Source organism: Vanacampus margaritifer, chromosome 3 (assembly GCF_051991255.1).
Source record: "Vanacampus margaritifer isolate UIUO_Vmar chromosome 3, RoL_Vmar_1.0, whole genome shotgun sequence".
Lineage (NCBI taxonomy): Eukaryota > Metazoa > Chordata > Actinopteri > Syngnathiformes > Syngnathidae > Vanacampus > Vanacampus margaritifer.
Genome location: NC_135434.1, coordinates 9,643,763 through 9,883,020, shown reverse-complemented (window position 1 = coordinate 9,883,020; position 239,258 = coordinate 9,643,763). Strand labels below are relative to the sequence as shown.

Genomic DNA, 239,258 nt, shown 5'->3' with positions numbered 1-239,258 from the left:
CTAAATGAATTTATTTCATTTCGTCAGACAAATTGCAGTTTTCTTCACATTTTACAAGCATTTTTTTTCTTAATATAAAGTTGAACAAAAATTGGAGGGGGCTGTCACAATCTTTCATCAGTGCCCGCCTAGGAGCCAGACCGCATATTTTCTAATTAGATGTATGACAAAAATACCATGTGAAATATGGATGAAATACGTCATAAGTCTTTTTTTTATTGAATCAATGTACATCACTGTATCTTAATATATTTCAAGCTCAATGCAGACATAAAAGATCCACCGTTCAACAACAAAGGACAACAGTGATTTTTTTTCTTATTTTTTACAGTGATGTACAGTCATTCAATAAAAAAAGACATATGACGTATTTTATTTTTTACCAGTGCAAAGGGCTATCGTGCTTAAAAATTACCATTCAAGGACAGCACAATACTGCTGTATAGTTAAAAACAAAAATTTAGTGCAATATCTCATTTTGTGAACCCCCCCCCCCTCGAAAATTTACATATTCAACATTTTAATATTATTCAGGTACTGTATGTATACTAATATGCACCAGGAACAGAAAAGGAAAACACAACATAATCACCATTTGGCTTTAAATTCAAATCATACACCTACCTTGTATACATAAATATACATGGTGTACAAGTTGTGAAAATACATGTAAAAAAAAACCATAAGAGGGTTCCACCAAACAAATCTCTTTTGAATTCAAGCTGTTGACTTACATTTTTCAACCACTGCCTTGAAGTATTTGTAAAGTGTGTATTCATTTTCACAGAACTGTATTCTTCCCATTGCAAAGGTGACACAACGCTTTTTTATGAAGTCAACTTATTTTGCTCCTGAAACTTGACATCTTTTTGCCTTCACAAGTGCAGCAATATCAGGTGTCAAATTCTGAGTAGCAGCCAATTTCAGAATGTCATTTAAGTAGTAAGTGGTCCTTTCAATGGTTGTCAGTGCGCCATCCGGTGGACAAAAATAGGAACAACAGGTACTTTCTTTAGAATTTATGTGTCCTTTAGCCACAAGGGCTAGATTGGTCCCCCTGATGTACCAGTTCTGCCTGCAGGCCGTAGGTTTGACACCCTTGGTTTAAACTATTAAGTATGTTTTGTAATTATTAAACTATTAATAGAGGCAATTATAAACCTTTTTAGGGGAGTGTCAATTCACAGAAATTCACTGTTCACTAACCTGTGAATAGTGGGGGGGGGGGGTTCACAAAACAAAAAAGTGAATGACAACAACATTGTGCGAACGTGTGATGAATTCAGAGGCACCTCACTCGTTGTAATGAATGACAAGGGCAAAAATGCAAACCTGAGTTTTAAACACTGTTTACTTTCATAAACGTTTTTTTTTTTGTTTTAAATAACATAAGCATAAATTTGTAATCATAATGTGATATAGCTTATCAAATTACGAACCCTCTGGTCACATGCAGCAATGAGGACCCCACGCCCTATCCTTCTATTTGCTGTTGAAGAAAAAATACAGTTGGACCAAAAATACTCACTGGAAAGCCATGCTACCTACCACTGTACACACCTATGGGCAATCTAAAGTCTTCAATGAAATCAACAATATATGTTTTTGGAGTGTGGGAGGAATACCCAGAGAGAGGCCATGCAAGCACAAAGAGAACATCCAAACTCCACGCAGAAAAGCCTGAGCCCAGATACGAACCCAGAACCTTCCTGCTGTGAGTCCCGAAGCGCACAAGCTCACATATTTTGCTTCGCAGGGAGGTCACGGACAAACTGACCTCCCTGCAGAAAAGCACGGCAGTGCACCTTTTTTTTGTTCTTTATTTAAGTCCACGCAAACTGGGTTATGATTCAAAGCATCTGCTGAATGTTTTCCAAGTCTCACGTCTGTCAGTTCTTCTCTGTTGTAGGTCAACCCCCACCTATACCACCCCCGCCACCCCTGTCATCCAGTGGGTCCCACGACGACGCACAAACATGCTTTTACAGCAGGGATGGGCAGAGTGTGGCACGTGGCCCAGATATGGTCTGTTCCATTTTTTTCATATGGCGCACAGAGTTTACATTCAAGAGTCCTAAGATATTTTGTCCAATACCTCTACTTTTCAGGGAATCAAAAGAAAAAAAAAAAAAGATATGTTGCTAGACGTACGTATATGTGATGGGGAAAAAAAGATGAACGGACTAGAAATTATCATTGATGGGAATACATCTACCTTTATGTTTGTTGTGATTCCTTCTCTAAGCATTACAGCTTCTGATTTTTAACACTCAAATGTTTGCAACCTCATATTTGTGTCAAAAAACATACACGTTTTTAATCTTGAGGTGACAAAATGACGTGAGGCTCCCACCAAGTCAAGAAGAGTTGGAGTTACGGTATATGTAACTTGACGTGCCCATGAGAGTTGTTAGATTTGCTGTAAAGCTATTTTCAACACTTTAGATTAATAATTTGTTAAAAAAAATAAATAAATTGGGATGTTCGGTTTTTTTTCAGACTGATATCAGTAAGAGTATTCAGCAATTTGGGCAATTTTCTATTCTTCTAATTTTTAGTTCCTTATCATAGAATAACCACAAGAGCTACTGCCTCGATACCTTGGAATAAGGGCAGGTATCGGCCAGATAGGTATTGGTATTTACTCACCCATCCCTCATAAAAATAACGGATTGTGTGGTTACTGACCAATAGTATCAATTTGGGGAAATAAAATATGAAATTCACCATATTTGGACATAAGAGGCTCCTGCCCATCAGCATTAATTTAGTATTCTGTTATGGTTTCCTAAAATCTGTTCATTTAAATGTTTTTGTTTATTTATTTTTTATTATTATTTATTATTAATTTATTATTATTATTATTATTTTTAATTATTGATACATTTTTATTAAGAGGTTTATTAAAAGGTTTTGCCCAACAGAGACGATTTGTTGCTTTAACTTTGTTAAAATATAAGTATTTATTTTCTATTAATTACAGCAGATTTGATTTAATTGGTTATTAAAATTACATTATTAATGATAAACAATAACGTGAAAAATAAGAATGAAATATTGAACTATTTTACACATCTTAACTTTTTTTTTTCCTGGCCCATCTGTTCATCTTAAAAGCGAAGTCAAACGTGGCCCCGGAGCACAAAAATTTGCCCACCCGTTTTACAGCCACCGAGGTCGAATTTTTCTAATCATTTGCTCTGATCTTATCAACGGGGGCCGTAAAGTAAAAAAAAAAAACGCTTAAGAACAACTGCTGTGTTCAAAAAGTTACACGGTACATTAAGACTACAATCTGATGTCAACTTTTAAACCTGTGGCCAAACCAAAACCAGCGCCAATTTTTCGGATAAGTAACAGCAGAAAGCTACAAAACACATGCTGCTCCATTGCACTTCTGTGAATAAATCTATATTCCATTTCTTAAAAAAAAATAAAAATCTTGAAATAACAAGCCACCTGCATAAAATAAGTTACATGTGCATACACCGTGTGCTGTAATTGCGCTTCTACTAGGCCCCGTTGCCGTCTTGTTAGTGTAGCGGCTCAGAACACAAGTGCCTCCACATGGCCCCGTGCCAAACGGTCTACAGTGTACTAAAAGCCTCGCGCCTGCAAATCCTCTCTTCATCACTTAATTTGGTTTAAACTCGTTCGCTAACATGCAACTGGAACTCGAATGCAGGCTGGTTGAAGTATACGTTGAAACATTAAACGTTAAAACATGTATTTATGTCACATTATAATCATATAAAAACATATGGTTTTTTTTACATTCATTACGGCCCCAGCAGATGTTTGCATACTGTACATAAAGTTACGCTCCATTGTGTTTTATTACCTCCACCAAGCACAAAAACGTGAGCGCTGTTAGCCGTATTAACATAAAAACGATACCACTGATTTCCAGGAACGTTTGTAGAGAGCTGCTCATTTGTGCAGCTAGAAGCCATTACATTTTTTGTTTCCCGCAGTTGTGTTACAGTCCACTTGCATCTGGAGCAAGTGGGGCAGTGACCAATAAGCACTGCACTGCATTGGAATGGAGCTGGAGTGGTGTCGTTTTTTGATGCAAAGAAAAATGATTGAAATATTATCTTCTCTTTTCGTACTTTCAATATCAAAATCACACGGAAGAGTCCTGTAAATTGATAATTTTGTCACTTTTGATTTTGTCACTTTTGAATATTACATTATTCTGTGTACAGTATATTGGATGATTTACTGTTTCAGAGCAAGACCAGTGATGCAAAGTGGGAAAATTTAATAATCACTATTGAATCAGAAATGGAACTATAAATATAAACATAAATAAATATCCACTCATCAATTTTCTTTAGCACATTTTCTCATTATGGTCACGGGTGAACTAAAAACTTACCCCAGCAGACTATGAACGAGAAGGCACAAACAGAAAACCATTCACATCGATTCAGTTCACGTCAATGAAAAAAATATGCATGTTTTTTTTTTTTTTAAATATGGGAAGAAGTACCTGGAGAAAATACACCCATGCTTTAGGAGAACATGCAAACTGGGGACCTGGGATTCCAATCCCAAACCTCAGAACTGTGAGGCATGTGAACTTATTAACCCAGTAGTCCGCCGTGCTATCCTAACTACAGTAAATATCAAATTCCCAAAATAATTGTACATAATTGTTGATAAGTCTTCCTGTCCTCTCTCCATTATGTGTCTGTCAGTCGTCTTCAAAGGGTTAATAGTTGAACTTCATTTTAGTTTCAATGTGTTCATCTTGCTCACTCTCTCGTCACCACTCACTTTAAAACTGTGCAGAAATATGCTGCAATCTCATCTGCCGCATTCACCAAAGCGGAGACGAGGTGGTTGAAATAGAGCAACCATCACAGGCTGGAACGGGCACAGACAGCAGGCACACACACCGGGGATTCTTCATCAACTCAGCTTGGTTCCGCACTGAGCCTGTTAAACTTCCTGACAACTTCTCTCCTTCCTATGCTCTCTACCAACTTGAGGGAAAATATGACTTCTCCAGCGTCACCATCAGCGAGCTTATGTACTTGACTGGAACCAAGTGGGTTTTAATTTAGCGCGGTGATTCCTAATCGTATTCAACCGAGGGACATATTTACATGAGAAAAATTTCCACCATTTTCATGTCGGAAAAAAAGTGGATAAACGGGAACCTTCTGCCATCTAGTGGAAGAACAATCAATTGTTCTGCCTGTCACTATACATCGCAGGCATAAATAGATGAACAAAGAGCGAATGTCTGTGTGCTCCTAATATTGGCTCCCACTTTACTCATGAGGAAGCGTGCTATAGAAAAAGGATGGATTCATATCTTTAATGCAGCAAACTCATGAGTATCATGTGATTATGACCACAAATAAGGCAAGTTCAGATCTTGTTGATCCATCTCATGATAACAGGCTACAGGAGGCCTGTTTCTAAAAGCCATTGCATTGCTGCAGGGCATGAACCTGTCTGCTGCCTTTCCTCCGTCTACATCAATGAACAATGGAGCCCGTTTATTTTTACCATAAGGTGTAAGGTAGAAAAGAGTAAACATTGCCAATTTGTGGCTCCCGCATACCCGCCGCCTGCTAAAACCTTCCATATGTGGCTTCTGTCGCACAGGAAAAAGTATCACAGTACACAACAGTCCTTTCTTTGCTCATGATTCGATCCAAACCGGTGTCTGATTTTATATTTAGACTGGCATGTTTATGCTTTAGGAGAGGAAGTATAACAGGGATACCAAAAGGCAGGGTGATGGATTAGATTGCAAAATGTGATTGCATTTCTAATGTACACGAACAATTATCTTCATTGATTAACCTGTGGGGAGTGTGTTTAGAGTGTTTTTTTCCCCCTTCCATATTCTGCTTGTAAAACAGTTGGACCGACAATCGAAAATGGGATATCTAATCGAAATACAGTTGTACCTCGGCTCACGAACGCTTCAGCTCACGAACTTTTCGCCTCACGAACATTAAATTCGCGAGTATTTTGTCTCGGCTGACGAACTAGTTTTCGGCGGACAGACCAAATCACGCGACACGAGAAATCACGAGAAGCTGACGCACGCTCACGGCGTCCCAGTTCGTCGCCCCCTTTGTTTGAGTGCGGACGTGATTTGTGTTCGGTAGACATTTTGGATCATTTTGGAGTACTTTTGGAGTGTACTTTTGCTACCATGGGACCGAAAAAGACCCCACCACAGGCTAGTGTTAAGCCTAAGAAGACATTGAAGAAAATTACGGTCGAGCAGAAGAAGGAGATCATCGACAAACACGAACGAGGTGCCAGTTGGTGTGACTTAGCGTTCCAGTACCAGTACGCTAAGTCTACCATTGCTACCATCCTTAAGAACAAGGAAGCTATTAAGGGTGCGTGTGTGGCTCAGGGTGTCAGAGGATTTGATTCGCCACTCAGGAGTTGTCATGTGAGGACGAGGAGGAGGAGAAGATGGCTGCAGCATCAAGTGAGAGCATCAAGACCATGTTAACTAAGTGGAGTGATGTGCAGGCTTTTATCGAACAGTACCATTCAGAAAAGACTGTGGCTATGAGAATCATCAACATGATGAATGATAATGTGATGCCTCAGTTTCGTAAGACCTTACAACTCAGAAAGCAACAGGTGTCAATTAAGAGGTTTTTAGTCAGCAACAAGGATAAAGAGTCTCCTAAGAAGCAAAGAAGAGAAGCCACACCGGAGGACTCTCCTTCCAAACAGTAACTCCCTCCCTCCCTCCTCCTCCCACTCCATTCCATCAAGCCTTCAACTACTGTACCATCACAAAGGCAAGTTGCAAGTTTTGCAAATAAAAACACTTTATTATCCAGTACAGTGTATTTCTTTAATTACAATACAATAGCACATTTATTATACATAAAATAAGGTATATTTTGTGTAGTTTTAAGGCTTTTTTTAGTAGAAAATTGTGTTTTATGGGGACCTGGGAACGGATTATTCTCATTTCAATGGTTTCCTATGGGAAATACTTGTTTGGAAAACAAACTTTTCGGCTCACATACTCTCTGTGGGAACCAATTAAGTTCGTGAGCCAAGGTACCACTGTATCTGAACACAAATCATTATGTATTTGGCCAGGCCATGTGCTGTGTGATTGTTAGCCTATTTTCCTCTATTTCTTCTTCAACTGCAACTACTCATTCTCTTTTTTTTTGTATTTTCTGACAGTCCGGATGCCCTGTGGAACCTTTTAACAGGTCAGTCTTAGTACTACGACAGACATCGGGTATTGCGGAGGAAACTCGTGATTATTGGTGAAGCTTATTTATGTTTGCGAGCAGTTAGCGCACACTTGCCGATTTTTTTGTTGTCATTGAGGGCTCTCAACTCATAGATTCGATTTAATGTCATTCAAATAATTTCCTTTAAACTGGCCGTAGTACCAAAGGCTAAAAAACAGCTTTTATGGTCCATATATCATCGTTAAATGGAGGATGTTTATTGGGCAACATTGTTTTGTATTTGACAAAATTTCCCTTGATTGCCAGGGAAAAATAACCAATGCTAATACCAATGCTGACTCATTTTTGTTTTTAAATTAATTCCAGATGGGAGAAAATGCTAATGTTGTTTTTTACAGTATAGACCACAAACAGTTAGAGAGTGAATTAACAGTCCTTCAGCTTCAGTCAAGTCGAGCTCAATTTTTTTCCTAAAGAAGACAATCCCCAAAAATAGATACAGAATTCAACGATTATTTAATTGATTATTATGCCCATGCTTAGTCTTCAAGAATGTTTCACATTCAACAATATATTTACTATCTACTATATTTACAATCTGCTATAAGAGATTTTAAACACGGTTAAATTTATTATTACAAATGTAAAGTTATTAAAACATGTTTTTAAAAAACATATTACAAATGTATTTGACCCCCCCCCCCCCCCCCCCAAAAAAAATTTGAAGCATTAAAAAGTAGAGAAAACTTCTGAAAACTGTGTACAGGGATGTGACTTTAAGAGGCGGGACCTGGCGGGAGTGTCTGGGTGAGAGCTGTGGCCAACAGCAACTTCAGCTTGAGAGTTCCCATTGTGTTGATGTGTTTTATTGCTCTCCCAGCATTCAATAAATGACTGGAAAGTGCTTGGGCCACTGTGCCTCTCCTTTCCCACAAATGAGGGTATTACAGTTAATCTAGAAAAAAAACATTTTTTTTTAAAAACACAACGTATTGTGGAATAAATAATCCAAAACTTAAAGACATTCCTGTCAGTTTATGCATTTTGATGAAGCAGAAAGATTTCTGTACATCTTGATATGTCACCTCCTCCTCGTGGAGGAGGCGTCAAAACAGTCACAATCAACAGCAATACACGCCTAATCCCGCGTGACAGACTGCCACATTTGTCAGGAAGTCAGCTATATATTTAACACAGAAATAGCTGAGCTACTGTTGCCCTGGAGCGTTTACTACCTGACAGTAATCTCAGGGAGGTGTCACTCTCACATGCGCACATGTGCGCATACATGTACATACGTGCATACACACACACGGCAGACACATCTCTGCACAATGCACCCGCAGTTCTTCGCAGCTCTTGGAACGAAGCGTACAAAAGTGATTGAGTGGGTTGCCCCAGTTATGAATTTAATGATGCCAGGATCCCTCGCCCACACACAGACACGAGTGTGCAGCAACAACACATACACAGGCTTGGATTGGTTGGTGCGGTGATAATTAGTAAGCAATGGTAAATATTATTGTGGGTACAAGTCACCCAGTGCCACGTTGGGTAATTTGTTGTGCCATCCAATTGCCAAGTGACATTTTCATACAATTTAGTATGATGAAATTTGTATTTATATATTTTGGGGGACAAAAAAAAACATCTATGCTGCTCAACTTTTTTAACTCCTTCGGTCCCATAGATGATTGCGGTGGACTTATTTGCTTGTCTAAACCAATAAAAACGCATAATTTGGATGATGCCAACACTTCTGGTTCATGATTGGATCCTAGCTAACCAATCACATTCGCAAGTTGATTTGCATGATGTTCGTGTTAAAAATGTTATCACCATTTTATCCTGGCGTCCACTATAACAAATAAAAACATGAGATACCCCCCCCCCAAAAAAAAAATAAAAAAATTCCCATGTTGTTCTTATGTGGGAAAAGAGTCCAAATCAGTAAAATAATGATAATAATAAATTTGCCCAGCAGAAAAAATGTGGGTTTGAAGATATTTTTTACACTAATATGTACTAGCCATCACCGCTAGCCTAAACACGGCATTCTGATTAATATTGTTTGTGTAATATGAGTTCAGCAGCAAAATTTTTAGCCATCTCAGGGGGCGGCCATTTTTCCACTTCCTGTCGACTGAAAATGACATCACAGTTGCCCAGGGCTCACCTTTGGAAAACAACAAGATCACCCCCTGAGTTGGATTAAAATCTGCTGTATTTTGCTGCTGAATTCAAATTCTACAAACAAAATATCAATCAGAATGATGTGTTTAGGCCAGTGGATAATGTGGTAAATATTTTTTTTTAGGTTGGCCGCCCCTTTAAGCAAGACCCTGGACTGGTTGACAGTAAAACACAGCGAACGTTTGAACAAACACGAATTCACACTCACATTTACATCAATGGAAAATATGAAGCCCTCAATGGTTGCAACATGCTTGTTTTTGGACCGTGGGACAAAAACCACAGTACGATCCAGGGAAACTGGAGAAAACCCACGCAAGCATTTGGAGAACGAGTAAAAGTCACACAGGTAAGACGGCCACTAGTGCTTACTAGCAGTATTTAAAACAAAAACATAGCCTAAGACACTGCTAAATTTTGGCATGCTATAATCCCTGTCAACTGCAAATATTTTTTTTGTATTGAAAGTAACATATGTAAGGATCCAAATAAAGGTGAGGAGTCACTCATTTATTTCCCCATTTCACTATAAGAGTTCACTTAAATCAGTGCTAAGTGGAGCAGTGATCCACCAAAACTAGAAAATGGACCCACATATTTTGAGCTTTACTGAAACTTGTATCAAACAAATCAGATGGACATGCTTAGGATTGGTCCGCCTTGGCGGAGGTCTACTGGGAGGGATGAGTCTAGCTTGGTGTGTAGACTGAAGCATACAGTGAAAATGACTGTGTGTGTGAGAATACTGTATGGGTTGCCTGTAATGGCAAAGTGATGTAACGCATAGCCAGATAGGGTACAGCATGCACACACACACACACACACACACACATACACACACAGACATACTGCATAGCAGGCAGCCTAAGTTTCCTCTGTTCGGTTTGCATGAAAGGCATAAATAAGTCAGCATTTCTGCATGATAGGTCTGTAACTAGCAGTGACAGTTAGAGAGCATCGACTTTTAGAATCTCAGAAGGGACTCGTTGTGTGTGCGTGCGTGCGTGTGCCTGTGTAGGGGTGACTGGACGGGTTGAGTGCCTGCGCATGTGATCTCATGTTCTGCCTCCGTCCCTCGTCTACCTCATTTGGGCTAAAGGAGACTGAAGGACAGGGGAGCGAGTGGTTTTTGACGTCAATTGCAAATGGGTAAAGTTTTTTTGGGCAAGTCCATTATTGCTGGATTTATATCTCTCCTAATCTGCAGAAAGGTAACCGTGTGAACTGGTTAAGCATATCGCTCATCAATAAATTGAATTGAAGGATACAACTGAAAATGTTACACTGCCTCAAAATTGAGTTCTGGGTTCGAATCTCAGGCCGTCCTTTTCTGCATTATGTTTCTGTGATTACTCCCGGTTCCTCCCACATTCCAAAATAATACTGGTTACTGTTAGATATTATAACATTTTTAATACTTCATTTTATTTTATTAACCATTATTAACATTCCAATTCTTTATATTAACCTTGTCGAAATGTTTTGTGTCCTGTGCAGAGCAGATGGTGTTGATTTCGGTATAATCTGACCTTAAACTGGGTCATACTATTTAGTCTAAAAAAGTTCCTTCTCAGCGCTTTGTACACGCACATTTCGGTCTTGAAAACAAAATTTGCTTTGAAATAACACACACACACACTCTTTACTTTCTTCATCAGTCACGGCCACCGTAAATTTGGTTCAACTTGTTTGTGAGATTTTGTTATGGGGAAAAATAGAACCTTCAACTATATAACATATTCAGTCCCGAACACACACCCAAATCTGACCTTGTTTACGCCACTGCTCACGGAAAAGTACCAGAGAGTATGTTTAGTCTATAAATGAAAAGGAGGAGGTCTTTTTAACTATAAGAAGCTATTGTACACGTAGAAGAGTACATTTGACGCTCTGAATCCCACGATGTTTAAGTGATGATAGAGGCGTTTATCTGTCCAGAGATCTCTGATTGATTAAAAATCATTTTTGCAAAGGTGTATTTTTCTTACATTAAATCTATCTTCATTTTTGGAACACGCAAAGAGGACAAAATTATTTTATTCCTCTTCAGTACCTGTTTTTAACGGTCGTGGTTATCGAGGTCTTCGTCATCTTGCAATGCAGGTCCACTAAAAAGCAGCTGGAGCCAACATAAGGGGGGATGATGGAAAGATGATGGGGGAAGAGGAGAATCTAAAAAAAAAAAAAATCAAGCAAAACATTAAGAAGAAGGTCAAGGACAAAATGACATACAAGTACAAGGGGACATTGTTTAAACTGCAGGGTAGCCTAATGAGCAAAAGATTACATCAGGGTGGGGCCACAGAGGCAGGAAACACACAAAGGGTAACCAAGTGGAACTGACGAAAGACTATTTCTCAATAAGCAGTACACAACTAAAAATAACATACAAATTCCAGTTTTACAAGCGAGAAGACTCCTGACCGCCCACAAAAGCCTAACAGGTTTTGGAACTCACTTCTTATCAGTTGCTTTTCTATTTTCCAATAGGCGGAGCTTAACCTGCAGAATGTGATATAATTCAAAACGCAAACCCAGCAACAACTAAATCCAGGTATTCATTGAATGGAAGTTGATGTGATTTATAAATTAAGTTTATAACTGAAATCAATTAGAGTGTTGACTTGAGGTAAGAATTCTGAATGGGCTGACATACACAATTTTTCGAGGTATAAGCCGTAGTTTGGACAATATTTTGCTTTAGCTAAAAAAAAAAAAAATGGAAGCCATAAATAAGCGCTGTATGGTGGAACGGGCTAATAGACCGGCTCATAAGTAGCATTTATGTGGCGGTTATATTTAATGTCCTAACAGAGCATGGCAACAAAATTGGATGATTTCGAGACGTTTCGAGCGAACATATTTCTGCAGTGTCTTAAGTCCTCCTCATGTTTGGCAGTAAAAATGATGGGAACCCCCAAAGAAGTCTACTATTTCTTTTGCTTGCCTTGTTGCTGCGCAAAAAAAAAATCCATCGAGTGCAGGATGGAAGTGATTATAGGAGCATCACTCGGAAGGAATACATTGGCATCGCGGAAGGAAGCAGATGTTCCCCTGACATTTCACATTACGATCCAAATCTTCATTGCAGCTGTTGATCCCCCATCCAGACCTGACCCCCATCATCTCAAGTCTCGGGCTGAGCCTGACCAGGGGAAGGTGGTTACGAGTGATTTAATGGCATGTACACATGTTCCCTCCTGAATAAGTCATCCTGCGTCTGCGTACACACCCAAGCCGCTAATCTATTTTTCAATCTGACTTCCATTCTCACTCGCATTCTGTCTGCTTGCCGAGCAGACTCCATATTTGTCTTTACCCTTTAAAAAAAAATCGATCTCTCTTGTAGTGTGAAAATAGTACACAATAATATCCTCTAAAAGGTTCCACTGAGATAAGCAAGCTGCATGTGTGTGTTTTTTATTTTTTTATTTTTTGCTGAAGTGCGTTTATATGTTATTGATTTTGATGACATTTTGGGGACTGATAGATAATCACCCAGGAAACAATCTATTGAATTCTGGGCATGATCGGTAATGTAGTTAGGAGCCGCTAATGCTATATAAGATTAGGACTCGCCATTGTAAATAAAAATGAACATAAAAATGTTGCCGAACAAGATTCAGAACGGTGTTACTGATACATTAATTTAAGGTTGCTATAATAGTTAGTTTTACATTCATAATATTAGTTATATCTGAAAAGTCTAATGAGAGTCAAACATAACAAGTCATTTTTAAAAATTTGACTTTACAAATACATATAATGATACTCCCTGTTGATAGGTATTCCCCATAGTATAATCTCCACAAAATGTTTGTGTCCAGAATTGTAATTAAAAGGAACGTTTTGTCACTTTTGCTACCATTGTGAGTCCTTTGATTGAACTTCTCAGAAATGATGCATTCATTCAACTCAATATTAATTACTTGTTTGGCCTTGGAAGAGGTATTGCTGCGAATTCTATCTACTGGCTTGTCTTTTGGATGGAACACAGCTGGGAGGGAAAAGCTGGGAAAACGTTGTCTTTTTTATGATCTCTAGCCTTTAGTTGTATAGTGTCACACAGCTGACTTTCATGCTGGTAGCGTGGGATCAAATCCCAGTGAATGCGCCATTCGCACTGTGACTGGCTGGTGATTAGTCCAGGGTGGAGTCTGGTGCCTTTTACCCTAAATCAGTCAACTTCCATCCATCCATCCATCCATCAATTAACTTTACCGTCTGTTCAGGGTTACAAGAAAGTGGAGACTATCCCAGCTGACAACTTTGTGAAAGGCAGGGTGGACTGGTCGCCCCAATAAGTCTCTCTCTCTCTCTCTCTCTCTCTCTCTCTCTCTCTCTCTCTCTCTCTCTCTCTCTATCTCTCTCTGTATGTCTCTCTCTCTTTCTCTCTCTCTCTCTCTCTCTCTCTCTCTGTCTGTCTGTCTCTCTCTCTCTCTGTCTGTCTCTCTCTCTTTCTCTCTCTCTCTCTCTCTGTCTGTCTGTCTGTCTCTCTCTATCTCGATCTCTCTCTCACTCACCTTCTCCACAGGGCACATTCATGGCTTTATTTTGCTGGACAGGCACATACGCTTCATGTTCGTGCCGAAGCGAGTGCAGTTTGGCATGTTTCTGAATTTGGCAGACTGCACGTGCCATGCTGGGTGATCCGGCGTTTTCTTTTACACGCCACCAGCGCACCTCACAATTTGGTGACAGAATTTACACTCGACTTTAGAGCAGCTAAAAGCAAGTCTAAGTTGTGACGCAGGTGGTTTCACGTGATTTTGGTGGATTCGATTTTAAGCGCAGGCAGACATATTTTCCGCTTCGTATGTGTGGAGGATGTCATCATATTCCATTCATAAATATGACAACAGCATGCATCGAACTCTCTGAAAAATTGCAGAAATCAATTCATAGAACTCTTGATTATTATCATCATTTATATTTATCAAAATACCCCACTGGATTTTAGCAAGTCAAATTTTGCGTCCATCATGTAAACTGCACACATTTGCAGCGCTGAATTTAAAGAGAATGAGAGGAGCCACTTTCATTGGCCAGGAAGTAAGTCAGCTGTGTTCACTCCCACAACGGCACAAACCCCCGTTTACCTGCACGCATCTACGAAAATACCAAAACAAAGAAAACTCCACTCATGCGCACAGTTAGACTGCACTTTGCGCTAGACTTGAGCTGGGCATGAAAATAGGACCCATAGAGACACAGTCACTGAGTGGAAACTGAACCCACGTCTAGAGAGTGAGCCATTACACTGTCAATGATTTAATTCAATTGTTGTGAGTATATTTGTTGAATAATGATGAGGATGGAACTGGCAGGAAAGAGAGCTACAGGATAACCTATGATAATTTGTTAGATTTAGAGAGGGAAGACATTAGGGGCAGTTGGTGTTAGAGAAGAGAATTCAAGAAGACAGACTTACTGTAAATGGAATAGGAGGATGACGTGCCATGGCGACGGTGGCGACCCCAAACGGGGCGAGCTGAAAGGAGAAGGAGAATATTTATTACTCGTTTCTTTGTTTGAAGTTAGGCATCCAAAAGCACAATTTAGTAGCACTGTCTTCAAGTAAAAGAACAGAATAAAAAGAGCAGCTGAGAGTTAAGTGTTCCAATACTTTTGCTCATGTGAAAATGGATGGATTCAAGCAAAAAGTGCCATCTACTAAGTTTTGTATCTAATTCAGTTGTTGAAAAATTAATCTCTCATATTTCCATGTCAGACTCAACGTTTCAGTCTACAGCAAAAATGAAGACGCAACAACACCCTCCATAACATGATTTATACATTCTGTTCATCGACGCACCACAGCCAGAGTAAGTCAATGAAGCTCAGAGTTTGTGAAATGGAGTCAGAACTTTTCTTCAACAGTGAACAGTCAAGGCTGACAGAATTCCGAACAGAAATTCATCTGATTGGGGGCTGCCAATCACTCCCCATTCCGCCCTTCACAGCGCCCGATAAAACTCAAGGGCCCACCGACTTGGAATCAGGCTTCAAATGGAGCAGGCTTTAAGATTTCAGTAATGTGACCATAAGCAGGGTACGCATGATGACGGAAAGTGACATTGTCCTTTTGTCCACATACAGCTGGGTTAGACACTGAAGTCACCCTGGACAGGTTAGGTAATATTGCGAATGGATACATGAATTTAATAATTGACATTTGTCAAGGTTGTTACAATAGCTGGCTAAATCCACAGGACAGTGAAGACATTATGTCAAAAATGATCAGCACATTATTTATATCTTAATGTAGGTCACATTCAGGTGTATACTCAGTAACACCTCCAAAAATTATTCAGATTCATAACAATAGCTATACATCTTTACTGTATCATTGTAGCATTAATGCCATTATAATCAGCTGCTCTGTATTCCAGCTTTGACAGACTTTGTCTTTGAGCCGCTAAATGATTGATGGCTCAGACGAAAGTGAATGTAGGTCACTATGGGTGAGGGTCGACTTCAGCGGCATAAATCAGATGGGGATGATTACCAGATATGGTAATGAATTACAGCCACAACATGTACAGTATATCAGAATTATATATGTTTTTTTTTTAATTAAAGGCATGAATTAAGTGAGTTTTACACTGTTTATTTGATGGTGTGGAGATTACAGGTCAGGTACAGAAAAGTGTGTTTTGAAAACGTTTGTTGTCACACATATCCTGTATCAGGATATGGATGTGTTTAAATCATGTAAAAAGACACATCAGTCAGACAGTTGGAGTCACTCAAAGACTGATGCCAAAAACACGCGCTGATGAAGACGACCTGCTCTCAGTATCAGTCCAAATAGTATCCGAGCAAATGCAGCACAGATGTGTGCAATCCGAAACATGTTTTGCTTCTCCGATTTATGACTCCGATAAAAAAGGACACGACATTGTGAACGTCAAATTGCGAGATTAAGAGACAGAGCTGTTTGCAAAAATACGAAATAACACATTGGGATAAAAAAGTGCATATCTAATGAAGAGGGTACGAATAAATAGGCGTTCACACCGCCGCCAGAGTTATACAGCAGTTTGCAATATACAAAGGGTGACTACAGAGCAAAAGATTTTAGGTTTTACTCCTGGCTAAAGTGGCTAGCACAAGCAAATATATCAGCGCTACCTCCCTACAAACGCTAGCGCTTTGGACTTTGGACAAGAATGGGTCGCGCAAAATTCTTTTTGAATTCATCCGACCCTGGACACTTTTTTCCAACTCCTTCCCTTTGATCGGTACAATCAAACAATACACCCCAAAAACCACAAGCCATTCCAACAGATTGACACTAATATGACCTGAGTTTAAAATGAGGACTTCTGGAATGTGGTTGCAATCTAGTGACAAAATCCCAACAATTATCCAGAGTTGGCAGGATATTGTTAGATATTATTAACATTTTTAATACTTCATTTCATATATTAACCATTGTTATACATTGTTAACATTTTAATTCTTTATATTAACCTTGTCGAAATGTTTTGTGGACGTGGATAGCAAGTAGTGTTGAACTCAGTATAATTTGACCTTAAGCTGGGACATATTATTTGGTCTAGAAGTTCCTTCTCTGTGGGAAAACACATTTGGTCCTTGAGAACAGAATCTGTTTCGAACACGCACCCCGGACTCTGTTTTCGCCATCGCTCATGGAAAAGTACCCAGAGAGTTTTTTTTTGTCTACAAATGAAAGAGAGGCGGTTGGTTTTAACTATAAGAAGCCATTTTACACGCGGAAGAGGCACATTCGGCGCTCTGAATTCCACCTGTTAAGTGATGAATTGGAGTCTGTTACGATGTCCAGAGATCTCTGTCAGATTAAAATCATTTTTGCAAAGGTGTTTTTTCCTTACATTAAATCTGTCTTCAAGTTTTGGAACACGCAAAGAGGACAAATATTTTATTCCTCTTTCAATATCTAGGCTCATCCTAATAAGGATAAATAAACACTATAGAAAGTCAATTGACTCATGATACCAAATTTCATGTTGCAAACAGAAACTGGTTTCCAGGGTGGGATTTTAAAAATAAATAAATAAATAGATGAACACGCCTGGAAAATATGATGAGTTTCCCAGAATGTGAAATACCTCACAATGTGGATTTATTGTGCCTAAGAATAATAAACAACAACAAAGAAATTTCAAAGGGAGCTCTAATGACAACAGATTGGATTTAAAAGATACGCTGTATTTCAAATAGGACATCGCCTACAATGCTCTCCCTAGGTAATACCCATAATTACGTCCTTACAATACATTGTTGTGTATCATACAGTATTCATGATGACATTACATCTATATTGCATTACCTCTTGCCCCAGATTTTAGTTGAGTATTTTGACACACATTGGACTGACTCACAGCCAGTCCCTCCTTTGTTCAATAGCATTTCTCCAGTGAAAGAATTCCGTTTAATCTCCAGTCTGTCTGTGAAAGCAGGCTGTAAAGTAACTGTGTTGCAATGGAAAGATCAGCAAACAACAAAAGGTCTGGGAGAGAGGGACTGCTGAGCTCTGTCTTGTGTCTTTGAGAGACTGCGAGAGTGATGCTGGGCGCTCAAAAGGTCCAAAAAAGGAGACAAATGGAGGGTTGAGAAAGGAATTACAAAATAAGAAGGTGAAAGGCATGGAGAAAAGTCAGGTTGAAGCGCAGTGAAGAGAAAAAGCTGGTGTCGCGATGAGAGAAAAATACTGCTGTCAGCATGGACGGGAGGGCAGGTGATGGAAGGATAATGACAGAGGGAGGGGTCCGCTTGACCTCTACCGACATTTCCTTGCTCGTAGCTGCTGGGAAGACATGAAGGAAGTGGGTGCAGTGATGGGATATCCTGCCGCCTGCACGCCAGCCCCCCGTCCTCCCACGTTGGGAAGTCTGAGCCAGGATGAGGTGGCGTCCAAGCACAACATAAACATGCACGAGGTCCACTCATACACACTTTGTAATGACGCACACATGGGCAGGTGCGAGCGGACGACACGCAAGCTAGCACTCGTGCTCAACACAAACTACAGTCGAGTCTCTGAAGTCAGAATGCCATCGAAGAATATTCAGTGGTAACTTGGCAAGCTTGATTCGTTACATGATCGAGCTTGTAAATAAAATGGTCCGGAACATGTTTGCCATATGATCTGATGAGCCCTACAGTTTTTACATAATCCACTAAGTGATAAGCATACAACAGTAACCGACAAATAGCAACCTCTCACATCATATTTCTTGCAGTTGGCAGAAGGAATAAACACAACAAGGTAATCGCCTAATTAGAGATAGACCTGTTATCAGCTGGGCCGATTATCGATGCCAATATTTGGCATTTTTACAAATATCGGCATCTATCGGCATCTGCCTTTTTACGAATCCGATAAAGCTGGTATCTCGCTTGCCAACATAGCGTGATTTTGCGTTTTTATCAGGATTTGTATTGTAAGCTGTTCACTGACAGTTTGTACTTTCGAACATATTCAGACAATTTTTCACTGTCTGCGAAGATCTTTTGAAACCTTTTACGAACCCTAACAAGAATCCTAAATTAGCTACATTCGCATGCATTTGTCACTCAGTAAGTTACAGAGAACTTTTAATTTACAGATCTATTTAAATTTCCACTTTATAAAAATGTGGCTGACACTGGGGACACCCTACACTTTTTATTTAAAATAATAATAATAAATTATGTTAAATATTTGGGAAACTATTTGCAGTACAAAACTTTAGGGAACTATTTACTTGCTTCGTTTTTAATTTATCTTAACATGCTGATGACCCTGGAAGATCCCTGCAATTTTTGTTATAATTTTTAAACAAAGCTGTCAATTCTTTATATGTTTAAAAATAGAAGAAAAAGAAAGTTTTTAAAATGTTGATGCTAATATTTTCTCTTTTACCGCAAATGAATATCAGCTTGAAATATCGGTTATCTGCTTCATTGACTACTAATAATCGTACCGTATCAGTCTATCACTACTAGAGGTGGGAATCTTTGACTGTCTCACGATTCGATTCAGATTTTTGGTCTGCGATTCGATTCAGAATCGGTTTTAAATTCAGAACCATTTTTGGTTCAAAATGATTTGAATGACAATGATTTCTGCTTTAATTTATAGATGCGCAAAGAATAGTCATGATCTACTCCAGTCTGACTGCTAAAGCTAATTAGCGCGCTACTCGCGGCACTTTTATCAATCAAAAGAACGACTATTCACACAAGACACTTCAGGAATGTATACAGAGAAGCATCTTAACATTACTCACCGGCACATGCTCTTCCTACGCTTACCCCCCAAAAAAACAACAACTGTTATTGGAATAACTTGATTGTGACTTTTTCCTTCTGCTTGTGTGTATCAGAACGTGCGGAACCACACTGCCTCTAAGTGGCCAAATCGTGTACAGCATGAACAGCACAAGGGCAAGACAGTATCAAATAATTTTAATAAAATAAATTTTCTGACATTTAAAACAGATAATGAATCATACTAAATGAGAATTGCGATTCTTATGAGAATCGATTTTTGGGGCACACCCCTAATCACTACACCCAATATAATTTTCTAGAGACATCAAGCCTTTGCTGACTTTGCTCATTAAGACACAGGGAAATCATTCCAAATATCAGAATGTGTCTACTACTGTCTGTTTTTGGCTACAAACACTCACACACAAACACAAAAGTGAGAGATGTGCTAATGCTATCACCTATCAAACATTTAACATTTAGTTTTGTTTTGTTTTGTTATGGCTGTATAACAACGCTTGACTCTCGTGCTTGACTTTCTCAACATTCACACAATGAAGGATATGAGAGAGGGAGGGAAAAAAGAGTGTGAATCACCATCGCGGAAAGTGCAGTGGCACGCAGCTGGTGCATGGAGTTCGTTTCGCCTCACACAAACGAAAAGCATATTTTACGAATATTTTAGGGGAAACAAATAATAATCACCCTGGCCCTAGATGATTTATTGTTGAGTGATTACTGCAATCAAGTGGAAACCTTTTGCAAAATAACTACTTTTATTTGTCATTTTGTTTCATTATGGTTTATTACTCTCTTATGTCCTTGGCTGTCAGATAGATTTCAGCAACTTGTGGGTATTTTTCCTGTGGAAAACCAGCCCCCCCTTACTCTCCTCCTCCTCACTGGCTACATCAAAGCACGGCCACACTCATAGTGCAACCTCATTCTGGCACTGCTCTCGTACCTCCAGATCCAGTAATTACAGCTCATATAGGACATCAATATTGCTTGACAGATCGCGGTATAATAACACCGCAGAGCAACTCATGGGAAGACAGCATACAAAAAAAACTAATGGATTAGGCATTAGGAAGAACTGATTCATCCCTCAATATATTGGATTCCTGGATATCTAGATCGAGAGAGACCCCAGTTTGACAATACAGATTTATGCTAATGTGATTTCTAAAAAGTTGCACAAGCCAGACTTTTGGGTTTATTTTCACCAGACTTTTTTTTTTCTTCCTGTTGAGACCGAGTTGACTTGTTAGTGTTCAATTTTAGGCACTTCAATACTGCCCTCTTGTGTCTCATTGCATTAAAATCTGCTATTGTAAATGTTGAAAATAATACTCTTTCAGTATTCAATTTATCGCAAAATCTATACTTTTTTTCTGTTTTTAGTCAGAACAAAACAAAATGTAATTTTGCTGTTTTGTGGATCTTTATTATTATTATTTTTTATTGACGTACAAGCACCACATCACTGTGCTGGCCTACAGTGGAGCCTCAAAAGTCAAATGCTGCCAAAAATGTACAGTAAATAAATAAGTAAATAAATAAAGTTTTTAAAAGATTTAAGGTTCAGCCAGATAAGAATAAGGATTTGAGGCAGAGAAAAAGTGTGATGATAACCATAGAATGAGAAATGCAAAATACAGGTAGGGTTAATTTAAAAATATATATAAATTACATACACCCGATACTAACATTAACAGCATGTAGCTGTGAGCAAAATGGCTTCCACCATTACATCTTCCAAGTATAGTTTTACTTCCAACCTGCTTTTTAAAATTATACAGTGGCTAACTTTTTAATTTTTACACTTGCTTGCCAGTTGTAAGTAGGAAGAATGAAGTATGCCAGTATCACAGACCTGTGATTTAGTCCGACACTAAAATATAATTCACTTGGACTCTCATATCATTTTAAATATAATGGAAACAAAACCGAGAACCTCTTTTTTCCCAGCCATGTTTCCTGTTTTCACTGCTATTTGTGTTGTATGTGTGCATTTTTTCCATTCTGTTGTCTATTATGAGATATTGCCTAATAAAACCTGAGAATACACAGAATACATTTGAAGTATACGGTGGCTTTACGTTTCAGACAGGCAGCAGTCAAAAAACAAAGCAGATGTGACAGAGTATGTAACATTTAGTGCACTTATTCTGCAAAGCTACATGTTTAGCAATGCTGTGACCTACTTTCTCAATTGTTTTCATCATCCGACCGCCATGACAATAAACGCTGCCACCCTCCACTAATGTCATGATGTGTTCATTATTCAGTGGCAAAGTCGGTTCTGTTTATCCCCACTTGTATACAATTGTTCTGAAGCCTCCTGCACTACTTCCTAATTCAACACTGCTTTTGTTTTTGTGTAAATCTTTGCAGTCATTCTGGAAATATCTATCTATCTATCCACCTATCTATCTATCTATCTATCTATCTATCTATCTATCTATCTATCTATCTATCTATCTATCTATCTATCTATCTATCTATTTATCTATCTATCTATCTATCTATAAGCAGCTTATTACGTGTGTAATGTGTATTTAGTTTGTGTGTATACTTAGGAACCAATACCAAGGAGGAACACTCTGCCTGATTGACCCTGCAAATTGAGTCAACATATTGCAACAGTGGCCAAAGAATATTAGCTTATTCGGTGTATTAGGCAACAGCGACACCTTGTGATCACCCAATCTTCACACATACCCACCACTTTCTACGTCGACCTTCTCAAATCACATTCATCGTACAAAAAGAACATCACATGACAGATACACTGTGACGTCATTAGATTGATATGATCAGATCATCAATATCTACAAAATGTGGTTGGAAGAATTTGAAGGGGAAAAAACAAATAAATGGTTTGTTTTCAAGACATTCATGTGGAACCTGTTATTATGACTACCTTATGTTTGCTTTCAATTTACCTACGTTTATGAATGTGTTTTGCACATTATCTTTGATCGTTAGCTTGTTTGTCTACACAAGTGTCTCCTTTGCATGCATGCTTACCTCTAATGGACTCCTTTGGCTTGCTCCGTGTCCAGAAACAAACCAAAAAAATGTTGCAAGGCACAAATATGTACTTATTTATACAGTTTGTATAGTTAGATAAATAAATGTAAAAAATACGGGAATTTCAATATTTTAATTAGGCCTATACTATAATTCAGCGTAATGATTGTTGAATGAGTGACCTTTCTTTTTAGTTGATATTTGTTCACACAAGTCAATGTGTAAACACGGAGGTAGAATGGGAATGTGACTGTTAAGTCTGTTACAGAAGTAAAAATTACTGACAAACCGGTCCGTACAACTACAAGTCCCACGATGCACCACGGCGACACGGTCACTATCATGACGCATCTCCAACACAGCCTCCTGTGATAAAGCTTTCTATTTGCTAACCTCAAGGAGAGGTTACCTCCTTGTGGTTTAGCGTTAGGGCAGTAGCAACATTTTAGGCAACCGATGCCTTTCGAGAGCTAAATGTGTCATACGTGCTCCAAAGCTACCCGTGTTACGGTTAGGTGCTGCACAAGAGAGCTTCCAAGGGCTAGCGCGCTAACGCTAGCTAAGTGAGTGGACCGAATCGGTACCAGTTCGAACCTCTTGCTCGGACAGCTATACTCGACCCTGAAGACGAAGCTGCCCCGGTGAGGAGACATTGACAGTGGGCATAACATCGGCAGCACATTGTCGGAAAGTGCGACACGAGGTGAGTACTAGTTGCACATTAGTTTATAACGAACCCATGATTTTTAATGTCGGTGGCTAGCTAAACTTGACAGGCGAGTTGACACGATTCAGTTGAATTCCTAAAACAGGTACCGAAGCCGAGTTGTAAAAGGGCTAAATGGTTGAGAAGACAACATTAAATGCGTTCTTGTGGTGCTAAAGTTAGCCCTTGTGTTTCTGATGTCCTGCCGACTTGTCACGTGAGTGGTCACAGCACAGGAAGCAGGACGTCAATTGACCCTCTTTCTCGTTCATTCTAGCAGTACCGCTACTATTATTTATAAATCAGTGTTCTCGTATTACATTCTACACTGACTCTTATCTTGTCATTGAATTAGCTAAAACACTAACTTATCTGGCTAAGTTGGACAGTGGACACAAACTCAGTGGACACTTTATTAGGTACACTTACCCTGTCTAATGCAGTATTGAATCAAGGCAGTTATTTTCCATTAGAAAAAGGTCGCAAAAGTGTACACTACCAATTAAAAGTTTAGACAAGATTTCTCATTCAATAAATGGTGATGTATATGATGGAACTACTAAATTTTGGGGGAATTAACTATAATTTGATGATAGTCCAGACTCCAATAGAAGTCAGTTAATCAATGACAAGTCATCATTGTTATTTTTTCACACCATGGTTAACATGTCTATTCTACGATTAAAACGCGACATCTTAAACATCTTGGCTTACTTTATGAAGTTTATAGACCATGTGTACGTTAATTAAAACATCAAAAGACATTAAGCGATGCTAGCAGAAAGATCATTTCCGTCTATCATTAGATTTCCATTGTGGCTACTTAAGGGGAATATTGTACTTAATTTCCTCCACAAAGTAAAATACATGCCGTGGGCTGATCGAGAGTTCTTTCTTCATTCACCTCATTTACAGCTCAGCACACACACAGCTAACATGGAATCTGTCTGTGTGTCTGTCTGAGATCGGTGTTGTAGTGGCGACTTAGGCTGAACCCTTTCATGCCTGATAGTGGCGTAACTAGGCAGATAGTTTTGTTTTCAAATTTGGTGAACATATAAGCTGCTTACAATTTTACCTGAAAGCCAACATTTTCTTGACCTAATTTGGCCCTGGCTTGGTCTAACTAGATGCAAACAGTTTCCAGCCGCACGACTTCTCCTACATGGTGGCCCTAATATACAGAAACATCACAATTAGGCAAGAACAGAACAAGCTCACAGTCCTGTTTTCTTAAAATGTAACCTTGTAACCTCAAGCAGTTCATTTATTTGCACTTTCAGTGGCTAAATGTTACACTGGCATATTTGAATGTTACTTGAAGCACTGCGTTGTATTTATTGGGGGGACACCTCAGGGATACCTCAGGGATAGACACTTTTCTACATATCGCACAGCTCTAGTTTCCAGGATGAATTAGTATTTTTTGGGGAAAAATATTTACACAAGCTAATGATGATCTTGTCTCAATACTCACAAATTGGCGCTTGGTTTGACATGTGGGCTTGTTTAGTTGAACACAAGTCTTGTTCAAAGTCGATTAGGACAGTCTACATCGATCACTTCCTCGACGAAAGGGCACATTGTTGTGACAGTGACTGCGGCGTTTCAGTTCCCGGGCTGTCAGGTTTCTGTGCTTTTGGACAAATTTGTCCATAAGCTAAGATGAATAAAAAAATAATTTAAAAAACACAATAATTCTTCTTAGAGGGACACAGAAATCGTAAACTTTTCTTAAATAACACTACTGAGGTCAAAACACAGCATGTGTTTATTTGCTGTGGCTCCAGGCATTATTGTACAAAGGGGATAATTGTGCCTTAATTTGGTCTTGTGTAAAAAGCATTCCTGTGCCAACAATAGAGCTGAACTCCCTAAAAGTTCAACTCGCATTTTACCTCGTGGGAAGATTAAAATAATAATAATAATAATAATAATAATCAAGTGTTAGCTCAATGTGCAACTAAAGCATTACCTCCTCAGATGTTTATTTTTTATTTTTTAGCATTTCATTTTGCTAATGTACTTTTGAATGTTCCCCTGCTTGGCGCACTGATGACTTGGAGTAGTCAGTGATATGCTTACTGCTTGATGGTTACAAAAACATTCTCTGTTTATGTCACCACGCATCATTGGTCCCTCCTTTCCTCTCTCCCTTAGAGTCTGGCCACATCACATTTTCGGCCACTGATGAAGCTGAAGATGAAGACTGTGGGGGGAAAGTAGGAGGAAGGAGCATTCACCAGGGTCATGAATCTTCATCAGGTCCTCACAGGGGCAGTTAACCCCGGGGACAATTGTTTCTCTGTTGGAAGCGTCAACAATGTACCATTCACGGTAAGTTACAGCAATTTCTACATTTTTCACTCCGGCGATCTGTCTGGCATTTTCAGTTCAGTATGCTCTTATATAGAGTAAAGGTACAGCTAGGCTAACGTAAAGTTACAGTTGGGCAAAGTGGCGATGGCTGATAAGTCCTTAGCTGCAAGGTAAATAACAGGATGGATGTAAACAAGGGGCCGTTGACACAAAAACTGCAATTTTGGTTTAGATGACAACAGCTTTAACAGCCTCGTGTAAATTTTGGTTTAGATGACAACAACTTTTGGAGACCTGAACCCTTTATCCTTTTTTTGTCTTTTTTTTTCTTTCTTTCTTTATTTTTTTTTTTACAGCAAATGCGCATTTTATCAGCCTCGTGTAAGCCTGCGTTTTGTTCTTCAAAATAAATAAAACATAACTTGTGGCCCTGCAAAATAAGCTGTCATTTAACATTGTGGTGCAAAAGCAATTCTCCTTACGGCAGAAAGGTCTGTGCGTTTTAAACCAGTCATACAGTTTTATGTCATCGCCTGGTTCTCAAGGTTAATTGTATTTGTATAATATGTCAATTTGGACGACTATTTCTGTCCCTCGCCTTTTGATGGGAAGCATAAAGTGAATGTCAAGGGCAAGGCTCATCTTATCTGTTTGACCTCTTCCTCTCGGTGTTCTCTTATATACTGTATGTCTTCACAGGCTTATGCTTCTGGTTGTGACGTGGTCATTTTGGGCAGTGACTTTGAACGTGTGCAGATCATTCCAGGGGCCAAACATGGAAATATCCAGGTGGGATGTGTGGACTGCTCACTGCAGGGAGGACAGGTAGGGTCAAATTCCCGGTGATGCTGTTTTTATTGCGTTCAATGATGGGGGATTGTTTCTGCTTCACATTTTCAAGAGACACAACTGAAAATAATATGTAACAAAAAGGACATACTGACATTTTTTGTTGTTGTTGCCTTTATCGTAATAATGGTGTTAGTTCTAGTGCATCAATGCTCCTGACTATCACATTGTTTGTCATATGCCTTGGTTATAAAAAAATAAATAAAAAAAACTCACCTCACATGGCTCCAGCATGGCCTCTGGAGATTACAGGTCTTCGTCTTTTCCCTTATACCAAATGGCTAATGTAATGTATTCACACCGTCAGAGCCCTGCGCTATAGTAAGAGATTGTTCCTTGTATTCATTGCTATAGAAAATGCCAGCTATTAGTTCTCGTGAATATTGTACACTGGAAAGCACATGTACTCCTGAATGAATCATTAAGGAGAAGTTTGCATGGTAGACATGGCAGGGCTGACTCAATACTGGCTTTTTATAGGCTTGAGGCATTTTTAACTTGTACAGTATATATTCAGGATTTGTCATACAGTTAATCTGTGTCTACTTACTCTGCTACATCCTCCAGCGCTGACAAACTAAGCATAGTACTACTGTACGCATCACAGTTTTATTTAGAGCATATTCAAATCAAATGTATGTTACATATTTGTGGTTGCTTTTATATCCACGGTCCAAAATTTATCATCTTGTTAGTGCGTGGCCATTTATTAAATAATACCACATTCATTTGTACATGATAGCTTTCTGCAAAAAAATGTATTTGTTGTATAAATAGTATGTGCAATCTTTAGTCTTCCTGCTGTCCTTAATATCTTTACTGATGTCATTTTTGTCTCATGGCAGATCGCAGCTTCCTATGGAAGTATCGTATGCATTTTTGAGCCAGTTCAGCATCCCGATCAAAAAGACACATCACTGACGGTGCGTAGCCATTTCATTTTATTGTTTAATTTCCATTAAAGCACTCTTCAGGTCGTGGAAATGACTTGACAAAATTAAGTAGATGTATTATGGTCCTTTATTATTCTACTACTATACCCCACTGAAACAAGCAATAAAACATGTCGCAATAGCATTCCTTTCATCAATCGTTCCTGTTGTGACAATCATGCAGAAGTTTTGTTGAACGCCAAGAAAGGAAGTATAATTGTTTTGCACAGTACCTTTTTCATTGCTGTTGCTTCCGGGTATTACAGCTGTAGCGGTTGCAGTGTGGCCTGATCACGTGTATGTCACATTGTACATGCTAATATTAGCCTCTATTTGCACACAGAAGTTGAACTGCCAATGGCAGAAGACTGGCCAGTTTGTTTTGCAGTCTATGGTGCGTAACCTGGCATGGCACCCCAAAGGTACTTGTGAGGCCGGCACACAAAATAGCATGCTTTACATTAAAGTCTTCTTGATTTTGATTCCAAGTGTGTGCTTCTGTTTTATCTGTGCAGGGAGCATGCTTTTAACAGGCTCCAGTTGCCTGCAGTTATGGTCTCATTTTGATGGCGGGAAAGACGCTGAAGCAGGAAAGCAGGAGGAAATAAGAGACTGTCATTGTAGTTGGTGGTGTATGTGGCAAAGCAAGTAAGTCATTGATGATAGTTAATTACTTTGTTTCTGTGGCACCGACTATTTCCTTAGTATGAATGTATAAATTATTGTGTATTCAGCACTATTACATATACTGACATTTCTGCTAGTGTGTACATGGAATATGTTGTGTCAAATAATGTTTATTTTTATTTATTTTATAGAAAAATAATAGAGGTTAAAACAATAACTTTGTTTGGCTACAGGACAGCCTCTCCAGTCAGTTTAATGAAGTTTTCTCCTGATGGAGAATTCTTTGCTACTGCTGGGCAGGTAAGTGAGATTTCCCCTGATTTGATTATAATTAGTAAAAAAAAAAAATTATTAAAAAAATGTTTGTTTGTGGTTAAATTGATATTTTGTTGAAATAAATCCAACATAGTATTTGTGTTTTTCTTTTTTAAGGATGACATTTTTTTATATATATTTTTATATATTATATATATATATATATATATATATATATATATATATATATAATATTTTATTTATATATATATATATATATATATATATATATATATATATATATATATATATATATATATATATATATTTTTTTTTTTTCAGGATGACTGCCTAGTGAAGGTGTGGTACAGCACTAGTAAGTGGAAGTCTGGAAGTTTCAGACTTTTCACACCTCCTGAATCCTGTGTCGACTCCCAGGGAGAAATAGCCTTTTCCTTCGTGTACCTGGCCCATCCGCGTTCTGTTATTGGCTTTTCCTGGAGGAAGACCAGCAAGTACATGCCACGGTATGCACACTACAGCGATAGCATTTGGACATTCCTGTTAGAAATAGAAAACTCCACAATTCAACACGCAACGTTTACCATTTTGCAAAGTAGTTATGGTAACAACAGAAGTGTCAACTACATTGTTTAGAGACAGCTTGACTGTACCTATTGTGTGTTTTGCTTTTTTAGTTTGGCACATTGGCAAGGTGACCTTCAAACCTAGTTTATGTTTGTAGGTTAAGTGACATCATCATAGGATATATTTTCATAGCAATCGCTGTATTTTGTACGCGTTTTAATGTCGAATCGGACATGAAGTATACTCAAAACAAACTATATATTTACAGTCATTGTTTGGCTGTATACTTTAACTTGTTTTGTTTTGTTTAACATATGCCAAAGGAACCTCTTGTTTTTCAACATAGTTGGCACACCCTTTGATCCCCTGAAAAGTACAGCACATCCCCCTAGCAGAGTAATTGACGTGTTTGTCGTTTCTTCTTTTGAGGGCTGAAGCACTCTTGCCCTTAACAGCATTCCTGGATGTGATAGTGAACAAATACTTTAATTAATTCGACATAATTTGCACACGAGACAATTGAGTGCCACTAGACGAACCTAACACTTGAATTGAGTCACTTCTCTTTCTGTTGTGAACCAACGCAATTGTGGGCCCAAACTTTGCCCAAAAGGGGAGGATTTGCATTGGCCTTTGTCAGCAATGTTGGGCCAAGGGCCAACAGCCAGTTAGCCTTGACAACGGTAACCTGGGGCCCACTGAGCCGTTTAGAGATGCAGATACAGCAGGAATAAACCAAATACAACAAGCACATGATGCGAGTTTGGCTTGATTATGTTCAGCTCTGAGCATTACAGGAATATTGCGCCACTGGTATGAAGTACTAGGAATATTAGATTGTCATTAGGATATTAGATTTGCTTGACTTGTTGGGGGTTGTAAGGTTTTTAAAGGTCAATTTACGAAAAGAGAGGGAGGGACGGAGGATCCACTCCACTATTCTTCTGTGTATGAAAATATATAATATGATAATTCAAAAGATGTTTCTTCTTATAATGAAATGAATAATAAATAGACCCAAACCCTAATAATAAATAAATACAATTATCTGCTCTTTGTCTATTGATAATTTTATGAAGCTTTTTATGGTCTCCTTCCACATTCCAAAAGTTACGTTTATTGAAGATTCTTATTTGGCCCAGAGATTGGCTGACAACCATTCCAGGGTGTACCCCACCTCTGACCCGAAGTCAGCTTGGACAGGCTCCAGCTTCCCCGTGACCCTAATGAGGAGAAGCTTTATTGAGAATGCATTGATGTTTACTGGACTCCCAAACTGTATGACTTTATTTGTTGTGTCTTCCCCTCAGAAGCACATGACATTTACTCCATTGACCTTCTTTAATTACATTTCCTCTCTGCTCACAGGGGTTCAGTGTGCAATGTCCTGCTCACCAGCTGTAAGGACAGTGTGTGCCGCCTCTGGGCAGAGACGCTGTTGCCGGGGGACAGCCTCCTTTCTGGTCACCATGGTAACCAGAACGGCGATGCTCAGAGCTACGCCGGCTCTTCCAGGATGTGCAATGGAAGAACACAAGCAGGGATAGCACAGGAAGTAAGCAACTACAATAATGTGTTCATATTGCCATATTTCTACATATAGCAGCCCTCCTTTTAATAGATGCCAGGCCCCAAATAATGACCTCACTCAAATAGACACTTTCTACACATCATATTGGTTACTGCCAGTGTACTTTGGTTGTTGTTATTCTGCTCTTTCCACTTTTTTTGTTTTGAACAGCAATTTTCCTTAGAAATACCGGTGCATCTCGTTTTGAATATCGATGGTAAAACTCATTTTATTTAAATTTTTATATTTCAGCCTCCTTGTTACCGGGATGTGCCACAGCCCTCGCTCACTGGTTGCCTGTCCCACAACCAAAGCCGACACTACAACCACAGGAGAAGTAGCAGCAATCTTCCCCACGCCAATGCGCTCTGTCACTTCCACATAGCAGCCAGCATCAACCCTGCCACAGGTTGGGCTCATCACGACCTTGTCACGAGTTGAATCTGACCGCTAGCTTGTCGGTGCTAGTAACAAATGTTCAAAATTTTGGGAAGTGCTTCAAAGTTGGCCCTCCTGCTTCATTAGAGGCCATTAACTTTTGTCATTAAAAAAAGGCTCTACATGAGACTGCGATCTCTATGCACTGTCCAGTGGAGTGTGAAATAATTGTTTTTGTGGGAAAACTTAATTCACTCAAAATGTGGTTGCCACAACTTTTCATGACTTGAAAGCGATGCTTGTATTAGATTAGGCCTTAGTAGTTTTCAAATTACACAAAACTCTTTGTTTTTATTTTTTTCCCCCTGTATATAGCGCATTAACATTTTCATCAAATGCAGACATTCCACTGCTTCCTTCTATATCGGCCCTGAGTGTCGGGGAGGATGAAGAGCCTGGAGGTCTTTTCACTGTCCACTGGCTCAACAACAAAGAGCTTCACTTCACGTTAGCTATGGAAGTCTTCTTGCAGCAGTTTCGCAGCAGCCTGGAGCAACAGAACGAGTGCGCTCAGGAAGGTACACAACTATATTGCTAACTTCCATTTGAAGCAGCAAACATTTGAAAGCTTACTCGGTTTCTTGTTTGGTCTTCATCTGGCTTCCAGACCCCAACAATGAGGATAACTCTGAAGACGAAGTGACGAGCAGACCAAGTGACCCTCAAGGAACCGATGTCATGCAGCTCCCCCTGGCAGCAATGGAGCACCAAGTAGACGTGCTTTTGGATGAGTGGAACAAAGGGGCAGACATGCTGTTCAGCATCCATCCTATTGATGGCTCCCTGTTGGTTTGGAATGTGGACTGGCTAGATGAATATCATCCCGGAATGTTTAGACAAGCTCAGGTACATTAGCGTTTCAATTATCTTCACGTTGTTATTGATACATTCAATCAAATTAAAATGTGAATTTAGTCCCCCCTAAAAAATAACTCCACTCAATCAAGGTGTTAAATGAGCCGACATCTAAAACGGCACAACTCTTCTTCTAATAGTTTTTAATCCACACATTAAGATGATTGCATTCCTAATTATATGCGACACATCAAATTCAGGCCCCTTGATGCGTGAGTATCTTGAATTTATAGCCATCAATCACAAAAGCTGCCGTTCAGAATGGTAGCTTTTATTCTTAGATATTAATTTGGCGCATGCTAATAGTCATATTTATTTAGCTGTAGACAGAATTAAATAAAGAAAACACTTATCTTTTCACTCTTAACATATACAGTCGCTTCTTTTGATTCATTTTTCATTCAACAATTCACAAATAATGTCAGTGGGACTTTCAGTCAACTTTGTCACATTTATTACTCATAAATGTGACTAAGCTATTTTTATTGCTAATTGAGTCACAAATTTTGTTTAGTAATATTTTGTCCTTGTCTTTTTCCCCAGGTGTCGTTTGTGTCTCGTATCCCTGTGGCGTTTCCTGCAGGGGATGCCATCTCCCTCAGTCACAGTGTGGTCATGTATGCTTGCAACAAGAACGTGGATTTGGCCATCCAACATGGCAGACAACGACCACCTGGGAACACGTTGCCCCAAACCAAATCTGCGCTTATTAGTTACGGCCGTCAAGGGAAAGCGGCACCATGCAGCAGTCTTAGGTTGAGCATTTTCACTCCCAATGTGCTTATGATATCCAAGCATGATGACGGCTCCCTCAACCAGTGGGGGGTGAGTTTTGCGGAGGACTCTGCTTTCTCCACGGTGCTCAGTGTGTCTCACAAGTCAAGGTACTGCGGCCATCGCTTCCACCTAAACGACCTAGCCTGCCACTCTCTACTGCCTCTGCTCCTCACCACCTCACACCACAACGCATTGAGGTCCCCTGAGGTGGACAACATCCTCGCCCCACCAGAGGTCTTCTCTGGTTCCCACTGCTCAAGGCCCAGCCGGTTGTCCCTCGGCGGCGTTTCGCAGGATCCAAATGCAATCTACAGTGAGCTGATCTTGTGGAGGGTTGACCCCGTGGGCCCGCTGTCCCTGTCCGGCGGCGTGTCTGAGTTGGCGCGGATCAATTCTCTTCACGCCTCAGCTTTTGCTAACGTAGCCTGGCTGCCCACACTCATCCCCAGCAGCTGTTTAGGTATGAACATTTTTATTTTATTACCCGGATTTGCTCAGGATTGGCTTCATTACGTTTATCGCACCTTTTCCACTGCACAGTAGCTAAATGGCTTTCCTCGCCATTGCCGCTTGAATCATTCCACCCAATCATTTGTTCATTTTATGTTAGTGTTTTTTTTTTTTTAATACTAAAACGTCCTAATTTCAGTTACAGGAAGAAAAGTAACTAGAGGGAGTTTGTAAGCATAGATTTAGCAAATACATAAAATATGCAGGGATGTGATTTTTCCGCTAATTCGCGGAATTCCGCTTTATTTATCTCCCCCCCCCCCCAAAAAAATCCGATTTTTTTTTTTTTTTTTTTTTTGTAGTTCATTGTGTATGCACATGACTCCGACAGATAACATCTTCTGCTATAACAAAGACATTTGTGGTATGCTCTAATATGAGTTACTTTTCATTTGGTCATGATACAATTATTTGTTCATGAAATTTGAACTCTTCAACATTATTTATGTGTTAACTTAGTAATCACATTAGTTAGATATGATGATATTCTCAGTGATAGTTTTTAAAAGCAAAGGCAGTCCAATGTTTTTGAATGTGACTGATTTTGAGTTGACTAAAACTGCCATTTTATATGGGATAGTTCAATATACATTGAAAATTTATGCTGTTGTTTTGTCTATTTCTTTGTCATGTGAGTGCATTGAAAGTACTTAAAAACACGGAAAACCCATGAGCTCCGGGGGGCTGTGGCCCCCTTGTCCCCCCACCAGGGCACTGCCCTGGACCTAGCTGGGTGCCAGCGGCCCCCAGACCCCCGGCTAAATTTTCTGATAATTTCACTTTGGTCAAATCACATCCCTGAATATGCGTCAAGGCATTTATTCTAACAGCATTTTGATAGTAAGCGCATTAGAGTGATTTAAAAAAAATAATAATAATAAACAAATGATAATAATGTAATATGTAATTATATTAATGATAACAAAAAATACTTTTGGTTACAGGACTTAACAGGCCAGGATTCATAGCTGAAATATCATCAGCCATACAGAATAATAACTACATGAACTTGCTTATGGTTTTCCCATGGCCTACAGAGGATTTGATTGATACACCTTTAATTTAAAGATTTAAATGGCAACTGTGAAAGATGGCATTTTAAAGAAAGAAATTTAATACTCTCTCTGCTGCCAGGTGCTTATTGTAACTCACCCAGCGCCTGCTTTGTCGCAAGTGACGGCCACTCACTCAGGCTTTATCAGGCTGTTATTGAAGCCAAGAAACTCCTCAGCGAGCTCTCCAATCCTGAGATATCAGTAAGTTTGCCACCAGCCCACTCCATATTCCACAGGGTGTCGTCAGCCCCACTAATGCAATTTGAAGTGCACAAATCTGATCTATGTCTCCCATTGGCCCTCACTGCAGAAACATTGAGATACTTCACTGTTGCTGCTGGGAATTCTTGCTGCTTCATTTGTGTCCATTTTACTCCAGAAATATGTCGGCGAAGTGTTCAACATCGTCAGTCAGCAGTCGACAGCAAAACCAGGGTGTATCATTGAGCTGGATGCCGTTACTGACTTTGTAAGTCCACATTGTTCCATTTTGGGTGAGAGTATTGTTAATAGCGTATAAGGAACAAAACAAGTTTTACACATGGAAAAGAAAAAAAGAGGCACATCATGCTGACAGATATTTGTGTTTGTGCAAACATGGACATTTTGATTCACCAGTCTCTTGTGGCATGAAACAATCAGTAGTAAACTTTGATTCTCTGTGAAAGGTCCACCTTGGAGAAAAAAACAAAAAATGTCCCCTGAAGCGTCTTTGTATTTTTGTTCGTGTAGGTAACAATGCATTATGTGTCAGTGTGTATCTGCTGCACAGAGGATGGAGCCTTGCATCAGGTGTCTGTATTTTAATGGCTGCTTTTGTCCTCTACAGCAGGGAAAGGAGACACAGCTCCTGCATGTATTTGAAGAGGATCTCATACTCGGCAGTGAGAGACCACACAGCTGGCAGGAAATGACAGATTCATTTGGTAGACAAAATTTAATATACACAGGGATGTTTTTTTTAATGACAGGTCTTTATCTCTTGATACATTGTATTAATATTCTCTTGTGTTTTCTGCAGCCCATAACAAGCCCACGTTCGCTGCAAGTTTTTTTCTTGTGGTTGTTGAATTAACCCCAAGTGGCCAGTCCCTCCTACAGATGTGGCATCTTCATCTCGCGGCGAAACCCGTCACCATGGGTGGGTACTATGTACTTATATTCCAACTCTTCTAGGACATCTAGTAAATACCGTCTGTATCTATACTTTCTACTTTGCAACAAAAATGACCAATTTGCCAATCATCTAAAATAAAAATTGTCTTGTAATGTTTTGCAAATATTGTTTTTAATCAATGTTCAGGTTGTTTGAAAGAATTGTACAGAATTTCGTAATCTAACAACATAGCCAATTTTCGCTCAAATTTTAGCAAAATCTGTAAGTGCTAAGTTAAATGTTAAACTTTAGTTTAAGGTGCTGAACATGCTTTTGGTCTTATGTCTGGGACATGTAGTTACTTAAACATTCATAAGTAAAAAATCGTACATTTTTGGAACACCTTGTATTTTAATAAGCGCCTTTTTATAGATCAGAGCAAGTCTGTTATGTCTGAGAAAGATTTGATCAAAAAGTTTTTGCACCCGCAGATGAAACTTTCTCACCACAAGACGCCCCTTCAGCTGCTTCAAGCAGCTGCTCTCAGTTTAACTTTGATACCTTCAGTTCGCCGATAATTCAGAAGAGTAAACCCTGCACGTCCAACCTGCAGAGCGCATGTCGCCTTGGCCTCACCACCCAGCGACTCTACAGCCAAGAATTACCTCTGCCAGTCGGGGTAGAGGCCATTAGTGTTACACCCTCAGCAGGTGAGCAGATGCACATTGTAAACGCGACAAATTTAGTGTGCACTCGTGCAGGAGAACACACATTGACAGTTCACTATTCACAAATTTACATTTATATTTTTTAACCCATGTTTTTTGCTGAAAAACTAAATTATTGAGAGTTTTTGTGCATTTTCTGAAATGCACCCAATTGCCAAAAGATGGCACCAAAGCTCTGTATAAACAGGAAAGTAGTGCAGTAATTGGTCCAAGGAGAGGTGCTTAATTTAACCTCGGTTGTTAAATAGTCTTGTCCATGTACATGCTCACTTAAGGTGTTGTTTTATATTTGTTTTGTTTTTTTTCACTATTAAATGAAGTCCTTTGTAAGCAGTTAATTTTTAAGGTCAATGTTCTAAAATAACTAAAATTCATATAAACCTATATAAAATACTTTGTGGTATCTATTCTCACAGTTAAATATAGTAATACGAACAGGGATGTGATTTTTTCCGCTAATTCGCGGAATTCCGCTTTTTTTATCTCCCCCCCCCCCCCCAAAAAAAAAAATCCGATTTTTTTTTTTTTTTTTTTTTTTTTTTAGTAGTTCATTGTGTATGCACATGACTCCGACAGATAACATCTTCTGCTATAACAAAGACATTTGTGGTATGCTCTAATATGAGTTACTTTTCATTTGGTCATGATACAATTATTTGATCATGAAATTTGAACTCTTCAACATTATTTATGTGTTAACTTAGTAATCACATTAGTTAGATATGATGATATTCTCAGTGATAGTTTTTAAAAGCAAAGGCAGTCCAATGTTTTTGAATGTGACTGATTTTGAGTTGACTAAAACTGCCATTTTATATGGGATAGTTCAATATACATTGAAAATTTATGCTGTTGTTTTGTCTATTTCTTTGTCATGTTGAGTGCATTGAAAGTACTTAAAAACACGGAAAACCCATGAGCTCCGGGGGGCTTCGCTAGCTAGCCTAGCTGGGTGCCAGCGGCCCCCAGACCCCCGGCTAAATTTTCAGATAATTTCACTTTGGTCAAATCACATCCCTGTACGAACATTTTGAGGGTGGCGATCTCCTCGGATTTTGACACTTTTAGCTGCAGGGCTCAGTACTGATTACTGTAGGGCCATTACTGTAGTTTTACTTTATTTACTCCCCTGACTCTCCCACCAGGTCATCTAAGTGCATCGTGTTCACTGCCAGCTGGCCGCGTACCATACCTCATTGCAACTTCCTGCTCTGACGGAAAGGTGCGCTTCTGGAGATGCAACGTCACGGCATCCGAGGCTTGCAGTAATGACAAGCTGGTGTATCAGTGGGAGGAGTGGCCTCTACTGGTGGAAGACAGGCTTCCCAATTGCAGTGCCGTGAGCGTGCCAGGTCGTCCCGTTCAGGTCAGCTGCTGTCACACTGGGCGAATGGCAGTTGCGTACAGGCAGGCAACTTCAGACACTCCTCAGCTGAACTCTCACACGCTTCTGACTTTTCCTCCCACCCTGGCTTCTTCACCTTATTTGTACCACAACAACATCAGCCATCACGTTACTCCAACCGTGACTGTGCAGCACAGCCCAAATGCATCTCCATGCCCTTCCCTAGCAAGCGCCAGAGAACAGCTGGTCTACATCAGCATCTTCCAGTGTGAATCCACAGGTGGTTCACAATGGATTTTAGAGCAGACTATAGTCTTGGATAAAACATATCCAAGCAACAACACATCTCCATGTGGCAACATAGACTGGTCTTTGCCTATTGATCCCTGCCTGGGTCCTACTCCTAAGAGTATGGTTCATTTAGACTGGGTCTCCCAAGAGGATGGGTCACATGTTCTGACTGTTGGCATAGGGACAAAGATTTATATGTTTGGACGTCTGTCTGGAAAGCCTCCTGAACTTTGCCTGACATCTGATGGCAGCCGAGACCAAAGCTCGTCGCGCCTGGTTCTGCTTCGATCTGTCGACCTCGTCTCTTCTGTTGAAGGCTCACTGCCCATCCCAGTCTCCCTCTCCTGGGTACGTGATGGCATCTTGGTTGTAGGTATGGACTGTGAGATGCATGTCTACTCCCAGTGGCAGCCCCCAGCACCGCCCAAACCCAATGTTGCAATTGCTCAGGACATGGACATCTGCAGCAGTGTGTCCTCCATTGTCTCAGCAGTTAGACAAAGCCAGGAGGATGGGCTCAGTCTTGGGCCTCCTACGTCCTTGCTGGCCCCTCCTAAGAAAGCCCTCACAAGGTCAATGATGAGCCTGGCTCAGAAACTCAGTGGAAAGAGAACGGCCTACGATCTTCCCTTGGAGATGGAAGATTCTGGACTATTTGAAGCAGCTCACCAGCTCTTTCCCACACTGCCCCAGTACCACCCAGTGCAATTACTGGAGCTCATGGATCTAGGAAAAGTGAGTATATTGTATCATGTTTTATTGCTCACGTTTTATGTTATCTCATTAAAATCACTTTCCTCTAGTTTGGTTTGTTGATTTCTAAATGAATTAAATAAGTCATATACGGTAGTGTGTTTACCAACTTTATTTTTTGCAATAAAAACTAAATCTTTACTGGATAATTTTCCACGGCACATCTGAAGATCTCTCACCAATGTACCGCAGCAAAGTGGATTGCAATTGCTGGTATAGGAAAACCAGTTTGTTCATGTTTTATTTTTGGCTGAAAGGAAACAGACGTTTTTGGCTCTCCTAATCTCTTAAGGTTCACCGTGCCAAAGCCATCCTTTCCCACCTGGTTAAATGCATCGCTGGGGAAATCGTGGCTCTTAAAGACAACACCAGCAACCCGGAGAAGCGCGTACGCTCTCGAACTATCAGTGTGGGAGGCAGCACTGCCAGGGAAAGGAAAATGTTTGGCAAAGATGAGAATTCTACACCGGACTACACAGAGATCAGTTCTATTCCTCCTCTTCCTCTCTATGCCCTTCTTGCAGCTGATGAGGACACGCCCCCAAAGTCTGGTCAGTATTCTATATGGGGATCCATTTATGTCCAACCAAATCAATTGTTTTGGAAAATGCAGCATTTTGTTGTCCTTTTAGCTTCCCTCATGTCATTTGGGACTACACTATTGTAATAGAACATATCATGTTCAAGTTTCTTAGCTTGTGATACTGTAATGCAATTGATCTGTTTTCTCAGCTTGGCCGTAGGGGATTTTGGCAAGAGGTGAATGTCTCGCGTAATTGAGTTTCCATTTTGTTTTCCCATAGAAAAAGTGGGCAGTGTGAGTGGTGATAGTGGGCATGGATCCAGTCACACAGATGCATATGATGAGTTATTTCACATACCCAGCATCGCAGACTTGGATCCCCTGGATCAGGCTGAGCAAGTAGAAGCTGGGAACAAGGTTGCCTTCTGACAATTCATCAAAAATGTTCATGTTCAATTTTGATAACCGTTGACACTTGCCTTGTATCCTGCCTATAGGTAATTGATTTGTCCCAGTACAGCCCCACATACTTTGGTCCAGAGCATGCCCAAGTTCTGTCTAGTCATCTCCTGCACTCTAGTTTACCAGGCCTAACTTGCATGGAACAGATGTCTCTCATGGCACTGGCCGACACAATTGCGACCACCAGCACCGACCTGAAAGATAGCCAGGATCAGAGCAAAGGTACTGCAGTAGCGTGAGAATACAAGATGGATCCGATCAATAGTCTTGCCTTAGATGAGTAATCCATCCCACAACATCCTGTGGCAATATATTGAAATGTGTTATTGATCGTTTTCTATGCAGGCGGAGAGACACTTGATGACTGCGGCCTTAAATTTTTGCTTGCTGTCAGACTACACACCTTCCTCTCTACCTCTCTGCCGCCAGCCCACCGAGCACAGCTTCTCCGGCAAGGTAAAGTGGCGGAGTGGCCTTCAGTTATTTTTAATGTTTCCATTGAGACAAGCTACCCACCCACACATTTTGTAATTAGTCCCCCTGATCCAAAAGGCACTCAGTTGTCTTAATTCACCTCTTAACTAGCTGGACCTATCTATTTATTTCTTGCGGTTATTGTGAAGAGATGAAGGTGAATAAAAGCTACTGTAGCTCTGTTGTAAACCTTGAACATAAAGTCTCAGTGAGGGATGGGGAGTAGACACTTCATTTATCACCCTTAACTGCCACAGTAAAGCCTACCCTTGAACAGGGCACAAGGCTCTATAGCTGGGGAGTAAAAAACGAAATATGTACAATATGCGTGGGTCATCCAAAACATCTTAAGATTCTTGCAGTCTGTAATTGCTCAGGTTGTTTTCTCCTTCTGTACAGGCCTGTCAACGTGTCACTATGCCTGGGCTTTCCACTCTGAAGCTGAAGAGGAGCTGCTTCACATGCTGCCTGCCCTCCACCAGGGAGAGCCCACCTGGCCTGAGCTACGCTCTATGGGTGTGGGCTGGTGGCTAAGGAGCACCAACAAACTTCGCAGATGTATTGAGAAGGTGAGAAGGCATCCAGGGACCATTTTTACAATCGAGGGGACCTGATTTTACTCAAGGTTTTCGTTTCGTTTTATGTTGGTCTATGTTTTTATTTAATTTTTTTATACATGTTTGACACCCCTGCCCTAGATATTCTAAAGAGGAGAATAGAATAGGAAACAGCAAGTGAACCAAGACCCTCCCCTTTAAGCAGGCCTGGTCCAAGTTCAGATTATTACAGACATAAACAAAACCACAACCAGAGCAATTGCACCACAGTTTTTTTTAAACCTGTCAAGTGTGACTACAATACTCGCCTTAGGCAAATGCGCAAATGAATGGTTGTCTACTGTGCTACCTGGAACCGTATACATAATCCCCAACAATACACAGAAAACACACACAAAGCTACAACTCATGTGGATATAATTGTCAACTGTAAAAGAATGTGAGCTTGTATTGTTTGTCTCCTTTGTCAGGTTGCTAAGGCCACTTTTCAACGAAGTAATGATCCTCTCGATGTAGGCTTATTTTACTTGGCAATGAAGAAGAAAGCAGTGGTCTGGGGGCTTTACAGGTAGATTTTTTTTGCTTATGAAACCCTTGTGCATCACATTTCCAATGAGTTAATTAATGTTATCCTTCGTTTAAGACCAATGACACAGCACTTACTGTTTTGAATCCGGACTCTAGATCACAGAAGAATGCCAAGATGACAGAATTTTTCCGCAACAACTTCAGTGAAGACCGATGGAGGAAAGCAGCTCTAAAAAATGCCTTTTCTCTGTTGGGGAAGCAGCGGTTTCATCATTCAGCAGCCTTCTTCCTTTTAGCTGGCTCCCTTAAGGATGCAGTAGAGGCAAGTGGATCATAAACTTGAAAAGAAGTGCAGTTGTGAATAATATGACTTCAAGAGCCTTCAGCCACAAGTTAAACCTTAGTAACAAAAGTATCTAATACATCAGCAGCATTTCACACGATGCAGTCAAGAATTTTTGAATGTCATGGTCCTCAGAAGCTCTGTTTTGTAAATAGAAGGAACACTATTTCATTTCGACTTGACATGATAAGGATGGCTGTGTGGAATATTAAGAAAGTAAAATTTGTGTATTAGTGTTACTGCATGTCGCTTATTAACACTCAAGACACAAAAGTCTTTGGTTAACCTTTATTTATGAAGGTTACTTCTGTATACAAAGTCCCTGAAGCGATGAGTCATAACATTTAATCTGCATGAGTAACCAGGACTTCTCTTAGCACTTTATTTAAATGAGGTTCATCCACGCAAAGAGCTATCATTGATTTTGTTTAGTCTCTTTGGCTGAGAGGTAGACTCATTGAAATGCACCTCACACCTACGTAGTAAGGACAAGTACAAACACAGCATTTCATCTTACCCTTTGAGTGAGCATTGCATTTTTTGTTTCACTTGTATTTGCAACAGAAACTCTCCCACAGTTTTTTTTTTTTGTACGTACAATAGTGTGAGTTTTTGCTTTTATTTCCTCTCTCAGGTGTGTTTAGAGAAACTGCAGGACCTTCAGCTGGCTCTTGTGATATCCAGATTATACGAGTCAGAGTTTGAGACAGCATCCACCTACAAAAAGATCCTCCAGAGACATGTGCTGGGACATGATAAACAGGTGCAGTGCTCAATGTCACACGCTTCAAGGACTCTTGTTTTTCAATGGAAGATAAAGAATCATTTGATGAGTGCAACCAGGTGTTGTTTTGATCCTCCAGTGCACTTTTGACAAGTGCACTGCAGAGATGCAAACAAAAAAGTCTGTATCTGTGACGACCGTGTAACAACATCTGCTATCTTTACTTCTTGAATGAAGAGTTACTTTGCACATTACAGATACCGATGCACCAGGATCCATTCTTGCGGAGCATGGCCTACTGGGTTCTGGAGGACTACAGCAAAGCTTTGGACACTCTGCTGGAGCAGAGTGCCACTAAAGCAAAGTCAGGGTCCAGTGATACCGGTATGTCTGCACGTGTTCCTTCGGCTAATTGGCTTTACGAATGCATTTGCTCAATAGCTGTAATGGAGTAATGACTGACTAATGTGGGTGACATCAAATGAGCAAACAAGTAAATTTAATTCATGGGAACTCTTATCTTTTGTAATATGTGGAATTGTCTGATGTATGTTAGAGGAGACGCATGATTTCTTGCTACTTCAAAATGTGTGGACCAAACCGTTCTAATGTATTTTAACTGTGGCATAATGTGCGATTATTACAAATATTTTAGTCAATGAACTTTTGAAGGATATCTTAACGTGAACCAGACCGTCTACATCCCAGGTCGGGATCCCTGTGCTACACCCTTCATAAATTATCAAAACGCATTTTAACGTCGGTGGTGTGACAAAAAGCTCAAAGACCTCATTAATAATGTGATGTCCTTGTGGGTTTTACAGCATAATTTGTCTTTTTCTGCTTTTGTGAAGAGTATGAACTGTGTATCACCCCAATCCCTTTCATGTTTAAAAGTTTTTGACACTGACAGAATAGTCAAGTTCATGTGTCACGTGTGTTTGGCAGGTTCCGCATCCTCAAATAACGCGGAGGTTTTCAACTTCTACACCTTCCTTTGTACCCACCCGCTCCTCCTCCGTCGCCATTTTGGCTCCTCCGACAAAGCCAAAGTCGGCCTGACCGCCGAGGGCCGCAGGGCTGACTCCATTAGCCTGGAGGAGAGAAGACTCTTTTTCACTGCCGCTTATGCTCACCTGCAAGCCGGGTGCCCAATGTTGGCGCTGGAAGTCCTCTCCAAGATGCCCAAAGTCCGCAAAAGTTCCAAACTCAACCAGGAATCCCCGGAGCTCAGCGGTGGGAGTAAGAACGGCCCAACGTCAGACCAAGACTGGTCTGAGCCTGCGCTCAACGGCTACGAGTCCGGCGGTGGCAGTTTATCAAACAGCCGGTCGGATTCAGTGTTGAGTTTTGACTGGAGCCAGCCATCACTCACACAACCAGATGAGCCACTGGAGCTGAAGTGGGATAGTGACAGAGATGACGAAGATGATGATGATGATGATGAGGAGGAGGAAGAAAGTAAAAGTGGTAAAAGTGGTAGGACTATACACAACAGCAATGTGTTCAATGACATGCAAGACCGCATGTTGCCTACTATGGAGGCAGTGATGAGCGAGGAGAGTGAGGACAGCGGCGACTTCATCGACCCTTCTGATGATGTCTTGGCTAAACAGTTTAAGTTTAGTGCCTGCTTGAAGATTTTGACCAATGAGCTGAGGACACTTTCAACAGGGTATGAACTGGACGGGGGGAAACTACGTTACCTGCTCTACCAGTGGCTGGAAAGAGAGGTAATCGTATATCCGACATCAGAATGCATCGTAGTCTACTAACCACTAACCAAGTTCATTTCTCACCGTTCAAAATGCCACATGTTGGAATCACTGTAAAACCTGCATGTAAACTTTTCTGCAAACCTGCCTCTATTCACGCTGAAAAGAGAATTGTTGAACCAACACATAATAACACACAATTGAATTAAGTAAATCCAAGTTAATATATTAAGTTTCATTAATTGAGTTAATTAAACGTAAAGGTGCATTGTACTGTTTAAAAAGGTAATGATAAATCTTTTTCTACATCATGCATGCGCCACCAATGCTCAGATGAGTACAAAGAGCCCTGACTGTTTAACTTTGACTGCACCTATCAGCTTTTATCTTCTCTTTATAAAGTGTGTGGACCCTGCACACTCCAGTTTCTTTGGGGAGGGAAGGGCCGGTGTTTTTCTTTCCTCATTTGAAGTCATGTCTTCGTTTGTCATTGTTGCTGTCGCTTTAAGATCGTGCACGTACTCGCACGCGCACCATGAACGAGCCTGACAACAGATGCTGCAGTTATGCTTTGGGCCAGAGGTGGCAGTCACGAGTAAAAAAGTGACAAACTGCACAAAGATCCTTTAATATATTAATTTTGGATTAACTTAATTCAATTGTGTGTTACCAATTAAAGTAATTCAATTAGTTTGGTCAACAATTCTCTTTTTAGAATGTACATTAATCTGATCGCCTTTACAGGTGGTGACCCTCCAGCACTGTTGCAGTTACAAGCCATGTCTTCCAGAGGTGTCGACCCTAGAAGATGCACATATCGCTGGGATGGTGGAAGATGAAATGGTGGGTGCTGGATGTCTTGATGCTTCTTATGGCTCGCTTAAATGTTCATCCTGAGTTAAATTGTCGCCACAGTGCAACACAAATCATACTCGACAAAGTAAACATACTGCATGAAAGTGTTCTTTTCACACGCAAAAAAATTTGAGTCAATTCAATGACACCGGTAGCTATAATTTATTATGCACAAACACAGTTGTAGAGTTTGCTTACAGTTTTGTTTGCAATGCTTCATTTTTTTTATTTTAATTTGATATTTAAGTGTTTATGCCACAGATGATCTCAACACTTAAGTTCATTTATGCTTACAACATGAGTGTGTCAATATCATTTATTTCAACGTTACCTAAATGTGTTCTGTTCCCAGGCCGCAAGCCCTTGCAGTGACAGCCAAAAGAGCAGGAGACAATGGCTGAAGAGCAACCAGCCCTTACTGAGGATGTTTCTGAGCTACTGCAGCTTGTACGGCTCCCACGGAGGTGGATTGGCTTCCGTTCGCATGGAGCTCATTTTACTGCTTCAAGAATCTCACCAGGTCATTATAATACAGCAGTCCATGCATTTTTCATTCATTTTTGCAAATTCTGCTTGAGTTTATTCTATTTAGGGACATGGGAGATCTGGCCCATATCCCAGGTGGCTATATGGGTCTGACGTATCGATCAAAGTCAAGCACCATCTATTCCCTGACACATTTGACTTTCACGTTCCCTCACTTTCGTGACGACCGGTTAAGGACAAAGGAGAGACAACTTATTGCATCTACACGGGCACACAGACCTACTTATTAGAAACACCATAACTCTTTCAGTCCGTTTTTTTTACTGACACAACTTGATTTTTTGCATTGAAGGCATTTTATCCCAGCGGTGGTCTTGTAGTTGTTTTGTCCTTTTGTTGTTGAGGAAACAGCAGTGTTTTGTGACAATGCAGTGTGGAGATTCTGTTAAAGAATTCTGTAACAAATTATTGAGATTCATCATGCGAGAGGGAACATAATAGCTTGTGCTATTCTTTCCCACATACAGGAGGAGAAATACATCCTGTAAGGACTTCAAGTAAACACAGTCAGTTTATTGTTTTTTTTTGTTTTTTTTTCAAAATGTCATTCACACATACAGGAGGAGAAATACATCCTGTCTTTTTCTTTACAAGCCACTCTAAATTGTTGGCTCGGCCCGTCTTGTCTTGTTGATTGATGGTTGCTGTGGTAAAGGCTCATGTTTCACATTTTAATACACCTGACAATTCTGTCTGTATATTCAGAACAAGAACAATTACTTTGTTTATATCAGTAGTTAATGCTGTGTAATATTCTAACAGGGCAACTGCAACTCGTCAGCTGTGGCGATTTGCTCCCAGCACACCTCAATCCCACTCATGATGGCTTGTACAGCCAATGTGAAAACTGTGGTGGCTAATCCCATTGTCTACCTGACCAACCTGACACATGACATCCTCCAGACCATCAATGCACTCAACTCCCCTCCACATCCAGATGTCGTTAGCAACGAGGTCGGGATTTTTTTTCCCCCCACTTGATGTATTGTATTTAATACAATGACTTGTAATTTAGCATATAACAGACTTGATTTTCCCGTTTTATCTTTTCAGATATATGTCATGCACACTTTGGCTGCCTCCTTGTCTGCCTGTATATATCAGTGTCTATGTGACGGACACTATAGGTAGGCTCAAGCAGTTACGGTGGAAAAGACTATTGTTGCTCATGTGGACAAAATTTTTATGATAGGAAATAATTAAATTACAAATAATGGGTACCAAGGTTGACCTGGCCATTGTAAAACTGTTAATAACTGCACAGAGAACTTTAAGTAACTTAAAAAATAAATAAAATAAAAAAATTCTTTCAATTAATTTTAGAGGTTCAACTGTAAATACCGTACTTCTTATTGCCTGAATTAGGGATGCACTGATGTTCCAATACTGTAAGACTACACTTGTGCTCAAACTCGAACGAATGTGCCATTACTAATTATCAATAATTAAAATAATTTAATTAATTAATTAAATACCAATAAATAATTGCAAAACGTAATGGTATTTATCAAGTGCTGCTTCCCGGGATCGACGAGTACTAAAAATAAGCACTTTTATTAATGCTCGGTCTGACAAGAAGTGGTATTAACATTTTGGGAACCTGCTGGTTCTTGAACAAGTTCAAGTACAGTAGAGGACATGCGGGCACCGTTGCCAGGACAACACGGTCACAAAACAGAATGCTGTCAACATGCTCTAAGCGCACAACACTTTTTAAAACATTCACACCATTTCTCACTCTCGTTGACTCACGCTCAAGAGAACACAGACAGACACAGCAGATTCAGCCAAACTCTGAAGTGTGAGGCACACACCACTTTAAAAAAAATAATAATAATAATAATAAAAAAAAACATTTTACCATTACAGAGACCACGTTAAATTAGAAATAGACCAGGTACCAATAGCATGTCATAGATGGTGTGTGTGTATTAAGTCTATGGCAGAATGAGGGACATGTAAAAAAAAAAAAAACATGTACTCAATTAATTACAAAATTTAGCATGTAGTGCGCGATGCAGAGCTGCCTTTAAAATAATAATGAGCCTCCCCCTCTTATCTTCCAAAATCTCTCCAGGCTCCCAGAGCTTCCAGCATTAAGAGTACCAGCCTGGTCAAGCATAAGTAAAATTTCATCTGTTAGACATCAAGAAACATGACAGGAACTCACAAACAAATATGATAAAAGCCTAAATGTCAATCGTTCCAAAGAAACATAGCGTTCTAAGTTTAGTTTTTCACTGTGCTGTGATCAAAATGATTGGAAAACGTTACATAAGAAATAACAATGTTCCTCCCATTTGTCACAAATCTAATTAAAATTTAAAGCCAAGACTGACAAAATACCAGCTTCAAAAGCGCTTTACATTTTTTACGTCCTTTTTAAGCCTCGAAAGTCACACTACTGTATTCATAAAACCAGGAGAGATCATCTTGTTTGTTGTCTAATGTGACTGCTTGTGTGCATCACCCCATGCCTGATTTAGTATGCATGGTTACCAGTGGTCATGCCCCTTATTTCTTTTCATTCTGCCCCAATAAATCTTACACCAAATGCGACCAGAGTAGTAAAATGAACATTTTTACAGAAAAACAATTGAACAAGCCAGTGGGTCTGGTGTCATTAGGGGGGTTACGTCATAGTCAAATATGGTGGAAATTTAAGGGTTATATCAGTTACTCTTCCCTTGAAATGTGCCGGGTCAACCAGTCAAGCTTACATAGAGATTGAGCCTATGCTTGTCAAGGTTCATCATCCTTAGACACCAAATAGAAATGTCTTAAAATAGGTTTAAGTAAAAATCGAAACTTTTCAACAGATTAATCCATTATTAAAATAATTGTTAGTTACAGTACAGCCCTAATTACCATGCTGCATATTAATATTACACAATAGGCTTTGGAACCAGCCAGTTTTATGTCTCACAAACTTGCTTCATCACATAATTAGTCGGTCCTTCTTCCGCAGTCACATGAACAACTTCACCGGAATGGTGTATCAGAGCGTTTTGCTCTCTCAAAAGCAGCAAGCAAGAGCCACCAGCATGGATGGGTCTGTTCAGCCAAATACTTCTCCTGCGCAGTGGCCAGGTAATAACCAAGATAAACATATACCCTGTTTTTCATCCACATGTAGGACCAAATCCAAATAGATAAAACGCCCAAACTTTCATTTTCTTAAAGTCTCACTTTCCGAACTTTGCCTTTGCCTCTCGCATTGGTCTCTCGCTGTGCCACTCTCCAGGTATCGCCTCACTGATCCGTCTGTTGAGCTCAGCAGGTGACGAAAGTCAGCCGGGCCTAGCCGTGCTGCTGTGTGAGATCCTGACAGCTGTTTACCTCAGCCTCTTTGTTCACGGCATGGCCACTCACTCTAGCAACGAGCTCTTTCGCATCATGGCCCACCCTCTCAGCAGCAAGCTCTGGGTGACGGTGTTCGGAGGAGGCGCTCGAACCCCCGTCGTTGAGAAGGCCAACAGTCCAGCAAAAACTCCCCCGCCAGGTAAGTGAGAACGATTGAGTTTGTGCCGACGTGGAACATAATGGGCCAAATTAAATCAGCTGTGCTGAATTAGTTCTTGTCTTTAGAATGTTGTAAGATGTTATCAGCCTTAGAAAGAGACTTGTTTAGTCCACGTACTCCCACTGAAACTTGATTAGGGATTTTACTTTCATTGTTGTCTGTTATACTCCTGTTCATTGATTTTAATCAAGATAGAACCCTCTTAATCCTAAAACTAATATGCTGAAATGCCTAAAGCAATGAACACATCTGCACAATCAATTTAAGAGATAATGATATTCAATTTTGTTAGCATTATTTAGAGACATGAGAAATATTGAGGACTAAAACTGCCAAAATGAAAAATAAATAAATGACTAAATAATTAAATAAATGAATAAAAGTGAAAACAAAATGGATATAAAAATATAATTAAAAATTGAATTAAAAAAAAATTATATAAATGGAAATAAAAACAACCAAAACATATATATCCATAAATAAAAGTAAAAATAACTAACGAGATTAAACAAATAAGAATAAATATAAAAAATAAATGTCGAAATAAATATATGAATAGAATTAAATATCAATCAATATATAAAAATCCTCTGCTCTCACATTTATTTATTTCATGCTGCAGATGCTCTATCAGGACGAAATGTTATTCAAATGAGGGGACGGTCCTAAGTGTGTCTTGGGTTGGGCTCCGCTGTTGCAAATTGCCTTTAAATGGTCGAGTGAGCGGGTCGGCGAACAAGGAATTCTCGCCGCCTTGCATTGGAGAACTCCAGCAAAGGACGACTATCTTGTTGTCTGTCACCACGACTTGTCGAGCAACTCAAGTCGCAAGTTGTGGTGACAGTGGACAAGATAGTCGTCTATTGCTGGAGCTCTCCACGCAAGCCGGCAAGACTTCCTTGTTCGCCAACCCGCTCACTCTAGGCAGTTTGCAACAGCGAAGCCCAACCCAAGACATATATATATAAAAAGATATATAGATATAGATATATAGATATATATATATATATAGATATATAGTTTTGGTCCTCCATAGAGAAACACATCTTAGTATGATCTCTTAGGTAACCAGTATTAAACGAATACTCAGTGTAAATCACAACCGAGTATTAGTTTCCTAAAAAAAAAAAAATGTTTTCATACATTGGATCTTTTTTCAGTTTTGCTGCTGTACCTAAAGAGTGTCCATTGATTGTATTCATTATCATAATTTGTTGCATGGCTGTGATAACAACTAAATAAATTAAAAACAACATGGATACCTTAATAATGTTTTTGTTGAATCCACAGCTTCACCAGGCACAGACGCCTCCGATAAAAAGTCCAGACGCTTCCGGCTTCTCTCGTCACGCAGTGGCTCGAAGGAAGAATCCAGCATAGAGAAGGAGCCCCCCTCCAGCCCCAAGCCCGAACCTGTTGTGGACCAGGAAGCCACTTCCATTTTCAAAGAATGTTTTGTCCCACCAGAGCTCAGCATTTGGGATTACTTTATCGCCAAGGTATCCCTGAAGACTATCATTCAAAAATCTCAAGTGCATTTTTCCTGCAAAGCTCATATGATTGATTTTTGTGCTCTATTGTTCCACTAGCCATCCCTGCCACCGTCAGAAAACCGAGTTCAATATGACTCAGAAGAGAGCCAGGGCAGTGAAAATGAAGAGGAGGAGGATGAATATGATGATATATTTGACCCCAACTCACCACAAAAAGAGCACACTAACTACAATTCTTACAGGTGGCTATCACTGTGATTTTTTTCTGTGTCTATTGACTTCAAATGCAGGCTTGTCTATAAATGTTATGGCCCTAGTTTTTATGAGGGCAATGTTCCGGACTGCTGTCTATATTGTTGTAATGGTCTTTTCCTTCTCCAGTTGGTGTTTAATGCGCTTGGCAATGGTCCAGCTGGTGCTAGTCAACCTCAAGTCTTTCTACCCCATGGCAGGATATGATCTATTGGGTCAGTACTAGATGTGGCACAAACAGTACACGCATCCAACAAGCTGCTGTTTAGCTGTATCGTCATCCTCTGTCTTGTTTTTTGTTTTTTTTTGTTTTTTTAAATCCCACTTGGCACAGACCTGCCTGGGGCCTCCCCGCTGTGTCACAGTGTGCTGAAGACGCTGCAGCGCTGGGAACAAGTGCTGCAGAAAAGGCTGGAAATCTTTGGAGGCCCTCCTTCTAAGTACATCTCCACACACTTCCAGGAGGAAGCCATCACGCCAGGCCCCGCCATTCTCAGACACAAGGCACTGTTTGAACCATCCAACACTCCGTTCAGGTATTACCATGATTCTATTAGAGATGGGCATTCCAATCGTAAGACTTTTGTAGATTATGTGGAATTTATTCTACAGTATTTTTTTATATCATGTCAAATCAGACAAAATTATTGTGTATTACACTGCCATCAAAGCAGACGCTCCTTTTCCCATCCCATTTGATGGACATTTTGTTCAATTCCTATCTTTTGTTTTTAGCGTCATGATATTACTCCCCTTGAAGAAACAATATGTTTGATAGATGTGTTGTGCCTCAAGCATCAGCTTGAATATTTATTACAAGTTGGCAACAGCGGCACAAAACGGCAATAATTAATTTTTTTCAAGCTTTTGATTTTGCTTCAGTGAGCTCATGCGGCTGACACGGTGTGTTTTTATTGTTGTTTCCAGGACGAGTCACCATTCAGCACTCCCTGTTAAGCGCCTTTGGCACTTCCTGGTAAAGCAGGATGAAGTGCAGGAGACATTCATCAAAAACATCTTCACCAAGAAGCATGACACTGGCGAGGTACACCATCTTTACACCGCACTTGACCATGCATGAACGTAGCACACCTACTACTACATTATAATGCCACCAAATAACACTGCTTTGCTAATGCAGAAAGTAATTCAATTTTATCTTTCGCTGCAACTGAGCCATTATTTCCAATTAACTCCTTTGCTTTGTTTTTTTTAGTTATGCATGATAAAATGTATTGTTACTGCCTCCAGCTGCATGATGATGCATTCATTTCATTCAAGTAATTGCTGCCTGTTTAATTAACATCACAATAATTCACTTTCTCTGTGTGTTTGTATGCATGGTACACCACTTGCTGTATGTCGTGCGTGTGTCCTTTGTGTTGTGCTACCTCCCAAATCATTAAAGTTGGTTGAGGACCAGACTGATATGAAATGTTCAGGGATGGACGAGACAGGAAACCATCAGGTACTGCTGCCATATACAGTAGATGAATTGTTAATATGTATGTGTATGTATTAGGGATGGGAATAAAGTATGTGGTGTGTCTGTGGACAAATTCTATCATAAAAACAACAAATTTTGTTATCAGCATGACTGCAAGGATGACCTCGATAATTCTTGAACTAACCTTACCACCAGCAAAAGTGTCTATTGAGAATTTTTAAGATTTAGTTATACATATTTTATTTCACTACTGTATTATCGCATGTCTACAGTTAGTCAGAAAATAAGAAATAATTTAGATTATTCAGTACCCTACAAAATGCAGCTTTTTTGACATGCAAAATAAAGAGGGCGTTTTGAGTTGGGGCATTTTAAGTTGTCAACCTTGTTCTGTAAAATGTACCAAAATGTGGCCCGTAAACCGAGGTACTGTCCCACCCCTAATATGTATGCAATTTATTTATATCAATTTGTGTGCGGCTTGCTGTGTTGAATGCGAATATTGCGGTCATTTTCATGTTTCAAGCTTAATGTTGTTTTCTTTTTGAGTTATATTTTTAGTCTTTTACTCAAAGATGAAATTCCATTTTCTGTCATTTTAATTGACAGCACAGTGATTCAATGATTAGAACATTTGCCTCACAGTCCTGAGGTCGGGTGGAAATGATGGCCTTCCTACAAGGAGTTTGCATGCTCTTGCCGTGCTTGCATAGGTTTTACTCCGGATCATCATCCTCCCGTATTCGGAAAAACACCAATGTTATAATTGAAGACTCTAAAGCATCCATATCGTCACTGCTATGTGAAAAACACTTTTGTCTATTTTTTTTTCCATTTTTTTATTTTTAGGTTTTTGTGACGTCTGCATTCATAAATAATAAAAATAAAAATTGGGGGGGGACATAAGTGTTTTTCACATGGCAACGACGATATGTTGTGTGGGTGAACAGTTATTTGGCTATAAGTGCTCTGAGATTGGCTAGCGACTAATCCAAGGTGTAGCCCACGTTTCGCGCAAAGTCAGACAAGATCATCTCCAGCTACTCCTATACCGACACGTCTTACAGAAGAATTGATGGGTTTAGAAAAAGTTGCTCTAAAAGCTGAAATGAACCAGCAGACTGGTGTCCTGCACTCCCTTTACGCAGTTAAACGATATAAACCATATTACAATGCGGTAGTGTGGGTGGCTGGTTAATAAAGTATTATTGGCATGAGCATTACATGGCCTATTTTTGCATTTTGCAGTGGAATAGCAATGATTGCATGTCATCTAGTTGTGATGACAGAACTAGAGCGCATGCATTTTCACGCAAAAACTAGCGCCGCTGTTTTTCTACTCGTGAAGTATAAACTTACATTTTGCTTTTAACACGAGCACATGCATTTTCACGCAAAAACTAGCGCCAGTGTTTTTCTACTCGTGAAGTATAAACCTACATTTTGCTTTTAACACCACCTTTTAGCTCCTGTCCTTAGTACAGTGCTAATTGTCTGTATTTGAAAGGACTGACGCATGAAGCTGAATAGATTCTCATTCTTGGACCTAACAATGTCGCAGTCGATCTGCATCCCCACAGAGATTATGCACGCTGCGTAAATGGCAAACCACCATATTTAGATTTCTGCGAGTCAAATTGTACTTTATCGCATCTGACAGAGGCACCCCCACTTCCTCTTGAATAAATGCTGTAAAGACTGTGATTTAATATCCTGCTCCGAGGATGCGTCTAATTTTGAATAATTGCGGAATCACAATATAACAGTCACCTCCGCGGTTGCGCTTGTACTTATTGCTCATAGGCCACTGCGCTCCTGCTGTCTTGTGGCACTAACCCGGTTATGTTGCTCGCTGGAGGTTAGCAGTGCGGCGCGATGAAGCCCCACACGTCCTCTCCTAACCCCTCAAGGCACGACAAACACACATAAATACACTGACAGCATGTACAGTGTTGGACACAAAGAAGCAGGCGGGGCCTGGTTCGTGCTTTGGCTGCTGGCACGTCAGCTTTGATCTTAGAAAGCGGAGGGGAAAAAATTGGTGACAATTTATTTATCTTGTCAGGTCAATGGCTCTGTAGTTAGAAACAGAATACTTTGTGAAGTTATGGCGGCTATTTGCCTTGAAGGAATTTTTATAAAGTTGTGATGATTGGATGTGTGTGTGTGTGTGCGCAGACTGGGTCAGATCTGGGCTCCCCTGGGGGAAAGGCTCGCATCATTCACAAGGAGTCAGACATCATCACGGCCTTTGCCATCAACAAGGTACACCTCCCGTATACACATCACTAAAAATAGCTACTCTGTCATAAAAAGCGATGGTGGCATCTTAGAAATATGCATATGGATCATTTTGTGACCAAAAGCTACCAATAACAGGACTTCTCTACTTTTATCCACTCACTCCCACTATTGTGTATCTTCCAGGCGAATCGTAATTGCTTAGTCATGGCCTCCACACATGACATTCAGGAGTTGGATGTGTCATCCATTTTGGCCACACAGATCTTGACGTGGATCGATGACGAGGAGGTTGAAGCTAAAGGGTAAGAGAGGGCTTGCCTCCCTCTCGTTAGATGGAGGCTGGATTGGTGCCATCTGGACACAATGCCATGTTTCTCTGTACAGTACTGTATTTGTTCAAATGGTGTCTGGATGCGTTGTTCGATTGAATAAATTATAGGAAGTGCTAGGAGGGAGCAGTAATTACCTTTACTATGGCAGCTAAGATGATTTACTGAAGGTTTCTTCATGCAAAAATGGGCATAAACAGAAGCGAATATACTAAAAAAATAATCTGCAAAATGTACACGTCGTTAATTTGGCATCTTCTGGGAGGACTGTATGCAAATAGAGGATTTTAGCACATGGCACTAATTAACCCCGAGACAAATTGTGATGGCTGATATTGCATCTGTAAATACCTCATCTGAAAGGCAGGTGAAAATCAGCACACATAGCGGTGCCGGCGTAGTGCAAGCAATGTAAAAAAAAAAACAAAAAAACTTGAAAACAGACGGAACCAAAAAATGTTGCGACATATCTAGTTGACATTGTAAATTTGGAGCTTCTAAATGATCTATAAGGCTGACTTTAAACCACTCACAAGAAGGAGTCATGCCAAATTTGCTGACAAAAATTTAAACTCTGCGTTTCCATGTATCTTCACGGGTCATTCATTGCACTGTGACAATAGGCTCGCCTCTCAAGTATGCTCTCCCAAGTTTGAAACGCATTTAACTTTATCTTCCACTAACACTTCCAATTCCATCCCTTCAAACATTTTGCATTTTGCACTTGTGTTGCTCTCCCAAATGTTCCGTGGTGAAAAAAATCAGAGCTACCTAAAGCTCAAAACCTGTATGTCAAGAGCACATGCGTTAGTGAGTGAACACTCAATTTAGTGCCCACAATTTGGGATCTTGGATGATTTATTAAGTTTTTTTTCAACTCATTCACTCAGTCATTTTCACTGAAGCAAGCCCCTTTTTTTAAAAAAATATGTATTTCTATCTCTTTCTGTTTTGCAGCAATTAGAAGGGAAAAAAAGAAAGATTAGTCTCTTCTTTCATCAGGGAAAAAAATATTTCTATCAGTTCCTGTTTTGCAGCAATTAGCATTAGAATATAGCTAAGTTTAATCATTATTCAAAAATCAGTTTAAAACACTGGGGAAAAGAGCCTTTTTGCAACACAGCCCTGGTTGATCTCTTATACTCTGCTGCCACCTGCTGGTCGTTTTTGTAATAACTATCATTGCCTTAAGAGTTCTCTTCGGTTCAGAGGCTGCATCAAAGCCTTCTGTATGCTTTAGCATAAAAAACATTTTAAGAAAACGTATAGATATGTTTTGGGGACTATGGTAATATTTACTGTATGCTTTAGCATAAAAAAACATTTTAAGAAAACGTATAGATATGTTTTGGGGACTATGGTAATATTTAAAATAGAACGTTTTTTTACGTCTTTGGGAGCAAATGAGTTAATCATCTTCAGTAACAGCCAAGACAAATGGGCCGCTGTATGGGCAAATATGTTCTGCTTCTTAATAAGATGTTCTAGTCAGACATGGCCAATTCCCTTTAGTTTGTTTTGCAGTAGGAGTTATGCAAAGCTCAAACCGTACAATACTTTGAATCTAAATGTTATATTGTCTCGGCAGAGTGGGCACAGATGACTTCCTCGTGATCCATGCACATGATGACTTTGTCACGTTGCACGGCAGCACGCCGTACACTCGGAGCAGCCCCGGCACGCCCATCAACATGCCGTGGCTAGGCGGCCATCAGACAGGCCGGGGAGCTTCTGTGGTCAGTTCCACTGATTTCCATACCGCATTCAAAATTCACAGCCATTTCACTAGGCCATCACATTCAGTTATCTGAACGTGTTTGCTAAATTGTCAAATAAGCCTCAGATGTTTGATCTTTGAATTCCCACGCACTGCGCGGAGAGGACTGCTGTGGGTTTAGATTGCCGTCAGCGGCTGAAAGATTGATTTGGTTTCACTCTTTGAGATGAATGTTTGTGAGTCACCTTCATTCACATTCACATTCACCAGAGAACCCTCTGCTCTTAATAACCATCCACACAGCCAGTAAGAACCACAGCTAACTGTTAAAGCCATCAGAATATGTTATTAGTGATATGTTTGCTGTCTTAAGAGAGTAAACAGTGACATCACACAAATCAGTAGATCTCAGCCTACTGGTATTTATCAAGAAATAAATTCATAGACTGGGCATATTTTATTTTTATTTTTTTTTAACTCTTTGACTGCCAGACGTTTTCAGAAAAGGGATGCCGTGGGTGCCAGCCGATTTAAGCATTTTGACTGATCTTTCAAGGTCCACAGAAAATGATGTGTTTGGACTATGGAAACACACATACTACCAAATTAAAGATTGGACTCTCATCTTTCATCAGAAAAAAAAGTTTGTTTCTACCTTATTCCGTTTTTCAGTAATCAACAATAGAAAATGGTTAGTTTCACCTCTGTTTTGAAACAAACGTATTTTAACGTCTTTGGCACTCCTCCATAGGATTTTACTAAACGTTATTTAACGTTTTTGGCAGTCAAAGAGTTAATACTTTGTTGACATTGCTATTAAAGGTGGTGCTGCTTTTGTGTTGGATCTCATTAGTGTGTGTGTACAGTAGGTGTACCTAATGCTGTGGTATCAATTGGAACACATCCAACATTTGCATGACAAAACTTTCGCTCACACAAATGGCAATATGATGCGTTCAGCGCGAAAAAAGATCATCAATGCAGCTAGCAGTACTTCTAAAAAAGGCACCACAACGAAGTTCTGCATTTGTATTGGCTCACGCATTTCATCTCATCCTCCTCCTCATTTTCACCTTCTTCCTTCAGATGATCAAGAGAAATATCAACAATGTGAGAAGAATGACCTCACATCCCACGTTGCCATACTGTAAGTATAAATCCGTCTGTCCAATGAGTTGAGCTTATTAATTGACAATCTGTTCTCCTTGTTACATTACATCACACCAAATATTTCACATAAGCCCCTTTTTAAGATCTTTAGTGTTGTTTGATTGAAACTAATCACATTCTACTTATTCAGTATTTTTTTTTTTATTGAATTATTTCCTCTCAACTAATGTGCTATTGTAATATTTAAAAAAAACATTTAAGATGGTGCAAAACTCTGGTACATCTCTTTTGCTATTTATGAAATAAAATATCTTCTCAGCGTCAATGTTAAAACACACAGACAACAAATAACCTATTGAATTCATAATAAAACTTCACGATTGATCCCACAGACACAGCAAAACAAGACACTATTTTTCCTAGCCATTTACTACAAGACAGACTTTATTGGGCTCTATCACAACTGCCCGGTAGGCCCCTGAAAAAAAATTGCCAAAAGCCAAACACGCACCTTAGACTGTTTGTTTGAAAGGCAAACTAGGGGCTAGCTGTGCAGTACTCCTAACAAAGCTGAACGGAAGTCAGACAGACACTAAGAAATTGCAGCAAAAAAAGACAACATTAAGGATTATTAACGCTGGCCCTTTTGCATGGCAATTTTTTTTAATGATCATACTTTGCCACTATTCTCTGTCCATATTCGATGTTGTACACATAAAAAAATTGCTATTTGGCATCACACATCTGTCTCCCTGTTTCCAAATGCAAAAAAAATGCCACATTTCTTCTGGCCCTAATTAGAGGAACAACGCTTGCAAAAGTTTTCAGACATGTTCAGCCCTCAAAAAGTTGATTCATTTGTGCTAAGAGTATTAAGAAACCATTCCAAGAGGAGCTAATTAGTCACATTTTTTTAAAGTCTGCATGTTACTATTGTACTATAGATAGAGCTGCTGGAGCCTCACAAATTATTTATAATTCCAGTCTTGTCCGTTTTTGGCTGTTCCTGCAGACTTGACAGGGGCTCAAGATGGCAGCGTGAGGATGTTCGAGTGGGGTCACTCGCAGCAGATCATCTGCTTCAGAAGTCCAGGCAACTCCAGAGTGACCAGGATTCGATTCAACCATCAAGGCAATAAGGTCACTAAATCAACCTTTCGCTCCCTTTGAACCTGGCCGCTTTCAAAAACCATTCAAAATTCTTTGCTCTAACGTGAGCCAGTCCCACTGAGAGACTTCTTCACACGTCCTTTCTCAACTTTGCCTCGCTGGCACGAAGCACAGCCGGGAGTTGGCTTCAGTGCACATTGTTCTTCAGCTGAGTGCACCCGCCTCCCGCCAAACATGTCCTCAGATGGTGCCTCAACGCCGTCTCCGTCTCCTCTGTCGGCTCAGCCCGAAAAGAGCAAGAGACGCTTAAAGAATTTGCAAACATTTCTAGCGGTTATGTAGGCGCTGCGGTTTGGTGCGCGGTGTACGTTACCTGAAGGTGGTGGCGCCATCTCAACAGGTGTCCGCGTTGCAGCTGACACTGAGCCTGCTGTGGGTGGGGGGGGGGAATGGAATAAACTGTCTGACTTCGTTTTTGTTTTTGTGCAGTTTGGGATCGTGGATGCCGATGGCGGTTTGAGTCTCTGGCAGACCAACACGAGCGGGGCCGCTCCCAAACCCTATCTGGTACGCCGAAACACTTTTGTCACAGTGCTTGTCTATTTCCCCTTTTATATTCACCGACACCATCCCTCCTCCTCCTCTTCTTCCTTTGGCTCGCATTTTTCTTCTTCTTCTTTTTTTTTACTATTGTTTACTATTCCGCTGCCTCTCGATTACTGTCAGTGCTCGTAAGAATCTTCTTGTGTGTTTGTGTGTGTGCCAGACTCTGCAGTGCCACAACAAGACGGCTCATGATTTTGTCTTTGTGGGCTCCTCCTCCCTTATTGCCACTGCGGGTCTTTCCACAGACAACCGGTAAGACAATCTGCAAAATTCTGTGAACAGTGGAACGGTTAAGGTCTCTTCAGGGATGATAGTTGGGGTTATTTTTTTCTTTTTCTTTTTTCTTTTTTCTTTTTTACAAGATACTTGACTCATTGAGCCATTTGCAATAGCAAAAAGATAATATTTGGTCTATAATTAATGTGATAACAGGTAACGACCAATCATGGCTCAGTTTGCGGTCCAAATCCAGAAAACAGGTGAGCTGTGATTGGTCGTTACCTATTTCGTCAGTCAACAGCAAGTGCAAAAAATATGTGTTTAAAGGTATTAATTGTACATGAAAAATAATGAAGTTATCAAATTAATTCTGGACAAAATAGTAACTTTTTACTGGTGAAAATTGCTCAATGAGTCAAATATCCCTTTAACTCATTCACTCACAGCCATTTTTGCTCTGACTGTTTTAATGGATTTTGATTGATTTTTCCACAGAATATTGTGTTCTATTGCTATATAAACATGGAACCTACCAAAAGAAAAATTTGAGTCACTTCTTTCATCAGAAAAAATGAATATTTGTATCGGTTTTCCTTTTGCAGCAATTAGCATTAAGCTAAGTTTCATCATTATTCACCAACCTGTTGAAAACACTGGGGAAAAAAGAGCTTGTTGCAACATTGCCCTCAACGATCTCTTATACTCTGCAGTCACCTGCTGGCCATTTTTTGTAATAACTACCATTGCTTTAAGTGACCTCTTCTAGTCAGAAGCTGCATCAAAGACTTCAAATATGCTCTAGCAGGAAAAAAACATAAATAAGTTTTTGGGCGTGAATGACAAAGTTTTTGTTTTAAATCTGTTAATAAACCATCTATCTCAATGGCCTTAAACGCTTCACTGCACAGTATATTGAACTGCTTACCACAGGAATAAAAAAAATCATTATTTCTCTCCACAGGAATGTGTGTCTATGGGACACATTGGTGACTCCAATTAACAGCCTTGTACACGGTGAGTTGCATGCAGAACACTCATGACAAAATGTTTAAATGGAGTCAACATCACAACGCATTCCGCTATCCCAACTGTTCTTTAGCTTTCTGCTGCCACGAGTCCGGCGCCACCGTGCTGCTAATGGTACCCAGGCAGCAGTTGCTGATCACGGGCGGGAGGAAGGGCTGGATCAGCATCTTGGAGCTCCCTCACCGACACCAGCGGCAGAGCTTCCAGGCCCACGACTCGCCCATCAAAGCGCTGGCGGTCGACCCGACCGAGGACTGCTTCATCAGCGGGTCCGCCGAAGGCAGCCTTAAGGTACATTGAGGAGGCTTGGTGTGTAGCTTCTCTTTCTGTCTAATATGTAAGTGAAAATTGTCAATAGTAGGCGGATGTTTGTTACCCTTAAGGATGGGATTCCAAATAGCAGACGATACCAGTACGAGTGTTCACTCTTGAGTACTCACTGGTGGCAAGTTTTATACTACTAGTACTGTCACACACACACACACAAATCAACTAACACAATGACAGAAAATTATCATTAGACCGAGGATCTCACGGTATTAAAACTGCCACAATATTGTCGTCGTCATGTCACAATATTAAAAGCAGCACATCTGTTAAAAAAAAAAGTCAGGTTGATTTCCATTTGCGCAGTTTTAGCACCCTCCGGTGGCTAGTTTTTGAGTGCAGTTTAATTTTCACAAGGTATGTTTTGGCCCTTCTATGTTTAAAATCCACGTTAATGGTCAGATAAAGAGGTATATAATATGCTTGCGAAACCAAGTCAATATGTGGAGGATCTCAATGTGTGCGTGCATTAGCAAGTAAGTGCCTCAATATTAAGTGTTATTAGAGATTGTAGGTTGTTTATATGTATTGCTGTTATGTACAAAAGCACAATATTGTTTTTTTTGTTTTTTTTAGTATGAGCTAATTTTTTTACAATATTGCCAACCTCCCCACTAGGGGTGGGAATCTTTGAATGTCTCACGATTCGATTCAATTCCAATTTTTCGGTGTGCGATTCGATTCAGAATCGATATTTGATTAAGGGCGAATTTTGGTTCAAAATGATTTGATTAACAATGATTTTTGCTTCAATTTATAGATGTTCAAGGAATCGTAATGATCTACTCCAGTCTGACTTGCTAATGCTAACTAGTGCGCTACTCTCGGCACTTTTATCACTCAAAAGAACGGCTCCACGCTGCAAAAAAAACAAGTTTTATTGGAATAACTTGATCGTGACTTTTTCCTTCTACTCTCTAATGTGGCTACAACTTAAAAGTGTATCATACCACGTGGAACCACACGGCCCCTAAGTGGCCAAATCGGGTACAACATGAACAGCGCTCCCAATAAAGGCACACACAAACAAAGGGAAGACAATCTAAAATAATTTAAATAAAATCGATTTTGGGACATTTAAAATAGATTCTGAATCGTACTAAATGAAAATTGTGATGAATTCAACTAACGTGAAAGTAGCATTTTAAATAAAAATTTATTTCAAAAGGAGAAGGAAGAGGTCAAATAAAATTGTTTGCAGATGTGTCAAAATTACACCAACTTCTAGCGAGGTGAAATACTTTTTTTTCCTTTTTTTTTTTAGTTAATCGAGGCTGGTATCAACATACCTTGAGATAAGGCTGGTTTTGGCCTGATACTTGCCCATAACTATTAAGCAGCAGTGTGAGTGCCACATTCACTCATCAGTAAGCACAGGATACCTTTGTTTCAGTTGTTTTTGTGTCAGAGATGACAAAATATATATTGAGTTCTTTAAAAAAGAAAGAAAGAATAGCAAACACAAGCATTTTGGATTGTTTTTGTCACACAAGATAAAGGCACAAGTCCCGCAGGGCATCTGTTATGTCTGGACCCATCGGCCATCAGAGCAAGTGCGAGCAGGTGCCGGGAATGAGACGAAGCAGCTGCATTCTCCACAACTTGACTGACGACTAACCAAAGTGCGAGCATGGCAAGCCAGTCTTCAGATTGAGCCTCACCTCGTCCGTCATCGCATCTGCTTTAGATTCAAACCGCTCTATTCCCCCATCATGTGAAGTCTTTAATTGCATGCCGGCTGATTGAAAAGCAGCGTGGAGTTTGGAGTGTTTGATGACCGCGTATGGAACGAGCAGATTACGTGACATTAATTAAGTCATATATACAGGCTGTGCGCCTGTGAAGGAGCTCGTCAAATAAGATGACTCCCATGCTGGCTTTTCAAACGGAGCAGCTTGCTATGCAGGCGAACAATGTGCTACCAACTTGCTACATTATTGATGCTAATTAGTGGCCTTAACGACCTAAAGACGACGTTTCTACAAAGTGCCTGCACATTCGTCTCAGGATGCAAAACTTTAATTGTACAAAATCTAAACTATAGCATGATACAGTATAAAAAGCTTACCGAGTAAGGTGCATTAAAACGAGGGCCTGACAGACCAATCGGCGAGCCGATATTAGCTCTTTTAAACTCTTTATTTTACACATTACAACATAAGATAATGACAGTTAAACATTGCCCTCACAAACGTAAACATAGGTATAAAAAATAATAATAAATCGGCCAATTTTTCATGTTTTTCTCTTTGTTGTAATGTGAAACATAATAAATGACAAAGTGCAAAACAGCCAAATGTTCTTTCTACCTGCTGTTTATTTATCGGCATTAAGGGACCAAAAAACAAGTTATTTTATTATATATTTTGAATTAATCTACCTATTATTGTCATTTCATTCTGCTGAATATCAAAATGATCATTTGATATATTATTTATTATTATTATTTTACTGTTGGATTGTTCGAAATTGTTCAAGGTAACATTTTGTTTGTGTTAGACTATAGGTGGTTTTTTTTTGTTGTTGTTAGCAATAATTTTACATACTGGCTAGTTGATCTTGAAGAATCTTTTGTGTGGAATAATTATAATCGTGGAGTTTGATGTAGCTCACGTTGAATATTCTGACTAATTAAAGAGAACTTTTCCAACACATGGAATTTGATGAAGCTAAAGTTGAATGTTAAAGGACTTTTTGATGGTTAGCAGGTGATTATTAAGAATTTTGATCATGTGAAACTGGATTAAATTTGATTGATCACGTGAATCGATGGCATAAATGTTGGACTACAGTTGATCGTTGACATTTTTTAATCATTAAGAGAACTTCATTGTGTGGTTTTTGATCGTTAACCTTTTTGGATCGATTGGAATCTTGCACACACACCAAAAAAAAAAAAAAAATACTTTTTTTTTGAATGTCTCGGCAGGTGTGGAACCTGTCCACGCAGAGTGTTCTCTACTGCTTCCCCAACGAACACGCTCGGCAGTCGCTCTTCCGCAACCTGGGCACGGGCGTCATGCAGGTGGAGGTGGGGCCGACCAATCACGTCTTCTCCTGCGGCGCCGACGGCACCATGAAGATGAGGGTCCTGCCCAACCGATTCAGCACCACCAACAACAACAACAACAGCAATGCCCAACAGCATCACCACGGCAACCTCAAGAGCGATGTCAAGTTTATTTTGTAGATGAGGACTGCGACTCACAAAATGGCTGCAGGGTTTTTTTTTTGTTTTTTTTTTTTAGGTCCACTTGAGATCTGTCTGCACAGGCAGAAGGTAAGAAAATCTCCTCGAGGTTATGGACGATAAGTAAGCATTGAAGCACACTGGATCTAGTCGTACATTCCCGATGGAAAGTTTGGCTTTTCAAAGCACATTTAGAAGCTGACTTGTGTCATTTCTTGCAGTTTTAATGTCGGGCACAAGGTGAGATCTGCGGGCCGCCTGAGAAAGACTAGAGTAGCTACAGGCAGGTTAGAGGTAAGCAAGTTGCGGCTCCAACTTTTCGGGTTTTTCCCGCTCAAGCTGATGGCATGCGACAGGCGTCGTCATAAAAATGTCAATTTGCACTTAACGGAGATGATGAATTCCACTACTGGCAAAAAGTTAGGGATGTTCGAACTGAAACTTTGAGCGGTTGGAAATGTGCAGTCAAAAGGGTAGAGGTCAAGTAAAGTTCACTGGTTAAAGGTTCTGGTGCATTTTAGGTTCATCCTGAAACTTTTTGTGAGTCGTGTGAAGTGTCAATAAAGCAGTTATAGAGCATAATGTAAATATGATGCCATGTACAGCACATTAAGATATAGATCTATATTCCTCGCCAATTGTATGAAGTGTCCTTAATCTTTTGACTACTGACTAGCTGTAGTCTATATTCTTCGTATACAGTTGCACAAAATGTAGCTTTAATTTAACCAGTGCCCCTCTTGAAATGGGCGCGCACCCCCTTTTCCTGTTTTTTTTGGGGGGGATGCTGCTGTTCTTCCCAAATAAGCTGAAAAGGAAGTCTTCTTTGGTGAGCAGGTTTTAACTGTTTATTTGTACAGATGTTTTATTCCAATAACAGAACACGTTCTGCTACTAAATGTCATTCATTTTGGATACTTTTGAATTAAAATGGATTATTTTGTTGTTGTTTCTCAACCATTGAAATTCTTTTTGCTTTTGTGCGTCGCGTGTTTTTTGAGGAGCTTGTGCTAAATGCTACGAGCTAATGTGAAGGAGTTGAGATTTTGCACCTTCACGTGTGCTGCTAGAGGAGCAAAACGCGCGCTAGTTTTGATTTTCCAGAAGATGACATTATTAGTGATAGAGCCCCACTGAAAAAAAAAAAAAAAAACTACTCAACAGAAGTTGCAATTTAGAATGACGGCATAACATTAGTACTGTATAAAGGTTTTTATTTTTGCAAGAATAAAGCCGTAATATTACGAGAAAGCAGTTTTGTTTTTGTATTTTTGTTAGTTTTAACCCTAAATATTTGAAGTTACATTTTTAGAAAAATTTACATCTGTATTAGAGCCGTCATTTTAGTTTAAAAATAATTGCAGCAATATATTAAATATATTACATGGGGGGGGGGGGGGGAATCTATTTTATGAATTCTATTTCATCTATATTGCTATATGAAAATAAACTTGTACAGTCCGTTATAAGCAATACACAATTGCAACAAACTTACAATTAGGAATTTTTATTTTTCTCAAACCCGCTTAGTATTATTACCAATACAGTTCTACATATTCATATAATTTGAAAAACTCACTTTATTTCTCAGAATATTACAACTTTATTCTAAAACTGCCCCCCGAAAAATCTGAATCTATTCTCGTATTAGTATTGTTTTCAGGTAAAACAGCATTGGTTTTCACTAACCATTTAAAAATTCTCGTAACAAAAATTTGTCTCTTTTTTTTTTTCCCTCACCAAAAAATATAACAAAGATTCTCATATTCCGATTGTATTCTGTCATTTTCTTTGACGTGAAGCCTTGACACTCCCTCATGCAGACCTTCCACTTTCTTGTAAGAGAAGCCCGGGTACGCCAATTTGTTGGACACTTGTGTATAAATCCGTCTTCATGAAATGTGTTGACTGAATGACGGAAAGTCACATGGATGCTTTTCTTTTCCTTCTTTGGCCTAAACAATCATGGTGCAATTCTTGTTTTCTTCCAAACCTCTCGAGTGTCCGGGGACAAATGTTGTGTACTCCTCGCATCTTGTGGAGTTAATAAATACATTTTATCTGAGGCAAAGTGTTTGCTTCTACACAAGCTAGAGAGTGAAATAAATTCTATCAAAGTTGAGTGCTTTAGTTTTCTTTTTCAAAAGAGTAATCGACTCAAAACAAGTTGGCACATTAAAAACCGACACCAGCTGTTTAAAGATCAACACAAAAGATGAATGAATCTATGGAAGCAGAAAATAGCAATTTAAACTGTTTTCTTAGTAAAATCTTTGGCTCAGATTAATTCATAAGAAGGTCAGTTTTATTTATTCAATTAAAGGGGATATCCGTTTTGGAGTGGTGGATCTTTTATGCAAATGACTCACTGCGCCCCCCCTGTACTGCTGGGTCAATGAAGAGTTGTGTCTTTTGTTACCATGACAACCCGCGCAACGCTCGGCTGTTGTCACAAAGCAAGCAGCTACTTGTTCTCAATCAGCCCAGACTCAAGAAGAAGAAAAAAAAAAAAAGTAAAAGCAACATTTGTATTTTCACTCTTAGAAGCAGCACTTCATCAAGCCACTGAGTTACACCCAATTGGGAAGTTATGACATCATCTGAGATTTGAACCCATAAGCGTAACTTGTCAATTGTGATACAGGTTTACTAACAATTCCACCATGCTGCCAATTAATTCACAATATTACTAATGACTATATTAATGACATCATGACAACAGATTGAGTTTAAAGTTTTTATTTTATTAGAAGAGCAAACAATACTATTAAATGTTCACATTAGCATTGATCAGAAGAGAAAACATCACAATTATAGAAACATTTCTGTACAATTGATTAAATTGCTGTCAGGATCACTTCCACAAATCCATTTCTGTCAGTGTTTAGTGTGCTTCCAGAGGAAGAAAAACTGATTGAAGTCTGCTTTGGGAATCGATTCGTGACATTGGCGCGTCAAGGTCGGACAATCGGGGTGGATGCGTTCAAATTGCGTAAGTACCGGTAGTTCATTTGCACTGATTTTCTGACATAATTGATATGGATTTCAAATAACAGGCCATTGTTATTTGAAGCAGGCAACCACCTTCAAGAAATAAATCTACATCAGGGATGGAGAATCATTTTATTAAGTCCTCAAGAGGACCATATTAATTTATGAACACTTTTATTATAATATATTATGAGCATTTTTATAACCGTTCCATTTAGGTTTTGCATTTAGAATTTCATGGCAGGTTCTAACCAAGTCTGCCGCGGGCTGTGAATGGTGTTGACTCCCAAGGTAAATGGAGCCCCCCCCCTCCCCTCCCCTCCCCTCCCAGTGGGTGGGTTCGACTCTTGTGGGAGGTGCTCACAGTCTGGCGTGATCCTTCAGAATGACCTCCAGCTTCTGACCCAGCATGACGTTCCCTCGAATCTTGAGCTTGCCTGAGAAGAACGCCTATATAGCGGTGAGAGAGGAAAAAAAAACAAAAAAAAACATTTCATCCCCCTCAATCTGAACATTTGGACAAAATGTCTTTAACGAGGGAGCTGAAGCTGTGACAGCGGCTATTCTTTCCCTGGTTGCTGCTTTGACTGTAGGAGAAGGTAGAAAAGACCCTGCTTACCAGAGGGGGGGCTTTTTTTTTTTTTTCCCTTCAAAACACACTGGGATCAATACGGAGCGTCGTGACCGGGGCATAAATTTGACGCTGGCCCATAACAGATGAAATGCCACAGAGATATCAAATGACGTCCATTGATTACCTGCGCGTGCTTTGGTCCTGAAAGAGCCCACCGACTGGCTTTTTATGTGACGTGATGAATGGAAGAAGTCTTTACAAATTGATTACTTTCACTCACATGTACACGAAGGGCTCTCGGGAAAGCCGACTTCACCCTCAAAAGGTTCATTATTTCTGGAGGTTAGCAACGGCAGCGGCTGTGAAAGCTTTCACAGCTCACAGCTGCCTTTGCCGTTTCGAAATGAAACCTAAAACACTAGAAATGGTTGAATAGAAGAGCTAAATGTTTCACTTTGTTTTTTTCAAGACAATCTGTAGTGGGATGATGACGTTTCCAGGTTGCATTCCTAACTGGTATAGAAGTAGCAACATAAAAGGTGCCTGTCGGAGATTTTTTAGCATTGTGTTGGCACCACAATACTCTTAAACCTAAACTAAAAAAAATAATAATTTTTAAAGCATTATCTGAAAATGTTATAATTATTATTTAAAATTATTTTTTATTACTAATTATTTCTTTTCACTAGAAGTAAAAATGTTTTATCAAATTTGCCTATGTAGCATTGCATTTTCCCTCCTTAAAAAAAAAGCATTATCTGAAAATGTTATAATTATTATTTATGGTTATTTTTATTATAAATGATTCTCCTTTTTCACTGGAGGAAGTAAAAAATATATCAAATTTTTTTTTATAGCATGTAGTTGAAATTTAGACAGATTTAAAACATTGCATTGCATTCCCCCCCCCCTTATTTTATTTTATTTTTTTAACTCAGAAAATGTTATAATTATTATTTATAATCATTTTTATTACTAATTATTCTCTTTTTTCACTGGAGGAAGTAAAATATATATATATATAGCATTGCATTTCACCCCCCTTAATTTTTTTTTATCTACATTCTCAGGCCCTACTTGTAAGTCAAGGTACCACTTGTCCTCTGCTCATTCCTACCGTCTGTGGTTTAACTTTATCTTGCACCACATCCATGAAGTCTCCATCCGACACGGTGAAAGTCACGTCTGCCTTCCCGCCGTAGGCGCCGCGATGCAGCGCGCCGTTCCCGTTCTTCAGATCAATTGCTGGAGGACAACGAGAAGTCGCCTTTTCAAACCCGATTGCGTTCAAAGCGACGAGCGGCCGCGCGCGTTAAGTGGCACTCACTCCACTCGGCCACGTTCTTGCCGTCTTTGGTGATCTCCCAGCCGAAGACGGCGTTGACCTTCTTGACCAGCTCGCCGCCAGACTCTCGGATGCGGCGTCCGATCTCCGCGAACACCAGCTCGCTCTGAAGACCCGCCCCTGCCTAACCGTCCAAAGAAGACCGTTAAAGTTGCCACCTTTCAAAAAAGAGGAGAGATTCACACGTACTCACCTGAGGAATGCCGGCCTCGGCAGTTTCATGTAAATCAACGTAAGCGCCGGCAAGCACCACGGCGCCGGTTTCCTTTACCTGGAAGAGACCAAAGAGCAGGTAAGAATCTGACTGACGTGAGTGTTTTGACTGGAGTGATCCATACTGACTTTACACTGAATGTGAACTCTGCTGCCTTCCTTCCACATCTCCGTCTGCAGGGATTGACCCGGCATCACTGGCTTCACAAAACGGACCTGCGAGGAGGCACACAACTAAGGATTTGACTACTTTCCTTGATAGATAACAGAGCAAATTGCATTTTTTTTTTTTTAGAATATGGAGTCACATGGCAAAGATTATGGAGTTACTTGCCACTTCTCGGCCATAAATATAAAACAAATATCACTGCGTTACCGTCAGTGATAGATATAACACACAGTTTTGAGTTTGTCGAGTTATTCCGTAATTGAAGTGTTGTGAATTCACTGCCATTGACTACTATAGACGTCAAAAATTAATGTGAACTATTTCTATTAGTTAAACATTTTTTTCTATTTCATTTCATTTTTTATGAAAACCTTAAAACAATTTTTATTGTAAGTTTATGACAGATATAAAATGTGTGATTAATCATGAGTCAATTATTGAAGTCATGCGATTAATTACGATTAAAAATTGGAATCTGACGCCCCTTTTCTTAAATTAGGGGCGTCAGGCGAATAACATTTTTAATTGTAACTAATCACATGACTTCACTAGTTAACTAACGATTAATCATAAATTTTATACGTTATAAATTTTCATTTAAAAAAATTATAGGTTTTCATAATCTTGTTAGCAAAAGTGGGAAAAAAATGTTAGACTAATAGAAATAGTTCAAATGTCTATAGCCGTCAATGGCAGTGAATGAGTTAAGTCAATACAAGAAACCTTGATGGCCTTGAATCTGGAGGGCTCGTTGGCAGCGAACTGCTTGAGGACGTGTCTCGCCGCGAAGCCAAACGAGCACAAGCCATGCAAGATGGGTGACTGGAAGCCTGAATAAAAATGTCAAAGACGACATATGGAAAGTCAATATTTTGTTATCGGTCTATTTCTGAAAGCATATCTGTGAGCAAGTCCTACATAATAAGAAGCACATCATTTGCCCATGACCTAGGAGCAACTAGCTGAAGATGCAGAGCCACTTTCAAGCTTGGAGTCTTGTAGCTAAGCTACATTGTCAAGCAGAAGTGCCCTCATCCCCCAACAGGTGCGACACCCCATCGATTATGTCCAAGCCAAAAGGTAAGCAAAGCTGCATTGTTTTCTCAGTGAGTTAAAATCCCTTAACTCATTCAAATCCCAAAACGTAGAAATACGTTTTTAATACTTTGTCCTTCACTCCCAAACATACAGAAGGCTTTGACGCAGCTTCTGACCTGAATAGGTTGGTATCGGAATTTTTTTCAAAATCTGACGGCCGATGAAAGGTAAAAAAAAACATTTTAATCAAATTTTTTGAAATTTAAAATGAAGTATATTGTGTAAGATTAAAAAAAAAAAAATCTGCATTTTGAAAAATCTGAAAAATTGTTCAATATGCATGAATGCTTTAAGACATTGCCACAAAGTCAAGATTGACATTTGTATTTTACACAATTTTGATGCCAATACACCCCCCCCCCCCCTTACCCTTTTTTACTGAAAATGAATATCGGCTTCAAATATCGGTTACCTACAAATAATCGGTATCAGCCCTGAAAAAAATATATATATATATATATATATATATATATATATATATGTAAATGTAAATAAATAAAAAAGTGATTGCACGCGTCTAGTCAAAGCAATTCAAGTCTTACCTCCCATGGCAGCAAAGCTGGGGTCAATGTGGAGTGGGTTCCAGTCCCCACTCAGACGGTACAAGGCTGCCTAGGAGGGAAGAGATGAGACTCATAAATCATAACATAGGAGACATCTACAATAACAAGGCCTGGGAATCACTCTGACAATTCTTTTCACATTTGATTCGTTTCTTCTTCACCTGGTCGTTAGTGGTGGAATCGACCAGCACTACGTCTGGAGCTCGCTGAGGCGGCAGCACCAGAGGCTGCGGGGTTATCCAACACAGCAGGAAGCGCCATTAATATTCCTCACATCTTAATGTTGTCAGAAAAACAGTGAATTTAACACACTTTGGCTTTCTCCGATGTTCTTTTGCCTCCAAAGCCTCCGGCGCCGATCACAAACACAGAGAACTGGTTGAAGCAGAGCAGATCGGCGCCGTTGTACGTGTTCACTGGGAGAGAGGGGGGAGGGGATCTTTTAGAAGTGGTACAGTTGGGGGGGGCGGGGGGTCACAAATGGGGGTGGTTACTCACTCACCATCCAAGAGAATCACCGCCCCAGAGCCTTTGTCCAGCACGTCTGCAATGGTGGCCTCGGAGGTCAGTTGTCCTTCAAGAAGAAAAATGATTGCAGGGATTTGACTTTTCCTTTTCGCTTGGGGGGGAGAGTGAGTGTTTCATACCGGAGGTTGGAAGAGGTTTGTAGAGCTCAAGGTACTGCTCGCCATGTAACACCTAATGCATGACAATCACATTTTAATTAGACTAAAAAAAAAAAATCACCAAAATCATATGCACTTGCAACATTTAGCACTTGCGTGTGTGTGTGTATTTCCCCCACCTGTGTGAAGTCAATGTTGAGTCCAGGCAATGAGCTCAGGCCGCCATCCATCATGGCCGCCTGGGCAGGAATGACCCCAAAGGTTGGAAGGCAGCCAAAGTCTGCATGGCCTTCGTACAGGAACCTAAAGAAAACAATACGGTTGTGTAATGTTTAGTTGAACACGTCATCTTAGTGGCAGTAATCACACACCGGAGATGGTCGGGGTCCTTGGTGGACATGCCCACGCCAAGCGCGTAGAGGATGCACTGCGTGTGCGAGAAGCTGAACGTTGAGGGGGGAAGTTTTTGTCCCACTGCTGCAGTCTGACACAAAGAGAAGAGAGACTTATATGTAGAGTATTGACCTTAAAACATCTGCCAAAACTCGGAGCCGATTAATTTCCCCACAAAACGTTATACAGTAAACGTTATGGAAGAAAACCGAAGTTTCCGACGCTGTGACATTACCCTGAATGCATCATGTTGCTTGCATGGCATTAGCGACTAACAAGTGTATGCTGCGTATGTTATTCTGGTCATTCTGTTGTCCCCCGAGCGTCCTTTAAGCCGTTTAATGACATCCCAGTTGGATTTAACTGTAAAACTAAACACACGACAGTAAGAATAACAGCCACTGTATATTTAAATACAAAACATGCTTCGTTTTTAAAATATCGCTAGCCTAGCGCTAATGCCGATGCTAACCGGAAGTTAGCATCTAATTCGAGAATTTTCTTCAAATTATATTCACTCACAAATGCTGTGGGAACGCATACCTACTGGTAAGATAACACTACGCAAAAGTACACATTCTACCCAATGTGTGACAAATTAGTTATTTTAATAGAATTAAATAGTAACTTTCTTCTGTACTGTACACACATTTCCACATGACATGGCACGAAATACAACCCCTGAGGTCCCAGGTTAACCTGGTAAATTCCAAGACTTGTGAAAATAATACAAGATAAAAATATATAAAATGAGTAATACAAATACAAGATATTCGAATTTCACATAATATGTAAGACCTACAACGTAATTTGTACTTGACAAAAACAAAGTGCAGGGATGAATGGGCCTGACCAAGTAGTTGAGCAGCTTTAGTAGTTGAATAAATACCAAGTTTTGAAATCACAAATTGTTTTAATCATGATTTCAATCTCAATCAAAGAATCGTGATTGCTATTTTTCCATCCCAATTATGTACTTTACAGCAGTTGTAAACAAGTCAAAATGGTTTTATCATTGACACATAAATCTATACAATATATCTTGTATACTTCATGAAATTTGTTGATAAGGTCATACAATAAATCTTAATAGCGAAAGTTAGTGCGTAAGTGACACTTATTGTTAGTTTTATGCATTATACATTTATATATTTATATATATATATATATATATATATATATATATATATATATATAATTGGCTGGTATTTTTTTCTGCCAAAAATTTGTATCGGCATCAGCCTCCAAAAATGCATATTGGTTGAGCCCTACTTATATGCTCATATATTTCACCTCTTCACAGGCTGTGTTGAAATCCACTCATTATCAAATCAGACTTCCTGTGAACCCCTCGCGGGCCCAAGCGCTTCTTCATTAGTCTCATTAATGGCCGCCGTCTGAGCTTTTTGTTCAGGTCGACGGATGTGACTGCTCCCGCGCTGCACAATAGTGACCAGCAGCCGCATGACAGGCGCTCCAAAGCACCGACTGCCTGGTTTTTAATTAAGACCGCCATGGAGTGCAGACATCGGGGACGCGCTTGCCTTTCAGCCCGGCGTTAAATATTGGAACCCGGTAATGAATCTTTAATGTGCTTGGCCACACACACGCATCGCTTATCTATACAATCAAATAGGCATAATGAATTGAACAACTATGAAAGCTAGAAATGAGGAAAATGTCTATTGGCCTTGAAATGGATCATTTGAGTTTGCTGCAAAGTTTGTACAACAGGAAAGTCAGTATTGATGCTAACGCTCGATTAAATGTTTCTCCAGCTCACAGGGTTGTTGCCAGAGGTGGAAGATGCAGCAGGAGCAGAGGTTGGGCGAGCGGCAACATCCTGGCCCGACTTCACCTTTGACAGGACACTCACAATGGACTGAAGAGATTCTGCAAAGAGGTGAGAGGAAAATTCTCAGTTCTGTTTTCAACCAAATAAAGCCTTCTTTTTTTCTTTTCTGATGCTGGGCTGTAACACTGCACAACTTAATCGTGAAATGGCTTCTACAAGCCAAAAGAGATCAAATAAAACAAATCATTATTAGGATTATCAAATATTGTATCCAAAAGAAGTAAACACAATCTGAATTGGACAAATTCCAACATTTCTTAAATCAGGGATGTGATTTGACCAAAGTGAAATTATCTGAAAATTTAGCCGGGGGTCTGGGGGCCGCTGGCACCCAGCTAGGTCCAGGACAGTGCCCTGGTGGGGGGACAAGGGGAGCTCATGGGTTTTCCGTGTTTTTAAGTACTTTCAATGCACTCACATGACAAAGAAATAGACAAAACAACAGCATAAATTTTCAATGTATATTGAACTATCCCATATAAAATGGCAGTTTTAGTCAACTCAAAATCAGTCACATTCAAAAACATTGGACTGCCTTTGCTTTTAAAAACTATCACTGAGAATATCATCATATCTAACTAATGTGATTACTAAGTTAACACATAAATAATGTTGAAGAGTTCAGATTTCATGAACAAATAATTGTATCATGACCAAATGAAAAGTAACTCATATTAGAGCATACCACAAATGTCTTTGTTATAGCAGAAGATGTTATCTGTCGGAGTCATGTGCATACACAATGAAATACAAAAAAAAAAAAAAAAAAAAAATCGGATTTTTTTTGGGGGGGGGGAGATAAAAAAAAAAGTGGAATTCCGCGAATTAGCGGAAAAATCACATCCCTGTTAAATTAAGGTGCACTCGTCTTTTTTTTCCCTCTGTGCAATGATTTATCAATATGATGAAGCATATCAGTGCTACTAGGAAATAGAACAAAAGAAACAGCTCCAGGGCTGATAAAGGGAGAAAAAAAAAAGTATCTCACACACAAATGTTAAAGGAGGGCCGTCGTCTATTGGCAGGTAGTTATAGCAACAAGGTTCTGTAATAAGCTACAAATGAGGAGGCAGCACAAAGTCATGCTAATGAGACCGGCTCGCTCCCGTTGGGGCCGCCACCCCCGTGCGCTTCGGCGCAAACGGCGCCGCCCTCCTTGCCGGCGTGCGGCTGCGAAGGATGGAGGAGGCGGAGAGAAGTAACACTAAATGATAATTACAACAATAATTATGCGTGATTCACTGCAAACACTCCTCACCTCTACTTATTTTTTCTCTCCACTTTTCTTGACCTCTAACCGCAGATTGCCTCACTCTACTCGAGGAAAACTCCGCAGGAATACAGATGAGTGGAGACCAAAAGCTTTCGATTTTATGCTACATAAATGACAAATGCGCGATGACGCTGGTGTGTATGTTGCCGCTTCCCAACCTGTAACAATAACAATTACTACTTTCCTATCTACCACTTTAATACATTATTGACTCTGTTGACTATTCACATATTTATTTATTTTTGCAAATTTTTGGTAGTGAGGCGAAAATGAAGCACCAAAAACGTATAAAAACATTCTATTTTTAAAAATGGCCATGGTCTTAAAAACGTATTTATACGTTTAAAAAAAAATAATAATTTTTTATGCAAGAGCATACAGAGGGATTGATGCAGATTCTGACCAGAAGAGGTCGCTTAAAGCAATGGTAGTTATAAAATAAAATGAAAACGGCCAGCAGGTGGCAGCAGAGTATAGGAGATCAACCAGGGCCATGTTGTAACAAGCTCTTTTCCCCACAGTTTTAAACAGATTTGTGAATAATGATGAAACTTACTTATATTCTAATGCTAATTGCTGCAAAACAGAAACGGATAGAAATATTATTTTTTCCTGATGAAAGAAGAGACTAACCTTTCTTTCGGTAGGTTTCCATGTTTTTATAGCAATAGAACACAATATTCTGTGGGCTTTTCAAAATCAGTCAAAATCCAGTAGAACAGCCGGGAGCGAAGGGGGTTGCTTCAGCGAAAATGACTGGGAGTGAAAATGGCCGTTTAAACTAAACAGCAATGTGGGGTGGCAGAAAGAAGCCGGAAAATTACTTTTGCAGGTGAATGTGATTGTAGTCTAACTTTATCCCGCAGTCGTTTAAGATAAGCGAGTGTGTTGACCAATTGCAGTGCTGCGTCTGACACATCATTGCTAAGGCTCTGATACCACATTTATCCCCTTTGTTTATTTCTGTCAACGTGTCACCTTCCAGCATCTGTCGCTCGTGCCACAGAATCACTGACCTTGTACTGACGTGGGCTTGGTTGAGTCTGTAAAATCACAAACTTTGTCCCACTGGTCCCTGACAGCCTCGGGAGTCATGGGCTGGTTCCTCTGTCTGGTGATGCAGCCCTGAGTTCGCTCCCAGCGCACTTAACACACACACACACACGCACACACACACGGACATTAAGAGGTCATTTTTAAATGCTGGCAAGCGCAAATCTGTTGGTGGTGCTCGGGGCTAATTGATAACAGATGCATACAGACAGGACTAAAAACACAAAAGACTCACATTTGCCAATCCAGCCTGCACCGACCTGCAAGCAAATGAATCATCATGGAAACATTGGAACAGGTCGGTGGCATCTTTCAGTGTCGGTGGAAATGAGAGCGAGCTGCGATACCTCAAAAAGTCCTCCGCTTTCTTGGCATTGTTCGTGACAGAGCCACAGCACCATGGGAGCCACGTACTCCGGCTTGAGCGCCGCCACCAGATCTAAATAAAACAAACACAGACGCTGGAAAACCGCAGCCTCGTTTCAAGGCGCATCTGCAGGGATCACTTCACTGCACTGCTAACAACACATTTGAGGGCAGAGCGGTGCACGGAAATAGCAGCAAGTTGTCAAACTGCGTTATCATTGGCATCGTTTTCGGAGTTAGTCATGCGCAACCACGCAAAAAAAAAAATATGTGGGAACTGTTTTGAAGGGCCACTTGTTCAGTCATATGTAGTCTATAGCGGTGCTTCTCAAACAAAGTATCGACTAAAAATGCAATCCAAGTACCATCGTCACGACCAACGCTACAATAGCATCGTAGGCTGCCTGAGGTTTTATTCCTTAAATATGTAAGACATAAACATTATTGAACAGTATTTGAACAAAAATGTGTACCTTGACTTTTACAGTCATAACTGTCTTCTTAACTACAATCTGGCCCATGACTAAAATTAGTTTGACAACCCTCGTACGTATTTTTTTTCCTTCTCAAGCCAGTGGTACGAAACCTAAGGCCTGTGGGCCATTTATGGTGCCAGCAGGGCATTTAATCCAGTCCGCCATGCAATACCAAAAAGGAAAAATTCGATTTGGTGCTCCTGTCGTTTTCGATTGTGGATACAGAGACCACACTAATCCATTATTTATACAACTAAAAACTTTCAAATTTAATGCATTGATGGCGTTTAACCACTTTAAAATAATGTATAAAGCCCATCGTGAAATTTTTACCAGTCAATATACAAATCAAATTTAAAAAAAAAAAGGGAAAGTGAGTACAAATTAAGAGGTGCAAAAAATAATCCAAACCTAAATAGAGAACAAAACAAAAAGAAGCATTTCAACTCAAGGTGATTGTAAAACTAAATCTTTTCAGCCTATCTGTATTTAAAAAAAAAAAAAATAAAAATTATATATCACAAGGACATGCTATTGAATTATTTTATAGAATTCCTTGTTTCTTTCATTTTAAAGAGTGAAAAAAAAATTGAATTGAATTGAAAAAGGAACTTGAATAGAAAGGCCAAAAACATTTAACCCACAAATGCTCATAAGCATTTGTTTCATCGTGTCTATTTTCCCATTGATTTCGGGCGGCTAAGTTGTTAGCACATCTGCTTCACAGTTAAGAAGGTCTGGGTTCAAATCTTGGCCGAGCCCTCTGTGTGGAGTTTGTACATGCGGGTTTTATGTTGTTCCAAATATAAAAGGTTTACTAAAGATTGTCCATTATTGTGAACGGATATTTGTCTTTATGTGCCCTCCCTGTGATTGGCTGCCAACCGGACCTGCCCTAAATCAGCTCAGCCAGGACCCTAATGAAAACAAGCACTATAGAATATGGATGGATTTAGTATAGCCCTCAGAGGACTTTTGATAAAAGTTGATATAGCTCCCGGCTTTTGACGCTAAAACCCAGCATGCGGACTGCGGCGCCATGTAACTGGCCGACAAAATGCGAGAACAATAAACAAATGTGAAATTGTTGATTTTAAAAGCAGATTGACGTCAACACGCAATAGTTGTACCTGAAAATAATTCATTTCATGGGTATGCTGGCTTGCAATAAGAAGAGGCATATCTCTCTTGTTACCATGGTAACCGCGAATCACCATTTTATATTAAATGAATCCAGCCCAGCCAGCTCAAATTAAATTTCTAATTAATTTCCCCCAATAAGAAATGATGGGAAAGGAAGTCTATACCCTTGCAGCGGTCAAGGGATCCTTGCTGTATGACGGGTCCCATATATCAACCGTTGTCAACCTCATTGTTTGTCTTGGGCCACATTGTAGTTACAGTTTGTGTCTTTATTTCACGCGTCTGCTTACCTGGAGGCATGACGGTCTCGGTGAGGCGCGAGCCGGCAACGGGTGCGATGGTGTTGCACTGGATGTTGTATTTGCGTCCCTCAATGGCCAGCGTGTTGGACAGGCCCAGCAGACCCAGCTTGGCCGAGCTGTAGTTGGCTTGGCCGAAGTTGCCGTAGATGCCCGCAGCTGAAGCTGTCATGATGATTCTGGGTGATGTTAATGCAGAATGGCAGCCGTCACATGGAAGTCACATGGGAGTCAGTGGGCGTTTGGAAATGATGCATGGCATAGATGAACGAGGGAGGTCAAATCTTAAATGGAAAACTCTTCAAATGATTGTTCAAGACCCCTTGAGTTTTTTTTTTAACTCATTCACTGCTATTGACGGCTATAGACGTCAAAAATTAATTTGAACTATTTCTATTAGTTATTTTTTATTGTACATTTAGAACAGATATAAAATTTGTGATTAATTTATGAGTTAACTAGTGAAGTCATGTGATTAATTACAATTAAAAATCGTCCGATGCCCCTAATTAAAAATAAAAGATTATTAAAAATTAGAGGCGTCAGATGATTCAAATTTTTAATTGTAATTAATTGCATGACTTCACTAGTTAACTCACGATTAATCACAAATGTTATATCTGTTCTAAATGTACAATAAAAAAAAATCTAGTTTTTTTTACTCTTGTTAACAAAAGTGGGAAAAAAATGTGAAACTAATAGAAATAATTAAATAAATAGAATTTTTGACGTCTATACCCGTCAATGGAAGTGAATGAGTTAACATGAATCAGCACGATTCAGCATGATTCAGTTAAAGGACTATTCAAATTTCCAGGTCAATCCTAAAAGCTGCGTAGCCAAATTAACACATTTCTTTTTTTCTGCTCTAATTTGCATATCCACATCGAATGTGCTGTCTGAGCCTTTTATTGCAGATTCATTTTTTCTCGTAACACCGCAAAGCCAACCGAGCTCATCATATTGAGGAGCATCAAGCGACTGATTTATGTATTACTACCGGAGGCTCTAAACTGGCTCCAGTCTGTCTTTACATTGCGGCGTTCTGTAAGGTGGGAAAAGAATGTCTTACCTGCCAAATTTTTGGTTCTTCATGTGATTCCAGGCGGCGCGCGTCACCAAAAAGGAGCCTCGCAGGTGAACTCTGTGAATGAGGTCTGGAAACAATTGGAAATGGTCTCAATCAAGATAATTAACTCATTTTCTCCCAAAAATGTATAAATATGTTCTATTTTAAATATGCCATGCTCCCAAAGACGTATTTATACTTTTTTTAAATGTTTTTTTATGCTAGAAGAGCATACAGAAGGCTTTGATGCAGGCTCTGAACTAAAGAGAATGCTTGAAGCAATGGTAGTTATTACAAAAATTGACAGCAGATGGCAGCAAAGTATAAGAGATTAACCAGGGCCATGTTGCAAAAGGTTTTCCTCCCAGTGTTTTAAACAGATTTATGAATAATGATGAAACTTAGCTGTATTCTAATGCGAATTGCTGCAAAACAGAAACGGATTTTTTATTTTTTTTTCTCTGATGAAAGAAGAGACTAATCTTTCTTTTGGTAGGTTCCATATTTTTGCAGCAATAGAACACAATATTCTGTGGACCTTGCAAAATCAGTCAAAATCCAGTAAAACAAAAAAAATGAGCGAAGGGGGTTGCTTCAGTGAAAATGGCTGGGAGTGAATGAGTTCATTAAATTGTTAAATAGTCTCAAATGAGCGAATTGAGGTCATTTAGTTTTATTATGACTGATTTAAAGGGGGTTGTCTGTATACTTTATGAAATTTGTTAAGGTATACGTGTCATTCAAAGCAGAGTAAATCTTAATAGTGAAAGTTAGAAAGGAGGGGATAGTTATATGCAATATATATATATATATATATATATATATATATATATATAATTTTTTATTTTATTTTATTTAGTTTTTATCGGCCGATTAATCGGTAATTGGCATCGGCCTAAAGAAATGCATATCGGTCGGGCCCTAATTATAAGACATGAATATGCAACAATTAAATGAAAAAACGGTCAGTAATGCATTAAGTGAACAGTCCTTGTAACAACGCATTCACTATTATAAACAGAGTACCCCAGTATTTACTAATTTCATGACCTTACCCCAATCCAAATCACTTGTCCTGACGAACGAGCGGTCCCGAAGGATCCTTCCAAAGGGGAAAAGGTTCATAAACGGACACAGTGATGGAAGAGTTGTTTTTCCACAATAAAATGACTTACCCGGCATTGTTTACGACAATATCTGAAAAACAAGATATTAGATATAAGATTTTGTAGGTACAAAAGCGAGAGCTGTCAGAGCTGTGAACAAAAACATCAACAACGGCTCTATCCCACTACCAGCGAGTTTGTCCGTACTAAACAAAGCACAGTTGTGGAACGGTCTCACCCAAAAAAAAAGTAGTCTGGCCGTGATTAATGTTATTGATCCCCACCTGTTCCCCTGCCGCTTCTGGTCTATCGATTAGCACTCACCTATTCTTCCAAACGCATCCAGCGCTGCTTGAACGAGCTTCTCTCCGTCTTCCACAGAGTCTGTGAGCGTGCAAGGCCGAGATGGGGAGGGAAGCTTTAAAACCAAGCTGAGCGATTTTCTATTAAAACTGACAGTTACAATAATACGCTCATGAAAAGAATACACAACAAACAAGGAAAATCCAATTACTTAACCTATACTCTGATAGCCACTATCATTGATTGCAATGCATCATTTCAATTGGTTTTCTTGGGAATTATATCTACAATCAATCACCAACTCCAATTATACAGTGTCAACAGAATCCATGCGTGCTCGTTGACCTCCATTTTGTTTATACAAATCCATCTTCTTGGGGTTTGTTGATTATAGTATTTAATTTTATTTTATTTTTAAACATGGTGCCAGTGTGTACTAGTTAGCCTCTAGGACAACATGAGTAGCACACGAGTCTGTTCTAAAAAAAAAAATAGCTCCTCAATAATGGGACATGATGACTTGCTAAGAAGTTTTAGAACAGGAGAAGAAATTTAATATTCATTTATTTATAAAAAAAATAAAATAAAATGTAATAATAATAAAAAAAAATGTTTACAATAGGAAAAAAAGGCTGTTTTTATTTACCCCCTCCCCCCAAAAAATTTAAGTCATTTTTTTAGCTGTAATTTTTTAATACCGTGATATTTTTGCTCACGGTTATAAACAGTCCATTCTGTTATCATTACTATTGTTCATCATGTTGGCTCCATTTAGTACCGAACGCCTGGACAGAGATGTGTTTACCAACTGAAAAATCACTAGAGACAATTTTATTTTAATGATAAAAATAAATAAATATACAAAGCGGAGCAAGAAATCTGTGTACCAAGAGCTCAAACACAAAGAGAGATAGTGACATGTTACAAAAGGAAAAAAGAAAAGGCAGCTAGAGGACAAGATGGAGGCTGGTCCAAAAACTTCTCACCGTAGTTGGCCACTGCCTTTCCTCCCTTGGCTTTTATCTCGTCCACAACCTTATCGGCAGCCGCAGAACTCTTTCCGCCCCCTTTAGTGTCTGCCCCAAGGTCATTCACTTGAATGTAGCGAGAGGAGGAAAAGATTAGCAATAAATGGGCAACGAGCGCCGTTTTCTGCCGGTGATTAGCGGCGTTTCGCTAAGCCTCGTCACACAGTTCAAGGGCGAGTTCATGGTAGATAGCGGCTATTATTTAAGATGTTTACGGCCACGGCTTGCGTCCAAATCACCGTGTCAATCAATACAATGCGCCAGAACGCGACACCAATGATCCTCTTAATACAGCATAAGATCACAAGTGGAGCTTAGACGCCAACCGTGCAAAATGAAATGACGTCACTTCACACTGAGCAGGAAATCATGCTGGGTTACGTCATACAGTTAAATACTAGAAAAGACACGAGGTGATACATTCGGAAAAAGAAAATAACTGAGCTGTGTTGTATTTTTCCCCCCAATGTTGATTGTGAACATAAAAAATCTTTACACCCACCAGGTTTTTACAATAGGAATGAAAAGATAAATTCATCATTCCAGGCCTGCGAGAACTGCCGAACTTTATTTGGGGTTAATCAGAGGCATGCTATAATGGGATTGGGTTGTTCTAAAAAAAATAATAATAATAAATAAAAAAGAGAGTGTGCACATACTGTATGTGCAACCACATTATTTCAGCCATTTATTTTTACTGACTCTTAAAAACATTTAGTTTTCATTCATTGAGCCAGGTTATAGGTCACATTGATGGTGGAAAAAGTTTAGAAAAACAAAAAAATTGTTTGGAACAAGGGTGTGTAGACTTTTTATATCCACTGCATTTCCAAGTATTGGGGCCACACTGAAATGAATGATTTTTTTTTTTATGTGTACATATTTCTTAGTAATAGTAACATTTTCTCTTACTTACTTACAAACATTTTTATCATAATTTAACTGTAGTCCCATAAAACTACATTTATCATAATATTCACACCAAAAAAATTCTAGATTTTTTGTAATTACGATAATAATGTGTCAAAATGAATCGATTAATCAACAATCAATCATAAAATTAATCGACAACTATTTTAAAATGCGATCATTTATTAACTCATTCACTGCCATTGACGACTATATACGTCAAAAATTCATTTGAACTATTTCTTTTTTTTTCTTTTTTTCTTTTTTTTCTGGGAGATCTCAGTATTGATCATTTGAAATGTCATCATCATTGTTCTCCCTTTTTTTTTTTTTTTTTTTTCATTTGAACTATTTCTATTAGTTTAAAAAAAAATCCACTTTTGTTAACAAGAGTATGAAAACCTAGAAAAAATGTTATTGTACATTTAGAACAGAAATAAAAATTTGTGATTAATCATGAGTTAACTAGTGAAGTCATGCGATTAATTACAATTAAAAATTGTAATCGCCTGTCGCCCCTAATTCTTTAATAATCTTTTTTTTTTTCATTTTTAATGTTTTCTTTAAAAATAAATAAATAAATAACTAGTGAAGTCATACAATTGATTACAATAAAAAATATATATCGCCTGTCGCCCCTAATTTTTAATAATCTTTTTTTTTATTTTTTTTATGAATTTATGGCAGTGAATGAGTTAATATACGTTTTTTAGCTTAAAATTGCTCAAATCGTTTGATTTTGGCCTCTTATTAGTAGAATTCTCTGATTTAGGTCATGAAAAGCAGACTGATTATCTTTTGTGTTTAATCAAAATAAGACATATGCAAATATCTGCTCGTACTTTGGTAAACAATGACCTTACCAGTAACTGAATCGCTTTCAGAAACTTTGGTACAACTACAATTACATTAAGCCCTGTTGTGTGATATATATAGCGTGATAATTCTGCGTTATACAGTGTTACAACATACAATTTTATCCAATTAATTGGTTGAACAATCAAAGAAAAAAGAGAAAAGTAACAATATAATTTAATGTTTTGTCCTGTCAGATTACAAATTCTAAGTGTATTCTCACAAATTACTTTCCTCTTGTAATATTTTGACTTTTTTCTCATTGTATTCCAACTTTTTCTTTTAATACAACTGTCTAACGGTGTGTGGGGGCAAGATCTTTTTCACACACACACACCTCCCCACCGTGAATAGTACATGCTGTATTGCCAGGAAATATTCTTTGTTCTAAAGAAGTTGTTCTTGTTACATTATAACCCGATTCTAGTAATAGTAAACCTTTTCTTGTAACATTATGTTTTATCCTCATAATACGGTGACCTTACTCCCTGATTCAGTGATGGATCGAGACAGTTTTACCCGGAGTGCAAAGAGTTCAGTTAAAAGGGTGGAGGTTACCCCCCTACATGTAAACACATACGTATGCACTCACACAGGGAGTGAATTCTAAACTGTTCATTAAATGTCCAAATCTTAAAACTGTATGCTAAGGTTTGGTTTTGTTTTTCATTTTCAATGTGGCCCCAATATTTCCTTGTACAATATATGCATTGTTCTTACAGAGTTGCGCAATAAAGACCCCCTAAACCTTATGATTTAAAGGGGATGAGAGCAGAGCTTATTTACCGACAACAGAAGCTCCTCTTTCAGCAAAGGCCAGTGCATATTCCTTCCCAAGACCTGCACACAGGAAAAAAAATGTTTTGTTTATTTTATACAACTAAATCAACACCCACGTTGTCTCTGTAGTGTTGCTGCACGTGCCCTTTCACACACTCCGATTGACTACTGTACTTTGATCCCTGTGGCCGACTGGAAGCGGCGTCTTGTCTTTCCATGGATTTTTCTACAATTAGTTTCGTATAAACAATGCAAATTCGCGTTCAACTATTTATAGTGCTTGCTTGCTTTTGATTGTTTACTCGTTAACGTTGCAGCCAAATATAACAACACAGATCTAAGACAAGACAAATGCATGCTCACAGATTAGTGCACTTTGCCATCACAATCATCTGATTAGCATTCCGAAGCTAACCACTGAACGTAGAACTGACCGTACATACGCCAGAGTTAGCATCGATGACAGTCGAGTTAATATGCATGATCATAATGTTTCCACGGTTATTTTACCTCCTCCGGCACCAGTGACGAGCACAACCCTTCCTTCAAATGACAAAGACATCGCTGTTGTTTTGTGAGTCTTGTCTTGCAGAGCTGTACTACTTTACACTTGGGTTTTTTTTCCAGCAGGGTGAACTTTCACAAGTTCCACTTCCGCAATGGGAGGGGCGGTCTCTGTGGAGACCAATCAGAAACGAGAATGTGATTAACACGTTCCTTACGTCACTGAAATGTGAACGTTGTATGCCTTTTTTTTAATAAAGAAAAAGAAAATGTTGCAATCAATTAAAAACAAAAAGCAAAAGTCGTATTCTTTACAAGAACAAATACTTATTTTATCAAAAAAAAACACCGTAATGTTACAAGAAGATTTTCTTATTTATTTATTTATTTATTTATTTTTTTTTTGGGGGGGGGGGGGGGGGGTCCAAAATAAAATTGTAATATTATGACAATTAAATCAAAATTTAGTTTTAATAAGATTAAAAATACTATGTATTTATTTAAATTTTATTGTTTCATAAATTAGTGGCAACTACAGTGAGTCAAGCGAGGGGCAGGAGATAGAAGAGGAGGAGGAAGAATAAGAAGAGGAAGAGGAGCAAGAAGCATCCTCCTCTCCCGGGTGCTTCACACTCTACAAGGAAGCCGCGATGGAGACACGATGACACGGAGCGGGCTGGCTCAGAGAACCGTGGATGGAGTGCCCTTACCGGCGCTTACTTTTCTTTCCGGGCACGTTTTCCCAACGACAAATGCGAAAGAGCTGCTTTTTATGACGAAAATAGTCGGCGGTTGTGGAAAATTAGAACAAACGGGGGTGCTTCTTCTATCATGCGACTAACTTCCTGTGCTTCGTCTGCTTTTCTTCTTCATATTTTTTCTTAGTGGTTTTTAAAATATTTATAAAAAAAAAAATTAACGAACACGTTCGTCTTGTCAACAAAATGTTGAATTTGGCGCTCTTTCGCTTGAAAAGCTCTTTTTGGATGTCTGGCTTGCTTTTACTGGTCGTGTAAGGTGGACGCGAAGAAAACGGGGAAATAAAAACAACCAACATTCTCGTAGACATGACACCGTATTTACACCCAAACGTTTGTTGTCACACGCCAACGCGCATGCGCAGTGGTGGACGGCGTTAGCTCGCCGCCTGGCAGCCACAGCGTCCTGCCCGGGCTGCCAGCGATGTAAACGCGCGAGTGGGAGAAAACACGGGAGGGTGGACATGGCTAAAAAGTGTCCTCGGCGCGGCGTGAACACGATTTCACTGGTGGACACGCTGGTGGAAATAGGCCGACCGTAAAGTGTCAAGCATGTCCGGGACAGCCGACGGCGCAGAGGGAGCAGTGTCCAAAGTGCAAGTGAAGAGGGAGATCCAAACCATCGTGGACAATTTGGAGACCATCCTAGGTGACCTCAAGGATGTGGCCAAGGAACTCAAAGAGGTAAGCGCACGCACACAGTGTACACTCTTTATTATGTGTGTCTTTTAATGGATGCTGGTAATTATAACCCCTCTTATGACACACATACACCATCTTCTTGCTCCCCCCCCCCCTCCTTGCTCCAAAAAACATGTGGCACATGAGGAGGCGTGAAGCCCCTCATGACTTTCACACACATACATATACAAGCTTTGAGGAATGTGGAACTGCATTCATATCTAATGGTTTTTACATCACATTTCATCATCACCCCGGCACAGTCTTGGACCACCTGCCGACTCGCAAGCTCAACCCCCCGTCCCTCTCTTTTCTCTACTTCCTACACTGGTATTCATCATCTCTTTTTGTAGGCCTCTTGTCAAAAGATCACAACTCTCCATGAAGCCTTGCAGACATTCAAGCGCAACTTTTTGCTGTTTTTCTCCATGTCTCCCACCAGCCACTGAAGATAAATAAGAGCGCGAAGGCGCTGCGATCAATCTTGTGTTGTTTTGCGCGTGTGTTCTTCCCTTTTCTCCCTCCTTTTGCGCTCCTAATTTCCCCCCCTTTGTTGCTGGCAGGAAATTGTGCAGAGGATCATTTGTTCGGACACCACGCAAGCTGAAAAGACGCCTCGAGGGGCCCGTTGCTATCAATGCCAGCGTTGGCCTATAATCCATTTGAAATGCACGTATCTGTTAGACAGGGTGCTGGATGCGAGCCTCGCTCTGAGGAGGCACCCTGCACAGATGCTTGGCACACGCCCGGATGGTGGCTGGCCTACAGCAGCGGCTGCACGCCGGGATACTGCGCTCACGTCTTGCACGTGTCCCAACAAATTATCCCTTTTAGGAGCGAGGCGAAAGTTAAGCTCCATTACTTTTATCTGGCCGGGCCTTTGCATGATCCGCCTTTTTGGCGCTCGCTCTGTTTCTCATCTTGTCGGTCTAAACGTGATCCACAATTTGTATCACAAGTTTTGAGATGAAGGGAACGGAGGTGGCCAGACGACGGGAGTATTTAAAAATGAATGGCAGCTAGTTGTCGTTGCTGTAATTTTTATGAATCCTTCAGAGGGAAATACGTTTGATTTCAAAAGTGAACAATCAAATAAGTGTCTTTGGTTTTGTCGCTGAGCTGTTCTGTATAACGGCACAGATTCTTCGTCACTGACCTCTTGACGCCGCATTGTCACACATCTAATTATCTTCTGTGTCCCCGTGTGAAAGTGCACACTGTTCCCACTTTCCTTCTCCTGTTAAGGCTCTAATGTGACAATTCTGTGGAAAAAAGAGGCTTCTGACTTTATTGGAGTCTATTCACACATCCATCCATCAATCCACCCGTTCATCCATTATCAATAGTTCTTGTCTTTATTGGGGTCACAGGTGAGCTGGAGCTCCCAGCAGAATTTGGCCGAGAGGGAGGGTACACACCCTGGACCAGTCCCCACATATGGACAAAGAGCCAAGTGATTCTAACATGCGTGTTTTGGGAATTTTGGAACGATACATAGAAAGGCTGAAGGATAGATTGAAACCCAAACCTTAGAACTGTGTAGCAGGCGGTCGAAACCACAAGGTTCGATTGCGCTAACCACTAGATCCAACATTCTGCCCTTAATGGGCTTTATGATCATTTTTAAAAGTTACACACGCAGCCGTCGTTATAAAGAAATTGAGCCACAAGGTTGAAGTGACTTCCTGTAACCGCACAGAGACCGAGATATGGCAAAGTCTACAAAAGAATTGTCTTGGACTTGGATGTACCTAAAAGAACACCGTGGCCCCTTTCATCCTTCAATCATCACTGGCTGACATTAAACACACTGTGTTGTCGTTCCTATGTCAAGCAGTGTATCACAAAAGATGGATTCCATGCTGAGCTCATCTTGTTTTGAAAATCAAGATTGAGTTTGACCCAAAAAAAAATAGACAAAAAAAAAAATCTGCTGACAAATAATGTTGCTGCGCTGGCACAGGAATAAGCCTTTTTTATTCAAGACGGTGCATGATATGCTGCTCTCTGCTATGCCTGAATGAACTCGGGGGGGAGAAAAAAAAGACAGTGGAAGGAAGTGAAATGCAGACAAATAGAGTCGCTATGCTAGCGTCATGTGATCAAACTATAGGAGTGGATATAAAGCGGCCTGGTTGGCTTTTGTATGTCAGACGGCAAGCTCGTCTAGTGGTAATTTGATATAGCGACCGAAAATAAACCTCTTTATTCAAGACGGTGCGTAGTTTGCCGCTTGCTGCATTTGCCTTCCTGAACTCGGGAAGAAAAAAAAAATAACACACTGAACAGTAATGAATTAGCATAAATCTGTGGACAATTCAAGCCGAATGGGCGCATCGCATGATCTACTATCTTCGAGCTGACTGCCTTGAGCAAACCAGCAATCAGTACGGAAAGAGCCTTTTGTGGAAAGAGGTGACCAGGAAGGATCGTCTTGGCTGAGCTTTTGCGTGGAGTTGGGAGAACGTTCCCAAAGGACAAGCGGAAGAGCAACCCTTCATCTGAGCTTCAAGGCACCGATGGAATCGTCTCTGCAGTGCAAGACACATGAAAGTTGCGCGTTAATGTCTGCAAGGCTTCTTTTTAGACTTGTGATCTTTTTTACGAGAAAACCCACAATAAGGTGGTGAAGATGAGGGGTGGCGATAAGATTTTCAATCAGGTGTCTGGTCGGTGCTGGATTTCACGTTCTTATCTTTTCTTTGGTCCTTCCTCGGGTCTCCTGACGGCCTCACGACTCTGGCTGGAAGTGTTCGGTTTAGGTGAACGGTATGAGATTTTTTTAATAGGTTTTAGGTGAACTAATGAATACACACACACGCACATACACATACTCACCCACATACAAAAAAAAAAAAGAGCAATGATGATGACATGTCAAATCGGTAAAATTACCGAATGAACAATACTGAGCTCTCCAGAAGAAAAAAAAGATTTTCAATCAGCTTTAGTGACTGTTTTACTCTCCACATCGTTGATGTCACACATTTCTGTCAATAAATGGGTCAGAAGTGGGACGGTCGGGATTGGTGATGTGGTATGATTGCGCAATTGTCAGTGTGGAGGTTTGTCAACAATGGGTTAATCCTTTTGCTCAATAAAATATATCTCCGAAAATGCCAGATCGGGAAGATGAAGTCATAGGATCAAACTGCCATTCGCGTTGTGGTCACTGTCCAGGTTTTTCAACACAGTACTGTGGATTTAGGTTCTAGTCTTCGCTTTGGGTTTCTCCTCCTGCTCATGAAAAAATTGTGCCAGAAAGGAGAGGTAGTATAATGGAGGAACTGCAGCTTTTGAACATCAACGACCTGGGTTTTAATGCGGGTTGAGGGTTCTCCGCCTTTTGAGGGTGGAGGGATCCTCTATGTACAAATGGTGTCAAAAAGCGTGATAGTCAGCCGACCCGTGTGAATCCCGTGTACTTGACCCCAAATGTGGGCCCGCTTTCAGAAGGGTGACATTTTACAACCGTTGCCAATTCAACTCAGTAGACGGCAATAGACTTTAAAGCAACATGAACAGCTAGGCAAAAACAAGGCATACAAAAAACAGTAATGTATCCCAGGACTGTGTTTATGTAATTTTAGCTCATTTTAGAAAAGTGCTGCCTTTGTGAATATTCCCATTGATGCCGAAGCACTGAACAGCCTCAGATAATAGCCGTTCTACTGCTTTTGTGTTCCGACACACTTGTTGTGCCTTTGTTCGCCTCCTGATTGCCCAAAATTTGAAGTCTGAGTATTTTTGAATATTCCTCCTTTTCTCTGACAAAGATTGTATAGTCCGCTGAGAGACTTCCTCTGTGTTTACCGCACAGTATGCAGCAAATTTGTCTGGATAATTCACTCTTTCTAAATCGCTCCCTTCTTGGCCTAATTTCCTCTCGCGGTGTTCATTGGATTCTCCCACAATGCATTTCTCTCGTCTCCTTTTCCACCTTGGCACACTATGCTCATAACCGAGACTGATCATCTTGCTGTCATTTTGTGTAGCTTGCAGAGCGGTTATCTGATGTTATTTGCAACGTCCTCTACTGTTTGGAAACCGTTTGTCTGACAGTCAAGGCTACACTACGTTCTGGGAAACATACGACACTGCAACTACAGCAATTTTGCTTATTTAACCCTGGAGAACCCAATAACCCTTTTCTTCTTTGGAAAATTATGAATTATACATTAGATGACTGCTATAAGTTCACTGAACCCCAAAATATATGTTTTTTCAATTTTAACCCTTTATTCCCTCGTTTAGGATTAGGGCGAAATTTGACCCTTTTGGGGTATCATTTTGAAAAATCTGAATAACAAAAACTGTCAGTAAACTATTTAGTTTAAAATAATAATAAAATAATCAATCAAATACACAGCTACATTGAACAATATAATTTTTTTGTTTTATTTGTTGCATTTTAGAACTGGATTTTGAATGTACAAACACACTTTGGCCAATGGAAACAAGAACACAGGGACAAAATCGCTGCTGGAAGAAAAAAAGGTCTTTGTTGTTTGAGTAGCATAATTTATAGGGGCCAAATTTTACCCCGCGGGTTCTCCAGGGTTTAATCATGACTAAAAATGATTTCACTGGATTTGGATCGAATTTAGACCAACCAAAAATTGGGTCACTTGAACATGATCTGGAATCGCATACGGAATCGCAGCTAGAGGGAGATCTGTACTTAAGTGTTTTAAGATTATTGTTAATCTTGATGGTATGAAAAATGGATGATAGTTTTGACTCTACAGAATAGAAGCTGTAATGTCAAACCATGTTATATTTGGATCAAATCCAAATTACACATTCAGACGCAATTTAAATTTGGTATGGAAAATCCGATCTGATGTATTTGGGTGCTTATAGCTATCAAGTTTCAACACAATTCCATTTGTCTATAGTTGAAATATCAAACCAGATTGACCCTTGATCTGATCCAGATTGTCTGTTTAGTTGTCAGATCAGGTTTTAGTGTGTTTGTGGATCTTAACACTCAAGGGAACTAAAGAACCAGATCTGGAATTCCTCCTGGATTCGTGTCTGTGTCCTTACAAATGACATTTCCATGCCGGATTGTTGTCGCTTTTGCCGCTTTCTTCGCTTGCGATGCCGAACGGGATTGTTGCAGTCCATCAATCAGGTGCTGGTCTGGCAGGCTCATGGCCGTCCCCATAAATTGCTGAGATATTTCTTTTTCTCCCCACAGTGCGGGTGTCAGTGTGATATCTCAATCGATTTTTAATCTCCCGAATCAGCCTCCTCATTCCAAGTGTAGCCGTGTCAACTTTGAGCTTTTGGACGCATGGATCGGAATGAGGAGAGAATAACGCTCATTAATTATGTTTATGGTTGATGTGACACGTCCTGTCTTCGTCAGGTCGTCCACGATATCGACACCCTGACGTGCGACCTGCAGCTGGAGGAGGACGGCCTGACGGACAGCTCCAAGACGGACACGCTCAACTCCAGCTCCAGTTCCACCGCCACCACCACCACCACCGCGTCCAGCCTGGAGAAGATGAAGCTCTTGGCCGACGACTGCCTCTTCACACCGCCGACCCCTGCCGTCCCGCTCCTCGCCCTCCCTCCCGCCGTCCTGACCGTACACAAGAGGGCGCACCCGCCTTTGCCGCCACCCAGACTCACCTCGGCGAGAGCCGAGGACCACAACGGGAAGAATCTGCCTCATCCCACGTTAGTGCTATCAGGGAATTTATCCAAAGCTAACGGATCCTTATTGAAGAACGGTGGCGTTTTTTCCTTGAAGCCCAACCGGGATTTATTCTCCCCGACGTCGTGTTTCATTACCAACGACAGCGGCGTCTCGGAGTCGAGCCTGGTTCCCACACTGCCCAGACCCATGCCCCTTCTCCGCCACGAAAAGAACAAATGCCCCAAGGCCCCCGGCAGGGAGCAGAGGGAGCGCGTCCGTTTCAGCGAGAAGGTCCAGTACCACGGTTACTGTCCGGACTGCGACCTGCAGTACGACGTGGATGACTCAGAGCTGCACTCGCAGTCCGAGCTGAGCGAAATGCGGCTTAGCCCCGTGCACTACTGCTCCTCTTCCTCCCCTCCTCCTCTTCCTCACAAACTCATGCTGGAGAACGGCGGCCTCTCGGTCAGCCACAGTTTCCCACCCAAGGCCAACACGCCTCCCCTCCCGCCTTGCGTACCTCCCCACCCGGGTTCCTTCAAACCCCAGAAAACAATCCTGCGCAAATCGACCACAACCACGGTTTGACGACAAGCCCCCCCCGCGACCTGTCTGACATACGCGACCCTGAATCATTCATAGTGTTTTCTACTTAGTGAGCGCCTTCTACTCCAGTCCAATTTTTCGGATTATTCAATCAGCGAGGCCGGGAAATGGAGGCGAAATATAAGCGGAATGGAGCGAGTGGCATCACCACGGATCCCGAGACGTACGCACACAAATTTCGACCATGCGGTGAGTGTGTGTGCTTGTGAAAGTGTGTTTGTCACAATGAGGAACAAAGGGGCAATTGCATATGTGCGCTGATGCATGGAAGTTTATTTGCTTTAAGAATGTTCATGTTTGACTTTTTTTGTGGTGATTCATCTGGTTAGCACGTCTGCCTCAAAGTTACGAATCTTAGCTCGGGACTTTGTGTGCAGTAGTTCATGGTGACCAGTCTTGAGTGTATTGCCACTTATATCGAAATAGATGGATGTTAGTCAAATGATGAGTGAAATATAGAGAGGTTAATATTTCAGGAGCGAGTGGGCTGACTGTGCTAAAACGCAAGGGTATCGGTGTCTGTATGGAGGCTCCTGGTACTAACGAGTCTAGGGAAGTTATATCAGAGAAGCACTGATTAATTCATGCTCTCATGGCGCAAATAAGGAAATCTGCTTCCCTTGCATTTCAGATATTCTTGGACACAAAAAATAACCAAGGTGTCTGGATGAGATTAACTGTAGAATAGTTTTTCAGCCTCTTTTGCAGTCTTCCATCAGATAGCAAAAATATATTTATATTGTTTTGACGTAGAGCAGGGGTCTGTAACATGTGGCTCTTTTAGTCCAGTCTTTTAGGTTCCCTGTAGATCTCTAAAAAAAAAAAAAATATTTTTTTAACATATTTATTTTATTTGTAGTTTTTTTACGTCAAATATTCTTCAAATTAATTAATGATTTTGAGTTTTAAAAAATGAATAATTAAATATTCCCAAAAAGTCCAAAGTTTTAAGTTACCAGAAAAAGATGAAAACGTTTTTTTTTTTTTTTTTACTAAAAATGTCCGAAAAGTGACCATAAAATGTCCGAAAAGTGACCATAAAATGTCCAAAAAGGAAGAGTAAAATCATAAATTAAATTTACCATTAAATGTCCATGAGATTGCCAAAAATGTCAGAGAATTGAATTTAAAAAAAAAAAAAGGCAGAAGAGAGAATGTTCAAAAAGTAATCTAAAATGTCCACAAACAGGCATAAAATTACCATAAAATATTTTGGGAATTGCCAAAAAAGTCAAAAAATGTACTTAAAAAATCAAAGGCAGAAAAGAAAATGTTCAAAAAGTAACAATAAAATATCCCAAAACAAAAGAAGAAAACCCGAAAATTACCATAAAATGTATCCAAAATTGCCACTCCGAAAAAAGTCAAAAATAAATAAATTAAAACAGAAAGAAAAATGTTTAAAAAGTAACTATAAAATGTCCAAAAACAAAAGAAGAAAATTGCTGGCAAAAAAGGCAGGAAAAAATGTCAAAAATAGCCACAAAATGTCCAAAAAAGAAAAATGTCCATAAAATTGCCAAAAATGTCAGAAATTTAACAGAAAGGAAGAAAAGTCTTAAAATGTACAACAAATTATCAAAAATGAATTCAATTCAAAAACTAGAGACAAACGGTAAAAGATCTTCAAATATTTAGCGGCTCCAGAAACATTTTTGGTTATTTATTTGGCCTGAAAAGGCTCTTTTGACAGGAAAGGTTGCTGACCTGTGGCATAGAGAAACAACTTTAAAAAGTTTGATGGCAAAGTTTGAATTTAAAGCTACCTCTACAATCCTGTCAGATATGCAAAATCAATTCAGATCATTTTGCACATAATAGTAACCGTGGTGGAGGTTTCATTGTTTTTTTTTCACCCTGGTTCGAACTTTCATTTCAAATGATCGATAGCCGAGTTGCCTCTGCAACCTTGTGCCGATAATGATGTTCAAAATGAAGGGTTTTTAAGATAATTGGCAGAAAATGGAGTCCCTACAGAGCTCTGGCAAGCAACGTGTACCCACCGATTTGACCTTGGATCGACCTCTGCAAACTATGACTCTGCAAATCCGGTTTGAAGATGATTGGTAGAAAATTGAGCCCCTATCTGCCTCTGACAAGAAATATGCACCCATCCTAATGCCGTAATCTTGCTTTGGATATTGGATATGCAAAATTCATCATTTTCTTGCTTTGACATAAACAAATATCAATTCGGTAAAGTTAGAGGATAATTGCTTTTCAATTGTGCCTGGCAAAGGTCTGCAACAAAGGAAGTCAGATCTCATCATCTGTCGCGCAAACCAGGCAGAAAGCATTAATTTCCTCATAAAGCCGACGTAACATCACAGCTTTGCATTAGCATGTTTAACTCATTCACTGCCATTGACGGCTATAGACGTCAAAAATTCATTTGAACTATTTCTATTAGTTTCACATTTTTTCCCACTTTTCTTAACAAGAGTATGAAAACCTAGATTTTTTTTTTATTGTATTAGAACAGATATCAAGTTTGTGATTAATTGTGAGTTAACTAGTGAAGTCATGCGATTCATTTTGATTAAAAATTGTAATCGCCTAGCGCCCCTAATTTTTAATAATCTTTTCTTAAAAAAAAAAAAATAATAAAGATTATTAAAAAAATAAAGAAAGAAAAGATTATTAAAAATTGGGGGCATCAGGTGATTAAAATTTGTAATCGTAATTAATCGCATGACTTCACTAGTTAACTCACAATTAGTCACAAATTTTATATCTGTTCTAAATGTACAAAAAAAAATTCTAGGCTTTCATACTCTTGTTCAAAAAAATGGGGAAAAAAATGTTAAACTAATAGAAATAGGTCAAATTAATTTAAAAAAAATGGATTAAAAAAATTGTAATGTTTTTTTTGTGTATAATTATAATTTTTAATACTCTTTTCTTAAAAATAAAAAAAGATTATATATTTTTTTATGTTTTATGTTTGTTTAAGATAAAAGATTATTAAAAAATTAGGTGCATCAGGTGATTAAAAATTTTAATCGTAATTAATCGCATGACTTCACTAGTTAACTCACGATTAATCACAAATTTTATATCTGTTCTAAATGTACAAAAAAAAATTCTAGGCTTTCATACTCTTGTTCAAAAAAATGGGGAAAAAAATGTTAAACTAATAGAAATAGGTCAAATTAATTAAAAAAAAAAAAGGATTAAAAAAATTGTAATGTTTTTTTTGTTTATAATTATAATTTTTAATACTCTTTTCTTAAAAATAAAAAAAAAAGATTATAATTTTTTTTCAATGTTTTTTGTTTGTTTAAAATAAAAGATTATTTAAAAAATTAGGTGCATCAGGCGATTAAAATTTTTAATCGTAATTAATCGCATGACTTCACTAGTTAACTCACGATTAATCACAAATTTTATATCTGTTCTAAATGTACAAAAAAAAATGTAGGCTTTCATACTCTTGTTAAAAAAAATGGGGAAAGAAATGTTAAACTAATAGAAATAGGTCAAATTAATTAAAAAAAGGATTTAAAAAATTGTAATGTTTTTTTTGTTTATAATTATAATTTCTAATACTCTTTTCTTAAAAATAAAAAAAATAATATATATTTTTTTAATGTTTTTTGTTTGTTTAAAATAAAAGATTATTAAAAAATTAGGTGCATCAGGCGATTAAAATTTGTAATCGTAATTAATCGCATGATTTCATTAGTTAACTCGCGATTAATCACAAATTGTATATCTGTTCTAAATGTACAAAAAAAAAGGTTTTCATACTATTGTTAAAAAAATGGAAGAAAAAAGTTAAACTAATAGAAATAGTTAAAGTGATTTCTCTTCTGTCAATGGAAGTGAATGAGTTAATAGCGCTGCTGCGCTTGTGTGTGAACCGCGCGCATGTGACTTTCTAAATTGAGTGCGGAGGTGTGTGCGTGTGTGTAAAAACACATGTCCGGCGGTCCGAGTCGGGGAGACAGCATCCCCTGGAGTGTGCTGAGAATAGTAGCACCTTCCTTGCGGTGATGCCCTTAATTAGCTGCATTAGTCTACGGCAGATAACCAAAAGTGCCTCACACGACCTTTGCGCTGACATCGGGCCCGACTCAGCTAGAACCGCTGCACATTTTTTCATCCCAAACGAGGGAAGGAATAAAGTCAAGTAAATTGTGACGGAGTGAGAAATGTGGGGCAAATGCTGTGGCTTTTAGGAGCGGCAATGCGTTACATAAGCAATTTTCATGTTCATGTTCACCCACATCTGCCGTCTTGTTTGTCCATCTGCCAGCATGATTATGCAAAAAAACTGCTATAAAGTCAACTTAATGGAAAGATGCCGTGTGGTCCGAGTACATTATTACGTATCCAGGAATTTGACCTACTACGATGTTGTTGGAATTTAGCTTGCACATCTGTGTCTATTAATAGAAGTGTATAATATTCACTTGCAGTCTTGCCTTCTATTGCGTCAGAGAGAAATAGCAACAATTAGACGCTAAAGCAGACGGGTGAACACAATGTAGTAAAGCAAATGTAAATCACATTTGTTGCTACTTCTTGCCTAAAGTCAGCTGGGGTACGTTCAAGATTGCTCATGATTTTAAGAACATAAAGTCATAGTTGTTGCTCAGGGAGAAAAAATGATTGCATTAGACGTGACAATGTCTAGATTTCTACAACCTGACATTTGTGCTTAGTACATGTTTGGCTATATTGGAAAGAGGGAAGGAGATTAATGCACAGAAACAGTAGAGCTGTGTTTAAAAAAAATATATATAGATTTTCCTTTTCAAGCCTGATATAGATTCGTAAAACCATGAATCGGTTATTTTAATATCTGTTTTTCCCATAAATTCATAAGAAATAGAATTTTAAAGGCCTTTTATGTATCCTACTGTTTTTTTAAGTATTTTAAAAAATTTATCGCATTTTTAGATCATTCAGACTCTATTTAATTTGTATTTACAATCATTGAATTAGAATTATGAAAAAAATGTCGTCTCAACCTTGCTGGTGTCAATGTTCGTGCGTCACGTAAGTGATTATAACACGCTACTTTCATTAATAAACAAAATCATTTAACCAGTTACTATTTTTATCATGTCCTTGATATTTAATTAAGAATTGATGTTCCATGATAGGGGTGGGAATCTTTGAATGTCTCACAGTTCAATTCCGATTTTTGGGTCTGCCATTCGATTCAGAATCGATTTTTGATTAAGAATGATTTTTGCTTTAAAATGATTTGATTGACAATGATTTTTGTTTCAATCTATAGATATGCAAGGGATTGTAATGATCTACTCCAGTCTGCCTCGCTAATGCTAATTAGCGCGCTACTCGCGGCACTTTTATCACTCAAAAGAACAGCTCCACACTGCAAAAAAAAACAACTTTTAATGGAATAACTTGATTGTGACTTTTTCCTTCTACTCTCTAATGTGGCTACAACTACAACAGACCGCGTGGAACCACACTGCCCCTCAGTGGCCAACATGAACAGCGCTCCAAATAAAGGCACACACAAACAAAGGCAAGACAGTATAAAATAATTGAAATAAAATCGATTTTGGGACATTTAAAATCGATTCTGAATCATACTAAATGAGAATCGATTTTTTTGGGGGGGTCACACCCCTATTCCATAATTAATCAATATCGGATTGAAGTGAATCGGAAAGAAAATCGAAATTGAGGAAATTGGAATCGTCGTGACCCAGCCCTATAACACAGTGATGAAGTTAGACTTTTTGTCCAAATATGTTGAGTGAGTGAAGCAAGAGCCGACATGTGGGCCACCCAGCACTAGCCAAGTCTTCCATCTGCAGACATTCGGTGGCGGGCAGGTGTTTCCACATGTGCTGCTGCAGCCGGCTCTTAGTGCCTCCACAACGAGATGTCTGAAGGTCAAGGCGCGACGGCGGTGGCTGCCAAATTGGACAGGTGCAGGACTTCAAAGACGCATCAGGCTTATGTTTTTTTCCTTCCGAGGATGGAAAATGTCCAACTGCGCCATCTGCTCCGATCTGGCAGTACAGTACAGCCTCCTCCGATGTGCCGAGGTCTGATCCCAAATAGCCTTTTGTCACACATTTGCAGTCTGATGTTATGTAAATATAGCAGCCGGCGTAGTTTATTATAGTGGAACCTCCGAAAACAAAGATGGTATCTTCCGTGATGTTGAATTGCTGATGACGTGTTGTTTAACGCAGACAGACGCATGCTAGTCCTCCAGATGATGGCTCTCGTCAAGGCAAAACGATTGCATTGTTGACCTTGTACTATTTCAGGCTATTAAGTCTGGCGCCGTTGTGACACGGTACACTCACACACTTGAGATGAACGGCGCAGCGGGTTCTACAGAATGGCGTGCAGCCAGTATTCATTGATAGGCACAACACATTAGCACTTTGGCTGCCTTACTAGCTAATGTGCTAGTAGTGGAGAGAGGAAATTGAAACGGTTGATTTCAGCATTGGAAATTAAAAGGCAGGCGTCTACTTTGTTGTTTGTCCTTTTCAGGGCAACTTTTCCTTTCTTTCACATATCTACTTTATCGCAATTGCTTAGTGGTGGGAGGCTGGATCTCGCTTCAGTACTGACTGTTCCTGTGCGTTTTGGCCTCTTGGGGGCGGTGTGGCGCCGTGCATCCATGGCGTACATGCTTAAAGTGAGTCCAGAAGAAAGTTGCGATTGAATTCTATTCAACTAACTCGTTTTTCTCACATTGGGAAGAATTTGTGCCTTTGTGTGGTGTTATCTCACCCGTGGGTATGTTTTCCCACAACATTTGTGTGTGGATATTTGTTATTTGAAGTAAAAACACTCCCGAAGTTGATGCTAACTCCCTGTTAGCATTTGAATGGGATCCTCCCTTTGTTTTTAGCATTAGCGCTAGGCTAGCGATGTTTTAAAAAACGAAGCATGTTTTGTAAATAACGTCGTGTGTTCAGTTTTACAGTAAACTCCAACTGCGGTGTCATTAAACTGCTTAAATGACGGGACAACAGGATAACATACGCTACACACTTGCTAGTTGCTAATGCTGCGCAAGCAAAATGGTGCATTCAGGGTACTTTCAAAGCATGGAACACTTCGGTTTTCTTCAATAACGTTTTAAGGGGAAAATGAAAGGCCATTTGGTTCATTTGGCCGATGTTTGAAGGCCAATAATCGGCCGACTAATCGGTAGGGCTGGGAATCTTTGTCTCACGATTCGATTCCGATTTTTGGTTCTACGATTCGATTCAGAATCGATTATCAATTCAGAACGATTTTAGATAAAAAAAATGTATTTGAATGACAATGATTTCAATTTATAGATATGCAAAGAATTGTCATGATCTACTCCAGCCTGACTCGCTAATGCTAATTAGCGCGCTACTCGCGGCACTTTTATCACTCAAAAGAACGACTATTCATACATATATATATATGTATGTATATGTATATATTCATACGCTTCAGGAATGTACACAGAGAAGCATCTTAACATCCTACACTGCCAAAAAAAAAAAACTTATTGGAATAACTTGATCATGACTTTTTGCTTCTATGTGGCTACAACTTAACAGTGTATCAGAGCACGTGGAACCACACTGCCCCCAAGTGGCCAAATCGTGTAAAACATGAACAGTGCTCCCAATAAAGGCACATACAAACAAGGGCAAGACAGTATAAAATAATTTAAATAAAATCGATTTTGTGACAATTAAAATCGATTCAGAATCATACTAAATGAGAATCGCGATTCTTATGAGAATCTATTTTTTGGGCACATCATTAATAATCGGCGGCCGATTAATAGGTCAAGCCCTAATTAACTCCTACGCTGCCATAAATTCATTAAAAAAAGAAAAAGATTTTAGAAGAAGAAAAAAGAAATTAGGGGCGACAGGCGATTCAAATTTTTATTGTAACTAATCGCATGACTTCACTAGTTAACGCACGATTAATCACAAATTTGACATCTGTTCTAAATGTACAATAAAAAATGTCTAGGTTTTCATACTCTTGTCAACAAAAGTGGGAAAAAAAATTAACTAATGGAAATTGTTTAAATGATTTTTTTTACGTCTATAGCCGTCAATGGCAGTGAATGAGTTAATAGTAACTAGTCGTTTTCTGCCAGATGCGGAAGAAAGTCAAATATTTTCTGTATTCTAATGCCGTCTTGGCCACCCCCACAAAGGTGGGACAATGAGTGACCCGATGGTCTTAACCGGGTTCCAACTAGATAGGAAAATGCATCGGCTTCTCCCCACACAGAAGATTTTTGGCCATAAATATTGAACACGTTCATTATATGAAGACTGTCACTTTCTTTATGCGCATACCCGACTTAAGTGAATTTATCTTCATGTATCCGTCAAATCTTATCTGCTTTGACCAGAGTTTGCTGCGAGCAAGCGAGGTCGCCGGGTGTAACTTCAACTATTCAGTTCAATGAAACTTTAATTAAAGCCTTTCATCTGAGTCTGAGCCACGTCATGCCTTGCGCAGCCTTGTCAAATTAATGTTGGAACGCATGTTTGCGCCGTATCGCAATTTCCCTTAACATCTTCCGTATTAGCTCCTGGATTTGGGGAAAGAGTTGGCGGATCCGCACCGCCTCCGTTGTGAGTCAGGACTGAGTCAGGCGTGTTGACCTACTCCCCGCAGCTCCCCGGAGCCCACCTCTCGCTTTCTTCACGTCCCAGCCCCCTTTTTTTTTGGACGACGCACGACTCCCACTTGCCAACAATCTCGGCGGTATTTTCCGAGCACGTACGCGCACGATACGTGGCAGCCTTTCAAACGACGTCTTTCATCAAGCGAGCCCGTTGCGCTTGTTTGTCTTTAAATTACGAATTGGAGCCTCTCGCTCATTACGCCGCTGCTGATAAATGACACCGCGGTTGCCGCGTGTGTTTTCACTTCGCGATGGAGTGTAAAAGCTAATTGGGCAAATGATTACACCTGCTGCTTCTATAATTAAGTAGAACACGCTGTGTAGCCAAACGCTGTGTCCTCTCAGCGAAGAGAGGAAAATGGCTTGGAAAAATGTTGGGACATTGATAGGCAGTGGACAAAAAAACACGGGCCGGTACAACCTCTGATTAATTCCGTGTAATTGAGACACCCTAATTGAGAGCGTTCTTGCATTGACATCAGAAATAATCCAGGAAAATCTGTACAGATTTTAATGACTTTATTGATGACACCCAAAAGCATGAGTTGTTTATCTTGGACATTGTGACATCATATCTGAAGGTTTGAAGACAGTCAATGAGTATACTATAATACTCAATGCTGATCTCACTTTTTTTTTTATGGATAAATGACCTTGACTTGGCTATTTCATTAGCATGTCTTTAACTCATTTACTGCCATTGACGGCTATAAACGTCAAAAATTCATTTGAACTATTTCTATTAGTTTAACATTTTTTCCACTTTTGTTAACAAGAGTATAAAAACCCAGAATTTTTTATTGTTCATTTAGAACAGATGTAAAATTTGTGATTAATCTTGAGTTAACTATTAAAGTCATGCGATTAATTACGATTAAAATTGTAATCACTTGATGCTCCAAATTTTTTATCTTTTCTTTTTAATTCATTCACTGCCATTGACGGCTATAAACGTGAAAAATTCATTTGAACTATTTCTATTAGTTTAACATTTTTTTCCACTTTTGTTAACAAGAGTATGAAAACCTAGAATTTTTTTATTTTTACATTTAGAACAGATATAAAATTTGTGATTAATCGTGAGTTAACTAGTAAAATCATGCGATTAATTACGATTAAAATTGTAATCACCTGGTGCTCCAAATTTTTTATCTTTTCTTTTTAATTCATTCACTGCCATTGACAGCTATAAACGTGAAAAATTCATTTGAACTATTTCTATTAGTTTAACATTTTTTTCCACTTTTGTTAATAAGAGTATGAAAACCTAGAATTTTTTTATTTTTACATTTAGAACAGATATAAAATTTGTGATTAATCTTGAGTTAACTAGTGAAACCATGCGATTAATTACGATTACAAATTCTAATCGCCTGATGCCCCTAATTTTTTATTATCTTTTTAAAAATCTTTTCTTTAAAAAAAAAAAAAAGAAGAAGACAAGATTATTAAAAATAAGGGGCGTCAGGTGATTAAAATTAATTATAATTAATCGCGTGACTTCACTCATTAATTCACGATTAAAAAACAACAACAAAAGATTATAAAAAATTAGGCATCAATGGCAGTGAATGAGTTAAAATGTAAAAGTTTTTTGCTTTAGAGTCAAAGTTTAAAGCCCAGTTTAAAATGGCGCACGACAGTACCCGACAAAGAACGCAAACCTATGAGTTTGGCTTACTTTTGTCGGATATTATCCAAAATATATCATTCTAGTCTTTCCATAAAGAAGTAATGTTCAAACATGAATTTTCTGAATCAATATGACAACTGACATGGACTACTTTGGTACTTGATCTGTGTTTTATGTCAAAATCAATAGGCTTTTTTTAAAAATAATTAAATAATGACAGACATTGGACCCCAGCTCTTCATAATCTTTCAAAATGTAAAAGTTTGAAATCCGGTAGAACCCTGACAAGAAACCCGAACTGACCTAATCTTTTATTGTCTTCCATGTTTTGGGTAATGACCAAAAATCAATTTGATTTTCATTTTGTAACTCAGTGTTGTGATTGATCGATGACCACAGACATGCTGTAATTTAACTCTTGATCTTTTTTTTTTTTACATCATAAAATTTTGTTGTTGTTGTTTTTTTATAAAAGTGTTGAATAAGGTTTGCTTTTCCTGTAGAGAAATAACTGGTTTAAAATCCAGAGTTTTTTTTTAATCACTATATGAATACAATGTACGAAAACACCAATCACTGGTTAATAAACAGTAATCGAGGTAAAAACATGCTTTTGTAATACACTTTAATGCAAAATTAAAATAAATCCAATTAATCGATTGAATAATCAATAAATTAATCGATTCTAAAAATATTGGATAGTGGGAGCACGAACTTAATCTGTAAATTTTTAAAACTGGAGATTTCCCACACATGAGATGTTTGATTATTTCGAATTGTCCACTTGACCGTTTTTTGTGATTGGAGGGGAATCGAGGCCCAAATAAGGCCCGTTTGTTGACATTTGTGTATCCCATTTTAGCTTGTATCTTGGCTCTGAAATTAAAAGGCTCTTCTTGCTTTGCTATAAAGAAGATTGTTAGGGAATGGGAGCGCTTAGCACAGACCATTTACCGAGCTTATCTGACCTCTCGGCTCAGAAACCCTTCAAAATCAATCGGCCTCTTGCCCTGACATCCTTGTAAAAACGAATACCAGCTTGAGAGCTTAACGTTTGATTTGTCGGCCGCGTCTTAAAAACGTCAAACGGCGCTTCACACTCTCGGTGCCTCTTTGTCTATTTTCCTCCCATTTTGCAACCTGGCAAGCGCACGCCGCTCCATAAAAGTGTGCAATAAAGCGCAATAAAGGTGTCAGGAGTGAGCTACACACAAAACGCTTGGGCGGTGAATATTAATTAGCCGCCGCGTCTCCTGCTCATCGTCTGCCAAGAGCTCGTCCATGCCTTTGTTTTTATCACATTTTAGTGGACTGATTGAAAAAGACAGCGTTGGAAGCGAATCGTCAAAGCAAAGTAATTGAAGCCTTGTGTGCCTAGAAGTTTGCATAAACGATGTGGAAAGTTCATTAACTTTCAAAGTGCACATTTGGCTGGAGTGAGTAATACTTGTCCTGGCTATATGTCATAACCACAAATACTGCATTTTCTCAATATAAACGTATCAAATGTACTTCAATGACCATTGGAAAAGCAATTATCTGTCCTTTTATTAGGGTTGTGGGTTATCACCCTGGAAAGAAAACTCAATTCGACACAATTCGAACCCCCAGCCTCAGAACTGTCAGGCCCATGTGTCTGGTCACCTTCACGCTGGAAAACATTTATTTAATGTGTTGTGGTGACGGAAATACCAATAATCTGTTGCAGCCTTCCCGGAAAACCATCAATGTAACGTTAAAATAAATGTCGAATAATCAGCATTTTTTAAAGATTTTTTTCTCCGATGCATTTCAATTGATATCAATCATATGTGGGTTTTTGTATCCGTGAGGCAGCCGGTCGACTGAAGAGTAAATATAAGAGTTATTTAAATAGATGTATTGATCTCATGAGCGAATCGGTGATCTTTTTTTTTTAACTCATTGATCAGTGATTGGCAAAAAAAAATCCTGATTTTATCAAGCCTAATTAAAAACCAATAGTGATAACATGATTACATGGAATTTAAAGAATTATCATGATTAATTAATTGCAGTGCTTTCCGTATTCTGCAGGAATAGTAGTTATTCTTCACAGAGGATAAAGAATATATCTCTGTCAGCACTCATATTGTGTTCAAGCATTGTAACAGTGCCACTTAGATACTATTTGTTGGAATTTTCTAATGTGTTAGCATTAAGCTCGTGGATTTAACTGCAGGTATGTAAATGTTTTAAATACACCAAGTTAATTCTCTTTGTTTGACGCTCATTTTGACGGTTAAATGATTAAAAACTCATTCAAACCCAAAAACGTATAAATATGTTTTTTTTAATACTTTGTCCTTCACTCCCAAAAAACATATTTTAGTTTGTTTGTTTTATGCTAGAGCATACAAAAGGCTTTGATGCAGCTTCTGACATGAAGAGGTCGCTTAAAGCAATGGTCGTTTTTTTTTTACCAAAACACGGCCAGCAGGTGGCAGTGGAGCATAAGAGATCATCCAGGGCCAACAAGGTTTTCAACAGGTTTGTCGAATAATGATGAAACTTGGCTATATTCTAATGCTAATTGCTGCAAAACGGAAACAGATACAAATATACTGAAAGAGGAGACTGTCATCTTTCTTTTGGTAGGTTTCATGTTTTTATAGCAATAGAACACAATATTATGTGGGCCTCGTAAAATCAGTCAAAATCCAGTAAAACAACCGGGAGCGAAGGGGGTTGCTTCAGTGAAAAGATGTTCACCGCGCTAGTAGTCCATGGCAGATTCACAGCCACAGCTTTGAGAGAAATACGCTAGATAAACGTGTGCGTTTGTCCCCCTCTTGAGATGTACAAAAGCACATGAATGAGCGTGCGTGGAGATTTTTACGCTCCTTCGGGGGTGGTTAAAGCTTTCTGGCATCTGCTGCACCTCAGTAGAAGACGTCACCTCTGCAGACATGATCTTGTGCTCGTTGAAGCGACACAACAAGATGACAAAAGAGGGTATTTAAAGAGCGCCACGGGTCACAGATTGTCTCGTCACTAAGACTTTTTTTTTTCTTTTTTTTAAAGAAATGCTCCAGATGGCTCACCCGCTATTAACGTTCCATGTGCGTGACGTGTTTCTTGATACTTTCATTTCCCACAGTGCAAATAGCGGTCGCGGCGACCACTCAGTCAAGTGGCCCTCGTCTGTGTTCCTTCTAATGCCTTTGCTCTCTTTCATTCCCGTGCAGGTCCCTCTGAGACCCGATAGCTACTTCTGCGGAGGATTTGCCGGAGAGCGGAAGCCAAGCATCTATCTTATTTTTGACGGCTCTCTGCCAACGGGAGATAAATCCAACCTTTGGATTCTGAGCATCTGAAAAAGAAAAAAAAAATGAAATAACCCTGATGGAGGAACATTGAAATGAAGATGGGGTGGGGGGGGGGGGTGCTGTTGCGGTCCTCACAAAGTCAGCAAACTTTATTAACATACATTTTTTAAATGACAGTTTGTCAAAGCGGTTCACAAACAAACATTTATTTTTACATTTTTAAATAGGAAGCCAACCCAAAAGTTTTCTCGACAATAATAACATGGCGTTCTAATTCTAATATTGTGTTTATGGAATATGAACGAAGCAGCAAAATCCACCTGTTCTTAATCCAGCTCATCTGGCGGCCATTTTGCCACTTGCTGTTTGACCAAAAATGACATCATAGCCCGTGTCCAAATTCACAAGGCTGGATCCTCCGAAGGCCGAATTTGTCAGCTGCATGACGTCACTCCCGACGCAACTCGACAGCACGCGCGAGGACCCAGATTTGTTAATTCGGACACGGGCGGTGTTTATCAGGACTCAGCTAACGACCAATCACGACTGTGAGATGGATAAAAACTACAAATGCAAGATTACAAAATACCGTTTGGCTGTATTGGTTCAATTTCCCATAATTAATGAATCAACTAACTGTTTAGTTGTTAATTAACCGTTGGAGGGATTTCTCTAATCTCTGGTGCTTTTGAACTTGGCCCAATCAATCTGTGCTACTCAATTTAAACCCATTTGAGCTTCCTGGCTCCAGTTCTACATCAACAAACAGAACCAATATAATTTTCTTTCTTTATTTTTTTTCACATTACAATACTCACAGGCATATATATTCTTGGTCCTCTGCGAAGACTACTGGTGAACCCCTGCACCGTGTGTATCTGTATATCTGTGATATACTGCCCCCAGGTGGCCGAGGCTTGAACACCAGAAGAAGAAACACGTGCCTCAACGTGCTGATGTATTTTATTCTGATAGAATGTCATCATAGCGCGATTCATTTTTTGGCAATATTCAAAAATGTTACACTAACATTGATTCAACCCAATGGCTTTGTGGGGACTCCACAGTGACATCTGCCTCCGTTCTATTAACTCATTCACTGCCATTGACGGCTACAGACGTCAAAAATTAATTTGAACTATTTCTATTAGTTTAACATTTTTCCCCCATTTTTTTAACAAGAGTATGTAAGCCTAGATTTTTTTTTTTTTTACATTTAGAACAGATATAAAATTTGTGATTAATCGTGAGTTAACTAGTGAAGTCATGCGATTAATTACGATTACAAATTTTAATCACCTGATGCCCCTGATTTTTAATAATCTTTTCTTTATTTATTTATTTAATAATCTTTATTATTATTTTTGAAAGAAAAGATTATTAAAAATTAGGGGCCTGAGGCGATTACAATTTTTAATCGTAATTAATCAATCGCATGACTGCACTAGTTAACTCATGATTAATCACACATTTTATATCTGTTCTAAATGTACAATAATTTTCTTCTAGGTTTTCATACTCTTGTTAACAAAAGTGGGAAAAATGTTAAACTAATAGAAATAGTTCAAATGAATTTTTGACGTCTATAGCCGTCAATGGCAGTGAATGAGTTAAAAGATGGTTAGAAAACTGTCAGTGGACGCTGTTGTGAGTTCAGTCAACTGAAGGACATTTTGAATCATGCGCAGAGATGGAAATTAACTTTAAAAAGTTGAAGTGTGTATTTGATTGTGTTTTGAGAGGTGTTCTGTGCTGGACTGAAGCCAAGTAAAACTGATGTCGCGTCGGTACGCACCGTATGTCACCCATTTCACTATTATGGACACAGATTGTTGAGGAAGTATTAATTTGCATCAAATATTCCTTTCTATACAAATCTACACGAGCATGTTTGATATATCGTGTCGCTTTATATTTCAGGCCTTTTTTCTAACAGAGACTTTTAACGTTTGAATAGAGGATATTTTTGATATGGCGTCTTGAAGACTGAGAGGTGTCGATAACTAAGCGCTATCACCGGGAGGCGCTTTACAGACGTGGCGGCATTGTGCGAGCGAGCGCGAAGAATATCAATGGTGCGAGGCGAGAATGTGTTGTGCTGCGAATGAATGCGAACACTCACCTTGTACACGCTGACTTTTCCCGATGCATTTGTTTGTTTTCTTTGCTTCTCACACTGCCAACTTGATAACAGGTCCTACATTCTCAATTGTTTCAATACAGCTGAACCTCTAAAGTCCAATGTCCCTGAGGTCGTTTAATTTGGAATTTGACTAAGAATTTCAAGTTGCTGGATTATTATTTGTTTAACCATTTCAATTCATCCCATCAGAAATGTTGCTCAGTGCTGACGATTAAAAGATTTCGGAGATTTGAGCGTCCTACTCCACTAGCAGGGTTATTTTTCCCCTTGATGGAGGAATTACACCTACTGTATGTAGATACAAAAACTTTTTGTCAAGTGAAATATCCACAGATATTAATTCATTAACTGTGGACACATGGTTTTCTTTTTCTTTGTCTTTTTTAGTGATTATGGTCCAGACCTAGCCTGGAAATCCAAACTCTCTCCGCACCGCCCTATCAGTCGCATTTCTGAGGCGGGGCAAACCTGAGCTAACAGACAGTGGAATGAACCAATGAGCGAAGAGCGGAGTGACATCAGAAAAGCCGCTCCTTGAAGTCTATTTTTTATCTCCTTTTTTTGTGTGTGGAGACGGAGTAAAAATCCAACATGGCTACTAACCGAAGAGAGACAGTAGTTAATGATTTATGTCGTTGTTGCGGGAAAAACTTGAAGAGTGACGTTGCTCACAAAGACGACGTCACGCAAATAGTCGAATTTGATTGGCCAGCCTGTTTTTGGACGCCTGCCAGACCCAAGTGGGTGTGGCTTGCCAGGCTAGTCCTGACCTTGGTAATCAACAAAGGTTGAAGTGAGGCGAAATGCAGCGACCTCTACGTTGATGAGACCATTTAAACCACAACTTAAATGATGGTGGGGGCCATCATTTTTCATCAGCACTACCAGGAGGTCACATAAGACAAATGATTAAACAGACATATGACAAAAATGCCATTTTTAAACCAAATACTTTGTTTGTTTGTTTTACTGTAACGTGTACAATACAGTAAAACCCTTTTTTGTGTAATGGTAATTGAGTGCTACAACGTGATGTCTGCCCTCTAGCGGTGAAAGATATTATTACAACTCCGAATTGAAACAGTAGAGGAAACATGGAAAGAAAGTTCATAAATCAATTGAGAGGCCACACAGTGTGAATGCAGGCTGAATGCGGTCCGTGGGCCACCATGCAGTTGCCCATCCCTGATATAGTCTACATACAAGTAAATGGCACAACATAGGAGAGCAACTTCTTTAAGTCCAGAGTCAGCACTGCAGTTATTTTACATAAAAAAAAGAGGACACATTGCTTTAAAGACAACAATGTCACAATTCTGAATAAGGAGGACCCCTTGTTTGACAAGAGGGAAAGAAACCATCTAGTTAAGCATCAATTATCGTCTGCTTAGAGCAATCCTGACACCTGTCCCCCAAAGATTGTCTCATTCCAAAAAAAAGAGTTGCCGCTTAATGAGCTGTTATGCCACCAGGCAGGTAAACAACCTATTGGTATGCAGGATGGCCATTCACCAGCCACGCTGAGCAACAACAACCTTATTGTGACCACCCGCAGGCAGCAACACCCATTAGAGACATAAATAGGGAGAGTCCAGGCTTAAAAGGTTAGTCGACTTCAACAGACAAGAGGAGTGTTGTTGCCTCAATTCAACCTTTGTGGGTTATACTAAAAAGAAGCACCACACCCACTGTAGACATAACGTGTGAGACCTTATTGTCCCTCACGAGTCCTCCGTTTAGCACGCGTCAATCAAGAATAAAAATAAAGAAATATAAAGTTCACTCCTTATTTCTTGTCATGTTAAAATTAACCCATTTTTAGGCCTTGTCTCATACAAGTGAGCGACTGTATACCCCGCGCCACATACTAGCGGGTCAATGAGGAAGTCAGATTTTCGTTACCATGACGACACGGGGCAGAACCTTGACTACAGCCTTGTCGACTCTTCTCGTGAGACTGGAAAAGCAAGCGAATGATAAGAGAGAGAAAAATATACAAACAAATCGGGATACCATCAGATTGTGTTCAACTTTAGAGGTTCCTCTGTATTGTTTTAGCTGAGTCTTAAAATCTGTTTCTCCGTCCAACTAATGAATCGAAATGAAACATAATATAAATACATGATTAAAAGTCCTTTTGAATGAGGCAACATGAGACTCATGCATTCATCAGTTTTTTTCCCCCTCCACATCAAGATTCAAAGAAAACTGTAATGTCTCAAAGAAATCTGTTATATTTTTGCTGTACGTGTTTGCCAATGGATGGAAAAGAGATTATAAGAAGTAAACACTTTGCACTTGATGTCTCTTCTCTTCTTTTTGTTGCTTAATTGTCATCTGCTGTGCTCCTCCCATCCCTCAAAAAATTAAAAAAAATAAAATACATTTTAAACAGCGTTAACGAAATGATCTGCCTGACAGTCGCTCTGATTCAAAGCAACTTTTTTCAAGCGAAATGAAAATGACATCGCCATCCGTAGCAGTTAATTGGAGATTAGTGCGATGAAAGTGTCGGGGTTGCCGCGCAGTGCTAAAGGCCATCGGCTCTCTGCGGAAGACGAAACAAATGCACGGTCAGCGGCGTAGTGGCAGTGCGCCATCGTAAAATATGAAGGTCAGGGTTGGAGGAGTTAAGCGGGTGAGAATGTCAACAGTTAGAATTCGTCAACCTGAATCTTGTGTTGAAATTCAATTAGGGGGAAGTCAACCCCAAAACGGTCTTGACAATATTATGATGTAAGACTAGTGGGGTCGCATAGAACATATTATAAATATTTTTTAGGGGTTGAGTTCCCTAATCTTATATATTTCCAGATATTTTGCATACTTTTTCTTTCATATGTGCTGTCCACTGTGCTGCCCTTCATTAATTAGACCATTTTGGTTCCATTTTGAACTTTCACCAAATAAATGGTACATGTCTACGGAAGCGTATTGCATTCACTTGAAAAAAAAAAACGTCCTGTTTTTCTGACAATTTTTTTGGGGGGAGCGTTGTTTCTTTGAATATTTTTTCCCCTGTTTTTTTTAATAATTTTTTTCTGTTTTTTAAAAATATATATTTTCCTCTGTTTTTCTGAATAATTTTTTTTCTGTTTTTCGGAGTAATTTTTCCCATTTTTTTTTTTTTTACAAAGATTTTTTTCCTGTTTTTCTGAATATTTTTTTCTCCTGTTTTTCGGAATATTTTTTTTCAGCCTGTTTTTCGGAATATTTTTTTGACAAAAAAAAATTCTGTAAAACTGAAAAAAAATATTCTGAAAAACAGAAAGAAAAAAAATACTCAAAAAAACAAAGCAACCCCAAAAAAATAGTCAAAAACTGGAGTTTTTTTTTTTCCCAAGTGAATGCAATACGCTTCCGTACATGTCTAACGTGCAGTATCAAATCCGGAATCACTTGAAGGCAACTTTGTATTTCCTCACAAGGCCTCGTTTTCCTGTCAGAATGTTTGTTTTGATTTTTGTGAACTCACATCTGTGCTACATCAAACAAATGCGCATAGTGGCAAGTGTTCATTCATGCACGTCACTGACTGACTGAAGGCTCTGCAGGGCAAAACATGACAATGCTTCTACGCGGAAGCAACAAATGTTGCATACCCCGGGGGCGACAACGTATATCCATATATGGTACTATACTACATGAATATGTGTGTGTTTCCTCAATGTTTCTTTTCTCTCGTGAAACCTTTCAGATTTATAATTATTTAAAACGTTTTTTTTTTTTTTTTGTCCTACAAATTACACGTCTTAAATGTAATTGAAATTGAAAAAGAAAAATAACAGCAATTGGTCTGTGAAAATAGAAAAGAGTCTTTCACAAAATGTAATTGCATTAACGTGATGCTGTACTGGCACTGGATTCACAACATTATGTTAAATGTCAAATGCTGCAGTCAAAAGTTTCTACGAATATTATAGAATTTAAGTGATTAACTCATTATTAATTGTCACATTATTAGGTGCGCCAGTAAATTATTTTGTTGCATTTATAAAATGATAAATCCCATTTTAATTTAGAGACGCAGTCAATTCCCACTATTTGCGACAGAAAAGGACAAGCCATCCACAAATACAGAAACTCCGTGAATAACTGATGCTCCTTGAGAACCACTTCTTTACACCATGGGTGTCAAACTCATTTTTGTCACAGGCCACTTTATAGTTAGTTTATAGTTTAGAGGGCTGTTTAAGGGTGAAACAAAATAAATGTTTACTCGTCTCGTCGTACTGTTATTACATACACAGCACAATGATGGCTTGCTAGTTTTGAAATATGAAGTCAAGGATGTGTTCAATTATTATTCAAGTTACTGTTAAAAATGGTAACCCAAAATTATTACGCATAACAGTTTGAAATGTTTGGTATAGATAGGTTTATGGGAGGTTAGCAGGCCGCATAAAATGATGTGGCGGGCCAGATCTGGCCCCAGGCCTTGAGTTTGACACCTGCATTACGAATAAGTGGGGATTGTGTCAACAACGCACGTACATACATTTTTTAAATTCAGCTTTTGTATTATGTTGTTGAATTGTTACATAATAATAATAATAATAATAATAATTATTTGTATTGTATAAATGTTTTTTTTAAACACTACTGCGGTCTCCCCACTGTTCCAAGAGGTGCGCTCGTTTTTGTTACCGGCCATCTGCATTCCGTCATACCAGTATGAGAAGGAAGCCCACTCACAATCCCCGCCCATCTGGCTGGCCGGTCTGAAACCAACACTAGCGCTTCTTATGTAGGTCACGTGACATGGGAAAAATGGAAGAAAGAAGGCGGATAGATGGACAACGCTACGAGGACTTGCTCCAGGACAAACATCTCGACACATCGGGTAATGTGATTCCAAATAATAAACAAGTGGACGTCGTAAAATGGACGCTTAACACAAGCTAAGCTTTCATGCGTTGGGTAAACTCTAAAACGCTTTATCGCTGTAAATGATCTGCCCGTCAAAGTGGCGAAAAGTATCTTGCTACAAAACCCAAAATGATCTACTTCCACACACTTAAGCGATGTTTTCTGTTTCTTCTTTTTGCATCGCCGTTTTTGTGTCTGTGTGTGTGTGTGTTTTTTACAGTCGGAAAAGTGCTGATGCGTCAAAAGATGCTGACAAAGCCAGTGAATCATTTGTGGGGGGGGGGGGGGGGGGGGGCAGCTCACGTTATTTGTCCAACCAAACGTGAAACGTGTTTTTCCTCATTTTTTTTGTCAGGGTGTTATTGAAAATGGCCTTATACTTGAAATACGAACTATGGACGCTTGGAATTAAATGAACAGCCGCGATGGAAGCAAGAAAACACGTACACGTAAGTGACTTTGTTTGCATGAGGGTGAAATATTACTTTATTTTATATTTGAATTTATGATGGATTTTTCTTCTCTTCCAGTAAATGAATTAAATTAAATTAAATTATGTATGGCAACACGTTGTTCTACGTTCCAAGTTCTGGGTTGGACTCTCGAGTTCATCCTTGCGTGTGGCTAGTTGCTCCCACATCCCAAAAACATTTTAGGTTCATTGAAGTCTTTAAATTCCCATTTTCAAATAGTCATAATAGTGAATGACTTTAGGGCTTGACAATTAATCAAATTCAAGCCGTTTATTAATTTGCCTTTACAGTATTTTAGCATAAGCCCTGCCACCACTTACCGTAATCCCAAATACATTTCAGGATTTCTAGTATACTTTTCCTGACATTTTCTTTCTTTTTAGTACAAGCCAAAGCTTTTGTGCTAACATTATTTAATATTTGGAACTGTTCATCATTCCCTCCCACCTAATGCACAATTTCCAACTGAAAAAAAGCAAAACAAAGGGATTTTCAAACTTTTTGGGTCCAAGGATGCCTTTACAGAGGATTGTGCATTTTTTTTCAAGGACCAGAAGATTTTTTTTTTTTTAACATTAAGACATCATTTATTGAATATTATTTTGCAGACGCCAATCTATAACTCTCTGCAACTGACAATCACTGATCTAAACACATGGTTCAAGCGGATGTGTTCACCGTGACTGGAGTTGTTTACTTAAGGTAGTGACCCAGTTTACGACCGCACTTGTTATCCCAAAGCAAACTTTATCCTGTTGTGAAATAGATTTTAATCACCTAAATCATACGTGTCAAATTCATGGCTCGGGCGGAGTCCAGTGCTCACCAGCGACATCATTTTTTGGGGTCATTTCTTGGTTCTTATTTTCATTTTGGCAAAAAAAAACAGTACCAAAATCGCATATATATTTTTTCTAAGTTAAAAAAAAAAACTCTTACAAGCTTTTTTTTTTTCCTACCACCAATACGTTTTAATATACACTAAATTTAACAATAGTATTTTAAATTAAATCAGACTAAAAAAAAAAATTTAAGTCAAAATAAAGTCTCCCTATAGATTTGCAAGGATGAGTTTCCCACTCAGACAAATGTTACTGCAGTCGCATTGCCACCCTTTGTAGAAATAAATTGGAGGAAAGATCCAGAAGGAAAGAGTGTAAAAGGCAGAAATGTCCAAAGGCAGCAACTCTCCTCTCATTCGCTGACACCCACGTCACTCACCAGGCCAAACAATGCCTTTTAAAGCCGTACATATTTAAAGTCACCGATCCTACAGTAGAACATCAGGATGGTGAGAAAAATGATAGCAGTACCTTACATGGACAGTGATGCAAAATCAATTAGGTAATCAATAGAATACTCCATTTTAGAAATATTAAATAGCATCAACCCTAAATTATACGCTTTAATGATTTTTTACAGTACTAGCTGCCCTTAAAGGGGAACTGCGGGGAATGAGTTTGCCGCCCTTGCGCTGAACGTTTGCCTTCTCGTGGGCCTCCTGCAGATGAATTAATCCTCCGGCGAGCAAGAGAAAGAGGAGCGAAGATGAAGCTGAACGAGCGCAGCGTGGCCCACTACGCCACGTGCGACTCGCCGCCCGACAAGACGGGCTTCCTGTTCAAGAAGGGCGAGCGCAACACGGCGTACCACCGCCGCTGGTTCGTCCTCAAAGGCAACATGCTCTTCTACTTCGAGGAGCGCGACGGCCGCGAGCCCATCGGCGTCATCGTCCTGGAGGGCTGCACGGTGGAGCTCTGCGAGTCGGCCGAGGAGTTCGCCTTCGCCGTCAAGTTCGACTGCGCCCGCGCCCGCGTGTACAAAATGGCGGCCGACAGCCAGCCGGCCATGGAGTCGTGGGTCAAGGCCTTGTCGCGGGCCAGCTTCGACTACATGAGGCTGGTGGTCAAGGAGCTGGAGAGGCAGCTTGAGGAGATCCAAGAGGCGGCCGGCGGAGTTCCGCAAGGCAGGACCAGGTCGTCCAAGCGAGCATCCAAATCCAGATCGTCTTCCTCCTCTTCGTCGTCCTTGTCGACGTCGTCGTCCAGCTCTGGACAAAAGAACCACCAGGATGAGTTGCCAGGAGGTCACAAGGAGAACGGCATCGCTTGGAGCAAACCGCACCACGGTTTGGCAAACGGTTCCGCTGACGGGGCGGCGTCCTGCGTGGCCTGGGAGGGCGGGGCCAATGGGGCCAAGGCTCCCCCGGTGCCCCCCAGAAGAAGAGGAGCGTCTCTGGAGAGCCCCTTCTCCCCCGGCACCGGATGCTTCTCCAAGCTCCACGACTGGTACGGACTTGAGGTGGAAGAACTGAGAGCGCAGTGGCTGCAGAGTCAGTGAACCCGTGAGGGACGGACGGGTCAAGTTGTCCAAGAATAATTCGTTCCGTTTTCCAGGGGCGGAAACTGGAGAGCATCTCCAAGGACTTGCTGCTAAAAGCAGACTACACCCTGGAATGTTTGAAATTCTCATCACAAGCCACTTTTAACATTACCAGCTTTTTTTTTTTTCCATTTTGTCACTCTTTGTGTAAAAGCAGGCATTCCTTCCCTGCCTTTTTGTGTTGCTCTTTTGTAAAGGCGGACAAAAGTCAATCTGGCATTTTCCACCTTTGCATGTAGCAGTTGTCCATTTTCCGCCTTTTTCAATGTTGCTGTTTGGTATAAACAGCACCAATACAGAATAGTGGGAGAAAATCGAGCCAACAATTTGCCGCTAGTAGCCAGTTTTACACCCACGGTAAAAGCATTTCTCCGCCTTTTTTTTTTTGTGTCACTGTTCTGGAAACCGCACACACACGGAATGGAGGCGGCAACAGGACAATTTTCTGCTTTTGTGGGTAGTAGCCACTTTTACACACTGCCCGCAAAAAGACGTCATTTTCCTGACTTGTTAGTGTTACTGTTAGCAAATTTCGCAATACTGGGACCAGGGTGCGAAGTTTAACACCTGACGCTCATTCCAATGAAGTATCGGGCGTGGGAAATATCCCGATTCTCTTTGATCTGTCTTTTTCGCAGGATCTCTGTGTGAAAAGGGCTACAGTGTCTTTGACGGGAATTGATCAGATTCAGTTTACTATGTGAACCACTACATTATCTACACAACAAATACTTTTGTTTGGCCTCTTAGCGAGGATATCATTTGTGATTGATTGCGCATCCTGTCTGGTACAGGAGAACGCAATCTGCCTTGATGTACAATCTGGGATCATTTAAACAAATATTAATTTGTCGTCACTTTTGCTTAATTGTCAGTGTAATATTGACAACAGAGTCGTTTGGATTGACACTTTTTTTCTTGCGACTCTAACAACCACACGCTGCCGCGGGAACATAAGTGACGACACGGACGTAAACGACTATATTATCATCGCATTCTATTTACTTCGGCCTTGAGTCACTCTTTCCGTTGAAGAGTTTCCATTTAACTTCTCTATGCACTCGAGTTTTGACGTATGGCAGCGGGTGCTTCAGTTTTCAGGGTCCGGGTTTGAATCTCGACTCCGGCTCGGCTCATTTTCTCCCTGTGCTTTTGGCACTGTGGCTTCTTTCCAAATTCTTACCCTAAGACTCATCCACAGTCAGCCGGGATAAACTCTAGCTCATCTTAAACTTAAATGATGGAGATTGCTTTAGAAAATGGATGGTGTCGTTCTGTCATGTTGTTTCCCTCGCAGGTTTTATCAGAGAATATCTGACCGTAAGTTTCCTCTTCCATGTTGGAAGTTTTTTAAAAAAACATTTTTTTTTATTAAAGGCAGTGCTCTGCAAAACGGGCTCATTCCATGGTGATTTTTTTTTTTCAGTCAACTGTTATCGAAGGACCACACTTTGTTTCTGTGTTGTTTTCCTTTTCTTTTAATAACATGTTCCGACAGTGGCTGGGTGACTTCAGTCCACGTCATTGCACAGCATTATCATGAATGTTACACACATGGTACAAGAGGGAGAATGTTGTGCCCCCCCCCCCCCTCCAAAAAACACATTTGCATCAGTGTTAGCTTTAATTGTTATGGTGGCATGTTTTATTATTTGAATGTGCCAATTTTTAAGCACATGAGTGTAGCATAATCAAGTGCCAAATTTTAACTCAAGTAGCATAATTGATCTTTATAATCTAACTATCTTGTGTCTTTTTCCAATTTTTTTTAAATGATACAGATATTGTTTGAATAATCAACGTTAACATGTATATTTTAATGACGATGGTATTCAAATATCTGACATGAAACTGCAATTTCATCTATGTTTTATTGACCTAAATTATACATTTGCCATCATTCCTGCTAATGGTAGTCTGTTGCCTCTTTAATTGCACAAATGAAAATGTATGTAAGATGATGTATGGTAATCAACTTGATTGTGTTCATGAAAGGCCGTTTTACTTTCTTTTTAAAAAAAAAAAAAAGTCATTAACTTTTATCAAGCATTCTGTGATGATTATGGTACTATGGAATATATTTAATCTACTGTAAGCGACCCAATAAACTTTCAAGACTGGCCATTAGTGTGAACTTTGTACCACCCTTGTTTCCATGTATTACATAATCGACATAATTAAAAATACAATTTAAGTACAATATATATATTAAAAAAGAGAGAATACAACACAAATAATTACACTAGTATAAGGAGTATATTAGCCATAGTTTTTATTAGGAATACTATATATTGTCTGTTATGATATAATGCAGGCAAAAGATGAAATTCCGCATCTTGAATTCTGTAATTGAATTAGAACGTAGGTAAAACTGAACAGAAAAGTGCTCAATACTTTGACAATGAGAGAGAGGGCGATAGAGAGAGAGAACACATGTTACGACATTTAACTTTACGACAATGTATTCCACTTTACGACGCTACTTCTCGGCCTCTTTGGCGCGCTCAACAACCCCCCACACCCCCCAATCTCCCCAACTGTGCTAGTTACCCAGTTAGCTACTTTACTTAGAACACTGTACTGTACAACCAGTAGAACCGAGAGCAGAGCACGCTTTTTTTTATGGTGGTGCCTGAAAACGGCAATAACAGTCCACAGACACGAAGACTCAAATACAGGTATTTATATTTACAACCTGACCATTGGGGGGGGGGGGATACGTGCAGTGTTGCGTTTTATTCACCAGATGGCGCTGTGTATCAGTGTGTATATGGGAAAAGAGACAGTACTGTACACTTTCTGTTGGAATACTTAAAATTATTTTAAGTTAAATCTTTGTGGGAGCTTTTCCCCCCTAATGAGAATAAGCTATTATTAAAAGGAGGGTGGTTTTACATTAGATATATTGAAGTACTTTACTAATCCTGTGAGAGTAAGAAGTTCAGAAATACAAGCCGATGAGATGTGTGGACTGGCAGTGAATCGTGTCTATGTTATCAATGGTATGTACTCTAAATACCAATGCTTTGCAAACTGTCTGGATAGCCCTGGAAAGAGTTGTGGGAGATAATAAGATAATAATAGTATGGAGATGCACACAAATTGAAAGTACAGCACTTCCTGTCTCACACAAACAAAATAAAAGTGTAATTGAAGACATAAATTTCACTCTCCTGAAAATGTGTTGTCAAAGTCTAAACTAAGAGCACCTCTATACTCTAATTGTGATAGAAAATGGATGGATTAACATGACGTCCCAATGATGTTGCAAGTTTTGTCCTCAAGTACCACACACACGCCGAATGAACTAGAAGCTGCGCTCATGCACAACAAATGAGCCTCTTTAGCTCTGTCGAATTTGATTAGAATTCATTTCTTATCCTAACGAGGGACATAATAGTTGCAGACAATAGCATGTTTTACTGCGGTGCGCAGGAAACGAGCTGTTGGTTTGTCATGAGACCCTGCAGCCTCAGGTCATGCCCATTCACCCCGTGTGTAGTAAATTGGATAAAAAGCACATTTGTGGGAGGAATTTGCATCTGGTGAAGCAAAAAAATAAAAAATAAATAAAAAAGGATCCCCCGTGATGCAGGCTGTGGGAGTCGCGCTCATGTTGCCAAATCATGTGTGTTTTCCCCAAGTCATAACAAAATTTGGGCTACCACATGCTACTAAGTGTGAAGACAATTTTAGCACGATGCATTCATTCATCCATTCAGTTTCTATAGTGCTTTGTTGTCATTAGTGAGTCAACCCCGTCTGACTTGGTCCAATCACACATATGAACAATTTAGTCTCAAATTCGACTGGCAAGCGTGTTTTTTGAACGTGGGAGGAATTTCCTGGAGAAACAAAAGTCCAGGGGATTCAAACCCTGAACCTCTAAACTGGCAAATTATCTAATTACACTTAAATGATAGATAGATAGATAGATAGATAGATAATATTAGTTATATATGAACGACCATCACATGAAAAACAGCAGCATTTTAAAGGAATTAAAATAATTTGTGTTAGTGATTTATTAAAAAAAAGAAAAGAAAACATGTATAAAAAAAAGGGGGGGAAAGATTAATATATGGTGATTTTTAAAGCCTGTACATTTTTACCACAATTTCCAAAGTAGTAGAAAAATTTGAGGGGGGCACAAGGGTTAAATTGTCAAAAACAAAAACAAAAAACAGCATGTCTTTTGTAAGTGGAATGTTCTGCTTTTATTTTTCTCAAGCGGAAGCCGGAAACGCTGTTGTGAAATGTTTCCAACTTGACGCGAATGTGTATTTTTTTTTTCTCCACTGAGCGGAAACGAGGGTCCCCACTTTTTTTTCCGCGTCAAGTTCGTGCCTCAAAGTTTTCTCTCTCTTCTTTTATGTCGGAGACATTGTCGCGTCAAGTCACAATGGAAGCCAAAGAGACCATTTTTTGCACTTCTTCCCGTTGAGGTCGACTCACGCTCTAATTTTTTTGTCTTGGTTCTTCCCGCCGACGGCACTTTTTGTGACCAACTTTTTGATGCCTTTTCGACACATTTCCGTTATGCGAAGTCCAAACTGTTGTGTTGTCGTCGTGCTGCGGTGGGTGCCCGTCCGAGATAACGGAGAACGTGAGTACTGTAATGCTTCGTATTTACATTCTAATGCTTCAAAAACTTGCTCCCTTTGCGCCACATGGCACACTGACTGTCCCCAAACGACTCCCCCCCCCCCCCCGAGTGATGCATTCAAGTTCTAAACACCGCAGTTATTTTTTTCATTTTCCGCTCGAAAAGATGTTGGAGTGTCATTTAAAAGGCAACTCGGAAGTTTTCTGGCGGTGTCCCGTGAAGTGCTTGCCGTGCCATAAACTTGGCACAAGTATGTGTGTATTTTCTAAAAGTACTTGGAGAAAGTCCACGTTGTCGTGACGCTGACGTTGACAAATTGACGTAAGTCTGGCTGTGGTCACCATGGCAATGACGCAGCATGGCACGCAGGTAGCCCATCTTACCTGCACAGATGTACAAACATTCAGATAAGTCTTCTGTAATGACATACTTAGCATTAAATAGAACGTAGGTGTGTCATAGAAATTGTATAGGTTTCTTATTGCCAGTTTACAAACTAAATGGAGTCATGTGCCAGAGTTTAATTGCAAACAGTGATGCCTGTGTATAACAGTTCTGAGGTTTGGGGTTCGTTTCCCGGCTTTGTCCTTCCTGTGTAGAGTTTGCATGTTCTCCTTGTGCTTTCTTGGATGTAGTTTTCTTCCTATTCAGTCCAGTAAATTAAATAAATGCAAAGCAAAACATTGGCTTGACAGTTTAGAGGTTCCGGGTTCAAATGACTTGCATGGATTTTTCTCCAGGTACTCCATATTGCAGCTCGCCGGCCGCCTTTATGAGAAGCAGTATAGAAGATAGATAGATTAATTAGTAATTAATAGGTAAATTTTTTTGTAGGGATTCACTGTACTCATGTGCACCCCATAAAGTTGCAATTTAGAAATTTTGAACTTGAAATGATTTCTTACCCTCTAGTGTACACAAGTGTTTTACATGTAGTGGTATTCAGTTTCGAATTTAAATAATTATCATTCAAATATTTGAGCACAGTGTTAATTAATGTTCATTATCATTTTAGGAATAAACATCTGCCTCATTTTTGATGAACAATTAGAGGACTACGCTTATTTATTTATTTATTTGAGGTTGTACTTTGTGTAAAAAAAAAAGCTCGAGAACCACTGGAAATTGTCCCCAACTGTGAGTGTGATTAATTTGTGAATGTCTGTTTGTCTCTCTGTGACTGACTGGCAACCAGTCCAGAGTGTGACCCGCCTTTCGTCCAAAGTCACCTGGGATTGGCTGCAGCTCACCTGTACCCGAGTCAGCATAAGCAGCATAAAAAATGGGTGGGTGGACGAATGATTACACAACAGGTGTTATTCGAAGCTATCATGTTAGTGTAGTGTCCTAGTTTTGATAACATTATGCGCCATCTCGGATATGCAGCAATGTTTTTTTCGAGCCACGAGGGCGTTGCGAAAAGGTGACGTGACGACTAAGGAAAATATATACGTCTTGCCATCTTTTACACAAAACATGACATTGCGACCCGTTTTGGCACAGGTCCACTCGTGATGCCGTCATGATTCTTTGTGAGCAGCAAAAATTGTGGTGTATAATGTATTTATGAATTTGTAACATTAGACCTTTAATTGTTATATTGGAATCTCGCGAGTCGGAACTAAACATTCATACTGTCTGTAATTTTAACAGTGGCTTTTACCTTCTTTTTAAAAAAAATTATCTAGTGCAGCATATTTGGTTAAATACAGTTCAGTTGTATTTAACTTTAAAGTACCATATTGCATTTAATCTTCAGAATGGTTCAGGTCTTAGCTTCTTCTTTTTTTATTTTTTTATTATTATTATTATTTTTGTTTACTTTTTATCATTTTAATCGAATCATTAAGTTCTTCATATTCCCATCTTTAAGTGCACTGGTAATGTTTATTGATAAAACCTCTGCCCAATATTATGCTATTATACATATTTGAGGGGCAAAGTATTTTTGATGTGCCGTTTAGTGATGTAAAAGGTTTGATAAGCCGTTGTTGTCAGAGATGAATTGCTTTTGTTTCTGCATTAACACATACATGAAAACATGGAGTCGTCCTTTGGACTACGGCTAATTCTTCAAGAAGAAACAGGATGTCCGCCGTCGCTCGCAGGGTCAGCCCACGTGACCACGGCCTCGCATCTCGGCGCTATCGGCCGCCGTCTCTTCCGCCCTTCTCGGGGTTTCCAAGAACTCCGCTGACGAGACCACGAGTGAGGACGGACAAACGCCGACGCTGCGGGAGAGGGGAGGAGAAAGGCTTCAGGACGGGAGGGGAGGAAGAGAGGCACAGAGGGAGATAATTGCCCGACGGATCGGAATGGGAATTTAAAAAGGAAGAGACAAATTAAGGCGGAAATATGGAGGAGAAAGAAACTTTGTGCAGCAGAAAAGTGGTGCAATTGGAAGTTCAGGACGTCATTACGCGTGATGTCAGCACATTTTGGGACATTTTAGCTCGGGGATCATTTAAAGGACACCTTAAATTTATTTAGCTTTCTTTCCCCATTGTTTAAACTTGCGTTATGTTTTTGATGACCACAAAAGGATGGATAATAAATAGAGATAGACCGATATGTTTTTTTTTTTTCAGGGCCGATACCGATTATTAGTAGTCAAGGACGGCGATAACCGATATTTGGAGCCGAAATTCATTTTCACTAAAAGGGAAAATATTGGCATAAACATATAAAAAAAAAAATACAAACTCTTACATTTTTTTTATTTATTTGAAAGCATTTGTTTATTTAACATTTTAACTTTTAGGGTTCCTAAAATATTGGAGTTTAAAAAAAAAAGTCTTAGTCAATAGACATCTTTGTTTTAAAAATCTAACAAAAAGTTCTGGGATCTCCCAGGGGCAGTAACATGTTTTCAAAAGTTAAATACAAACTTAAACAAATTGTTTTCTACTGTAATAAAGTGTTACAAAAGTTCATACAAAAACAGAAGCTGCAGAGAGTTTCCAGGCTCATCAGCATCTCTGAAAATTAAAAATTAAATAAAAACATTTTTTATTTAAATGAGTTCCCTGAAGTTAAAACTAAAAAAAAAAAAAAGTATCCATATGATTCTTCAAAATGTCCGATGCCAATATTCGTTAAAATGTTTAATATCAACGCCGATTATCCCTACATAATAACCATTAAATCAAAAATGGCTTGGGGAATATTCTGCTTGCTCAGTACAATACAAATCCTCTTTAATATCATTATGGTAGAAACTGCTTTAAAATGGTGCCGTTTACAAGTACAGGCAACAGAAACCATTGCCGCGGAACACATTGCGTTTGACTTTGGAGGTTCCACTCTCTGTCTGGCAGCTACCACGGTTAGACACACTGGCTGTTTTAGAGGTGTGCATTGTGGATTTTCTGCAAAAATAAAAAGCACACAATTCCCAGCTGAGGTTCATGTTAGCTTAGAGGCAAACACGCAAGTGTCGCCTTCAAAGCAGCCATAATTAGAGAGCGTTTGTGCTTGGGTGTCTTTACTCCGACATGTCCCTCTACCGCAATCTTGTTAAAAAAAATGTTGATTACAGGTCCGCTTCTTAGATGCAGTTGTGTAGGGATGTTGTTGGGGTTGGGGGGGGGGGGGGTGTATGTGCTTGTCAGCGCTGCAGTTGATTGTTGGAGCGGGGATGTGGTCCGAGAAACACGCCCTGATTGTTTACCGTTCAGTCACAGGACGTTTCGCTGGGCTCCGTGGGTAGATCTGGACTTTTTTTCTTTCACATGAATTTACTTCAAGTCTCAGTAAGAGCAAACGTCAACTCGTACCTGCTTAGCAAAACGACACAATACAACTTGGATGCTAGCAGTCCGAAAGTTGCCATCCTGACATATTTTCCTCAAACCTGTTTGGGCTGCAATTAGAATTCCAAGAAGTCAGATGAGACGTCACACACTCTAATAATTCCCCGACTCCCACACCATTAATTCACGTCTCTGATATTGTTAGGAGTCTTCGCAGTTTGAAATTAATTGAACAATTCACGTGTGGTAATGAGTCACTCTGTAACGGCTTCCGCAAGCTCATTAGAGACGGCTTCATATTCCCCGGGTGGAATATTTGAGACGTGCTTGGATGGCGTGAATTCATCTTGGCTCGGAAGTGAATGATGGATTGTTGTTTGCAGCTTTCCTGCAAACAAGCGTGTGTTAAAAGATTCCAGGGATACGTTTTGTTTCATGTTCTCGGATATGCGGTCAGGGTTTTTTTTTTTTTTTGCTTTCAAGTCTTTGTAGCTGCATTCAAGCGCCTCCATTATCTGGACTGTATGTACAGTACACTTGAGAATACGACAGTACTTTTGATAAGACCTGAACTTAAAGTACTTATTTGCCTTGGAAAAATATAATAATACATAGCACTTTTTTTTTTTTTTAATAGTTAGTGAACCTGTCAATCTGTTGAAAATTAACCGGCAAACTATTTTGAACAAAGCGGTTTATATTAGATATGCCAGTGTAAAAAGAAAATCTTAACACAACAATATTTAAAACCGTAAAAATTGTGACGTAACGTCGTGCACGATGGGATTTTGACACCTTTTTTTTCTAAAACTAAATATCAGCACTGTTGCTAATGCCAAAGCAACATAAAAAAAAGAAGAAGCTTTTTTTGTGCAAAGTTTTACGTTTGCACCGTGGGTCACTAATCTTTTTGAAATGGTGAGCTACTCCTTGGCCACTGATTAATGCAAAGGGCTACTAGTTTGATACATACACCCTTCTGAAATAAGTTACTACTTTTTAATCATATGTTATGCTATTAATAATAATTAATGATATTCATTATGTGAAGACTGATCACGTTAAAGATGTCTCACTATCATTAAGAAATAGATAAATATACAGATGGGTGCAATTATAAAAAATAGAAAATATTTTATTGTTGAAACATTTTGGAATGATTGATCTTATTCTCATTTTATTCACTAATCCTGGCATTTGAACATTCACTTGTAGCCTTTTTTTTAATTCACTGTATCCACCTTTGCCTGTTTAACAGAAATTGTTTGATGACATCGCACTAACTTTTTAACACCTCTAATACCACTTTAACTCATTCACTCCCAGCCATTTTCACTGAAGCAACCCCCTTCGCTCCCGGCTGTTTTAGTGGATTTTGACTGATTTTGCATGGCCCACAGAATATTGTGTTCTATTGTTATAAAAACATGGAACCTACCAAAATAACGATTAGAGTCTCTTCTTCCAGCAGGAAAAAAAAAGTATGTTTTTATCTGTTTCCATTTTGCAGCATTTAGTATTAGAATATAGCTAAGTTTCATCATTCTTCACAAACCTGTTGAAAACACTGGGGAAAAGAGCTTGTTGCAACATGGCCCTCAGCGATCTCTTATACTCTGCTGCCACCTACTGGCCGTTTTTTTTGTAATAACTACCATTGCTTCAAGCATTCTCTTCAGTTCAGAGGCTGCATCAATCTTCTGTATGCTCTAGCATGAAAAAAGGTATAAATACGTTTTTGGGACCATGGTAATATTTGAAATAATTAATTCGTAATTAAAAAGGCAAAAATGACCAGGTTGGCTTCATCCCTCCATTCCGTGTCGGTGTCATTCATACAAAATAGCGAGAAGGGGTAAATGCCCGCTTTTACTAGCACTGAAACAGAGGCTTGTATGTTTACTCATACAGATGCTAATAACCACGGCTTTGTGCTTTGTGGTGTATCGTCCACAATCTTCTGTGGTGTCTTTGAGCCCCGATGCCTCGCCGCTCGCTGGCTCTGTTCCCAAGCAGTCAGCCCTCCCGCAATCACTCATCACGTGTGCATCCTGCCAAGATGTCTCGACTCGACTCAGTCATTACATCCTTGTGCTTTTATTATTTCCCCAACATGCCAGGTTCTGTCTTAGCGAGGATAAAGACGGACTGCTGACTTCACGTCGACAACTTTTATTAGTCACGCTGAAAGTGCAGATTGTTTGCCACCAGGAGCGTTTGTGTCCATCCCTCGTGCGGAATTGTGTTGTCTTGCGACACTCCACAGTGTGTGTGTATTCCGCATATGTTTAGACATGGCTTGGTGCTTTTCAGTTTTCCCAGCGCGCCTCCTGGTTCCCAGACCACAGGAAATGGCTTGAGAGCAGCACGGCTTTATTTCTGTGCGTCTTAAGAATAGCAGCATTGTGTTGTGTCGGAGCGCGCATTGTTGTGGGAATGTAGAACTGAACTGGAGAATGTCCTCCAAAGCGAGAAAAAAAAAAAAAAGAAGCAAACTAAACAATGTATGGCTCCTAACTTTTGCTAACCTTCCAAGTGATTACTAGCTCATTTTTGTGGATACAAATAGTCTATAAATGCTAACTATAAGGCAAAGAGGGGGTGGCTTAAGGTTGCTGTGCCCGTCAGCGTTGGTATTTCAATAGTGTTAAACTTGGACGAATTTCGGAGAGGAAAAAAACTTCCACCAGGGCTGTTTTGCCCAAGGCTTCGTGTTCGTTTACCGCAAATCAGCTGATTCTCCGCTCAGGCTGTGGGAAGTAAGACTAAGGTTATCTCATGTTTCAGTGTCGCTTCCTCCTTTACAAAATGTTCAATTATGCAAGCTGCGTGCGCGTGCACGTGCTTGCATGTGTTGATATGCGCGACCTCTCGACATAAACACGGAGGGAAGCTGAGGCCTGTCCTGTCCCATCAACTCTCGTCTCCTCCGCTTGGCATCAAGAAGTCGTGCACTTTTGCACAGCGGTGCTCCCGCTGGCCTTTCGCAGCAACTTTATTGTGCTTGCTGATCAAATTTGAAGTGAAAGTTACTGGAAAAGGTCACATGGTGTCAGTTCTTCTGAACTGGAGTGTTGGCTAACATGAAGTGGCCTCCTTTTGCTTGTGATAACAAAATTGTAAAGGGTTATTGGTTGGCAATCCGGTTGAGCTCCATCCTCAACACTTTACAAACTTTCAGAATACCTCATTGTTTCACTTCTTTATGGAATATTTTATTTTTATGTAAATCAATGACAGATTGGATTATTTATTTTTTTAATATACAAGTAATGGTTAAGAATGTAAGCTCAAATCTAAGGGTTCACACTGGAGGCTAACATTTTTTGGAAATCACGTGGTATTCCCACAGGATGGGAGTCATTCTGAATGGGAGCAGGACAGGACAGGAGTCATTTTCACCCGTAGCGGGACAGGACAGGATTTTTTTTTTCTAAGGAACTGGGATGGGATGCAAGTGAAAATCCATTCCCGTGTAAATTGTAACCCTCTAGTTCCCACATCACTGGTGTCGGCCAGAATCCTCCAAAATCTCCAAAAGCCTCACTTTTCAGCCACCTAAAACAACGGCCTTTTTGTTGAGCCTTGGGCATTGAATCATCAAAGATAGCAAGACATTTTCAACACTTAAGATTAATCAGTAATGCATACATTTAGCAGACCCATCTGGGGACTGGCTAATAGAATATATATATATTTTTTTTTTAACCCCTAGGCGGTATTGTGACCATTTTTTGGCTTTTTGTTGGTTCTGACCAAGCCATTTCAAAATAAAATACTGCCCACGGGTAAAAGACACTTTTTGGGACATAGGAGGTTTCCGCTTGATAGCGCCGACATATTTTGTTTCGTTAGCACTGTAAATAGCGTTTATGCTTGTAAGGCTCCGCCAGTAAAAAAGTCAATTTAATGCGTTACTAATGTGCCCAGCAAAGTCACATTTGTTTAAGCTTGTAGCGTTCGCTTACAACGGGACATTGCCAACTTTCAGTTTTCAGTCATCTCTTTCTGTGAGGAGGCGTAATGCTTTGTTTACTTGTTCAAAAACATTTTACAGTACTGTTTTGTTTTGGAAATGTAGCCTTGCTCTGTAAGATGAATTCTCGCGGCATTTGTGAGTTCACAAACTCCGGAGAATACATCTTGCACCACCGAATTAAACCACAGGTGGTTCGGACCAATCACAGAGCACCATTGTGTTTGGGGTGTGATATGCAGCTGTGACGAAACCAGGAAGCCAGCGCTGACGCCGGGGCAAACAAACAAACCTAACATGGACGAATGGACACTGCAATTAATTCTCTTCTTGTAGAATCACCCACCGTTTCCTTATTGAATGTCGAACAGCGAGAGGCGCTTTGTGCATTATTAGCTGGTAAAGATGTTGGCGCTTTTCCTCCCCTTCGACGAGAACGAAGGCGACATTTTCATCCGTGGCCGTGATTGGTCAAAACTAACGTGCACAATGCCGCATCGTCCAATCAGCTCCAAGCATTGTACAGAATGTCCCGCCTTTCCCAAGCAAATCACTGTGGAGCAGTCCCAGGTTCATATTGTGGCGAACTCCCTTGAGTCAATCACAATGTACTGTGTATATATATATATATATATATATATATATATATATATATATATGTATATGTACCCCAAGTCTTAAGTTGCGTATCATTGTTAAACGAAAGAACCATTTTGCATGTTGTTGTCCTTGGAAAAGATTTCGAGGGTGTTTCATTAGACGAGCTATTCATCAACCCTCCATCATAATAAGAGCTCTACCATTGAACAGATGAGTCATATTATTTCTATCGTCATTGCTCTTTTTTTTTCTTTTACTCCACTTCGAAATGCACTTTATTGACAGAACAGGAAGTGAAAATGGAAGAAAATGTGGAGTGGATCCTTACTGCCATTCAATTACAATAGTTGAAAAGTTGATGCCTATGCTGTGTTAAAAGCTTCAATCAACTGTAGAACAATCAATCAATCAGTCAGCACCAATGATGTCATCATTAGTGTATATCGTGTACATTGCCTTTATATAGGAGTCGCTGCTAGCCAGGGCAGGGCTCTTTGTAGCTTCCTGTTGCTGTGATTGCAAGCCAGTCAGAGTTAAGATCCTCCACTCAGTCTGACTCCCCCACCTGGGCCTTACACCCGAACCTGGCGCTCCTCCTCTACCCCTCCTCCTTCCCCGCACTTTGATTTTCACACTTCCTGCCCTACCTCTTATTATTCCTCATCCTTCAATGCCCCCTTGCCTAACTTTTCTCCATTTTTGCTTTCTTGTTTTATTTCTTCACCCCCCCCCCCCCCCCCCGTATTTCTTCTAATAACCCCCTCGTGCCCACACACTCGCTATGCTTTGTAAGTGTAAGCCACACTGATTCACTCAGTGACTCACACAATGAAAATTCAAAGGTGGTAATGAAATCTGTTTTTCATCCCGAACCCCTTGATGCACATGTTGCCATGTTGTTGTTGTTTTTTCTTTTTTCCGCTCCACATTTTCGGGAAAACAGTGTTTGATGTGTTTGATCAATTCATGCCACTATTACGATAGAGCTATCTGTTATCAATAGTAATGGGAAAAATCAATTGTTTGGGATGGTTAGGATCACAAGTATATTGTGTATATTAGGTTACTACTTTATCAATCCCAAAGGAAATTCTGGTCTGACACCGCCCAAAGCAGAAAGTAGGTCTTGTGAGACAGTCCGAACAAAGACCTGGTTGAGGCTTGTTAGATAATGTTTGTGGAACTGCAACCTCAGAATGCAAATACGCATTTGACAACACCCCCCCCAACCCCATTTTTTGGTCTTACTCTTGACTGGTTAAGTATAAATCTTAGTCCCACATGTGCAAGTCAGAGCCAGAGTACATTTTGAAGTTGTCTTGAGACCGATCACACCAGTGAGTCATGAGATTTGTCCTGAGGACGAGATTAGTTTGCGTGTGTTCGTCATGCATCCTGCTTCCGTCATGCTCCATTAGGATCTGTTAAGGAAGAGCATATGAAGTATCATTTTTGATGTTGGGTCGGTTCACATTTTATGTCTTGTGGCCTCCATCTGTATTGTGAAGTGTTTGAAACAGAAAGCCTCCTGGTTGGAGACTTTGTTTGTTTGTTTGAACAACACTATTACGCGACTATAAGACAGGCATTGTGTGGAAGGTTTTGGGGGGTTTTCAAGTTAATTTTCATAGTAGTTTTTGATATTCATTATATTTCTCTCCAAACGGCACGAGACTTGATTCTTATTGCAAGCTGCTTTGCTGGAAAACAATTCAAGCCGGCAGCTGTTTGACACGTGAGTATGTCTTATAAAGGCCTCGCTGCCTGTTTTTGATTTGAAGATGAAGTGATTGAGCGGCAGCCTCAGTCACTTAAATGGGACCTACCCTGTGGCTGATAGGCGATAGGGATGTTTGTATTTAACCCAGAGGGCAGGAAAGAATGAACTCAATGGACGCGGTGTGTCAGGGTAGGAAAAGATGTGTCGGACTGAGGGAGAGACAGATGAGGGTGACTAAACAAACCATACGATCACGGCAATCGCTCTGGAGTTCGTTTTAAGCGAACTGCGCTGAATGTGGCAGTGCAGTGGTCGGGTAGTTAGCACATCAAGCTCAAAGTTCTGAGATTCCGGGTATGGGTCCTAGCTTAATGTGTGGCGTTTGTGTGATCTCCTCATGCTCGTGTGGGTCTCCTCCAGGTACTCTGGCTTTGGAAAACTCCGAATGACTGTGGCTCATTGATTGTCTACAGCAGTGTTTCGCAACCCTGGTCCTCAGGGCACACGACCCGGCCTCTTTTCCATGTCTCCCTATTCTAATGCAGCTGATGACAGCTCATCAGCAAGCTCTAGAGAAGCCTGGTAACGATCCTCACCTGTGTTGGAATAGGGAGACATAGAAAACAGGCTGGCTAGCGTGCCTCCAGGACAGTACTGTACATATGCCCAGAGTCAAAGTCTTTCAAAAATGTTATGTTTCCTCCACAAGTGGAGCGCGCTTAGTTGCATGAACTTGAACACATCTGCAGACGCTCACAACAGGAGGACCGGGCGATGAGGATGACCATGGGAACGGTGGCGTCTGAACCCCCCCCCCCCAGATGGATACGGCAAAGAGGAAGTGTGTGTGCATGTATGCGCATGTTGAGTCACTCATTGCTGAGTCATCGCTGGGCTGGCCATGCAGATAGAAAGACCCTTCTAGGGGGGCCGGCTGCAGGGGCGCAAGGGGAGAGCGCACTGAGCATGCTCTGTAGAGAACAGGAAGGAAATTGGTGGTTGTGACAGGACTCCTCAAGGAACTGGCGTGATGCAATATTTCGCGATGCCAAGTTTTTCTTTTGGCCACATTTGATTTTGTGGGGGAATAAACAAGACGGCGGTAAGATCGGCGCATGGCACTTAATGCAGAAGTGGCTGCCGTCGAGTGGCGTCATTGACGCCATGGAGAGAGATTTGTTTGGTAGATAATTTGTCATGTTGGAGCATGTTTTGCTGAACACAAAGAAGCACCCCCACCCCAACCCCCCTTCTATTTCTTGTGGCTCTCTGTGATCTGTTGGGCTACTGAGCGTCCCCTCCGCCCCCTGTCACCTCCACACATGCGCCTAACTCATTTGAGCATATTCACAAATATGCATACATACAGTAATGCTTCCTGTTTGTAGAAAAGACCCTTCACTGCTGCATGGGAGGAAGCTGGTATGTATTGTAGGTCGATGCTCACTCTTAAGGCTATGTTTTAGTAGTGAGTAGGCAAGTAGTGTTACGAAAACGCGTGTGTTTTCATATCTTAAAATCCTTGAACGACATAAGGCTTCCAGATAGAAAGTTACTTCTAAGATGGCATTTTGCTTGTTTTTGCTGCTTTTGCTATGTTTGATCCTCCCCAATACTTAGCCTTGACTCAACGATATTAATGTGTGACTGTACTTGTTCTCACTAGTGGGCAAATGCAGTGTGTTTGAAGAGGTGATAGACAGGATCTGGATTTCCTTTGAATAGAATAACTACAAGCAGTTTCTTTGTTGAGATAAATGGATAATTCGAAAAACCACACTGCCATGCCTTTCTAATTATAAGAAGAGCTGCTTGATATCAGCGGTGGCTATTCTTTCTACTCGTAGCCTAACTGGAAATGTGACACTGTGGCATTTGTGACTGAAAGGAAAGTTTGAGGAAAGACCCCTCACAGGGTTCAAAGAGAACAATCAGGAGTCAAACATCAAAAAATAAACACGGTGGCGTTGGTGGGGTTACTGGATGCTTTCAAAGACTACCCAGAAGAGGGTCCGAATGAACTGGGCACGCTTCGATTGTTGTGAAAATGTGATTTGACCTCAATCCACTTTCTGGCAATTGATCCAGTCAGTGTTGACCTTTGAGGCATAACTACAGGTAGTAATGAGATGCGACCATTGGCTTACTCAGCACGGCAAATGGCAAGACCTGTCTGGCACACCTTTTGTCTCTACAGTTTCTGATTTTTGTTGGAAAGGTGCGGTTTGTTTTAGAATAATAATTGCATGAGGGATGAGGGATCATTTCTCCAAATATAATTGTGATAATATTCTACTGCTGGGTCATACATATGTAGTTTTAACAAATATGACAAAAAGTGCAAACTCCTACTTTTGATTTGTTGAAAAATTATAGCAAATATCTAGATAGGTAAATTTCCTTGGCTATCATTTACATCATCTGGCAGAATAGGTTAAAGGAGAAGTCAACCTTAAACATTTCTTGACAATATGTTCTATGCAGCCCGACTAGTCTAAATACAGTATTCTGGTTAATATTGAATTAGTGGAATATGACTTCAGCAGCAAAATGCAGCCGTATTAATCCATCTGAGGAGGTGGCCGTTCTGTCGAGTGAAGATGACATCACAGTTGCTCAAGGCTCAGGCAACGACCAATCACAGCTCACCTGTTGTCTGAGCTTTGATTGGTTGTTAGCTGAGACCCGAGCAACTGTGATGTCATTTTCATTAGACAGCAAATGGCAAAATGGCCACCTTCTGATATTCTTAAAAACTGCTGGATTTAGCTGCTGAAGTCATATTCCATAAATTCAATATTAACCAGAATACTGTATTTAGACTAGTCGGGCTGCATAGAACATATTATTGTCAAGAATTCTTTGGGGGGGGGTTGACTTCCCCTTTAAGAATCAATTTTAGAATGACTAGAAATGGGCATACATCTGGTGCACATATAAATGCCCCTGACCTCGTGAGTGCTTCATCGTAAAGCCAACGTGTGTGTGTGTGTGTGTGTGTGTGTGTGTGTCAGAGTAGTTGATCCTTGAAACTTGTCACGTACCAACACCTGAGCACACAGATGATGGAACCGGTAGTGTGGTTGATTGAGAAATTTTCCAGCCATACTTCCTTAGTCAGACCTCATTCAGTGTCTCTCTCAATGACTTATTATTGCGTTCATTCATTTCACATAGTTGACCTTCTGCAATCGACGTGGGGGAATTTATAACGGATTTAATCGTTGCAATTGCTTCCACTCCAGCTCCTTCTCCTCGTTTGTGCTCTTCAAGTCGTTCATCTCCTGACTGGAGAGGCAATTTACTAAGTTATTTTGCATATAAGTCTGTTGACTCCAAGATTGAGTGGGAGCCAGTGTCTCCTTTGCTGGTTGTTGGCCCAGATTGACCTTCGTTTTTGTCCAGAGACTTGTGTAATCTAATTTGTATCGTTGGACATAGACTGTAGATAAAACCAGACTTTGGATATTCCCTCACAAAGTTTCAAATATTTGAAAGGCATCCTTTGACTGGATTCCTTTTTTTAGTGCTTTGCTTGTTGATCAACTATCAGCATTATCTCAATTTGCTCCTAATTACATTTCCATGCCTCTCTGTTTTGTAAGCCCCCACCCATTCCTCCTTTCCCTCCCTATTGATCCTGTTTCTTTTTTTTTTTTTTCACTTTTTTTAGTCTGCCATTTTTTCATTCACTTCCTTCTGTGTTTGCTTCTCTGCAGTTCTTCTCAGCCGGTCTGGTTACTGCAATGAATGGTAACACATTCCATCCAGCCAGCACCACCGCGACCGTAGGAGGCGGCCCAGGCGTGGTAGCGCCCCCGCGAGGCTGGAGGGAGTTCTGCGAGCTGCACGCCATTGCTGCAGCACGGCAACTTGCAGGACACTACCGGAGCTTCGCCAGGGAGCGCCCCCAGCATGACGTCCTCCCACCAGAGACATTTTCTAAGCAGTTCACCGACCTTTTCCAGCAGCATTTCTGCTGCGAGGTCGACAGGGATGGCACACCGCTCCAGCAGAGCGCCTACTCCACCGCTCCCGGCAGCACTGCGGCGGTTCCTCCGCTTCCAACGCAGACCATGATCGGCCGATTACGAATCACCTCTTTGTCCGGGGTGCAGGACTACCGGGAGGCGGGCCGACAAAGCGGAGGAGCCGCTCTCTTTGCCGTGGTGTCGCCGAAAGTGGAGCCGGTCGTGGTAAGCCGGGAGCAAGAGCGGCCTCTGCGATGTGCGGCGGGAAACCCCCGTTCAGGAAACCCGGTGCTGCTCAGGGGCTTGACCCGTACATTCGGCAGCGGGTCACTGTTCCGTAGCCGTAGTAATGAGGAGCTGTCTGGCACAGACAGTCGGCAAATATCGGACTCTTCGGCTTCCAGTCCAGCGCATGCTGATGTTACACACTTCTCTGTCAGTCAGATTCGGCAGTCTGTCAGACGACTTTTTAAGAAACGGGCCCTTCCCAGACCACCCTCTTCACAGGACCTGTCCGCCAACAACCCCACCCATTCCTTCACCGGCCCCGTAAGCAGCGTGGCCCTCACCTCTGAGCAAACCTTACCCTCCTCATCCTCACAACCCGCCTCTTTCCTTAACTCTGAAACCACACCTGCTGCATTGTCGCCGCGCTCTGGAGTAGCCTCCAACTTCCTGGATCGTTTCCGTTGGTTACGCGGCGGGAGCATGAGGCAGAGAAGGTCAGAGGCCAGCAGCTGCTGTAAAGAGGGCCAGCTGAGGTACTTGCTAGTGGACGACACCATCTCAGACTCTTTGCCGCGATGGCAGCGCTGCCGCCTGCTGGTCAGGAGGATCAGGGATGCCGAAGGCGGAGGGGGCGAGGGCTACCAGCTAGAGCTTTATGATCCTCCAAAGGTACAAGCACACGCATACACACGTCAATTAACAGACTCGTTAACGCATATGTGCACTGTGGAATTTATACATGCAATGATCCCACCAACATTTGACAGTCAAGTTGCAAAAGAGTGAATGTATCCTGAATCAGGGGTATCGAAACGCAGATTGTAATATGTTGTCCATGTCATTGCACTAAGCTGCAGCAGTATACATTGCTATATAATGCAACAATCCAAAATACAGCTCTCACACGTTTCCTGCATCCAGCTGTTTTTGGTCTTGGGGTTTCCTCCTCCATTTTCGAATCATCTCATTTCCCCCCCTGTTTGTTTTCATAAATAAAGACGCAAATAAAATAATCGTGTCGGTGATTTCTACCTCGCGACAAAACAAGAGCAGAGCTATTTTGGCATTTATGTTGACATTTATTGGACAAGCTCCAGCATGCCGCGACCCTCGTGAGGATAAGCGGTTCAGATCGTTTTCTCTTTGGCTTTCAGTAATTGAGTCAGCATTTTAACGACACCCCCTTTAGTGCTCTGATGTTGAATAAGCTGTGAAATTCATCAATACAAATTCAGTAGAATTTAGAGTTCTGTGACGCTAGTTGTCTTCCTCTTGGTCCTTTTGTTCTAATTTCAATGGAAAATAGTGTATAATAAAATAATATTGTAACAGCATTTAAGTATAAGTAATTATCTTTTGAACCTGGCTAAAGGAGCTAATGGAAACAGACTATTTGCCCTCCTGTCACCGATTACCGTCACACGCTTTCTCAGTGTGCACATGGAGTCTATTGTTAAACACGTAGCAGCGTTTCACCACTTGACACTTTTACTTATGCTAAACTATTTCAAAGAATATACACAAATTCATGTCCTCTTGCACTCTAGTGAGTAGATACACCTCCCACGCTGCTTCCTGTTTGTTTGGGGCTCACTTCAGCCACATGCTCTCAAAGTCTTCTACATGTGACTCAGTTCGGACTCCAATACGAAACTCACGTTCATGTGTGAGGTTTTTGGCTGAATAAACAAGCTTGAGGTTGCACACCTTGAAATAGCGCATCACAGTCTCTGCAGCAGTGCCCCCCTCCCCCCTCCCTTTTTAAAAATTTTTTTTTACTCATGCATGAGATTGTGTTTTGGCTCCCAGCGTCATGATAGAAAACAGCAAAATTTTAAGTCGGGCCAGCTGCGAGCTTAGGCAGCTCTTGTTTGCACACCCGGTCCCCCAGGAGCCCCGAACCAGCAATCAAAGTGGCTTCTTTGACTGTTGTCCCGGCCACAGCCAATCTGTAAGGTCACTAGAAGCAGAGCTGCGTCTCGCCTCTGGATGGCTGCGAGTGTGTACTCTGGCCCACACGCTTCAGCTCGGTCAATGAGAAAGATGTCGCATGTGTGCGCTCGGTAGCGTTTTATATTTAGAAGCCCTCAACCTCTCTGCCAGCTGCGAGCCTGACCACATGCTTGAAGTAATTGACTTAATGATAGAGCCGGAGCCACGCATGTGCCCGCGCATACGTGTACGTTTGTGCACCGCGGCAAAGGCCCTGGCAGGATCTGGCCCGCTTGACTGCGACGCCAAATGCATCAGGGTTCTCTCACGTTGTGTTTGTGCACACGCGTGTGGAATCTTGGCAAGGCAGAGCGTTAAGGGCCCCGAAAATGGCCTTAAAAGGAAGGAGAGCTGTTCACGATCATGCACACAATTTAAGGCTTACGTGATGAAAATTTGTTTGAAGTTTGCAAACTTTGTTGATTTTTTTTTTAATCTTTAATACATCAGAAGACTTTCTATGGGTCAGCGTGTGAGCACAAATATGGCAATAATAGCTATGTCCGTTTTTGGTGGCTTGTATTTATATCTTTGCTGTGTCTTTTGTGTGAAACATTATCAGCAAACTCATTAGCTAAAAGAGGAAGCTGCTTGGGAACTGATAATGAAATTCCAGCCATGACGCAGCTGCAACAAGTCCAGAGAATTAATCCGAAAATGCAATAATCACACCAGATGATCCGTCTGATTAAGTAGCCTGTGATGACAATGGCGTTCAAATGTGAAAGGCGACAGTAAATAAAAATCAAATGCGATCTTTCCAAGTGCATCAAGGGTGTTTTTGTCAATGCAGGCAAAACTGACGGCTGTTTCACTTCTGCATTGTCTAGATTGGAGGCCACATAATGGAACATTGCATTGTGTAATGAAAGTCTGTGGCCTCAACATTATTTACATCTATTTTCCGACCGTAGGGGGGGGAATAGAAAACTTTATTAATACCAGAGTCAAAATGACGTTATCATGAACATTTGAATAATTGTATAAGCAAATGTTTAGCATTTTAACATTCTTAAAGGTCAAGTATAAAATAATAAAACATGACAAACACTTAAGTACAGATGATCTTATTGTGTTTAATGTGTTATACAAGTGGTTAGCACTTCTGCCTCACAGCTCTGAGGTTTGGGTTTTGAATCTCGGCTTCGGCCTTCCTGTGTGCCGTGTACATGTTGCATGTTTTTAAATCCAGGTTTTACTGATTTCTCACACATTCCAAGAACTTAAAAGACTAATTTGTCTATGGGTGTGAATTATTTGATTGTCTTTATTGTCTTGATTGCAAGTATGATATTACTTGTGATTGTAGAAAGCATTTAACCATATCCGTCTGAGAGTTCCGTGGGAGGTTCTTCAGCAGTATGTTATATTGGACTCCCTGATACGGGAAGTTTGATTCCCGTACAAACGGTGTCAGAGTTTGGTCTACAATGACACCCATATGTCAGATTCATGTTCATTTAATTCCACCAAGGCTACACTTTCTCACAGATTCTGTTCGTAACCTTTGTGGGCAGAATTTCCAGGAGCAGCTGAAGCATTGAGGCGATCCGGTTTTGTGGCCTTAGTGTTGTAGCGCTGCTTTTTTGCAGACAACCTTGGTTGATCGTGGATACAAGACGCTGTAATGGAGTTTCCTTGGCAGGGAGTCCGGGCTCAATTAGTGGTACTTTAACTTAAATAGGGCGAGAAACTTGCTCATCCAGGAGGCGCTCAGGGCAGAGCCGCTCCTCCTCGGCATTGAGAAGGAGCCAGATGAGATGGACGGAGCATCTTGTTGGGATGCCTCCTGGACGCCTGCCTGTTGAGTGACTAACCGGTCACATAAGTAGGCTCGAAGTCTGTTTTTTTCTTCTGCGTGTATGATGACAAAGCAGTCAGGACAAAGATGCTTCCCTGCAGAAGTGAATCTTGTCATTTCAGCTGAATGGACGGAAGTCAGGACGGAGACATCACCGACGGCAACATATCATCTCGGCGGGCCTTAGCTTCGGGATCTTAAAGAGGACAAACTGACCCTCGCAGCCTGTAAACAATTTACATTCCGTTCCTCTTCGTTTTAGGTGAAGTGGCCCGTCGTGCATCTGGGAGCGAATGTGCGACATCAACTCGCTGCACTTTCTTTGGCGTGTTTGGCCTTGAGATTGTCGTCTGTCAGCTTTTTGTCTCGCTCTCGTTCCTTTCATCAGATGCGCGCATGCACAAAAAAGGCTGCCGACGAGCGCCGAATGTTGCCAGGAAAGTTGTGGTGTCCTCTCCCTTCCAAAAGTCATTTTAGTTCCCACAGACGGCCGAGTGTCTCACAGCGGATGTGTTCCCTCAGACCTCCTGTAGGCTTTGTCCTAATCACATCTTAACTGTGTGTACTGTGTGTGTGTGTGTGTGTGTGTTTGTTCCAGCTTTTCTCGCCCTAATCTTTCCCACATGGTTTCTCTTCATGCTTTTTTTTCTGAACTATTCCTTCGCTATCTGTACGCGTTTGTCCTCTGCACTTATTTCATGTCCCACAGCACATCGGCGGCGAATAGAGCCGATCAGACTTGATCCCGCTTTAATTTGAAAGTTAAAATGAGACAAGTTCTTAATGATGATGATGATGACGACGACTGATGATGTACTGCTTGTTCTTGGGATGGAAGTCAGTTCACTTTAGCATAATACAGGGCTGTCAATCTTTGTTCTTCTGTTATAGCTGATGTCGACTTAACCTTAAGCTAAAATATTCAGGGCAGCCACTGTTAAGTTACTCGTACTTTAGTGTCTTATATGGCAACATGCAGCGTTAATTAGCCCTTCGTCGCATACCACAACCGAAGCTCTCTGTTCACATGGGCTCAGTCAGCTGAACCAGACACCAGAATTGCAGCAGTTGGAAGACATGAGAGACACAGGCAGCAGCGCTACGATAGGAAAGCCAGGAAAAAAAGACGGGGAAGCGTTAAATTGATGCCTATAGCTAAAGCCTAGCTCAAGTCTTATTATAATATAATCTGGTCTCACAGAAGGCCCTCTTGTATTTCAGTGGAGATATTGTTACCTTTGTGATGGATTGATATTTCAGGTTCACTTGACCTTTTACTTGTCAATGCCGCTTGTGTAGAAAATGACTGGTCCCGGGGCTTCCTCTGTCAGCTAGCCCCAAAAATTTGATGAGACGCGCACATTTTTTCATGCCTAGACTATTGCATCAGAACGGAAAAAGTCATTGGTGGTAGTTTTTAACCAATATTAGCCAATGAGAATTGACTTGATGAGTCAAGATGTGGCCAGGCAATTCAGAGGAATGACATCTTTTACTTCATTTGAATTCACTGAGTCACGAGGAGAAAAAAAAAAAAGTCTGCGGAAAGTCTGCGAGTAAACCGAATTTTATTAACTGATGCGTTTCCTAACCCTACTTTATAAAACTTGAGAGTATGCATGTTCAGAGCCCAAACTAGAATTTGAGCAAACATCTCTGGAGAAATCTGTAAATGGCTGTGAATTGATCCTTCCCATCCATTCTGATGGAGCTTGAGAGGTGTTGCAAAGAGGAATGGACAAAACTGTCCAAAGATTGGCGTGCCAAGCTTGTGACATCATATTCAAAAAAGCATGAGGCTGACAAAGGTGCATCAACAAAGTGTGAGTGTCTGTGAATATTTATGTACATGTGATGTTGTAATTATTATATATTTTTTTTAATTTGCAAAAATACAAAAAAAAAACACACTCACTCACACTTTTTTCGCATTGTGTGCATAATTTTAATTTGTCCCAATTTGGGACGAGGTTTAGCATAACAAAATGTGGGAAAAGTGAAACGCTGCGAACACGTTATGGATGACTGACCAAGAAAATTAACTATCAACTGTTGAAAATCCCTTAAAAGTGCACATCATTCATTTTGCATGTGCGTTTCGGTGAGACAAAAATCAAGAAAAACATCTAAAGGAAGTGAAATGGTTCGAGTCATGTGGTCAAGATGTTGTGTCTCTCGCAATTGATATTCAAATATCACACAGCCCTACTACTGCTGCAAATAACTCTAAAAATGTCCAAGCCCATTTGGTCAGCATGGGACTTTTTCAGATAGGAACAGAGATGGAAATCGCGTAGTCGGCAAAACTCCGCCGCAAGTGCTTTAAAAAAAAAATAAACTTCTCCTAATCACGTGGAACCTGTTAATTCACCTTCAAAGACACAAAATTCATTTAAAAAGAGCATGAAGGAAAATATGGACACAATGTACACTGGAAAATGTATTTATTATATTCATATACAGTATATACATAGATATTATAAATATGATAGTTTTCCTAGTTAATTATTAGAGCTAGCAAACGATGAAATTTTGATTCATCACGATTAATTGCTTAATAAAAAAAGGCTTTTTTATCAACATTTTTCCCCTGCCATATTTGAAGAGCACCGTTTGAGTTATTTCTTTTGACATTCGATGTTATGAGGGACGTCTTCAACATTTTTTGATCCGCTGCACACGCTCATCCTCCTCTTTTGCCAATCAGTTAATTACTTGCATAATTTAAAATGGAAAAATAAATGACCCCCAATACTTTGACATGAACAAATATTCCAAATGTCATACGCAAACATTTATTAAACGCTTTACTTTAATGCATGTAATTATGCTTATTGCTCAAACAGGACGTGTGCTTCCTTAACGTAGCCATCCGCGCTCACGCTTAAGGATAATCTATGGTCAAAATTAATTGTGCGATTAATCTGCCTTAATTCATGATATTGCAATATTTTTGGGTGATTAATTAAAAAAAATATAAAAAATACCATAGTCGACACACAAGAAATTCATAAGGGAAAAAGTTGCAATAGTGACAATGGTAAAATGAGTAACAATTGTGTATAGTATATATAAATATGATCACTTTTGAATATAAAGGAGAACTATGGAGATCGAGACCACGGTTGGTACAAATTAGAGTTTAACCAAAACATTTTCATGCCTCAAAAGTTTTGTTTTTTTTCCCTTTTCAAGTTGACTTCCTGCACTATTCTTTCACTGTGCGGGAGCTGCGCAACTCATTTGTTGCCCTGCTCCTCTCATTCTCTCACTTTTCCATGACATTGGCGTCAATTACTTATTGTGCGCCTCTCACTTAAGAGAACGTTTCCAAATCCTCATTGCCAGTGGAGCATAATCTGCCTCTCGGAGCTAAAACTGCCTTTTAAACATTTTGGCAAACTTTGACCCCGGCTAGTCACGTTTGGCGCTAACACTGGTGTGGAAAATGTTATCACGGCTTGATCTGGCTCCCGGTGCAGGCGTGCTTCAAGCTCAGCTGAAAGCGGGAAGTGAAGTCAGGAGGAGCAGAAGTGCATTGGAGTGTTTGTTCAAACATGCTAAAGAGGAAAGAAAGGGTGGCGGGTTGTTGGCCTGTCCCTGCATCAGAAAACGGTTTCATGCTTTTTGGTTTGCTTTAATGGAAATATCCGAATTTTGATGGCACTCGATCACTTTTTCTTGATTTTCATATGGACATAATAATCCACGCTTAACAGACTTTGCTTGTTTGTGCTAATGGTCCCGCGTGAAATGTTGCTCTCTTGATTGAATATTCTCATTGCAAGCTGTTGTCACACGAGCACACGCCCTTAAGAGTCATATGTCAAGTCGTGAACACGCACAAACAGCTTCCGCTCTTCTATGCGCTGACTTGTATGAAACCCGAAGACGAGAAAAGTTGCTCTTGATTTTCTGGAATGATGACGACGACGTTCCATGCTGGCATACATGCTCAATAAAATGAAACGTTTTATGGCAGCGTACGTCAGTACCACAAATCTTTCCTGGCTAAACTTAACTTAACTTGTCGCATATGAAAAGACAGAAATCGCAAGATTTGGGGATTTTCTGCAAGCTATTTGTCTGCGTGTGCATAAAGTGTGCAGACATTGTTATCGCTCTGCTCACAATTCATTTGATCCTCTTCCTCTCATATGCATTCTGCAATTTGGCAAACCCTCTGGATTTTGGATTAATTTGTCTTGGATAGACCTCAAATCCTCTACGAAAATGTTCCAAAAATGATGCCACCAAATTGAATATACAGGGCAGAGTTGCGGGAAGATGGTAGTCAAACACACTGACACATTGACCTCCAAGTTTCAATTTCGGTGTGTAGACATGTGATAATCATCGTCTGAACATGTAGAACGAGACTTGCAATATTTTGGATCATATTAACATCAGAAGCGTTATTATGCATATGAATGGGGTAGCGTTTCCGACTTTTTCACTTAAAACGGAATCCTGACAACAACAACTAGACTAAGTGCAATTTCTGAGAAATTGCGTGGGAATCCTGAAAGACGAATGCTAAGCTGAATGCTTATGACGTAAATTGAAAGATAAATTATTTGAAAATGACTCATTGTTAATTGTAGTTGAAAGATAAATGAAAAAAGAAAAATTGAGCTGCAACCGGTCTAAGGTGGGATTCAAACCATCAAATGTATTAAAATGTGGTCCAAGCAGGGATTCAATGTTCAATGTCTGTTCCATTGAAAATGAATGGGGGAAAGTTGATATTTAATGTTAAATGGTGCAAATAGTGTAAGTAATGTGGAATCAGATGATATATATTCCCAAGATGGCGTGAATTTTTGAAGCAAGTGAAATTTGAACGGTGTAAATCGTAAGTATTATCTGGGAGCTGTTCCACGGCAACATTTAGTGTGGATGATAAAAATCACAATAACGAGCATTCCCGCAATGAATAACTGAAGGTATCTTTATTTACGCCATTTTTACAATAAACTTGATGGTTGTTTTTGAGCCAAAGGTCTTGACTAGTAAGCGTCTGTCGGTATTTCTAATCTAATAACGCAGCTAATTCACTCACCAAAAGGGGAGCCGATTTGGCTTGTGTGAATCTTTAGTGTGCTTTTTCAACTTCTGCATATTTCGCCAGCCCGTGACAATTTCTCAGAAGTGAACTTGACACATTTATTCATCCACCTCCACCGATTTCCTAGAACTCTCTCCTCGATCAGTTTTGCGAGCCCAGCACTAGCACTTGTGTGTGTGCGTGCGTGCGTGCATTCTAAATGTGCATTCTGTGGCCACATCCTCCTCCCTGCCACAGATGGCTGATAGTGAATATGATGAGATCGAAAGCTGCCTTGAGACTCTTTGACTTCTTCAGCGGAGGCACGTTTTAGAAATGTGGTCACATGACTCTTGATTAGGTACAATTAAAGATCCAATACAAAAGTCGCATCAAACTTTGTTTTTTACATAGATAATCATGTCCAGTTGTGATTGACACTGTCGGAGAGCTCTTCATTTCAAAATAGGGTTATTTATGAGGTTTATGTCATTTTCACACATTTGATATGAAGAATGAATTCACTGAAAAAGCCAAAGAAAAAGCAAAACCTTTGTGAAGTGAATCCTCCTGATTTGCGGCCTTATTTTTCACGGTCAGTTTCATTTGACTTTTGAGGCATACTTTTCAATCCAAATTGTCCAACTTTTGTGCCGTACAGTTTGAACGATGCAGATGATCTTAATCCTTGGAAAAACAAATAGCAACATTCCCGTCTCGACCCCGGGGGAAACGCTGACAGATGTGCCGATTACGACGTTTAAGGTCGCGGTCTCCTCAGCCCCCAGCGGACGGTGTCATACAGTGCACACAAGACACCCCTGGACAGCGTCGGCCACAGCAACCCTCATCGGGATAGCGGAATGTTGCGTGTCAGTCCGTTACCATGGCGATGGCCTTGCGAACGGGACCATGGGAATGTCATGGCGGACTCCGAACATCCTGTGTGTCACCCAAGTGTGGGTGTGCGCGCTCAGTACTGTATACGTGCGTTTAGGACTTAGTGGGCGCGAGGTCGTGCGGTCACATCTGTTCCTCGCGTCTGATTTCACGCTACTTGCATCCGCGGCTGCGCTTGTGTGAAGGTGTGCGTGCGGCGAGGAAGTGTGAGAGTGCGTGTCTTCGAAGGCCGCAGTGAAAGTTGAGTCAATGTGGAAAAGAGAGAAGAGTCATAATAGGCTCGTGATAGCAGCAACATGTCAAAACCGAGCATGTCGTAAGACTTTCTCATTTGAACAGCATGCGGCTGTTTTCATTCACTCTCTTGGCATTTAAATCTACTCTATAACAAGCTTTTAGTTATGAAGACTTAATAGTTGTCATATACATGTTACCGGTAAGTTGGGAACTAAAATCTATTTTGCTCATGTTGTAAAACAGCATCATTTTTAAAGATTTTAATTGTTATCGACATTTGACATTTTAATAACATAACATAACATATAGCTCTCAAAATTATTGTAAAATTTAAAAGCCAGCTAATTAAATATAATAAATGGATATTACACTTTGTATTTGTATGCTAAGTAACATTTTATTTCTTAGTGCAAAAAAATCAATACGGGGTATGTCAGTCTTGTTACTACGTCTCCTCTAGCCTCGCGATCCACAAAGTGACCGGCGAAATGACAGAGTAATTTCGGGACTACAAGGCGCACCTGACTATAAGCCGTGCTAGCTAAATTTGGGGAATACTCGAGTTTGTTACACGTATAAGCCGCAGGTGTTTTAATATTACCGCACAGAGTTCCCGCTACTTTCTTTTCCATAATGCGGGCGCAAATGGTCTCGCTGTCGTTCTGTCTCTCCTACTGTATTTAAGCTCACTCGGTTTGTTTTGCTCTGCCTGACGCTCTTGCGCTTCCTTTTATAGTGCGCCTTTTTGTGATCTGATAGATAAGCCGCACCTTTGTATTAGCCGCATGGTCGAATGCAAGTTAAAAAAGTAGCGGCTTGTAGACCAGAAATTACTGCACATGCGGTATATCCGGTCATAACACAATTTATTTATTTATTGTAAATATATATTTAATAAATTTTCTTGAAAACTTATTGGGTGGTGGCCAGTTTACTTGGGTGGCCCACCCAAGTATTAACATGGCGTGAGAAACACTGATATTCTGTTTTTACTTTGGAAAACAATGACAGAACCGGTAACATAGTTCAACATCAAGCACCCCCCCCCCCCTTTTTTTAATCACTATACTAATACAAAATACAAAATAAACACCAATCACTTGTTAATAAACAGTAATCAGGGGAAATAATGCTTTGTAATACACTTTATTGCAAAATTAAAATGAAGCTGATTAATCGATAAACGCAAAATGCAGCCAAATAATATACCGATGTCCGTGTCGTAAAGCAACATAAGTGTTGTGATGTTGATGTGTACTGTATCTAACAACTCCTATGATGAATAAAATTCTTGGTGACAAAGATGTTTTTTGACTTTGTGCCGCGGCCCCCCCACTCATCGCCCCCCAGTACCGATTCACTGCTGGTATGAATATTTTAAGGCTAGCGGCGATCGGAATAGTCGAAAGCTAACGAGGTTAACTGCTGTTCACATCCACAGCCATCTTATTTTTGTACTCTCTGACCCGTGAAAATGAATGAACACTGTGTCGCCTTGTTGGCCCTAAAATGTCACAGCTCTATTGAGTGTTGCAGTTCAACGATGGCAACAGTCAAGTCGAAAATCCCTTATAAATTGGCACACTTGCTCTCAGCGAGTGCGTACTGTACCGTATATGTAAGCGCGTGCATGTGTTGCGTGATGCCAGGTCGTGTCTCCAGAGAGCTTTTGAGGATTTCTTCTTAGACATCTTTCGTAGCTTAGTGCTCCTGTGTGGCCATCCCGGCAATAAAATCGCCATCAACCCAGTTAACATAATGAGTGTGTATGTGAGCATTTATTGTGCGTGTTATCTGGAGAGGATCAGTCATCACCGTGCTCTGATCTTGACCCTCCCAAGCGGATTTGATTCACCAGTTGGGTCTGTTGTGATGTGTTGCTCAACCACGCAGACATCTGCTGCTTGTTTCTTCTCCTTCTCCTTCTTCTTGTTCCTCTTCCCGCCACATATGCTTCCTCAAAGTCATCGCAAGCTCATTCACATTCTCACTAGAAATTCCTCCCCGTGAGTCACTCTCGCTAAGACAAAGATCTTATTAGATGTTGCACCTGTGGCTTCCCCCCCCAGAGTAGTTTATTTCTGTTAATTTTTTTGTTTGATTGATATGGTTGATCATCAAAATGTGCTGTTTGTATTTTTATTTGCCACAGCTGAATTATTAAAAACTGACGTATCGATCAACTCCAGGCTTAACGGTTGTAAAGTATGTAAAAGTTTGTTTATTCTTGGTTTGAGTGGTCGCGCCTTGCAATGTCATTAGTGGGGTCTCCATCCAATTGTTTCAAAATTTTTAAGCGAATTTACTGAAAATGCGCAAAACAGACATGCAACATACGCTCATTTCCATCTGTTCTTCTTTTGCGAATATTGAGAGGGGACTCCGTTGCTGTAGGTGGCGCTATACACCATTAAGAGATGTGGTGATCCACCAGTAATTTAAAAGAAGAAGAAGAAGAACAGGAACGGTGACGTCGTTTTGTAATTCTTAATCAACCGTAGCATTCCTTTGTTGTTTTCCATCTAAAATAGCATTAATATTCGCTTCTTTAATTAATTCCAAAAAGATATCTGTTTCGTCTTCCTTTCTAACATACCTTACTTTATTGTCTTGCTTAGGGATTACAAACGTACGTGTGACGTAATATCCGGTCAAAACGTGCAACGTGTATCTGGTTTCCATAGCCAAAATTAGCCTTTTCTTTTTTTTGATACGCTGCAAAATCCATCCCCGCTAAGCGTCAAAACTTTTTGGGTGAATGTTGTCACTTTTTTCCCCCTCGAATTTCTACCATTTCCATTCACTTTTATTTTAATTTTTTTGGGGAAAATTTGAATAAAAATGGGTGGATGTAAACTCGACTACTGTCAATGCTTAATGCACGTTGCCACAAGTGCAATCACTCTCATTCAAATGTCAGCGGGCAACACAAGCAATCTTATGAAACGCATCGCTGGCGTTGGGCCGAAAACCTTTTTTTCTTAACAAAAAAAAGTATTCTTCGAGACCATCCCTGTATATAATAATATAAACCAAGTTTAAAATGAAAATGAAAAATTGAAGATTGGGGTCCGCCGTGTTAACAAAACACGCTAAAAACAACATTTGCTAGGTCAACAAACTAATACCAAGAAGTTAAATGTACATTTTGTAAAGAAAGACAAGAAGAAGAAAAATATAAATCTGGGATTGGTGTTGTTAGTGATGGAAAGAAAAAAAAGAAGTTTTTTTTCCCACCCCAAATTCTTCTTTGCCTTTACTTTCATTTGATTATTTTTCCTAAATCACATGTTCACAAGCTTATTATTTGATGCCGTTGTTGAAAACGGCAGATATGTTGGTGCAACTTCACATTTAGTCACTTCCTCATTATCACATCCGACTAAATGAGTCATTTCCCGCCCTCCCACCTCTGTGTCAGCACACGTCTCGTTGATGACATTGCGGTTGAGACACCCGACGTACCCGCTGATGGCGTCCATTCACAAAAACTGGCCATCTGAGCAAATCAAGCGGCCGCGCGCTTAATCTGCTCTTTGCTTGTGTGTGCGCGTGTCTGTGTGTAGGATTATCGTCGACATTCCTCAGGCTCATGCACTGTCACATGGACTCAGACTCATCCGGCGCACAAAAAGCCCTGGAATCTGTCGTCCCTCTGCTCTCCATCACTCCCTCCTTCTCTCCACAAGCCCCCATGTCTCTCGCCGTCTCGTCTGTTTCCTTTTGACGTTTTTGTTCTCTCACGCCAGCCCCCCCTCCCCCTCTTTACATTTCTCCCGGCGTACAGCGTGTTGTCCCATGAGCTCCCGTGTTGATTCTAGAGAGGCATGCGAGCCTCGTCTGTGCTCCATGTTTGGGCGGGAGGAAGTTGAAGCCCGAGTGGTGAGGGAGTGAGGATTGTTGTTTGAATTTCAAGTTCAATAAGCGCAGTGGGAAGTGGATGGATGATAGATACTGGAGATTGATAGACAGTCATGATAAGATAGTGTAGATAGGGCTGGGTATAGATTTGAATTTCCTCAATCGATTCGATTTCGATTCACAAGAGTTCAGTTTGATTCGATTTTTACTGATTCAATTTGGTTCACTTCAGTTCAAGCTGATATCGATAAATGATGGAACAGCAATTCTTCTTAACTCATTAACTCCCAGCCGTTTTCACTGAAGCAACCCCCTTCGCTCATAGCTGTTTTACTGGATTTTGACTGATTTTGCAAGGCCCACACAATAGTGTGTTCTATTGCTATAAAAACATGGAACCTACCAAAAGAACAATAAGAGTCTCTTCTTTCATCAGGAAAAAAAAGTATATTTCTATCTGTTTCCGTTTTGCAGCAATTAGCATTAGAATATAACCAAGTTTCATCATTATTCACAAACCTGTTTAAAACACTGGGGAAAAGAGCTTGTTGCAACATGGCCCTGGTTGATCTCTTATACTCTGATGCCATCTTCTGGCCATTTTTTGTAATAACTACCATTGCTTTAAGCGACCTATTCAGGTTAGAGGCTGCATCAAAGCCTTCTGTATGCTCTAGCATAACAAAACAAACAAACATAAAAAAATTATAAATACGTTTTGGGACCATTTCAGTATTTAAAATAGAACGTTTTCATACGTTTTGGGGGGCAAAGGATGAGATGAAAATATTTTCATAATTCTAATTTAATAATTTTAATATAAATTTCAAATCTTGAGAATTGTCTTAAGAGTGCAGTAAATCAGGTCTTTCATACATTTAAGAAAATACTTTTAAATTCATGTGAACAATAAATAAATAAATAAATCGGCCTCTAAAATTCTATTTTATTAAGAATTTGTGGGGGGGAATGAGACATAATCGATTCATGGTTTTATGAATCGATATTGGACTCGAAAAAGAAAATCGATTCAATATTGATAGCGCGCTTTATGTGACTTCATAATCACGCTATGGCATTGTTTGGACGACGCCATTGATGCTTAATCAGCAGATTTTTTATTTTTTTGGGAGAGAGTACAAAGTGTACAGATTTATTATTTTATTTTACGATGGATTTAGTGTTTGTGTACAAAGGTACACAAATATTGCCAATATATCGCTGCCGTCGGAGGCTGAAACCTCCTAAGTCACAATTTGGTCAATTTTGTGGGTGTCTTTTTTTTTTTTTTACAAATTATTAACCAACCTGAAGTGTTGAAATGGCTCGCTTTCTTTCGTTATGCAATTGTAAAGGTTAAACAAGCATGCCGTTTTGGGGGGTCTCTTGAAAAGTGAGTGTTGTACAAGCAAATTTACTTCATAAAGCACGACCATATATTAGCCACATATGTGAAGCGTAAAAGCAATAATGCATTTAGTTGAACAATAAACTAAAAAAAATGGTGGTTGGTAGAGGAGCATTTGATCAATAAATGCTGAAAATGTGATGATCATTTGCAAGTCATTGAAGCGTTAACAGCCGACAACAACCTCAGTCAAATCCTTTGAAGGAAAGCGGACCAAGATGGACACAAGAAAACCAAAAATGTGCGTTTGTGAGAACACACTGGCGCGACTCAAATGTCAGCAGAGCTGCCGAGCACACACATCCGACGGCGCGCCAACATGGCCTCCGGCGTAAACAAGCGCACGGATGGATGAGTCGGCCAGCCGGCCGTGCGGGCTGGCGGGCCCCCTGGGGTGAAAGGTGGCAGCTGACAATAACACGTGCAGGCGTGCCAGTCAGACAGTCGTGAGAGGTTAAAGCGTGTCATTCATATGTTTGGTGTCGTGCGGCCCAGCGCGCACGACGGGTGTGGGAGGGAAAGTCGCCAGGCGATGATGACCATCAGTAATCGTATGTTATCGCCGGGCGGCCTTCATGGTGACGAGAATTCGAGTGTGACTTGCATTCCCGTTAAGCTCTTTGCTGACATGTTTGCATTTGAATGAATGGCCGTCACTGTCCGTGTCTTGTAGGCCTCCGCTCCCAAACTGACGACTCACTGCTCAGATATCCAAGAGGTCCGACGCTGCAACCGGCTGGAGATGCCCGACAACTTAAACACGTTCGTTTTAAAGGTCTGTGTTCATTTTATGCGAGCCATGTGGCCCTTCAGTTTATTGTCTGGCTCCGTTTAAAAAGCCTCTTTGTCCCTCCGAAAGGTTAACCGCGGCAGTTTGATATTTGAGACAGACAACGACCAGCAGGTCAGCTCCTGGACCACAGAGATTAAAGAATGCATCAGCAACAGGTGGGAAACACCATGGAACCAACATGGCTTTAAAAATGTCAAATATTTAGCTGGACTCCATTTTGAAAAAAAATCTGAAACTGGACTTCATGCATGAAGTGTATGGAGGACCAAAAATGCCATATTAAATCAAATAAAAAAAATAAAAAGTGAAAATAAAAACAGATATAAAAATTATGATTTAAAAAATTAAATACAAAAAATAAATAATGGAAATAAAAACTTTATATATATATATATATATATATAGTAAAAAATAAATGTGGAAATAAATAAAAACGCTCTCTTCTCATAAATGTTATTCAAATGAGGGGGCGGTCCTAAGCGTGTCTTGGGTTGGACTCCGCCATTGCAAGCGATGGTGGAGTGTAGTGATGGGCACGACAGTTCTTTTAAGTGAACTGAATCTTTTGAATCAGTTCATTAAAAAGATTCGTTCATCGAATCGTTCGTCTGTGCAATCCCTCACTCACTGACTCGTTCACGCGCTGATACGTTCGTGAACCGGAAATGGCAACACTTCAGGAAGTGATCCGTTAACTCACGTTCACTGAAAAGATTCGTTCTCTTTGAACGAAACGTACGTGAACGACACAACACTAGTGGAGTGTTCTCTCATTCACACCAAGCATGTCAGCGAACAAGGAAGTCTCACCGGCTTGCGCGGCGAGCTCCAGCAATGGATGGACGACTATCTTGTCCACTTGGCTTAAAGTACTCCGGCAGAGTGCTCGATTTCTGACGTAAGAGCCTCTAGCCAATCAGAGGCAGGGTAGGGCTGGTCTTGTATTGAAACAGCACAATGACAGCTCTGGCAAAACACCGCCAATGCGGAGAGAAGGCCAACTTCAAAATAAACCTTTCCCATACCAAGTTAGTAATATGTGGCGCGCAATGCCAACGAACGCTTTTATTTTGAAGTTGATACCGGTAGCGTTTCGCCAGTCGTGGCGCAACGGATAACTTGACTCGTCTTGTGTGTCTGCTGTTCATATTGCCGGCGTAAACTATTGCAACCAAAGTCAACAAAACAACTTCGTCCTGAAATCGCGTTCGATCGCCAATTAAGGGCACCAAAAAAAAAGACTTAATTACGCCAACACAGCCTGTTGCCAGTGTTTAGGGCGTCTACAGTGTTGGCGTGCTAACGGCGCTCGCGGCTGCAGCTCGAGCCATCAGACTACTTTTCAAAGGCAGTCTAATCGACGTGATGATTGCACACTTTGATGCTGACAGTAGAGATCAGTTTAAGAAATTGGACTCACTCAATTATGCAGTTGACGATTGGCAAAATCACAACTGTGGTTCTGACGTCACTTTGTCTCACGGACAATTACTCACTCAACTTGGAACTTCATTTCATACAAAAAGTGCTGTACATGGAGTAAAAATCAGTCACGGAATAAAGACAGGTTAAACAAAAATAACACCAAATAAATTACTAATTATTGATATTGGGTAAATGAATTAGTAAATAAAAGAGCACAAATAGGTAAGTAAATAAAATAAATAACAGTAAATTTTATAACAAAATACAGCAGGCACCATAAAACATTGAAACAATGGTGAGTCTCATGTCAAATGGCAAAGAATAAAGATGTGTGTGAAACTCATTTTTATATATATATTTTTTACTTTTTACTTTCAAAAAAAAAAAATTCAATTTGTATAATTTTTTTGCATTTAATTTTTTAATTATATATATATATACATTTTTGTTTACTTTTTTTTTGGGGGGGGGGGTCATTTTTGGTCTTCCGTAGCACCGTGTGTACTTGGGTTGGACTTGCAAGAGGAAGTGTGGGGGAGGTCTGATTGCCCGGGAGAATATCCAAGTCGTTCTCATTTCTGCAGATGTCCAGTTGAAGCACGCACACATGCACACACACAGTTCAAAGTTCATCCTTGACTCGTGTGAAAAATCAGATTACACTATGAGTAGACACACGCGAGTCATGAAGTATTTAGGAAACTGAACCAAACAGGTGCGATGTTGAAACAAGAGGCCCTTCTGCGTCATACAACATAACTTGTGGCAAATGTTATATAATTATATATAACAGTGTTTATTTAGAGCAACATTCATTTGCAGCAAATGTGTGTGTGCGTGTGTTATTCAGGTTGAGCAGTGTGGATCTGGAGTCCCTCCCCTCCCCAGCTGACAGCGGCGTGTCGACCAATCATAGGGCAAGCTCAGAGTCTGGGAGTCAAAGTGATTGGCGGCCCGCTTCGTCCCACCTGGCTCCCCAGACGCGACCCGTCACAATTAGCTGTATGCTTTTTGTCTGTTGTGTTTACAATTCACTTGACTGTAGTTGTTGAATGAATCAATTAAGCAATTTTCCTCTCAATTAATAGTTGGGTTGCAAAAATGAAACCTCCTTTGTGTTCCTCCTCCTCAGGCCCAGTCACCCTGGCTCTGCCCGAGCCGCTCATCCACAAGACGGATCACTTCCTGTTCTCGTACCCGTGGTTCCACGGGCACATCTCGCGCGTCAAGGCCGCCCACCTGGTTCAGAGCTCGGGGGCCGAGGGCCACGGCGTCTTTCTGGTGCGTCAGAGCGAGACGCGGCGAGGAGACTACGTCCTCACCTTCAACTACCAAGGAAAAGCCAAGGTGCGCCGGGAAGCCTCGCGGGAACGGGATTATTCGGGGTACGGGGTTCTGACTCGCCGTCTGTGTGTGCGTGTTGCAGCACCTGCGCCTCTCGCTGACCGAGTGGGGGCAGTGCAGGGTGCAGCACCTGCGCTTCCCCTCCGTCATGGAAATGCTCAGCCACTTCCGCCTCTTCCCCATCCCGCTGGAGTGCGGATCCGCCGGCGCCGTCACGCTCTCCAGCTTCGTCGTGGCCGGCTCCAGCCCGCCGGCGCAGGGTGAGGACCCGCCCGCCTTAAAACTGCCAAGTCAATCAGCAACTATTATGGGATGCCGAGTTGTGTTCAGGAAACAACCTGGTGGTCTTTTTGTTAGTAAGGTTATGAAAATTCATCATTTATATATTTGAATGGAGTTTAAAAAAAAATCTGAGCAACTTAAAAAATAATAATTAGGACCACCAGGCAACTGTTTTTATTTATATATTTAGTTATTGATTTATTTTTAGGACCACCAGGCAACCTTTTTTGTAGGACCACCAGACAACTTTAAAATAATTATAACAATAATAAATTTAGGATCATCTGACAACTTTTTATTTTTTTATTTATTTTTAGGATCACCCAAAACCTTTTTTTTTTGTAAGACCACCAGACAAATATAAAATAATAATAATAATAATAAATTTAGGACCATCTGACAACTTTTTTTTTTTTTTTGAACTACAATGCAACTGTTTTTTTAGGACCACCAGGCAACTTTTTTTTTTTTTTTTAATAGGACCGCCAGACAACTTAAAATAAATAAATAAATTTAGGTCCATCTTGGACTTTTTTTGTAGGACCACCAGACTACTTTAAAATTATAATAATAAATTTAGGACCACCTGACAACTTTTAAAAAAATATATATATTATTTTTTTAGAACTACAATGCAACTTTTTGGGGGGACCACCAGGCAACTTTTTATTTTTAATTTTTTTTTTCATTTTTAGGATCACCAAGAAACTTTTTTTTTGTAGGACCACCAGGCAACTTTAAAATAATAATAATTTTAGGACCATCTGACAACTTGTTTTATTTTTTTAGAACTACAACTGTTTTTTTAGGTCCACCAGGCAACATTTTTATTATTTATTTATTTATTTTTAGGATCACCAGGATTTTTTTTTTTTGTAGAACCACCAGACAACTTTAAAATAATAAAAAAAAAATCAATTTAGGTCCATCAGGCACTTTTTTTGTAGGACCACGAGGCAACTTTAAAATAATAATAATTTTAGGACCATCTGACAACATATTTTATTTTTTTAGAACTACAACTGTTTTTTTAGGACCACCAGGCAACATTTTTATTATTTATTTATTTATTTTTAGGATCACCAGGATTTTTTTTTTGTAGAACCACCAGACAACTTTAAAATAAAAATAAAAAATCAATTTAGGTCAATCAGGCACTTTTTTTGTAGGACCCCTAGGCAACTTAAAAAAAAAAAAAAAGGTTTTTGGACCACCAGGCAACTTTTCATGACACGTGTATTAGTTGCCATGTTAGTGATGTGTTCAAATGTTGTTCTTGGTGTGGCAGGTCAGCTCTCTGGCGCCCTCTTGGTGCCATTCTCGCTTCACCGCTGGAACTCGGAGCCCAACTTGGCCCACTGCGGCGCGTCTCGCTGCAGCCAGCCGCCCTCCTCTTCCTCATCCTCATCCTCCTCGTCCTCCTGCGCCGCCACGGGAGCTTCCGGCCCGCAGCCCCCTCGCCGCGCCGCCCCGGCCCCGCCAACCTCCGCTGCCTCTAACCCCGTGCGCCGCAGCGAGTCTGCAGGCCGGCGTCCGCCGCTCCGCCACGCCAACCCACCCGTCATCCCCCAGCGGGACTCTGACTACGAGCTGGAGCCCGAGCGCGGACGCAAGCGGGCCATCGACAACCAGTACATGTTGCTCTGACGTCCCGCCCGGCTCGGCGAGATGCGCGCGGGTTCGAGACCCCCTGCGGCTTCCTCACGAGTGTCCGCAGTGAATGTATTTTGATGTTTGAGACGGGCCGGGAGCGGGCGGGTCGTCTGAAAGCCCAGCAAACAAAAACTATTTTTCTACGTTTTCTAAAGGCAAACTTTTGAAAGTTGGCTTCGAGCAACGCTAGCTTAGCACGCGTCACAGATTGTTTAATTTTTTTTAATTTATGTTGGCCTCCTCCCGCCGCCTCCTTTGTTACTTTGCTGACGCTAGATCACTTTTTTTTAACAAAAAAAAAAAAGACTTTGGGGCGAACGTTCACTTTCTTATCCAAATACAAACAACAAACAAGCAAGCACTCTTCTTTCTCGTTTGTCTTCTGATGCTCTGTCACAACATTTCTCTTATTTCCACTTTTTTTCCCTCTCTCTGTGTGAAAGCATCACAGTGGCCAAAGTCAGCTGGCACGATCGAAAACGGATGCGTGGTTTGTGCTATTTGGAGAAGAAGATGCGTGTGTTTTGTCTCCACATTGTATTTTCTCATGCAATCAAAGACAAAACATCAACCAGGCCTTGTTTCACACAGAGACCCTGCAAAATTGTGATTATCAGCGTTTTGCGACGCCTCAAATTGTGGTTCGAGTGTCCATGTTTCTGCATCAGCTTGAGCCCCTTTCATGCAGAGATCATGCAAAATTAATCCACTTTGACACAGAATCCTGCGCACACTTACTCAAAGGCATTAACTTCTGCCTGTTTTGGTTCTCGCCTTTTTGACAGAGATCCTGCAAAATTGCGGCGAGTCTTCTACTCGGCCATTTCTGCATGCGTGCGCTTTCACGCAGCAACACAGCATCCCACAATTAGATGATGACGTCAGACGGTGACAATGAGGGAGAAATGTGTGTCATTTTAGATTGAGGAAAACCTTTCAGCTATGTTAGGGGTGGGCAAGGGGGTTTAAACTGGTCTGCGAGATGATTTTGTAAAGTAAAAAAAAAAAAAAAGTAATGTCGAACCAATTAATCAGACGGCCAAAATCAAAACATAAATTTGTAATTTCACAACCGGTCCAACCCTGAGCTAATATGAATTTGACACCCCTGAGCTAGGTTGTCATCTGTCATCCATTTTACACAGAACTCAGCAAAGTCTACATACTTCAACACGGGGACTCATCATCCCACACTCGCATAATTAGATGATGTCAGCATGAGTGCCGAGATTTGAAATAGTTGGCCAACAGCAACAGTTCAAACTTCACCTGTCCTGGTTTGCAAAATACCCTCGCGGTGGATATAAAAAGTCTACACACCCCTGTTCAAAATGTTTTACACCATTAACTTATTTGTTCCCAAAAATGTTCTATTTTATTTATTGCCATGGTCCCCAAAACATATTTATACGTGTTTTTTTTAATGCTAGAGGGCTAGAAGGCTTTGATGCAGCTTCTAACCTGAAGAGGTCGCTTAAAGCAATAGTATTGATTACAAAAACGGCCAGCAGGTGGCAGCAGAGTATAAGAGATCAAACAGGGCCATCTGTTAAATAATAAAGTTCTGATGTTTGTGTAGGCTTTCCTTGATGTCTTGTTTAAATGAAGTTGTAAATGACAGGAACAGTTGGTATATTTGTTGTGCCAGGCCACAATAATGGAAAACAAATACATACCTGGCTTTTGAACAGGGGTGTGTAGACTTTTTATATCTGCTGTAGGTTTTCACAGCTCTAATTTGGCTTCAGTTGGAAAAAGGTGGCAAAATGCTAATCTGCTAAAACATTACACTTCCAAACTTTAGTCACACTTGAGTCCAAAAATCAAAAAAATGGGCTTAGGAGGGACATCATGATCGATTCATTCCAACAGGGTTACACACCACCAAAAAAAACAAAGTAAATACACCGATCATTTTGTTTCTTCTGCCTCTGATATAGACGATATTAACAAATGAAAGCCTTTCGCATTCACTAATGTCGCCGTTACAAAATATTTCCTATATTTGTGACCCCAAGTGCTTCGTGGTGCGTTCGAGTACCGTCACGCATGTGCACATTTTCTTCGGGTGAGTTATGAAAGTGGGAGTGTTTGTTTTTGTTTTTAAAACATGTCCAACTCTACTTTTTTTTTTTTTTTTAATTAACACACAGACGGGTAGCATTAACAATTTGGTGTGCGACGTCACCATGACTACAAATCACCAAATCTACGTCCGCCACGCTTTTATTTTGGTAGCAATGGGATGTCTTAACACTAACGCACGTCCTGTTTTATTTTTTATTTTTTTTCCCGTTTTCCTTTTGGCACTTCAACAAAATGGACGAGCGTGATGTTGTTCTTGCAACTGTAACATGTTGACCCATCACGAGTCGTCTCTTCGCTTTAAAAAAGAAAAATTAAGAGTGTGTCGTGCAATATTGATTCCACATAGCCGCAATGTTCTCATGCTATATAAATATATATATATATATATATTTTTTTTTTCATCAGAGGTGGGGAACCTTTTATATTTTCTAGTCCTCTGAGGGCAAACAAAAATTAAATGAACAAATATGATGCAACAAGTGTTGCTTGTTCAGTATGATGAGCGTTGATGGGTTAAGTGTTTTCTTAATATATAGAACAGTTCTTCTGTTTTTTTTTTAAAGAATTGCTCCATGTTGGGTTCCCCAGCCCTGCTTCAAGGCTTCTTATCAAAGTTGCTTCAGCCACTTTTTTTTTTTTTTTATTGACCATGATGATGGTTTGATGCCATTGTGCCTTGAGTTGATCTGAACATTTCCCGTTAAATAATTGAACATGTTCTCAATACTGTTTTGTGTTTACCTCAGCACTGTAAAGCTCCCCCCACTTCCTCCCCATGACCATCACCAGAGCTTTTGAATGAAGATGTTGTCTTTGTGCTCGCAATCCCTTTCCATTCAGTTGTAAGCCTTCTAAATTATATATCAACTGTACATTGGACTCCTGTCTTTTTCTTTTTTTGTGTGTAAAATAAACCTAACCAGTAACCACATTAAAGCCTCCTTCCAACCGGTTTGGCTTTAAGGTAGTCACAATTAACATATTAGATTAACTAAGAAAAAAGATTGAGAGGAAAAAAATGCAAATAATGCATTAAGAAAAGTTTTGAAAACATTTACCAACAATTGGGATGACTCCCATAAGTCAAATCAGAAACGTCAAAAAAGTAGTTTACGGAGCAGCAAAATAGGAATTTTACACATTAACTCATTCACTGCCATTGACGGCTATAGACGTCAAAAATTAATTTGAACTATTTCTATTCGTTTAACATTTTCCACTTTTGTTGACAAGAATATAAAAACCTAGAAAAAAAATATTGTACATTTAAAACAAATATAAAATTTGTGATTAATTGTGAGTTAACCATTGAGGTCATGCTATTAATTTTAACCGCCTGACGCGCCCCTAATTTTTAATCATCTTAAAAAAAAAAAGATTAAAAGAAATATCGAGGTTTTCATACTTCTGTAAACAAAAGTGGGGAAAAATATCAAACTAATAGAAATAGTTCAAATGAATTTTTGACATTTAAAGGCGTCAATGGCAGTGAATGAGTTAAAAGGAAGAAGGAAAAATCATTACAAGCATACAGCAATTTTACAAGAAAAAAAAAAGGTAAAAGGTGATAGTGGTCATTTTACATGACAAGAACACAGATAAAATCACAGAAGTAATGATTTTCATTTGGGCAGATAAACCCCTTAAACATGATTAATTTCGGTTACTTTACACTAACATAAATTTACAGGTCATTTTATGTGGCTTCAAAGTCCAAATATGTAATGAATGAGTATTTATACAAATAAAAGGTATAGTTGTATTGTGGCAAAAGATTCCTTTTCCAAGAAACACACAGCAGTCGGTTCAGTTTTTAAAACTTTTTTTTATTTTGTAGTTTTTTTGGCTAATTTTTTAAATTATTTATATTATCTACAAAGTAAAAGTTTTAACTTAAAAGTTACATTAGGGTCAGGTGAGAGGTGGGTTGTGATCACCGTTATTCTTTTTTTCTTCTTCTCATAAATAAACACTCATGTTTGTTGTATTTTCCCTGTCGCTGGCCGTTTTTTTAGTTTGGTTAGACATTTGTAGTCTTGTAGCAGCAGCATCAGCGATACAACAGTAACATTAATACTGTCCGAAAATGGGTTGCGTTTCTTTTCTTTTCTTTTTTTTTTTTTTCCCTCACCCTGACACAAGGTGCAGACAAAGTTCCAGTTTAATTCTTCTTCGGTCACAGATTAGTTTTCTCTTAAAACACTCATCAATCACTGCATCGTCAACCTATTAACATTCTCTTATTGCCTTGTCTGAGGGACGAGGGAAGGAGGACGGGAAGTTGATGGGGAAACATGTCGGGTGAGGAGGAGAAAGAATGAAAGAAGGAGGGAGGAGGGCTCCTCATCCTCATCATGAATAAACTTTCCGCTCTCTGGCGCCATCTACCTGCCATCTTACAGCTGCTGCTGGTGATGAGGCTGCACTGCAAAAGCCAAAAGACACAAAAGTCAACACCAGCCGAAACCTGGAGAAGAAAAGTTTTTTGCTGTTTACCTTGCGGATGCGCCAGGTAGGAAAAGGGCGTGGTGGAAGAGACGGGGATGTGATTGAGGGCCGTCTGCGCCATGGGGGGCTGCGGGCCGCCCGGCGGGCCCTGCGTGGCCATCAGCATCATGGGGGCGTGGGTGGGCGGCGCGTGGTGAGACTGCACCATTCCCGACTGCATGTGCGCCTGACGCAAAGCAGCACACAAAAGACTTCAGCCGCCAATTCCATGATTCATCATCTTCATCTTACTGCGTTGCGCTTACTTGCTGCACATGTGCCATGTGGTTAGGGTTGTACCCGTGCTGCACCTGCTGCGGGTGGATGTAGACGGTCTGCTGGGCCGACGGGAAGGACGCCTGCGGCGACTGCGGGTTAGGCCCCGGCGTCATGGAGGGTGGCGTGGGGGCCAAAGCCGAGTACATGGGCTGCTGGGATTGGTTGGCCAGGTGGAGAGCCTGCGCGGCGGCGGCGGCGGCTGAAATGACACGAGGGGAGAACGTGACGTTAGCCGAGCGGGCGGATGCTAAGGGCCCGTTGGGAGGTGCAAATGTTGTCACCCGCTGCCGCCTGAGGGTGCTGCGGGTGCTGCACGGGGCTGGCGGCCGGGTGGTTGGGCGGGCCCCCGTGCTGAGGCGGCCCCCCTTGCTGCCCTTGGCCTGTGGGCGTGGCGGAGGGCTGAGGGTGTTGTGGGTGGGGGTGCAAGGTGGCGCTGGGGTGGGGGTACTGCTGGGGCATGGGGCCAGGAGACACTGAGAAACAACCAGAGGGCGACGTGAGACGGCCGCCGCCGCCGCCGAGGTGCATTGTGGGAGGCAGCGAGGGGGCGGGACTTACCATACATGGTGTGCGTCTGCTCTGGGTACTGCGTGGTGGAGGAAGACACCAGGCCGGGCTGGCCGTGACCGTGCGGCGCCATCATGCGGGCGCTGCCCTGCATCACAGGACTGAACATGTGCTGCGCCTGGAACACAAACCACGTTCAGATTTATTTGGGGTGAGGTGGAAAAGCACAACATTGTCAGTAGGGGTTTGCAAAAAAAAAAATAAAAAATTCTCATTTACTACGATTTAGAATGAATATAAAATGTCCCAAAATCGATTTTTGTTAAAATTATTTGAAACTTTGTGTGCTTAATGAGAGCGCTGTTCATGTTATACACAATTTGGCCACTTAGAGGCAGTGTGGTTCCGCACGTTCTGATACACTGTTAAGTAGTAGCCACTTCACAGAGTAGAAGAAAAAAGTCACGATCCAGTTATGACAATAAAATGTTTTTTTTTTTACAGGGTAAAAAGAGCATATGCCGGTGAGTATGTTAGATGCTTCTCTGTATACATTCCTGGAGCGTTTTTTTTTTTTTAACGAATAGCCGTATTTTGAGTGATAAAAGTACCGCGAGTAGCGCGCTAATTAGCGTTAGCGAGTCAATGGCGCTTTCCCTTGTGCGTTAGCCTTGAGCTAGCGGCGATCGGGAAACAAGCTAAACAAAGTGTGTTTGCATTTAACGTGTGCACTGTGTAATTGACTTCATTTTGTTGGTTTCGATTTAAAGCTAACCTCAACTGGAGTGTAATAAACGGCTTGATACTGTAACAATAGTATTCTTCGTTTGGGTTCATGTTGCTTGGGGGACTGATTAGAGTGAGGGAATACACTAAAGGAGGGCTAGTAAGAGCCAAGAATAACGTAGTGTACTGTGTTGAGTTATGCAAATAAATACAAGCAAGTCATTGCTTTAATCGTCCACTCTGTATGGTCAGTGAGAACTGAGAACGGAACAGGGTCAAACAGATACCAACATTGGACTCTTTTTGAGGGACTATTCGCTGTCTGCTAAACTGTACTCAGTCTACTCAGGGAGGGCAGAATATATAAAAGTTATAAAATTTATAGCTAACTACAGAGAGTAGCAGTTGTGGTCCACACACACTTTTTGGTGGGAAAAGGCACTTTCCTTCAAAACTTAATAAATGTAATTAAAAAAAAAAACATTTTAATATTTTCATTTGTCATTCTGTGTTGCAAACTGGACTGTAGTAGATCATGACGATTCTTTGCACATCTATAGCTTGAAGCAGAAATAATTGTTAATCAAATCGTTGTCAATCAAAAATCTGAATCAAATTGAACCATGAGACAGTCAAAGATTCCCACCCCTAATTGCACAACAGCAAAAATAAAAAATAAAAAATGATGCAAATGTTTGCCGTAAGCAGACCTGAGACTGGTAGTGTGGCATCTGCTGGACCAGCTGCTGGCTGGGGAACTGCTGCGGGCTGCAGGTGAAGTACTGGGCCGAGTAGGCCGGGCTCTGCGTGATGATGGGCGGCCCCGCCGCCGTGACCTGGTGCATGAGAGTGGGCGTGCCCGGCGGGTGGTGCTGGTCCGACCTCTGCTGGGTCATGTTGGGCACTGGCCAAGCAAAAGAAGACGATGGGGCCGACATGCCAACGTTTTTATTTGAGCTGTTCGATGGTGATGTGCTACGAGGATAAGAAATGAGGCTGTTCTCACCTTTACCTGGTCTGTACGGTTTAGACTGGTTGACGGTCATGTGCGGCATCTGGACCTGGTACATCGCTGGAGACTGCACGGAAGGGATCAAGAAATCAAATCAAGATGGAGGGAATTCTTTATGTGCTTATTTTATACACAATCGTGACATCCTAATTTCTATTAACAGTCTAAAAAAAAATATTAACTCAAAAACAAAAGACAAGCATTTTTTTTTTTCTTACCTGGACTCGCATGCACTACTTTTTGTGTGTGTGTGTTTTTACGCCTTCCTGTCAGTAAATCTCATGCACTTTTATTACTGAGGCAGAAATTAAACCCTAAGCAGCTTGAAAATTAAAGTTGTAAGAGATGAATTGCAATAAGAAGTTGGCAAACCAACATCTGAATGCGTTAAAGTTGACAAGCAAGCAAAACATCTCAGAGCTAATTGGGCTTTGACAAAAAAAAAAAAAAAAGTAAATAAAAGGATAAAAAAATAAATGTAAATTTTAGGAAAAAATTCACAAACCTTCCATATTATGCTTTTCTAATGGAGCAAGAGAGAGAGAGAGAGAGAGGATGAGGAGCAGGGGGAAGAAAAGGAAAAATGTGTGTCTTTACATGTGTCTGATGTTGGATCACCAAGTTGTTCTTAAAGCAACACCAGATAAATAAAGACGTCAGCATTTACACGGCGGTGGGACTTTCACGTCAAAGTCGCCACGGCCGGCCGGGTCAGCTGTGACAAAGGACGGCGTCTCACCTGCACTCCGGGACTAACTGGTGTGAGAGGATACATCTGCGGGAAGCACACCGGCTGGCCGTAAACAGTCGGGGGCTGCTGGACCACGATGGAGGGGCTGGGCTGGCCCTGAGGTCGCGGGGGGGTCGGGGTGTTGGCTGGTTTGGGCTGCCGACAAGAGACGGATGGACGAGAAAGCATTCCGTTAGAAACGCCTGTTGATTTCCTCAAATAATGGCCGCCGATCTGATAGAGCCCGGGCCACAATTAATCACTGAGCGTGCAAGTCAGTAACGGCTGCACCTCAAATAGACGCCTCATTACTCCCGCAGGGGAAAAAATAAAACTATGTTACTATGTTACATTTTATATTGAAATATTGTAATTTTTTTCTATGAAAATGTATGAATGATTGAATACTATAAAATATTTTGTATACTAATATAATGTGTATTATATAAAGAAATTATAAATAAAATACCAATTTACTATAATACATGTTGTATTGAAATACTGTAGATCATTTGATTATATTGAAGATATTTAATATTTCATCCCCAAAAACCCCCAATACATTTTATGTACAGTATGTATTTTATTCACTTATACAGATAAATGCAAATAGATATAAAACTAAATGATATTTTGTATTTATTATAATAGAGGTCATTTTGAAAAAAAATTAAGAAAGTGTGAAAATGTATGAATGATTATTGAATATTATATTATGAAATTAAATACTACTAAATAATCTTATTTTATATTTAATTATATTATAAAGGTATATTTAAAATCTCAATTGGTGAAAATACTTTATAGTTAATGAATTGCATTTTTTTATTTTAACATATTACATATTTTCCCCAATATTTAATGATCTAAGGTACCCAATAATCTACATTGATAAAATATGGATACACCCTACCTATGAAATTTTCAATTTGTTGTGTGTCTAATGTCGCGGTGGCGGCGCTCTCACCTGCGTGTTGAACCTTGGCTTGAACTCATTGGCGTTGGGGTTTAAGGTGGACTTTCTTACTTGACTGCATGAAGGAAAGCAGCAGATAAAAGATCAATTTAATCATTGGCGTTATTGAACTGTTCCGACTGTCACTCACTCTTGCACCGCCTCCTTCTTGTCCTCCTTCTCTTCATGCTTGTTGGGCCCGCCAAAAGTAGACATGGCCGTCGTCTGAACCCCCTGCGAGGTCACGTCCAGCCCCGCCGCCCTCTTCTGGTCCGGGCCGGAAGGAGACGGGGACAGAGCGGCGGGGCTACCGGGCTTACTGGTGTTGATGGCGCCCGCGGATGGGGTGGCGCCGCCACCGCCGCCGCCGCCGTGGTCTTCAGGGCCCGCTGAGGAGGTTTTGTCCAAGGAGGCGATGTCGGTAGGCTTGTCTGCGGAGTCTCTTGGCGGCTTACTGGCCACGTGGTCGAAGGCAGGATCCGGGTTGGAGCTGGACTGCAACTGAAGAATGAAGGACCGACAAAGAGTTTAGGGAGGTTTGAGGAATTAACAACATTTGAGTATAAGACACTCACCCTAAAATCTTCACTAAATTTCTTTAAATTGTCTATTTGTTTCCTGTGGTCGGGTGCCAAGGAAGGGGGACCTGTAAGGAGGAAAGAATATTTAAGCCAGAGATTATTGATCTACCTCTTACTATAGGTCAGTTGCATAGATTAATGATACATTATTTAAAGTCAAGCAACCATTTTCAGACCACTTCATTGAAATTGGATCATTTCCAATAGTTGGGAATCACATATCAGTCATCCATCAAACTAAAAACTGGTTCTAGTTTCAGAGTTTAAAGGCTGACAAGACTTTGGACTACCTTTACACAGAGGTCTATTGTTACTGGAAGAACTGTCCTTCATGCCGTCTTTGTTGGTTTTGGGGGATGTTTGTCTCGTCTCCTGGACACGACTTTCTTTAACTGTAATACAATCACATGTTAATAAGAACGAGATGAAGCAGTTGCGACAGTTACGTCACTCGGGGGGGCCTTACCATCTCCTGACAGAGAGGCTACCATGTTAGGGGCGGGGCTCGGAGCAGTCGGGGAGGAAGCGGACGTCGGTGCGGCAAAAGACTCCGCGGGAGCTGCTCCGGTCTGAGGCAGAGAAGCGGAAGCTCCTCCCATATTGTTCTGACGCGGGGAGCGAGGTCTGTGAGCTGAGGAGGAAAAAGACATTTTTCACTTATGTCCACATGTAAAGCTTAATCAGTGTCAAAAACAATCTATGACCGGCGGGTAGACATAAACTTCCATGGGAAAAAAAAAAAAAACATTAAGAAGGAAAACGCTTCGACCTAGAATGAACCCTGAGGTGACAACATTCATTGATACCTCCGCTAACGACAGAAGACCAAGTCCCTCCTGAAGAGTTGCCTCTGTTGGACGGAGTCACCGGGACTTCTCCGGGCGCATTGTGAGAAATGAGATCTACCCCCGGGGGCATCCCCGTGGTCCTGCTGGGGGGCACTCTGTGAGCTCGGGGTGTCCTCTGGGATTTCGGAGACATCCGTGGCGGACCTACAAAGAACGGAAGACAAAAGGCATTTGAGAGAAGAAGGTCAAGGGTCAAGCTGCGGTCGCACCGGGAGTGCCAGCATGCTTGTTAGTAGCTGAGAAGTGATTGAACCACACACAAACACAGCAAACGTCTGAAACCGCAGCCAAGTGAAGAGAAGAGGGGAACAGGTGAGATGGTGTTGAAAAAAAAAAAGAATTGACCAACAAGCAGCTTATGAACTGGTGACCCCTCAATGCAAGGTACTGACAGAACTGGGGCAGAAAATAAATGGGCAAACCAGTCGCAGTGGCAAATCCCTATTTGATAGATGACATGGAACATGCTCCAGGGGCTCATAGAAAGTCTTTTATTTGCAACTTTAGGAAAGAATCATTTATTTACAAATGATGCTAGAAATTCAATGTTGCTCGCCGCATTGATTTGACATTACAGATGCATCAGATCCCATGTGCCACGCATTCATATGGGGAAAGAAGCATCCATAAAATAAATGATTAAGTTTTTTTTGCATTATTCTTAAATGAAACACCATCTGGAAGATCACCGCCCCATTGGTTTAATGGGTCATTTAGGTGACGTGTTGCTTGTGCCTTGCCACTTTCAAAAATACTAACAAGTTCCAAATCACTCTGCAGAAGTGAACTTCATCTGACACTATTGCTCCACACGAGACCTGGGCAAATTTACTTTTGAAAGCAGCTTTTAAACTTTCTAGGACATGTTAAGCGTCACTCTGTGGTTAAGAAAGACCAACCCATCCACCTTCAACTCATGCCTATGCCCAGGTCTACGCCACACACTGATGTGGGTACCTTCTGAAGACATGCGTTTGGGCAGAGTGGAGGCCGGCGACGAGGGCCCGTGGAGGGGAAAGGGAGACGAGGAGGAAGATGAGGAGGAGGAAGGGGAGGGAAAGGATGAATGAGAGGGAGGCCTGGAAGGTCGAGAGGGGGGTCTGGAGGGTGGCCTGGTGGGCGTGGTGGCCCGAGGAGGCAGGGAGGAGGGGCCGGACTGGTAGCGAGGAAGGGGGCGGGAGGAAGGAGATGGACAGGGTGAGGGCCAATGGGATGAACCTAAAAGAGGGAAGGACAAATGATCAAGGATGATACACTACGATGAGCAATTCACACGGGAAAAGAAGAGTACAGCGAGAACATAAGGACGCGTGCAACAAGGCTTTGAAAAATTTAAACGGAATAAATAATAAGGGCAAATGTAATCTTACGAGACAAAATGACCTGCGGATGTGGCACGCTACAGGGCAAGGAACCAGGTTTGTAACTAAAGTGAGAAGAAATGGATGGCAGACCCTTCACAATAAAGGGAGGAGAACTAATGATAATAAAAAGGTAAATAACAAAAATGGCGACAATTGTGCCCAAACCGAATGTATACATAAATTAGAACGCGGTGTACTCTATCACTAACCTACGCTAACGCAGTAGTAAATTTATAATTACAGTAGGGTTGAAATGACTGGTCCATTAGTCAACCTTACCGCTGTGCAATAACGTCAATTAGCCCCCAGGTGTTTTGGCATTAAAACTACAGACACCTTGCGGAATGCAACAGGTGGTTGGTTGGTGCAGCAAACTAGTTGTGGTGCCTCAAGCGTGACAACATTTTTGACTATAAATGAGATCTAGGCTAGCATGTCCACTTTAAATGACTTATAATACGCAATTCCATCCTTGGCACAAGTGTTATGAACGCCAATCTGACATGTCAAGTCGGCTGTCAGGGAATTCAGCAAACGCTCTCCGACAATGATGACAATATTCTGGAGTGTCAGCTTAGGCGACAAAAGCAAAGAAAAGCGCTTGTCGATCAGTAACCTCTTTGTTGTGAAAATGAACAGTTAACGTCACCAAGAACTCATTCACAATTCAAAGAGGATGTCACTGATTCAATGACGTCGACGATTGTCACCTTAGACTCGACCACGGCGGGGCAATTAATCGAAATGTAATCGTGATTTCAATTTTGGCTTCTCACAATCTTGAAAACACTCTAATTGTAGATAAACGATTAACACGTCGTGTGTCACTAAGTGTGCTTGAGATGCTTATTCACGGTTAGAATGAGTGCTAAGATGCAAGGCAGCAAAGGATGAACGAATCTTTTTAATGAACTAATTCTAAAGATTCAGTTCACTTAAAAGAACAGTCATGCCCTTCACTACTGCCTGACGCTCTTGCGCTTCCTTTATAGTGCGCCCCCTTGTGATCTGATGGATAAGCCGCACCTTTGTATTAGCCGCAGGGTCGAATGAAAGTGAAAAAAGTAGCGGTTTATAGTCCAGAAATGACTGTAGTTGAGTTTTAGTAGTTGAATAAACACAAAGCTTTGAAATTGATGAATAATCGCTTTATTAATTGTAATTTAAAGATCAATCAAAAATAATCGTGATTATTTTTTATTAATTAAATGAAAAAATTTAACTGTATGGCAGTAATTAACTCTTTGACTGCCAAAAACGTTAAATAACGTTTAGTAAAATCCTAGGGAGGAGTGCCAAAGACGTTAAAAGACGTTTGTTTCAAAACAGAGGTGAAACTAACCATTTTCTATTGTTGATTACTGAAAAACGGAATAAGGTAGAAACAAACTTTTTTTTCTGATGAAAGATCAGAGTCCAATCTTTCATTTGGTAGTATGTGTGTTTCCATAGTCCAAACACATAATTTTCTGTGGACCTTGAAAGATCAGTCAAAAATGCTTAAATCGGCTGGCACCCACGGCATCCCTTTTCTGAAAACGTCTGGCAGTCAAAGAGTTAACCATGGCCACTTGTGATGTCGTATTTTTGCGCCTCACGCAAACAAGTTCATTGTGTGCTGTAGGTACCGGCGAAACTTGTATGTCAGACTGTTCTAAAACCACTGCATTGTTATTGTGAATGATAGCATTTAAAAAAAAAAAGTAATAAATCATTCATTTTAAAGTGTTAATTTTTTTATTCATTTTAATTTTATATGACAAACTTCTATTACTAAAGGAAGATGGAAAACAGGTGGGAACTGCTGACCTGAAAATGGGTAGGCCATTTTCCACTGAAAATGTCGGCTGTAAGGGAACACAAAGCATCACAGGTGTGTGTGAGCCGGACCATCCGTACCTCCGTTCACCACCCTCTGGTCGCCCCCTGGGCTCTGATTGTAGTCATGCAGTCCCGCACGAGGAGCCGAAGGCCCAGCTGAGTTGGGAGTCAGACGTGGGGAATTCTGACGTCCGGGCCCCCATGACATGGCCTCCCTGTTTCTCTGACCCGGGGGGATGTATTTGTTCTCCCTACACGCAGACACACAATCAATACGATGCTGCCTCGGCCCAGTGGCGCTTGTCACGGGTGCGAACCAAGTATCACCTGCTCAATGTGTGCATCTCTCTTTCCCCTCTCACCACCGCGGTGAATTTCTCCTCCTCTGAGCGCTCGTCGTTCTCCAGGGCCACGCGGGCCTTGTATGTGGAGCTGGCTTCAATCTCCTCGGCCAGCTGGGCGGCCCGCGCTTCCCTCTTGAGGAACTCCTCCGAGTTGTCACGCTCAAGGGGGACACTGGGAAGCAAGGTCAGGTTAGAATACATAGACTCAGTGTTATTGATTGCTTGTTTGTTAGTCATCTGGAATAGTAAAAACACTTGAGCTAATTTCACACACACACACAAAAACAACAAATAAAATAAAAATTTGGGATGCACAAAAACCGATAACTAATAATTTAGAAAGTGACAATGTCGATAACCGATAAGTAAGCCGATAATTGTTTGCCAACTTAACTTGAACCTAAATATACTTTCGAGTCCTAGTATAAGTCTAACATGTACAAATACATTGAAACATTGTGCAGAGCACCATGAAGCTGAATTTTATTGATATATCTGCATCAAAGACAACCAGTAACTCATTTTGAGTTTGCCAAAACAAAACAGTCATGTTTTAAAAAATGCAACAAAAAAACACCAGGGTAATATTTTGGGGAGAGACAGTAAAGAAAGCCCACACTAGCGACTGCCATGTTGCTCTTCTGTGAACACGAGGTCGCGCGCATTATGACGTCACAAATATGTCACACTAGGATAGGGGAGGGGTTGAGGAGTTGGGCACAACTTTTCAGCCACAACCACAATAGATGGACCAACGCGGCAAGTTGGCCAATTGCTTTATTATCCGGTTTATCTGTATGACGTCAAATTGGCCGATAATTATCGGCCACCGATATTATTGTGCATCCCTGTTAAAAAATAACTTGCCATCGCAAGTACAGATATCATGACATAAGGTCGGGTATAAACCGACACCCATCTCTAGTTAAAATGTGTGTGTAAAAGTTACTGAAATAATTCTCTTTTTTTTGTCATCTACAAAATTAACCAATTATCGAGCAAATTAAAAAGCATTTCTTTAACTTATCTATTTTTTCATTATTTGCAATAAATAAAAAATCAAAACAAACATTACATTAAATTAAAAATAACATTTTATTACACAATTAAAAAAAATATATATATATCAAGGACTTGATAATGTAATGTGGCCATTTTTTTGCTCACTGTTACTTGAGGCATACTTTGTTTATTCTACATACTGTATACATTTATATAAGCTGAAACGCAACTATCAAGTGACGTAAATGACCAATTCCACATAAAAAATACTTCATAAAAATTAAAGACAGAAAAACTATTTAAAAGGGAGGGAAAAGTCATGTTAAAAAGCACATAAACACTGACAAGGTATTCTTACGTATATGTGGAAAGGCTGCTGTCATATGTAGACAAGACACCGTACTTCTCCTCGTTGTACTTGAACATGTCATTGGGGTCCCACCCATTTGACTACAACAATAAAGAACAGGTTACTATTTATGTTCTACACATTGGAAAAGTGATGCCTCGACGGGTGTTTGTTGTGGCTTTGCATCTTGTTTCCCCACCACATCAGTATCCAGCGACTCCAGGCTGTCAGAATTGTGGGTCTCGCCGCCATCCCACGGCTCGAGATCTTTCTCTTTGTGCTCGCCATTGATCCTGCCACTCACTGCGGAGTCTGTGAAGGTATCTGAGACACGCAAGGATACACCTTTATGCTCTGCAGACACACAAACAGGCAGGGGAACCGCACGCTTACCGCTGATGCACCAAAGCGCACATGCCTTCAAGTTTTTCGATGAGGGAAAATAAAATTGCAACTACTTGCAACCATTAACAAAAGTAACATCATTCTATACCAAAATAAAGATCTACTGATGTGGTGTTTGTAATGTAACCCTATAATCTGTGCGAGTCTTGCAATTAGCGGTCATTATTGTTGGGGCAAAATAACTAAACTGATCAGTTGATCAATGCAACATGTAAAAGGAAAAATTTGGAGGAAGGAAGGTTTTTAGATCCACTTATGTAAACGGAAGAATATGCATAGTAAACATAGCTACCAACAACAGCCAAAATGATGCACATCAGCTACGTTTACTTACATAGACACTCTAATTAGTCAGAGTTAAGTTAGCAGTATTCTTTATGACTGCTGTCCGTCATGGAAGCACAAGTTGCACACACAGGGTGGGGGGTGAGGCGAAGCAAGCATGCTTTAGACTGCAGTCAATTCGTGTGTTTTTTTCATTGAAAATTCTGACATTTGAATTCAATTGTGAGTGAGCACTTTGAATTTTCTCATGTTCTAAAAGTGAGTTTAAAACCTGTTGCTTTCAATGGAAATGAAAGTGGTTGGTATGCTGCGCCAGGTGGGCCTGTTCTCATTTATGAACTGTTGCATGGTTAGCCTTGTATTGTTGAACTAAAACTAAAATATTCAATCTAGCTGGAAACAGGATGGCATGTGTATAAATGTCTAACCTGCAATGATTTTCAACCTTTTGCAAGACTCTACTACAGAAAAATGCTTTTTGGTGGAACCTGGCTGATCTTCCGCTGAAAGCAACATGAAGCTCAACTACAGTGGAACCTCTTAAGTTTAAAACACAAATTGCTCTTGGATACTGGTCACCTTGAACATTGTTATGGAAAATAATCATTTAGCATGTATTAACATAAGTTTATACTGTATTAAGGACACCTGTATTTTCTTTAACAATGAGCTTTTCACTTCTCGTACATGAAGCAATATCGAAGTGACCTTAACTGCTCGGAACAGACTTGCTGCTTGCTTTCCTCTCTAGCTGACCCTCCCTTTCTCCTCCCAAAAAATCTCTAACGAGGCAGCATAAAGAATCTTCCCATGATTCTTACTGCACACTCTCTCAGAGACCACTATCTTGTAAACTGCTGTTAGAATTGTGTATATTTGAGTGTCAAATATAAACAAACCCAAAAGACAAATTGTTTTCCAGACTGTTTCAGTCATCTCGCCGAACTACTGAAAATTCCACATCTTATTCAAATTTCGATAGTAAAAATGGAAAAAGGCCATTCCAGAATTTTTTTTATAACATCTATGTAAACATATGAGTGTTGAGAACTAATTCTAACACAGCAACAAACGCCTTTTCATTTTATTTTTTTTACTTAAAGTGTTACGTAGGTTGTAACATTGAAAACTGGTTGTAACTGACGAGTAAACATACATCAACCAAGGACGGAGCCCTGCCATAAATAGCAAAAATACGAGTACTTGACACCCGCCCACAAAATGTACAAAAATTTACTCTAATTATACCACAAACCATCATCAAAAAAAACAGATGAGCGTCACGACGCTGCCAACATTTTCACCCGTGTTCGAGTTGTGAGTGTCAACCACACCTATCTTATGACGACGTTATAGGGTGTCCCGTTTCTCAGAGGAGTTGGTTGGTCTCACATCATGGCGTGACGACAGCTGCAGAATATAACATGCGAGCGAGCGAGGTGCAGCTTGATTTGGGGCCAAGTCTTTTTCACGTGACGTCACAAAAAAACTCAAGATAAATGCCGACCAATGTTTACCGAGTGTGTTTGACGCGACAGCATGATAAAATGGCTGTGATGAAACCTGCTTTGGGAAATATTTAACACCATCTTGGAAACCCATTATCATATAAAACATGACATCAGATAAGACGTTTGTTTATATTTACGGATGTTTCCTTGTTCCTTCTACCTATACACGTTGGGACAAATCAACTCGCAGGCCGTCACCGTGCTTTTTGAGCAGTGAAATTTATGACCGCGGCCGCCAAAACTGTTGCATGGTAAGATGTCTTTCTTTACACAAATAAAAAACATCTGAATACACTAAATCCCAGACCAATCAAATTACTACGTGAATACTTAACCTTTTGGGCGTTGATGCCAGCAAATGGGGAACCGTATAATACACGAGTAGAGGGGACATAAAAAAAAACATAATTGCATTGTAGAAAATCTTTTTCTTCTTTAAATTTAGCAAGTATGACTTAATCATCGTATTCAGATGTGCTCTACAGCCCGGAAATGATGGATGGTATTTAATCGTGATGGGAAATGGCCTTCAGGGCAGTTGACTTTGGAGGTTCCACTGTTTTTGATTCTTAGTTTTAAGCCGCAAGATGAAGCAGCAGAAATCTTGAAAGAATCACCATACAGGGCATGAGCAGCAGCACGAGCGATTGCAACAGGTTTGATTTTCAAGTAGAGACAGTTGGCGGGGACAGCAAAGGGGAGAGGATAAAACAAACATATTACCTGTGTCTGAGGAAACTAGACCATGGGAGAGCAAAGACAGGTGACAAAGAGTCAGAAGGTGGACTGACAGAATGGCAGAATGGTGAACAACTGTCTACGTACACAACACATTATGATATGCTTTGTATAAGTAAAGGCACTGCTTCATATACAGGAACATAAAATAAAAATTAGCTATGGTGTTAGCAATGATTTTTGACACCTTAAGAAATATTGCATCATAACCAGTCCCCCAACACACTCCACACTGTAGCACCTGTCCATTTCCAGGCAAAAACCTGGCACACGGTCGATATTTCTCAAAGGAGAATTGCATAGGTCAAGATGAATTAGACGTCATTCAGTCTTTATTGAGTGCCCTCGTTGCACAAGGGCTTCGGACCAATCGATGGGTCGCATTAGTCGTCAACCGAGCCGCGTCTCAAGAGCAGACACATGACAGAGTCCCTACTTCCTAGTTAACACACACTGATCAATACAGTCGTGCGCATGCAGTGATTCACTCACTCTTGTTAATTTGTGAGTGAATTCAAGGTGACAAAGTCACCTTCTCACACTGAATGCTTCATGGGTTCTCTCGGCGAGGCTGAGTGTACGTACAGCAATGACGCTGATGAGTCAAGTACATGTTGCATACCTTTCCTGGCAAAGTTGAGGTCAACGTCTTTGAAGGACACAGCGACAACATCACAAGCCTTGAAGACGATGCTCTCCACAATGTCCTCTTTCTTGGGGCCCACACTCAGTTCTGGGCTCTTCCTGTGGGCTGCATCCAACACCAGGTCACACTGGGGGACAACACACCCAAAAAATTTAAATCACACTAAGCTACATTTCCACTTTAGTAGTGTGTCAACTTCAAGAATCGCCGTTGTAGACTTTTCTTTCAACTTCTTTAAAAAAAAGGCAGAAACTTTTGCAATTGTCTGGGTTTGGCATTTAATTTGTTGACAACAAAATGTACTCCCTGGGTTTGCACTGAGCAAAGTGGCTGCCTAAAAGGGAGGATGAAGGGCCACGTATCTCTTATCCAAAAAAGGGCATTCTGAAAGGAGTGGACTGTCAGCATCACCTCTGAAGTGAGCCTGAACTAAACCGGCTGCCATCTTACCTCTGGACCGTAAGTCTTGAACACTCCTTCATAGACGGCTCCATTTTTCACCTTCAGTTCACACTTGGTCCCCTGCAATCATCATTCATGTTTTCACTTGGGTGAAAATTCATCCACGCACACACACTGAATTGTCAAAGTCAATTCACACGCTCTTAAAGACATGTCCAGAAACCATCTGATGCGAAACATCCTGATGACTGATCCAATGCGTTTTGTTAAAGCAAGCAGCCGCCTAAGCAAATCGCCCGGGCTTTGTTTATTGCCGTGCGGACATTTTGAGGAAACTACAGCTAGACTAAGTCATTTACAGTAATCATGAGTCACATAATGTTATCTTGGACTGCTGGCTTTACTGCTGTGTCAAGGTTACGCACAATTCTGCCGAGTTATCTTGACAGTGAACATACCACAACTGATGTCAAGACGTGGACCATCCTCATGTTTGCATACACTCCATTGAAAATAACCTGAAGAGAAAATACACGCTGCAATGAATTTAAATAACATTAATTTGTTCTAAACACACACAATTTCTCGTTATATATACTTTTTCACTGTGTATTGTATGAATAGGATCAAACGTGAGATCACGGGGGGCAAAAAATGCTTTTATTAAGAGTAATTACAAGAAGTGCAGTTATGTGTCACTTATCTTGCAGCACAATTGTTATGTGTTCTATTGTTTACTTTATAGTCAATCTGATGAATCACGTTTTCATGCTTTGCCCAACCATGCTGGACTCATTTAGTAGGAAAACGGGCTACATTCAAATAGCTGCACAAAGAGACTTAGCGGCGTACCCACAAACTTGCATAAATCAAAGTGTTCAAACAGGCTACTTACCGCTGCAGGACCTTTACCACTGTGTCTTCCCCTGTAAAATAAAGACGATACAGATGACAAACGTTCCCTCTTGTGTTTTTACAAGCAAAAATGAAGTGATCAAAGTGTTCCCGTTAGAGGAGAAAAATTCCAGGACACTGACATGTACATCACTAACCACGATTAAAACAGTGTAGACCACACACGCGCACACAAATTCAATGAATCCATCAGTTCTCGTAACAGCATGCAGTACATGAATGCAACACGACAGCTCAAATTTCCCACAACTCTTTTTGAGTCACGTATCTAAATTAAGATTAAAACAAGTTAGGTTTAATGTGTTGAACATATTTTATTATTTAGTTATTAAGACGCTTACACAAAAACAACGCCTTGAAATGGTAGACAAACTTGTGTGTGATGACAAACTTGTGTTGCTAAAATGGTGGTTAGATGGTAAGTATTCCCAAATGTTAGTTGAAACACTGATGTCAGTCCGTTCATCTGTCCATCCATCCATTTTCTGAGATTCAATTTAATTATTTGCACTTCATTGAAATTCCATGAAAATAAGTCATTTATTTTGGGTGGGACTTTTTCTTGCCACTGGAGCGGATAGTTTCGTTTTGTTTATTTATTTAAATTCATTTTACTGTTTGTTCTATACAAAATATGTATTTTATGACTAAATGGAAAAAACGATAGTAGAAAATTGGCATTAATTTCATGCCATCTTAAGGGAAAGTGCTATATTGGCATGCATGGGTATTTCTTAACCCGTCACTAGTTCAACAGAAATTTGATGTATCTAAAGTACTAGTGGTATCAGTCGGTTGGTATCGGTATCTGTTCAAGAGTCGAGTACTTGTACTAGTGTCGGCGTGACAAAAAAGTTGAATCATACATCCCTAGGTGGGGGGATGCAGATATAGGGAGACCAGGCAAACTTTACTCAAAATAAAAAGTCCTGAGCTGAAATTTGAACGTAAAACCTCAGAACTGTGAGGCGCATGTGCTAAGCATTTGTACAATGTGCTGTTTTTATTCCTAAAAAAGTACCATTACAGTATTATCCATATGGATAGATGGATGTTTAACCCTACAGTACATATACAATTCAACCAGAGGACTTGATCGGATTGAACGGTTCATATTGCATGAAAAAAAAAAATCTGATGCAGATGTCACATATGGCAAAAACATAAAATAATAATAATAAAATAATTGGATGGATGCATGGATGGATGGAAATGACCAGCAATGTGACCATAGCCTAATAGGAACATACTTTAAGACTAACTGTAAATACAATATGTATTATAATAGTCACATCCACGTCGCACCTTTCTCTTACAATGTAGCAACGCTAGAATGCACTTTACTCATTGAACATGTCCTCAAATTCAACAAAATCTTCACGTGAAATAGACTGTATTCTTACAGTCAAGTTCAAGACACGACCTTAATTAAGTGTCCTCAAATGCTAATTATTATTCTGATTAAATGCACTTTATTACTATAACCGCAGCCTAGAATATATCTTATTTAATTCGCGTGTCATGGAATGCACCACACTCTTGTAAAATGCACTGACTTCTTATTGTGTCGTCCTAGAATACACCTCACTGAGTGTCCTCAAATGCACCTAATTCATTTGGTGAACTACACTGATTCCTTATACTGTAGTCACCTCCCAAAATGCACCTTATTCATTGAGCATGTCCTAGAATGCACCTTGCTCGGCGGCTGGAAGGTGGCCAAGGTATGCAATCACATGCCGCTCACTCGCCTTCAGTATTAATCAATAGACATTAGATATCATTAAACATCTTGAAGGGGTAAAATAAGCTTCCTTTTCCACTATCGGCTCGTATAAATCTCCTATCGATGCACAAATGGAATAAATAGCGTCCTACTCTGTCATGTGCGTTTAAATGTAACACTTTTTTTTTCTTTTTCTTTTTTTTTTTTTTTTAAGACGGCCTCAATGGAAAGCTACGCAGTGAACAAACAGGGCGTGCTGTACTGTGCCGGTGAGCGAGTGAATCAGAAGTCGATCTTAAAAAGAATTCATTTTGCTGACAGCTATGCGATCACCTGATCCTTCGGGCATCGCGTTTAAAAGTCACACTTGAAGGACATTATTATTTCACATGAGCGGGGCGACGTCAAGGTTGACAGATAGCTTACTCGACCATTTCTTCGCCCTCATACACGCCCATGCGCCCTAGTTGGTGTATCTAAACGAAAAATGAGAATTTGCCATCTTTGACATGAACGTTATCGGCAGTAATCGGTCAAATGGTGCGTTCAGGTACATCTGATTAGCGTTACCAAGGCCAACGCGTTGTTACTCGCTGCAAAAAAAAAAAAAGCTAATTAACGCAAGCGAAACCGACGTTAACGAGTGGTTTGTAAACAAATATCCTGGGGAGGAAAACGGATTGAAAACACAGGAATAGTGTGGAAATTGTGACATTAATGTGCAATGAGGGACGAGCGGACAGGCCGCGCTAGCTCGGTCGCTCCCCGGGCGACCAACACGTCGCAAGGCCCTCACACTCCTTTCACCCCCAAAAATCGCAAACAAAGCGGGCATGTCATCTCTTGAAAACGACACCGCGGATAGCGAAATGTGAACACGTCCGGGAAACGGATCACAGTACGCCAAAGCGTCATTGTATTTTGTCGCTAAATTGACTGAATCAAATTTGCACCGACCTGCCCAGATTTTGTCGTCCCCCGCCGCTCCCTCCGGCACCAGCGGCGTTGCCACCGCCGGGCTTGCTGCGATTTCCACCGGCCTTCATTGACATGGCGAGCCCATAAAAGACGGCGTCTTAAAATGACCAGCTTGGCACCGCAAATTCTCTCAACGACGACGAGACAGCCGTGTGTGTGTTTAGTGTGGTTGGTTGTGTGACAGTTAGCCGCCGCTGTTAGCACAGTCCCAAGCTCTGGTGGCTAGCAGGCTAATGTCAACGTGCCTCAGTTTTGAAGGAAGATGCTATGCTAACAAGCTAGCGGGGCTAGGCTAGCCCAATTAGCAACCTGTACAATTGCTTTTAAAAGAGGGAAAAACACGACTTTAAAAAGACAACACGTGAAAACGGCTCTACTGAAATAAATACGGGCGTTGAACCTCTTGCCAACGTGCTGCGTTAATCCGAACGAAATTACTTTGTAATCTGAAATTTGATTTTTAGTGCTGTCTCGGGCTGTTTCCGTTGCTAACATCGAAAAGACCAAAACAGTCTGAAAGGGGACAAAAAATGGCGGAGGGATATTTGACATGCGTAACGACACTTGGCGTCCGAAACAACAGAAAATTAACCGTACCACGTTTAATGGCAACGCACCGCTATAGCGAACAGGCCGTTAAAGACACGGTTAGATGAAGCAAACACGGTCGCACTAGTGCATTTGAAACAAAAGGGCAAATTTATGGGACTATTTTCAGGAAGTCCTCCAAGGCTGTGTTGCGGCATCCACGTGAGCCGGCGAACACACCGCATACACATGCGCTGCTATTGTACCGTAACACACTACGTGCATGCGTAGAATCAGCTTTTAGTAAACATTGAATACATTGTAATTAAATTGTACATTAGCATAGTACTCACTACACATGAATAAATCCATATACTGAGATTGCTACTGTATCGTGTCTCCCTCGCGTGGACAATCGTAGGAAATAGTGAATAATGTAAACGCACCATTTTAGTGAACGCTGCCATTTTTACTTTAAATCACCGTCCAATTTATTTTTTAGATGTTATTTTGTATACATGTATTCGTTCGTAGCAAACAAAACAATAAGAAATTGAACGGGAATTTTGTGAATTTTTTAACCACATGTTTAAACCATCAATGTGTTTATATTTTTAGCATATTTAATAAACCTTAAATATGTTTAAAAAAAATCTATTTTATAGTGTAAGTTTTGAATGTGGTCTGTCATTAAAACATTTTGATCAGGCAATATGGTTTACCTACTATTGTGTACCTTACGGCAATCGAGATGTACCCCCTGTGACAAGTTGCTACATGATTAGCATAATAGGTGCGTGCGTGTCCTGGGGTACTTTTCTCAGACTCTTTGCAGTTTCCACCCTTCGAGGCAATCCATTCAGCGGACAACAACCAGCGGTCAATTGGCGTCCCCGGTAGAAGGATGTTAATGTGGATTTCGCTTTCTAAAAGCGGCAAACTTAACTTGTCGTCTGAGCCAATTCGCTAGCTTGTTAGCTAAGCTTGAGCTCGACACATAAAGCTGCTCGGGGCTTTATTATTTCAGGAATGTTAATAGCGGCAAGCGTTCATGCAGGCTTAAGGTGAGGGTAGAGTCTGTTTTCGATTCAAATCCACGTGATCGTAGTGTATTCGTCCACCTGATTGGGATGTCATTAGTCTACATGCTAGCTCGCGTGCTAGTGCTAGCAGTTCCCAAGAGTCACTAAAAATACACCCTTGTCCCGTGGACCCCCGCCTAAGCGGTGGACTCGTCCGCTCCATTTTTTTCCTTTTTTGCCGTTTGCGGCTTTTATTGTGACCTCGCTTGGTGTTTGGCACTCTACATGGTCACTACGGTGGATCCAAGGCGACAGGAAGAGCGAGCCGGACCGCGAGGTGGTGAGCCGGGTTGGGCTGACTTGACGCCGCATCGCGCAAGCCGGGAGGTGCTGGGGGTGAGGGTGGTGGTCGTGCGTTACTTTGTCCCCATGCCCTGTCGTTAGTAGTCGTACAACGAGCCCTGGTCCAGATAAGGGATACAGGAGCAAGGCTTGTTTAAAGGTCAAGCATAAAGTCTTTGATTCCACTGACAACTGCGTGAGATCTTACGTGGACAACACCTGTGCCAAGTGGATCATCATGTCGGAAGATAACAGCGCAGATAACTTCATCAAGGTAACTTTTGGGGGAACGAACCCTGTTATTTGGCATGTACCGGGTGTCCTCTGACATGAGACGTTAACTGAATGTGTACGTAAGTCGGAACTCACCCTATCTCTGTTACAACCACATGCGCGTTTCACAGTATGTATCTTGAAAATATGACGTTACGAACAAATTAACGTTTAGGCTGTATGAGAAAAAGCAAAAGCAAGCATTTGTGAGCAGGGATGTACATTTGTCAAAAAAATAGTGTTTTTAAACAGATTTGCAAATACGACAATATTGTAGCGTTCAAAGCAAATTTACTTCTGGTATGATAAAGTAAGTTTTGTTCCTGATTTAAGTGGTTGCAGAGTACTTCCAAAAGTTGTGCAAATTCAGAATTCAACCAAATTGTTCGGGATAAGTAAGCTATAAGTCCTGGAGAGCTCAGTACTGTTCATTCTGTAATTTTACCGATTTGACATATCATCATCATTGCTCTTTTTTTGTATGTGTATGTGCGCGTGTGCGTGCGTATGAGTGTGCGTGTATTCATTAGTTCACTTAAAACCTATTAAAAAATCCCAAACCGTTCACCTAAACCGAACACTTCCAGCCAGAGTCGTGAGGCCGTCAGGAGACCCGAGGAAGGACCAAAGAAAGTGGAAAAAAATATATATGCTATAAGTGTTAAAAAAAAACTTGAGTTCTACTTCTAACAAATCTTGTGAGACTACAATTTAATGAACATGGAAAGGAATAGTGACAAATCTGACAACAGAGAGAAAATATCATGATATCCATACAACCAGAAATTGAATTTACTGCTGCTGGGTATCATAAAATCAATACAATAATTAAACATCAATTCCAATAATGGTGAGCAGGACTGTATAATGAATGAATAGCATGACAACATCCAAAGAAACTAGCCACGCTGCCACGGATTTCACTTTATTCCCAAATTCCAATCCCCGTTTTCAAGAGTCGTCGTTGTTGGCGTTAAGTACAACCCCGCCTGTGGGTTTCCTTCCTGGCCCGCTACCTTCCATGTGTCACCAGCCTGCCATCCAAGTCAGCAGTAAAATGGGATCTCAAGTGCCCCCCGGGGGCCTCTGCTTTCACAACGGGGTCAGAATGTGCTTAATGGTGGCTTGACTGGGTTGGTCCCGCCCCCGGGAACTCGAACACAGTTGACAAAGCCGCTGGATAACTTGCGAAAAAAATCATCTGTGTTTGGTTGACTGCTCAAGTCATCTTAAAATCTGCTTGCAGAATAAATGTTGTCTGTTGTGTGGCTATCTTTTGATGAATATATTTACTTGAATTGCAGGAGGCGTCCATTCTAGAGGAATACAACATCAACTGGACGCAAAAGCTCGGCGCTGGCATCAGTGGACCTGTCAGGTGAGTCTGGACTCGGGTTCTTGACCAACTGAGGCGACTTCAAAATACAGCGTTATTAAAATCAAATTTGAATACCTAGCGGTACACAGCCCTTAGATTTGGCAAACTGAACCTCTGCAAATTTTTGTTGAATACCTCTGAAATACGATATTCAAAGTTTTCAGTGTTTTCCCGCGCACTCCATTCAGTAGTGAACAGCATGTACAGTACTGTACCACTAAAAAGCTGTAATTGCGCAATGTGGGTTGTTATGTTCTCAAAACGTAAGAAACCCAACACATTTGTCTGATGTATGGACATTACTTAGGAACTGAATGAGTCAGACTTGCACTTGTCTCTGTTGGAACACATCTGAGTCACTCCATATTTCTACACTGTTGTTTCTGAAATTGGCTGCGATTCACAAGGCCTTGTGCCTAATAGTCCTGCTGCACTTTTCTAATGAAGCCCAAACACACATTGATGTTATTCAGCCGAACCCCATCTGCTCCACGAGTCACCGTTGCCCTCCAGCTGGTGAACTTTAGTCAAAGCGAAATGTTCCTAAGGAAACCTTAACGGTCACCGATGGCTGATGCTTTGAGTTTTACAGAACGGGAGGGCGATATTTGAGCAAAATCAACAATTAACCTGCAATAATCAGTTTAACAGTCAACTTGCATAAAGAAATCACAAACCCACCAAAACCAAAACAATGTGAACTTGGGCCCGCTGCACTTCAAGTGACACGGCCGAAGTTAAGTTGTAACGCCGTCTGTTTCGCCCTCGTTAAGAGTTTGCTTGAAGAAGTCGACGCAGGAACGCTTGGCCCTGAAGATCCTCATTGATCGCCCCAAGGCCAGAAATGAGGTTAGACCATCCCTGCTTGTGGTTTTGTAGCACTTGATTTGATTTAATTTTTTGTGGGTAAGTCTCACATGCGTGCTTCTGCTGTTAGTGAGAATGTAACATTCTTATAAACAACGCGTTTTAGGTGCTCCTCCGTGTCAGCGTGCGAGCTCTCTTGACAGCTGGGAAAATAGGAACGGAACATCACCTCAGTTAAATCAAGAGCTTTTTTTTTTTTTTATAGAAGCACAGCATGTTCTCAAAATGTGCACTGTGGGAAAAAATACTAACAACATACTCTCTTTTTTTTTTTTAACTCACCAATTCATTTTATACAATAAAAAAATAGAAAGATTATATCGAGTAATTTATGCAAAATATGAGGACAGATAATGGATGTTTTACCCCCTTAATACTTAAAATATCACAGATGCTCGTGTGAATGAACAGGTATGAAAGTCATTAACACTACACTAAACTCTCATGTGAACTGATGTTTATTTACTCATTTGCTCCCAAAAACGTCTAAAAACGTTTTTAAATTTTAAATGTTTTAAGTATCCCAAAGACGTTTTTTTATGTTTTTTTTTGTTAGAGTATACAGAAGGCTTTGTTTGATGCAGCTTCTCAACTGCAAAGAACACTTGAAGAAATGCTGGTTATTACACAAACGGCCAGCAGGTGGCAGCAGAGCATAGGAAATGAACCAGGACCATGTTGAAAAGAAACCTCAATTACTCTCAATTCTTAATAGATTCGTGAATAATGATGAAACGTAGCTATATTCTAATGCTAATTGCTGCCAAACGGAAACAGATAGAAATATACTGAGAAGAGACTTTCGTTTTTTGAGTGAAAATAACTGGGTGTGAATCAGTTAAAAAGTTACCGAAAACAAATCTAGCAAGGGAAAAGAAAGATTGTACAGTGGGTCCCTTTCTATATCTTAGTTCACCCTCTCAGCGTCTCTGCCTGCAGGTGCGACTCCATATGATGTGCGCCAACCACCCAAACATGGTGCAAATCTTGGAGGTGTACGCCAACAGTGTCCAGTTCCCACACGAGTCCAGCCCGAGGTAACTTTGTCCGTTTTCTTCTAGCATGTTTTCTTCTTCTTTTTTTCTTTTTTTTTATAAATGGTTTTATTTGGCAGAGCCCGGCTTCTGATCGTCATGGAGATGATGGAAGGCGGCGAACTGTTCCACAGAATCAGTCAGCACAGGCACTTTACTGAAAAGATGGCCAGCGAGGTCACAAAGCAGGTAGGCAATAAAATAGCACAAATCAAAAACTCCTCGTGATTTCTAAGCAGCGTCGTCTGGAAGTATGTTTAGGAAGTCTGAATTGTCGCATGACTAACAAGCACGTCTAGCGGTCTCGTTAGCAGCTCCCCGCTTGGATTCAGCAGCTGATGTCACACTAGATCAGCGCGCCATATGGTAATTAGCAGTTGTTTGGACACACACATAAACGTGTGACATCACTCCCGCAGATCAGTCAAGCCTTGGAACACTGTCACTCTTTAAATATTGCACATCGAGACCTGAAGCCAGAGAACTTGCTCTTCAAGGATAACTCTCTGGTAATTAAGAGGAATTTGCGCACATGCTCTTACTTAATGTTTTTTTGTTATAGCTTTACAGTTGTTGTGATTTTTGACCTCGTTTCCCTCAGGATGCTCCCGTGAAGCTGTGCGACTTCGGCTTTGCCAAAATCGATCAGGGGGACTTGATGACACCGCAGTTCACTCCCTACTATGTAGCGCCTCAGGTAAGAAAACAAACAGAAAACCCGTCAAATAGAAGAGACTTGAGATAGACCGATATGTTTTTTTCAGGGCCAATACCAATGCTGATTATTAGTAGTCAAGGAGGCCGATAACCGATATTTGAAGCCGATATTCATTTTTAGTAAAAAGGGGGGAAATATATTGGCGTTAATTAAAAAATAATTCAATTTTTTTTTCAATTTTTTATTTTTTGTTAAAGAAAGATTATTAAAAATTAGGGGCATCAGGCGATTAAAATTTGTAATCGTAATTAATCGCATGATTTCATTAGTTAGCTCACAATTAATCACAAATTTTATATCTGTTCTAAATGTACAAAAAAATTAGGTTTTCATACTCTTAACGAAAATGGGGAAAAAAATGTTAAACTAATAGAAATAGTTAAAATAAATTTTTGACGTCTATAGCCGTCAATGGCAGTGAATGAGTTTTAATGTCAACAAAAACAAAAGGTTCAGAAGGTTCCAAAAAGTTAACTGAAAATTTAAATAAATAGTTCCCTGAGTTTAAAATGGTTTTAGATTTACCGTTTATCGGCCATCAGATTTTGAAAAAAGGCAGATACCGATATTCATCAAAATGCCCAATATCGGCACTGATAATCGGCCAGGCCGATTATCCCTAGAAGAGACACGAAACCTTGACTGGCTTGTTGCTGTGCAGGTACTTGAGGCTCAAAGAAGACACCAGAAGGAAAAGTCTGGAATCATACCTACCTCACCCACTCCTTACACCTACAACAAGGTCAGACTCGGACCCCCCTAACCTAACGTCAAAGGCACTGTAAATCCTTAATAAACAAACTCTCATTGTCTTTTTTTTTTTTTCCAGAGCTGCGACTTGTGGTCTCTGGGCGTCATCATCTACGTGATGCTGTGCGGCTACCCTCCGTTTTACTCCAAGCATCACAGTCGCACCATTCCCAAGGACATGAGGAAGAAGATCATGATGGGCAGCTTTGACTTCCCCGAAGACGAGTGGAGTCAGATCTCAGAGATGGCCAAGGACATCGTGCGCAAGTAGGTTTAGTAAAAAATAATAATAAATAAACGCTCCAACTCAAAACTTTTTCAAGTTGAGTCGCCAACCACGCCGCCCTTCTCGTTATGCTCCCTTTTCAGGCTGCTGAAAGTGAAGCCAGAGGAGAGGCTGACCATCGAGGGAGTCCTGTCGCACCCGTGGCTCAACTGCACAGAGGCCCTGGACAACGTGCTGCCCTCCGCCCAGATGATGATGGACAAGGTGGGCGGCGGCGGGCGAGCGAGCCGAACCAGAAGTCGCCCACAGTTGGGAGTTGTTTTAAATAAATCTACTGTGTTATGATGACAGGCGGTGGTGGCCGGCATCCAGCAGGCTCATGCGGAGCAGTTGGCCAACATGAGGATTCAGGATCTGAACATCAGCCTGAAGCCGCTCAACTCCGTCAACAATCCAATCCTCAGGAAGAGGAAACTACTCGGGTCTGTTTTGTAGCATATTATTTGTGCAAATCCATTTTTTTTATACTAAACAATGTTATGAGTATTTTGCAATTTGAGGGAGAAGTAAATGGGGAAAAGCACAATTATGGAGAGAATTAGTTTGAGAGACGTGTGTTGGTAGGTGCTGATGATTTGGCTTGCAACAGAGTCTAATTTGATTCCGATCAACTTTAACCCTGGAGAACCCACTGGGTCAAATTTGGCCCCTATAAATTCTGCTACTCAAATAACAAAGACCTTTATTTATTTATTTTTTAACAAATTTAACTTCAAAAGTCCAGAGTGCCACTTCTGACCCCTGCATGGGGCCATCTAGTGGATGAATATTGCACTTACATGAGCCAGAGTGGTGGTGACAAGATGGCTGCTGGCAACATGCTGTTTTGTTGAGCTGGAAATCAATCCAAACAAAACCATCTTCTCAGCAAACCATCAGATGGTAAAATTGTGTTTTTTTTTTGTTAATCTATTTCATATCATGTTGCAGAATGCCTAGGAGTATGTTTTATATATATATATTTTTGATAAATTAGCAACTCTGAGCTAGTTCAAAAAAAAGGGTTAAAATTGTAAAAACATATTTTGGTGTTCAATGAACTTATAGCAGTCAATAAATGTATAATTCATAATTTTCCAAAGAAGAAAAGGGTTCTTGGGTTCTCCAGGGTTAAAATGACCGTGCATGAACAGTATTATTTTTATCCTCCACACTTTTTTTTCCCGTGTCACAACTCCCACATAATACGTCGTTCCTGTCCCCCTGCTATTTTGCTGAGGCTTACCGTAACTCCGTATGTAAATGAGATGTGAATTGTTAACCCGCCGGTGTGAAAGTTGAGAGGGAGTGCGGCATGTCTGAACAGAATGTGCCGTCGCTGTCGTTATTCCCAGCCCCAAGCCCAGCGACGGTTTCTTCATTCACGACCCGGAGAACGGAGGCGAGGACTCCAACGTAGCGCTGGAGAAACTACGCGATGTCATTGCACAGTGTATTCTTCCACAGGCTGGTCAGGAAACTTAAGACACACACACAGGAACAAATCTGGGGGGTGAAATGTCTTAATTATTGAATTTCAATTTGTTTGTGTTAAGGAGAGAACGAAGACGAGAAGCTGAACGTGGTGATGTATGAAGCCTGGAGGTTCAACAGGGACTGTAAGGTGCTCAGAGACGGCCTGCAGGGACTCAGTTGGGACGGTCAGTTTTCGTTTTTTGTTTTTGGGTGAGGATGCTGCGGCTGGACTTTTAGCTTTGAGCGAAATTTTTACATCTTAAACTAGAGATATGAGCTCTTTCGAAATCGGTCAGTTTTTTGGGCTGATTTATTATACGGAACCAATTATGGTATTCAAACATCCTCCTGAACAACAACTGCTGTTTTTCTTTCTATTGTAAAAAAAATATATAAAAATTGAAAGAATATTATAAAACAGTCAGATGTTCCGCCTGTAATTCATATTTTTGTTTTTAATGTTAAGGGACCAACAATGAGGTTGTTTTAATTAAATGGATTCATCTCCGTTATTTGTATTTTATTTTGCCAAATATTGAAATTGGCATCAGCATAAAAAAATTCCAAATTGGTTGGGCGCTATTCTTAACCGATTTTTCGGAATGTGAGAGATCCCACATATGACGGGAGGGGGGGGGGGGTTACCATCCGTTTTCACTGCTCTTATATTGTGTGTGTGTGTGTGTGTGTGTGTGTGTGTGTGTGTGTGTGTGTGTGTGTGTGTGTGTGTGTGTGTAAATAACTGGCACCGATGCTATGCATTAGCCTAGCTATGATATTTTGCCTTGTTTGTTAGCATGAAGCTAAACTGATTTTCGTATGGCACATGACACCCCATAATGACAACATAAAAACAACTTTTTGGAAATATATGCAAAATAAAAACTAATTTACACATTTACATCAGTATTACCAGCCTTTGTTGTTACCCCTTTGGCAGTAAATACACTCACTGGCTAGCCTCAAATCTTTCTGAATGTGATGCCACAAGCTTGGCATACTTCTCTTTAGGCATTTTCAGCCATTCTTCTTCGTAGCAACTCGGGTAGCAGCCAAGTCTTATTTGTTGTTTTGTATTGCAGGTCGCGCATTCTGTGAAAAGGTGGATCGCTTGAAGTTGGCCGAAATTGTGAAACAGGCCATTGAAGAGAGGACAAATCTGGAAGAGTCTCACTAGCGAACATCTTTCTATCGCTCGTTTTTATATTGATTTTTTTTAAACAAGGCTTAAAAAAAAAAAAAATCAGCTTTTTCTTCCCGTGGATTCACTTGCAAGGCCTATTGTACAGCTGTAAAAACAAACAAACAAACAAAACTCATTGGTACTTGCAAAGAAAAAGACTGTTTTCATTTTGGAAAAAAAAGATGACAGTCAATTAATTCAGTGTGAGAAATTATTTTCTTGGAGGGAAATTTTTATTCACAGCTTGCAGTCATTTGTTTTATCCCAATGATTTAGTTTCTTTTAAATTTCCAAACAGTTTTATTTATTTAAAGAATAAGTTCCTTTATTTATATTCATATTTTTGGGTAACCGCCTGTGAGCAGGCTTTAAAGAGAAGAAATTAGATTTTCAGCACGTTATACTTTTTAGGCCTACAGTCCCCCCTCACCCCCACCAAGTAAACATGTTTATGTGACTCCCTCTCTTAAAGCTGCAAAGACACACTTGGACTAAAATCCAAGCAGACCTGAACCATGAAGGCTCTTCCGCCTCCCAGCAAATCATTTTTTTTTCTTCACAAAATCTTGCCTACTTGAGCTGCCGACAGCATCTTGATCTTCCTCCTCCGCTTCCCTTTACTGTGTCACACACTCGCGCTACTTGTATCCTTCAAAGATTCATGTTGGTAAAAGTCATGATCCAGCCTTAAACATTGGCTCCTTTTTTTGATGTGATTTGTTTCAGTGGAAGTGTTTTGAGTTGCGTGTCATGCTGCTTGACTGACTGCAAAGAAACAAATATTCCATAAACCATATTTCTTCATAGAGAGGTCATTTCTGTAAGACGCCATGCACCGATTAGTCGCCAGGTTCGTTTTAGCCTCCCTTCTCAGCTGACTATACACCAGTAGTATTATTTAATACTACCCGAAAATTGGCTTTGTTAAAAATGAAGGCCTGTCCCCCCAATAACCGCCAATCTTCAGTAAGCAATAAAAGCCTCCACCCATTACCGTTTTTTTTTTTTTTTGCAGAAATATTGGATGAGATCACCATGGAATAATGACCACATTCATAAATTGCTAAATGCTAATATCCACACACTGTAGTCAGTTTCATATATGGTCATGCTCATGTGCTAATGTTTGTGTGTCATGTCCATGATGGGGCTGTATGCTAATGTACATTCGAGTCATGTCCGTGTCCTAATAATGTCCATACTATGGAATAGCCCATATATGGTCATATCTATGTATTAATAATGTCTGTCAAATTGAGTCATGACCATAAATAATGTAGTTTTACCCTGCTTAAACTATATGTTCAAGCCTGTGTGCTAATGTCCATATATGGTCATGTACAGAATATGGAGTTATGCCCATATATGTCCATACTATGGAATAATGTTGAAATGGTCATGTCTGTATGTAGGATTGTCCATATATGGTCATGCCTATGTGCTAATGTCCATTAAATGGAATCATGACCATATATAGTAGATGCATTACCTAGTATAAATATTGCAGTCACGTCCATGAGTTGTCTTGCCCAAATATGGTCGTGTCAATGTGAAATGCCCGTACCGTGTAGCTTATGTCCAAGCCCATGTGCTAATGTACTTAAGTGTATTCATGTCCAAATATGGTCATGTCCATATATGGTAGGTTATGTACTTATATGACCCAAATGGACACGATTCCATGTAATGGACATGTCCATATCAGCAAATCACACACTGATGAAATACATCAGCAGTGAGCCGGTGTGGCGTTTCCATGGTGACGGGCTGAGCCAGCAGAATTCTGCACATCCTCTTATTATTCACAGCTTCATTGTTTTTGTCTCTTGCTCCATGACTTTGTTCCAGGAAGGGGGAAAAATCTTTATGGGATAATTCCTCTGCAACCCATTTCAATGATATTTTCCTTTTCCTATCATTTGTTGTTGTGAAAGCTTGTCAAATATTTTTGGATATGCTCAGCTAAAGTGAAGGATGAAGTGGTCACTATACACTACTTTTAGTCAAAAAGGAAATTGTTTACATCAACAAGTGTTACTGAAACCTTAACTTTGTAAAATGCTTAAGACTTGGAGTCCCTTTTTTTTTTTGTCCTCGGTTAGTTCATTTCATATTGTGAGCGATCATTTTGGGGGATTTTTCACAAGTGTGACTCCCTTTAAATCTCCATGACAACCAGAATAGAAAGGTTTTGAAGGCCTTATTGCACAAGCAAACGTGCCTTGCAGACTTTTCTTATGAGTGCAAAATTGTTCAATCATTTTGTTGTTTACCCAAAAATGAAATCATTCCACAAATGGGATTTTTTTTTTCTTATTATTTTCAAATGACTTAAAATACAATCATTGAGGGGGGGGGGGGGTTGTAACTGAAACTGCATTACAAAATGAGCCTTTTCAGTTGATCATGTGATTCAAAATGATCTTTCACCAAAAGTGGTTATCAATGTCAGCTGATGTAGCATGAATCCATCATGGAAGTCTACATGTCTTTCTGCCTTCTCTGGAATGTCTTCAACTTGCTGACTTTGTAATAAAAGGACTTTTCAAGAGCTTTTCATCTTCAGTCTTTAATGCAACTTTAAGGGCCAACTTGGGAGTTCTATTTCATCCCTCATTGTTGTTCTTGTGATATTCTAACTTTTTGTAAAATTACTTTTCCTCACAATACACCTTTTCTCTCAGAACTACTTTAACCGAACTTTTCCCCATAACGTTACAACGTTCTCATATTATATTTCTCATGACCTTCCATATTCTTACACATTGTTGTGATAACTCTTTCTGTTAAATTGCAGCTTTTCATCTTTATTTGAACATGACTTCTTTATCATTTAGCAGTCAGTTGCGGTATACTTGTAAATTACATTTTTTTTGCCCCATTTTATACGAAAATAAACACAGTTTGAGAGTCCATGGGACTAACGGCTGCATTTTGTGCAACCTACATTTTTCTACTGTCGACTGTAAAAGAACGGGAGAAAGTCTATTCTGTCATTTGGCAAATTCGGTTTATATGTAATTATTGAACATAATATCATGTGAGTATTGAAAATTTTGATTATTTTTTAAAAATGGCTGGCAGTGAACAAGTTAAATTGTCCCTGTATGTGCCCTGCAAGGATCAAGGTTCGCCTTTTGCCCCAACCCTCTCACGTGATACGACTTTTTCCTCACAACTTAATCTCTTATGCCATAGAGTATCACAACTTCACTTGATTGTGTGTGTGTTTTTTTTTTTTTTATTGCAATATTGCAACTTTTCTCTTGATATTCGCAACTTACGACCTATTCACAAGTCCGGCACTAAAATTACAAATTTCCTGTTTCCTGTTATTAACTTTTTGTAATTTCACCCTTTTTTCTTTTCAGTTTGCATGTACACCAAAGCTGTTTGATGAAGTTAAAACATGCAGTAGACTAAATTGAAACGCCGCCGCTGTGTTCAACAAAGTCCAACAATGTTTTAAGTTAAAACTCTTTTAATTGCAGATAGAAGAAGCAGGTAGAAATAAAGTTTTGTGTTTCGTAAGAAAAGACAATTCACGGCCACCAACAAGACACTCGGCCTGTTCCACGCACAAAAGGCACTTTGTTTTTTCCTCAGACATTTGTCTTAAAGCAGCAACACTTTGAATTTCAGAGTATTTTCAATCTGTGTATCATTCTGTCTTGCATTTTAAAGTGGCAATCGGAAAACAAAAAAGTGATTATCCTGTCGTTTGTTCAAAAAGCAACAAAACAGTCATTTCATTTTTGACGTTAGAGAGCCATTTGTAAATGGAAAGAACAATTGCCCCACTTATTTAGATGATATTTAGGAATATGCGGAATGACACTTTTCTTAATTTGACTTGGAGCAAATACAAGACAAACTTGTGCTCATACACACAAATCAAAGTCTACAATCACCATCAGCAGTTGTATGGAATCAATGTGTTTCTGCGGGTTTTTTTGGTCCCTTTTGTGCAACAACGCTAACGACAATTCATCGTCTTCAGCTTTCAATTTGCACTTGTTGTGATGCTGAGGGCTTGATTCAGAACAGAGTTACAGTAACAACCACGAGGGGGGGGGGGGGGGGGAGACCACAAGGTCGGTTTTGTTTTTTTCTTTAGTCGCCGATCAAACCTCTGCGGGCTCCTCATCCTCAGTCCGAGTCCTCGTCGTCCAAATACTCCTCAGCGTTGCTGTGCGAGCGGGTGATAGCTGAGGCAAAAAAAGGAACAAAAGGGTGTTTCCGTCTTCTTCTTTTTTTTTTTTTCAAGGGTTTAATTGGACAAAGGCAACATGGAGGCTGTGGGACTTACTGCTGGCCAGCTTCCTCTTGAGCAACGAGGCACACTGCGCGTTGGTGGCCATCTCCAGCGCCAGCTTGTTCTCGTTGTTCCGGATGTCTGTCTGCGCATCTGAACGACACAAGAACACACACCTTAACACCCCAGCAAATACAGAGACATCTGTAAAGATGAATTAATTATATTTGTGATATATACTGTATAGCCATTTCATTGTCATTACTTGTGGGTGTAAAACAAAACAAAAATTGACAATAATATGTTCTATGCACGACCAATTGTTTAAATATGGTATTCTGGTTAATACTTTGTTAGTGGAATAAGAGTTAAGCAGCAAAATCCAGCCATTTTTATCCATCTCAGGGGGCGGCCATTTTGCCATTTGCTGTGGACTGAAGATGACATCACAGTTGCTCATGGCTCAGGCAACGACCAATCACAGCTCACCTGTTTTCTGAAGCTGAGCTGTGATTGATTGTTACCCGAGTAACTGTAATATGGTATTCTGGTTAATACTTTGTTAGTGGAATAAGAGTTAAGCAGCAAAATCCAGACATTTTCATCCATCTCAGGGGGGCGGCCATTTTGCCACTTGCGGTGGCGTGAAAATGACATTACAGTTACTCGGGTAACAACCAATCACAGCTTCAGCTTCAGAAAACAGGTGAGCTGTGATTGGTCGTTCCCTGAGCCATGAGCAACTGTGATGTCATCTTCAGTCCACAGCAAGTGGCAAAATGGCCGCCCCCCCCCCTGAGATGAATACAAAAATGGCCGAATTTTGCTTCATAACTCATATTCTACAAATGCAATATTAATCAGAATGTCATGTTTAGACTAGCGACGTCACATATATATTAGTGTCAAGAAATGTTTAAGATATGAAAACGCCTTAACCCAATAAAGAAATACTCACCCTTGCTCAGCAACATGGCCACAATGTCAGAATAACCCTTCCAGGCGGCAGCGTGCAGAGCGGTGTCCCCGAGCTTATTCTACCAGACAAATCTTCATGTCAATGCACTTGGAATTTTCCCATTCCCAAATTGTTCTTCGCTTGTCCTCACCTGCTGGTTAAGTTCCACGCTGCACTGGCTGAGCAGAAGCTCCACTACGTCTAAGAGGAACAAGAAGAGAATCAAAACAACTCGCAGGGACGACCCGGTGAAATTATTCCGACATCACAGTCAGACAGGACACCTTGACACAAATCACTTTTAGAGAACTGGAAGGCACTCCGACAACTTTTAAACATTTAAAGCAACATTGCGCTAATAGGCAGTGTATATATTAAATATATATATATTAAAACAACTACAATGGCTGAATCCCTATCACTGTACCTTTATGTCCTCCGTGACATGCCCAGTAGAGGGCAGTGTTGCCCGCCTTGTCCAAGCCGTTGATTCCCACCCGGTTCTCCACACATTCCCTCAGCCAGGAAAGATTCCCTGAGTGAATACGTACACGCAGTTCCAATATATAAAAACGTGGAAACAAATGTGGTAAGCTGAGCGGTCGCCGCACCTCGTTTGGCCGCTTCGTGCATCGGGTGGTCGATGGACTCGGCCTGCTCCGTCACTAAAAGGGACGACAAGTGTTTTGACTTAAGATTCGCAGATAGAAGACTTTTTAATGTCCTTTTCCACTTACCATAGTTGCGCGGAATAAGGCCCGTCCTCCCCCGGCATGTTCCTTTCCACCAGTTGCTGTCACTCTGAGGACGACAGGGACATGTTGAGGAAAAAACACATCTTGAGGGGCGGTCCACACTACAGTATGGTCATTTTTTTTAATGCAGCAATGGTGGATCCATTCTAGTGGGATGCCGACCCCAAAACCTAAAAATTATAGATAGATGTCATGTTTAATGACAATGATTTTTTTCTATGTGGCTCTCAAAGGAAAATGTCATGTAATATTCATTACATAGCATCAAATATGATTCTTCGAGGTCTGTCTTACCGTGTCAGAGATGTAGAGGATGTCTCCTTCTTCAAAGTAAAGCTCATCGGGCTGCAACATAGAACAACAACAATGCCACCGTTCAACTAGCAGTTTGTTTCTTGGGGCCTAAATGCATTTCCTGACTTTTCAATATAGCGGAAGTCCGACACAATCCGGGACCTCTCAGATTTGTTTCATTTTCCAACTATTTTCTCTATAGAAAATAATCTAGCCCAGGGTCAAACTGGGCCATCTTTTAAAACAAGCTTCCTTCCCCCCCATAAAAAAAAAAGCTCTAAATTGGGTGTTTGGTGATGAAGTGGTGCCACCATGAGTGAAAATCAAATAGTTTGTGTTCGGGATGGGCGAGTACAAATACAAGGTATCAGTATCAGGCAGATACCCAGCATTATTTAAAGGTATCGGTACTCTCTTTTGGGCATTTTACGATCAGAAATTACAATAAACCAAAAATTCCGTTAATTTTAAAGAAACATTTCTTTAAATGTATACGTCATAGTATTTTTTGTTATGTAGTAAAAGTACTAGTGGTGAGTGTCGAGTACTGGTCTGAAAAAAGTGTTTTTGAACATCCCTACTGTTTTAATAGGTGCTTGCTCCCCCCCCACCCCCTTTTTGGGAGGGCTTCTGTTTGCCACGAGCAACCATCTAGCTCTGGCCTGGTTGCTATGGTAACGCAAAACTCTACTCATGTTTGCAACGACAGGCTAAACAGTGGCTCAAATGCAAAAAAAAATAGTAGAACAGGCCAATTTCAACTGTTAAATGACTTCTACTTCAGTGGTTGTACTGTATTGAATGTCTTCTTTTTTTTTTCTCTACTGGCTAATATAAAATCAGCAAATTGCATTTTTAATTACTCACTACCACTTGCCAAGCAGAATGAGCTACACTCCAAAATAAAACAATCCATCTTTCATCACAAAAAGTATTCGGAGGGTGCGGCTCTTGTGTGCTCAGAAACAAATGTACTTACCGTTCTGGGGTCAAAGGTGAACTCGGCTCTGAACACCTTGACTTGGCCTACAAGCAAAACAACGAAAGGCTTCAGATTAAGCATAACAACAAACGGCGGGGGAAAAAAAATCCACTTGAAGGCCACCACAACAAAAGGTGCACACTCGTGTGGGTTTTGTCTAATTTGGCTAATTAAGGACTCACTGCAATGTGGAAGCACAAGTTAAGAGGATGGCACACATACAAACACATACACACAGAAAGGCTGACATGCAGACAGATGCACAAGGACACATACTCAACACACGAATAGACAACTATTTTAACTCATTCACTGCCATCGACGGCTATAGACGTCAAAAATTCATTTGAACCGTTTCTATTAGTTTAACATTTTCCCCAATTTTGTTAACAAGAGTATGAATACCTAGAATTATTTTTTATTGTATTAGAACAGATATAAAATTTGTGATTAAACGTGAGTTAACTAGCGAAGTCATGCAATTAATTACGATTAAAAATTTTAATCGCCTGACGCCCCTAATTTTTATCATCTTTTCTTTAAAAAAAAGAAAAATAAAAAAGGAAAAAAAAGATTATTAAAAAAATAAAGAAAGAAAAGATGATTAAAAATTAGGGGCATCAGGTAATTAAAATTTGTAATCGTAATTAATGCATGACTTCACTAGTTAACTCACGATTAATCACAAATTTTACATCTGTTCTAAATGTTAAAAAAAAAAATCTACGCTTTCATACTCTTGTTAACAAAAATGGGGGGGGGGGAAGTTTAACTAATAGAAATAGTTCAAATTATTTTTTGACGTCTATTGCTGTCAATGGCAGTGAACGAGTTAACGATCATTTAGATTTAACTCACATTTATTTTGAGGCACATAGTTTTAAAAACAGATATGAACACAACACAAACGCATGCAACACATTAGGTTAAAAAAAAAACGAAGAGAGAAAGAGAAAGAGATGCCAAAAAACCCTCAAGGGGTTTGACTAGGAGGGCTCCCTTAGGTCAGCCAAACAATCTCAATTCTCCAGGTACACACACACACCTACATTGGAATGCACCCAATGTAACCTTTCGATGACACTGGCATGCATATATTATGCAAGAGCTCACATAACTTCGTCTGCAACGAATAGAAAAGTTTACATGCTGCTCTCTGTGTGTGTATTTTTCCTGTGTTTAAGATGACAACTGCAGCAGTGTTTCAAGCTGGGTGAGTGGCTCACACACAAAAGCTCTGTTCACTTCTTCTGCACACTCCACAGGCCCGGTCATGTCCACGTCTCCCAACACACACCACAGGCCCCATCACGCAGTTCTAAATGTAAATGTGCACTGTGTGCGCTCACATTTGCTGGCGCTCTCGTGGTTTATGCCCGACATTCAAATGAGTCTCAATTTGGCGTACGTATTGAACGCAGTTTTGGAGTCTTTTTTCCTCAAAATCGACTTTTTTTTTTAAATTTCTATGTCTTTTAGGGGTGCACATGGTAGTTAACGTTTAGTTGATATTAACTCATTTACTGCCATTGACGGCTATAGACGTAAAAAATGTATTTGAACTATTTCTATTAGTTTAACATGTTTTTTTCCACTTTTGTTAACAAGAGTATGAAAAAAAATATTGTACATTTAGACCAGATATAAAATTTGTGATTAATCATGAGTTAACTATTAAAGTCATGCAATGAATTAAAATTTAAAAAAAATAATAATATTGCCTGAGGCCCTAACTTTAATAATCTTTTCTTTGTTTGAAAAAAGATTATTTTAAAAAACGAAAAGAAAAGATTATTAAAAATATTATAAATTAGGTCGTCAGGTGATTAACATTTCTAATTTTAATTAATCACATTACTTCAATAGTTAACTCACGATTAATCACAAATTTTACATCTGTTCTAAATGTACAATAACAACTTTTTTCTAGGTCTTCATACTCTTGTTAAAAGTGGAAAAAAATGTTAAACTAACAGAAATTGTTCAAATGGATTTTTGACGTCTAAAGCCGTCAATGGCAGTGAATGAGTTAATTGGGTCTTTGGAAAGACTCTGCATCTACAAAGATGGAGAGATATCTATTTAACATTGTTAATCAGTGTAGTTGCAGTGGTGTAAAATCATCAAGCATCACATTTAAACTGAAAAGTAAACACTATCTGTTTCAGGGCACTTCCAACAGAAAAAGCAACATGTGCTCCGGTGCATTCTTCATGTGTCACCCCTTCTTTCATCTATGAGCGCCCTCCTACTACTCAGAGGAGACTTCCCATCTTTCTTCTCTCATCTATTAAGAGCTACACTTCAAACATGTGCAACAACAAGAAATAAATCTCCGCACCTCCTGCATGTAAAGTGCCAATGTGAAGGGAGCTACGGTGCATTTTGAATGGAAAAGATTGTTTTGTTTCCTTATGATCGTGTCGGTCACGTCCCATTCCAAGTGAACATCCTCAAGCAAGGCTCCGAAAACCCCCACACATGCAATTCCACATCCAGATGACTTCACGGAGGCATTTTCCATCGGTGCCCATCCAAATAAATGATTCCCTCTCAACTACAAAGCCGATAATGTAACATGAGCACTCTTCACTACGCGCGTTGCATATTTTTTCTAAAGTAGTCCCAATTTAACACATAAGGCAGTGATTAGATTTTTTGATAAGGGTGGGTTTTTGATGACATTACATAGATGGACTATGGGGACAATTAACTAGCGTATTCATTTCATTCTAATTCTTTTGATCTGTTCTGTTAATGTGTTCAAAATAACATCTGCAAAGCAGAGCTGGGAGACCAGACCCTCTATTGTCAATTACTTTTCTCAATTAAACACACAATCGATGTAAAGTTTCCCGTTTGACCGGAAATCGGTGAGTTAAACTAAACTTAGCAAAAACCAAGCTATTGTGTGTCTTATTTCTGAGGTGCATACATTGCATGTTGACATTCTCGTTTTCCTCATTTAATCAAAAATATAATCCTTGATTGAGTTACACGAGGTGGCCTCTGCGCTTCATGTCATAGCATAGCAGTGGGTCTCCAAGTTTACAGGCACTACACATAAATAAATTTTCTTCAAAAAGAAAAGCCACAAAAAATACCTTAAAAATGCAGAGTTTCAAGGCAAGTCACTCACTATCGAATATTTCTAGAGTCAATTAATGCAATAATCAGCTAAAATTTTCTTTCGCATTAAAGACTGATCTCACCAACCCCTTTTAAACTGACTCAGTTACTGGTTCAATCATTGTTTTCCAAACTAAAAGCAGATGTTTGCAAATGCCTTATTTTTAGCTATGGATTACAAAAATAAAATAATGACTCTTGTGCGGCCGAAATCATTTGGACAATTTAAAGTTAAACAATGCTCTAGTCTAAACGATGACTTGAATATTAAAATAGCTGATTAATTTGGTAAACAATTAGCCATTGATTAATCGGTTCAGTCTGACACCTGTAGAAGTCATGTAGCTCAAGTCTTACCAATACTAAATACAACTCAAGCCAAGTTTTTTGTAAGATTCTTCCAAGCAAGTCCCTAAGACCTAAAATTGCCATCTTCAGGCTGACTCAAGTCCAGTCAAATGACTGTGAATCAGTAATACAGATAACTAACACACAACTGACGCTGAGTGCAAAGTGGCTAATTTGTAAATATAATGTTGTCACCGAACAAGATTGCATGGCTTGCTTTTGACCCAAGTGATGACTTGACTTGCTTTACTTGAATTTTTGCTGAAGTAAACTTAAGTTAAAAATATGACTTGCACATGTGACTTACTCCCACTTCTGCTACATTATTGCAGCTGTCTGTTGTGTTTATTGTTTGTCTATGCACAGTTTCCGACTTCCAGGCAGTCTGGAACGCAATCCTAACGTCAATATGCGTTGATCCCACCGTTGCGCATGCGCAAATGGGGGATAAACGGCACATAACGCGTCAGTAGGACATATCAGTAAACGTTTATATTAGATAAAATATGGGGATAAGCGGTTTGGAAAATGGACTTACGTACATATATTTGAAAGCCGTTGTTTGCACTCGGTACAGGGATGATTGGGAAGAAGTGACGCTCATGGTTGTCATCTGTTTTTAACCTATGACCTTAAACGCAACACACTCACCTACAGGATTGGTGCAAATAGGGAAGTCAAAGGCCAGTTGACTGTTTCCAAAGCTACATCACTACCTTCGTCCGTTTTACGTCCTTCCTTCACTACCCACAATCATACTTTACATCTTTATTTTAGGTAGAGACGCAAAACAGCCCATGAATATCCCATAACGTCCACGCGTCCGTCGAAACGCGCTAGCAAGGTGTCTTAACTAATTTCAGGGAAATGTAACTCGAGAGGTGCGACGTAAAGTTGCTCTTACCTGGCTTGGCCGGTTTGGGAGGAGGTTTGGACATCGGCGAGGGTGAAAGTCAAACGCAAGCCAAAAGCCGCGTTTGGATGTGAAGTGAAAAGTTCGCTGGGGTGGACACTGGACAGCACTTCGGTGTCACTCCCTTTGAGGAAGTCGAGGCTGCCTCTGGCGACGCGGAAGTGCTGCCATGCGCATGCGCAAAAAAGTATAATAATGTTGGACTTGCTTGATTTTTAATTGGTTGAAATTAATAACATTATTTAGTTTTCATTTCACTTGATTTTATAGGGATTTATCCGTTTTATTATGCTTTTATGTTCTCACTATATCAGTTTTTGGAATTTTGATAATATAATAGATATTCGTTTATTAGATAGATAGCATTACAAAAACAAAGGACAAACCAGATGTATTGCTTTCAGAAACCAACTGAATTAAAATCGAATACAATGACATCTAATACAAGAACTGTGTGCACAAACTACTTTGACAAATAAAATTATTTTGAGTATTAGTAATTTGAAAATATGCAGTATAAATAGCTGCAAACATTTGAAGCTAAATGGGTATGCTGCAATGCAGGGCTACACCACTGCAACGCACAACCACAACAATAATAAAATATATATATTCATTTGACCTGTATCAAACGTCAAAAGTGATCATTTTATGGTAATGCATTGCAATATTCTTCTAATTGTTTTTATTCTGTTTTTTCATTTGATTTTTGTTTACATTTACATTTCGGAGAAGTAATTAATTAATTACTTAATTAATGTACATGTTTTTTGTGTGTATTTTTCTTTTTACTCGTTTCCCCGGAGGACGTCACGCAAAGCCAGCCAATCTAGAGCGTCGGAAGCCGGAAGTTATGAATAAGTACAAGTTCGAAGTATGACTACAGCTCGAAACCTCGAGCGACGCACGTTGCCTCGGTAATTCATGCAGCGTTGCAAATCGTGCATAGTTCTCAGGATATGAGCTGTTTATTTACCTGTTACCAGGCTAAAATCCCCGAAGAGCGACTTTCGCAAGCGGATGTGAAAACACTAATTGTGGGAGTGGGTGGGTAAGTGCGACCATTTTTTCATAAAGTGCATTTTCCTGCACATAGTTCATATTGGTGGATGCAATAAAGATGGCAACGTTTGCAGGAAACACAAACAAATGATGAAAATAAAAATTGAGAATGTTGGCGACTCTTAAGGCAAGTGACAATAGCAAAGAGTGAAATGGGTGCAGCATGTGACAAACCCGTGCTGGGATGCATAGCAGCTAAAACAGTGTTTTGTGCAAACTTTCAACGACACATATTGTATGTTTTTGTTCCCATATTGTGTATTTTTGTTAATTGATAATAATTTAAAACAATTCCCGGGTGACTTAATAACCTGTCTATGGTATACTTTTCTCATAGGGGAAATAATTATACACACTTGACACATACTACTTGACTTGCTAAAATTAGTCAGCAGCATTATTCCCCACCCATTGGATCTCAACAGCCATCTGTATGTTACGTCGGCTGCTTGTTTCTACTAGCAGAAGCTGATCCCGGACCCAGAGTGTGGTGGAATTTAGCCTGAGGCAGCAGTTCCTTCACAAAACTGGGTGTATATCTAGCACACATCTCAATACAAATATACCTGCCATAAAAACACACAATAGCTAATGCTATTCTTTGCATTCAACAAAGCTCAATACAGCAAGGCTTATCTTATGCTTGGATATGATAACAGGGGTAACGCACCCGTGAGGGGATGTGGGACGGGGTATTTCTGCATGATAGTGCTCAATAGTGTAGCCCAGTTTACACAGCTTAAAAGTGGGTTTGGATGTTCACCCAGCCAAGCTAATTATGTGTGGGGGTGGTTATTATGTAAATTTGCCCCATTGTGCCCCACTGTGATGTAACAGTGGGACAGAACAGATCTGCAGAAAGGCTCTCTCATAGACATATTTTCAGAAATAGACAGAGAAAAGATTTATTTGGCTGGTTAATTTTACACTAATTGCTAGACAGCCACAAACAGAAAATATAACAATACTCAAAGGCGTATATAGTCTTGATCCTCTTAGAGTAAAGACTAATATTGCAATTTATGGAGGAGATTGTGCCGGCTTCATGTACAGTATAGCTGTATGTCTGTATTATACTGCCTCCAAGTGGCCAAGACATGCATACCAGAAGGAGCAGCACAATGTCCATTGAACTGAAGCAACAACAAAAAAAATCTTTATATTCTATGTAACATAAAAACAGAACATCAGTTGTGATTACAGTAATTCCGTGATAATTGAAATTTTGTGAAAATTTGCACCAGCTCCTTTGTACATTAAAAAAAAAAAAGTGCCCATCATGTTTTGTGCTGTTCTTCTTTTAGAATGACCAATGGAGGAAAAACCACACTTTCCAGATTTTTAAAGGAGAAGATACCCAACAGCTGTATCATTGCACAGGATTCCTTTTTCAAGGTACGATCATTCAGGGGTGGGGAGCCGAAATCCTATCAGTGACAATTTCAGTCTCTATAAACTCCTAGGGTAGACATACTACATTTGTGAAAAAAATGGGTTCTCCAACTTGATACTCTGTCTTCCATCCAGGATGATTCTGTGGTGCCAGTGGACAGTAATGGCTTCAAGCAGTATGATAGTAAGGATGTTCCCATTATAAAAAATGAAAGTAAATGGCTTGGGGTCAAATCTTTAATAATTAATACCTTTATTTAACTGTACAGGTAATGTTTCTAGTAAATAAAAGTATGGGGAAAAAATAAAGTAAAACATGCAGCTAATCTTTTACATTATGCGGTAGAGGCAGCAGTTGATGCTTTATACTGTGTGTATGGCACATGGACACATACTGTATCACCAAGCACAAATACGTGTAGTTAGCATCCCATAATATTTCCCTTTTAAGAGTTATATGCCTTTATATGACATCAATTGAGATTAGTACACGAACAAAATGAAATTTGCTGAGATGTGAGACAGATTTTCTTAAGAAATTCAGGTTCCACATAGAGAGATTTCACTGCTCTTAGAACAGGCAGTCCTAAAAATGCTAAAACATTCCGAATTTGTTTGCGTGTGACACATCTAGCACTGGATGCTCTCCTCATGGACGACATGATGAGCCGGGTCAACGCCTGGCGAAGAGACCCGCAAGCTTTCTTGAAGGAAGTGGATCAGACTGCCGAGAGTGTGACATCATCAGCCGACCGCGTGTTCATGCTCATCGTGGAAGGTTTCCTGATATTCAATCACAGGTTAACAAAGATGGCAATTAATGACTATTTACAAAATATTCATGTTTCGTGTGAAATTTCAGGATCAGCTTTAAATGCGTTATAGTTTACAGGGGATGTTAAATTGACCTTATCTAAACCTTAAGTTAATTTAATTTAGTTTTGTTTATTTTTTTTCATTTTTATTTTTTTAAATGCTGTGTTTTGATTTAGTTTTAGTATAAGTTTAGTAATACAGAATAAATATAAATGAATCCTGAAAGCTCATGTATGTAATAAATAAATAATAAATATGTTGAAAACGAACAACGTTTTTGCTATAACTATAATTACTTAGATTTATAAATGTAAAATTTAGTGTCAGTTATCTTTTTTTTCTTTTTTTTTAAAGCACTCTCATTTTTATTTTGTTAAAGAAAATGGTTTTGTAATTTTAAGTTAAAATGATGTTGTTAGCTATAACAACAATAACCTTGGCCCAACTGTTGTGACTTTTGCCATTCAACTCCTTGTTAATTGGAGAACTCAACACTCAAACCTTTGTTTTTGCAGACCTTTGAATGAGCTAATGAACAAAAGATACTTCTTGGAAATACCGTATGACATCTGCAAGGAGAGACGAAGGTAAGTGCTTTTTTTTTCCCCATATTCTTTTCTTATCTGACATTTTGAACCACATGTAAAGTTAAACACATCGACGCTGCTTGTGTGGAACGAACAGTTTGAGGGTGTACGAGCCGCCCGACCCACCAGGCTACTTTGACGGACACGTATGGCCCATGTACCTGAGGAACCGCCAGGAGATGGAGAGCACGGCAACGGGAATTGGTGCAATGTTATAACTTCATTTTAATGAGTTAAATATTGGGTTCGTGTTTTCTTTTTCTTTTTTTCAGGGTGAAGGATGATATTTTCACCCTTTTTTAATTAGCATAAAAGCATTAGCATTTTGTGTGTTTAAACAGTCGATCACAAGCTTTTTACACCACCTATTAAAATACTTATCTGAATTGCATTTACTAGTACACGCTTTGTCCTTACTAGTAAGTCAGTTGATCGCACTAGTAGAATGGCTCTCTTACTAGTGATGTTTTTTCCACTACTGTATGATATTTCTATGCATTACTAGAATTAGTAGTGACTAGCATGCTACGGCTAATTACATTGTAAAATTCCACCAGTTAACATTTTTGCTAGTAATACTTAGTAGGGAGCGATTGTCATTTGGTGTACAGTTTTGCCTAACTAGTAACTTGTTGTTTTACTAGTGCACTAAATTATCACGTTAGTGAGGAGACAGAACAAATTAGTACGTGACCAAGTCACTAATAGACTATTACATAATTTCCTCAAGTGTACATAACTCAGATGTTGTTTCAACTGATGTGTTTTTTTTGTTGTTTTTTTTTGCGTCTTCTTTTTTTTAGGACATTCATTCATTCACACTTCATTTGTGTTTCTCTTGCAGTATTTTTGGATGGATTGAAGTCAAAGGAGGAGCTGCTGGCCGCCGTGTATCAAGATGTTAGTCAGGAAATAAATAAACTGAGAGGTAATTTGGCTGTAAATTATATACATGAAACTCGTAACATGCTCAGATATATGTATTTAAACATAATGCAGTCCTTTTTTATTTTACTTATTTACAGAGAACGACTGAAATGAACGAATGGCAGAATAAACTGGAAGACTTCAGTTGCATGTGTACCAAAAAAGGAAAAAAAATCATTGGATTTACAGTATACAGTATGTGGCAACATATTAATAATTTTAGATGGTAAAAAAAAAATAAAAGCAGCTGACGTGATAATGTCTGCAAAAAAAAAAAACCTGCACAATTATGTGACTAACACATTTTCAGATAAGCTTATTTCTAATTGTGTTGTGGTTTGTTTTCCGCAAAAAATGCTAAGACCACACTGAAAAAAAATGATGAGGAATAAATAAATTCACAAGACATAAGTCTTGAGAATAAATTCATATGATTATGAGAAAACAAGTTAGACAGTGGTGCCTTTAGTTGAAACAACCAAACAGCTGCTTAATTTAAAGAAAGATCCCGCTAGCTAAATGCGAACATGCAATAGAAAACTGCGTTTACGTGCTAATGATTAGCATAGATAGGTGCCGTTTTATGACTCTTTAAGTGATCGATATTTCAACCCAAATGGTGCAGGAACACACGTAGACAGTGTAACAATACTCATATGGATATATTCTTTATCCTCTGTGAAGAACGACTAATATTACTGCTATACTGAGAAGCCGAGGAAGGAGCTGAACGTACTGTGTGTATGCACATCCATGTATTAGTCTTATACTGCCCCCAGATGGCCGAGGCGCGCACAGCAGAGTGAGCAGCACAATGTACATTGAAGGAGAAAATTTGATACTTGTGAAAAGTGTGAAATTCTGTAATCATTTAATCTTGTCGTGCTTGTATGTTTTATAAAGTATAATATTATGTATTAAACCAGATATAGCTAAATTATGAGTTATTCATAATATGACTTTATTCTTGCAAAATAATTTTTTTAAATTGAAATTGCTTTTGTTGTTAAACATTTTTCTCTTACTTTTACCACTTCAACCTCATAAGGTTATGATTTATTCTCGTAAAATTATGACTTTATTATTGTAAGATTACATCTTAATTCTTGTAAGGTTATACTGTATTATCTTCTCTTACTGTTACTTTAGTTTTTTAATATAACACTTTATTTCATAAAATGATTTAATTATTTTTTTTGTATGGTTTTAAAGCTCATTTGCATTTCATTTTCAAATTTAAGCAGTAGATTCAACAGCTAACAAAATACATTGAGAATGCATCAACTCAGCAGATTGTTTATTAATGCAGCATGTTATGAATAATAAACTATCAGTGCAATACGATATTCAGTTTTTGTCCATTTCTTTGTCCGGGTTGCACAAAAATATTTATATTATTAAATTAATTACATGTGAGGAAATGCTTTTTGTGGAGATTGAAGAAGCAATACATCATTACTACCAGTTGCCAGTATTGCAAAACATAAAATAAAGAAATATGTGTCGGGCTGAGCATTTGGTGCAGTTTCACCCGACTTAATCCACCTTTTAGTACCACACTGTAAAGTTGCAATGATAGAAAAAAATCAATACTATACTGCAAAAATGCAATACTACAGCACATAAATGTATCTTATACAACACATAAAGCAGTTTAGAATCTATATCTAGCTAATAACATAAAACAAACAAAACATTTAATTTCAATGCATCATACAGTCAAACTTGGCTGTAACGAGTTTTGCTCTGAGCAGCCAATCAGAGGACATAAATACTAAAATCTGATTGGACAAAAAAAAAAATCTTAACATACAGTACACGATGCCAAGAAAAATACACTGTATGGAACAAATATTGGCAATGTTGGTCCTGACTTTTCACCACAGACAAAAACACACTTACCTACAAACAAGCATGTATCCTTCCTCCTATAAAGCACACTTATCAGTGTACAAGCGCATGTGATTAGTCACGTGCACACTCACTTAACTTCCTCATTCAGCACAACGTCAGTGTTAACTTTCTCTTTCATTACTATTTTTGCTCATTTGAATTGAACCGGAGTTAAGGCTTCACAATGCGATTGTGCTCTTTTCTATGTGTCCTTTTTGTTCGTGATTGTTTCAGTTTTCACCAGGCTAAGCTGCTTGGACGCAAGCAGAACGTTGTGAATGACAGACCTGTTATTGGTAAGTACCGTACAACAAGTGGGGACCGTCTGAAAAAGGGCTGTAGTGGCCTACCTAATCCAACAGATAGCACTATGTTCCTCCTTCACAATTATTTTATTAATATAATAATATAGAGTAGTTGGAAGATTATTGTGATTAAATATCCCCATTTGACTGTACTTATTGTTTTGTTGCTGATGTAGCTTCCCTCCTGTGTGTCTGGTCACTTCCCATTCCTTTTGAGGCCTTATAAAGTTTTCATAACATCAGGAAAACTTGCAAACTGCATAATAATTTAAAAGCTACAAAATGTAAAAGGTGAATTTAATTTGAATATTAAAAAAGTATTTTATAAAATAATAAAATGTAAATGCTTAATTTCGATTTGAAAGCTATGAAATGTAAAAAGTCAATTTTAATTTTTAACTTATTAATTTAAAATTTTTGTTATAAAATAATGCAATATAAATGAATAATTTAGATTAAAAAACTTAAATTGTGATATACTTCATTTGAAATGTAAAGCTCCAAAAATAGTTTTTTTACATTTAAATATTTTATGTTTAAAAGCTAAAAATCTCAAAAGGCCTTTTTGATCTCTATTTAAAAAGATTCAAAATGAAATTCTTTATTGTAAAAATAAAACACCGAACTTTTTAAATTCTACGCTTTAAAAAAAATCCCTTTAAATTTGAAAGCCTCAAAAAGGTCAATTAAAAAAAATTACAATTGAAATTTAAATGGGAAATTTTGATTAAATTAAATTAATACGCTGAAACATTTCAAACTGAAACTTAAGTTAAAAATCTAAAACATTCTAAAAATTCTAATACAAATTGAAAAGCTAAACTTGACTTTGCTGCATCATATTTGCAAGACTTTATAATGCATGGAAAAAAGGCTCCAGCCCCACCCATTCTACACCACAGCTGATTTTATTGTGTTGATTCCTTTGTGCCCTTACAGGTATTTTGACTCAGATTGTTTCAGATGAAGCCATGAAACAATATGGGAGCACATACATACCTGCCTCCTACGTCAAGTACATTGAATCTGCCGGCAGCAGAGTGATGCCCATTAAGTCAGTTGTCAACATTCGACGTCTTTGACATACTATTTGAAACCTTTCATTCAGTGTGTGTTTTCATCTTCACCCACGCAGACTGACGCTTACCACCGCACAGTATGAAAACATCTTTAGCAGGATAAATGGGTAAGCAAACAATGAGGTCACCAGTCATTCATCCTATGATGCTCTGACTCCGTTATCATGACTCGTGATTTGTATTCCAGTCTCCTTCTCATCGGCGGAGCCTCCAATCTTGAGACGTCTGACTTTGCTAGGGTGTCAAAGGTTTTTTATCAGCTTGCTCTGAAGGTTAGTAGCCAACCGCAAGCTTTTATTTTTATATTTACTCACTACTTAGTTTGTTTCATCGGATCATAAATCATTTTATGATTTTGTTATTGTCCATTGAAACCAAGCTTGAACTTTTAAGCCACAATTCAAAATGTGTTTGAATGTGATTGGGTAATTCTGAACACAGCCACATCACAATTATAGGGTGTGGACACTTGTGCAACCAGTATATTTCACATAATTAAATATTGAATTAAATATTTTTTCCTTTTTTTTTTTTAACTCAACTGAGTTGTAGAGGTTATTGTGCAGATAGTTTTCATAATAGCCTGCCACTGGAACAGGGGTGTGTAGACTTTTTATACCCACTGTAAGTATAAATTGTGAGTACTTTGACACTGTAAAAAAATTGTTAATTTACAATATGCTCAATATTGTGGTTGTAGTGGTGTAGGAAGTGTGCTATACCTTTATATATATATATATATATATATATATATATATATATATATATATATATATATATATATATATATATATATATATATATATATATATATATACTGCACTTTCCCTTGCATGCAGCTAAATAAAGTTACCAAAATACATGCACCACCACAATAATTGTTTGATAAATACCTCTCTGATAGTGTCAATCAAAAGTGGCCGTTATTATCTTTGTAAAGGCGGAAACTGTTGTATTAGACAAATTGCAGGTGTACCTAATATTGTGAATATTTTTTTTATTATTTGTGTGTTTTCAGCTATTTTACCAAGAGCAACCCATGAAAAGTCATCTTGTCATCTTTAACTTTTTTGAAAAATAACACCAGTTGTTAAATGTTGGCATTCCAGGCTAATGGGGCAGGAGATCACTTCCCAGTGTGGGGTACCTGCTTGGGCATGCAGCTGCTCACCGTCCTGGTGTCCGGACGCAACTTGTTGACCAAAGCCACAGCTGAAAATGTGGCCTTGCCTCTCAACTTAACACAAGGTTTGCCACGTGTTTTATTGTTTGTCTAATAGTTTACCACATCTGCCTCGCAATTTTGCGGTATGGGGTTCGAATCTCGTCTCTGGTTCTTAAATGTGAGTGTGAATGGTTGTTTATCTCTGGGACATTGTTTCAAATATAATAGATAAAATAAGTTTCTAATTGATGTAATTTGGTTGATTAGTTCTCCTTGTAATTGTGAAAACATTTTGTTTTATCACAAACATATTTTAAATGTATGAAAGTTAAACAATTTAAAATACACTAAAATCCTTCTGGCCATTTAGAGCAGTACGGGTACCGCTAGTGATAATACTCCCTCTAGTGGTATATGAAAGAATCACTGCCTAAGTACAGTTCAATTCAATGTAACTTTTAGTTCAATATTATTTTCATTTCATGTTTAAAGTTTGTTTATATCTAAACATGAATTCACATGAAATTTTACGCAACTTAAACGTGCATTTTAATTGAATCATTACTTAAACACAGTGCTAATGTTCATACCAGTCTAAACACAGTATTATGATTTGAACAGCCAGCTCAGGGGCGGCCATTTTGCTGCTTGCTGACGACTGAGTTTGACGTCGCAGTACCTCAGGGCTCTTTTTGCAAACATCACATGACCAAACCTAGAAAACAGGTGAGCCATGATTGGTCATTACCTGAGCCCTTAGAAACTGTGATGTAATTATTTGGATATTTTTTCAATGTTATCAGACATAACCGACTGTGTCATTCAAACCAACGCAACACTATTACTCATGTAATCAGTAAAGACACAATAAAATCTAAGTTTACTTTTTTTGTGTGTGTGTTGTAGTTAAGGTAATTTTGTTTTTGACCAGTTAGCATAGTAGCTAACATGGTTAGCATGTAGCCTACTCTTGCAATGAAATGTGTTTTTTAGGTGCCTTCATATCTGTCACAGGGTTGCGTCAAATGCAGAAAATTATATCCATCCATCATCCAAACAATTTAGCGTGATAGGACGAATAAAAGAGCTACCTCAAATTTATGTTTGTGCTGGATGAATCAAATGACATTAAATGGTATATTTTCTTGAAAACATAACAATACCAATAAAAATAAATACATTTATTTTTCAAAAATGTTGGCACCTAAATTCAGGAGTGACCCTTATTCGGCAGTTAAATGAGATGGATTGTAAAGTTGCAGTACTGAATTCGACCACTCAGTGGAAGCAGAGAGTTAGACTAGTATTAATTGTACGTCATTTGTTATTCAACGTCAACAAAAACATATTTTATAATAATAATAATAAATACGTTCAAAGAAATGTAAAGAATATATTTTTATTAATTAGAATAATTTATTATCAAAAATTCTCAAGAGTTTCAATAATAAAAAATAAAAAAAACTAACATAACTGTAGAACTAACACAAAAGGCAAAGTTACAAGGGAGTTGTACCAAATGGTCTAACGCTGTTGGAGTAATTTTATTGAAGCCATTGTCAGGGGATAAATATATTTGCTAATCAGTTTATTTCTAAATTAGTTGCAGCGTGGGACTTAAGTTCCTGCCAAAGGGCAGCAGTTCATATAGTCCGTTTTGCAAGACATGTGATGGCTGTTTTGGATAGATTTAATGTAACTAAAGAAGCTACTATTGTAGTAGAAACTCCCGTCAGGATCATGCCATGCAATTCCGAAACCCTGACTGTATCTAAAAAAAAAAACAAGTGTCTTTTAATTGTTTCTTCCAGCGGCCTTCTCTGGTCGCATGTTTGAGGGCTTCCCAGAGGAGCTGATGAAAGCTTTGCAAAGAGAACCTCTCACTGGTCATTTTCACCACTACGGACTCGCAGTGAAAGTAAACCGAAACTCTCCAACTGTTCAAAAATAAAACACACTTCCACTTATCTTATTCTGTTTGATGAATACATACAGTGTGCCGTCCCCAGGCTTTCAAGCAAAACAAAGAGCTAATGGACTTTTTCTCTGTGATCTCTACAAATGTTGGTGACGATGGAGTCCACTTCGTCTCAACCATCGAAGGTTTGTGCAACGTGTCCCAATATTTGTGTATGTGGTGAATTTAAATATTGTATCTCTAAACAATATGTTTCTATATTCAGGCAGGAAATTCCCCTTCTATGGGGTGCAGTGGCACCCAGAGGTGAATAGTTTTCAGTGGGACAGCACACTGAGCTTTCCTCACTCTCCTCACGCCGTCCAGCTGTCGTCACTCCTGGCCCAGTTTTTTGTCAATGAAGGTCAGCCTTTAACAAGGTCGAACTACTAACAATTAGGGACAGGCTTTTGACTTCATTTAGCAGTACTTTGGCACTTTCAATTGCTTCATCCGGCCATCCTTATTTAGCGCATTTTCCCTAGATGAGAGGGCCACAGGCAAAACCTTTTGGAATTTTAATAGACGACATTCCGAAAATATAATATAACATAAAATAACAACATGTAGTCTAGTAACACGTTTTATGTATAAGTCAGGCTATGCTACTAACATAGCAAGTATGGCTAGCGTTGGCTTTATTACAGTTCATGTCTCATTTTCTGGTGCATAACAGTGAGGGTCGTGACTTTGATCAGAATTAAATTTTGCCAGCATTTTGAAAACTGCAAACTACACTTTTGAGTGATTTTTTTTAAGTTACAAGTACCGGTAACTGTTTATTTAAAAATATTTAATTGTATTTTTTTTTTTTCCTCGTGATACAGATTTTAACTCATTCACTGCCATTGACGGCTATAGACATCAAAAGTTAATTTTAACTATTTCTATTAGTTTAACATTTTTTCCCACTTTTGTTAACAAGAGTATAAAAACCTAGTCAAATTTATTTATTGTATATTTAAAACAGATATAAAATGTATGATTAATCGTGAGTTAACTTGGGAAGTCATGCGATTAATTATCGCCTGACGCCCCTAATTTTTAACAATCTTTTGTTTAAAAAAAAGAAGAATAAAAGATTAGTAAAAATAATAAAACATAATTAAAATAATAAAAAAAGAACTTATAAATAAAATAAAAAATGATTATTTAAAAAAGAAAAGATTAATAAAAATTAGGGGCGTCATGCGATTCAAATTTGTTATCGTAATTAATCGCATGACTTTACTAGTTAACTCACGATTAATCACAAATTTTATCTGTTCCAAATGTAGAATCATTTTTTTCCTAGGTTTTCATTAAAAAAAATGTTAAACTAATAGAAATAGTTAATATGGATTTTTTTTTACGTTTTTAGCCGTCAATGGCAGTGAATGAGTTCATTGAATCATTATTTAAGTACAGTTTTTTTTTGTGTCCTATACTAAAGTGCAGTGTCGATGCTCAAAATGAGAATAATGTTACTGTGGCTTACAAAATTCTGAAATTCTTGTTTTTGGTGAACTCACCATGTGACTATATTTTGGTGCTGGCCATTGTGGTAGTGCAAGGGGAGCTAAGTATTTTTTAAGGCGATATGCGATGTAAAAAGTTCGAGAACCACCATTCTATATCATGTGCAAGCGCTTAGTTTGTTCAAAGAGACTAAAGAGAGGATGCACCCGAATCACATGCATCTCATTTCTACTTTTTTTTTTTTGGCAGGAAGGAGGAGTTTACATAAGTTTGATGACCCTAAAGAGGAGGCCTTGACGCTGATTTACAACTACACGCCCGTTTTTGCAGGAAACTTCAGCGGTTATGAGCAGATCTATTTCTTCTGAAAAGCTGTCATTAAAAAGGCAGACGAGTCACGTCATAGTTTGTATTATTATTATTTTTATTTTTTTTCTGGAGAGAAAAGAAAAAAAAGTTTGTATTTTTTAACCCTTAGACACGCAAGTGGGTCAAAAAGAACCTGGAGAGGTCACAATATCTTTGTACCAATTTTTTCTTTCTAATTTAACATTTAACAAGTATTCCTCCCCCAAAAAATTACCATCAATAGATTTTATCAAATTACCCCAGATTTTCAAAAGTGGGTCAAAAATGACCTGCATTCATTTCCTATGGGATTTGATGTGAACCTTCTATTTTTATCAACTGTGACTGCCAGGAATATGCATTTTGTTTAAAATAATAATAAAAATAAAAATAAAAAGACGTGTCAATTCTTACACCACCTCTTTTGGACAAAAACATGTGACTTCTGTGTGGTAGGGTATGTGTTGTTATCAATAAATTAGCCATGTTTATAGTAAAATAAATTTAGCTAGCTTGGTAACATAACATCACTATCTATACTCTGTGTCTATGCAGATGCGTGGCATTCATGACTAATGTATGACAAGAGTATTATGGATCAACAAATTAGTCAAGGTTACTGTGTGTGTGTATCTGCATCTCCATCCATCTATTTTCGGAACCACTTATTCTTATTCATGAATAATCTCATTATTGTAACTACTGTGACAGAACAAGACAGACATTCTTCCTCTGATGAAAGCCTCCTAGTCCTGGGAACTTCACAGCACGGTTTGTATTTAATGACAACCAGACCATGGTCATTTATGTCAGAAAGAACGGAAAGTCCTTTGTGTTTTTGAGCATGATGTATTATAGCCAAGTGGTGGGTGAAGATACTACAAAGGGGGAAAAAAACTGGTCATCACAGTCGACAACTGCACTAAAGGAGATATACACCATGGACCGGTTATTCACTCAGATGAAATGCTTACAGGAAGTTACAACTGTTTCACAGCAGCTGAGCATCCTGTAAAAAAAAAAGCTCGCCACACTGCATATTAAGGTTGTTCCTACCAGCAAATGTCAATTGTCATTGAGGCAATGAGAAAGTGTGGAGTGACAAAAGACATAATTCAGCCAAATGTTATAGAAGAAAGGCCCATGGAAAGGAGGAAAGAGTAAGAATGAATACTGTTCTGTTTGCTCACATTTTTCTGTTGGATGGTTCTTTTTCAGTGGCCAAAATGTTGAGAACGTGTTTAATATGTCTAAAAACAAACATTTCAAACATAGAAACAGAATTACAAAATCTAATGCATAATATAATACAGATGTTTATGGGCGTGTACCGAGAACAAGTATCGGCCGCTCTCTTGTAGCTGTGTTACGATCAAGAACTAGAAATGACACAATAGAAAATTTTCATTAATTTCATGTAACTTTATGGGAAATGTTATATTGGGATATATAGGTCTTTATTTAAAATTATCCGTCATTGTTTTTTCTATTTGAGTACTTTTACTGGTATCGGTCTGAAAAAATGCGATATCAAACATCCCTGTAAAATACATTGTTTCTGTTGCGGGTCATTTTTGACCCATTTATTTAAAAGTGTTAGGGTCCAGTCACTCATGCATCTAAAGTTTAATACAACTCCTACACTTTCAATAATGGCTTAAAATTTATTTTCTTTTTTATTGAATTACTTGTTTTATTTTATTTTTATATTGAATTACTTGTTTTATTTTTTTAGAGTGCAGATGTTTATCTTTTCAGTTGATTTAATTTTTGTTTAATTTGGGAGGAAATTAAATATTTAATTCAGTTGTTTTAATTTCATTTTATTTGATAGGAGTCAAAACATTGCCAGAAAACAATAATAAAAATACAAATAAAGTGCTTTTAAAGTAAATAAATACCGGTACATTCAATTAAATATTTAATTTAGTTGCTTTAATTTCATTTTATTTGATAGGAGTCAAAATATCGCCGGAAAATAATAATAATAAAAATAAAAAATAAAGCGCTTTTAAAGTAAATAAATACCGGTACATCCAATTAAATATTAAATTTAGTTGTTTTAATTTCATTTTATTTGATAGGAGTCAAAACATCGCCAGATAATAATAATAATAATAAAAGTAAAAATAAAGTGCTTTTAAAGTAAATAAATACCGGTACATCCATCCATCCATTTTCCAAACCGCTTATTTAGTTCCTTATTGACGAGACGGCCGGCTTTGGAAGAGCGGTTGATGAGTTGAGTGGCGTATTTGTCCTCATCTTGAGCCGGGAAAGAAGTGGAGGTCAGACGGAGGACGAGTTTGGATGTTGGAAACACAACTCCATGCGAAGCGCACGCACATTGGTCCCCACGCACGTCACTATCGTCCCCGCGGGTGGGAGGGTGGGGCAAAAGTGGGCGGGCGAGAGCTGTTTAAAAATATATATAAAAATCGAGCCAGTGTTCCACTTTGTCTCTCCCTCAGATGCTGCTGGTCTCTCCGTCCGTGTGATGAACCCTGCGTGACTAATAACAGAACCGGGCCGACAAACTCGAACGTTTGCGCAGTGGTCACGCGTGGACGAAGCAGAGGACGATGCAGCTCGGATCGTGAGCGCTTGTTCTTCATCTGTTATGCTCTTGGCTTTGTTGGGTGACCTCATCTTGGACTGCCGGGCGCTTTCTTGAGGTCTGCCATCCGCTTGTTTGAAACCACAGTGGGATCTTCTAAGAGAGACACTCCCCCCGGATGCATTGATGCACCCCTCTCAGTGGTGCAACGGTAAGCATAACTCAAAAAAATAAAAAATAAAATTCACATGCAGACGATGTGTTCATCGCACGCAATAGCATTGGGCAGTGTTCTTATTGATTAGTGATTATAGGAAGATGCATAACAACCATATGAATGAGCTTGCTTCATTTTGGGCGAACAATTCGTCCCTTTGTGCTGCTCAATTCCCCTCCTGTTTTGGAGGAGAAACAGTGGAAAGTGTAGCAAAAGAATGGCATTCAGCACTCAGGGGTGCTTTGTTGTCCATCTATTATCAGTGGTGGGTTCACGTTTAATGATTAAAAAATAATAATAATAATAGTGGGGGCACCAGGATAAACCCCAATACAGTTGCCTCACATTTTTTACGTTCTGTATTTGAAGCTACACGCACATTCCAAAAACATGCATATAGACTTAAAGTTGTCCACATGTAATTAAATATGAATCTATTGGCTATTTGTGCTACGCAATTGGCTGATGACCAGTCAAGGGTGTACCCCGCCTGCCACCCCCAAAGTCAGCGAGGAGAGGCTCCAGCTGACGCTCACCCAACATGAGGACAAACGGGATTTAACTCAGTAACTGCCTATACTGTGTATGAAGTGTAAAGTGTATCGAAAAGGGAGTTACTCAGTCAGTTTCCCACTGTGGGGTGTTGACTTCACATCATGGTTCACTCAAGGACGCAACGTTTGCTACACAAGTTAAAAATGTTCATCTCGTTTTCTAATGTTTTTCTTTTTAAACCCAAAGAGGTTTTGTTTGCCTTCACTGCCGCCTTCCTCAGAAGCTGTCCACAACTGTTTCCTATATGTTCTCTAAAAAGTTTTAATGGTTCTCTAACAGTTTTAATGTTTTTTCTTGTTGCAAATACATTTTTAACATGTTCAAATTTTCCTTGCAACAAAAAAAACCTGCAAGGACATTTTTAACTCACTTCACTGCCATTGACGGCTATAGACGTCAAAAATTCATTTGATCTATTTCTATTAGTTAATTTTTTTTTGCCGCTTTTGTTAACGAGAGTTTTTTTATTGTACATTTAGAACAGACATAAAATTTGTGATTAATCATGGGTTAACAAGTGAAGTCATGCAATTAATTACGATTACATTTTTTAACCACCTGACACCCCTAATTTTTAATTTTTTAAAAATTATCGCGTCAGGCGGTTAAATTTTTTTATTGTAAGTAATCGCATTGCTTCAATAGTTAACTCATGATTAATCGCAAATTTTATATCTGTTTAAAATTTCACAATAACAAATATTTTTTCTAGGTTTTCATACTCTTGTTAACAAAAGTGGAAAAAATGTTAAACTACTAGAAATAGTTTAAATATATTTTGGACGTCTATAGCCGTCAATGGCAGTGAATGAGTTAATATGTTCAAATATTCCTTGTGACCCCCCCCAAAAAAACTATTAAAACTGTTAGAGAACCATTAAAACTGTTTAGAGAATGTTTGCAAACCTTGAAGGAACCATGGCAAACCCTGACAGGAGCACACAATTTTGAATGTCGCGACAAAAAAACATTAAAACTGTTAGAGAACTATTAAAACTGTTTAGAGAATGTTTGCAAACCTTGAAGGAACCATGGCAAACCCTGACAGGAGCACACAATTTTGAATGTCGTGACAAAAAAACATTAAAACTGTTAGAGAACTATTAAAACTGTTTGATAACGTTTCCAAAACCCTGACGAGAGCATGCATTCTCTATCTTCGCCAACACTCGCTAACATTCACCCCTCAGTGAGATACGGGCTTAAGGGGCGGCATGACTCAGTGGTAGAGTGGTTGTCTCCCAACCCAGAGATTTTGGTTCAATCTCTGGCCCTTGTGATCATGTCAAAGTGTCCTTGAGCAAGGTACTGAACCCCCAGTTGCTCCTGATGCTGCGTTACCAATGGGTGAATATGATGGTAGTGTGAAATGCTTTTTTGGGGTTTGTTTACAAAAAATACTGGAATTTTTTTAATTTTTTTTATATCATGTTGATTCATACACATACAGAGACACCTAGAAAATGAATCCACAACAACGTTACAAGAATTTCAAGATAATTTCAGCAGCAACTGCTGGATCTGGTGGTCTACTGCCGGCCATCTCTTTGCTAGCACCATGTTTGTGACAACACTACATGTCATCGCCATGTTTTGGGCTCAACCTACTTTCTCGCAGCAGCAGAAGCAGGCTTCGACGATCCTCCTCTCCTCCTCCTCATGTGAACTGTTGAATATTTGATGGTGTCTTTGGTGCACGCAGCAGCACTCTTGTGTGTAAATAGGACAAAACCCCGCCAGGAGCTGTTGGAGGAGATACGGAATCACACGGGGGCTTTCCCAGCGTAGTTTGTCTAGCAGGCAAAAAGTATTGGATCTTTCTTTTTCTGGTGCATTTGCTACTGTTATCGCTATAGCAACGCCCCCGAGTGTGTCCATATATAGGGCAGCGGTCCTGCAGGGCTCGAACCATCACAACAAAAAAGCTTAGTTGGTTTTTCAGGTATCTGTACTATTCAATTACGCTCATTCAGTTAATTCTCATAAATTTTTACAATTCCCATGAAAAACTTCGTATTTGCAATGTTTGCACTCCCCACCTTGACTTTCAATTGAACATTTTAATAGAGTTTGTACTTTTATAGGGGGAAAAAAATATTATTTACAATATTACGTTCGATGTGCCTCCACATGTCTAAATATGACATTCTGATTAATATTGCATTTGTGGAATGTGATTTAAGCAGCAAAATCCATCTGTTTTTACTATCTCAGTTAGGGGGGCGGCCATTTTGCCACTTGCGGGCAACTGAATATGACATCACAGTGCCTAAAGCTACATTCAAGGATAGTGGGAAGTCGGACTTTTCCGACTTCAAACCAGGAAGTGTGTACGGGAACGCTCCCTTGAACTCGGAAATCCCACTCGTGCGAAGTTGGGGGAAAAAAGTACCCCGACTTCACCGACTGACTACAATGTGACATCATCATCATGGCGACCCCTTTGGAAACACAGACCGTGAAAGCTTTTTTTATTCATTAGTGTTCGACATAACGTTTATGCCGCTAACACCCTGCATTAAATTATGCAGTGAGCAACTGAACTGTATGGAATGCTTATGAAATAAGATTTTATTTTTTGTTATGAAGCAAAATTTCGAGAAGGCAAGTTTGCTGGAGGTCAAAACTATTTACCACTATCCACCATTTTGGTTGTTTACTTTGACCACCAAAGCTTTCAGGTCGAAATTAGGAGAAGCCAACTCTTAAATCCGACTTCCAACCTTCCTCGAATGCATCATAAGAGCTCAGCTTGCGATGTCGTTACCTTGGCAAAATGGCCGCCCCTGAGATGGTTAAAAGCAGATTGGATTTTGCTGCTTATAATTCATATTCCAAAAACACAATATTAATCAGAATGTCATTTTTAGACGAGTGGGGCTAATAGAACATATAATTGCAGGGAACTTTTTTGACTTGCCCTTTAACAAGAGCTGAATCAGCACTTCTACTTTTCTTTTACTGCATCTTTTTTTGGTACAAGTAAGTGTACTTCTACAAAGTGTGAGTACTTTTGCAACTTCTGCAACACACATAGCTATCCATGCAGACAACGTTGGATGAAGAACATACGTGCACTCATGCGTGTGCAGCGCCGTGATAAGCTTAGAAGGTGCAGTACGCTTGACCCAGATTTGCTGAGTGCGTGCAGTAGCCTCGCAGGTGTCGTCAGCTTGTTCGCCGCCACCTTGTCTATTAGTGTTAATTTATTTGTACGTGCGCACCTTGTTGCCAGTGGTGATCGCATCCCCGCGTTGGATAATGAAATTGTTTGTTGCGGTGGATGTCGACCGACAGCCCGTTGATGAGCGCCGATTAATAGCTCATTCGGAGAAGAATGGAGCGCAGAGGCGTCCGCTATCGATCCACTCGGAGCTTCCAATTTCTGCCGGGGAGGTGGGAGTTTAAATGCCACGTTATTTTTGTTGTGTGGGTGGAGATGGAGGCAAAACCTTGATATATTTGAAAGCGGGCGGAGGAAAAAGATTGCTAAAGGTCACCATCCATCCATTCATCCAGCCACCATCCATTTAGTCATTTTTCATCTTATCCCTTTTTGCCATTGATCTTTACATCCATCCATCCAGGAATGCATCAATCAAGTCTTCCATACATCGGTTTTGAATGTCTCTCTCATATCTTTGTGGCTGAAAAGGTGTACCACAGGGTCAACTCCTAGGTCCACTACTGTTGTTTGTCAGTGTCCTCTGAAAACTAGCATCCATCCATACATCCTTCCATCATTTGTCCATCCATCCATCCATTCTTCCATCATTTTCCCATCATTCTTCCATCCATCCATCTGTCCATCCATCCATCCTTCCATCCATCATTTGTCCATCTATGCATCCATCCACCCACCCATCCATCATTTGTCCATCCATCCATTCGTCATTTGATCATCCATCTATCTATCCATCTTTCATCCATCCATCATTCGTCCATCCATCCATCATTCATCCATCCATCCATCATCCATCTATCATCCATCCATCATTCATCCATCCAGCCATCATCCATTCATCCATCCATCATTTGTCCATCCATGCATCCATCCATCCATCATTTGACCATCCATCATTCTTTCATCCATCCAGCCATCCATGCATCATCCATCTATCCATCCTTCATCCATCCGTCCATCCATCCATCATCCGTCTATCAATCCATCCGTCCATCCATCCATCATTCATCCATCCATCCATCCAGCCAGCCAGCATTTGTCCATCCATCCATCCATCATTTTCTCTCTTCCTCTTATCTTTATGTCTGGAAAGTTGTGCCCAAAAGCTAATTTATTTTTTTCTCCCAAAAGCTGTTCCCCAGATTTGTCTTCTTTATGTCCACTGTTGTTTGCATTGTGTACAATTTACATTTTTACGTGGATGGCAAGACATGAAAATCAACTGCCCCATTATCTTCAATTTTGAAGTATGAGTGGTTGTTTTTCTGTGATTTGTATAAACAACAATTCAGCCACTTTCACACCTATGGACAATTTAGAATCTTCAATCAACCTAATATGCACGTTTTTTTTTGCAAAATGGGAGGAAAGCTGGGCTTTGGGGAGAACATGTTGCAAAGCTGATGTAAGATGGCCAGAACAGAGATTTGAACCAGAATCTCAGAATCTTACATTTAATGTCTTGGATTTCCCTTCTAAGTCTGATACTCTTGTCCAAATACATCAGTAATCTCTGATATGTCTAGTAGGCCTACTCTAACCTTATATGTACAATCTTGCATCCATTTGTATTCATCCAAACATGCCTGTATAGATTGATCCCTTCAAGAATTCGCTTATGCATGCAACTCAAACCCTTCTGTCAGCAAATCAGTGATTATTATTGACATGTTCAACAGGCCTCGACGCAGCAAACATATCGCTTTTGTTACACAAGGCCAGCTATGCATGCCTCGTTTTATCACTCAGTCCCCCCCCCCCCCCTCCCCGACAGTACTCTTCCTGTAACCTTGGCGATACGGCGATGATCTCTTTTGTGCTTGTGCAAAGAGCGCTCAGGAATTGAGCATCAAAGTAAAGCGCGATGAGACAAAGGAGGGTCCTTGTAATGGAAACGCCATCTGTTTGTGGCGGAGTTCAAGACTTGAAAACAATGGTTTGTTCAGTCTGAGGGGAGTGCGGCGTGGGCTGAAGCGTACACCGAGATCATTTGAAACTTTGTATTACTTTTTTGTAATCAGAGGTCATGATCATTTGTTCTCTGGTTGACCCCTGGGCTGGAACTCTTGTGGAAGAGGGAGGAATTATCAGATAGAAGTTGATATGTTTAGATGGCACTTAAGCTCATTGAAAATGTAACTCCATAAACGCCCTGTCCAATGACATCCACTTTGTTGCTGACAAAATCACTCTCACTTTCCTATTTCCATCAACCTGACATGCTCACGATTAATTAGTTCCATTTTAATTGCGCATGCTAATTAGGACTACCTGGAGGGAAATTCAATATCAACTCTGTTAAGTGGCCTCTCTGTCCTCACGTAGGCTGCTTCTGTGGTCTGGCTCTGGATTATACCAACAAATCGTGCGCCATGCCGCCCATCACCTTCCAGGACCTGCCCCTCAACATCTACATGGTCATCTTCGGCACGGGCATCTTCGTCTTCATCCTCAGCCTCATCTTCTGCTGTTACTTCATCAGGTGAGGACATCGGGTTGGAAATGTTACAACGTTAGTTCCATGTGAGAGGCGCGTTTTTTTTTTTTTTTTTTAATTTATTTTATTTTTTTTTACAGAAGAGCTCAGTATTGTTCATTCGATTTGACATCATCATTGCTCTCCTTTTTTTTTTTTTTTTTTTTTTTTTTTTAAACAAATCAATTAAAAAAAATTTAATAAATGTTTTTTTTTTTTTTTTTTTTTAAATACATATACATATATATATACATATACACACATATATATATATATATATATATATATATATATATACTTTTTTTTTTGTATGTGGGTGAGTATGTGTATGTGCGTGTGTGTGTGTGTGTGTGTGTGCGTGCGTGCGTGCGAGCGTGTGTGTATTCATCAGTTCACCTAAAGCCCATTAAAAAAAATCCCATACTAATAATATAATATAATAATAAATTGCCAAATGCAGAAACATCAATGTAAGTTATCACGATGTAGTGGCTCTCGCTAACAGACAGAATTAAGTAACCAGAATTAGGTTAAAAAATTCTATATACGTAGACCATGTTTCTATAAATTTTGATATTTGGTTTTTATTTGAGGCAGATATTTTTTCCATTAAAATGTGATTTATGAGGAGGTTAGACCATTGGTCGATATTCAGAGTTTGTTTATTTTTCCAGTTAACAAGAATTGTTTTTTTAGCGATAGTAAGGGCTACAAGTGTAGATTGAAATTGTTTATGTGGTAAATCAGTTGTTGTTAGGTCACCTAGCAAACACAAGTTTGGAGATAAAGGTATCCTACAGTCCAAAATAGCGGAAAGTTTTTCTAAGACTTTAGTCCAGAAATACATAACCGGAGTACATAACCATAAAGCATGAACATAAGTGTCTGTAGTGTTTTGTAAGCATTGGAGACAAATGTCGGAGTCTGAGAGTCCCATTTTCTTCATCATATATTGAGTAATGTATGTTCTGTGAATAACTTTATATTGGATAAGTTGTAAATTTGTGTGTTTTGTCATTTTAAATGCGTTTTCACAAACTTGAATCCAAAAGTCAGGTTCCGGTGCTATAGACAAGTCTGTCTCCCATTTCGAGATGGGTAAAGACATTTTATCAGTATATGAAAGTAACTTATATATTTTTGAAAGTTTTTTTGTTGTTGTCGGAGAAAGCTTGTTAATATCTTTAGCTAAAACAGGCGGTTGGAGCGTACCCCGAAGTGTTGGAATTTTTTTCTTTATCATATTTTTAACTTGTAGATAATGTAAAAAATTTCCGTTTTTTATATTGTATTTTTGGAGCAAGGATGTATATGATATAAACATATTATCTGAGAAGAGATGGTGGAGATGTGTAATTCCTTTCTGCTCCCACACAGCTAAATGAAACGGTTGGTTGTTAAGTTGAAAGTCGGGGTTATGCCATAGGGGAGAAAGTCCACAGGGCTCCACTTGGGCTTTTGTCAATTCTAGTGCCTTCCACCAGGCAGTCACGGTGGCGGAAATCATTGGGTTTTTAAAACAATTATGGCGCTTAATCGATGTTGTAATAAAGAGTAAATCTCGAAGTCTGAGGTTATTACAATCCTTCTGTTCTAGTTCCAACCAACAGTTAGTGTCTCTGTTGGGTTGTGCCCATAGAACGATATATTGTAGCTGGTTAGCTATATAGTAGTACATAAAATTTGGTGCCTCTAGACCACCTTTGGATTTGCTTTTCTGAAGAGTAGATAGACTAATCTTTGTTTTGTTTTTGGAGGGGGGCGAGGGGGGGGGGGGTGTAACAGGAAGTGAGGCAACAGGAAACCTCCTGCTGAAATGTCACCATGTGCGTTGAAAGAATTGTGGAAAATACTGAAAATAAACAAAGCAGTACATCCAAATAAAACAGCTGCAGTTTGTTATAACACACTTCTGTCAGGCTACTTTGCATCCGAGTATGGTACAGGATACACGCTCCGTATAATGCATAAAATATATAAAGACGTTATACCAATGGACTGAATGGATAGATAGATAGATAGATAGATAGATAGATAGATAGATAGATAGATAGATAGATAGATAGATAGATAGATAGATAGATAGATAGATAGATAGATAGATAGATAGATAGATAGATAGATAGATAGATAGATAAGCGAATGCCCTAGTTAGCTAGCTAGCAGCTAACTTACTAGATCGATAGATAGATAGATAGATAGATAGATAGATAGATAGATAGATAGATAGATAGATAGATAGATAGATAGATACACGAATGCCCTAGTTAGCTAGCTAGCAGCTAACTTACTAGATAGATAGATAGATAGATAGATAGATAGATAGATAGATAGATAGATAGACAGACAGACAGATGCTAATGATAGCAAAACATCGGATGGATGATAGACAGGCAGACAGAAGATTGATAAATGCTAATGATAGCAAAACAGATAGACAGATAGACGGATGGATGGATGGATGGATAGATGGATAGATGCTAATGATGATAAAGCATCAGTTTTGGTTAGCTAGCTAGCTAGTTGAGTCAGTGAAAATCTTCAAGGTTTTTCATTTTGTAGTCGACTATAATGTGCTGAAAGTTGAGTTGAAGTCATCTAATCAATGATGTCATTGATATTTTTCAGCACAGTACAGTGGTCCTCAATTATTTTAACACCACCGACTGGTTTCAAAGACTTTTAAAGACATATTTGACAGACGGGCATAGAAACCAATACAAGCACGTCATTGCTGATAAGTAAACATCAAGCAATAAATGTTGATGCGGAGTAGAAAAGTCGACTGCCCTTCACATTTTGAAGAAATGCTGTCATATGTTATAACTCCTTGTAAGAATATTGATAGACCCTCAAAGACCTGGCACACTGTGGTTGACTAAACAAGTACCATTGGACACTATTTGAGGAATTGCTCTCATATTGACTCCATGTATGAAAAACAAATTCCTCTGCTACAACATCAGCCACACTTGTTACAAGTAAAGTTATTAAAAGCCCCCGAATTGTTTGTCAGGTAGCTCCCTCATAAAAACCACGTATGATGGCTTCATCATGAGTCATCAGCGGTGAGTCACTTCCTGTGCGCACATTAGCATGCTGATGGTAGAGCAGGCAAGGAGGGCGACAAAAACGCTTCATTTACAGCGCGACTGATTCATGTGATGAATGCGCAGTGATGAATGCCACTCTTTGTCGGGTAGGGGGCAGCTTTCCCGTTATCCCTCTGACAGGTTCCTTCTCAGTCCAGACTCTGCTGCATGGTATGTGGTGGTGGTGAGGAGGGGGAGAAGTCTTTTTTTTTTTTTTCTGGAGAGCTCAGTGTTGCTCATTCATCATGTCATCATCATTGCTCTCTCTTTTTTTTCTTTTTTTTTAAATAATTTTTTTATAGTTCTTTTATTTATTTTTTTATATATTTTAAAAAATATATATATTTAAAAAATATATATATAATAATTTGTTTATATTTTTTTTTATAATTTTTTAATATATATATATTTTTTATTATTATTTTGTATGTGGGTGAGTTTGTGTATGTACATGTGCATGTGTGCGTGTGTGCGTGCGTGCGTGTGAGTGTGCATTCATTAGTTCAACTAAAACCTATTAAAAAATCCCATACCGTTCTCCTAAACCGAATACTTCAGAACCCAGCCAGAGCCGTGAGGCCGTCAGGAGACCCGAGGAAGGACCAAAGAAAAGAAAGGAAAGTGGGAGAAGTCTTTATGTAGCCTCCCATGTTAGAGTCCCCTTTTACATGAAATTTAAAAATGTTATCAAAGTAAACATGATCATCCTAAATTTGAGCACAAAGTGGAGTTGTTGGTGGGATCTCATGTGACTTTAATTTAAGGAGAGTTGTCCTAACAAGCATTAAGCTCTGCAGACAAATATTGACATCCAGAGAAGAACATTTTCAATTTCCATTGTTGCACACAATAGCTGAAGAAATGTCCACCGTGCCCCCTTCCACGCTTTAACCCACTTCTCATGGTCCTCTCGGCATGGGAACACGTGAAAGCTGCATCCTCGCATTGTTCCGCGTGGAGGTTCGCTCACAGCAATCAGCGCAAACAATAAGCTTAATGGCAAAAACAGCCAATAATTGTTATTTCCCTTCTTGAAACGGTCACTCAAGAAACACAGGACTTTGGACTTGGACTTGCGGCAGCACGAGGTCTGACAGTCCCAGACACTCGTGTGTCTATGTTTAGTAGTATAAAAATAACTGCGTAATCAGACACGGCGCGAGCAGTGATAAGCATCTCTCCATTGTTGCCTTTGTGGGTGGCGCGTGGATTCAATGGACTCAATTCAGCTTACACTGCTCATTAGTTGGGTCAAAATGTGAACAGCTTGATTAGTGGATTGACACAGTGGGAATTTGTACAGGAAGTTTTGGTTAGAAGCAGACATTTTGGATGAATTCCTTGACACATTTCTATGAGGGCATTTGCTTAAATGAGCCCCAATCAGAAGCAGGTATCCTAGACAGATGCCCTGACAATGAATTGCCAAGCTTTTATTGTGTTTACACCATCCAGTGTGGGCGGTGTAATGCGTCAAATTATGGCTTCACCATGAATTTTTTTTTCCTCTACCAGAAAGGGGTGTAACAAAAAAAAAAAACTGAAAATCGGCGAGTGCATCCAAATGGACCAAATCGAATCGTTCCACTTTAAATTATATCGCAATACGTGTTGAATCATCTTTGCTTTTGCATCTATTACTTTTACACCACTAATATTGACATTTACAGTACAAAGTGACAAGTTCATTCATATTGTAAAATGACAACATCATCCCCTCTGGAATTCATCCGTACTGTGTCGAATCGAATTGGAATGCCACTGAAGTTATTTGAATCGAATCACTTCGCTGTAACCCTATAAAGCCTGAACCATGGAATATATGAGAGAACATTCTGATTCTTTGTAAATATAGTATTTATTAGTCCTTTTAAAAACATTTTTTGGGGGGAAATCAACTTCTGCACTGACTGATGATTTGTGTCATATTTGATACATACGGTCACAATGCTTTAAATTCATACATTCATAACTGTCAAAAATATAATAATAAACAGACATTTCAAACTAATTAGTGTTCCTAAAAATCAGAAAGAACATTTCCCACTATTAATAAGTATAAGTATCTCTCCTTTCTCAATTGGGGCGATGCTATTTTACAAGTTCGCTGGAAAAGCCATCAGCTGGGTGATACTGCCCTCTAGTGGTTCATTTGTGCAATGTGTCAAATCAAACTCATGCAATAGAGGGCTCAAAATGTCTTACTATATACGTTTGGCTTTGTAGGGTTGAAATGAACCACCCCTGAATCATATCACACCCAATTTCTCAAAATACGTATCAAATCGTCTTTTATAGGAGACATTTGTGGAAACTATTCAACCACATTTTTTTTAACATTCCAGTACAAGTGACTCGAGAATATTTAATACTAATGTGTTTTGTCCCTTTGTCCAACAGCAAACTTCGACACCAAGCCCAGAGTGAGCGGTTTGGATACCGAGAGGTAAACTCAACACGCCTTCTCCATTTACTGTCATTCAAGTATGTGTAATGTGTGTGCGTGCGACTCTCCAGGTGGTTTTGAAAGGAGATCCAAAGAGGTTGAACGTGCACGGGGTAAGAATGCAATGTGGCACAATGGTTTGTTCTTCTGCGCAAAAACAATGGGCATAAATTCGGGGGGAAAAAAGGGTGCTGAGTGTGCTGTCTGTCATTCACGCAGCAGACGTGTGCGGTGTGTCTGGAGGACTTTAAAGTGAAAGACGAGCTGGGAGTGTTGCCATGCCAACATGCTTTCCATCGAAAGTGAGTACCCAAGTACAAGCTGTCGTTTTCTTCATGTATAACACGCGGCTTTCGTTGTAAGCAGGAAATCACCCATAAAGCAAATATTCATTCGCCTCCATTGTTATGTAAAAGCTATTTAAATCAGTTGTGCTCCTTTAGGATTTCGCAACTTCCGCTGGTAATCGCTAAAAATAGTTTCGCAGTCGACTTCCATTGTGTCTGTTGTCGGGGGTGAGTTTCCACTCTTCAAAGTAATGACGACATCATTTGGAGCTTGTCGAATTTTGTGTATTTTAGAACAATACTGAGATCTCAACACAATACCCACATTGCAAAAACATTCCCTGCGATTGGCTGGAGACCTGTTTAGAGTGTTTATAGAAAATGAATGGATAAATTACCTCATTCACTGCCATTGACGGCTATAGACGTCAAAAATTCATTTGATCTATTTCTATTGGTTTAACATTTTTTTCCCACTTTTGTTAACAAGAAAAGGAAACCCCTAGAATTGTTTTTATTGTACATTTAGAACAGATATAAAATTTGTGATTAATCGTGGGTTAACTAGTGAAGTCATGCAATTAATTACGGTATGCCCCTAATTTTAAATTTAAAAAAATTATCGCGTCAGGCGGTTCAATTTTTTTATTGTAAGTATTCGCATTACTTCAATAGTTAACTCATGATTAATCGCAAATTTTATATCTGTTTAAAATGTACAATAAAAAATATTTTTTCTAGGTTTTCATACTCTTGTTAACAAAAGTTGAAAAAATGTTAAACTACTAGAAATAGTTTAAATGTATTTTGGACGTCTATAGCCGTCAATGGCAGTGAAGGAGTTAAATTAAGTTTAATTTCATTTCATTGAATTATTTGTTTGGGTGGATGAAACCTTGTTTTACTGATACTTAACTACATTGTGGTTGTCTACAACCATTTGCCTCCATTAGCATCTACATCCATTAGCTTGCAGTAAACTGCAGCTTGGTGAGAGCTGGTTATATTTTAAAAATGAATATTCTATGTCAGGGACGGTCAACTGGCAGATCAAACTCTTAAGTACCCTCTTGATTAATTTTAGCCTACCAAATTTTTTTTACATTTTATTTATTTTATTTTTTTTTACTTTTTCCCAAACCCCAAAAAATCCTCAAATAAGGCTATTAATTGTTGGATATACGTTTTCCATGAAAAACACGGGGTAAATATGGGGAAAAAAACATCCTCTAAAAACTATAAAAAATATATATATAATTTAAATCCCTAAATATTTCAAAAGATGTTGAACAAAAATGAAAATAAAAATCTGAATATGTGAATATGCATCGATTGTATGTTTAAGTTGTAATATCACCATTAACCACTAGATGGCAGACATGGCTAGTTGCTTATTTTGCCCGGTACTACAATACGAGTTGGCCTAATTATTTTTTACGGATTTGGAATATTATAGGACAAAGAAATTATAATAATAATAATAATAATAAATAAAAAGAATAAATTAGTAGTATTATTTGGGCAAAGGGCAGGGTACAGATTGTGTTTTCCTATAATACTCAAATCTATATTTCTATCATGTGTATTTGTGACTAGAAAGCAAAGCGTGGAGAGTCTCTGTCGCCAAATTGCACAGGTGCAATCAGTGAATTTGGCGATCGATTATTGCCAACATATCCTCACTCTCTCGTTCCCCTGTTTGTACTAATCCGCTTCTTCCTTGACAATCGCGTCATGTTTTTGTGGTTTAATACAAAGTAATACAGTACAGTATCGTATGTGGAGTGTCAAAACCCGATACAGGGTCTCAAGCTCACCACTGGTGTGTGTGCTGACTGATGTTATGCGTGTCTGCAGGTGTCTTGTCAAGTGGTTGGAGGTGCGCTGCGTCTGCCCCATGTGCAACAAGCCCATCGCCGGCCCCCCTGAGCACCACAGCATCGGAACCCTGCTGGACGAACTGGTGTAACCCAACGACCCGCTTCCGGGCGCTGGCGGTGAACGTCCCGTCGCCGGGGGACCAACACCACGACGGTGCTTAGGCCTAGCTGAGCACCCAGAAACAAAATAACAAATCTCTCTTGGTGATGGATGCTGTTGCCTGGCAACCGTCCCCGAGACGGCAACGCGGCGGCGCATTCTGGTGTGGATATTATGTGCAGCCACCCACACGTCCCTCCAACAACTCGTCTTTCAATCTTCTGCGCTCACACATCTTCACATCTTCCCTCGAGGGAGGACAACAGCATTTTTTTGTGTTTGGTTGACCGGATCGATGCTACGAGACGTTCATGAGCAGAAAAAAAAGACAGTTGCGCAAGCGTATTGTAATGTCGACATGCTGTGAAGAAGACTACCTATGAAGAGAACAAAACTGAAAGCACTGTAGCAAGGGCAGACTGGATATCAAATATGGACTAATACAATGTTTCGTTTTCGTAACTTGAACTACAATGTTAAGCAGTTGAGGTAAAACAATTGTGTCCTACACGCACACTAACTACTGTATTATTTTTACTTTAATTTATCCTCTGTAGGGAATAAATTACTAAATTATTTCTGTCAGGTGGAATCCTCGCATCTCCAAAACCATTATTTTTTAGGAAATTTTCAAAATGTCTTTTTTTTTTAAGGTAATGTTATTATTCTCAATTTATATTCAACACCTGAGATTGGTCAGTAGTTTCTAAAAAAAAGAAAGAAAACAATAAATAATAATAAAATAACACACCCACAATGGGACTGACCAATAGTACCGATTTGTATAAAAAATAATAATAATTAAGTTGGCCAAATTTGGTCCTAGGAAGTTTCCGCCTAACAGTGACAAAATATACTCATAATAAAGTAATTTATAGATAATTTAAATTGAATAATATATATAATTTATAATGATGATAATAATGAAAATACATAGTACACTTTATTGAATAGGAATTATGGAAATCTATAGTACATTTAATTAAATGGGAATTTTGGTGTTTACAAATTGCATCCTAATACAGAATCTTATTGATTAAAAAGATACATTTGTTTTAAATGATCCAAAATTAAGATCCAAATTAATTTTAAATAATTAAAATAAAGTACAATTTAAGAATATGTAATTTTCTTAATAAAAAAAAATCACATTACATCACCCCCAATAAATAAATAACACTGGTCAACAGCAAAATTTCATCAGAGTTGGCTTCATCTGTTCCTAAAAATTAATATATATATTTTTTTTAATTGTTGACCTGTATTTTATATATCCATCCAGGTTCTTTTTAAACCTTTGAACGAAATGCCCCCTAAATTGTTTAAAAACACATAGATTTATATTATAAAATAAACATGTTCAATTATTCTTTTTTTTTTTTTATGATTTAAATGGTCCTTCACCCATGATCTACTTGTTTTATCGTCTATCGTTACTTGTATTCCATTCCACAACATCAGCGGCATCTAATGAGATCATATACAGTATATTGGACCTGCATGAAAAAAAAAAATCTGCATTTACAAAGATTTAGACTATAATGCTCAATTTCATAAAGTGTTATTTATTGTGGTTATAGATCATACTGAGAGGTGTTTCTAATGTTTTTGGTTACTTTACTAAACACCAATGTAAACTAAAACCACAATAATAAACATCAACTGAGTATTATAATCTACAATAGTCGCTGCTAATCTGTTACAACTCTTGGATCTCAGGAGATCGTGGAGGTGTACCTAATGAAGTGTCCCGTGACTGCAACAGCTGTTTGGTTCTATGTTGAAGACGAACGCACTTTACATATGAAAGCTCACCCCAGACGCACCACTTAGATTATTTACTGGTGCTTCTCTATTTTACATTCCACAGTTTTTTTTTTCCTTCAGCAAAACACTGCCTAAACTGAGCACAAATGTCACGAAGCACACGAATGAATAAAAATAAAAAAATAAAAAATATGTGTCATTGTGCAGCACCTGAGCAAAAGAAAATGTCGACTTTTTTGTAAAATAACTGATGTAAATAACTGGAAGCTACAATAAATCGACTTGTCTGTTTCAATCAGTTGCTTTATGTTTTGACACGTGATGTGGCGCCACCTTCAGGTGACTCTGAAATCTCATTTTATGGCCATTAGGAGTACAAATGTGGGCTTTTTTTCCCCTCAGTAAAATTTTGCATTAATTAATGCACAAAAAAAACGCGTGTGAGACTTTTATGAGAACACACAAGTTATTTTTAATAATTACGGCAGCACCTATAGAAAAAATATTAACCTGCAAACTCTCTACTGCAGTTATGTACCTTCAAAAGGTGAGTGTTTTTTTTTTTTTTGCGCTGCGTTTTTTAGCACAAACTTTAAATACAAGCAACAATTAGTCAACCATTCTTTAAAAAAAAATGTTTTAAGCTGTTTAATGTTACTCCACAATTACTGCCAAGCTAAAGAATGACTATGAAAACATCTCTGAGTGATTTTCTTCTATTATGCTGCCTCCCAGCGGTCAAGGCAGGTACACCACAAGGAGCAGCACAATTAATTGGATTACAGCATTAAATAATGATACATAAACTGTTTAAATCATTTGCATTCTATTCAATTATATTATTAATTTGTTTCATAAAATACAACATTATGGAGTGCTATTTTTGTTTTTGGGGGTGAGGTTGAAATGGGGGGAAAAAAAGACTAAATTAAACTTGCATCTCACTTGGGATTAGTTCCTATGATGGGATGATGATTGAATTGTTTTTGAATTAGGGGTTCCATTTTGGAGGTTCTACTGTATCATTGCCTAATGAGAATTTGAGCACATTGCCAACACAGGAGTAGAGGGAGGTCCTGGGGGGCGGCAACTAAATGAGAGGAGAAGAGGATGCACACATGAGCTCACTTTGCTTCTACAGGGTCACTCGCTCACCTTTACTTTCACAACCCAAAAATTTTGGACAACATGTTTTGCATGAGGAGGAATCGGACGCTTACAGATGACTTGGGTGAGTTCAAGTATGCTCTTACAACTCCTAACCTAAAGAATGTGGACGAGTGAATGTGTGCTGTCATGTTTGTCTGATGAGACGCCATCATTTACTGCTTGTTAACATTCCAGAAAAAGGGACACACTTCATTTGGAGCTTTGGAGCTATTTTTTTTTTAAATTCCTAATGTTGTTCATTGTGAAATCTCAAAAGTGAAAAAAAAGTCTGCATTGTAAGAACACATGCATGCATTTGTAATCACAACACACTTCTTCTCTTGTACACGCACGCACACAAACACGCACAAATTGGGAGTGGGCCATACATGGGTGGATGTGGAAACATAGGAAGCTCTTTCATGGGATCAGCCTCTACCTGTGCAATAAAGACGCAACTGTGCTACGAATAAACTGATGATGGGAACACACACGCACGCACGCACGAACACAGAGACAAGCTTGTTTCTGTCACTGCAGCTTTGTGAGAGAAGGTCAAGTTCGCACTTTCAGGGGTGCAGAAAAAGTGAGATGGTTTTCTATTGCTTTTTTCTGCAATTCTTGGTGATATAGTTTGCAAAAAACTAAACATAATAGATGAATGAATAAATAAATTAATAAATAAATAAATGAGTGCCTGTCCTTTAAATACCCTACCAAAATATGTGTACTATCAATTTTGTAAAAATAAAATAAATAAAAGTAAAAAATAATGACTCACTCCCTAACCGCATATATAAAAAAGGTGAATATTTCACTAATTCTGGGTGTGTAAATTTATGAACACAACTATAAAAATAAATAATGTTGAAATTGTTGTAAATAATAATAATTTATTATTGTACTAAAACTTAGAACATGCAGCCATTTAATGAAGTACAAATAATAATAATAATAATAATAATAAATAAATAAAAAGTGTTTTAGGCCTACTGAATAATTACCCCTGCAAGTATTTTTATAGATTCAAAACATTGTGGAGATTTATTTAAATATATATATATAAATATAAAATCTGTGGTGAACAAAAAGTTGTACAATTAATAAAAAATAAAACACAAATACTCTCACTCAGACTGACTGGTCATTTTTAAAGTTTTATTTATTATCCCCTCCCTGTGATTTTAGGACCTTCAGCCACCTGTACTGAAGAATGTTGAACACGTCGTCAAAGGTCACACTCAAACAAGTGTCATCCAACAAATAACTCCAGGAGTTACAGCATGAATCAATTCTTATTTAGTTTTGGCATCTTCACGTGACATTAGTGCGGTCGCCTTTCAAAGTGAAGGTCAGCCATGTTGAAACGATGGCTGTTGGCCCTGCTGGCCCGGGTGGGTTCCCTGGGGGCGGGCCTCTGCTGCTGCGCGGCTCTGCTCTACCTGCTGGCCTGCAGACCCGCGTCCAGAGACCCCCGGCGAGACCTCCTGTGGTCGTCGGGGACCACCAGCAAGGAAGGCTACATGGCGCTGCTTCAGGAGAGGGAGGAATCCCACAGGCATTATATTGACAGCCTGGGCAAGCAGATAGCGCAGCTCAAGGAGGCGCTCCAGGAGCGGACGTTACAGTTGCAGGAGTCGCTGGATAAAGCCAAACTCAAAGGGATTCTACCTCAGGGCCTCGAGAGTCTGCATAAAAACCCCTCGCAGTCCGACCTCAAGGTAGGATTGCTGAAATGAGTCGTACGTCAGTGGTGGACAAACTACAACCTGGGGGACATATGCGATTGAGCTCAAATCACTTTCTCCATAACATAATAAAATAGCCTCAAATGAACACCGTGCTGGTTTTTCCTGGTATGCCTGCTTTGGCCACCTGGGGGCAGTATAAGGTAGGAAAATGGAGTGTGACGTTGATTAGCATTAGCATTGAGGGAGACTGAAAGGCTAACCTACAGTATGTGGTTGTTTTATGTTTAAACTGGTGAGTGGTTTGCAAAATAAACTACAGTTACATTTAACTTTTTAGTACATTTGCATTTAATCTTTAAGAACTGTTTATTTTACAGTATTTGGGTACATGTTTTTAATATGTAATTATATATTTTTGTTTTATAATAACATTATAGTTTTTTGTTTTTTCAAATTTCCTATTATTTAAAATTATTGAAAATCTCAAACTGTGCATAATGTGACTTACAATAATATAAAATATACTTGATTGAAATAATAGTAATTGTCATGATGGTGGTAGTTGGATTTTTTTTTTGTTAGTATTTTATTTAAAAAAAAAAAAAAAATTTAAAAATTAAAAAGTGGGTGGATTACCGACTCAGGCGATAAGCAAAGTCGCCCCAGTGAATAAATATAATTTTGTTACAGAAGCAAAAATGTTTACTACAGCAAATCTTATATGCAGTATATAAATGCTTGATAAATATGATTTAGAGTGTTTAATAAATTAAAATCAAACGATGTCAAAGTGGGCCTTCCCTCCTTTATTTTTCTGTGTGGCCCTTCGAGGAAAATGTTTGAACACCTTTGTCGTACAGAGTCGTGTGACATCATGAATGAATGAATGAATGAATGAATGAATGTGTCCTTCCAGGAGTTTTTACGCTCACAGCTGAACCATGCAGAGGTCCACGCAGGCGTGGCGCTACCCAACGAATATGTCGTGATCCCATATGACACTTATACACTGCGCAGGTAAGTGGGTCCACCTACTGGCCTGGCATGAACATTACAGAGTTTTTAGTCCCAGTTGAGTTGTGCACTCCATCTTGCAATTTGCTGGCAAAAAGTTGACTAAATTTTAGCCTCGCAAAAAGCACATCTACAGTAAGTTGTGGCGACATTTTGTGTCCCCTCAGGGTGTACCAGCTGGAGACGGGTCTGACCAGGCACCCCGAGGAGCGGCCTGTGAGGAAGGACCGCAGGGATGAGCTGATAGGCAGCGTGGAGACGGCACTGCATGTCCTCAATGGACCTCAGCAACACGTGGACGCCAGCAGGAGGAAGCGCACCTTCTCCCCGTCAGACTTCATTGAGGGTGCATGCAACTCATCTATTGAGAATTCCGAACATCCGAGCATTTCTGACATTTCCACAATGCGACGGAATATTGTATTGCTTTTGCCTGTGATTAGCATACAAAGCAGCCATATTGTTTTAGTAGTCAAACGACTTTTTAGCACATTTTCAAATCTAAATAATCCTCACAAATCAAATTACAACGATCCAAAGTTCAATGCTTTTCAATGAGCGGGAAAGATAAATGCTGCATTCGAGGAAAGTGGGAAATTGGATTATCCCACTGGGATTGTGTCAGTTGTGACCTCAAAGCGTTTGAACCAAATGTAAACACAAGACATATGTTCACGTGACATCGTGTGATTTGGAATGTCTGTGTTAACCAGAACAACAAACAATTTATCGGAATCAGCCATATTTGTTGTCTCCTTGAATGCAACTAACACCGCCATTTTGACTTGTGATGTAAACTCGGAATTGTCAATACTCAAAATCAGTAGTGTTCTTGCCTTGATAGATGTCAATTCTTGTTGGAAGAAGACAGCTGATGATCGTTTTCGAAAAACAGTACACTTAACACCAATTTGTCGCAAGCAATACGTTACAGACAAACCCTGCGATACAGAGACCATTTCAAAAACATTTTGTTTAGTTTTACCTTTGACCGCCATTTTGTGGCCATTTTATGATCAGGAACTAGAAATTAGAAGAAAATTGCCATTAATTTCATGTAATTTTAAGGGGAAATGCTGTATTAGGATATATAGGACTTTCTTTAAAATGACCTGTCATTTTTATGGAGGGAAAATTTTATCTATCAAAAGTACTAGTACTTGGTGGGTCAGTACTTAAAAACACAATTTTAGTATTCCTTAGCACCTGTTCTTTCTTGCACAGTTGTCCAAATAAGAGATAAAGCAAACTTGCTTCAAGGAGTTTATATGTCAACCACAGTTGACATTTACTTAAAAATGACATATTAAAAAAAATATATGATTAAACATTATATATTTAGCTTATATAGCCATCACAGCTGCCACACATGGTTCGGTGAATAAAAAGTGTTACGTTGTACTCACAGGGCTGACCCGCACAGAGCGCGACAGGGGTACCGTGTACGAGTTGATGTTCAAAGGCGACAGGCCGCGGAACTACGCCAAAACGGTTCTCTTCAGACCTTTCGGCCCTTTGGTGAAGGTGAAGAGCGAGCGAGTGGACACGCGCAGCATGCTCGTCAATATCATCGTACCGCTTTCCAAGAGGGCGGACACTTTCCGCCAGTTTGTCCGCAACTTCAGGTAGCGTCTGGGGGGGGATGAAGACATGGTGGATCTCAGTGTTGATGGTGCTTGTGATGTTTGTCACAGGGAGGTGTGCATCCTACAGGACGGTAGGGTCCATCTGACGGTGGTCTACTTTGGGCGCGAGCAGATCGACCAGGTGAAAGCTGTGCTGGATCAGACAACCAAGTATGATTTTAGTTCCACCTGCCTACCTACTAGCTAGCTAGCTAGCTCGATGTTGACCACGCACATAAGGATTTGCCATCATAAAGACAAAATAAACACACTTCCTCCACCAGGGAGACCCGCTTCAGGAACTTCACGCTGATCCAGCTCAATGAGGAGTTCTCGCGTGGGCGGGGCTTAGAAGTGGGCGCCAGGGCCTGGAGGCGAAACCGCAACGTCCTGATGTTTTTCTGCGATGTGGACATCCACTTTGCGGCAGACTTTTTGACTTCCTGTCGCCTCAATGCAGAGGCCGGTGGGTGTTCTTTGTTGGAAGTGATAGCTAGATGCGACATTTAACTTCTTCGTCGCAGCTGCTTGATGCAACCTGCACATTCTGCGAGAAAACAAACAAACATCACAATTATAGCAGGTTAGCATGGTGCTGTATCAAAGTTCAAGGCCCACATTTGACAGAAGTGGAAAACAAGTTAAAAAAAAATACTTTGAAAATTGGCTTACATATCAACACAATATTCTATTCAAATTTCACCATAAAAATGTGAACCTTTGTTTTCGAACAGGTAAAAAGGTGTACTACCCAGTGCTCTTCAGCCAGTACAATCCGTCAATCATCTACAGTAATTGCACTCATGTACCATCTATCCAGCAACAACTGGTGAGTTTAAGAGCACAGATTATAAATGAATAATGCTGTACTGTAAAGCCCCCCTCCACATCCCATTTTTCCCAAAATTCATCTGGTCTCTCACTATACATCAATAATCATAGCCAAAGATTATAAAATGAAAACATTTGCTTTCTGTATAGTCTTAAAATGCAGTGGAAACATAATTTTGTGCTGCCACCCCGTGGCCAAAAGGGGAATTGCATCCCAAAACAAATTGTAGAGTGCATTTATGGAGCGCGCTTTCCGTCCAAACTTTTTCATTTGAGGGCCATATAAAGAAATATAGAAGGATTCAAAGGCCACTTAATTTTGGGGGGATTTGGCTTTATTATACACAAGGAAAAAAATTATATAGTTATTTATTTTGAAAAACTCGGCCCTGTATCCCACGAGACTAGCTCTACCCCTGCACTGAACAGCAACCGAATCCCGTCTCCACATTCATAACCGAAATAAGAGCAAACTGTAGTAAGCTGACCATTTTCATGTTCATAAACCAGACCTTGACAATACGTAGAGCAGAAAGTGGAAGAAACAATTTTTGCTTCTAAAATTTATTTTATCTTTATTCACCACAGTGTAATGAAGAGAAGTTGCGTTGTAGTGTCCTATTTGTTACTCTTTTTTTTTTGTCTCAGGTGATAAGACGCGAAACGGGTTTCTGGAGAGATTTCGGCTTTGGGATGACATGCCAGTACAGGTCGGACTTCCTCAACATTGGTAATGACTAATCGACATTATGAAGAAATGCTACGTTACCGTATTTACATAAAATGGAAAGAAGAGGGAATGTTTATTGGCAGTATGTTGATACAAAGGAAAATGCTGTATTTCCTCATTTGTAAGCCCAAGGCAATTATTAGAGTTGGGAGACCTTTATTAAGAAAAAAAAAGACTTTAATCATAATAAATATTATCATTACTGCTAAGCATTCTTGTTTGTTTCCCTTGCTGGTGACAGTTTAAACCGCGTTATGAAACAACTGCAGGATATTGGTGCAAACAATAAAAGAGAAATATAAGGAAGTAGCATTGAGGACTGTTGCGCTTGGGGGCTGTTCCTGTTCACCGTTTGTGCACGTCCCTTGCAGGTGGTTTTGACCGCAGCATTAAAGGTTGGGGGCTGGAGGACGTGCACCTGTACAGGAAGTACCTGCACAGCAAACTGATGGTGGTGCGTGCGCCGTCACGGGGCCTTTTCCACTTGTGGCACGAGAAGACATGCAGCGACGAGCTGCCGCCGGACAAGTACCAGATGTGCATGCGGACCAAGGCCATGAGCGAGGCCTCGCACGGCCAGCTGGGAGAATTGCTCTTCAAAGCGGACATCCAAGCGCACCTAGAAAGGAACAGAAGAAGCGCATGAAGTGTTTGGACGTTGAACGCGTAATTGTGAACTCAAAAGGAGACATATTATGCATTTTGCAGGATACAAAATAATGTTTTAATAAAATGTCTGTGACATGCTTTTGCCTCAAGAATTCTCTTAATTACAGTAATGCCTTGAGATCCAAGTTAAACTTTTATCTCAAATGATCTTTCTTCATAAATAATCTAAGAATGTGAGAAGGTCTAAATGTGCTCCGGAGCCGTTTTTTTGTTTGTTTGTTCTAATAACATGCATCTCCTATTATGTTAGCATTAGCATTAAGCTAGTGGAGTTTGTGCTCACAAGTCAAAGCAAAAGAATCGGTAGAATGGCTTGTATCTTGAAAAGCTCAGGTGAGGGCTTATGTTGGACACCCTTGCGTTGCTGTTTTTAGCCGTGGCTCAAAAATTGTGAAAACTGAAATGGTGAAAAACTCTTTAACGCTTTTTC

At 39.7% G+C, this 239,258-nt stretch overlaps 11 protein-coding genes and 1 long non-coding RNA gene across 29 annotated transcripts; 8 read left to right on the top strand and 4 right to left on the bottom strand.

The window, feature by feature from the left end:
- Positions 1 to 23,007: 23,007 nt before the first annotated feature.
- On the top strand, positions 23,008 to 65,812 carry dmxl1 (Dmx like 1). Of its 3 annotated transcripts, XR_013293536.1 has the most exons (52): positions 23,008 to 23,379; positions 25,543 to 25,719; positions 26,401 to 26,526; positions 27,396 to 27,473; positions 27,826 to 27,904; positions 27,998 to 28,130; positions 28,343 to 28,409; positions 28,707 to 28,891; positions 30,321 to 30,507; positions 30,775 to 30,931; positions 31,302 to 31,478; positions 31,568 to 31,806; positions 32,359 to 33,052; positions 34,237 to 34,358; positions 34,537 to 34,626; positions 34,987 to 35,083; positions 35,179 to 35,298; positions 35,745 to 35,963; positions 37,127 to 38,352; positions 38,663 to 38,921; positions 39,174 to 39,310; positions 39,391 to 39,577; positions 39,701 to 39,811; positions 40,229 to 40,398; positions 40,857 to 40,954; positions 41,071 to 41,236; positions 41,892 to 42,020; positions 42,239 to 42,365; positions 42,930 to 43,714; positions 44,441 to 44,539; positions 44,904 to 45,071; positions 45,860 to 46,051; positions 46,151 to 46,224; positions 48,066 to 48,187; positions 48,342 to 48,599; positions 49,911 to 50,119; positions 50,210 to 50,355; positions 50,495 to 50,580; positions 50,700 to 50,901; positions 51,293 to 51,410; positions 51,774 to 51,833; positions 53,991 to 54,077; positions 54,240 to 54,358; positions 55,974 to 56,121; positions 57,189 to 57,249; positions 58,225 to 58,352; positions 58,812 to 58,889; positions 59,089 to 59,180; positions 60,109 to 60,161; positions 60,247 to 60,464; positions 63,430 to 63,780; positions 63,912 to 65,812. XR_013293536.1 is itself a non-coding variant. In XM_077562070.1 (51 exons), exons 2-51 carry the CDS (start codon positions 25,633 to 25,635, stop codon positions 63,688 to 63,690), a joined length of 9,231 nt encoding a protein of 3,076 aa, XP_077418196.1. In that variant the 5' UTR covers positions 23,008 to 23,379; positions 25,543 to 25,632; the 3' UTR covers positions 63,691 to 65,812. The 3 variants fall into 3 exon arrangements, 2 of the variants coding, with proteins under 2 accessions (XP_077418196.1, XP_077418197.1); XM_077562070.1 differs by having other exon boundaries at positions 63,430 to 65,812; XM_077562071.1 differs by lacking the exon at positions 51,774 to 51,833 and having other exon boundaries at positions 63,430 to 65,812.
- Positions 65,813 to 66,794: 982 nt separating this feature from the next.
- Positions 66,795 to 84,850, bottom strand: hsd17b4 (hydroxysteroid (17-beta) dehydrogenase 4). Its single transcript, XM_077562072.1, has 25 exons — positions 84,688 to 84,850; positions 84,184 to 84,237; positions 81,592 to 81,699; positions 80,627 to 80,686; positions 80,372 to 80,393; positions 80,252 to 80,298; positions 79,200 to 79,284; positions 78,119 to 78,306; positions 76,191 to 76,282; positions 76,079 to 76,103; positions 75,807 to 75,935; positions 73,446 to 73,555; positions 71,641 to 71,753; positions 71,449 to 71,572; positions 71,291 to 71,342; positions 71,146 to 71,217; positions 70,956 to 71,059; positions 70,805 to 70,870; positions 70,623 to 70,692; positions 69,706 to 69,812; positions 68,943 to 69,029; positions 68,794 to 68,871; positions 68,583 to 68,724; positions 68,373 to 68,500; positions 66,795 to 67,131 (listed from the first exon to the last, which is right to left on the bottom strand). The coding sequence occupies exons 1-25, from the start codon at positions 84,737 to 84,739 to the stop codon at positions 67,042 to 67,044; spliced, it is 2,205 nt and encodes a 734-aa protein (XP_077418198.1). The 5' UTR covers positions 84,740 to 84,850; the 3' UTR covers positions 66,795 to 67,041.
- prr16 (proline rich 16) lies at positions 73,437 to 106,029 on the top strand. Its single transcript, XM_077562074.1, has 4 exons — positions 73,437 to 73,565; positions 85,208 to 86,123; positions 91,495 to 92,565; positions 105,857 to 106,029. The coding sequence occupies exons 2-3, from the start codon at positions 85,992 to 85,994 to the stop codon at positions 92,356 to 92,358; spliced, it is 996 nt and encodes a 331-aa protein (XP_077418200.1). The 5' UTR covers positions 73,437 to 73,565; positions 85,208 to 85,991; the 3' UTR covers positions 92,359 to 92,565; positions 105,857 to 106,029.
- A 6,613-nt stretch (positions 106,030 to 112,642) lies between these two features.
- On the top strand, positions 112,643 to 158,360 carry sh2b3 (SH2B adaptor protein 3). 5 transcript variants are annotated; one of them, XM_077561408.1, is made up of 9 exons: positions 112,674 to 112,923; positions 113,305 to 113,398; positions 134,178 to 135,326; positions 150,577 to 150,678; positions 150,763 to 150,851; positions 152,972 to 153,123; positions 153,254 to 153,468; positions 153,548 to 153,725; positions 155,036 to 158,360. In XM_077561408.1, exons 2-9 carry the CDS (start codon positions 113,375 to 113,377, stop codon positions 155,392 to 155,394), a joined length of 2,268 nt encoding a protein of 755 aa, XP_077417534.1. In that variant the 5' UTR covers positions 112,674 to 112,923; positions 113,305 to 113,374; the 3' UTR covers positions 155,395 to 158,360. The 5 variants fall into 5 exon arrangements, with proteins under 5 accessions (XP_077417536.1, XP_077417534.1, XP_077417533.1 ...); XM_077561407.1 differs by lacking the exon at positions 113,305 to 113,398 and having other exon boundaries at positions 112,864 to 112,923; XM_077561409.1 differs by lacking the exons at positions 112,674 to 112,923; positions 113,305 to 113,398 and adding an exon at positions 120,095 to 120,410.
- Positions 158,361 to 159,293: 933 nt separating this feature from the next.
- atxn2 (ataxin 2) lies at positions 159,294 to 178,781 on the bottom strand. Of its 8 annotated transcripts, none has more exons than XM_077561398.1 (26): positions 178,079 to 178,781; positions 175,376 to 175,406; positions 174,939 to 174,998; positions 174,529 to 174,600; positions 174,055 to 174,205; positions 173,418 to 173,432; positions 170,693 to 170,847; positions 170,503 to 170,594; positions 169,126 to 169,314; positions 168,877 to 169,049; positions 166,571 to 166,831; positions 165,572 to 165,757; positions 165,232 to 165,396; positions 165,056 to 165,157; positions 164,760 to 164,830; positions 164,336 to 164,685; positions 164,197 to 164,260; positions 163,239 to 163,385; positions 163,005 to 163,022; positions 162,494 to 162,566; positions 162,198 to 162,391; positions 160,813 to 160,939; positions 160,536 to 160,727; positions 160,242 to 160,453; positions 159,985 to 160,162; positions 159,294 to 159,913 (listed from the first exon to the last, which is right to left on the bottom strand). In XM_077561398.1, exons 1-26 carry the CDS (start codon positions 178,171 to 178,173, stop codon positions 159,885 to 159,887), a joined length of 3,402 nt encoding a protein of 1,133 aa, XP_077417524.1. In that variant the 5' UTR covers positions 178,174 to 178,781; the 3' UTR covers positions 159,294 to 159,884. The 8 variants fall into 8 exon arrangements, with proteins under 8 accessions (XP_077417524.1, XP_077417525.1, XP_077417529.1 ...); XM_077561399.1 differs by having other exon boundaries at positions 162,500 to 162,566; XM_077561403.1 differs by having other exon boundaries at positions 170,693 to 170,817.
- Positions 178,782 to 179,313: 532 nt separating this feature from the next.
- mapkapk5 (MAPK activated protein kinase 5) lies at positions 179,314 to 190,486 on the top strand. Of its 2 annotated transcripts, XM_077561412.1 has the most exons (14): positions 179,314 to 180,265; positions 181,569 to 181,642; positions 182,416 to 182,491; positions 183,449 to 183,546; positions 183,624 to 183,732; positions 183,963 to 184,052; positions 184,145 to 184,240; positions 184,923 to 185,003; positions 185,091 to 185,278; positions 185,381 to 185,501; positions 185,589 to 185,719; positions 186,632 to 186,747; positions 186,833 to 186,937; positions 187,835 to 190,486. In XM_077561412.1, exons 1-14 carry the CDS (start codon positions 180,230 to 180,232, stop codon positions 187,927 to 187,929), a joined length of 1,416 nt encoding a protein of 471 aa, XP_077417538.1. In that variant the 5' UTR covers positions 179,314 to 180,229; the 3' UTR covers positions 187,930 to 190,486. The 2 variants fall into 2 exon arrangements, with proteins under 2 accessions (XP_077417538.1, XP_077417539.1); XM_077561413.1 differs by lacking the exon at positions 182,416 to 182,491.
- A 912-nt stretch (positions 190,487 to 191,398) lies between these two features.
- ostf1 (osteoclast stimulating factor 1) lies at positions 191,399 to 199,731 on the bottom strand. Its single transcript, XM_077561414.1, has 10 exons — positions 199,561 to 199,731; positions 195,177 to 195,223; positions 194,198 to 194,248; positions 193,886 to 193,949; positions 193,760 to 193,813; positions 193,576 to 193,683; positions 193,300 to 193,349; positions 193,149 to 193,227; positions 192,245 to 192,343; positions 191,399 to 192,143 (listed from the first exon to the last, which is right to left on the bottom strand). The coding sequence occupies exons 1-10, from the start codon at positions 199,592 to 199,594 to the stop codon at positions 192,085 to 192,087; spliced, it is 645 nt and encodes a 214-aa protein (XP_077417540.1). The 5' UTR covers positions 199,595 to 199,731; the 3' UTR covers positions 191,399 to 192,084.
- A 683-nt stretch (positions 199,732 to 200,414) lies between these two features.
- nmrk1 (nicotinamide riboside kinase 1) lies at positions 200,415 to 205,699 on the top strand. 2 transcript variants are annotated; one of them, XM_077561575.1, is made up of 8 exons: positions 200,415 to 200,620; positions 201,936 to 202,026; positions 202,159 to 202,207; positions 202,658 to 202,823; positions 203,355 to 203,426; positions 203,524 to 203,630; positions 204,271 to 204,354; positions 204,426 to 205,699. In XM_077561575.1, exons 1-8 carry the CDS (start codon positions 200,529 to 200,531, stop codon positions 204,581 to 204,583), a joined length of 819 nt encoding a protein of 272 aa, XP_077417701.1. In that variant the 5' UTR covers positions 200,415 to 200,528; the 3' UTR covers positions 204,584 to 205,699. The 2 variants fall into 2 exon arrangements, with proteins under 2 accessions (XP_077417701.1, XP_077417702.1); XM_077561576.1 differs by having other exon boundaries at positions 200,417 to 200,620; positions 204,452 to 204,603.
- Positions 202,243 to 215,042, bottom strand: LOC144049021 (uncharacterized). Its single transcript, XR_013293467.1, has 2 exons — positions 214,716 to 215,042; positions 202,243 to 202,806 (listed from the first exon to the last, which is right to left on the bottom strand). It is a non-coding gene; the product is annotated as an uncharacterized LOC144049021 (long non-coding RNA).
- Positions 206,354 to 212,959, top strand: LOC144049018 (gamma-glutamyl hydrolase). Its single transcript, XM_077561574.1, has 9 exons — positions 206,354 to 206,542; positions 207,491 to 207,605; positions 207,687 to 207,737; positions 207,818 to 207,902; positions 208,740 to 208,878; positions 210,607 to 210,713; positions 210,805 to 210,898; positions 210,979 to 211,116; positions 212,460 to 212,959. Exons 1-9 carry the CDS (start codon positions 206,431 to 206,433, stop codon positions 212,576 to 212,578), a joined length of 960 nt encoding a protein of 319 aa, XP_077417700.1. The 5' UTR covers positions 206,354 to 206,430; the 3' UTR covers positions 212,579 to 212,959.
- Positions 214,960 to 231,417, top strand: rnf122 (ring finger protein 122). Of its 2 annotated transcripts, none has more exons than XM_077561577.1 (6): positions 214,960 to 215,326; positions 221,397 to 221,553; positions 227,040 to 227,085; positions 227,157 to 227,198; positions 227,305 to 227,387; positions 229,230 to 231,417. In XM_077561577.1, exons 1-6 carry the CDS (start codon positions 215,302 to 215,304, stop codon positions 229,339 to 229,341), a joined length of 465 nt encoding a protein of 154 aa, XP_077417703.1. In that variant the 5' UTR covers positions 214,960 to 215,301; the 3' UTR covers positions 229,342 to 231,417. The 2 variants fall into 2 exon arrangements, with proteins under 2 accessions (XP_077417703.1, XP_077417705.1); XM_077561579.1 differs by having other exon boundaries at positions 215,178 to 215,326; positions 227,308 to 227,387.
- Positions 231,418 to 232,221: 804 nt separating this feature from the next.
- Positions 232,222 to 238,905, top strand: LOC144049387 (chondroitin sulfate N-acetylgalactosaminyltransferase 1-like). 2 transcript variants are annotated; one of them, XM_077562288.1, is made up of 10 exons: positions 232,222 to 232,350; positions 233,457 to 233,989; positions 234,876 to 234,976; positions 235,141 to 235,319; positions 236,382 to 236,598; positions 236,668 to 236,769; positions 236,883 to 237,064; positions 237,333 to 237,427; positions 238,078 to 238,159; positions 238,531 to 238,905. In XM_077562288.1, the coding sequence occupies exons 2-10, from the start codon at positions 233,627 to 233,629 to the stop codon at positions 238,803 to 238,805; spliced, it is 1,596 nt and encodes a 531-aa protein (XP_077418414.1). In that variant the 5' UTR covers positions 232,222 to 232,350; positions 233,457 to 233,626; the 3' UTR covers positions 238,806 to 238,905. The 2 variants fall into 2 exon arrangements, with proteins under 2 accessions (XP_077418414.1, XP_077418415.1); XM_077562289.1 differs by lacking the exons at positions 232,222 to 232,350; positions 233,457 to 233,989 and adding an exon at positions 234,085 to 234,159.
- The last annotated feature ends 353 nt before the right edge of the window (positions 238,906 to 239,258 follow it).

Excerpts from the sequence above, each read along its gene's own strand:
- LOC144049018 (XM_077561574.1), top strand. The coding sequence starts at position 206,431 with ATGCGATTGTGCTCTTTTCTATGTGTCCTTTTTGTTCGTGATTGTTTC. Across the intron at positions 207,738-207,817 it reads ATCTTTAGCAGGATAAATGG|TCTCCTTCTCATCGGCGGAG; the intron begins GTAAGCAAACAA and ends TTTGTATTCCAG. Across the intron at positions 211,117-212,459 it reads CCAGTTTTTTGTCAATGAAG|GAAGGAGGAGTTTACATAAG; the intron begins GTCAGCCTTTAA and ends TTTTTTTGGCAG.
- atxn2 (XM_077561398.1), bottom strand. The coding sequence starts at position 178,173 with ATGTCAATGAAGGCCGGTGGAAATCGCAGCAAGCCCGGCGGTGGCAAC. Across the intron at positions 169,050-169,125 it reads GAGATGCACACATTGAGCAG|GGAGAACAAATACATCCCCC; the intron begins GTGATACTTGGT and ends GTCTGCGTGTAG. Across the intron at positions 160,728-160,812 it reads GCAGACGCACACCATGTATG|TGTCTCCTGGCCCCATGCCC; the intron begins GTAAGTCCCGCC and ends GTTGTTTCTCAG.
- dmxl1 (XM_077562070.1), top strand. The coding sequence starts at position 25,633 with ATGAATCTTCATCAGGTCCTCACAGGGGCAGTTAACCCCGGGGACAAT. Across the intron at positions 31,479-31,567 it reads GAACGAGTGCGCTCAGGAAG|ACCCCAACAATGAGGATAAC; the intron begins GTACACAACTAT and ends TCTGGCTTCCAG. Across the intron at positions 51,834-53,990 it reads ACGAGACAGGAAACCATCAG|ACTGGGTCAGATCTGGGCTC; the intron begins GTACTGCTGCCA and ends GTGTGTGCGCAG.
- prr16 (XM_077562074.1), top strand. The coding sequence starts at position 85,992 with ATGTCCGGGACAGCCGACGGCGCAGAGGGAGCAGTGTCCAAAGTGCAA. Across the intron at positions 86,124-91,494 it reads TGGCCAAGGAACTCAAAGAG|GTCGTCCACGATATCGACAC; the intron begins GTAAGCGCACGC and ends TGTCTTCGTCAG.
- sh2b3 (XM_077561407.1), top strand. The coding sequence starts at position 112,873 with ATGGACAACGCTACGAGGACTTGCTCCAGGACAAACATCTCGACACAT. Across the intron at positions 150,852-152,971 it reads AAAGAATGCATCAGCAACAG|GTTGAGCAGTGTGGATCTGG; the intron begins GTGGGAAACACC and ends TGTGTTATTCAG. Across the intron at positions 153,726-155,035 it reads CTCCAGCCCGCCGGCGCAGG|GTCAGCTCTCTGGCGCCCTC; the intron begins GTGAGGACCCGC and ends TTGGTGTGGCAG.
- hsd17b4 (XM_077562072.1), bottom strand. The coding sequence starts at position 84,739 with ATGTCTTTGTCATTTGAAGGAAGGGTTGTGCTCGTCACTGGTGCCGGA. Across the intron at positions 84,238-84,687 it reads CGTCACTGGTGCCGGAGGAG|GTCTTGGGAAGGAATATGCA; the intron begins GTAAAATAACCG and ends TCCTGTGTGCAG. Across the intron at positions 68,725-68,793 it reads CCGAGGCCGGCATTCCTCAG|GCAGGGGCGGGTCTTCAGAG; the intron begins GTGAGTACGTGT and ends TTGGACGGTTAG.
- mapkapk5 (XM_077561412.1), top strand. The coding sequence starts at position 180,230 with ATGTCGGAAGATAACAGCGCAGATAACTTCATCAAG. Across the intron at positions 183,547-183,623 it reads CCACACGAGTCCAGCCCGAG|AGCCCGGCTTCTGATCGTCA; the intron begins GTAACTTTGTCC and ends TTTATTTGGCAG. Across the intron at positions 184,241-184,922 it reads CCTACTATGTAGCGCCTCAG|GTACTTGAGGCTCAAAGAAG; the intron begins GTAAGAAAACAA and ends GTTGCTGTGCAG.
- nmrk1 (XM_077561575.1), top strand. The coding sequence starts at position 200,529 with ATGAGCTGTTTATTTACCTGTTACCAGGCTAAAATCCCCGAAGAGCGA. Across the intron at positions 202,824-203,354 it reads TTCCTGATATTCAATCACAG|ACCTTTGAATGAGCTAATGA; the intron begins GTTAACAAAGAT and ends TTGTTTTTGCAG. Across the intron at positions 203,427-203,523 it reads ATCTGCAAGGAGAGACGAAG|TTTGAGGGTGTACGAGCCGC; the intron begins GTAAGTGCTTTT and ends TGGAACGAACAG.
- LOC144049387 (XM_077562288.1), top strand. The coding sequence starts at position 233,627 with ATGTTGAAACGATGGCTGTTGGCCCTGCTGGCCCGGGTGGGTTCCCTG. Across the intron at positions 233,990-234,875 it reads CCTCGCAGTCCGACCTCAAG|GAGTTTTTACGCTCACAGCT; the intron begins GTAGGATTGCTG and ends GTGTCCTTCCAG. Across the intron at positions 235,320-236,381 it reads CCCGTCAGACTTCATTGAGG|GGCTGACCCGCACAGAGCGC; the intron begins GTGCATGCAACT and ends TTGTACTCACAG.
- ostf1 (XM_077561414.1), bottom strand. The coding sequence starts at position 199,594 with ATGTCCAAACCTCCTCCCAAACCGGCCAAGCCAG. Across the intron at positions 193,684-193,759 it reads GCACGAAGCGGCCAAACGAG|GGAATCTTTCCTGGCTGAGG; the intron begins GTGCGGCGACCG and ends GTATTCACTCAG. Across the intron at positions 193,228-193,299 it reads GCGTGGAACTTAACCAGCAG|AATAAGCTCGGGGACACCGC; the intron begins GTGAGGACAAGC and ends TTTGTCTGGTAG.
- rnf122 (XM_077561577.1), top strand. The coding sequence starts at position 215,302 with ATGCACCCCTCTCAGTGGTGCAACG. Across the intron at positions 227,086-227,156 it reads AGCGGTTTGGATACCGAGAG|GTGGTTTTGAAAGGAGATCC; the intron begins GTAAACTCAACA and ends GCGACTCTCCAG. Across the intron at positions 227,199-227,304 it reads AGAGGTTGAACGTGCACGGG|CAGACGTGTGCGGTGTGTCT; the intron begins GTAAGAATGCAA and ends TCATTCACGCAG.